The sequence below is a fragment of the Heterodontus francisci genome, chromosome 18 (genome assembly GCF_036365525.1).
Source record: "Heterodontus francisci isolate sHetFra1 chromosome 18, sHetFra1.hap1, whole genome shotgun sequence".
In the NCBI taxonomy this organism is placed as follows: Eukaryota; Metazoa; Chordata; class Chondrichthyes; order Heterodontiformes; family Heterodontidae; genus Heterodontus; species Heterodontus francisci.
This window is the reverse complement of record NC_090388.1, coordinates 5,590,411-5,878,768: the sequence shown is the minus strand read 5'-3', so window position 1 is coordinate 5,878,768 and position 288,358 is coordinate 5,590,411. Positions and strand designations below refer to the sequence as shown.

The window sequence follows — 288,358 nt, the reverse complement described above, 5'->3', positions numbered from 1 at the left end:
AGGCCATTGTGACACATGAACTTAGAAACAGCAAATTCCTTCAAGTGTAAATATTGGCATCCTGGAACCTATGGAGCCAATTCTGAATCTTGTATCTCATTAAAAACAAAGGGGATTGAGAGAACCATGTGACCATCTGTCCATCTCTGCAAAAACAGAGTTCTGTTACACTCAGAGAAGACAAGGAGAAACTGAGTGTGCAGCAGCAGAGAAAGCTGCATGCTTCTCTGTCTCTCTTTTTCTCTCCCCAGAAAACATTAAGTTTGAAAACCATCTGAGACTGTGGGCCCTCCAAGCCTACAAACTGCTACAGCCAGCAACCAGGGAAGAGAGCCAACTACAATTCTGCCTTCAAGAAAACCCTGAGCAAAGCAGGCCAACCACAAAGTGCACTTTGACCAGCGAGGACTTCAAGAATACAGCTTCAGCCAGAGGACGACCGATCACCCATTTCACAAACTGTGTTTTTAAATTCCATTTATTCTGGACTTTAATCCAGTCACCAAATCTATTTTTCCCTCTGTAATCTATTTGTGTGTGTGTGTGAATCTCATGTGAATATGTGTGTGAATGTGTAACGTATTTATTTTGGCATTTTTAAAATCGGGGTTAGAGTGTTGAGTATAATAAACTTACCTCTTTCTTGTTTAAACTCAAGAAAACCTGTCTGATTGGTTCTTTCAAGATCACAGTAAAGGAAAAAGGTAAAACACTCACCAAGGCGGGAAGCACAACTACTGTTTAAAAGAAATAAACCCTGCAGCGGTCAAATAAGAGGAAGGGTAAGAGGGGAGCCTGAGATCCCCTCCTCACCTGGCCAGAACACTGCTGTCCCAAAATCTCAGACTGTGTCAACCCTGAAGTTTGACTTTGTTGACCAACTCCACTTAATGGTTGGGACTGTGAAATTGATTGATTAGTCTCAATCAACGACCCTGACTCACTTTGGTCTACTGATGGATTCTGTGATACCGGCAAACGTTCAGTTTCTTTGTGACTTTCACTTTCTTTCTGACTTTCACTTGGGACTGTAGGAATTTGGACTATAGGAGGTTTCTCATTCCCTCCCTTTGTCAGATTTCCTCTTTCAAGCAAATGATCTACATGACATTTATGGAGTCTCCCTCCAACCTTCACTAGATATGTGAATACACCTCGTCTTTCTACAAATCCGAATACATACTTCACCTTATCACCGCAATGTTTTTTCACCATGATCTTCTGACCAGCACCTGAACACTCTAAGTTCCATGTCTTGAGTATTGTGACACATCTTCACTCTGTCTTGCTTTTCTCTTAGCTTGTTATTGATGTCTGGCATAAGCAAACTAAACCTTGTCCTAGGAGCGTCTTTAAACACTAACTCGTAATCTGAGCAACCTGCTGTAGACTGTGACATTATTTTGTAAGAAAACGTAAAATTATCCAGCCTGTGTCGAAGAGAAACATAGAAATTACTGCCTAGCTTGTCATCTAGCAAATACTTCTGCAAAGACCTCTTCACAATTTGTACACTTCTTTCTTCAGCACCATTTGATGCTGGGTGATATGGTGGTATTAGAGTATGTTTGAGTCTATTCTTACTCAGAATTATTTCAAATTCTTCTGATGTAAACTGTGGACCATATCTGACACCAACACTTCTGGCAACCCATAAATTGCAAAACAACTTCTCAAAACCTCAGTAGTTTTGGCACTAGTGGTATTTGGCATAAACTTGACATTTATCCATTTGCTATAACTATCGACCGAAACAAAAAGCTCTTTACCTTCCACTTCAAAGAAATCAGCATGTACTCATTCCCAAGGTTTTCTTGTGTTTGACTATGGAATAAAAGGAACTATTGTTGGATCATTTCTCATTCTGAGACACACTTCACAACTTTTCACCAACTCTTCAATAACTCTACCTACCTTTGGATACCAAAAATAGCTTCTTGCGACTGATTTCATATGGACTATTCCTGTGTGCTCTTGATGAAGTTCCTCTAACAATCTCTTTCTAAAGGAATTTCTTGGCGGAATAATTATTCTTAAACCCCATAGGAGACAGCCTTGATCTACATTTAATTTATTTCTACGTGTGAAATACTCCTGCAATTTCACATCATCACTCTCTTTAGTCCAGCCATTCATAACATGATTGAATACGTTACTGAGCACCACATCCATGCGAGTTTCTTCAGAAATTTCTCTGACAGACATTGACATGTCATTTGTGTATGTAAAGTAATTTATAGGTAACTCTTGGGCTAAAATTGAATAAGTCTTCAATTCTTCAATCTCAGACATATTCTTACTGATCCCTATTGTAAATAACTTGGCCCAGTTTAAACGTATGTTGTTAAGAAAATTTCTTCCCATCAGGGAGACTTTGTTCCCTCCTACTACTGCCAATGGTAAATAGTATGGTGCATCATTGTATTCCACCTTAACACTCACTTCACCTGATACTGAAATACTGTTATTGGAATAACTAGTTAGTTTCACACCAGTTTTTCATAAGGGAATGTGACTTATGGACTTCTTGTACTCTCCTTCCGAGATAAGACACTATTATGGCTGTATTGACTATGAAAATAAGTTGTGATTCTCCAACTTTCATTTTTACTGTGGGTGCTGGAATTATATCTTCAGCCCTTTTTCTCTCAACTTCCATATGCTGTTTTTCTTGCTCTCTGATTCAGTACAACTCTTGATCTTCCTGCTTGATAACATCAACTTCTGTTTCCATATCTATCATATACCATTAGAGGACTTTCAGGAGCCTGAAATAGCTTGAGGTCTACCATGACTGCAATCTGGTGCATTGCTGCAACCTGGAGCTTTACCGCGACCTAGAACATTACTGTTTCCTCTACTTCTGCATGCCGTATGGATATGACTGACTTTTCCACAGGCTTAGCACTTTGTCTGGAAGTGGGAGCATTTGGACGGTTGGTGGCTACCCTGGCTAACTCTGAGTCTGTGAACTTGGCTGCCTGCTTCCTGCTGAAATTGGGTGGACCTCCCCTGCCGGCTCTGGAAAAGAACATCCTTGCAATCTGCAATTATCTCTTCCTTCCATTTCCATGGCTGTGGCCTCATCGCAGGCCTCCTTCCATGTTAGCTGATTGCCTTCACACAAAAGCTTGGCCTGGATTTTACTGTCCTTTGGATCTCCAAAAAACGTGTCTCTAAGGTTGACTTCTAAGTTGGTCCCATAACCACACTGATGAGAAAGTTTGTTTAACTCAAGAATACAACTGCTTCCTTCCACGAAATGCAACTCAGAGCACAATTTTGTTCTTAGTCAAGCTATGAGTCCAGAATCTCATTTATTGCAGAATAGTCCAAAGTACTGGGGTCTTGTGGGCAACATTGGTTAAACACCATCTCGAACGCATCCAGCCCCATTATGATAAGGAAGACATTCACCTTATCCTCATCTAGGATTTTATTAGCTTGCAGCCAAATGCGTAACCTTCATTCATAATTACACCAGTCCTCTTTGTTAGGGTTGAATTCCCCCATTGTCCCAAAATATGTCTTCAGTGCCATATTTTTAAAATTACATACTTATTGAGTTGTAGCTGAGCATGAATTACAGACAAATAAAACAATCTTTCAAATTGCTCAAACTTCCTCAAAATCAACTTTTAGAGTTCCAAAAACTATGTCAGAATGTTCTTCAGACTGTAATCTCTCGAATAAAATGTACAAAAATCAATCCCATCCTCTTGTTTCTGTTGTGTATTCAGAGTAAAACCAACATGAGGTATTAACTGGGAGCAGCCATGTTGGAAACTTTCATTTACACCTCCCAACAGAGAGAGCAGCAGAGAGACAACATACAAAACTATTACAATATACCACAATGGGGATTGCAAATTGTGGCTTTCTAGGCCCCTTCCCGCACTACCCTCACTGTGAGTGCCCAGCCCCCACTCCCCGACTCTCCTTTACATCTTTAGGACTGGAGCAATGTGGCTTCCACATGAGGTCATACTGCAGTACGTAAGGAGTAAGAATATTTGGTCACTGGAGCTTGTGTTGGATGCGAGCAAATGATGAGGGTGTGAGCTGTAACCGTTGGATTGTGTTCGACTGAGATTGCTTGGGTAAAGTTAAGTCCAAGCCACATTTACTTCTGCCATTAATATCTGTCCCACGCAGAAGAGCTCGGCACCAAGGCTCTTTTCTGGCTCTTCTCACACCATTGAGATCAATGACAAGAAAGCAGCATAAGATGGGAGTAACCATAGCCTAAAAATCTCCAAAGCTTCACTCTAGCTCTGGAAGTGTGGTGGAGTGAGACTTCTACCCTTCTATCTGACCTCATCTTGACCTGGTCCGAAATCCCAGGGACATTCTGGGGATGTTGGTGCTGCAGACAGGGCTGGCATTTATTGCCCATCCCTTGTTATCCCTTGAGAATCTAATGGTGGGCCTTCTTCTGGAACCACTGCAGCCTGTGCAACGAAGGCCTGACCTGACTGTAGAGGGAAGCGGAGTGAGACATTAAAATGTATGATGGTAGACAGGCAATGGCTAGCATTCAAACAATTATAAAAGCAAAATACTGCAGATGCTGGAAATCTGGAATAAAAACAAAAAGTGCTGGAAATACTCAGCAGGTCTGGCAGCATCTGTGGAGAGAGAAGCAGAGTTAACGTTTCAGACCTGAAACATTAACTCTGCTTCTCTCTCCACAAATGCTGCCAGACCTGCTGAGTATGTCCAGCACTTTTTGTTTTTAGTTAAAGAATTATACATGGTTTAAAACAAATTTACATTCCTTTGAGGCACAAAAACCCAACAGGAAAGGTGATCCAACCATGGCTAATAAAAGAAATTAAAGATTGTACTAGATCAAAGGAAAAGGCTTATAAGGTTGCCGAAAAAGTAGTAAGCCTGAGAATTGGGAGCATTTTAGAATTCAGAAAAGGAGGACCAAGAAACTGATCAAGAAAGAGAAAATAGAATATGAACATAAACTAGCAAGAAACATAAAAATGGACTGTAAAAGCTTCTACAGATATGTAAAAAGGAGAAGATTAACAAAGACAAATGTGGGCCCATTACAGGCAGGGACAGGAGAATTTATAATGGGGAATAAGGAAATGGCAGAGAAACTAAACAAATACTTTGTGCCTGTCTTCAAGGAGGAAGATGCAAAAAACCTCCCAGGAATACTAAAGAACCAATGGACTAGCAAGAATGAGGAACTGAAAGAAGTTAGTCTTAGTAAAAAGGTAGTACTGGAGAAGTTCATGAGACTGAAATCCCCTGGACCTGATGATCTACATCACAGAGTATTGAAAGAGGTGGCTGTAGAGATAGTGGATGAATTGGTGGTCATCTTCCAAAATGCTATAGATTCTGGAACAATTCCTGCAAATTGGAAGGCAGCAAATGTAACCCCACTATTTAAGAAAGGAGGGAGAGAGAAAATGGTGAACTACAGACCTGTTAGCCTGCCATTGGTAGCAAGGAAAATGCTAGAACCTATTATGAAGGATGTGATAACTGGACAGTTAGAAAATAATGGTAGGATTGGGCAGTGGCAGCATGGATTTATGAACAGGAAATCATGTTTTGACAAACCTATCAGTGTTTTTTGGGGATGTAACTAGCAGAATAGATAAGGGGGAACTAGTGGATGTGGTGTATTTGGATTTTCAGAAGGCTTTCGATAAGGTCCCACACAGGAGGTTAGTAAGCAAAATTAGAGCATATGGAATTGCGGGGTAATATGCTGGCATGGATTGAGAATTGGTTAATGGATAGAAAACAGAGAGTAGGAATAAATGGGCCATTCCCAGGTTTGCACACTGTGACTTGTGGGGTACTGTGAGGATCAGTGCTGGGGCACAGCTGTTCACAATCTATATCAATGAATTGGATGTGGGCACCAAATGCAATATTACCAACTTTTCTGATGACACAATACTAGGTGGGAATGTAAGTTGTGAGGAGGATGCAAGGAGGCTTCAAGGGGATTTAGACAGGCTAAGTGAATGGGCAAGAACATGGCAGATGGAATATAATGTGAATAAATGTGAAGTGATCCACTTTGGCAGGAAAAACAGAAATGCAGAGTATTTCTTACATGGTGAGAGACTGGGAAGTGTTGATGTCCAAAGGGACCTGGGTGTCCTTGTTCATAAGTCACTGAAAGCTAACATGCAGGTGCAGCAAGCGATTAGGAAGGCAAATGGTATGTTGCCCTTCAATGCAAACGGATTTGAGTACAGGAGTAGAGATGTCTTTCTGCAATTTGTGTACAGTTTTGTCTCCTTACCGAAGGAAGAATATACTTGCCATAGAGGGAGTGCAATGAAGGTTCACCAGACCGATTCCTGGGATGGAGGGAGGGATTGTCCTATGAGGAGAGATTGAGGAGACTGGGTCTGTATTCTCTTGAGTTTAGAAGAATAAGAGGTGATTTCATTGAAGCAGAAAAAATTCTTACAGGGCTCGAGAGGGTAGATGCAGGAAGGATGTTTCCCCTGGCTGGGGGGTGTGTAGAACCAGAGGACACAGTCACAGGATAAGAAATAGGCCATTTAGGACTGAGATGAGCAGGAATTTCTTCACTCAGAGGGTGGTGAATTTTTGGAATTCTCTACCCCAGAGGGCTGTGGAGGCTCAGTCATTTTATGTTCAAGACAGAGAGCGATATATTTCCAGATAGTAAAGATAGCAAGGGATATGGGGATAGAGTGGAAAACAGCGCTGAGGTAGAAGTTCAGCCATGATCTAGTTGAATTGTGGAGCAGGCTCGAGGGGCAAAATGGCCTACTCCTGCTCCTATTTCCTATGTTCCTAAGACTCCAGTCGGTGGAGTTTTACAAGGTGTGTAAATCCAGTGTGGTATCAAAGTGGTTATAAAAGCAGGCAGCGGGAAGCCACATGGAACTCTTGCCAGCTTTTAAAAAACTAAGTTAGGTTCATTTTGTCATTTCGTACAAAGCAGACACCATCAGTTACATTCTTTTAATCATTTAGAATTCAACAGCTATGGGGGTGTGTGTGTGTTCATGTTTGCATATGTGTAAAGTCCCATTGCAGACAGCCCTCTCCTAAGCATAGAGTCATAGAGTTATACAGCACAGAAACAGGCCCTTTGGCCCATCATGTCTGTGGTGGCCATCAAGCACCTAACTATTCTAATCCCATTTTCCACTACTTGGCCCGTGGCCTTGTATGCTATGGCATTTCAAGTGCTCACCTAAATACTTCTTAAATGTTGTGAGGGTTCCTGCCTCAGGAATGCATTTCAAGTCAGGCAGTGTGAATGAGTCCCTCTCCCAGCCTGAAACGGTTTAGCTGTCATGGAAACGCAGCATCAAACGACCCCTTCATGGATTCCGATGGGTTTGAATCCAAGTTATTGAGAGAACAACACAAAGCCCAGGGCTAAGAGACTGAGAGAAAGTTAGCAGCTGATATATTGACGTCTATGCTCCCCATTGATTGATTTGTTCCAAGGTTTTCCTCACTTTTTCTGGCTGGTGTCTGTCGGAGATAGTGGAATCAATTTTCCTACATGGTAACAGCCCTAACTGCCAACCCACAGCCCACATCCTTACAGAGCAAATAAACATGGATCACCATATTAATCCACTCAGAGTAGAAATGACAGTCAGCATTGTTCTGAGATGAACACTTAGCACACACCGACCAAATTCCCCTTTTGCACTATTTTAACAGAGGCTTTAACTTTGTTAATTTGAACAGCTCGTTAAAATAGAAAGGGGAAAAATGTGGTCCAGGTGTATTTTACAAGAGCTGTGGCAAGTATCATTTACACCCTATATTTCCACAGGATTAATTAACAATGAGAAAGATTAGCTGAACCAATTGGTTTCCAATGAGGAGTTTCCTTGAGAAGTGTCTGCTGTGTTTCTATAATGCACCTGAGGATTAAATCCACTTCTGGTTATTATTTTGTTGTTTAAATACACAGCAGATGATTTACTTGGAATCACATAATCAAACAGGGTGAGTTTGCTTTGTATTTGTAGCCTCCAAAGAATAAGGAACACTTTCCCTTCCCAATTATGGATGTAAAAGATCCCATGCCACGATTCAAAGAACAGATGTGTTCGCCTGCTGTTCCGGACAACATTTCTCCCTCAAACAAAAGCACATTAGCTCCGATATTCATCTCGCTGCTGTTTCTGGAACCTTGCTGTGCACAAATTAGCTACTCTGTTCACCGCAAAAGGTGGTAGAAGTTTGGAACTTCCTTTTGCAACAGCAACTGATGCTGGATCCCTTGTTAATTTTAAATCTGAGATTGCTGGGTTTTAATTAAACAAAGGTATTAAGGGAGATGGGAGTTACGTAGTAGGTTTGCCATGAACTGACTGAAGGGCAGAACAGGCTCGAGGGACTAGACAACCTCCTCCAGTTCCTATGTTCCTATTTGGGATCAGAACAGTTTTGGTGTTTATGGATGCAGGGTGAAAATCTCTATTAGCAAGTATTAAAAATACACAGTTCCCCTCCTCTTTGACTTCGAGAAGAGTATGGTAGTGTAGTGTGCCAGCATTGGCATGATGGGCTGAATGGCCTCCTTCAATGCTGCAAATCTTTCTGTTTACTGGTTATGTTACTGAAATAGGAATTCAAAGGCCTGAACTAATCCCCAGAGATTAATCTGGAAACCCTGGCAGTTTGAGAATTTGAATTCAGTTAAACAGTCCTAAACATCCATCTGCTTCAGTTATGTCCTTTATAGAATCATAGAACGGTTACCGCAGAGAAGGAGATCATTTGACCCATTGCGTCTGTGCTGGCTCTCTGTAAGAGCTACTCCCTAGTCCCGCTCCTCCACCCTTTCCCCTTAAACCTGCAAATCTTTTCCCTTCACGTAATTATCCAATTCCCTTTTGAAAGCCCTGATTGAACCTGCCTCCACCGCACTCTCACAGACAGTGCATTCCAGATCCTAAACACTCACTGAACCTGCCTCCACCACACTCTCAGACAGTGCATTCCAGATCCTAAACACTCACTGAACCTGCCTCCACCACACTCTCAGACAGTGCATTCCAGATCCTAAAGACTCACTGAACCTGCCTCCACCACACTCTCAGACAGTGCATTCCAGATCCTAAACACTCACTGAACCTGCCTCCACCACACACTCAGACAGTGCATTCCAGATCCTAAACACTCACTGAACCTGCCTCCACCACACTCTCAGACAGTGCATTCCAGATCCTAAAGCCTCACTGAACCTGCCTCCACCACACTCTCAGACAGTGCATTCCAGATCCGAAACACTCACTGAACCTGCCTCCACCACACTCTCAGACAGTGCATTCCAGATCCTAAACACTCACTGAACCTGCCTCCACCACACTCTCAGGCAGTCCATTCCAGATCCTAAACACTCACTGAACCTGCCTCCACCACATTCTCAGACAGTGCATTCCAGATCCTAAACACACACTGAACCTGCCTCCACCACACTCTCAGACAGTGCATTCCAGATCCTAAACACACACTGAACCTGCCTCCACCACACTCTCAGACAGTGCATTCCAGATCCTAAACACTCACTGAACCTGCCTCCACCACACCCTCAGACAGTGCATTCCAGATCCTAAACACTCACTGAACCTGCCTCCACCACACTCTCAGACAGTGCATTCCAGATCCTAAACACACACTGAACCTACCTCCACCACACTCTCAGACAGTGCATTCCAGATCCTAAACACTCACCGAACCTGCCTCCACCACACTCTCAGACAGTGCATTCCAGATCCTAAACACTCACTGAACCTGCCTCCACCACACTCTCAGACAGTGCATTCCAGATCCTAAACATTCACTGAACCTGTCTCCACCACACTCTCAGACAGTGCATTCCAGATCCTAAACACTCACTGAACCTGCCTCCACCACACTCTCAGACAGTGCATTCCAGATCCTAAACACTCACTGAACCTGCCTCCACCACACTCTCAGACAGTGCATTCCAGATCCTAAACACTCACTGAACCTGCCTCCACCACACTCTCAGACAGTGCATTCCAGATCCTAAACACTCACTGAACCTGCCTCCACCACACTCTCAGACAGTGCATTCCAGATCCTAAACACTCACTGAACCTGCCTCCACCACACTCTCAGACAGTGCATTCCAGATCCTAAACACTCACTGAACCTGCCTCCACCACACTCTCAGACAGTGCATTCCAGATCCTAAACACTCACTGAACCTGCCTCCACCACTCTCTCAGACAGTGCATTCCAGATCCTAAACACTCACTGAACCTGCCTCCACCACACTCTCAGACAGTGCATTCCAGATCCTAAACACTCACTGAACCTGCCTCCACCACACTCTCAGACAGTGCATTCCAGATCCTAAACACTCACTGAACCTGCCTCCACCACACTCTCAGACAGTGCATTCCAGATCCTAAACACTCACTGAACCTGCCTCCACCACACTCTCAGACAGTGCATTCCAGATCCTAAACACTCACTGAACCTGCCTCCACCACACTCTCAGACAGTGCATTCCAGATCCTAAACACTCACTGAACCTGCCTCCACCACACTCTCAGACAGTGCATTCCAGATCCTAAACATTCACTGAACCTGTCTCTACCACACTCTCAGACAGTGCATTCCAGATCCTAAACACTCACTGAACCTGCCTCCACCACACTCTCAGACAGTGCATTCCAGATCCTAAACACTCACTGAACCTGCCTCCACCACACTCTCAGACAGTGCATTCCAGATCCTAAACACTCACTGAACCTGCCTCCACCACACTCTCAGACAGTGCATTCCAGATCCTAAACACTCACTGAACCTGCCTCCACCACACTCTCAGACAGTGCATTCCAGATCCTAAACACTCACTGAACCTGCCTCCACCGCACTCTCAGGCAGTGCATTCCAGATCCTAAACACTCACTGAACCTGCCTCCACCACACTCTCAGACAGTGCATTCCAGATCCTAAACACTCACTGAACCTGCCTCCACCGCACTCTCAGGCAGTGCATTCCAGATCCTAAACACTCACTGAACATTCCTCCACCACACTCTCAGACAGTGCATTCCAGATCCTAAACACTCACTGAACCTGCCTCCACCACACTCTCAGACAGTGCATTCCAGATCCTAAACACTCACTGAACCTGTCTCCACCACACTCTCAGACAGTGCATTCCAGATCCTAAACACTCACTGAACCTGCCTCCACCACACTCTCAGGCAGTGCATTCCAGATCCTAAACACTCACTGAACCTGCCTCCACCACACTCTCAGGCAGTGCATTCCAGATCCGATACACTCACTGAACCTGCCTCCACCACACTCTCAGGCAGTGCATTCCAGATCCGATACACTCACTGAACCTGCCTCCACCACACTCTCAGGCAGTGCATTCCAGATCCTAAACACTCACTGAACCTGCCTCCACCACACTCTCAGGCAGTGCATTCCAGATCCGATACACTCACTGAACCTGCCTCCACCACACTCTCAGACAGTGCATTCCAGATCCTAAACACTCACTGAACCTGCCTCCACCACACTCTCAGACAGTGCATTCCAGATCCTAAACACTCACTAAACCTGCCTCCACCACACTCTCAGACAGTGCATTCCAGATCCTAAACACTCACTGAACCTGCCTCCACCACACTCTCAGACAGTGTATTCCAGATCCTAAACACTCACTGAACCTGCCTCCACCACACTCTCAGACAGTGCATTCCAGATCCTAAACACTCACTGAACCTGCCTCCACCACACTCTCAGACAGTGCATTCCAGATCCTAAACACTCACTGAACCTGCCTCCACCACACTCTCAGACAGTGCATTCCAGATCCTAAACACTCACTGAACCTGCCTCCACCACACTCTCAGACAGTGTATTCCAGATCCTAAATACTCACTAAACCTGCCTCCACCACACTCTCAGACAGTGCATTCCAGATCCTAAACACTCACTCAACCTGCCTCCACCACACTCTCAGACAGTGCATTCCAGATCCTAAACACTCACTGAACCTTCCTCCACCACACTCGCAGACAGTGCATTCCAGATCCTAAACACTCACTCAACCTGCCTCCACCACACTCTCAGACAGTGCATTCCAGATCCTAAAGACTCACTGAACCTGCCTCCACCACACGCTCAGACAGTGCATTCCAGATCCTAAACACTAACTCAACCTGCCTCCACCACACTCTCAGACAGTGCACTCCAGATCCTAAACACTCACTGAACCTGCCTCCACCACACTCTCAGGCAGTGCATTCCAGATCCGATATACTCACTGAACCTGCCTCCACCACACTCTCAGACAGTGCATTCCAGATCCTAAACACACACTGAACCTACCTCCACCACACTCTCATACACTGCATTCCAGATCCTAAACACTCACTGAACCTGCCTCCACCACACTCTCAGATAGTGCATTCCAGATCCTAAACACTCACTGAACCTGTCTCCACCACACTCTCAGACAGTGCATTCCAGATCCTAAACACTCACTGAACCTGCCTCCACCACACTCTCAGACAGTGCATTCCAGATCCTAAACACTCACTGAACCTGCCTCCACCACACTCTCAGACAGTACATTCCAGATCCTAAACACTCACTGAACCTGCCTCCACCACACTCTCAGACAGTGCATTCCAGATCCTAAACACTCACTGAACCTGCCTCCACCACACTCTCAGACAGTGCATTCCAGATCCTAAACACTCACTGAACCTGCCTCCACCACACTCTCAGACAGTACATTCCAGATCCTAAACACTCACTGAACCTGCCTCCACCACACTCTCAGACAGTGCATTCCAGATCCTAAACACTCACTCAACCTGCCTCCACCACACTCTCAGACAGTGCATTCCAGATCCTAAACACTCACTCAACCTGCCTCCACCACACTCTCAGACAGTGCATTCCAGATCCTAAACACTCACTGAACCTGCCTCCACCACACTCTCAGACAGTGCATTCCAGATCCTAAACACTCACTGAACCTGCCTCCACCACACTCTCAGACAGTGCATTCCAGATCCTAAACACTCACTGAACCTGCCTCCACCACACTCTCAGACAGTGCATTCCAGATCCTAAACACTCACTGAACCTGCCTCCACCACACTCTCAGGCAGTGCATTCCAGATCCTAAACACTCACTGAACCTGCCTCCACCACACTCTCAGACAGTGCATTCCAGTTCCTAAACACTCACTGAACCTGCCTCCACCACACTCTCAGACAGTGCATTCCAGATCCTAAACACTCACTGAACCTGCCTCCACCACACTCTCAGACAGTGCATTCCAGAGCCTAAACACTCACTGAACCTGCCTCCACCACACTCTCAGACAGTGCATTCCAGATCCTAAACACTCACTGAACCTGCCTCCACCACACTCTCAGACAGTGCATTCCAGATCCTAAACACGCACTGAACCTGCCTCCACCACACTCTCAGACAGTGCATTCCAGATCCTAAACACTCACTGAACCTGCCTCCACCACACTCTCAGACTGTGCATTCCAGATCCTAAACACTCACTGAACCTGCCTCCACCACACTCTCAGACAGTGCATTCCAGATCCTAAACACTCACTGAACCTGCCTCCACCACACTCTCAGACAGTGCATTCCAGATCCTGAACACTCACTGAACCCGCCTCCACCACACTCTCAGACAGTGCATTCCAGATCCTAAACACTCACTGAACCTGCCTCCACCACACTCTCAGACAGTGCATTCCAGATCCTAAACACTCACTGAACCTGCCTCCACCACACTCTCAGACAGTGCATTCCAGATCCTAAACACTCACTGAACCTGCCTCCACCACACTCTCAGGCAGTGCATTCCAGATCCTAAACACTCACTGAACCTGCCTCCACCACACTCTCAGACAGTGCATTCCAGTTCCTAAACACTCACTGAACCTGCCTCCACCACACTCTCAGACAGTGCATTCCAGATCCTAAACACTCACTGAACCTGCCTCCACCACACTCTCAGACAGTGCATTCCAGAGCCTAAACACTCACTGAACCTGCCTCCACCACACTCTCAGACAGTGCATTCCAGATCCTAAACACTCACTGAACCTGCCTCCACCACACTCTCAGACAGTGCATTCCAGATCCTAAACACGCACTGAACCTGCCTCCACCACACTCTCAGACAGTGCATTCCAGATCCTAAACACTCACTGAACCTGCCTCCACCACACTCTCAGACTGTGCATTCCAGATCCTAAACACTCACTGAACCTGCCTCCACCACACTCTCAGACAGTGCATTCCAGATCCTAAACACTCACTGAACCTGCCTCCACCACACTCTCAGACAGTGCATTCCAGATCCTGAACACTCACTGAACCCGCCTCCACCACACTCTCAGACAGTGCATTCCAGATCCTAAACACTCACTGAACCTGCCTCCACCACACTCTCAGACAGTGCATTCCAGATCCTAAACACTCACTGAACCTGCCTCCACCACGCTCTCAGACAGTGCATTCCAGATCCTAAACACTCACTGAACCTGCCTCCACCACACTCTCAGACAGTGCATTCCAGATCCTAAACACTCACTGAACCTGCCTCCACCGCACTCTCAGGCAGTGCATTCCAGATCCTAAACACTCACTGAACCTGCCTCCACCACACTCTCAGACAGTGCATTCCAGATCCTAAACACTCACTGAACCTGCCTCCACCGCACTCTCAGGCAGTGCATTCCAGATCCTAAACACTCACTGAACATTCCTCCACCACACTCTCAGACAGTGCATTCCAGATCCTAAACACTCACTGAACCTGCCTCCACCACACTCTCAGACAGTGCATTCCAGATCCTAAACACTCACTGAACCTGTCTCCACCACACTCTCAGACAGTGCATTCCAGATCCTAAACACTCACTGAACCTGCCTCCACCACACTCTCAGGCAGTGCATTCCAGATCCTAAACACTCACTGAACCTGCCTCCACCACACTCTCAGGCAGTGCATTCCAGATCCGATACACTCACTGAACCTGCCTCCACCACACTCTCAGGCAGTGCATTCCAGATCCGATACACTCACTGAACCTGCCTCCACCACACTCTCAGGCAGTGCATTCCAGATCCTAAACACTCACTGAACCTGCCTCCACCACACTCTCAGGCAGTGCATTCCAGATCCGATACACTCACTGAACCTGCCTCCACCACACTCTCAGACAGTGCATTCCAGATCCTAAACACTCACTGAACCTGCCTCCACCACACTCTCAGACAGTGCATTCCAGATCCTAAACACTCACTAAACCTGCCTCCACCACACTCTCAGACAGTGCATTCCAGATCCTAAACACTCACTGAACCTGCCTCCACCACACTCTCAGACAGTGTATTCCAGATCCTAAACACTCACTGAACCTGCCTCCACCACACTCTCAGACAGTGCATTCCAGATCCTAAACACTCACTGAACCTGCCTCCACCACACTCTCAGACAGTGCATTCCAGATCCTAAACACTCACTGAACCTGCCTCCACCACACTCTCAGACAGTGCATTCCAGATCCTAAACACTCACTGAACCTGCCTCCACCACACTCTCAGACAGTGTATTCCAGATCCTAAATACTCACTAAACCTGCCTCCACCACACTCTCAGACAGTGCATTCCAGATCCTAAACACTCACTCAACCTGCCTCCACCACACTCTCAGACAGTGCATTCCAGATCCTAAACACTCACTGAACCTTCCTCCACCACACTCGCAGACAGTGCATTCCAGATCCTAAACACTCACTCAACCTGCCTCCACCACACTCTCAGACAGTGCATTCCAGATCCTAAAGACTCACTGAACCTGCCTCCACCACACGCTCAGACAGTGCATTCCAGATCCTAAACACTAACTCAACCTGCCTCCACCACACTCTCAGACAGTGCACTCCAGATCCTAAACACTCACTGAACCTGCCTCCACCACACTCTCAGGCAGTGCATTCCAGATCCGATATACTCACTGAACCTGCCTCCACCACACTCTCAGACAGTGCATTCCAGATCCTAAACACACACTGAACCTACCTCCACCACACTCTCATACACTGCATTCCAGATCCTAAACACTCACTGAACCTGCCTCCACCACACTCTCAGATAGTGCATTCCAGATCCTAAACACTCACTGAACCTGTCTCCACCACACTCTCAGACAGTGCATTCCAGATCCTAAACACTCACTGAACATTCCTCCACCACACTCTCAGACAGTGCATTCCAGATCCTAAACACTCACTGAACCTGCCTCCACCACACTCTCAGACAGTGCATTCCAGATCCTAAACACTCACTGAACCTGTCTCCACCACACTCTCAGACAGTGCATTCCAGATCCTAAACACTCACTGAACCTGCCTCCACCACACTCTCAGGCAGTGCATTCCAGATCCTAAACACTCACTGAACCTGCCTCCACCACACTCTCAGGCAGTGCATTCCAGATCCGATACACTCACTGAACCTGCCTCCACCACACTCTCAGGCAGTGCATTCCAGATCCGATACACTCACTGAACCTGCCTCCACCACACTCTCAGGCAGTGCATTCCAGATCCTAAACACTCACTGAACCTGCCTCCACCACACTCTCAGGCAGTGCATTCCAGATCCGATACACTCACTGAACCTGCCTCCACCACACTCTCAGACAGTGCATTCCAGATCCTAAACACTCACTGAACCTGCCTCCACCACACTCTCAGACAGTGCATTCCAGATCCTAAACACTCACTAAACCTGCCTCCACCACACTCTCAGACAGTGCATTCCAGATCCTAAACACTCACTGAACCTGCCTCCACCACACTCTCAGACAGTGTATTCCAGATCCTAAACACTCACTGAACCTGCCTCCACCACACTCTCAGACAGTGCATTCCAGATCCTAAACACTCACTGAACCTGCCTCCACCACACTCTCAGACAGTGCATTCCAGATCCTAAACACTCACTGAACCTGCCTCCACCACACTCTCAGACAGTGCATTCCAGATCCTAAACACTCACTGAACCTGCCTCCACCACACTCTCAGACAGTGTATTCCAGATCCTAAATACTCACTAAACCTGCCTCCACCACACTCTCAGACAGTGCATTCCAGATCCTAAACACTCACTCAACCTGCCTCCACCACACTCTCAGACAGTGCATTCCAGATCCTAAACACTCACTGAACCTTCCTCCACCACACTCGCAGACAGTGCATTCCAGATCCTAAACACTCACTCAACCTGCCTCCACCACACTCTCAGACAGTGCATTCCAGATCCTAAAGACTCACTGAACCTGCCTCCACCACACGCTCAGACAGTGCATTCCAGATCCTAAACACTAACTCAACCTGCCTCCACCACACTCTCAGACAGTGCACTCCAGATCCTAAACACTCACTGAACCTGCCTCCACCACACTCTCAGGCAGTGCATTCCAGATCCGATATACTCACTGAACCTGCCTCCACCACACTCTCAGACAGTGCATTCCAGATCCTAAACACACACTGAACCTACCTCCACCACACTCTCATACACTGCATTCCAGATCCTAAACACTCACTGAACCTGCCTCCACCACACTCTCAGATAGTGCATTCCAGATCCTAAACACTCACTGAACCTGTCTCCACCACACTCTCAGACAGTGCATTCCAGATCCTAAACACTCACTGAACCTGCCTCCACCACACTCTCAGACAGTGCATTCCAGATCCTAAACACTCACTGAACCTGCCTCCACCACACTCTCAGACAGTACATTCCAGATCCTAAACACTCACTGAACCTGCCTCCACCACACTCTCAGACAGTGCATTCCAGATCCTAAACACTCACTGAACCTGCCTCCACCACACTCTCAGACAGTGCATTCCAGATCCTAAACACTCACTGAACCTGCCTCCACCACACTCTCAGACAGTACATTCCAGATCCTAAACACTCACTGAACCTGCCTCCACCACACTCTCAGACAGTGCATTCCAGATCCTAAACACTCACTCAACCTGCCTCCACCACACTCTCAGACAGTGCATTCCAGATCCTAAACACTCACTCAACCTGCCTCCACCACACTCTCAGACAGTGCATTCCAGATCCTAAACACTCACTGAACCTGCCTCCACCACACTCTCAGACAGTGCATTCCAGATCCTAAACACTCACTGAACCTGCCTCCACCACACTCTCAGACAGTGCATTCCAGATCCTAAACACTCACTGAACCTGCCTCCACCACACTCTCAGACAGTGCATTCCAGATCCTAAACACTCACTGAACCTGCCTCCACCACACTCTCAGGCAGTGCATTCCAGATCCTAAACACTCACTGAACCTGCCTCCACCACACTCTCAGACAGTGCATTCCAGTTCCTAAACACTCACTGAACCTGCCTCCACCACACTCTCAGACAGTGCATTCCAGATCCTAAACACTCACTGAACCTGCCTCCACCACACTCTCAGACAGTGCATTCCAGATCCTAAACACTCACTGAACCTGCCTCCACCACACTCTCAGACAGTGCATTCCAGAGCCTAAACACTCACTGAACCTGCCTCCACCACACTCTCAGACAGTGCATTCCAGATCCTAAACACTCACTGAACCTGCCTCCACCACACTCTCAGACAGTGCATTCCAGATCCTAAACACGCACTGAACCTGCCTCCACCACACTCTCAGACAGTGCATTCCAGATCCTAAACACTCACTGAACCTGCCTCCACCACACTCTCAGACTGTGCATTCCAGATCCTAAACACTCACTGAACCTGCCTCCACCACACTCTCAGACAGTGCATTCCAGATCCTAAACACTCACTGAACCTGCCTCCACCACACTCTCAGACAGTGCATTCCAGATCCTGAACACTCACTGAACCCGCCTCCACCACACTCTCAGACAGTGCATTCCAGATCCTAAACACTCACTGAACCTGCCTCCACCACACTCTCAGACAGTGCATTCCAGATCCTAAACACTCACTGAACCTGCCTCCACCACACTCTCAGACAGTGCATTCCAGATCCTAAACACTCACTGAACCTGCCTCCACCACGCTCTCAGACAGTGCATTCCAGATCCTAAACACTCATTGAACCCGCCTCCACCACACTCTCAGACAGTGCATTCCAGACCCTAAACACTCACTGAACCTGCCTCCACCACACTCTCAGACAATGCATTCCAGATCCTAATTACTGACTACATAAAAACATTTGCATTTTCTTTCGCAAACACCTTAAATCACTATCCTCGGGTTCTTGAGATATTCACCAATGGGAACAGTTTCTCTCTATCTGCTCTGTCCAGACCTCTCTTGATTTTGAACACCTCGATCAAATCTCCTCTTCAACCTTCTCTTCTCTAAGGAAACCTGCCCAGCTTCTCCAGTCCATCCGTGTAACTGGAGTCCCCCATTCTTCTAAATCTTTGCTGCACCCTCTCCAATGCCTTCACATCTTTCCCAAAGTGTTTACGGAAGGAAACCTGCATTCCTTAGCCATTCTGGCTTCTATGTGACTCCAGTCCCACAGCAAAGTGATTGCATCTTGAATAAGTCTAGCAAGCTTGATTGCTGATTGTCCCCCTTCCAACTGTGAGAGATGATGGGATTGCAGCCTCAGAACATTTGTGAGGTCAGATGAGATCTTCTGCTGCACTTCCTTTGATGGCTGAACAAGCAAATTCTGGAAAGGCAATGCCCTCCACAAGTGCCACACGTGAAGTTGTTCCTTGCTGATGGTGCGGGATGATCTCTGCTGACACTTTGTTTGCAGCACTGGCTTCTGCTTTGGAGCTTCTGAAACCACATGTTGTTGTGGTGGCCAATTTCTGCTCACAGCTGGTGTCACCCTTTGCAAGAGCACCAGCTAGAGTTTCCCACATGTTGTGATTGATGTTGAGGGCTGTCATGTCTCTTTTGACGACATCCTTGAATCGGAACTTTGGGGCCCAATTGGTCTCTGGGCACAGGCTACCTCACCACATAGCATATCCTTGGGGATGGGGCCATCTTCCATCCTGTGCACTTGCCCAAGCCAGCGAAGCCTTCTTTGTTTGATTAGCGCTAGCATGTTTTGGCATGTTTGCCCTACAAAGGACTGCTTCATTGGTGACTTTGTCTTTCCATGTGATGCCGAGGTTGCGTCGTAGACACAGAAGCTGGAGGTTTTTGAGCCTTTTTTCTGGGTAGGTGGAAGTTCTCCAGGCACTGACACACAGCAAACTTAATATTAAACTTGTTTCAGTTGAATCAAACTGCTACCAGCGGTTCAGCAAGAAGGCCCAACATCACCACCTTCACAGGGCAGCTAGGCATAGGGCAATAAATGCTCACTTCTGTGTCAGACGGTTGTGGGTTTTAGCCCCACTCCAGTGACTTAAGCACATAATCTCGGCTAACACATAATCTATTCACCTCCGGATGTTTAACTACATTAAAAGTGATAAATGCATGTTTTTGTTCACACTTCAGTTCTGCACTATTGGTGGATCAGAACTGAGGGAGTGCTGCAATGTCAGGGCGTCAGTACTGAGGGAGTGATGCACTGTCGGAGAGTCAGTATTGAGGGAGTGCTGCACTGTCAGAGGGTCAGTACTGAGGGAGTGATGCACTGTCAGAGGGTCAGTACTGAGGGAGTGCTGAACTGTCAGAGAGTCAGTACTGAGGGAGCGCTGAACTGTCAGAGGGTCAGTACTGAGGGATCACTGCACTGTCGGGGGGTCAGTACTGAGGGAGTGCTGCACTGTCGGAGAGTCAGTACTGAGGGCGCGTTGCACTGTCAGGGGGTCAGTACTGGGGGTGTGATGCACTATTGGAGGGTCAGTACTGAGGGAGCGCTGCACCATCGGAGGGACAGTATTTAGGGAGAGCTACACTGTCAGAGATTCAGTACTGAGGGAGTACTGCACTGTCGGAGGGCCAGTACTGAGGGAGTGCTGCGCTGTCAGAGAGTCAGTACTGAGGGAGCGCTGCACTGTTGGAGGGTCGGTACTGAGGGAGCACTGCACTGTCGGAGGGGCAGTACAGTGGGAGTGCTGCACTGTTGGAGGGTCAGTATTGAGGGATGGCTGCACTCTCGGAGGGGCATTACTGAGGGAGTGCTGCACTGTCGGAGGGTCAGTACAGAGGGAGTGCTGCACTGTCGGAGGGTCAGTACTGAGGGAGCACTGCACTGTCAGAGAGTCAGTACTGAGGGAGTGCTGCACTGTCAAAGGGACAGTACTGAGGGAGCACTGCACTGTTGGAGGGTCGGTACTGAGGGAGCACTGCACTGTCGGAGGGGCAGTACTGAGGGAGTGCTGCACTGTTGGAGGGTCAGTACTGAGGGATGGCTGCACTGTCGGAGGGTCAGTACTGAGGGAGCACTTCACTTTCAGAGGGTCAATACTGAGGGAGCGCTGCACCATCAGAGGGGCAGTAGTTAGGGTGAACTACACTGTCCGAGGTACAATAGTAAGGGAGTGCTGCACTGTTGGAGTGACAGTATTTAGGAAGAGCTACACCGTCAGATGTGCAGTACTGAGGGAGTGCTGCATCGCCGGAGGTCCATCTTTCAGATGAGAAGTGAAACCGTGGCACCGTTTTCTTTCTCTGGTGGATGTAAAAGGTACCACGACCCTGTTTTGGAAAAGAGCTGGGGTGTTCTCCCCGATGTCCTGGCCAATTTCAATTGAAGTCAATTGTACAAAATTAAAATGACCCCCAATGTTATTTTGAATTTGTTCTCAGGATGTGTCTGACCCTAACAAGGCTGGCATGATTGCTTATTCCGAGTGTCCCAGAGAAGGCAGTGATAGACCTTCTTCTAGTTGCTATTTTATAACTGGAAGGCTTTGTTAGGCCTTGTCAGAGTGCATCAAAAGCAAACCATACAAGATGGGACTGGAGTCACATAGGTCAGACCAGATAGGGCGGGTAGGATACCTTTCCTGATGAATATCAATGAACCAACAACCATGGTCACTGTGTTCTGTACAGGAGACATATTACCACATTTATTGAATTCAGCTTCACAATTAGCCATGGTGGAATTTGAGCTCATGTCCTCTGCTTATCTATACCATTATACCAATAGAATAGCCCAGTTTCAACACCATCAGTGATCGCCAGAATGGTCCTGCATTGGGAACCAAGGTGAAGTGGAAATGGACAGTAAGTCCTGAGACTATTAGCCAGCTGCTGGAGAAGAGCAACCAAGAAGTCTCCAGTCCTGACGAGTCAATGGAAAGCGTTACCTTTTCTGGCCCACCTTGCCTTGTCATCATATCCTATCAGACCCTCCGCTCTGATGAGGTCTCAGGAGGGTTGGGGGTGTCTGGCAATGCTCACCGCCAACTTCTGTGAACAACCCTCGAAAATGGGCGCCCTCCCATCACACAGAGACACCATCTCCTGCTTTTGTTTCCATGGCTGCCCTGTTCCTGTGCTTGTTTTAGGTTTCAGACCCAGAGGTGCCTGTCTGGGGAAGGTTCTGAAATCCTAGCACAATGTAAAAGGCTGACAAGTTCCAGCGTAAGAGGTCCCCCTCGTTGTCCTTGATGTAATTGCTGGGAATTGAGTGCTACCAGGTTCTACAGGGAGATTGAAACATCAACTATCTCATATTTTTTGAACGGATGTTGCCTGACCAGTTAATCATAGAATCATAGAAATTACAATACAGAAGGGGACCATTCAGCCCATCATGTCTGTACCAGCTGAAAAAGAGCTATCCAGCCTATTTCCACATACGAGCACTTGGTCGATAGCCCTGTAGATTCCTTATCCAAAACATTTTAAAATGCAATGAGGGTTTATGCCTTTACCACTCTTTCAAGCAGTAAGTTCCAGAAACCTAGCACCCTTTGGGCAAAAAGAAAATCCCCTTAACTCACCTCGAATCCTTCTACCAATTACTTTAGATCATTTCCCCCTGGCTATTGACCTCTCTGCTAAGGGAAATAGGTCTTTCCTCTCCACTCTATCTTGGCCTCTCATTATTTTATACACTTCAATTAAATCTTCCCTCAGTCTCCTCTGTTCCAAACAAAACAAACCCAGCCTATCCAATCTTTTCTCATAGTTAAAATTCTCTATTCCCAGCAACATTCTCGTAAATCTCCACTGTACCCTCTCTGGTGAGATCGCATTCCCCCTGTAATGTGGTGACCAGAACTGTACGCAGTACTCTAGTTGTGGCCTAAATAGTGTTTTATACAGTTCCAGCTTAACCTCCTCGCTCTTATATTCCATGACTCAGCTAATAAAAGAAAAAATCCTATATGCCTTCCTAGCTACCTAACCAAACTGTCCTGCTACCTTCATGGATCTGTGGACATGCACTGCAAGGTCCCTCTGTTCCTTTACACCCTTCAAAATGGCGAGGACTGGGTGATTAATTTACAAGGATATAAAGCATTCAGAAAAGATAGAGAAGGAAAAAGGGAGATGGGATGGCAGCCCTGATTAGGGAAGGCGTTGCAACGCTGGAAAGGGAGCATGTCCCTGAAGGGGCAAGGACAGAATCCATTTGATTAGAGTTGGGGAGCAAAAAGGGTATAATCATACGTTACTCGGGGTATTCTATAGGCCTGCGAATAGTGAAAGAGAGATAGAGGAGCAAATCTGCTGGGAATTCACAGAGATGTGCAAGAACTATGGAGTGGTGATATTAGGGCACTTTAATTACCCAAATATCAATTGGAATAATTTTAGAGTAAGGAGTGGGGAGGAATTTCTGAAATGTGTTCAGGAGAACCTCCTTGACCAGTCTGTTCTCAGCCCAACTAGAAAAGAGGCATTGCTGGATCTGGTGCTGGGAAATGAGGTGGGCCAAGTGAACCAAGTGTCTGTGGGGGAGCACTTGGGTAAGAGTGATCATTGTATCATAAGGTTTATACTAGTAATGCAGAAAAGCAAGAAACAAAATAAGGTAGAATGTCTGGAAGAGGACTAATTTCAACGTGGTGAGAAGGGATCTAGCCAGGGTAGAATGGAATCAAAGACTGACAGGAAAAACTGTAAGAAACAATGGGTTATCTTTAAGGAAGAAATACATTCCAACAAGGGCGAAAGGTAGGGGAACCAGTAACAGGATGACAAGAGAGATAGAGATTACGATGAAACAAAAAAGAGACTGTATGATGCATATCAGGTGAACTCTTCAAGTGAGAATCAGGCCAAATATAATAAGCTGAGAGGGGAGGTGAAGAGGAAAATAAGACTGGCAAAGAGAGGACATGAGAATGGAATGGCAGTCAACATAAAAGGGAACCCAAAAATCTTCTACTGGCAGGTAAAAAGAAAGCGGGTAGTAAGAGATAAAGTGGGGCCTATTAGTGACAAAGAGGGCAATATATGCTTAGTGCATGGGGCAAGGCTAATATACTTAATGAGTACTTTGTATCAGTGTTCCCCAAGGAAATGGAATCTGGCAAAATATCAGTAGAAGCAGAGAGAGTGGAGTCAATGGATAGGGTAAAAATTGAGAAGGGGGAGGTACTAAAAGGTTGGCTATGCTCAGGGTAGATAGGTCACCTGGTCCGGATGGCTTGTATCCCAGATTGCTCAAGGAATTGGGGATGGAGATAACGGAAAGGCTTGCCATAGTCTTCCAATCTTTTCTGGATACGGCAGAGGTGCCAGAGGATTGGAGATTGGCAAATGTGGCACCCTTATTCAAGAAAGGGGACAGGACAGTCCTAGCACTACAGGCCAGTTAGTTTAACATCAGTGGTGTATAAGGTTTTGGAAACAATAAAGATCAACAGAGACTTGGAAGGTTTGAGTGAATTAAGCCAGCATGAATTTGTAAAAGGCAGATCATGTTTGACTAATCTAATTGAATTTTTTGATGAAGTAAAAGTGAAGGTTGATGAAGGGAATGTGGTGGGTGGTGTTTATATGGATTTTAAGAAAGTGTTTGATAGAAGACTAATTAACAAAATTGAGACTATTGGAATAGGAGGATCAGTGTCCACTTGGATTAAAAAATTGGCTCAGGTCAGAAAACAGCAAGTCACAGTAAATGGGTGTTTTTCAGACTGGAAGATGGTAGACAGTGGTGTTCCCCAAGGGTCAGTGCTGGGAACACAGCTTTCTTTACTATATATAAATAACTTGGATCTTGGAATACAGAGTAGAATTTCAAAATTTGCCGATGACACCAAACCTGGAGGAGCAGCAAACAGTGAGGATGATAGAAACCGCCTGCAACAGGACATAGATAGGCTAGCAGAATGGACAGAGAGGTGGCAGATGGAATTTAATACTGACAAATGTGAGGTGATGCATTTTGACAGAAGGAATAGGGAGAGGCAATATAGACTTAATGGCACAGTTCCAAAGGGCTGGAGTTTGTTCTCAGCCTGAAGTCGGGTTTTCTCGCAGAGGGGGGTAGGAGAATTGAAGTGGCAGCGGTTGCCACAGAGCCAGATGCCAGGATTGCTGGGCTCAATCTTCCCAATGGCAGTGAGGCTTTGTGGGCAGCACCTCCACCACTCTGCGACGGGACCCTACTTTAAATATTTAATAGCTCTCTGCGTTGTTTTAAATTTAATTCCCCGCGATCTTACCTTCAGTTACCAATCTTAAGCACGTCATGCAGCACTCATGCACCTTCACCTTCCTGTCCAGGATACGCTGGCACCACCGAGGTGGGGAAGGGGTCAACTCTGCATTACATTGAATTGTTAGCCTTTTAAAAATGGTGCCAGCACCTGTTCCTGCATCAGGTGACTCCGTGAGCGGCATCGCCAATGCTGCCCCGTTATGTGTTTGGGGAGGGCTGCCACCGTCAATTTGTTAAGTGGCCACCCACCGCATAATCGTGGTGGCATGGTGGCAAGGTGGCATGGTGGCAGGGGTCCTGTGCAGGGCGCCGCCATTTCTGCACCCACCACCGCTCCCAGCAGTGGGACAACAAAACCCAACTCAAAGAGTGTGCAGGAACAGAGCGATATGGGAGTGAATGTGCATCGATCTTTGAAGGTGGCAGGACATATTGAGAGAATGGTTAGTAAAGCAAATGGGATCCTGGGCTTAATAAATAGAGGCATTGAGTACAAAAGCAAGGAAGTTATGCTGAACCTTTATAAAGCTCTGGTTAGGCCCCAATTAGAGTATTGCATCCAGTTCTGGTCAGCACACTTCAGGAAGGATGTGAGGGTCCTTGAGAGAGTGCAGAGGGGATTTACCAGAATGGTTCCAGGGATGGGAATTTTAGTTACAAGGTTAGGTTGGAGAAGCTGGGTTTGTTCTCCTTCGAACAAAGGAGATTAAAGGGAAATTTGATAGAAGTGTACAAGATTATGACAGGCTTCGATACGTTAGACAAGGATAAACTGTTCCCATTAACTGATGATACAAAGACTAGGGGACACAGATTGAAGGTTTTGGGCAAGAGATGGAGGGGGAATGTGAAGAAGAAATTTTTTACACAGCGAGTGGTAATGACCTGGAACTCGTTGCCCACAAGGGTGGTGGAAGCGGAGACCATCAATGACTTCAAGAAGAAGTTGGATGGTCGCTTGAGGGCAATAGACTTGAGGGCTATGGGGATCGAGTGGGGGAATGGGACTGACTGGTTTGCTCCGCGGATAGCCAGTATGGACAGGATGGTCCAAATGGCTTCCTTCTATGCCGTAAATTATTCTTCAGAATCCTACCATTTATTGTGCATTCCCTTGAAGTCCCTTCCCAAATGCATTACCTCACACTTCTCTGGATTGAATTCCATTTGCCACTTCTCTGCCCACCTGACCAATCCATTGATAGCTTCCTGCAGTTTACAGTTTTCTTCCTCACTATCAACCACATGACTAATTTTTGAATCATCTGCGCCTTCTTAATCATGCCCCCTACACTTAAGTCTAAATCATTGATAAATACAAACGAAAAGCAAGGGATCTAGTACTGAGCCCAATGGAACCTCACTTGAAACAGCCTTCCAGTCACAAAAATACCCGTTGACCATAACCCTTTGCTCCCTGCCACAGAGCCAATTTTCAATCCAACTTGCCACTTCCCATTGGATCTCATTGGTTTTTACTTTTATGACCAGTCGGCCATGTGCAACCTTGTCAAAGGCTGACTAAAATCTATGTAGACTACATCAAACACACTACCGTCATCAACCCTCCTTGTTACCTCCTCAAAATATTCAGTCAACTTAGTCAGACACAAACGTGTTATAACAAATCCATGCTGACTGTCCTTGTCTGTACCTTACTAAGTGACGATTTATACTGTCTCTGAATATGATAATTGATTTGCTCACCACTGAGGTTAGGCCGACTGACCTATCCCTTTCTCCCTTTTTAAACAATGGGACAATGTTAGCAGTCCTCAGTCCTCTAGCACCATGTCTGTAGCCAGAGAGGATTGGAAATGATGCTCAGGGCCTCCATTATTTCCTCCCTTGCTTCTCTTAGCAATTAGATTAGTTTAGTGATACAGCGCTGAAACAGGCCCTTCGGCCCTCCGAGTCTGTGCTGACCATCAACCACCCATTTATACTAATCCTACACTAATTCCATATTCCTACCACATCCCCAGCTGTCCCTATATTTCCCTACCACCTACCTATACTAGGGGCAATTTATAATGGCCAATTTACCTATCAACCTGCAAGTCTTTGGCTTGTGGGAGGAAACCGGAGCACCCGGAGAAAACCCACGCAGACACAGGGAGAACTTGCAAACTCCACACAGGCAGTACCCGGAATTGAACCCGGGTCGCTGGAGCTGTGAGGCTGCGGTGCTAACCACTGTGCCACTGTGCCGTCCCACAATCTGGCATATATTTCATCCAGGCCTGGTGATTTATCTATTTTCAAACATGCTAAACCCCTTAATATTTGCTCTTTCATCATGTTTATCCCATCCAATATTTCACATTCCTCCTCTTTAACTACAATGTCTGCTTCATTTTTCCCTTTGTGAAGACAGTGTGAAGTATTCATTAAGAACCATGCCCACGTTTCCCACTTCCACACACAGGTTATTTTGTTGGTAATCGGCCCTAATCTTTCCTTAGTTATCCTCTTGATCTCTATATATGAACAAAACATCTTTGGGTTTGCCTCAATTTTATCTGCCAATATCTTTTCATGTCCTTGCTTTGCTTTCCTAATTTCCTTTTCAGTTTCACCTCTGTACATTCTGTACTCCTCTAGGCTTTCAGCAGATTTGAGCTCTCGGTATGTGACATAACTTCACTTTTTACACCTTGTCCTACCCTGTATACTGCTTGACATCCAGGAAACTCTAGTTTTGGGAGTCCACTCATCTCCAGAGTTTTGTGTTTTTACTAGAGAGAGAGATTACTGAGTCATCCTATTCTAGCTTCATATAAACTCTGATGTTTTTTTTAAAATTCATTCTCAGGATGTGGGCATCAGTAGCAAGGCTGGTATTTGTTGAAATGGGTAGTTTCCCCTTGAGAAGGTGGTGGTGGGCCTCCTTCTTGAACTGCTGCAGTCCGTGTGGAGAAGTTGCTCCCACAGTGCTCTTAGGGAGGGAGTTACAGAATTTCGTCCCGGTGACAATGAAGGAACAACGATATATGTCCAAGTCAGGATGCTGTGAGTGACTTGGGGGGGGGGGGGGGGGGGGGGTGGGGGGGGTGGTGGGGGGGTGAGAGGGGTGAGGTTGGAGCTGGGGTGTTTCTATGCACCTGCTGCCCTTGTTCTTCTAGGTGGTTGAAATTGTGGGTTTTGGAGATGATGTCGAAGGAACTTTGGTGAGTTGCTGAAGTGCATCCTGTAGAGGGGACACTCTGCAGTATTTGATATTTCATAATACAGTAGAAAAGGAGTTCATTCAGCCCATCAAGCCTATACCGTCTCTTTTGAAGAGCAAACCATGCTGACGTGTATCCCCTTTGTGTTAGTCGCACTCCTCCGTGCTTTCCCTTTACTCCTGCAATTGTTTTTCCTTCGAGTGTTTATCCAATTCCTTTGTGAAGGCTGCTACTGAACCTGTATCCACCAGGCAGTGCACTTCAAATCCTAACCACTTGTAATGCAAAACTACTTTTCTTCATGTTGCCTCTGGTTCTTCTGCCATTTCTCAATGTAAATCTTTCTCCACTAGAGAAAGGTCCAGATTGGGCCATAGAACAGAATCCCCCTAAAATACTGGTGCATTCCCAATTGCTTCATTTAAGTGAGGAAGCCGGAGAGTGATCAATAGGAATTTTTTGTATGGGTGGCACAGTAGACACACCTGATCATTGTGCATTTTGTTTCTGTGGATTCCAGCTTTATCTTATGATTGCTTCAAATGGTAAAGGGGAATTTCAGAGCCTTTGCAGTTGTAGAATTAACAATTTCAGCTGCCTCATTAACTTCTCCAAATTGCATAGCAAGTCACATGACATTACAGAGCATTTTGCAGTGTCATGTATCCCTTTTGCTTATTATACTTCTAACCACCAGAAATATAATGTCTTCAGTGGATTCCCTATCATGCTGATGCCTTACTAAAAAAAAGCCTCCAGTGTGATTCAAGTGACATTTTAGGTGGTGCTTTTCATAATAAAAACAGCTCCCTAAATCTCCACCTCTTCTTCCTCCCTTAAAACCCTCCTTAAAACCTACACCTTTCTCTGAGCTTTTCGTCACTATGCCTTTGTTGGCTCATTGCCAATTTTTATCTGATCCCATGAAGCACCTTGGGATGTTTTCCTGCCTTAAAGGACCTATGTAAATGCAAGTTGTTGTTGTGATTTATTTCTGTCAGAGATATGTGGAGCTAAGGTGAGCCCCATGCAGCTTCTAAACAGGTCTCCATGAGGTGCAAGGACATTTATATAGTGCCTTTAATGTAAGAAAATGTCCCAAAGCACTTCGAGTAGGAATATAAGAACAGGAGTAGGCCATTCAGCCCCTTGAGCCTGTTCTGCCATTCAATGAGATCATGGCAGATCTGTATCCTGACTCTATCCACCCCTCTGGGTTTCCTATCTTTTTATACCCTTGGCTAACAAAAATTTATTGTTATGGATAGGTGGTAAGTGGTGTGGGTGGCTTCCACTTTGCACCTCCCAACTGACCACAGATAGTGTTTTGTTAAAAATGGGGTGTTAGTCCTTGAGTGTTTTAGGATCAGATAAACAGACAAATGACTGGTTTTCTCACAGGCTAAATAAAAGAAAGATAACTTTTTTTTTAACAATTCCCGAAATGGTCGCAACCTCACCCAAGCACCCATTCACACACACATGCATACACAAGAATAGATAGAGAAAAGGGTAGGAAGCAATTAAAGTCCAAATTACTGTATAAGAATCTGTTGCTTAAAGAATCTTCAGAGTTTCTTTCAGGAGGAAATTTTATAACGGCGTTGCAGGCCTGAATGTTCCTTGTGTTGGAGTTGCTGCAGTATTGTAGTCTTCTGGGTTAAAACTCAGCCCAAAGTTTGTAGTGTGAATCTGGTTTACTTTCACAGATGAGAGTCTCAAAGTCACCTTGCAATTTCTCTGTGCAGTGGTTGTTCAAGTTGTTATTCAACAGGATTCTTCTGCTAAGCTGGACTGTATCTCTTAGCTTCCAGCTGGAACTGGCTTTCTGTGGTCTTTTATTGATCTCCTCTCTCTCTCAAGAGAGCGACCTTTTAAGGTAAAAATCCATCACGCTTGAGTCTCTGTCAAGTGAAACAGGACCCTCTCCTCTTGTGTGACCGCACAATGGTCCAGGATATGGAAACCATTACTTTCTGGTGGCGTCTGGATGAGGACCATTCTGTTACAATGGTGCTATTTTACACCTATACATTTTGGTTTGGGCTGTGGAGTCAGTCTGTCTACAGAACTTTTGTTAGTTCCATTCCTGCAGGTAGGAGTCATTCACATGAAATGGGCTTAGGAACATAGAAAATAGGAGCATGAGTCGGCCATTTGGCCCATCGAACCTGCTCTGCCATTCAAACAGATCATCTACTTCTATGTCATTTTTCCCAATATCCCTTGTTGTAATTAGTATCCAGAAATCTATTGATTTCTGTATTGAACATGCTCAATGATTGAGCTTCCACAGCCTTCTGGGGTAGAGAATTCACCTTTGAGTGAAGAAATTCCTCCTCATCTCAGTCTTAAATGGCCTGCCCCTTAGAGTCATAGAGAGATACAGCACTGAAACAGGCCCTTTGGGCCACCGAGTCTGTGCCGACCAACAACCACCCATTTATACTAAGCCTACATTAATCCCATATTCCCTACCACATCCCCACCATTCTCCTATCACCTACCTACACTAGGGGCAATTTACAATGGCCAATTTACCTATCAACCTGCAAGTCTTTGGCTGTGGAAGGAAACCGGAGCACCCGGCAGAAACCCACGCGGTCACAGGGAGAACTTGCAAACTCCACGCAGGCAGTACCCAGAACCGAACCCAGGTCGCTGGAGCTGTGTGACTGCGGTGCTAGCCACTGCGCCACTCTTATTCCATTACAATGTGTTTTCCCCAAAGCAAATTCAGATGCAGTTAATGAGTTTCATCTTTGCAGACAGGCTTGTTTATTGACAGTAAAGGAGGGGGGGGGGGGTCACCTGATCTCTACTCCATTTTGTCTGTGGTACAAATGTGCCCATTTTCTTGTGGTTGAGTTCAACAGTTGACTTTTATTCCATAATTCCTTCAGCTCATTGTTCATTTTCATCATGGCTCCTTCTGAGCATAACACTATCAATCTCAGATTTAAAATTATTCATTGAGCTAACATTTACACCATTTTGTGGGGGAAAGTTCTACCCTTCTACCACCCTTACATGAAGATTTCATTCTGTCATTCACACCTCCTCAAGACACATCTTTTGTTTCTTTTCTTGTCCCATTATCACTTCTGCAATCCTGCACCACCAACTCTTTTGTCATTTAATCTCTGCTATCTTCCACCCAATCACAGACCTTCCCTTTTGTTCTTTTTCCATCCTCCCCCATTTCACTTGCTTAAAACCTATTACATCTCTAACTTTTCCCAGTTCTGATGAAAGGTCATTGACCTGAAACGTTAACTCTGTTTCTCTCTCTCCACAGATGCTGCCTGACCTGCTGTGTATTTCCAGCATTTTCTGTTTTATTTCCTAGCTTGGTCTGACTCTCATTTTAAGGTAATGTCCCCTTGCCCTAGACTCCCCCCACCAGTGGAAAATGTTTCTATCTACCCTATCAATTCCTTTTAAAATCCTAAAAGCCTCAATCAATTCACCCCTTAACCTTCCATACTCTAGGGAACACAAGCCTAGTTTATGTAATGTACGAGCCCTTGCAACATTTAGCTGAATCTGCACTGCACTCCTTCCAAGGCTAATATTCAAAAGGTAATTGGATAAGCAACTGAAGAGAAAATATTTGCAGGTCTACGGATAAAGAGGGGCAGTGAAACTAGCTGAGTTGCTATTGCCAGCACAGACACAATGGGCAGAATGTTGTAACCAGTCTATGACTCTATACCTTAATGTGCAGTACCCAGAAATGTATCAAGTACTCCAGATGTGATCTAAACAGGCCTTTGTACAGATGTATTTGCAAAATTTGCTTCTCTTTCTATTCTAGCCCTCTAAAGTTCCATTGGTCTCTTTGATTGTTATTTGTACCTGAGTTATGCATTGCAAAATATCCCAAAATACTTCACAAATTGGACTGACGAAACAGACGCTGAGACGGAAAGGAAAGATTAGGAGAAGTGATCCAAGGGCTTTGAGAAGGTTCTTAAAAGTGGAGAGGCAGAGAGGTTTCGGGAGAGAGTCCAATGGAGTAAGATCCATGGTGTATGAAGGTTCTGCCATCAATGGCGAGCTGGAAGTGAAGGAGAATCCACCAAAGGCTGGAAGCAGAGGAGCAGAGTGTTTGAGAACAGGTCTCAGAATCACAGAATTGTTACACTGCAGAAGGAGGCCATTCGGCCCATCGTGTCCACACTGGCTCTCCGAAAGAGTAATTCCCTCAGTTCCATTCCCCTGCCTTCTCCCCATAACCCTGCACATTCTTCCTTTTCATATAACTGTCTAATTCTCTTTTGAATGCTTCAGTTGAACCTGCCTCCACCACATTCTCAATCAGCGCATTCCAGACCTTAACCACTTACTGCGTGAAAAAGTTTTTCCTCATGTAACTTTTGGTTCTCTTACCAAATAGTTTAAATCTGTGCCCTCTCATTGCAGTTTTGGACTGGAAGAACTGACACAGACAGGGTGGAGCGAGATCATGAAGGCATTTATAGCTGAGGACAAGGATTTTGGAGAAAAAACGTAGGTCAGTGAGTACAAGCCAGTATACGTGCGGCAGAGTTTTGGAGAAGTCGGAGTTTATTTATCCTGTTGTGAGAGTGTGTAGCAGGTTCAGAATGGCTCGATTATAAAATTTTCATCTGTGTTTTCCGATCCCTCCACAGCCTCACCTCCTCCCTATCTCTGTTGCCTCCTTTCAGCCCTGCAATCCTCAAGATCTCTGCACTCCTCCAATTCTGGCCTCTTGCGCATCCCTGATGTTAAACGCTGCACCACGGGCAGCCACACCCTCAGCTGCCAAGGCCCTAAGCTCTAGAGTTTCCTCTCTAAACCTTGTTGTCCCTCCACCTCTCTCTCCTCCTTTAAGATGCTCCTTAAAACCTACATCTTTGACGAAACCTCAGTGTTAAATTCTGTCTGATAATGTCTGAAACATCTTGGGACATTTTGCTACATTAAAGGAGCTATATAAATGCAAGTTGTTGTTGTTGGTGTGCAGCAAGGAGTGCGGTAGAGAAGTTGAGTATAGAAGTGACAAAGTGAAGTTCAAGAGTGGCCAAGGGGTTGAGGTTGGGGTGGAAGTGGCTACTGTTTGTGAAGTGGAAGTAAGCAGTATTGGTGATGGACAGGAAGTGAGCTCAAAGTCAAACATGGCAAGATTAGAAATATTCTGGTTCAGTTTGACAGATTGTCTGGAGAAGGAATTTAATTGTTATTAATTGTGTTTAATCGTATGCAGATGGTGGGCATTAACTGGGGATTCACTTCTACTCCCATAAATAGGGCCAGACTGACCCTGCTGGTTGGGTGAGGAGGTGTATGTTTGTAAGGTATAACTTGCTAAATAAATGCTGATTAAAAAGTGTGTAAAGATTAGCTTTAGTTCTATCCTTCATCCCCTTGCTTTCTGGAGTAGAACAGAGATGGAGTCTATATCAAAGGAGTGGAGTTTGTGGCAGAGCCAAGGTTGATAGATACTTGGAGGACCCTGGAGATAATGATATGGGAAGGGATGTCATTGCTGCTGCATTGACTGTGTTCTGATTGATTTGAGTGGAATCATTCAAGGGTGATCCCACAGAGCTAAACAATCAAGGATGTTAATGTGGTTGTCTACATCAACACAAGGTCAAGGAGGGCACATAAGAAATATTTTGGTGTGGTCAGCAGAATATCATTTGCAACTTTGCTGATAGCTTTTTAGATGCTGTAAGGGGAATTAATTGGTCAGGAGTTGAGTTGGAACATAGGACCAACAGTAGGTTGTTTATCACCTTGAGTCTGTTCTGCCATTCAGTGAGATTGTGGCTGATCTGTGACCTAACTCCTTGTACCTGCCTTTGTCTGATATCTCTTAATTAATAAATCTATTGATCTCAGGTTTAAAATCAACAATTGCCATTTGCAGAAGAGAGTTCCAGATTTCTGTCACTCATTGTGTGTAGAAGTTCTTCCTATTTTACACTCTTGAAAGGTCTGGCTCTAACCTTTAGACTATGCCCCCTAGTTCTTGACTTCTCCACCAGTGGAAATAGTTTCCATCCACCATATGCACTCTTTCTGATGCTTTTAAACTTCAATAAAATTACCCCTTAATTTTCTAAATTCCAGGGAATGCAACCCTAGTTTGTGTAATCTCTCCTTGTGATTTAACTCTTGGAGTCCAATTATCATTCTAGTAAATCTACACTGTACTCCTTCCAAGGCCAATATGTCTTTGTAATACTCTAGGTGTGGTCTAACCAGGACTTTGTATAGCTGAAATATGACTTCTACCCCCTTGTATTCTGATATTCTAGATATAATGGCCAGTATTCCATTAACCTTTTTTGTATATGTCCATGACATTTTAATGATCTATGTATATGGGCACTCAAATCTTTTTGGATCTTTTGAACCCTTGCTTGTTTGTTGGGGCAGCACAGTGGCGCAGTGGTTAGCACCGCAGCCTCACAGCTCCAGGGACCTGAGTTCAATTCTGGGTACTGCCTGTGCGGAGTTTGCAAGTTCTCCCTGTGACCGCGTGGGTTTTCACCGGGTGCTCTGGTTTCCTCCCAACTGCCAAAGACTTGTAGGTGATAGGTAAATTAGCCATTGTAAATTGCCCCTAGTGTAGGTAGGTGGTAGGAGAATTTGGGATTACTGTAGGGTTAGTATAAATGGGTGGTTCTTGGTCGGCACAGACTCAGTGGGCCGAAGGGCCTGTTTCAGTGCTGTATCTCTAAAATAAAAAATTTCCACTGCTTCTAGCTTTTTGCCATTTGGAAAGTTCCCGGTTCTATCCTTTTTAGGTTCAAAATGGATGACCTCACATTTGCCTGTATTGAAATCCATTTTCTATAGTTTTGCCATTTGCTTAAACTGTTAATATCTCTTTGTAATTTCATGCTTCCATCTACAATGCTGCCTATCTTTGTGTCATTGACATGTGGATATGTGACTCTCTATCTCATCATCTAAGTCATTAATAAGTAGACATTGAATTGTTGAGGCCCAAACATAGATCCTTGTGGGGTGCCACTAGTTACATCCTGCCAATTAGATTACCTGCCCCTTATCCCTACTCTTTGTCTCTTGCTGCTTAGCCAAGTCAATAATTTGCCCTCAATTTCATGAGCTCCAACTTTAGCTAACAGTCTCTTATGAAGGTCTTTGTCAAATGCTTTTGGGAAATCCATATAAATAACATCCTTAGACATTTCCCCCGCCCACTAATGTAGTCACCTCTTCAAAAAAAATTCAATCTGATTCATTAGGCATGACCTAGCCTTTATAAATCCATATCAGCTCCTTCTGATCAGCTGAAAATTTTCAAAGTGTTCAGTCACACGATCTTTAATTATAAACTCAACTAATTTCCTGACAACAGACGTTAAGCCTAAATGGTCTATAATTCCTGGGATCCCCCACCCCCCCCCCTTTCTTCAATTGTAGAGTGGCATGTGCAATTTTCCAATCTAAAGGAAGTGTTCATGAATCAAGAACTTTGAAAGATTTATAGTTCGGGCATCTGCAATGTTCTCACCTACTTCCTTTAAACTCTTGGGATAGAAACCTTGGCGTTGTCACTCTTTCATGCCATTATTTTCTTCATTACTGTTATTTTGCTTACATTAATAATGGTGAGCGCATTGAGAATCATCAACATAGGGTGGGACTGGAGTCACCTGTAGCCAGAGCCTGTAAGGCTGCTGGGTTCTATTCCCTGAAGAACATTAATGAGCCATTTGGGCTTAGATAACAATCCAGCAGCTTTGGTTATTTATCCTGGTGTGGTTCATGTTTGTTTAACTCAACTTGGAAGGGAAGGACAACCAAAATTCCTTTATTTCCAACTCCTTAAATCACTTTCTAGCTCCACCCTTCTCTGCACGATGGAGAACAATGGCAGCTTCTCCCGTCTCTCCACATTCTAGAAAGAGCCCAGGTTCCCCTAGTCCGTTCTCTTGTTGCTGGGCTTTGCTAACTGCTCATGCATTGTTTTTTGTACAGCTGTAAAGTTCCCCATTGGCTGTTTTTCTCCCTGTTCTCGTATGTGCCGTGTCTACTTTTTATTCTTTAAGTTATAATTCGCAGTTCTGTGAATGTCACAATTTGAGGCAATCAATGGTGAGAAATTTGCAGATGTAAAAATTAGTGCCATGAAACTGCAGGTCGAAGGGGAAATATGGCTAAGGAAGGTGTAACCTACAGCAAACTGGACACAAGAATTTTACATAGAGATAAACAAACTGGGTATATAAAAAGGATTAATAAGTTCCACTTTATTATATATTGATATAATTATGAAATAAAGTGTAAACGGTGTTCTCCTCAAAGTTACAAAGCAAAATAAAGTTCCAAATCACTCGGAACAGCATTATTTAACAATTATCACCAGAAACTTTAAAACCTTTATGAAGCTGGTCTTGTTAAAGGAGCTGGCACAAGCACAATGGCCCAAATGTCCTCCATCTGTGATGTATCATTCTATGAAATGATTCTCATCATAGAAAAAGAGGAACAGGAGGAGGCCATTCAGCCCCCACTGACCTGCTCCATTTCATTAGGTCATTGCTGATCTCTATCTTAATTTCATATAGAATGGCTACAGCACAGAAAGAGGCCATTCAGCCCATCATGTCTGTGCTGGTTCTCTGCAAGAGCAACTCAGCTAGTCCCACTCCCTCGCCTTTTCCCTGTAGCCCTGCAGATTGTTTTTTCTCTTTAGATAGTTATCCAATTCTCTTTTACAAGCCTCAATTGAATCTGTCCCCACCACACGTAGAGGCAGTGCATTCCAGATCCTAACCACACTGTGGGAAAAAAAATCCTCATGTGGGCCTTTGATTCTTTTGCCAATCACTTTAAATTGGTGTCCTCTGGTTCTCGACCCTTCCACCAATGGGAAAAGTTTCTCTATCTGCTCTGTCCATGAACACCTCGATCAAATCTCCTCCCAACATTCTCTTTAAGGTGAACAGCCCCATCTTCCTCAATGTATCCACATAAGTCCCTCATCTCTGGAACCATTCCCTTAAATCTTTTCTTCCTTTCATCATAAGGTCAGATGTGGGGATGTTCGTTGATGCTTGTATGATGTTCAGTGCCATTCGCAATTCCTCAGATACTGAAGCAGTCCATGTCCATATGCAGCAAGACCTGGACAATATCCAGGCTTGGGCTGAGAAGTGGCAAGTAACATTCATGCCACACAAGTGCCAGGCAATGTTGATCGCCAATAAGAGAGAATCTAACCATCTACCCTTGATGTTCAATGGCATTACCATTGCTGAATTCCCCCACTATCAACATTATGGGGGTTACCATTGACCAGAAACTGACCTGGACCAGCCACATAAAAACTGTGGCTACAAGAGCAGGTCAGAGGCTGGGAATTCTTCGGCAGGTAATCCACCTCCTGACTCCCCAAAGCCTGTCCACCATCTACAAGGCACAAGTCAGGAGTGTGATGGAATACTCTCCACTTGACTGGATGGTGCAGCTCCAACACTCAAGAAGCTCGACACCATCCAGGACAAAGCAGCCCACTTGATTGGCACCCCATCTACAAACATTCACTCCCTCCACCACCGGTACACAGTGGAAGCAGTGTGTACCATCTACAAGATGCACTGCAGCAACGCACTAAGGCTCCTTCGACAGCACCTTCCAAACCCGTGACTCTACCAACTAGAATTTAAGGGCAGTAGACATGTAGGAACACCACCCCCTGCAAGATCCCCTTCAAGCCACATACCATCCTGACTTGGAAATATATGTCATTCCTTCACTGTCACTGGGTCAAAATCCTGGAACTCACACCCTAACAACACAAGATGGGTTGCAGGGTTTTTTTTCAAGAAGACAGCTCACCACCACCTTCAAGGGCAATTAGGATTGGGCAACAAATGCTGGCCTAGCCAGCAAGCTCACATTCCATGAAACAAGTAAAAATAAACCCTAATGCTTTCACATCCTTCCTAAAGAGTGGTGCTGTGGAACCTGAGGTGAGCCATCCTTGGACTAGGGGTGTGAGTTTGCTTGGTCAGTATGTTTCTCACACTAACTGTTCCTTAGGAATGTGCCATGTCTGGGTGATTAGATAAGAAGAGTGTTGTTGAAGCCTGATGTCTCTTTCTGTTGTTGCGCTGTACCAGCTGCAAGGCCAATGGTGAGATAGATATGTAAATGAAGGATTGAAAATTACTGTATCTTATTTGTTTAGAGCAAAAATTAAATTGCAATATTATTGGTGCTTTAGAATGCAAATTAAGGATTGAAATATTGTTGTAAGATCATTGGTTGCAGAATAGTATAATTGCCACTGTTTGACTGTAATTCTTTAGAACATCGCACTGAGTCTCAATGTGAGCTCTACTGTGTTTGTTCTCCTTGTGCACAAGTTAATAAAGTAGTTTGCGAGTACTCATCCGAGGAAGTTTGATTTATTTTACTATAGTTTCCTCAACAGTGCCCAGACCTTAACACAATACTCCAGTTAAGACTGAACCAATATTTTATAAAGGTTCAGCATAACTTCCTTGCTTTTGTGCTGAAGCACCTATTTATAAAGCCTGGGATCCGGTATGCTTTATTAACTGCTTTCACAACCTTCAATAATTTGAGTACATATACCCCCAGGTTCCTCTGCTGCTGTACCTTCTTTAGAATTGTGCCCTTTATTTTATACTGCTTCTCCCTACTCTTGCTACCAAAATGTATCACTTCACTGCATTAAATTTCATCTGTCATGTGCCCACCCATTCCACCAGCCTGTCTATGTTGTCTTGAATTCTATCTCTATACTCCTCACAGATCACAATACTTTAAAGTTTTGTGTCATTTTCAAATTTCGAGATTGTGCCCTGCACGCCCAGGTCTAGCTCATTAATTGGGTCAAGAAAAGCAGGGGTCCCTGAGGAACCCCACTATATACCTTCCTCCAGTGTGAAAAACAACCGTTCACAACTACTCTCTGTATCCTGTCATTCAGCCAACTTCGTATCCATGCTGCTACTGTCCCTTTTATTCCATGTGTTTAACTTTGCTGACAAGCCTGTTATGTGGCACTTTATCAAATGCCTTTTGGAAACCCATGCACGCCACATCAACTGCATTACCCTCATCATAAACTCAATCACGTTAAACATGATTTGCCCTTAACAAATCCATGCTGGTTTTCCTTCATTAGTCCACATTTGACCAAGTGACTGTTAATTTTGTCCCGAATTTTTATTTCTAAAAGCTTTCCCACCACTGAGATTAAACATTTACAATTCTCCAGTCCTCTGGCACCACCCCATTATCTAAGCTGGTGGAGTTGCGGATAATGATGAGGATTGTCAGAAGATACAGCAGGATATAGATCGGTTGGAGACTAGGGTGGAGAAATGGCAGATGGAGTTTAATCTGGACAAATGTGAGGTAATGCATTTTGGAAGGTCTAATGCAGGTGGGACGTATACAGTAAATGGCAGAACCCTTAGGAGTATTGACAGGCAGAGAGATCTGGGCGTACAGGTCCACAGGTCACTGAAAGTGGCAACGCAGGTGGATAAGGTAGTCAAGAAGGCATACGGCATGCTTGCCTTCATCGGTCGGGGCATAGAGTATAAAAATTGGCAAGTCATGCTGCAGCTGTACAGAACCTTAGTTAGGCCACACTTAGAATATTGCGTGCAATTCTGGTCGCCACACTACCAGAAGGACGTGGAGGCTTTGGAGAGGGTACAGAAGAGGTTTACCAGGATGTTGCCTGGTCTGGAGGGCATTAGCTATGAGGAGAGGTTGGAAAAACTCGGATTGTTTTCACTGGAACGACGGAGGTGGAGGGGCGACATGATAGAGGTTTACAAAGTTATGAGCGGCATGGACAGAGTGGATAGTCAGAAGCTTTTTCCCAGGGTGGAAGAGTCAGTTACCAGGGGACATAGGTTTAAGGTGCAAGGGGCAAAGTTTAGAGGGGATGTGCGAGGCAAGTTTTTTACACAGAGGGTGGTGAATGCCTGGAACCTGCTGCCAGGGGAGGTGGTGGAAGCAGATACGATAGCGACGTTTAAGAGACATCTTGACAAATACATGAATAGGAAGGGAATAGAGGGATATAGGCCCCGGAAGTGCAGAAGGTTTTAGTTTAGGCAGGCATCAAGATCGGCGCAGGCTTGGAGGGCTGAATGGCCTGTTCCTGTGCTGTACTGTTCTTTGTTCTTTGTTCTAAGGAGGATTGGAAGATTATAGCCAGTGCCTGCATACCTTTGCTCCATATCCCCAACAAAAATCTATCCATCTTCGTCTTGAAAATTTCAATTGACCCCCAGCTTTTTAGGGGGGAGAGTTCCAGATTTCCACCACCCTTCATGTGAAAAGGTGTTTCTGGCCTAGCGACAATTGTAAGGTTTTTTCTAGATTTCCCCACCAGAGGAAAGCATTTCTCCATTTCTACCATATCAAATCCTTTTAACATTACAAAAAACTTAAGCAGATCACCCCTCAATTGCCAAAGTTCTTCTTTTTTTATTCGTTCATGGGATGTCGGCGACACTGGCCAGGCCAGCATTAATTGCCCATCCCTAATTGCCCTTGAGAAGGTGGTGGTGAACTTCCTTCTTGAACCACTGCAGTCCTTGACCTCCAACAACTACAATCATATTTCTTTGTGCTAGGTAGGACTCCAGCTGGTGGAGAGTTTTCCCTCTGATTCCCATTGACTCCAATTTTGCTAGGGCTTGATGCTATACTGGGTCAAATGCTGCCTTGATGTCAAGGGCAGTCACTCTCACCTCACCTCTGGAGTTCAGTTCTTTTGTCAATGATTGGACCAAGGCTGTAATTGGACCAAGAGCTGAGTGGCCCTGGCAGAACCAAACTGAGCGTCAGTGAGCAAGTTCCGCTTGATAGCGCTTTCAGTGACACCTTCCATCACTTTGCTGATGATTGGGAGTAGACTGATAGGGCGGTAATTGGCCAGGTTGGATTTGTCCTGCTTTTTGTGTACAGGACATACTTAGGCAATTTTCCACTTCGCCAGGTAGATACCAGTGTTGTGGCTGTACTGGAACAGCTTGGCTAGGGATGCGGCCCGTTCTGGAGCACAGGTCTTCAGTACTATTGCCGGAATATTGTCAGGGCCCATAGCTTTTGCAGTATCCAGTGCCTTCAGTCATTTCTTGGTATCACGTGGAGTGAATTGGATTTGCTGAAGACTGGCATCTGTGATACTGAGGACCTCAAGAGCGGGCCGAGATGGATCATCCACTTGACACTTCTGGCTGAAGATGGATGCAAATGATTCAGCCTTGTCTTTTGCACTGATGTGCTGGGCTCCTCCATTGTTGAGGATGGGGATATTTGTGAAGCCTTCTCCTCCCGTTTGTTGTTTAATTGTCCACCATCCTTGACAACTGGATGTGACAGGACTGCAGAGCTTAGATCTGATCCGTTGATTATGGGATCACTTCACCCTGTCTATCGCATGCTGCTTCCACAGTTTGGCATGCAAGTAGTCCTGGGTTGTAGCTTCACCAGGTTGACACCTCATTTTATAGGTATGCCTGGTGCTGCTCCTGGCATGCCGTCCTGCACTTTTCATTGAACCAGGGTTGGTCCCCTGGCTTGATGGTCATGGTCGAATGAGTGATATGCCAGGCCATAAAGTTGCAGATTGTGGTTGAAGACAATTCTGCTGCTAATGGCCTCATATGTGCCACAGAACAAGATGATGGATATCCTCAATATGAAGACGGGACTTTGTCTCCTCAAGGCAATACAAACCACCTTTTATGTAACCTAAAGCCCCTGGTATCATTCTAGTCAATTTGTGCTGCACTCACTCCAAGGCCAATCTGTCCTATGAGGTGTGATGCCCAGAACTGAATGCCTGACTATTTTAAAGGCCTCAATTCGATCACCACTTACTCTTCTAAACCCTCTGATGATTGCACGAAACAAGATGGGGAAAAGCCACTAGCTAAGAGATGCATCAGTCCTGCACTTTAACAGAAGGGAAAACCAGCAAGAGTTAATGACAAGACAGCTTATCACATTCCACTGTCCCAGAACACAAAGCTCTTTTTCAGAGTGATATCCTTTGAGTATTTTATCTCTAAAAGCTAGTATATTCTATAAATAAATTTCTTGAAGTTAGCAATTTCAGATCCCTTCTCTAAATCGATCCAGAAAAAAAAACTTTCATTCTTTGCAGGGTCACAAGATATTTAGGGATGAGGAAGACCTTAGAGAAAGATTGCATGGCCTCCAGATCACACCAGATGACTTTGCAGTTGCATCGTACTAGAGCGTATACATAGGAAAAGAGGAAGCCATTCAGCCCCTCAAGTCTGTTTTGCCATTCAATGAGATATTGACTAGTCTGTATCTTAACACCATCCACTTACCTTGGCTCCTTATTTCTCAACATTCTTGACTAGCAAAAGTCTATATCTCAGATTTAAAATTATTAATTGAGGTGGCATCTTATGTTTTTTGTGGGAAAGAATTCCGCACTCCTACTTTGTGAAGAAGTGTTTCTCAACTTCTGTAATGAATAGCCAGGCTATACGCCAACCTGACTTGGAACTATATCGCTGTTCCTTCACCGTCACTGAGTCCAAGATCCTGGAACTCCCTTCCTAACAGCACTATGGGTGTATCTACACCAGATGGACTGCAGTGGTTTAAAAAGGCTCACCACCACCTTCTCAAGGGCAATTAAGGATCGGCAACAAGTGCTTGCCTTGTTGGTGACACTCATCCCATGAAAGAATAAAAAAATAATTGCTTTACAGTCAATGAAGTACTTTTGAAGTGTACTTAATGTAGGAAATGCGGCAGTGGAATTGCGCACAGCAAGCTCCCACAGAGAGCAATGAGATAATGACCAGATAATCTGTTTTAAGTGTTGGTTGGGCTATAATATGTTGGCCAGGATACTGGGAATAATTCCCCATCTTGTCTTCAAATAGTGCCCAGAGATCTTTTACATCCACCTAGGAGGGCAGATAGAGCATCAGTTTATCATGTCACCTGAAAAACTGCACCTCTGGCAGTGCAGCACTCCTTCAGTACTGCACTGGATGTCAGCCAAGGTTGTGTACTCAAGTTCCTGGAGTGGGACTTGAACCCACAACCCGTCTGACTCATTATTGGGAGTGTTTACTAAACCACAGCTGACAATTAATGTTGGCCAGGACACCTGGAAAAATCCCTGGATCTTCTTCAATTATTTTCAGGTGATTTTTTTTTTACATCTACCTGAACCACAGATGGACATTTATTCTAACATCTTATATGAAGGACAGTGCCTCCAACAGTGCAGCACTCACTGCAGTGAACTCTCAGCCTAGATTAGGTGCTCAGGTCTCTGGAGGGGGGGTGAACTCACAACCTTGTGACTCAGACATAGGAGCCAAGTAAATTCCAGTTAAAATGCAAAACAATCAATTCAAATAGGCTTTGGTACCAGTTATATTTTGAGTGCAATGGGAGGCTTCTTCTTTTGGGCCTCCTTATCTCGAGAGACAATGGATACGCGCCTGGAGGTGGTCAGTGGTTTGTGAAGCAGCGCCTGGAGTGGCTATAAAGGCCAATTCTGGAGTGACAGGCTCTTCCACAGGTGCTGCAGAGAAATTTGTTTGTTGGGGCTGTTGCACAGTTGGCTCTCCCCTTGCGCCTCTGTCTTTTTTCCTGCCAACTACTAAGTCTCTTCGACTCGCCACAATTTAGCCCTGTCTTTATGGCTGCCCGCCAGCTCTGGCGAATGCTGGCAACTGACTCCCACTAATACCAGGATAATCGTTACTCTATCTTGATGGAGAAGGCGGAGAATGCTAGATAGAGGGGAAAGAAGGGAATTTACTGGCTGTTGATGAAAATCAAGTTTACAAATCTGGGCGGCACAGTGGCGCAGTGGTTAGCACCGCAGCCTCACAGCTCCAGGGACCTGGGTTCGATTCTGGGTACTGTCTGTGCGGAGTTTGCAAGTTCTCCCTGTGTCTGCGTGGGTTTTCTTCGGGTGCTCCAGTTTCCTCCCACATCCAAAGACTTGCAGGTGATAGGTAAATTGGCTGTTATAAATTGCCCCTAGTGTAGGTAGGTGATAGGGAATATGGGATTACTGTAGGGTTAGTATAAATGGGTGGTTGTTGGTCGGCACGACTCGGTGGGCCAAAGGGCCTGTTTCAGTGCTGTATCTCTAAAAAAAAAAAAATCTTTGATCCCTTTAGCAACTTGAAAATAAAATGGGTGGCCTAGAATCTTACAACACAGAGGGAGGCCATTCAGCCCACTGTGCTTATGCTAGATCTTTGAAAGAACCTTTAGTCCCACAGCCAGGTCAGAAAAAACATCCATTCCCCACTGTTCCTAGCTCCTATCCCTTAGCCAATTTTGTACCTAAATTACCACTTCTTTTAATCTCATGTGCTTCTATTTTCTGAACAAATCTGTTATGTGGTATTTTATCAAATGCCTTTTGAAAGTCCATATATACATCTATGGCACTAGCTTCATTAACCTTTGCTGTTACTTCATCAAAAAGCTGAATCAGGTTAGTCAGACAGCAAGTTTAACAAATTCATGCTGGTTATGCTTTATTGACCTACCCTTCCCTAAGTGAGAATTAATTTTGTCCTTGACAATGGTCTCTAGTAATTTTCCCACCACTGTTATTCGACTGATTGGCCTGTAGTTCCAAGGTTTATCCTTCTCCCTTTTTGTGAACAGGGGTGTAACATTTGCAATCCTCCAGTTCTCTGGCCCCACTCCAATATCCAAGGAGTATTGAAAGATTGTGGTCAGAGCTTCTGCTATCTCCACCCTAGCTTCCCTCAGCAACCTAGGATGCATTCCATTCAGACTGGGGGACTTGTTAACTTTGAGTGATGCCAACCTATTTAGTATCTCCTTTCTGTCTATTTTTATTCTAACCAATGTCTCTCCATCCCTCTCCTCTACAGCACCTTTAACATCATCCTCTTTTGTGAAGGTAGATGCAAAGTATTCCTTCACTACCTCTGCCTCCACAAGAAGATTTCCTGTTTTGTCCTTAATCAGCCTCAACCTTCCTTTAATTTTCTTTTTACTTTTTATGTTTATAGAAGATTTTTGGGTTCCTTTTATGTTACCTGCTAATATTTTCTCATACTCTCTCTTTGCCTTCCTTAAATCCCACCTCTAGACTTAACAATTTTAATGCATGCCTGGCCAGACTCCCACTTTCTATCCTCCGTAAACTTGTGGTCGTCTCTGCCTGTGTCCTAACTCGCACTAAATCCCTTTCACCCATTACCCTTGTGCTCACTGACCTACATTGGATCCCAATTAAGCAACTCCTGGATTTTGAAGTTCTCATCCTTGTTTTCAAATCCCTCCATGACCTCGCCTCTCCCTATCTCTGTAATCTCCTCCAGCCCCACAACACTCCAAGATACGTGTGCACCCTCAATTCTGGCCTCTTGAACATCCCTGGTTTTAATCACTCCACCATTGACAGCCGTGCCCACAGCTGACTGGGCCCTAAGCTCTGGAATTCCCTCCATAAACCTCTCTGCATTTCTACCTCTTTCTTCCCCTTTACAATGTTCCTTAAAACCTACCTCTTTGACCAAGCTTTTAGTCACCTGGCCTAATATCTCCTTATGTGGCTTGATGTCAAATCTTGTTTGATAACGAAGCACCTTGGGATATTTTATTATCTTTAAGGGCTATATAAATACAAGGTGTTGCTCCATTCCAGGTTGGAAATTTCTCCTGTACACATTTTAGGAGTTCTTCATCCTCCTTGCCCTTCACTCTGTTTCTTCCCCAGTATATATTAATGTAATTAACTCCCCCAGTATTACTGCTCTATTATTTTTACCTTTCTGTGGAATTTACTGACAGCTTTGCTCTTCTATTTCTTTCTCACTATTTGGGGTCTATCGTAAAGAGGCAGCAATGTAACAGCTCCTTTCCTGTTCCTTAACTCTAACCAAATAGACTCAGTCTTTGAACCCTCGAGTACATCACCCCTCTGTTGAACTGTGATATTTTCCTCAATCAACACTGACACACTCCATCCTTTCTTTTCCCCCTCTCCTATCCCTTCTGAATATATTATTTCCAGGAATGTTTAGATTCCATTCCTGCCTATGTTTAAACCAGGTCTCTGTTATAACCACTATAATATATGGGTGGCACAGTGGCGCAGTGGTTAGCACCGCAGCCTCACAGCTCCAGCAACCTGGGTTCAATTCCGGGTACTGCCTGTCTGGAGTTTGCAAGTTCTCCCTGTGACTGTGTGGGTTTCCGCCGGGTGCTCCGGTTTCCTCCCACCACCAAAGACTTGCAGGTTGATAGGTAAATTGGCCATTATAAATTGCCCCTAGTATAGGTAGGTGATAGGGAAATATAGGGACAAGTGGGGATGTGGTAGGAATATGGAATTAGTGTAGGATTAGTATAAATGGGTGGTTGATGGTCGGCACAGATTTGGTGGGCTGAAGGGCCTGTTTCAGTGATGTATCTCTAAATAAATAAAAAATAAAATAAATAACCCTATGTGGAAACTTGGGCTTCTATGTCAACCTTATTTGTAACACTCCTTACATTAACACACATGCATCCCAACCCCCTGTTAGTCAGCTTTGCTTTTTCCCTCCATCTAATTCCTGTTCTTGCTGCACTTTATTCTCTGACATTAAATCAGTAACTACTCTTCAGAAGTACTTATTTGGCTGTCAGGTACTTTAGGATGTCCTGAGGTTATGAAAGGCACTATATAAATGCAGCTCTTTCTTTTTTTTCTGTTTGCTTCTCTTAGTATTCTATGCACCTTGTCTTACTTTCCTGTTCTCTGCAGCTGTCCCCATGCTCCCCTATCTCTGTCAAATCAGTTTAAACCCTCCCTAACAGTACAAGTTAACTTCCTGGTGAGGACATTGGTCTCAGCCCTGTTGACATGCAACCCATCTAACTGGTACAGGTCCCTTCTGCCCCTGATCTAGAACCAGTCCCCATGCCCAGGAATCCAAAGCCCTCCCTCCTGCATTATCTTCCTGTTCCTGTAGTCACTAACATGTTGCACTCAGAGTAATCCAGTGAAGACTATCTTTCGGGTCTTGTTCTTTAATCGTTTTACCTTGCTCCAGAAACTCTGTCTGTGGGACCTCAACCCTTTTTCCTACCTATGTCATTGGTTCCAACAATTGCTATATTCCCTCCTCTTCCAGAACGTGCAGTGCGGTGTGAAATTGTAACTTTAAGTAGATATCACGGCGCAAAGGCAACTGCTGTAACCCGGTCCCCAGGAATGGTCTTACCGCTTTTAATTAGGGAATATTATTCCTGTTTGGCTTTTTGGTTTTTGACTTTTGGCGGATCTGAGAATTTTTTCTTATTAAAAAGACAAATGCATCTCCTAAACTTTAAAAGAATATATCGTTTGATTTGGAACAGCTGCCGAATTGATAGACTCGCTGTCCACGCCAGAATCGGACAAGAAAATGAGAAATGTGTGTTGCTGTTCTGGGGAAAGGAATTTTCTTTGACTCAGTAAGAGAATGACTTGTAAAAGTGACCCAGACTTTGCGGTACATGATCAAAATTCACCATTTCTACCAAGTGGAGGAAGTAACACTGCACCAAAAAAAAAATCCCTACCACTATTTAAAGTATTTATAAGGGCTGTCCTGGGTTTTTGTTTTTGTAATTCCCTATCAACATTCAGAGAACATCGAATCAATGGATGTGTAGTAGTGAGCAAAGGGATCAGATAACAGGCTGACGTAAGGCACGCTTCCATACAGCAACGTTACACTTGTTTAAAATGCTACAAGTTACTAAAGCTCAGTGTTTGGGAGGTTAGTTACAGGTAAGTCACACCTGAAGGTGGTCCTAAATAATCCTCACTCAGCCCTTCGTAAAACCAAGCACCACATTCTCTTGTGATAGTCCAGAGTTAATCAAATCTCTGCACAGGGAAACACTGAGCGAGTAGAATCGTTCAATTAATCATTTAATTTTATATTTTACAGATCGATCCCGTTGTTGCATATTAAGCATGGTAAGCGAATCTCAAAACTTCAACTAACTTTTACACCGTGTTCATGCTAGGTTTTAGAAGTCAAATTGTACAGTAATTTTTTGACAGTGTAATGCAACTTTTTTTTTTAAATGAAAGACAGCAAATGCTGGAAATACTCAGGTCTAGCAGTTGTGGAGAGAGAAACCGAGTCAATGTTTCAAGTCTGTTCTGATGAAAGGTTAACTCTGTTTCTCTCTCCACAGATGCTGCCAGATCTGCTGAGTATTTCCAGCACTTTCTGTTTTTATTTCGGATTTCCAGCAGCTGCAGTATTTTGGTTTTGCAACTTTTAAAAAAAACTTTTCTTTCCCAGAGCTGTTGCATGCAAGATAACTACACCCCGCTATTTAATGATGCCTTTGAGGTGATACACCGTCAGCAACATCAGCATCCCTCGTCCCAGTTTCGACAGGAGCCCAGCTTTCAGTATCTACCAAGCAAGTATCTCACTCCGTTCCTCTATTCGCAGCCTCAGTTACTCTGAATTTCTTGGTGGACGCGGGGTGCCGCTTTCCCTTTGAATAATACTATTCCCTTTTTGTTAAGGTCCTTCACTCTCGATGTACACCTTCCAGCACTATCAGGAGAGCGGGCCTGCTCCTTACTGCGCCCTGGATGTTCAGTCCCAACACTTGCAGGACGCTGTAAGTACAAAAACTGGGCATTAAGGGATGAGCATGTTAGTGACTGGATGAATGGATCAGTAATAATGGATTAAATAATGGTAGGGCTTAACTTTATTTAATTCGTTCAAGGGTTGCACATGTCACTGGCAAGGCCAGCATTTGTTGCCCATCCCTAATTGCCCTTGATAACTGAGTGGCTTGCTAGGCCATTTCAGAGGGCAGTTAAGAGTCAACCACTAAAATAAAAGCAAAATACTGCAGATACTGGAAATCTGAAATAAAAACAAGAAATGCTGGAAATACTCAGCAGGTCTGGCAGCATCTGTGGAGAGAGAAGCAGAGTTAACGATTTAGGTCAGTGACCCTTCTTCAGAGTCAACCACATTGCTGTGGGTCTGGAGTCACATGTAGGCCAGATCAGGTAAGGACGGCAGATTTCCTTCCCTGAAGGGCATTAGTGAACCAGATGGAGTTTTTTTTCTCCACAATGGGCGGCGCAGTGGTGCAGTGGTTAGCACCGCAACCTCACAGCTCCAGGGACCCGGGTTCAATTCTGGGTACTGCCTGTGCGGAGTTTGCAAGTTCTCCCTGTGTCTGCGTGGGTTTTCGCCGGGTGCTCCGGTTTCCTCCCACATCCAAAGACCTGCAGGTGATAGGTAAATTGGCTGTTGTAAATTGCCCCTAGTGTAGGGAGGTGATAGGGAATATGGGATTACTGTCGGGTTAGTATAAATGGGTGGTTGTTGGTCGGCACAGACTCAGTGGGCCGAAGGGCCTGTTTCAGTGCTGTATCTCTAAATAAATAAAAAATATACTTTATTCATAAAAATCTGTAAAAATTACATTACCAGTTTCAAACAGCACCAAGTCAAAAAATACAAACAGTGCAAAGGAGGTCCATTTGCTTCATTACAATCATGAGTTGCCTCACAACCCTTCCATTTCACATTTGTCACGCCAATTACATTTTTACATTTTACAGCAAATGAAAATTTTCCCGATACAGTTCGAGGGGTTTCCCATGGATCCAGCCCCTCAGTTCAGCTTGGTGGGGGAACCTTACACTGTGGTCTTTCCCCATTGAGCCTTTGCTGCGGCTGCCCCAAGCTTTAGTGCGTCCCAGATGGGTTTTTAACACAACCAATGATAGGTTCATGGCCCCATTACTGAGACGAGCTTTCAATTCCAGATTGATGGTTTAATGACTACTTGTTAAAGTAAAGATGAGGAATTTATTTTACTCAGTGAGTTGTTGTGATCTGGAATGCATTGCCTGAAAGGGCTGTGGAATCAGATTCAACAGTAAATTTTAAAAGGGGAATTGTATAAATACTTGAAAAGGAAAAAAAATGCAGTGTTATGTAAAAAGAGCAGAGGAGTGGGATTAATTGGATAGCTCTCTCAAAGAGTTCTCCCCGTGACCGTGTGGGTTTTCTCCGGCTGCTCCGGTTTCCTCCCACAGCCAAAGACTTGCAGGTTGATAGGTAAATTGGCCATTATAAATTGCCCCTAGTATAGGTAGGTGGTAGGGGAATTGAGGGAAGGTGGAGATGTGAGAGGGTAATGGGATTAATGTAGGATTGGTATAAATGGGAGGCTGATGGTCGGCACAGACTCGGTGGGCCGAAGGGCCTGTTTCAGTGCTGTATCTCTAAATAAATAAAAATAAATAAGAAAGATTGAACAGTCTGAGGCTCCTTTCTCTAGAAAAGAGAAGACTTGGGGGTAATCTGATAGAGGTCTTTAAAATTATGAAAGTGTCCGATAGGGTAGACTTAGAGAAGATGTTTCCGCTTGTGAAGAAGTCCAAAACCAGGGGCCATAAATATAAGATAGTCACTAATAATTCCAGTAGGGAATTCTGGAAAAACATTTTTACTGAGAGAGTTGTTAGAATGTGGAACTTGCTAACATAATGGGTAGTTGAGGCAAATAGCATAGATGGACTTAGGGGAAAACTGGATTAGCACATGAAGGAGAACATTGTCTTGCTAGGATTAGATGAAAACGGGTAGGAGGAGGTTCATGTGAAGTAGAAACACCAGTTAAACCGAATGGCCTATTTCTGTGCTGGAGAATCTATGTAATTCTTCGATAAGTCCACATCCTTTTCTGCTTATTCTAATGGTTCATGGGCATGTTCAAGATCCCCTGGCAGGTGAAGAAAAAATGAATTGGCCAAAGTATCTCCTCCAACCAATACACTGAAAGCAAACAAACTGGCCATACATCGTATAGCTGTGGGATTGTACCGTGCACAAGATGGCTGTTAGGTTTGTGCAGATAACAAAGTAGTTCAATGTTTGTGAAATGTTTTGGATCATTTCTGAGAGTTGCACTTAGGCGATGCAGAATTGTGGGTCCTTAACCCAAAAAAGTATTGCTGGAATACAGTAATTACAAATTAAAATGACAGTCAGTCCAACAAAGAAGCTAGAAATTATTGTTACAATCATAGCAAAAGATGGAACATTGCTATGTTCCCTGCTTTAGTACAGATTTTAAACAAAACCTAACAAAAAATACTGGAAACACTTGGCAGGTCAGTCAGTATCTGTGGAGAGAAGAGTGGAGTTAAGGTTTCAAGGATAGTCTGCATCAAACATTATCTTTTTTCCACATTTATTTTAAATGCTTTTATAAAAGGAACACCCTTTTCTAACACTGTGCACAATAATTTCTAGGCTAATTACTTCACTGTTGGAGGTGCCATTTTTCCATGAAACATTAAACCGAACCCCTATTGCCTTCTCATAGGGGCAAGAGTAGGCCATTTGGCCTCTTGAGTCTGTTCTCAAAGAAGAGCAGGGGAGGTCTCCCTAGTGCCCTGGACCAACATTTATCGCTCAACCAACATCACTTTAAAAATAACCAGATGATCTTGTCATTTGTCTCATTGTTGTTTGTTTGTAACAAATTTGTGGCTGCCTTTCCCCGACTTTAGGACAGTGACTGAGTGTTTGAGGCAGTGCAAGGGCAAATGTAGGCTCTTTATCATTTGTAATATTGTAGGTCAAATTCCAATGTATTTAGGAAGATGTTAAACATTTGAGATTTAGCTGACAAAGTACTTCTCCTTTCAATATTCATTGTCCAAGTAAAGTTACAACCACATGAGGTACAGCAGAGAGGGGATTTTATCTAACCCTGTGATTCTAATGAGACCTCTACTTTTATATTTCCAGATGGAATTTAACTTTGACAGCAACAAATTAATGTATGGGAATGGGTCCCAGAATCCAAGCTATTTTCCAGAGAATCACTTTCCAGATTTCTTTATCCCAAGACAAGGAAAAGGTTTGTCTTCTCGATAACATTCATCTTAACACCCACCCCTGCACCGCACACCACCACCCTCAGTTATTTGGACAGATTTTCCTGTGGGTCCTGTTCTTCTATCAAGCTGTGGTACTGGAATAAAAATTCCTCTCAATTATTTTAACACCAGCGTTAAGTGCAAACAGCAGTTTGCCACCTCCATCTAGATGTGAGCAGAGGCGTTAACCAACTGGTTGACTCTGATGTTGATTAGTGCACAGAGCAATTTGGTACCAGTAAGTGTTTCTCTTCTTTCTCCCCCTCCCCAAAACCCCAATAGCACCTGCTGGGAATGGCCCCAACAGCGGAGACTCCCATCTTATCGAACATGCTAATGCTATTCTCCATTGCAGGCAAGAAGAGGCTGCGCCTTTATGAATTTCTGAGTGAATCTCTCCACGATTCCGAGATGTCCGACTGCATCCAGTGGGTGGACAGGAACAGTGGCGTCTTCCAGTTCATCTCCAAGAACAAGGAGAAAGTGGCGGAGATGTGGGGCAGGAGAAAGGGCAATCGGAAAACCATGACCTACCAGAAAATGGCCCGGGCTCTGAGAAACTACAGCCGGACGGGAGAGATTGTGAAGGTTCGCAGAAAGTTAACGTACCAGTTCGATGCCCAGGTTCTGCAGAGACTGGGAACAAGCTCAAGCTCTCATTATCCCCACATCAACCATGAACGCTATGGATGTGATCAATGGCATTTTGGTTATAACTACAATGATCTTTTACAGGAGAATTCCATATGAACAGTCCTGGTTTAAACTAACCCAGGCTCTTTATCATAAAGCATTGTGGATAAACAGAGAGAAGGGTTAGCCCGATACTTGAAATAACCCAACATTCCAAATCCTGTAAATATCATTTACCTTTTAAGCCAGTGTGTTACATTTCAGCCCAGATGAGCATCGTGTACTAAGCATACTAGAATAAAAGTTCTCTCTTTTTTATAGTCTGTGCTATATCTGATTCACATTAAACAGGCTTATACAGCGGGCATCTGTGCAGTTATCACACACCAAGACAGTGCCATATTGTCAGCCAGATAGAGAGGCAAGTAACTGGAGTAGCATTTGTGGAGCCAAACTAACAAAGAGATAAATAGAGAGATAGCGAGAGGCCAGGGGGAGCAGACAATGAACTGGAGGCTGAGAGATAGGGCATGACATACAGGGATTCTGACAGAGAAGCCCCAATAAATACTGCAGATGCTGAAAATCTGAAATAAAAACTGAAAATACTAGAAACACTCAACAGGTTTGGCAGCATCTGTGTGGAGAGAACAGAGTTAATGTTTCAGGTCAATGACCTATCATCAGAACTGATGCGATAAAGGGAAATACAAACGCAGAAAAATCGAGATAAAGAGACAGAAAGAGAGAAATGCAGAAAGGATTAGAGGGCATTGTTTAGTAGTGTGGACTCTCACCTGCTGCTTTAGACATACAAAATATCATATTTCTGGGTACTGCCTGCGTGGAGTTTGCAAGTTCTCCCTGTGTCTGCATGGGTTTCCTCCGGGTGCTCCGGTTTCCTCCCACATGCCAAAGACTTGCAGGTTGATAGGTAAATTGGCCATTATAAATTGCCCCTAGTATAGGTAGGTGATAGGGAAATATAGGGACAAGTGGGGATGTGGTAGGAATATGGAATTAGTGTAGGATTAGTATAAATGGGTGGTTGATGGTCGGCGCAGACTCGGTGGGCCGAAGGGCCTGTTTCAGTGCTGTATCTCTAAATAAAATAAAATAATAAAAAATAAAAATAAATATAATTATAGAATGATACAACACAAAAGGAGGCCAATTGGCCCATCCTGCCTGTGCTGGCTCTTTGAAAGAGTTATCCAATTAGTCCTACTCTCCTACTCTTATCTCATAGCCCTGAAAATTTTTCTCCTTTCAATATCCAGTTCCCTTTTGAAAGTTACTATTGAATCTGCTTCCACCACCCTTTCAGGCAACACATTCCAGATCACAACAACTCACTGCGTGAAAAATGTTTCCTCGTGTCACCTCTGGTTCTTTTGCCAATTATCTTAAATCTATGCCCTCTGGTTGCTGACATGTCTACCACTGAAAATTTATTTGTAGAAATATAATTGTCGTATACATGTTACTGGGTGTGTACAAGCATTCTTCAGTGAGTTGCTTATTTTAGGGATTCTGAAAGAGAAGCCGCAATATATACACGAGTTTTAAATGTGTAATGTGACACGGGAAAGGCAACACGGGTGTAATTTTTAAAAATTCATTCTTAGGAAGTTGGCATTGCTGGCTATGCCAGCATTTATTGCCCATCCCTAACTGCCCTGGAGAAGGTGGTGGTGAGCCACCTTCTTGAACTGCTGCAGTCCTTGGGGTGTAGGTATACCCACGGTGCTATTAGGAAGGGAGTTCCAGGATTTTGACCCAGTGACAGTGAAGGAAGTGATATAGTTCCAAGTCAGGATGGTGTGTGACCTGGACGGGAACTTGCAGGTGGTGGTGTTCCCATGCATCTGCTGCTCTTGTCCTTCTAGGTGGTAGAGGTCTCTGGTTTGGAAGGTGCTGTCTAAGGAGCCTTGGTGCATTGCTGCAGTGCGTCTTGTAGATGGTACACACTGCTGCCACTGTGCATCGGTGGTGGAGGGAGTGAATGTTTGTGGATGGGGTGCCAATCAAGCGGGCTGCTTTGTTCTGGATGGTGTCGAGCGTCTTGAGTGTTGTTGGAGCTGCACCCATCCAGGCCAGTGGAGAGTATTCCATCACACTCCTGACTTGTGCCTTGTAGATGGTGGACAGGCTTTGGGGAGTCAGGAGGTGAATTACTCGCCTCAGGATTCCGAGCCTCTGACCTGCTCTTGTAGTCACAGTATTTATATGGCTACTCCAGTTCAGTTTCTGGTCAATGGTAACCCCTAGGATGTTGATATATTCACCCACTTCAATAATTTCTAAAATTCTGTGAACTGTACACCCACAAATGTTAATACATTTATTTAAAGGTAGTTCTATGTGCCAGTCACCCTATCAGTGAGTGTGCATGGCTGGAAAACGGTTAAACAGAGAGGCGAAAATCAGCATTCTTTTAACCTTATTTCAGCTTTGCTGTCAACTATTAACTGGTTATAAAACTGGTGAATGTTCATAGAATTATACAGCACAGAAGGAGGCCATTCAGCCCATCTTGCCTGTGCCAGCTCATTGAAAGAGCTATCCAATTAATCTCATGCCCTCTGCTCTTCGCCCACGGCCCTGCAACTTTTTTGCTTTCAAGTATTTCTCGAATTCCCTTTTGAAAGTTACTATTGAATCTGCTTCCACTGCCCTTTCAGGCAGCGCATTCCAGAGAGTTGTGGGAAATTAATGAAATTTTGATGGCAATAATCAACATTTTATTATATAGAATAAAAAAAAACCATCATATGGAATGAGCTATCAAATCTTAAAGTTACAACACATTTTTTAAAAAATCCTGTCTGTTATCATGATGAAACCTGCCTCCAACCAGAACCTGTAGGATTGGATAAGCTAACATGTCCTGATCTTGTGTCAGTGGTTGTTTTTACAGGCTGCTTGCAGATAGCTCATATCTCTGATCAGAAACACACACAGCACTGAACACAATCCACTGGAAAACTAACGTTCAGAATATACTGATTAGGAAGAGATATTTAAAAAGTGACTTCCCCATGAAAGACAAGAACTTCAGGCTCCTCCTTTACCCCAAAGTGTAGACCCAGGCGTTTGCCAGGAGGAGCAAAGGGAAGTGGGAAAGAGGTAAAGTTTCACCCTGAGTTTAAGAGGGGAAATGAGAGTGATGGAGACAGCTTCCAGCTGTCAAATTGACACCTGGGAATTCGACTGAATCAATTAACAGCCTCTTCAAGGATCAGATCTTCCCAAGTAGCAAACCTTCAGGCTGAAAAATTCATCCCTACAACACAAGACTCGTTTTCGAATGCTGGAACATCTGGTCACCTCATTCACATCTGCCCGACCCCCACATCGGCTTGTCCTCACACATCTGCCTGCCACCCACATCTCCCTTACCCCCCCTGACATCTCCCTGACCCCACCCCCATATCTCCCTGACCCCCATATCTCCCTGACCCCCACATCTCCCTGACCCCCATATCTCCCTGACCCCCACATCTCCCTGACCCCCACACCTCCTTGTCCCGCACAGTTTCAGTTTCAGATAGGACAAATTCAGGGCAGGGAATGGGAGGCAGAAAATTAGCCAGTGACTCTGAAAGGCAGAAGAAGCAAAGGTTAAAAAGTGTGCAGCACTGGAATCTGGCAGTATTAAAGGATATTTATTTAAATGCAAGGAGTATAGCAAATAAAGCCAATAAGCTGAGGCCACAGATAGACACATGCCAGCATGATATCATTGCTATAATGGAAACTTGGCTTAAAGTGGGGCAAGAATGGCAGCTCAACATCCCTGGATATAGAGTTTTCATGCAGGATAGAGAGGGGAATAAAAAAGGAAGGGATGCAGCATTATTGGTTAAGGAATCAATAACAGCTTTGAGGAGGGATGATATGCTAAATTAATCATCAAATGAGGCCATATTGGTGGAGATCAGAAATAAAAAAGGGGCAGCAACAACATTAGGATTGTACTATAGACCCCCAAATAGTGAGAGGGAGATAGAACAAATATGTAGGCAAAATTCTGAGTGCAAAAACTATAGGGCAATAATAGTTGGAGATTTCAATTACCCTAATATCAACTGGGATACAAACAGTGTGAAGGACACAGAGGGCACAAAATTCTTGAACTGCATTCAAGAGAACTTTTTTAGCCAGCACATAACAAGCCCAATAAGAGGAGGTGTGGGGGGGTGTGTGGGGGGGGGGGGGGGGGGGGGTGCAATTCTAGATTTAGTCTTCGATAATGAAGCTGGGCAAGTGGATGAAGTAGCAGTGGGTGACCATTTTGGAGACAGTGACCATAATACAGTTAATTTTAGCTTAATCATGGATAAAGATAAAACAGAAGTAAAACTTCTAAATTGGGGGAAGGCAAATTTTACGAAACTGAGAGATCATCTGGCGAAAGTGGACTGCATACAGTTACTTAAAGGATTGGTGGTGCAGGCAGAAACCCTCAACTCATTTAAAAGGTACCTGGACCTGCACCTGAAGTGCTGTAACCTGCAAGACTACGGACCAGGTGCTGGAAGGTAGGATTAGATTGGGCAGCTATTTTTTCCAGCCAGTGCAGACATGAAAGGCTGAATGGCCTCTTTCTGTGCCATAACTTTTCTATGGTTCTACATCTCTCTGGCCACCACATCCTTCTGACCCCCCCACATCTCCCTGACCACCCCCACATCTGCCTGACCCCCCATATCTCCCTGACCCCCCACATCTCCCAGTTTCCCCACATCCTCCTAACCCCCACATCTCCCTGACCCCCCACATCTCCCAGTTTCCCCACATCCTCCTAAACCCCCACATCTCCATGACCCCCCCCCCACATCTCCTGGTATCCCCACATCCTCCTGACCCCCCCCCTACATCTCCCTGTTTCCTCACATCTCCCTGACCCCCACATCTCCCTGACCCCCCACATCTCCCAGTTTCGCCACATCCTTCTGCCCCCCCACATCTCCCTGACCCCTCACATTTCTGTCTCCTCACATCTCCCTGTTACCCCACATCTCTCTGACCCCCACATTACCCTGACCCCCACATTTCCCTGACCCCCCCCACATCTCTGTCTCCCCACATCTACCTGACCCCCACATCTCCCTGACCACCCCCCCCACATCTCTCTGTCTCCCCACTTCTCCCTGTTTCCCCACATATCCCTGGCCCCCCACATCCTCCTGACCCCCCACATCTCTGTTTCCCCACATCCCCCTGACCCCCTCTTCTCCCTGTCTCCTCACATCTCCCTGACCCCCACGTCTCCCTGTCTCCTCACATCTCCATGACCTGCACGTCTCCCTGTCTCCTTACATTTCCCTGACCCCCCCCCCCACATCTCTCTGTGTCCCCACTTCTCCCTGTTTCCCCACATATCCCTGAGCCCCCACATCCTCCTGACCCCCCACATCTCCGTTTCCCCACATCCCCCGACCCCCTCTTCTCCCTGTCTCCTCACATCTCCCTGACCCCCGCATCTCCGTTTCCCCACATCTCCCTGACCCCACATCTCCTTGTCTCCTCACATCTCCCTGACCCCCACATCTCCTTGTCTCCTCACATCTCCCTGACCCCCACATCTCCTTGTCTCCCCACATCTCCCTGACCCCACATCTCCTTGTCTCCTCACATCTCCCTGACCCCCACATCTCCTTGTCTCCTCACATCTCCCTGACCCCCACATCTCCTTGTCTCCCCACATCTCCCTGACCCCACATCTCCTTGTCTCCTCACATCTCCCTGACCCCCCCCCCCCCCCCGCACATTTCCCTGTTTCCCCACAATATCTGACCCCACAGTTGTATCTGCCTCCACCCATCCCCATTCTTTCTGCCCCTCCGGCTCTCCCCGGCTCAGTTCTCGATGCTGCTTTTCTGCAGATCGGTTCAGAAGTGAAGCAGATCCCAGAGCAAACTTATTATTTTTTTCACCGATACTTTTGGTTTAGGAGTGTCCCGACACTCAGCAACATCTGTAAACTGGATGGGTTTGGTGTTTCCGGCTCTGGACGTGTCTTCAATAACAGTGGGATTTGCAGAATGGGGAGAGTTGTGAGGATCTCTGAAACGGGTGGGCCTGGGTCACTGGGTATTCACATGGATTTGCCCAGAGTTAAGTAGGAACTGGTCCCAGCAGCTGAACCCTACCCCGCTCTCTGAATGGACACTGCGAGGTTTGTCTCTGGTGGTGAAATGTATAGGAGGGGCTTGCACCGCTGGGCTGTCCTCGATACTGACGCAGACACTGAGATATAAACAGGATTCAGAGCATTGAAGGGGTCTCATATGAAGGGGCACGTTTGCGTTGTTCACAGTAAGTATTGGAGCTTTTTCAGAGTTAGTGCAGAGCTATGTTCAGAGGTGGGAGAGTGAAGTCACTCGTTCTGTTCCTAACATTGCTGTTAACTGTTAATATTCTCAGGTTTCGGTTCTGCAGGGTTTAAATCATCTCGATTCAGACGTTTGTTTCTTTCCTTTAATGTCGGTTTGTCGGGCGAATTTTCTCTTCGATGTAACTGTAAAAGTTCACCATATGTAATTAAAGAGTTTATCATAAATGCCCCAGTGTTTCAGACTCCAGTGCACACTAGTCATCCCCCAATCCTCTATCCTAAATGAAATGGCAAATAGCTTCTTACCCAAGTCTGTGTATTTTTGTGTGTGTGCATATGCATATTTATGTGTATATATACATTTTAAAAAATTCATTCATGGGATGTGGGTGTCCCAGGTCAGCATTTATTGCCTATCCCTGATTGAGAAGCAGACGTCTTTAAAGCGGAGACATGGACGGCCGGTGGGTCTGATACCAGTGGCGAGCTCGCTGTACAATGTGTCTTTGGGGATCCTGCCATCTTCCATGCGGCTCACATGGCCAAGCCATCTCAAGCGCCGCTGACTCAGTAGTGAGCCGCATGGAAGATGGCAGGATCCCCAAAGACACATTGTACAGCGAGCTCGCCACTGGTATCAGACCCACCGGCCGTCCATGTCTCCACTATAAAGACGTCTGCAAACGCGACGTGAAATCCTGTGACATTGATCACAAGTCGTGGGAGTCAGTTGCCAGCGTTCGCCAGAGCTGGCGGGCAGCCATAAAGACAGGGCTAAAATGTGGCGAGTCGAAGAGACTTAGTAGTTGGCAGGAAAAAAGACAGAGGCGCAAGGGGAGAGCCAACTGTGCAACAGCCCCGACAAACAAATTTCTCTGCAGCACCTGTGGAAGAGTCTGTCACTCTAGAATTGGCCTTTATAGCCACTCCAGGAACTGCTTCACAAACCACTGACCACCTCCAGGCGCTTACCCATTGTCTCTCGAGATAAGGAGGCCCAAAAGAAAAAAAAAAGATTGAGAAGGTGGTGTTGAGCTGCTTTCTTGAACCGCTGCAGTCCATGTGGGGTAGGTACACCCACAGTGCTGTTAGGGAGGGAGTTCCAGGATTTTGACCCAGCGACAGTGAAGGAATGGCGATATAGTTCCAAGTCAGTATGGTGTGTGACTTGGAGGGTTATGTGTGGGCATGTATGGTGTATTTGTCTATATGTATGCATTTGTGTATGTGTGTGTACATGCACCTGTCTATGTTTAAGTGTGTATGTGTGTGTGAGTACGTGTGTGCGTATGTATGCATATTTGTATATTTGCGCACCTCTGAGTGTCCTTATATATGTTTTTATAAGAATATACATATCCTACTTCAGAGACTTGAGCTCAAAATCCAGATTGACATTCTCAGTGCAGAGCTGAGGGAGTGCTGCACTCTCAGAGGAGCCATTTGTAGGATAAGACATTGAACTGAGGCCTCATCTGCGCTCTCAGGTGAACGTTAATGATCCCACAGACACTATTTCGAGGAGGAGCAGGGAAGTTCTCCCCATGTCCTGGGCCAATATTTATTCCTCAACCAACATCACTAAAACAGATGACCTGGTCATTTATCTTTTGCTTTTTGTGGGATCTTGCTGTACACAAATTGGCTGCTGCATTCCGTACATTACAACAGTGACTACACTTCAAAACTACTTCATTGGTTGTAAAACACTTCGGGGCATCCTGTGGTTTGAAAGGCGCTTTAGTTTTTGTATGTGCACAGATCTGTGTGCATCTTTTATATAAAGTAGGTTTTCTGCTGATATTTGGGAGTGATTGTGAAGCTGTGCTTTGGTTGCTTTTAATGCAAACGTTATGTTTGTGTCTTAAAGGCAGACCCACCTCTGAATGCTGATTGCATGAAGTCTCTGCCTTTAAATTATGGTAAGATCTGTTTATCCTTTTCCCCATAAAATGTCTGACCTGATCCCCAGCAGGTGACCCACGGGATAGTCTTATTTTTATTTAATTCTCCCTAGAACCGGGTTGTGGAGGATCTGGAAGTGATAATGGAGTTTCTGGATGAGCAGCAGCATGCGTTCGTGTTTGAGCAAGAGACTGGCTCAGTGTCAGGTGAGTGTGAAAATCGCAGCGAAGATGTTAGCCTGCATATCTTTCTCTTTCACACTCAACGCACACACATTCAGACACAGACTCCATCACAAACACAGACACTCTGACACACACTGAGACACACACAGACACTCCCTCACACACACACATTGACATTCATCCCCTCTCAAGCACATATACAGAGCACATGCACATCTGAATGGGAAAACAAGCAGTTCAATAACATTATGCTGCTCTAAGTAAATGTTGCCAGTGGAAAATCTCTCCATTTAATAGCTGATCTGTGATCTTTGACATGAGGAAAGGCATGTGTTAGTGTCACTTTCCATTTAAAAGGCAACAAAGTGACCATTACACAATAATACAGGGCTCTCTGTCTGAGTCACACTCACTGCGTAACTTATAAGATGCACTGTTATAGAGTCATTACGGCACAGAAGAAGGCCATTCAGCCCATAAGTTCCATGATAAATTCCTTCATCCCTGGAACCATTCTGGCAAATCCCCTCTGCACCCTCTCAAGGATATTCACATCCTTCCTGAAGTGTGGAGACCAGAACTGGATGCAATACTCTAGTTGTGGCCTAACCAGAGCTTTATAAATTTTCAGCATAATTTCCCTGCTTTTGTACTCAATGCCTTTATTTATGAAGCCCAAGATCCCATATGCTTTACTAACCTCTCTCTCAACATGTCCTGCCACCTTCAGTGATCTATGCACATGAACCCCCCTCTATCCCTTTACACTCTTTAGAACTGTGCCATTTAGTCTATATTGCCTCTCCCTATTCCTTCTGCCAAAATGCATCAGCTCAAACTTCTCTCTATTAAATTCCATCTGTCACTTGTCTGCCCATTCTGGTAGCCTGTCTATGTCCTGTTGCAGTCGAATGGTATCATCCTCACTGTTTGCCAGATCTCCAAGTTCGGTATCAGTGGAAAATTTAAAAATTTTACTCTATATTCCAATATACAAGTCATTTATATATATATCAAAAAAAGCAGTGGTCCTAGCGCTGACCCTTGGGGAACACCGTACTATCCTCCAGTCTGAAAAACAGCCATTTACCATGACTCGCTGTTTTCTGTCCTTAAGCCAATTTTTTATCCAATTGGACACTGACCCTCCTATTCCAGGAGCCTCAATTTTGTTAACCAGCCTTTTATATGGTCCGTTGTCCAACACTTTCTTAAAATCCATATCGACAATCTCTACTGCATTTCCTTCATCAACCTTCTGTGTTACTTTATCATAAATTTCAATTAGATTAGTCAAACACAATCTGCCTCCTTAATTACCTTAAACCTCTCAAGGTGCCTGTTAATTCTTTCCCCTGATTATTGTTTCTAAAACCTTACCCACCACTGATGTTAAACTGACCAGCCTATAGTAGCTAGGACTATTCTTACACCCTTGCTTGAATAGGGGTGTCACATTTGTCACTCTCCGATTCTCTGACACCTCCCCCATATCCAGGGAAGATTGAATCACTGGAGTTGGTCTAGATATTGGTACATGTTTTGCGTCTGGTTTTCGGGCATGAAATGATGCGACATGGACCATTTTAGGTGTGAATCAGCCTGGGCCCAATCTGTGCTGGTGTTGGTCCAACTGCTAAATCCATGGGGCTCAATTTTTTGGTCATCCCTGGCTGTGGCCTAGCCAGATGTTAGGCCCCTCGAATATGGTAATAGTGGTAGAAAGGAACAACTGGGTAGAAATTAATTTGGGTCTATTTTCCAGTCCAGATTTGGGACTGCGAGTGTGGTACTTGCCCAAACCAAGAGGCCCGAGAATCTTCACATCCTCATTAGCAGGCTGGGACTGAGCTGCCTCTCTGTCTCTCTCCCAGCTCATCTGCTGCTGAAACCCTCATTTATGTCTTTGTTACCTCTACACTCTCCTATTCCAGTGCTCTCCTGGCTGACCTCCCATCTTCCACCCTCTGTAAACTTGAGCTCATCCAAAACTCTGCTGCCCGTTTCTTAACTTGTACCAAGTCCTTTCACCCACCACCCACTGTGCTCGCTGACCTACATTGGCTTCTGCTCCAGTAACACTTCAATTCTATAATTCTTATCCGTGTTTTCAAATCCCTCCATGGCTTTGCCCCTCCTTATCTTTCTAATCTCCTCCAGACCCACAACCCTCTGAGATCTCTGCACTCATTTAATTCCAATCTCTTGTGCATCACTCCACCATTGGTGGCCGTGTCTTCTGCTGCCAAGGCCCTAAGCGGTGATGTGTAAGGGCAAGTTGTTGCTGGTGGTGCAGATGTTGCTTTTGATTCCACCGGCAGCTTGCCTAATGAGAAGAAAGATCTTAGAGCCACCGTCAAGGAATACCAGGGAGGGAGGATGGAGTGTAGAGGTGGGTATCAGGGAGAGGGTGGGAATCAGGGAGAGGGTGGGAATCAGGGAGAGGCAGAAATCAGGGAGAGAGTGGGAATCGGGGAGAGGGTGGGAGTCGGGGAGAGGGTGAGATTCGGGGAGAGGGTGGGAGTCGGGGAGAGGGTGAGATTCGGGGAGAGGGTGAGATTCGGAGAGAGGGTGGGAATCAGGGAGAGGGTGAGATTCGGGGAGAGGGTGGGAATCAGGGAGAGGGTGGGATTCAGGAGAGAGTGGGAATCGGGGAGAGGGTGGGAGTCGGGGAGAGGGTGGGAGTCGGGGAGAGGGTGGGAGTCGGGGAGAGGGTGAGATTTGGGGAGAGGGTGGGAATCAGGGAGAGGGTGAGATTCGGGGAGAGGGTGAGATTCGGGGAGAGGGTGGGAATCAGGGAGAGGGTGGGATTCAGGAGAGAGTGGGAATCGGGGAGAGGGTGGGAGTCGGGGAGAGGGTGGAAATCAAGATGCTGTGGAAGCTCTCCAGCTCCTCCAGGCTCCATAGGGAAAGAACATATGAACAAGAGGCAGGAGTAGGCCATTCAGCCCCTCAAGCCTGCTTCGCCATTCCATGAGGTCATGGCTGATCTCTTTGTGGACTCAACTCCACTTTCTTGCCTACTCCCAATACCCTTTGTCAAGAATCTGTCTACCTCTGCCTTAAAAATATTCAATGGCCCTGCCTCAACTGCTTTCTAGGGAAGAGAGCTCCACAGAGTCACGACCCTCTAAGAGAAAAGAAATTCTCCTCAACTCTGTCCTAAATGGGAGACCCCTTATTTTTAAAATCTGCCCCCTAGTTTTATTCTCTCCCACAAGAGGAAACATCCTTTCCACATCCACCCTGTCAGGTCCCCTCAGGATCTTATAGGATTCAATCAGATCACCTCTCATCCTCCTAAACTCTGATGAATACAGACCCAACCTGTCCAACCTTTCCTCATAAGATAAATGTCATGCAGGCCCCCACCTGCCAAGAAAGAGGCATATTAATTTTATCATATGAACATTGATTTTAAACTTGCTGGGATGAAGAGAAGGCCTGTTAAGCTAACTGGCCTCTAGTTTCCTGCTTTCTGTCTTCCTCCTTTCTTAAATGGCGGAGTTACATTCACTATTTTCCAATCTAATGGGACCTTTCCACAATCTAGGGAATTTTGGAAAATTAAAACTAATGCATCTACTATCTCAGCAGCCACTTCTTTTAAGACCCAAGGATGAAGTCCATCAGGACCTGGGGACTTGTCAGCTTTTAGTTCTAATAATTTTCTCAGTACCCTTTCCCTGGCGATTGTAATTGTTTTCAGTTCCTCCGTCCCTTTCAACTCTTGAATCACAATTATTTCTGGGATATTATTTGTATCCTCTACAGTGAAGACTGATGCAAAAAATCTGTTCAATTCCTCTGCCATTTCCTTATTTTCCATTATTAACTCCCAGACTCACTCTCTCGAGGACCAACACTTTACTTACTCCTTTCCTTTTTAAATACTGGTTGCAACTCTTACTATCCATTTTTATATTTCTAGCTAGCTTTCTCTCATCCTCTAATTTTTCTCTCCTTCTTAGTCTTTTAGTCATTCTTTGCTGTTTTTTATATTCTGTCCAATCTTCTGACCTGCCACTAATCTTCGCTGAATTGTACGCTTTTTCTTTCAATTTGATACTATCTTTAACGTCCTTAGTTTTTTTTTGTAATTAATGTTTTAATCTACTTGTGGGCGAGACCAAAACAAGGGGCCATAAATGTAAGATAGTCACTAATCACTTCAATAGGAAATTTAGGAGAAACTTCTTTATCCAGAGAGTGGTGAGAATGTGGAACTCACTACCATGAGGAGTAGTTGAGGAGAATAGAGTAGATGCAATTAAGGGGAAGCTAGATAAACACAGGAGGGAGAAAGGAATAGAAGGATGTGCTGATAGGGAGAGATGAAGAGAGATGGGAGGAGGCTCGTGTGGAGCATAAATACTGGCATGGATCAGTTGGGCCGAATGGCCTTTTTCTGTGCTGCAGATTCTATGTAATTCTGTGTAAACCTACCTGTAGTGTTACTGCTGATCAATCCTTGAATGGGGCAGACCCACTCATTGGTAACTAATTTTGTAAGGGGTTCCTTCAACAGACACCAGGCCCCTCATCAACTTATTGAAGGGGCCTAACATTTAGGTGACTTACTGGAACAGGAAGGCCATGAACGTAAGATAATCGTGAAAGGAATTAATTTACACAGGGGCTGAGTAGAATGTGGAAATCTTTGTCATAAACCTGTGCTGTTAGGAAAAGAGAGGTTTCGAGTTAATCACTTTCTTGCCAATCTCTGCATGTTCAAAGCATTTCATTTTATTTTTTAGCTACTCTTCTCTGTATCTTTTAGGGGCCTGTGCTTTCGGACTGCCCTTGGAAAGCTGGCATCCCAGCTCCAGTACAAACAGGAGTGCTGGCTATAAAGAAATATATCTCCCATCGCAGTATTATGCCTTTAATCAGGTAAGAGACTTGGTAAAACAGGCTGAGTCCCAGGATCAGGGATCCAAGATATGGGGAAGGATTGGATAAATCTTCAGCTTGGAAAAGACTTGTCTGAGAGAAAGAGTGAGACAGGGAGAGAGAGAGTGAGAGAGAGAGAGAGAGAAAAACTAAAGGAGAGAGAAAGCTTCCAGTCTAGAGCATCTTTCATGACTTCAGGACATCACAAAGCATTTTACAGCCATTGAAGTACTTTTGAAGTGTAGTCGTTGTTGTAAAGTAGGAAACACAGCAGCCAATTTGCACACAGCAAGATCCCACAAACATAACAATGACTGGATAATCTGTTTCAGTGATGTCGATTGAGGGATAAATATTGACCAGGACACTGGGGAGAACTCCCCTGCTCTTCTTCAAAATAGTACCATGGGATCTTTCACATCCACCTGAGAGGGAAGAAGGGCCTCAGTTTAGTACCTCATCTGAAAGACATCACCTCCAACAGTATAGCACTCCCTCAGTACTGCACTGAAGTGTCAGGCTAGATCATGTGCTTGGTTCTCTGCAGCAGAGGTTTGAAGTCACAGCTATCTCATTCAGATGCAAGAGCACTATCCACTGAGCCAAGATCAATATTACATCTGTGCTTTCACTTCAAAAAATGAAGTACTTTATTGGCTGTGAAGCACTTTGGGACATCCTTCCCATAACCGAGCTACAGTTTGAATGTCCCTTGGATGAAATCCTTGATGTGGTGATACTCTGTTAATTCACTGCTAGGTAAATGCATTAGTTAAATGATTATTCCTACTATTGTTATTGCAGTGTGAACACTCTGTCAGTGCTGACTGCGTGTACAGCCCCTGTTACTCTCCGCTGCCTGATTTCACTCCCACATTGCCTCCAGACTTCATGATCAAAGGCTTCAACAGTGACAAGAGTAAGGATTTCCCTTTTGAAAACACAACACAGGCATCGCCACCCTGCTGGCGGTGTTGGTGCAACCCTGAACTCACTCCTCTCTCTCTCTCTCTACTTTTATTTTGCAGGGAAGCAGAAGGTGAGGCTTTTCCAGTTTCTCTTTGAGATGTTGGAAGACCCAGGGATGAGGCACTGCATCTGGTGGATTCAACCTTCCCAAGGGCTGTTCCAGTTCTCTTCCCAAAATAAGGAAAAACTGGCCGAGATCTGGGGCCGAAGGAAAGGCAACAGGAAGCCTATGACCTACCAGAAGATGGCTCGAGCTTTGAGGAACTATTCCCGGACTGGCGAGATCACCAAGGTGAAACGGAAGCTCACTTACCAGTTCAACCAGCAGGTCGTTAACAGGCTGCTGGGAAGCAGCAGGAGGTCCTTCAATTACTCCATGCCCAGTTGAGCTCCTTTGTGAGGGCTCGCTCCCCTCAGGGAGTCACTGCACCCAGTAGCCTCCCGAGTTACACTGCCACTTTTCCAATGTTGAAAGGCACTACATAAATGCAAGTTCTGCTCCAGCCTTACAACCCTCCGCGATCTCTGCACTCCTCAAACTCTAGCCTCTTGAGCATCCTCCAATTTTAATCACTCCACCACTGGCAGCCGTGCCTTCAGCTGACTGGGCCCTAAGCTCTGGAATTCCCTCTCTGGATCTCTACTTCATTTTCCTCCTTTAAGAGGTTCCTTAAAAAATACATTTTTTGGTCATCTGCCCTATAATCTCCTTCTGTGGCTCGGTGTCAAATTTTGTTTGATCACACTTCTGTGAAGTGTCTTGGGACGTTTTACGATGTTAAAAATGTGAGGTTATCCACTTTGGTAGGAGGAATAGATGTGCAGAGTATTCCTTAAATGGGAAGAGATTAGAAAGTGTAGATGTACAAAGGGACCTGGGTGTCCTCGTCAATAAGTCACTGAAAGCTAACGTGCAGGTGCAGCAAGCAATTAGGAAGGCTATTGGTATGTTAGCCTTTATCGGAAGAGGATTTGTGTACAGGAGTAGAGAAGGCTTGCTTCAATTGTATAGAACCTTGGTTAGACCACACCTGGAGTACTGTGTGCGGTTTTGGGCCCCTTACCTTAGGAAGGATATTATTGCTATAGAGGGAGTGCAACAAAGATTCACCAGACTTGTTCCCAGGATGGCGGGACTGTAAAATGTCCCAAGGTGCTTCACAGGACATAAACACTTTGTTTTCCGTTAGGGTTACTTTAGATTGTTCTCGCAGAAGAGTTGGTGCAGACATGAAGGGCTTAGTGGCCTCCTTCTGTGCCGGGAACATCTGTTGATTTGCAGCACCTCTTTGCATTGTTAGGAAAGTGACAGTGTAATGGAGCCTTAGAGGCTTTAGGTGCAGGTCACAGGTATGACTGTTTACACTCGAATGATAAACACGCACATCATATTGCATCACCTGTACAGCAAACAATGAGTAGCAACATGAGCCAGTTGTAAATCTGCTGTTCGGGATACATTCCCCAAACCCATGGTCCCAATGGGGAGCTTCACTTGAAGAGACAAGGGTCAGAGAAATGCCCATTGTTTCCCCAGCCTGTGCTGCTGTTGAGTATTGCTCAGTGGGCAGGGTGGCTGCCTCTGAGTTAGAACATTGTGGGTTCAAGCCACCCTCCAGGGCCCTCATCTTAGGAGGGGGAGGAGGGCAAGGGGTGAGCAGGAGGCTGCCAGGCAAGAGTGAAGCTCAACCCGATGCACTGACGTGAGACCTGAGCCATTTTTACTCCCAGACCTCGATTAAATAAGTTAGACCTGATTCTCACATGAACCCACCAATCGTGTAACATTGGGGTTGGTGCGGGAGAGAGAGAAGGAGGATCAAAGGAAATGATCACTGGCAAAACACGTGAATGGTGGGGGAGAGAGGGAGGGTCCAAAGCAATTGCAGGAAGCCTGGGGCAGGGGAATCTCAAGGATTGCATGTAGCTCACGGGGAAACTGTTAAGATAACGTACCTTAATTCTCAGCCTCTTCCAAGCCCACTCTCCCATGCAATATTGTGATTCCTTCACAAGGCCAATACCAGATATGACCTCACCCCACAGGGGGGTCTGCACTATCAGAGGGACAATACAGAGGGGGAGGGGCAGTACCGAGGGAGCTCTGCACTATTAGAGGGGCAGTACTGTGGGGGGAGGGGCAGTACTGAGGGAGCTCTGCACTATCAGGGGGGCAGTACTGTGGGGGAGGGGCAGTATTGAGGGAGCTCTGCACTATCAGGGGGGCAGTACTGTGGGGGGAGGGGCAGTACTGAGGGAGCTCTGCACTATCAGGGGGGCAGTACTGTGGGGGAGGGGCAGTATTGAGGGAGCTCTGCACTATCAGGGGGGCAGTACTGTGAGGGGGGGGGGGGGGCGCAGTACAGAGAGGGAGACAGTACAAAAGGGCCTAATGCCTGTTTCAGCCACGTGTACAGGAGTCTGTACCAAAATGACAGGCAGTGCATGACGAGGGTAAACTGCCTGCTATATTGGTTGCTCAGGCAACCATTTTACATCATCGCATTTGGTTTCTAGCAGTCAAAGCATTCTTCAACCCATGCTTTTTGAAAATTCCTGTCTCTTGGGTAAAATTTTAGGAATTAGCACAGAACTTTGCAGGGACTTGAGATTAACACACCCTAACCAATTTTAACTGGACTGATCTCAGCGCCTGAATCCCCACTGTGTAAAGCTCCGAGCCGAGATTGATGTGTTGCAGAATTTGTCCCCCTGCATTTTATTTTACTTTGAGCACTGTAGTAAGGAAATGAGATATCAAAGTGACTTGTCCCTGTTTGTCCACTACACCTGAGCAAGTACAAGTCCAGCTAAATATGAATGCGCAAACTTCAACTTTGCAAAGGAAAATTTCACAGTAAAAGGTTATTAGTAAAAAAACTGCAAATGTCAGAAATGGGTCTGAAAAGAGAAAAGGCAGATGAATGTTCTGGTTGTAAAAAAATAAGAAACAGGAGCTGGAGTGGGCCTTTGGCCCTCAAGCCTGCTCCGCCATTCAACAATATCATGGCTGATTTTTCTACCTCAACTCCACCGTCCCGCACTATCCCCATTTCCTTTAATTCCCTTGGGACCCAAAGAAGTTATCGACCTCTGCCTTGAATATACTCAACGATGAAACATCCGTTACTCTCTGGGGTAGAGAATTCCAAAGATTCGCAACCCTCTGAGTGAAGAAATTTCTCCTAATCTGAGCCCAAAATGGCTGATTCCTTAGTCTAAGTCTGTGATCCCGTGTTCTAGATTCTCCAACCAGGGGAAACATTTTCTCAGCATCTACCCTGTCAAACCCCTTAAGAATTTTATCTGTTTCATTGAGATCACCTCTCATTCTTCTAAACTCCAGGAATAAAGGCCCAGTCTACTCAATCTAAAATCAGTGGACCCGTGATGCATTTGCAACACCTTGCACCCAAAATATGAACAAGGGGTAATGAAATGAGTTGGTGCTCCCGGAGAGGAGCTTCACCCACTGGGAGAGTTTAGCCTCAATCCAGCAGAATGACTCCCCCGATTATACTGCCCCTTAGTAAGACTGCAGTGAAATGGTATTGAAGTCTGGAAGCATTGCTGCTGCTGGGTAAGGCTCTGCACCTGTAGTGCAAGCTTGTAAAATTATTGCTTTGATAGTTTTGCACCATTTTTTTTTTACAGGCCTCTCTCTATCTGATGCTTCTGGTTCACCAAATGCAATGAGACACAATGTCAAATATACTCTGCAATTAGGTTTGGAATGGCATGAGTTGTATTTATTGTCCAAAAGGATTAAATCAGACTGTGGCATTATGGGTGCATTTAGAATGTATCTAGCCATCTAGGATTGATCCTTTTTTCAATTCATTCTCGGGCATGTGGGCGTCGCTGGCAAGGCCAGAATTTATTGGCGCTAATTGTCCTTGGAAGGTGGTGGTGAGCTGCCTTCTTGAACCGCTGGAGTCTTTGGGGTGTAGGTACACCCACAGTGCTGTTAGGGAGTATTTTGACCCAGCGACAGTGAAGGAACAGTGATATAGTTCCAAGTATATTTAGGTCAGTGGATAAAGTGTCAATCAAGCGGGCTGCTTTGTTTTGGAGTGTACACTGCTTGGTTGATATTTCGATACCCAGGTGTGTACATGAGGATGGGGGTTATTGCTTTGCACGAGAAAACCCCTCTTCCTGGGTAGCAGCATCTGTGCTATCTTATCTTGTAGGTCAGCTTTGGGTAAGTTTGAACAGTGCCCAGGAGTTACAGGACAGATCTTTACGCCTGGCATTGCATTGAATCTGCTATCCAGGGGAGGAGTTGGAAATGGGCAATTGCATGAAGAATGGAGCCTGTCAGTGAGCCAGAGCTGATCCACTGATTGGCTTGTCTAGCAACTTGTAGGGGCCCCAAAACCGAACCTTTGCGGTGGTTCCGCCACACCAAGCAAGCAGCCTCCCAGGTGCCTTGCACTGTCAAACGAGTCAGGTTAGCTTTTGTCCAGATTTACACTGCAGCCCCTCACACTATCATTAGAACTGTGGTGTAAATTCACTTGTAACTGAATCCAGATTTTCTGCCTCTGCCGACCTGTTCAATGTCAATCTGGAAAAGAGGTTCGTGTCTAGGATTCTGGTGAAATATTGAGCTAAACTCCAGCTTTGCAGATCTAAACTATTCACTGTGGACTTTTGGATTGATTGAGCACTGTACAATGTACTGCTGGTTTCGTTGTATATATTTGTACTGTTTAAAAGCCACGGGCAAAAAAATAAACTTTGTTCCAAATCCAAGTGTGAAATTTGAGTGGATACGGACAAAACTTGCAAAGATTAACAAGAACTACTAATCCAGCCAAGAACAGCACCAGAGGTTTGAGAACAGAATCCAGGCTGACAGTCCCAGTGTAGTTCTTGAGGGAGTGCTGCACTGCTGGAGGTGTCATAATTCAGGTGAGATGTTAACCTGAGGGACTGTCTTCCTTCTCAGCTTGATGTAAAATATCCCATGACACTAATTCAAAGATGAGCAGGGGACCGGTTCTCCTTGATGTCCTGAACAATTTAACCAACACCTCTTAAAAAAGCAGATTATCTGATCATTTATCTCATTGTGGGAGCTTGCTGTGTGCAAATTGGTTGCCATTACATCACAACAGTGGCAACACTTCAGAATAAGTGCTTCATTGGTGGTAAAGCACTTTGGAATGTCCTGAGATCCAGACAGTTGCTATAGAAATGCAAGTCTTTCTCCGAAATTGTCCAATTTGCCAGCGCCTCAGGATTTAACCCTTTACATTGTACCTTTGAGTTGCTGTTGTTTCTGCTTTGCATTAGTTTATAACTCACAGTATGTTTGCAGTGGGGTCCTATATTGAATCTCAGTATAATCCAGAGAATGTGAGGTCAAATCCCAACACAGCAGTTTGAGGATTTGAATTCAGTTGAATTTTTTTTTTAAATTCTATCAGTAAAAGTGACCATGAAGTTGTTTTTGCCAACAGAAAAACCCCATCTGGTTCACTAATGTACTTTAGAGAAGAAAATCTGCTGTCCTTACCCAGTCTGGGATATATGTGACTCCAGAACCACACCAATGTGGTTGACTCTTAACTGCAGTCTGAAGTGGTTGAGTAAGTCCCTCGGTTGTATGTCAATTGAGGTTTATAAGAAGGAGAACAGGAACAGGTTTAAAAGACAGAACTATTGGAGGAGCTAAAACAGACAGAAAGTGAGGAGGGAATCATGTTACACAGCGAAATATCTAACATCACTGATTGGTTTTAGCTGCGGTGCTTTTTGCAATGGAAATGTGATATTGAAAAACTGTCAGCTTGGGAGAGGCAAGGGGCTAACAAATGTAATCAACCAGGCCAACTCACATCTATTCCAGCTTGTTGCTCAACATTTACTTTTTCATTACTAGTGTTAGCACATCCATCTGCATAAATTTGTGTCCGTGTGTTTTTGTATAGATATGCATGTGAGTGACTATCTTTGTGTTTCTGTGCTTGTATATGAGTGCATCTACCTGCATGTTAAATGTATGTGCACCTGTGTATATGGTCTTTGTACGTGTGTCTGTTTATGTGTGCCTGTGTATGTGTGTCTGTATGTGTGTCTGTGTATGTGTGTCTTTGTATATGTGTCTGTGTCTCTGTATGTGTGTCGGTGTGTGTGTGTCTTTGTATGTGTGTCTCTGTATGTGTGTCTGTGTCTTTGTATGTGTGTGTGTGTCTTTGTATGTGTGTCTGTGTCTTTGTATGTGTGTCTGTGTATGTGTCTCTGTATGTGTGTCTGTGTCTTTGTATGTGTGTCTGTGTGTGTGTGTCTTTGTATGTGTGTCTGTGTATGTGTCTCTGTATGTGTGTCTGTGTCTTTGTATGTGTGTGTCTCTGTATGTGTGTCGGTGTGTGTGTGTCTTTGTATGTGTGTCTCTGTATGTGTGTCTGTGTGTATGTGTCTTTGTATGTGTGTATGTGTCTTTGTATGTGTGTCTGTATGTGTGTCTGTGTATGTGTGTCTTTGTATGTGTGTCTGTGTCTTTGTATGTGTGTCGGTGTGTGTGTGTCTTTGTATGTGTGTCTGTGTGTGTGTCTGTGTGTGTATGTGTCTTTGTAAGTATGACTGTGCATGTGTGCCTGTGTATATAGTTACAATCAGATGTGGAGGGGTTGAAGGGCTCCCCTCTTTTCCTTCTCCTTGCTTGAGCACAACAGGTTTATTTATTTTTTAAAGTGCACTTGCCAATTCAGTGAGTGTTTATTTATGTGCTTTGATCATAAAAAGATCCAATCGGACACGTTTTCTTGAGTTTAACAAAGAAAGAGGTTAGCTTTATTGTACTTAAACTGATCTAAGTAAAATAATAAACTGTGCTCCAACTTTCACATGTACACACTCAAGATTCACACACATGCACATAAAAATAGGTTACAGAGTGGGGAAGGATAGTTTGGTTGAATTAGAGTCCAGATAAATAAAAAGGGGTATACAGTCTGTGGAGGTTGGTGACTCAGCTGGCTTCAGGCTGAATTCATTTGTTCTGAGGCTTATGCTTGCTGATGTGGACGGCCAGTTAAGTAGTTCTCCTGGAGACAGCAATGCAGATGATTTATTTCATGGAATCTATGTCTGCAGCAGTGATAGGCCTAGGTGGTTATGGCCAGCAGGCAGGGTTTGAAGCTTGCAATGTGGATTGGAGAGAGGGAGGAGGGACCTCACATAGGTGTTCTCTTGTCAGTCTCTAGCTGCTTGTCTGGTTGCTGCAGAGAAAACACCAGCTTAAACACACAGATGGCGGGGGGGGGGGTGGGGGGGGCCTGTCACATGACCATCACCCAGTGATTTGACATGATGGCTAACGTGTGTATTCCCTCTTGTCCATGTCTAGGAATTCCCTTCTCTCAACCAGGGTCCCATTGTTCAAGTGATTAGTTTTGAGTGTTTTGTCTCCACCAGAATAATGCCCAGGTGATGGCCTTAATGTCTTGCTAATGGGAACAGGAGAGGTAGTTCCCAGGTTATTATTCTTGCTGGGACTGGGCAGACAATTTGTCTCCACCTCGATGCATTGGAATGTGGAGTATAGTGGTACAAATTGGGGTGGCCATCTTAGCTGCTAGTAGAGTCACCTTTTATCCGTTTCTTTTTCATTTAAAGTTAATTGAGGTTTCCCGCCAGTGGATTAAAAAATCATCATTTGACATAGCAGATTTGCGTGACAATATTTATCTATTTAGAGATACAGCACTGAAACAGGCCCTTCAGCCCACCGAGTCCGTGTCGACCAACAACCACCCATTTATACTAATCCTACACTAATCCCATATTCCTACGACATCCCCACCTGTCCCTATATTCCCCTACCACCTACCTATACTAGGGGCAATTTATAATGGCCAATTTACTTATCAACCTGCAAGTCTTTGGCTGTGGGAGGAAATCGGAGCACCCGGAGGAAACCCATGCGGTCACAGGGAGAACTTGCAAACTCCACGCAGGCAGTTCCCAGAATTGAACCTGGGTCGCTGGAGCTGTGAGGCTGCGGTGCTAACCACTGCGCCACTGCGCACTGCGCCACAGGGTGTTTATATGTTTCTTGTGCTATTTTAAATGTTAATGACTTTGAATGAACACATGATCGAAGGAAACTGTAAGCTGCCTTTGGAAATATAATTTATAAAGTTTTTTAATGTTGTTAATGCTGTGTTAATGTTCATGAAATCACTCAGGGACAATTGGAGAATGTCTTCAACAAGTTGAAAAATCGGATTGAACAAAAAAGATCGTGGTTATGTTGAAACCTAGAAATTTGAACAGTATTGCATTAAAATTTTATGAAGTATGCTTTCATGTGCCTGGTTTTATTCATGGAGGGTAAGCTTCGCTGGAAAGGCCAGCACTTGTTGCCCATCCCTAATTGCCCTTGAGAAGATGGTGGTGAGCTGCCTTCTTGAACCACTGCAGTCCATGTAGGGTAGGTACACCCACAGTGCTGTTAGGAAGGGAGTTCCAGGATTTTGTCCCAGTGACAGTGAAGGAACGGCGATGTAGTTCCAAGTCAGGATGGTGCGTGACTTGGAGGGGAACTTGCAGGTGGTGGTGTCCCCATGCATCTGATGCCCTTGTCCTTCTAGTTGGTAGAGTTCACGGGTTTGTCAGATGCTGTCTAAGCAGGGTTGGTGAGTTGCTGCAGTGCATCTTGTAGATGGTACACACTGCTGCCACTGTGCACCAGTGGTGAAGCGAGTAAATGTTGAAGGTTAGATGGGGTTTACAGTTTGTTTGTATCATGTGCAAATCCAAAGTTATTAAAGTTTAAGGTGGCACGAGGACTTTATAAACACCTTGTATGTGTGTTTGTGTGTACATATGTATGAAAGGTTGGTTATCAAGGCATGAAAACTCATCAGATTTCTTAAACTCATCATTTTCTTTTAGGAAACACCTTTCAAATGCAATTCACCCTTCATTAGTCAAATGTTAATTATGAAAATAGTGCAGTTTGAATGAGTTAGGCTGGGGTCAGAAACCTGCCACTCCAGAGCCGTATGTGGCTCTTTAACATTTCATTTGCAGCTCCCAAAGTTTTCCAGTTTGATCCCATTGACATGTAAAAAGCCTAAAAAAGAATTAAGTTAGGAAAAGTATGGAGCCATGTTTTTATTGTGGGGATAAAAGGCGAGTCATTATGCTCCACGGTACAGTTTCAAATAATTATTTTAACAGAAACATCATCGTCATAGAGTCATAGAGAGATACAGCGCTGAAACAGGCCCTTCGGCCCAACGAGTCCGCGCCGACCATCAACCACCCATTTATACTAATCCTACATTAATTCCATTTTCCGTCTCACATCCCCACCTTCCCTCAATTCTCCTTCTACCTACCTACACTAGGGACAATTTTTTTTTTTACAATGGCCAACTTACCTATCAACCCGCAAGTCTTTGGCTACATGCTCTAAATAAACCTGTTTGAGTGGTGATAGCCACACCATGGTTATAGACAATGCCTTTGATTCAAGGAACAGCGGTTACAGTTGCAACTATTATTGTTTATAATGTAGCTGAGATGATAAATTATTCTGATTGTGCTATTAGAAGCTATTTTTTATCACAAGAATCAGTAGCCAAAATATTTGTCTTAAATCTATGCAGCTTAAGTTAAAGTTTGTTTTTAAAATGAGCTTGCTGACAAAAGTATAGTAAAAAAAAAAGTCAAAAAACATGATAATTCAGAGCTCGATCTATTTTAATGTAGATTTTTTTTCTAAGATACATAAATTCAATACATGTATTTTTTATTTTATATGCTAATTATGCATTCTATCATTTACAAATGCTGAAATTTCATCTGCCAGCTCCCAATAGTTATTATTTTAGACAATTTGTTTTAAAGAAAGTCTCTTCAGGTAAAAAAAAAGCTTAGTGACCCCTGGGTTAGGGTCATGAGTCTGTCTTTTTGCTGTTCAGAGACTGTGGTGTATTTTGATTTTGGATGTCCTGCATCCCCAGACTTCTCTTTCTAATTCTTGAGAAGCAATGAAATAAATTGATTAAAGAATCAACCCTGAGGCAAAGTTCAAAGTCAAAAACATGTCTTTATTACAGGTTTGTGGCATTCGAAAATGTACCATCTGGAGAAATGGAATTCATAAGCAGGGAGTATGCAAATAAAACATGTGCTAATTTCTTTTTGATCAGTGAGTGGCGCTGGTTAGCTATTTTTCAGCTCATTGCTCCCACATAGAGAAACAATTTGCACCTTTTTTGCTCCTTGAACATAGAAAAAAAATCTCAAATCTTAGAGATCAGAGTAAGAAGCTTTTTGCAGCTTAAGACTTACAGTCTTGACTTGTTTTCCCTTGAGCGAATCAGATTGAGGTGCTGATCTAATTGAGGTGTTTAAAATGATCAAAGGGATTCAGTAGGGTAGATGCAGGGGAAAAAATGATTTCCTCTGTTGGGGGATCCAAAACAAAATGTAAAATCTTAAAATTAAAGTTAGGCTGCTCAGGAGTGAAATCAGGAAGCACTTCTTCACACAAGGGGAATCTGGAACTCTCTCCCTGCCAAAAGGCTGTGGACGTTGGGGGTCAAATTGGAGCTTTCAGGACAGAAATTGGTAGATTTTTGTTGGATGGGGGGCGGGGGGGGGGGGGGGGGTGGTCACGGGATATGGAGCAAAGACAGGTAAATGGCACTGCGATGCAAGTCAGCCCTGAATTAATTGAAGGGCAGAACAGAATGAATGCCCTCCTCCTGTTCTTATATTGCAAAGACTTTTCTTATTACAACAAAATCTTACATCTATATCATGCCTTTGATGTAGTAAAACATCCTAAGGTGCTGCACTTTCAAGGTGAGTATTCACCCTCTACACACAGTGACCGAGGAGAAATCACTCGCAAGTTCACTATGGGTTTGGAGACCTGATTTATTCTCAATGTTCAACCTCCTTTCCTTCCCAATCCCGAAGCCAGTTTTTACCTCCGGTGATGTTCTGTTGTTACAAGGCTGCCTGTGGTAATATGTAGAAATTTCCACTGGGAGCAGGCCATTCGGCCCATCCTGTCCATGATGTAATTTACCCTTCACGTGAGCAAGTTATTCTAATCACATTTACCTGACCTGTTCCCATATACCAACCCCTTTTCCACCTAAACCTGAATGTTGACAAAGAAAGAATTGCATTTATATAGCATTTTTCATAACCTCCGAATATCCTAAAGCACTTTACAGCTAATGGAATACTTTTGAAACATAGTTGCGGTTTTAATGTAGGAACACAATCACCAATTTATGCTCAGCAAGCTCCCACAAACAGCAATATGATAATAACCATATAATAGTCATTTATTTATTTATGGCACAGAAGGAGGCCATTCAGCCCATCCAGTCCATGCCGGCTCTCCACAGAGCAATCCAGTCAGCCCCACTCCCCCACTTGATCCCCGTAATCCTGCAAGTTTATTTCCTTCAAGTGACCATCCAATTTCCTGTGGAAATCATTGATGGTCTCCACTTCCACCACCCTCGTGGGCAGCGAGTTCCCGGTCATTACCACTCGCTGCCTAAAAAGTTCCTCCTCACATTCCCCCGGCATCTCTTGCCCCAAATCTCCAATCTGTGTCCCCTGGTCCTTGTACCATCAATTAATGGGAACAGTTTTTCCTTGCCTAACTTATCCAAGACTGTCACAATCTTCCACATTTCCTCAAATCTCCCCTCAATCTCCTTTGCCCCGTGGAAAATAACCCCAGCTTTTCCAACCTAACCTTGTAACTAAAATCCCTCATCCCTGGAACCATTCTGGTAAATCTCCTCTGCACCCTCTCACATCCTTCCTGAAGTGTGGTGACCAGAACTGGACGCAATACTGCAGTTTGGGCCTAACCAGAGCTTTATAAAGGTTCAGCATAACTTCCTTGCTTTTGTACTCAATGCCTCTATTTATGAAGCCCAGGATCCCACATGCTTTGCTAACCACGTTCTCAATATGTCCTGCCACCTTCAAAGATCGATGCACATGCACCCCCAGGTCCTTCTGTTCCTGCACACTCTTTGGAACTGCGCCATTAAGAATATATTGCCTCACCCTATTTCTTCTGCCAAAATGCATCACCTCACAGTTGTCAATATTAAATTCCATCTACCACCTCTCTGCCCATTCTGCTAGCCTATTTCCTGTTGCAGGTGGTTCATATCATCCTCACTGTTTGCCACACCCCCAAGTTTGGTATCATCGGCAAATTTAAAAATTCTACTCTGTATTTCAAGATCCAAGTCATTTTATATATATCAAAAAAGCAGTGGTCCCAGCACTGACCCTTGGGGTACTCCACTGTATACCATCCTCCATTTTGAAAAGCAATAATTTACCACGACTCACTGTTTTCTGTCCTTAAGCCAATTTTTTTATCCAGTTTGGGCACTGACCCTCCTATTGCATGAGCCTTAATTTTGTAAACCATTTTTTTTCAGTAACATCCAGCTTAGAGAACAGACAGGGCCTCAGTTTAATTCCTCATCAGAAAGTCAGCACTTCTAACAATGCAACATTCCCTCAATAGTGTCAGCCTGGATTTTATGCTGAAGCCTTTGGGATGGGACTTGAACCCACAACCTTCTGATTCAGAGGCAAAAGTACAACTGACAGAGCCACAGCTGTCAAAGTCTCCAGCTCAGGCAGTAACTCAATGGCCGGAATTTTTACGCCACCCCAGCAAGTCGGATGGAGGTCATCCTGGCCCGCTCCCGCTTCCTCCCCACTTTACGTGGGCCGCAGGTGGTGGGCGGGGGCGAGAAATGGGCCACCCGCCCCAGGCCAATCAAGGTCCTTAAGTGGCAACTTAATGGCCACTTAAGGGCCTTCGCCCACCTCCACGGGCATTTTGCCCATGGCAAGTGGGCATCCATTAGATGTGAAAGGCCACCCAGTGATACCCCAACTTACCTTCAGTCCCGGCTCCATGTCCTCGGCTGGGCTGGGCTGCCGCTGATTGGCCAGCAGCTCAATGAGGCAGGAGTTTCTCCCTCAAGCGGGTGGAAGTCCCACCTCAGAACAGTTAAAGCCCGGGGACCCGTAAAGTGTTGGACGGATCCCTGGGCCGGGTGAAAGCATGTTCGCCTCTGACGTCTACATCGGTGGTCAGCTCCCATCCACTCAACGTAAAATCCATCCCAATAAGCCTCAACAATCTAAGAAAAGGTTGGAAACCCAGATTTCCGAAGATTTTGTTCACATTATAATTGAAGCATTTGTGCTTCACATTCAGAACCTCGCCCACGCCCCCATTAGCTAAAAGGGGTTCATTTTCCAGTTATCGGTGCAACTGGGAGTCAGACCAGGTACCTGATTCCATGTTTGCGTTCTAACCTTAGTCCCAAACTGATTTTCCAGTTACAATGTAAAGTAGTCCCAGTCTGGAGTCAGGTCCTGAAATGGCAGTGACGTGAAGCAGAATGAGCCAACTTGGAATCTGGCACCACTTCACTCTGCAATCAAGTCAATCTATAAGCCTGATATAGCTTTCCACTAAACTGCTAGTGTAATTACACACTCACTGTCCTGCTGAGTTTAAAGGCTGAGCTACTTTTATAGTGATACATCTTTAACCCCAGGAGCATCCAAATTAAGACAGCAATGCCATCAAGATGCACAAAATCAAATTCACACAAAATCGATCAGCACGGATTTACTTTAAACTAGGGGTTGCTTCTAATAATAATGGCAGCACTGAAGAATGCTCAGAAAAGAAATTTTCTATCACAGTAAAAAGGCAGATTCCAAGCTTGCTGAACCTAGCCACTATTCAGAGTGACAAACATCTATATCAAGTCACCTTCTGTAGTAAAGGCCCAGCATCAGTTTTGGATGAATAAGTTTTCACAGCTCTTATCTAAAGAAAACAGAAAGACTTGCATTTCTATAGCACCTTTCACAACCTCAGGATGTCCCAAAGTGCTTTACAGCCAATTAAGTACTTTTGAAGTGTAGCCACCTTTGTAATGTAGGAAACGCGGCAGTCAATTTTCACACAGCAAGATCTCACAATCAGCAATGTGTTAATGACCAGATAATCTGTTTTTGTGATGTGGGTTGAGGGATAAATATTGACCAGGACAGTAGGGGAGAACTCCCTACTCTTCTCTGAATAGTAACATTGGATATTTTACATCCACCCAAGGATGACAGATGGGGCCTCGGTTTAACATCTCATCAGAAGGACAGCACCTCTGAGACACAGGATAAACTACCACTTAGAAAGGCACAGTTTAATCAGGGATAGTCAACATGGATTTGTTCAGGGAAGGTCATGTCTTACTAACTTAATTGAGTTTTTTGAGGAAGTAACAAGAAGGATTGATGAGGGTAGTGCAGTGGATGTGGTCTACATGGATTTTAGTAAGGCATTTGACAAGGTCCCACATGGCAGACTGGTCAGAAAAACGAAAGCCCATGGGATACAGGGGAATGTGGCAGGTTGGATCCAGAATTGGCTCAGGGACAGGAAACAAAGGGTGGTAGTTGACTGATGTTTTTGTGAATGGAAAGCTGTTTCCAGTAGTGTTCCACAGGGCTCAGTGTTGGGTCCCTTGCTGTTTGTGGTATATATTAATGATTTGGACTTAAATGTGGGAGGCATGATAAGGAAATTTGCTGATGACACAAAAATTGGCTGTAGTTGATAGTGAAGAGGATAGCTGTAGACTCCAGAATGATATCAATGGTTTGGTTGAGTGGGCGGAAAAGTGGCAAATGGAATTCAATCCAGATCAGGGTGAGGTATTGCATTTGGGGAGGACAAATAAAGCGAGGGAATCCACAATAAACGGGAGGATATTGAGAGGGGTAGAAGAAGTGAGAGACCTTGGAGTGCATGTCCACAGGTCCCTAAAAGTGGCAGGACAAGTAGATAGAGTGGTGAAGAAGGCATATGGAATGCTTTCCTTTATTGGCTGAGGTATAGAATACAAAAGTAGGGATGTAATGCTGGAACTGTATAGAACACTGGTTAGGCCACAGCTGGAGTATTGCATACAGTTCTGGTCACCATATTACAGAAAGGACATAATTGCTGTGGAGAGAGTACAGAGGAGATTTACAGGAATGTTGCCAGGGCTTGAAAGTTGCAGCTATGAGAAAAGATTGGATAGGCTAGGGTTGTTTTCCTTAGAACAGAGGAGGCTGAAGGGTGACTTAATAGAGGTGTACAAAATTATGAGGGGCCTAGATAGAGTCGACAGGAAGGACCTGTTTCCCCAACCGGAGAGGTCAATTACCAGGAGGCACAGATTTAAGGTGATTGGTAGAAGGATTAGAGGAGACATGAGGAAAAACTTTTTCACCCAGGAATGGTGATGGGTGTCTGGAATTCACTGCTAGGAATGATGGTGGAGGCAGAAACCCTCGATTCTTTTAAAAGGTACCTGGACATGCACCTGAAGTGCTGTAACCTGCAAGGCTATGGACCAGGTGCTGGAAGGTGGGATTTGATTGGGTGGCTCGTTTTTTTTTCGGCCGGCACGGACACGACAGGTTGAATGGTCTCTTTCTGTGCCGTAAATTTTCTATGGTTCTACCTCTGACAGTGCAGCACTCCCTCAGTACTGCTCTGGAATGTCGGTCCCTGGAGTGAGACTTAAACCCAGAACATTCTGACTCAGGAGGCATGGGAGAGACACCCACAAAGCCATGGTTGACACGTCCAAGCCCTCAAAAGCTTCTTTGCAGCAATAAACACAATTACACGTTAAGCATCATTGTGCGATGCTCCTTAAAACCTACCTCTTTGGCCAAGCCTTTGGCCACTTGTCCTAATATCTACATTTGTGGCTCGGTGTCCGAATTTATTTGATAATTGCTCCTTAAGGTACCTGCGGATGTTTTACTGCATTAAAAGTGCTCTCTGAATGCAAGTTGTTGTCAGAACCTGAGCTTCACACCAACACTGAAGTTGTATAGGATGGATCTGGAGTCAATTCCCAGTTCTGGGGTGAAGTGGGTCGACACTGTCCTTTCTGGCAAGTCTCACTCTGCTTCACTCTGCTGTCGGATCAGCCCCTGACTCTGGGTTTACACTACCCACCCGGATGTCAGATCAGGAGATTGAAGCCATACTCTCACGTGATTCTCTGGAATTTCAGATTTTAGGGGCTGGACAGCATAGCCGCCAACGGCAAAACAATGGAAATCGGGGATGTGCAAGAGGCCAGAATTGGAGGAGTGCAGAGATCTCGGAGGGTTGTAGGGCTGGAGGAGATTGCAGAGAAAGGAAGGGGTGGGAGCACAGAGGGTTTTGAAAACAAGGATGAGAATTGAAGCCTCCAGGATTATCGTGGGGTCGCCAGGAATTAATGATTAATCTCCAGGACACAGCTCCGAGCACATGCAGGAGAAACATCACAGGAGTATTAAAAACTTGTGTTTCTTTCATTTTCTTGGAACATTTAGAGTCATCGAGTCAATTAAGGCACAGAAGGAGGCCATTTGGCCCATCAAGTCCATACCAACTCTCCACAGCGAAATCCAGTCCCACTCCTCCAGTCGATCCCTGTAACCCTGCAAGTTTATTTCCTTCACATGCCTATCTAATTCCCTTTTAAAATCATTGATTGCCTCCATTTCCACCACCCTCGTGCGCAGAGAGTTCCAGGTCATTACCACTCACTGTGTAAAAAAGTTCTTCCTCACATTCCCCCGGCATCTCTTCCTTAAAACCTTTAATCTGTGTCCCCTAGTCCTTGTACCATCTATTAATGGGAATAGTTTTTCCTTGTCTAACTTATCTAAGCCTCTCACAATCTTGTACACTTCTATTAAATCTCCCCTCATTGTCCTTTGCTCCAAGGAGAACAACCCCAGCTTTTCCAACCTAACCTTGTAACTAAAATCCCCCATCCCTGGAACCATTCTGGTAAATTTCCTCTGCCCCATCTCAAGGACCCTCACATCCTTCCTGAAGAACTGGACACAATACACTAGTTGTGGCCTAACCAGAGCTTTATAAAGGTTTCAGCGTAACTTCCCTGCTTTTGTACTCAATGCCTCTATTTGTGAAGCCCAAGATCTCATACGCTTTACTAACCATTCTCTCAATATGCCCTGCCACCTTTAAAAATCGATGCACATGCACCCCCAGGTCCCTCTGTTCCTGCACACTCTTTAGAACCGTGACATTAAGTCTATATTGCCTCTTCCTATTCCTTCTGCTAAAATGCATCATCTCACACTTGTCTGTATTAAATTCCATCTGCCACCTGTCTGCCCATTCTGCTAGGGAAGTTTGGAAGATTATGTCAAGCCCTTGCGCTATCTCACAGTCACAAACATATGGATGGGGTGAAAATTGAGAGGCCGGAGGTACTGGAAAGGCTGTCTATACCTAGAGTGGATAAATTGCCTAGTTCAGATGGTTTGCATCCCAGGTTGCTAAAGGAAGTGGGGGTGGAGATAGTGTTAGGTTTGGATAGAGCAGACAAAGGAAAACTGTTCCCATAACGGTACAGAATCTAGGGGAACTAGGTTGAAGGTTTTAGGGAAGAGATGCAGGGGGGAATGTGAGGAAGACCTTTTTTACACAGCGAGTGGTAATGACCTCCTTCTGTGCTGTAAATGACTTTATGCTCTGTCTTTCAGATGCTGTGCAGTTGCTGCTGTTTTAACATAGAAACATAGAAAATAGGAGCAGGAGTAGGCCATTCGGCCCTTCGAGCCTGCTCCGCCATTCATTATGATCATGGCCGATCATCCAATTCAGTAGCCTGTTCCCACTTTCGCCCCATATCCTTTGATCCCTTTAGACCCAAGAGCTATATCTAACTCCTTCTTGAAAACATACAATATTTTGGCCTCAACTGCTTTCTGTGGTAGCCAATTCCACAGGCTCACCACTCTCTGGGTGAAGAAATTTCTCCTCATCTCAGTCCTGAAAGGTTTACCCCGTATCCTTAGACTATGACCCCTGGTTCTGGCCTCTCCCACCATCAGGAACATCCTTCCTGCATCTACCCTGTCAAGTCCAGTTAGAATTTTATAGGTTTCTATGAGATCCCCCCTCACTCTTCTGAACTCCAGCGAATATAATCCCAACCGATTTAATCTCTCCTCATACGTCAGACCTGCCATCCCAGGAATCAGTCTGGTAAACCTCCGGTGCACTCCCTCTATAGCAAGAACATCCTTCCTCAGATAAGGAGACCAAAACTGCACACAATATTCCAGGTGTGGCCTCACCAAGGCCTTGTATAATTGCAGCAAGACATCCCTGCTTCTGTACTCGAATCCTCTCGCTATGAAGGCCAACATACCATTTGCCTTTTTTACCGCCTGTTGGACCTGCATGCTTTACAAAACCTCTGCCAAACACATGCTGAGAGAGGAAGGGACAGTTTGATCCTTTAACTCTAACTCCTAAAAATAATGCAAGATCCAGAGTGGTTACGCTCACTGGCTAAAAACAAGCGCCCTATAAATTCCCTGGGTCACTGGGGACAGTATTGTCCAGGATGGGATATAAATTCAGCTTCAGGCAGTTGTGTCTATATTTGGACACCAGCTGCATGGTTTTCCTATAAAGGCAACAATTAATCACAACAAAGCACAGTATAACACAACTGACTAGATAGAGTGTGTGTGTGAATGTATGTGTACAAGTGAGTGTGTGTGTATGCATGTGAGTGTATATTAGTGTGACTCTGTTCATTTGTGTGTATATGTGTGTGTGAGTGTGTCTGTGCATATGTGTGGGAGTATGTGTTGGGGTTTGTATGTATGTCTAGGGGACATGTATGTGAGTGGGGGATATATATGTGTGGGGGGTATTTGTGTTGGTTAAGTGTGTGATTCGGGTTATTTGTGTGTGGTGGTATGTATATGTGGGGCTGGCATGTGAATGGTGGTATGTGTGTGAGGGGAGTGGGTATGTGTGTGTGGGTGGGTATATTTGTGCATGTGTTTGGGGGGTATTTGTATGGGGTATTTGTATGAGTGGGGGATGTGTGCATGAGGGGATATGTATGTGGGGGCATGTGTGTGGGGACGTATTTATGTGTGTGTGTGACAGTGAGTGTGAGTGACAGAGTGTGTGATAGTGAGTGTGAGTGACAATGAGTGTGAGTGACAGAGTGTGTGAGTGACAGAGTGTGTGACAGTGAGTGTGAGTGACAGTGAGTGAGTGACAGAGTGTGTGAGTGACAGAGTGTGGGACAGTGAGTGTGAGTGACAGTGAGTGTGAGTGACAATGTGTGAGTGGCAGTGAGTGTGAGTGACAGTGAGTGTGAGTGACAATGAGTGTGAGTGACAGAATGTGTGACAGTGAGTGTGAGTGACAATGAGTGTGAGTGACAATGAGTGTGAGTGACAGTGAGTGTGAGTGGCAGTGAGCGTGTGACAGAGTGAGTGGCAGTGAGTGTGAGTAACAATGAGTGTGAGTGGCAGTGAGTGTGAGTGACAGAGTGTGTGACAGTGAGTGTGAATGGCAATGAGTGTGAGTGACAATGAGTGTGAGTGACAGAGTGTGTGGCAGTGAGTGTGACATTGAGTGTGAGTGACAGTGACAGTGAATGTGAGTGAGAATGAGTGTGAGTGACAGTGAGTGTGAGTGACAATGAGTGTGAGTGGCAGTGAGTGTGAGTGACAGAGGGTGTGACAGTGAGTGTGAGTGACAGTGAGTGTGAGTGACAATGAATGTGAGTGACAGAGTGTGTAACAGTGAGTGTGAGTGACAATGAGTGTGTGACAGTGAGTGTGTGAAAGTGAGTGTGACATTGAGTGTGAGTGACAGTGACAGTGAATGTGAGTGACAATGAGTGTGAGTGACAGTGAGTGTGAGTGACAATGAGTGTGAGTGGCAGTGAGTGTGAGAGACAGAGTGTGTGACAGTGAGTGTGAGTGACAGTGAGCGTGAGTGGCAGTGAGTGTGAGTGACAGAGTGTGTGACAGTGAGTGTGAGTGACAATGAGTGTGAGTGGCAGTGAGTGTGAGTGACAGAGTGTGTGATAGTGAGTGTGAATGACAATGAGTGTGAGTGACAGTGAGTGTGAGTGACAATGAGTGTGAGTGACAGAGTGTGTGAGTGACAGAGTGTGGGACAGTGAGCGTGAGTGACAGTGAGTGTGAGTGACAATGAGTGTGAGTGACAGAGTGTGGGACAGTGAGCGTGAGTGACAGTGAGTGTGAGTGACAATGAGTGTGAGTGGCAGTGAGTGTGAGTGACAGAGTGTGTGAGTGACAGAGCATGTGACAGTGAGTGTGAGTGACAGTGAGTGTGAGTGACAATGAGTGTGAGTGACAGAATGTGTGACAGTGAGTGTGAGTGACAATGATTGTGAGTGACAGAATGTATGACAGTGAGTGTGAGTGACAATGAGTGTGAGTGGCAGTGAGTGTGAGTGACAAAGTGTGTGACAGTGAGTGTAAGTGACAATGAGTGTGTGACAGTGAGTGTGTGAAAGTGAGTGTGACATTGAGTGTGAGTGACAGTGACAGTGAATGTGAGTGACAATGAGTGTGAGTGACAGTGAGTGTGAGTGACAGAGTGTGTGGCAGCGTGTGTGAGTGACAGTGAGTGTGAGTGACAATGAGTGTGAGTGACAGTGAGTGTGAGTGACAGAGTGTGTGGCAGCGTGTATGAGTGACAGTGAGTGTGAGTGACAGAGTGTGTGGCAGTGAGTGTGAGTGACAGAGTGTGTGACAATGAGTGTAAGCGACAATGAGTGTGTGACAGTGTGTGACAGTGAGTGTGACAATGAGTGTGAGTGAGTGTGAGTGACAGAGTGTGTGACAGTGGGTGTGTGACAGTGAGTGTGAGTGACAGTGACAGTGAGTGTGAGTGACAATGAGTGTGAGTGACAGTGAGTGTGAGTGACAGTGACAGTGAATGTGAGTGACAATGAGTGTGAGTGACAGTGAGTGTGAGTGACAATGAGTGTGAGTGGCAGTGAGTGTGAGAGACAGAGTGTGTGACAGTGAGTGTGAGTGACAGTGAGCGTGAGTGGCAGTGAGTGTGAGTGACAGAGTGTGTGACAGTGAGTGTGAGTGACAATGAGTGTGAGTGGCAGTGAGTGTGAGTGACAGAGTGTGTGATAGTGAGTGTGAATGACAATGAGTGTGAGTGACAGTGAGTGTGAGTGACAATGAGTGTGAGTGACAGAGTGTGTGAGTGACAGAGTGTGGGACAGTGAGCGTGAGTGACAATGAGTGTGAGTGACAATGAGTGTGAGTGACAGAGTGTGGGACAGTGAGCGTGAGTGACAGTGAGTGTGAGTGACAATGAGTGTGAGTGGCAGTGAGTGTGAGTGACAGAGTGTGTGAGTGACAGAGCATGTGACAGTGAGTGTGAGTGACAGTGAGTGTGAGTGACAATGAGTGTGAGTGACAGAATGTGTGACAGTGAGTGTGAGTGACAATGATTGTGAGTGACAGAATGTATGACAGTGAGTGTGAGTGACAATGAGTGTGAGTGGCAGTGAGTGTGAGTGACAAAGTGTGTGACAGTGAGTGTAAGTGACAATGAGTGTGTGACAGTGAGTGTGTGAAAGTGAGTGTGACATTGAGTGTGAGTGACAGTGACAGTGAATGTGAGTGACAATGAGTGTGAGTGACAGTGAGTGTGAGTGACAGAGTGTGTGGCAGCGTGTGTGAGTGACAGTGAGTGTGAGTGACAATGAGTGTGAGTGACAGTGAGTGTGAGTGACAGAGTGTGTGGCAGCGTGTATGAGTGACAGTGAGTGTGAGTGACAGAGTGTGTGGCAGTGAGTGTGAGTGACAGAGTGTGTGACAATGAGTGTAAGCGACAATGAGTGTGTGACAGTGTGTGACAGTGAGTGTGACAATGAGTGTGAGTGAGTGTGAGTGACAGAGTGTGTGACAGTGGGTGTGTGACAGTGAGTGTGAGTGACAGTGACAGTGAGTGTGAGTGACAATGAGTGTGAGTGACAGTGAGTGTGAGTGACAGAGTGTGTGACAGTGAGTGTGTGACAGTGAGTGTGAGTGACAGAGTGTGTGACAGTGAGTGTGAGTGACAGAGTGTGACAGTGAGTGTGAGTGACAATGAGTGTGAGTGATAGTGAGTGAGTGACAGTGTGTGACAGCGAGTGTGAGTAACAATGAGTGTGTGACAGTGTGAGTGACAGAGTGTGAGTGACAGTGAGTGAGTGACGTGACAGTGAGTGTGAGTAACAATGAGTGTGTGACAGTGAGTATGAGTGACGTGACAGTGAGTGTGAGTACCAATGAGTGTGTGACAGTGAGTGAGTACCAATGAGAGTGACAGTGAGTGTGAGTGACAATGAGTGTGAGTGACAGTGAGTGTGAGTGAGAGTGTGTGACAGTGAGTGTGTGACAGTGAGTGTGAGTGACAGAGTGTGTGACAGTGAGTATGAGTGACGTGACAGTGAGTGTGAGTACCAGTGAGAGTGACAGTGAGTGTAATATTGAACTGACTCCAGTTGCTGGTTAACATCACATCTCCGGGTTGTTTTCTTGCAGGTTGGATCTCCAGTTAGTTAGAGAGCGGATCAATTCCCCCTGATATCACACGGCGATTACTGTCTGCCGGAGAAATGAACCCACAGCTGATAGATATCGAGAGCGGCCTCGTTTGTTACTTAATGAAAAACCATCCGGCCCCCTCGCAGTATTTCACAAAGGAGATTTGACAACTCTGAACACATTGTAAATTACGCTGGTAACTGCTCGAGAGAAAGTTGTGTTAATATTTGCACCGACTTATTTCCAAAGTTGTTTCAGCAAAACAAATGGAAAACTTTAACATTTCCTTTTGGAAAACGGAAACGCAAAAAAAAAAATCCTTTTTATTTTGAAAGTACAATTTTGCCAGAAATACTGAGGACTGTTAAACATTAGTGAAAATTCAGCAGTTGTACAAATTGGTAGGAATGGGAAAGACAGAAAACGGAGGAAAAATCTTGAATAAAAACACACTTGAAACTGATTTAAGAAAAACATTTTACAAAAGTTAATCACAGTTCTTGTTCTCGTTACAGAGAGTTGTTGGAATAGAATCCATCTGCAGTTTACAGTAAATATTATTCTCTGTCACTGTAACAAATGTGATCCCACATGAAACTCTGTCCAAGCCTGACAAATTCTGAATTGCCTAAAATGTTGCCAATAGAGCGAGAGGGCGGTGCTAGTGGGCAAGAGGTGTTCACACGGGATTCCCAGCTCCATATAAAAAGATGGATATTGTTTATGATCCCAGCCTCTGCATCATTCTGCAGCCGGACATGTTTTGAAAAGCGGGAGCAGGAACCGAGGGGAATTTCCGCCAGTCATGCCAGAACCAGCTAAAAAAGCAGGTAAATTGAGGGAATGTTGTCACTCGTGATAAAAGGGCTGAAAACTTTCTGTGGAAAGGCATCAGCTCGGGGACTGAAGTATTGATTCTTTTAAAGTTTCTTCCTCTAATTGAAGCAAGTAATAACATAATGTGCAAACAAACGTCAACACTTTGTCATTGCCAAGGTTTGTTAAATGCTGCAGGTTAGCAGCATCTGGGATAGGAGTAGATTAATCTTTTAGGGTCTTCATCAGATTTTTCTACCCAAAGGAAAGATTTGACCTGGGCAAGGCTACAGGAACAGATTCTGAAGCATTTTCTATAGCTTTGTAGCTGTCCAGGATGATCAGTGTTTAATGTTAACCTGTCTGTTATAGTCACACATACTCACTCACCTGTTGTGTACTTGCAGCTTTGGGAATGTATTTAAAGCCTCTGCTGTCACAAACCATCCACTCGAACTGGCCCCTTGGGTCAGTCTCTGGTCTCCTGCACAGTTTCCTTGTGTTTGTTTTCTTTGTTGCATCATCTCGGCAAAATCACCAGATCTCAGCAAAAAAAAACCCGGAGAGGGGTCTCTGAAAAAATGTAAAGATCTCAGCTAAAAGCTGAAAGGCAGTTTCTGCTAAAAAAAGACTGAGACAGCGCTAGAGAGATGGTTTTGCTGAAATCTGAATGGTGAATATGTTTGACATTCCCTTTGTGGTTTTCCAGTAAATGCAGAGACTGAAGTTGGGATAGAGCAGGAGGAGGGGGAACAGATCACTTAGAAAGGCAGGGAAGTGCCAGAGGAATTTGTCCAATTGCAGCACCCTGGCTAATCGCTTTACTGCTTTCTTTATTCTCCTGCTACTTCCCCCTATACCCCACTCCTCTCTACGAAAGGGCAACAGGATTTCAAACCTGGTGCCATGAAACCATCTGGAGGAATCAATATTGATTGCAGCTCAGTGGGAGTCACCTCACCCAAAAGGTATTGAGGCAGGTTCCACTCAAGAGGCTCGAGCACAAAACCAAGGGCAGTACTGAGGGAGTGCTGCACTGTCGGAGGGTCAGTAGTTAGGGAGTGCTGCACTGTCGGAGGGTCAGTACTGAGGGAGTGCTGCACTGTCGGAGGGTCAGTACTGAGGGAGTGCTGCACTGTCGGAGGGTCAATACTGAGGGAGTGCTGCACTGTCAGAGGGTCAGTACTGAGGGAGTGCTGCACTGTCGGAGGGTTCGTATTGAGGGAGTGCTGCGCTGTCGGAGGGTTCGTATTGAGGGAGCACTGCACTGTCGGAGGGGCAGTACTGAGGGAGTGCGGCACTGTCGGAGGGTCAATACTGAGGGAGTGCTGCACTGTCAGAGGGTCAATACTGAGCGAGTGCTGCACTGTCAGAGGGTTCGTATTGAGCGAGTGCTGCACTGTCAGAGGGTCAGTATTGAGGGAGTGCTGCACTGTCAGAGGGTCAGTACTGAGGGAGTGCTGCACTGTCGGAGGGTTCGTATTGAGGGAGTGCTGCGCTGTCGGAGTGTTCGTATTGAGGGAGTGCTGCACTGTCGGAGGGTTCGTATTGAGGGTGCTGCGCTGTCAGAGGGGCAGTACTGAGGGAGTGCGGCACTGTCGGAGGGTTCGTATTGAGGGAGTGCTGCGCTGTCGGAGGGTCAGTACTGAGGGAGCGCTGCACTGTTGGAGAGTCAGTACTGAGGGAGTGCTGCGCTGTCGGAGGGCCAGTACTGAGGGAGTGATGTGCTGTCGGAGGGTCAGTACTGAGGGAGCGCTGCACTGTTGGAGAGTCAGTACTGAGGGAGTGCTGCGCTGTCGGAGGGCCAGTACTGAGGGAGTGCTGCGCTGTCGGAGGGGCAGTACTGAGGAAGTGATGCACTGTCAGAGGGTCACCACTGAGGGAGTGCTGCACTGTTGGAGGGGCAGTACTGAGGGAGTGCTGCACTGTCAGAGGGTTTGCACTGAGGGAGTGCAGCACTGTCAGAGGGTTCGTATTGAGGGAGTGCTGCGCTGTCGGAAGGTCAGTACTGAGGGAGCGCTGCACTGTTGGAGAGTCAGTACTGAGGGAGCGCTGCACTGTTGGAGAGTCAGTACTGAGGGAGTGCTGCACTGTCGGAGGGTCAGTACTGAGTGAGTGCTGCACTGTCAGAGGGTCAATACTGAGGGAGTGCTGTGCTGTCAGAGGGTTCGTAGTGAGTGAGTACTGCACTGTCGGAGGGGCAGTACTGAGGGAGCACTGCACTGTCGGAGAGGCAGTACTGAGGGAGTGCTGCACTGTCGGAGGGTCAATACTGAGGGAGTGCTGCACTGTCGGAGGGTCAGTACTGAGGGAGCGCTGCGCTGTCGGAGGGGCAGTACTGAGGGAGCACTGCACTGTCGGAGGGGCAGCACTGAGGGAGCACTGCACTGTCGGAGGGTCAGTACTGAGGAAGTGCTGCACTGTCGGAGGGTCAGTACTGAGGGAGTGCTGCGCTGTCGGAGGGGCAGTCTTGAGGGAGTGCTGCACTGTTGGAGGGGCAGTACTGAGGGAGTGCTGCACTGTCAGAGGGTTTGCACTGAGGGAGTGCAGCACTGTCAGAGGGTTCGTATTGAGGGAGTGCTGCACTGTCGGAGGGGCAGTACTGAGGGAGTGCTGCACTATCAGAGGATTTGTACTGAGGGAGTGCTGCACTGTCAGAGGGTTCGTATTGAGGGAGTGCTGCACTGTCGGAGGGGCAGTACTGAGGGAGCACTGCACTGTCGGAGGGGCAGTACTGAGGGAGTGCTGCACTGTCGGAGGGTTAGTACTGAGGGAGTGCTGCACTGTCGGAGGGTCAGTACTGAGGGAGTGCTGCACTGTCAGAGGCTCAGTACTGAGGGAGTGCTGCACTGTCAGAGGGTCAGTACTGAGGGAGCACTGCACTGTCGGAGGGCCAGTATTGAGGGAGGGCTGCACTGTCAGAGGGTTTGTATTGAGGGAGTGCTGCGCTGTCGGAGAGTCAGTACTGAGGGAGTGCTGCACTGTCAGAGGGTTCGTATTGAGGGAGTGCTGTACTGGCGGAGGGGCAGTACTGAGGGAGTGCTGCGCTGTCGGAGGGTCAGTACTGAGGGAGTGCTGTGCTGTCAGAGGGTTCGTATTGAGGGAGTGCTGCGCTGTCGGAGAGTCACTACTGAGGGAGTGCTGCACTGTCGGAGGGGCTGTACTGAGGGAGCACTGCACTGTCGGAGGGTTCGTATTGAGGGAGTGCTGCGCTGTCGGAGAGTCACTACTGAGGGAGTGCTGCACTGTCGGAGGGGCTGTACTGAGGGAGCACTGCACTGTCGGAGGGTCAGTATTGAGGGAGTGCTGCACTGTCGGAGGGGCAGTACTGAGGGAGCACTGCACTGTCGGAGGGTCAGTACTGAGGGAGTGCTGCACTGTCGGAGGGGCAGTACTGAGGGAGCGCTGCACTGTCGGAGGGGCAGTACTGAGGGAGCACTGCACTGTCGGAGGGTCAGTATTGAGGGAGTGCTGCGCTGTCAGCGGGTTAGTATTGAGGGTGCGCTGCACTGTCGGAGGGGCTGTTCTGAGTGAGTGCTGCACTGTCAGAGGGTTCGTATTGAGGGAGTTCTGCGCTGACGGAAGGTCAGTACTGAGGGAGTGCTGCACTGTCGGAGGGTCAGTACTGAGGGAGTGCTGCACTGTCGGAGGGTCAGTACTGAGGGAGTGCTGTGCTGTCGGAGGGGCAGTACTGAGGGAGTGCTGCGCTGTCGGAGGGGCAGTGCTGAGGGAGTGCTGCGCTGTTGGAGGGTCAGTTTTGAGGGAGTGCTGCACTCAGAGGGTTAGTATTGAGGGAGTGCTGCACTGTCGGAGGGTCAGTACCGAGGGGGCGCTGCACTGTCGGAGGGTCAGTATTGAGGGAGCGCTGCGCTGTCGGAGGGGCAGTACTGAGGGAGTGCTGCACTATCAGAGGGTTAGTATTGAGGGAGTGCTGCGCTGTCAGAGGGGCAGTACTGAGGAAGCGCTGTACTGTCGGAGGGTCAGTACCAAGGGAGCGCTGCACTGTCGGAGGGTCAGTACCGAGGGGGCGCTGCACTGTCGGAGGGTCAGTATTGAGGGAGTGCTGCGCTGTCGGAGGGTCAGTACCGAGGGGGCGCTGCACTGTCGGAGGGTCAGTATTGAGGGAGTGCTGCGCTGTCGGAGGGTCAGTACCCAGGGAGCGCTGCACTGTCGGAAGGTCAGTACCGAGGGGGCGCTGCACTGTCGGAGGGTCAGTATTGAGGGAGTGCTGCGCTGTCGGAGGGTCAGTACCGAGGGGGCGCTGCACTGTCGGAGGGTCAGTATTGAGGGAGTGCTGCGCTGTCGGAGGGTCAGTACCCAGGGAGCGCTGCACTGTCGGAAGGTCAGTACCGAGGGAGCGCTGCACTGTCGGAGGATCAGTACCGAGGGAGCCCTGCACTATCGGAGGGTCAGTACCGAGGGAGTGCTGCACTGTCAGAGGGTCAGTACCGAGGGTGCGCAGCACTGTCGGGGGGTCAGTACCGAGGGAGCGCTGCACTGTCGGAGGGTCAGTACCGAGGGAGCGCTGCACTGTCGGAGGGTCAGTACTGTGGGAACGCTGCACTGTCTGAGGGTCAGTACCGAGGGAGTGCTGCACTGTCTGAGGGTCAGTACCGTGGGGGCGCTCCACTGTCGGAGGGTCAGTACCGAGGGAGTGCTGCACTGTCGGAGGGTCAGTACCGTGGGAACGCTGCACTGTCGGAGGGTCAGTACCGAGGGAGTGCTGCACTGTCAAAGGGTCAGTACTGTGGGAATGCTGCACTGTCGGAGGGTCAGTACCGAGGGAGTGCTGCACTGTCAAAGGGTCAGTACTGTGGGAATGCTGCACTGTCGAAGGGTCAGTACTGAGGGTGTGCTGCACTATCGAATGGTCAGTACTGAGGGTGTGCCGCACTGTCGGAGGAGTTGTCTCTTGGATAAGAGATTAAACTGAGGGTGTAAAAAATTTCCCATGGCGCTGTATCAAAAAGATCAGGGAAGTTCTCCCCAGTATCCTGGGTCAATATCTATCCTGCAATCAACATCACAAAAAACTGATTATCTGGTTACTGTCACATTGCTGATTGTGGGATCTTGCTGTGTGCAATTTGGCTGCTGCATTTCTCACATTACAACAATGACTGCATTTCAAATAGCTGTAAAGCGATTTGGGATGTCCTGTGGTCTGAAAATGCTATAGAAATGCAAGTCTTTCTTGCTCCCTCTCTTCTCTCCTCGATTTTTGAATCATTTTAAAGGCGGGAGGTTACAGCTGGATCAATCCTCTCTGCCTGGCAGAGACGTTGATATTTTTTGTAGTTATAAATATGAGAACGCTGTAGATTTGGGAGCATTTTTTTGTGAATCCAATTTTAGCAGTGCGATTCAGATCGGATTACATGCCCTCTGTTGCTTGTCAGCACCCTGCTTTGAGTAACGATAGAACAGTGTGCATCGACCAGCTGCTGCCTGTCAGTGTGTCCCTGGCCGTTGACAGCTTTTCAGGGCAAGTGAAAGATGAGGACAGACTATCCCACACAGTCCTTTCATCCCTAACTGTATCAAGGACAGAGCCTAAGGTAAGCTGGGAGTGAATCTCCCAAAGAGAAGGCTTCCTGTCACCACCTCTGTCGGGTGTGAGCTGTATTTCCATGAATGATACCCTTACCTTGTCAATCAGGACGTTATGGGGTCAACTCCCACTTCAGAGACTTAAGTACAAAATTCAGGCTGACATTCTCAGTGCAGTACTGAGGGAGTGCTACAATGTCAGAGGTACCGTCTTTCTGATGGGATGTTAAACTGAGACCCCATTTCCCCTCTCAGGTGGATGTATAAAATTCCATGGTACCATTTTGAAGAAGAATAGGAGAGTTCTCCCTCGTGTGTATTATCACATTGCTGTTTGTGGGAGCTTGCTGTGCACTAATTGGCTGCTGCATTTCCTACATTACAACAGTAACAGCACTTCAACAAGTATTTAATTGGCAGTAAAGCGCTTTGGGATGTCCTGAGGTTGTGAAAGGGGATATAGAAATGTAAGTTCCTTCTTCTTTCTATTTATTTCTCTCTGGCAACATGAACACTTTGAAAAATAAATTTATGGTCCACAGAATCCGGATGAGAGGGCAAACCAGTTTATTCTTTTAAACTGCATGAAACACATTTAACGAGCCCAAAAGCTGGAGCTGTGAGCCTGAGAGTTTGGAGAGCAGTCAATTGTGGGGAGGGTTACGGTGTCACATGCAGAGAAAATGTGGATTGCAGGTATTACCTGTTGGGGTATTATAATTAATGCCCTCCTCATGCACACCTCCCCCACTCCCCTTGCCACAAACCTCTCACCTCCCCAGTTTGAGAGTCTCTGCATTAGTGACATCAGTGGATCCCTCAAGCATCAATTACAGATTAGCTTCTTGATGTATTGCCACACAACAGTGGTGGTCCAATTTAGCAGATGCACACCCCAATCTTAACTCTGGGCGGGCGGGTGCTGAGGTGGTGTTGGAAACTTACCTGCTGCTCCAGGAATGAGGCCAAAATAGGGTTGTCAACCCTTCAGGAATGCCCTGGAGTCTCCTGGGCATTGCTGAAAGCAAAGTCCATGTAAAACTCAAGAGGTGAGGTGAGAGTGACATCAAGGCAGCATTTGACCGAGTATGGCATCAAGGAGCCCTAGTAAAACTGAGGTCAATGGGAATCATGGGGAAAACCACGGCACAGTGGCGCAGTGGTTAGCACCGCAGCCTCACAGCTCCAGCGACCCGGGTTCAAGTCTGGGTACTGCCTGTGTGGAGTTTGTAAGTTCTCCCTGTGTCTGCGCGGGTTTCCTCCGGGTGCTCCGGTTTCCTCCCACATGCCAAAGACTTGCAGGTTGATAGGTAAATTGGCCATTATAAATTGCCCCCAGTATAGGTAGGTGGTAGAGAAATATAGGGACAGGTGGGGATGTGGTAGGAATATGGAATTAGTGTAGGATTAGTATAAATGGGTGGTTGATGGTCAGCACAGACTTGGTGGGCCGAAGGGCCTGTTTCAGTGCTGTATCTCTTAAAAAAAAACTCTTCGCTGGTTAGAGTCATACCTAATGCAAAGGAAGATGGTTGTGGTTGTTGGAGGTCAATCGTCTGAGCTCCAGGACATCACTGCAGGAGTTCCTCAGGGTAGTGTCCTAGGCCCAACCATCTTCAGCTGCTTCATCAATGACCTTCCTTCAATCATAAGGTGAGAAGTGAGGATGTTCGCTGATGATTGCACAATGTTCAGCACCATTCGTGACTCCTCAAATACTGAAGCAGTCCATGTAGAAATGCAGCAAGACCTGGACAATATCCAGGCTTGGGCTGATAAGTGGCAAGTAACATTTGCGCCACACAAGTGCCAGGCAATGACCATCTCCAACAAGAGAGAATCTAACCATCTCCCCTTGACATTCAACGGCATTACCATCGCTGAATCCCCCACTATCAACATCCTAGGGGCTACCATTGACCAGAAACTGAACTGGAGTAGCCATATAAATACCGTGGCTACAACAGCAGGTCAGAGGCTGGGAATTCTGAGGCGAGTAACTCACCTCCTGACTCCCCAAAGCCTGTCCACCATCTACAAGGCACAAGTCAGGAGTGTGATGGAATACTCTCCACTTGCCTGGATGGGTGCAGCTCCAACAACACTCAAGAAGCTCGACACCATCCAGGACAAAGCAGCCCGCTTGATTGGCACCCCATCTACAAACATTCACTCCCTCCACCACCAACGCACAGTGGCAGCAGTGTATACCATCTACAAGATGCACTGCAGCAATGCACCAAGGCTCCTTAGACAGCACCTTCCAAACCCGCGACCTCCACCAACTAGAAGGACAAGTGCAGCAAATACATGGGAACACCACCACCTGCAAGTTCCCCTCCAAGTCACACACCATCCTGACTTGGAACTATATCGCCGTTCCTTCACTGTCGCTGGGTCAAAATCCTGGAACTCCCTTCCTAACAGCACTGTGGGTATACCTACCCAACATGGACTGTGGCAGTTCAAGAAGGCAGCTGACCCTCAAGGGCAATTAGGGATGGGCAATAAATGCTGGCCTGGCCAGCGACGCCCACATCCCATGAATGAATTTTTAAAAAAGGTCACGGGGCCATTATTATTTTCATTTTTTGTGAACACTTTTGTTAATTTATTGGAAATGGGGGAAGAAAGGTTTGGATTCATGGTTACCAATTGGATAACAAAGAGTCTGCTCCCTTCCCAATTGCCTGTGGGAAGGCAGGGCACCCAGTTGACCAATGGCAGCAGTGTGGAGGCGGGCGGAAGGTGGGACATTGGTGATGAAACCTTCAGAAACAGGTTCAAATTTGATATCTCTAGAGCTGGGGCTGTTTTTACTTCTGCGGTCTCGTATAATTCCCTCTGGCCAACTCCTCGCCTGGTTTTGAGCGGGCAGCGACAGAAAACTGCGCCAACTGCAGGCCCCTCCCATGACGAAAGGAAAGCCTCCATGGCTGTCTCACAGGGCTGGGTGGGGGGAGTGATCTCAAATACAGGAAAGAGGTTGGTCAGGGGCAGTGGGTGGGGTACTTTCTACATTTTCCTGGGTAGAGCATTCCTGTTCTTCCTGGTCCAATGAGGAAAGTGCTTAAATTAGAAAACGAGTCCCTTACCCATTCTGGCCCTGGTCAACATCCCTCTGTTTTCACGGCACCAGCAGTGACTCTGGGCTGGTCACAGTTAAAATTGCAGTCGGTGTCCCAATGACATCATCAGGACCTGATGCACATACCCTGCCATCTTAGGATGGTTGTCCCTTCTTGCCTGCTCAGTACAGCAGATTCAATTTCAGGACGTTGAGTTGCTGGGCGCTTCCCGCAGGGCGATTTTTAACTGCTGGACGGGTCGTGTAATAAGAATGAGGCTTCTTGGCTCAGCAATAAAATGGATCATTACACACGCTCTCTCAGTAGGGAATGTTAGCCCCAGGGTCAGAGATGAGCTGCAATACTGCAGCACTGATTTCCCTCCTTTGTGAATGTTACTCCCCATGGGATTATGAAATTACCCCTAAATCTTCATCCACATTGCAAAGATGGTTTATATTTTCTTCTTTAGTTAAATAATTAACAAACCCCCCCTTTTCAATCCTCATGTGATCTTGATTTTTGAAATTATCTGATTTGTTTGTCATATCTATTGCAATTACTTCATTTTAAAATAGCGATACAGGTTAATTTGACTATAAAAATGCAAACAAAGCATTGTGGTTCCTTTTTTAGAGGGATAGAATTGGAAAAGCAGGGACGTTTATATTAAACTTGTATAGAACCTTGGTTCGGCCATGTTTGCAGAACTGTGCATAGTTCTGGTATTCATGTGATTAAAAAGTGTATCGAGGCATTGGAGAAGGTGCCAAAAAGATTCGTAAGGCTGATACCAGAACTGAGAAGTTATAACTATCAGGAAAGACTGAACAGGATGGAACTCATTTCTCCAGGAAAGTGAGGGTGACCTGAGAGAGGTCATTCAGAATTATGAATGAGTGGCCATAAATATTAGATAGTCGCTATAATTCCAATAGAGAATTAGGGAAAACTTCTTGACCCAGAGAGTGGTTAGAATATGGAACTTGCTGCCAGATGGAGTAGTTGAGGTAAATAACATCGATGCCTTTAAGGAGAAGCTAGATAAATACATGAGGGGGAAAGGAATAGAAGGATATGTTGATAAGGTGGGCGGAGGCTCATGTGGAGCATAAACTGGCATCGACCAGTTGGGCCAAATGGCCTGTTTTTGTGATTCCAGGTTTTATGTAATAGGTAATAATAGGGGAGGTGGTGGCGTAGTGGTAATATCACTAGACTAGTAACCCAGAGCCCAGGCTAATGCCCTGGGGACATGGGTTCGAATCCCACCACGGCAGATGGAATTTGAATTCAATTAATAAATCTGGAATTAAAAAGCTAGTCTAATGGTGACCATCAAACCATTGTCAACTGTTGTAAAAACCCATCTGGTTCACTAATGTCCTTTAGGGAAGGAAATCTGCTGTCCTTACCTGGTCTGGCCTACATGTGACTCCAGATCCACAGCAATGTGGTTGACTCTTAAATGGCCTAGCAAGCCACTCAGTTGTATCAAACCGCTACAAAGTCTAAGAAAAGGAATGAAACCGGACAGACCACCTTGCATCGACCAAGGTACCGGAAATGACAACGGCAAACCCAGCCCTGTCGACCCTGCAACGTCCTCCTTGCTAACATTGCCAAAATTGGGAGAGCTGTCCCACAGACTAGTCAAGCAACAGCCTGACATAGTCATACTCACTGAATCATATCTTGCAGACATTATCCCATCACCATTCCTGGGCATGTCCTGTCCTACCAGAGGTGGCGGCACAGTAGTATACAATCGGGAAAGAGTTGCCCTGGGAGTCCTCAACATTGAGTCTGGACCCCATGAAGTCTCATGGCTTCTGGTCAAACATGGGCAAGGAAACCTCCTGCTGATTACCATCTACCGCCCTCCCTCAGCTGATGAATCAGTATTCCTCCATGTTGATCATCACTTGGAGGAAGCATTGAGGGTAGCAAGGGCACAAAATGTACTCTGGATGGGAGACTTCAATGTCCATCACCAAGAGTGGGGCTTAGTAGCATCACTACTGGCCAAGCTCTAAAGGACATAGCTGCTAGACTGGGTCTGCGGTCGGTGATAAGGGAACCAACAAGAGGAAAAACCTACTTGACCTCATCCTCACCAATCTACCTATCACAGATGCATCTGTCCATGACAGTATTGGTAGGAGTGACCACTGCACAGTCCTTGTGGAGACAAAGTCCCGTCTTCACACTAGAGGTACCTACCAGCTGTGTGGCTGTACCACTGTGCTAAATGGGATAGATTTCGAACAGATCTAGCAACTCAAAATTGGGCATCCATGAGGCATTGTGGGCCATCAGCAGCAGCAGAATTGTACTCAACCACAATCTGTAACCTCATGGCCCGGCATATCCCCCACTCTACCATTACCATCAAGCTGGGGGACCAATCCTGGTTCAATGAGGAGTACAGGAGGGCATGCCAGGAGCAGCACCAGGCATCCCTCAAAATGAGATGTCAACCTGGTGAAGCTACAACCCAGGTCTACTTGCATGCAAAACTGCTTAAGCAGCACGCGATAGACAGAGCTAAGCGATCCCACAACCAACAGATCAGATCTAAGCTCTGCAGTCCTGCCACATCCAGTCATGAATGGTGGTGAACAATTAAACAACTAACTGGAGGAGGTGGCTCCAGAAACATCCCCATCCTCAATGACTGGGGAGCCCAGCACATCAGTGCGAAAGACAAGGCTGAAGCATTTGTATCCATCTTCAGCCAGAAGTGTCAAGTGGCTGATCCATCTATGCCTCCTGCTGAGGTCCTCAGCATCACAGATGCCAGTCTTTAACCAATTCGATTCGCTCCGTGTGATATCAAGAAACAACTGAAGGAACTGGATGCTGCAAAGGCTATGGGCCCTGACTACGTTCTGGCAATAGTACTGAAGATTTGTGCTCCAGAACGGGCCGCACCCCTAGCCAAGCTGTTCCAGTACAATTACAACACTGGCATCTACCCATCAATGTAGAAAATTGCCCAGGTATGTCCTGTACACAAAAAGCAGGACAAATCCAAGCCGGCCAATTACCGCCCTATCGGTCTACTCCTGATCATCAGCAAAGTGATGGAAGGTGTCATCGACAGTGCTATCGAGCAGCCCTTGCTCAGCAATAACCTGCTCAGTGAAGCTCGGTTTGGGTTCCGCCAGGGCCACTCAGCTGCTGACCTCATTACAGCTTTGGTCCAAACATGGACAAAAGAGCTGAACTCCAGAGGTGAGGTGAGAGTGACTGCCCTTGACATCAAGGCAGCATTTGACTGAGTGTGGTGTCAAGGAGTCCTGGCAAAACTGGAGTGGGAATCAGGGGGAAAATCCTCCGTTGGTTGGAGTTATACCTAGCACAAAGGAAGGTTGTGGTTGTTGGAGGTCAAATATCTCAGTCCCAGGACATTACTGCAGGAGTTCCTCAGGGTAGTGCCCTAGGCCCAACCATCTTCAGCTGCTCCATCATAAGGTCAGAAGTGGGGATGTTCGCTGATGATTGCACAATGTTCAGCACCATTCGTGACTCCTCAGATACTGAAAAAGCCCGTGTCCATATGCAGCAAGACCTGGACAATATTCAGGTTTGGGCTGATAAGTGGAAAGTAACATTCGTGCCACACCAGTGCCAGGCAATGACCATCTCTAATAAGAGAGAATCTAACCATCTCCCCTTGAGATTCAATTACATTACCATCACTGAATCCCCCACTATCAACATCCTGGGGGTTACCATTGACCAGAAACTGAAATGGACCAGCCACATAAATGCTGTGGCTACAAAGGCAGGTCAAGGGCTGGGAATTCTGTGGTGAGTAACTCACCTCCTGACTCCCCAATGCCCATCCACTAAAGGTTTGCATCCCGACCCGAACCCGACGGGACCCGATGACGTGTCGGGTTTGGTTTGGGTCGGGCCGCACTTTCAGGTCCAGCATTCAGACTCGGGTCGGGTCAGGCCAGATCTATCACCACCGCAGGTAAGTGACTCCCATGTTAATTACTTTTTGGACTTTAAAGGTGGTTTTGTTACAGTTATTTTAAGCTTGTGCAGGTAAGGAACAAAGTGAAAAATGGAAGGTAAGTTAATTGATGGTCGTGTCAGGTCAGGCACAGCAAAAAATGGAAAAAGTCGGGCCAGGTCGGGCTTGGGGTCGGATGGGGTTCTGATGGGCTCAGATCGAGTCTCATTTGCAGACCCAAGCAGGCCTTTACTGTCCACCATCTACAAGGAACAAGTCAGGAGTGTGATGGAATACTCTCCACTTGCCTGGATGGGTGCAGCTCCAACAACACTCAAGCAGCTTGACACCATCCAGGACAAAGCAGCCCGCTCGATTGACACCCCATCAACAAACATTCACTCCCTCCACCACCGACGCACAGTGGCAGCAGTGTGTATCATCTACAAGATGCACTGCAGCAACTCACCGAGGCTCCTTCAACAGCACTTTCCAAACCCGTGACCTTTACCACCTCGAAGGACAAGGGCAGCAGATGCATGGGAACACCACCACCTGCAATTTCCCCTCCAAGCCACACACCATCCTGACTTGGAACTATATTGCCGTTCCTTCATGTCGCTGGGTCAAAATCCTGGAACTCCCTTCCCAACAGCACTTTGGGAGTACGGACCCTCCATGGACTGCAGTGGTTCAAGAAGGCAGCTCACCACCACCTTCTCAAGGGCAATTAATGATGGGCAATAAATGCTGGCCTGGCCAGTGACGCCCACATCCCCCGAACAAGTAACAAAAAATTCTGAACCCGCGGCGTGTGAAAAGTTGAGCATTCAAAAGTGCGTTGTGTAAGTTTAAACTGCTGTATCAACATTTGTAAAATACTAAATTAATTTCCCGAGTCCATCCAATGCCATCTTGCAGTCTTGGTCAGGATTACACTAGCAGAGCCTGCAAATTCATACCACTCTAAAACTTATTGTAATTTCGTCAATTCAGATGATAATATTTGGCAGTTCTCAGTGTGTGCCATGTCAACTTGTTGGATATGGTGGCTTCGCTCCAAAAAATCCTACAACACTATCCCGAAGAAGAACTGGGGAGTTCTCCCCAGTGTCCTGGTCTATATTTATCCCTGAACCTATATCATCAAAACAAAATCTGGTCATTTATCACATTACTGTTTGTGGGAGCTTGCTGTATGCAAATCGGTGGCTACATTTCCTGCATTACAACAATGACTACACTTCAGAAAGTACTTCATTGATTGTAAAGTGCTTTGGAAAATCTTGAGGTAATGAAGGATGAGCTGTAAATAAAATGTCTTGCTTTTTTTCGTTGCCGATTTTCAATGATAAATGTTAGATAGAAGGACCAATAGAGAGAGGAGAAAAGACAGCGTGAAATATTTCTTTCTCTTTCCCTGCCCTTTTAACAGTAACATTTCCAACGTGGGAGACAGTGCTGAGCCTAACTTTACTTGTCCTGGTTTTAATGTTTAGTCTGTCTCCCAAGCTCATCGAGCAATTTCTCCTGTATCCATTGATATCTTGGCTGGTCTCCAGCTTTTGACAGAGTCCCTTCAGAATTGCAGGCATCCTGCTGGCAGACAGCAGCTGAGAGTGCTGCTCTCAGTTCCAGCTATTAACAGATATTAGTCAAAGGTGACCTTACTTCTAAGTTCTCAGGCGGGATTCACAGGGACTGTCAGTTATGCGCGATTGGATCTGCCATATCAAGCCATGTGGAGTTTCATGTTCTTGTTCTGAAAATGTTGGCTTGAGTAGTAGTGTTAAAAAGTAGTGTTAGAATTAGGGTCTTTGTTCTGACTGATATCAGATCTGGTTTGTTAAGTTCAAAGTTAAGCACCATTTTGAGATACAGTATATGAGTAATATGAGACATGTGTGATATGTTTGGGAGGAACAGGTGACTTTTGATCTATGATTTCCAAAGCTCTCCATCACTGGGGGTTTTCCTTGTGTCATGTCTGTCTCTGTTGTCGACTCATTGATATAGATTGATCACTGTGATTAGTCAACTCTATTTTCATTATATCATGTGACCACCAGGATGGTAGAAAGTGAATTAGATTTTTTTGTCTAGTAATTCCTATGTTCTGATAAACATTCTTTTTCCAAGCGTGCACTCATATTCCGAATCCAACAGAAACATTGTCCAATGTAGGAACCAATTAAAAAAGACTGTTGTCTTTCAACTGGGAAAGATGTCGCAGGAGATATGCATGTTAGTTTTTTGAAAAGGATCAGGGGTAGTGTACATTAATCTTGTATGTGGATGGGGGGAGTTCAGGAGAACTCCACTGAAATTACCAGCGCTTGTATTTACACAGCACTTTATCAAGTCTACCAGAAACTTCCCTATCATTCAAGCAATGGCTTACTTTGAAGAGCAGTCTTTTTATTCCAAAAATATACTTTATTCATAAAATGTGTAAATGTACATTACACAATGGTGCAGTGGTTAGCATCACAGCTCCAGCAACCTGGGTTCAATTCTGGGTACTGCCTGTGTGGAGTTTGCAAGTTCTCCCTGTGACCGCGTGGGTTTCCTCCGGATGCTCTTGTTTCTTCCCACAGCCAAAGACTTGCAGGTTGATAGGTAAATTGGCCATTGTAAATTGCCCCTAGTGTAGGTAGATGGTAGGGAATATGGGACTAATGTAGGATTAGTATAAATGGGTGGTTGTTGATCAGCACAGACTTGATGGGCTGAAGGGCCTGTTTCAGTGCTGTATCTCTAAATAAAATAAATAAATAGCAGTTCAGATTTGACATTACATAAAGCACATACAGTTCAATTTCTTTCAATACAGTATAAAGCACTCTGAGGTAGCTCATTACAATTACTTGTTATATTTACAATATACATTTACATTTCAAGTCAAACATACTCTTGGTTGAAGAGCAGTTGTTTTATATATGGGCAAACTCACAAGCAAATGTTCCATAAACAGAAATCTGATTGATTGCTTCCTTTTTTTGGTAATGGGTGATGTATTGGCCAAGATACATGGCGAACGCTTAGGCCTTCTTCAGATTGAGCAACTGTTAATATTATAAAGTTATTTATGATAATTAAATTGTCAGCTGGAAGGGGTTTCTGGACAGCTAATATGATCAATCTGCTGATCAATTCATTTACATTCATTCCTAGTTTTATTTGAACTGATCTTCAGGTTTCTATGAGTCAACAGTCAAACAGTCATTCCCAAATCAAGAAACTAGATAACCTGCGCCTTGCCTGTGATCAACAGCTTGCATTTTGATAAAGCCATTAATGTAATAAATGGTCCCAAGCCAGCAGTCCTTAAAGGACTGCTGCAGACTGACACCAGAAAGGTAAGTTTTAACTTTTTTTCCTTGTCTTGCTGTGGTGTCATAGAATCAGAGAATGATGTAGCATAGAATGAGGCCATTCAGCCCATCATGCCTGTGCTTACTCTTTGAAAGAGCTACCAACTAGTCCCACTCCTACTCTTTTCCCCTAACCCTGCAAATTTTCTCCCCTTCAAGTATTTATCCGATTCACCTTTGAAAGTTACTAATTGTACCTGCTTCCACTGTCCTTTCAGGCAGCACGTTCTAGATTATACTAAGACACCAATGGTTCTTTAGCCAGTCACCTTAAATTTGTATCCTTTGGTTAGCAGCCGCCTGCCGCTGGAAACTACTGGCTCCACATTAATTCCGTGGGCCACTGTGGGGAGACGCTTCCCCTCCCTCCCTCCCCATCCCCCACCCAGACTGACTCTCCTCACCACCTTGGCAGGCGTCTGCGCCATCTGATTTGGATGCCTCCGGAGACTGACAAGCTAGCTCTGGGGTAACATAACAGACTCCCACAGCTCAGCAATAATAAACTAATGAGACCGGTGGACTGGTCTGGATACTAGCCGCTTTGGGCATATGGTGCAGGTGCTGCACTGGGATTGTGCTATGCTTAAGGCACAGTCCAATTCCTATACCACCTTATTCACGCTTTTTGTCTGAAAATGTCTGTTGTTATCATCTTCCTTCAGAATGTTGCTGTTTAGAGACAATAGGGATGATGATTCTGCACCTGAAAGAAAAATCTTGCATTTATATAGCACCTTTCACAACGTCAGGACTTGCCAAAGTGCTTTACTGCCAATGATGTACTTTTTGAATTGTAGACACTGTTGTAATGTAGAAAACACAGCAGCCAATTTGCACACAGCAAGCTCCCACAAACAGCAATGAGGTAAATGACCAAATAATCTGCTTTGGTTGAGGGATAAATATTGTGTGGGATACTGGGGAGAACTCCCATGCTCTTCTTCAAAATAGTGCCTTGGGGTCTTTTACATCCACCTAAGAGAGAAGACGGGGCCTCGGTTTAATGTCTCATCTGAAAACTGCACCTTCGGCAGTGCAGCATTCCCTCAGTACTTGACCCCAAACACCATAAATTATTATTCCTTCTTTCATTGTGAGATGAGGGCCATTCCTCATGTCCTCAGGTCACTAAAAGCCAACACGTAATGTGAAACTTGAGCCACATGTAGATCAGACAAGGTAGGGACAGCAGGTTTCCTTCCCTAGAAGGACTTCAGTGAACCAGTTGGTCTTTTACAACAACCTGACAAATTTCATGGTCAACTTTGCTGGTGCTAACCCACAAGTATCCAGATTTGTTCAATTAAATTTCACAATAAGAGATAGAGGGAATAATGAATTCACAGCTGCTGGGTTTCTAGTCCAGTAACATAACCACTAGACTACCTTTGACTGAATTTTCCTAATGGTCTTTGTTCCTCACGACATTCTGCAGCGCTGCTGAAATGAAGGGTTGTATTTGACATTGTTGAATTGTTCAAGGCTTGGAGAGGTTTTCTAAAAGCAGATCCAGAATGACCAGGAGGCTTGAAACTGTAAATTGTGAGAGAGGCTTGCAGAATGAAACCCGATTTCTCAGGAGAAAGCTGGAAAGCTAATATTGTGTTTTAATGCAGATTCACAAAGCAAGATGCTCCATTCGAAATGTGAGCACAGAACGAGTGAAATATGAGTGCAATATCTGAGAAACAGACCAGCAGGAGATCTGTCACAGGAGTGTGGTTGCAAATGTAGGACAGATGTCCAAGAAAAATGTAGGGTGAAAGGTGTTGAGTATCCATTTGGTTATGAAACAGATTGAAGGTTTTGAGGGTAAATATAAATAGGGATGAACAGTGCTCTGTGGAACTCAGTGCTTCCTATGCTATTGGGTCAGGAAATGTCAGAAGTGGAATGCAGTTAGGTCAGGCTGCAATCATGTAAGCTGCAATGTTAGACCACATGGGCTGGTGTTAGAGGTCACGGAAAGATTCCACATAGCTTTACCCGCCCAAAAGCTCAGGCATTAATGCCTCTCCTCCCCCATCCAGGAAAGTCAATAAGTAGGCTAATAGTGAACACTCACACAAGTTGGTCCTGATGTGTGGAAGGAGTAGGCTGCACATCCCGGAAGCATGGCCTGCTCACATCTCAACTCCTCCCCATTAGCGTGTAGGGAGAAGGGAGTGCAAGTTGTCACATTAAGTTTTGATGCTTTGCTTTGGTAGAATCACATGGAAATTACAGCATCATAGCAGGCCATTCGGCCCAACCAGTCCATTCTGGTATTTACCCTCCACATGAACAGTATCCTAATCCCATGTTGCCAAATTCCTTTATGCCTCTTTCCTTCAGCCGCCGTTCCTTAACTGAACATTGATTTGGTCTCTGCTTCAGTCCTTCACTCTGATTGTGCAATCTAGCGACTGTTCACATTGTTACACTAATCCTATTCCTTTCAATTCAATGGTGGGGGCCAAGGTGGGTCATGGTCAAGTTACACTGGTTGGCTCCACTCGTGGAGGGATGTCAATTTTAACTAAAAGCTGTCCCTACAGTCAAACATCTGGTTTTTTAAAAAATGCACACAGACACCTAACAGTTAGGAAGAGCTGCTATTTCTATAGTGCCTTTCATAACTCAGGGCATCGCAAGGAATAGTTTTGAATTGTAGTCACTGACGTAATGTACGAAATATGGCAGCCAATTTTAAGCAGAGCAAGCTCCCACAAATAGCAATTAAATCATGACCAGATAATGTTTAAGTGATTTTAAGAGATAATTATCGGTCAGTTAGGCTACAGAAATAGAAATAATGGTGAGTCTAACAGCGCTCACCGTTATTAAAATGAGAATAGGACAGCTAGTTCCAGCACAGGGGCCATTAAACATGGAAATCAGCAAATTGCCCTGCTTCTGCAGACGCTTTGCTGCTCCAGTATCTCACCAAGAGACTTGGCATTGAAACACATGGAACAACATGAAGTCGTGGTACTTGCATGATAGATCCCACTAAACTCGCCAGAAAAGGTTAGGGCTTGATCATTCCAGTGTAAGTAAATTTTTAAACAGCGTGGTAAGTCTTTATTACTGCTAAACAACCTCTCTGGCCCTGAAAATTAACTTTTACCAATGTGGAATCTCATTCCTTCAAATCATCATTATTTTTGTAGATTTAGAAAAATGAAAGAAGTTACTACTTAACTTTTTTTCTGTCTCTTTTATCCTTTCACTTAATCTCATCTTTCTTTCCCTCTCTTTATTTTACTTTCCGTCCAAAGGGTTAAAAAAAATCTGCAGGGATAATCAGCAAATTCACGAGAACAGGAACATTTATGTTGACTAATTTTGCCAGCTAGATTTAATGTGGCATTATTTAATTTCTAGAAATTAATTGCCTATTCAAGAGTATAATCCTGCCTGTGCTATTGTGCCGGATACTGCATATGCATGACTATTGTAGTGTTACTGTGGAGTGGTTTCCCTTCTCACTGATATTAACAAGTTGTAGTGCAAATCCACAGTAATATGAAGTGGAAACAGTAAATGCTGGAAATACTCAGCAGGTCTGGCAGCATCTGTGGAGAGAGAAGCAGAGTTAACATTTCAGGTCGATGAAAGTTCTGAAGAAGGGTCATTGACCTCTCTCAACAGCTGTTGCCTGTCCTATTGAGTGATTCCAGTATTTTCTGCTTTTATTTCAGATTTCCAGTATCTGCAATATTTTGCTTTTGTAAAATAAAGTGGCACAGCTTGGATGAAAGCGTCTACCTGTGGAGTTTGGACGCTCCCTGACTCTGCCACAATTTCTTGACATAGAAAATAGGAATTACTAGATATAAAAAGACCAACATCTATCCTGGCAGTCACACAGCACAATGATAACGGAGTTGTTGATTAATCACAGTGATCAATCTCTATCAATGAGTCTATAACAGACGCAGACATGAGGTGAAGAAAACCCCAAGTGGTGGAGAGCTTTAGGAACCAGAGGTCCAAAGTCACCAGATCCTCCCAAACACAGTCTACTCACCATATGCAATGTCCCAAATTACTCATATATTGCATCTTAAAAAGTTATTTCCTGAAAGAAGTCAGCGCAAAGCAAAACTCTTTCTACCAGTGCATCTGCAGTGGAAGATGGTAAGCTAGAAAAATTGACTATTACTCAACACATACGAACAATGACAGACAGAATAAGACTGAATGCCCTGTTCCCGTGCTATAACGAATTTGTTACACTTTGTAATATATGTACTCCCCACCCCACTCAAAATCAAGTGATCTCTCAGAATAATCAAAACATGAGATGGCAACCTAACCAATTTCAGGCAGATCTGGGAAATTTTCTTCCGACCCTCCTTAGGCGTTCAAGACTAGTCTAGGAAACCAATCATTCTCCAGTGTGTAACTGCGTCTTTAATGCATCGGTGCAGACTTGATGGGCCGAAGGGCCTCTTCTGCGCTATTATTCTGTGATTCTGTAATTTGAAATTGTGAATAGGATTTTGTTGGCTATGATGCAGTTCATCGCTATTGTACGGTAATGGTTTCTGTTTCGCAGCATCGGCATTTACCAAGAAACCGAAAGCCCTTGAGGTGACATCTGGGAGTGCCGCAGAGTTTGTGGCTGAAACCGCCAAGGCAGATGCCAAAGTGAAATGGCAAAGGAACGACAAAGACATTCAAGCAAGTGACAAATATGCGATTAAATCGGAGGGGGTACAACACACGCTCACAGTGAACAATGCAACAAAGGAGGATGAAGTGGTGTATGCAGTCATTAGTGGCTTATCCAAAGTGAAATTTGAACTGAAAATCAAACAGGAAGGTAGGAATGGAATGGACGGTTATTAGTATTTTTGAGGATATTTCAATCACCTTCTTCCCTTTATCTGTGTATTGTGGTCTGATTGGCTGAAGCTCTGTCGATCTTGTTTAACATTCTGGTTGATGTCTAAAGTGTGTGACGTTATATGACATTAAACTATATAGGGAGCTGGAAGTTACACAAAGGGTAATACATTTCTCCTCATCTCCCCTGCAGATCTTTTTCCAATGATTTTAAATCTTGACCCCTAGTTATTGACCCACTCACTATAGAGGGAATAATTTTTCTCTATCAAAACCTCTCATCATCTTGAAAACCTCTATTAGGTCACCTCTTAATCTTCTCCATTCCAAGGAGAAAAGTCCTAACTTTTCCAACCTCTCCTCATTCTCACCATTCTTCTAATCCCCCAAGGACACAGCTTTTCCCCCAAGACCCATGTTTGCATGAGGCACAGCTTTTGCGAAAATGTAAATTACCTCCTAATCGTACAGCTAGCGCAAAGCAACTACTTCCTTTTTGAGTTTGACAGTCAGTCCCCTTTGGAAGTGTCTGAATTTCATGCACAAGCACTGGCCTTGGGGAATAATTGGATTCCTTGTTTCCAGCACGCATCACCTTTCCCAAACCCAGAAGCTATTTGCCCTGTTTCTGTAAAAAGATGAATCTGGTGGTGGGGGAAAAAAAATCAAGCATAGCCTCTCCTCAAAATCATTTCTTTTATTCGGATTGTATCCATAGGGGAAAACTGAACCCTGCCTGCTTACCCTTTTCAAAGTTCAGCTGAAAATATGGATAAAACCCAACTCTTATTAATGATGATCCCTGGTTTAAATTTCCCATCTATCTGGAAATTCAATCTGTAATTATTCAATGTCAGATTTAAACTCCTGGCTGATTTACTTTTTGCTATTATTGGAACCAGTATGTGTGATGTTGACAGCCCAGATCGAGTAGGTACCAGACATGATGTCATCATATACTTTGTGTGCACTCTTTCCCATTACTCATGTCACCAGCCATTATATCATGTTAAAGAAAGCTCTCCACTAAGTACTTTAAGTATCTAGATTGTGTTCATCATTAACAGGTCAACAATAGCCCACAGGCCAGTGGGAGCAAGTTGCAAACCTCAAGACTTGGGGAGAAATTATTTTTCCTTACACGGTTAAAAGATGCAAGGATCAGGCTGGAAGGCAGTAAGACATGCAACTCCTTTAAAGAGGAACTGGAGGAGCATTTTCTAAGAATGTGGCTTGAAGATTAAGTGATAATTATAGACTTGGATGATTAAATATCCTTTGGGAGAATGTAGTTCAACTCCCACTGTGATCATGAAAGCATCTCTTCAGGGTCAAGCGAAGATGATGCCCCAGAATTTCACATGATTGCCTTTTATTTGTTTGGTAGTTTTACTCATATCTACTCGCCCTCTTTTGGGTGACGGTAGGTGATTTGCACATTTCACGCACAGACTCCAGTGGGGAATTGGGTGCATACCACCGGTCATTTTGCATCCATTGAAATTGTGACCTGCACACTCACTTGTTCCCAACACGTGCTCCCGGCATATGAGGCTCCGCTTCATATCATTTTAGCTTAAACTGGAAAGACCTAGGTTGATCGGTCACCTTCTTCTTGTTCCATAGCTTTTTTTATGTTACAATTTACTTTAAGGAAGAAAATAGGCTGGAATTTACTGTGGAAAGAATGGTGAGTCGAACAGCGCTCACCGTTACTAAAGTGGCAATCGGACAGCTACTTCCAGCAACTGCACAGGGGCCGTTAAACATGGAAATCAGCAAATTGCCCTGCTTCTTCAGAAGCTTAGCTGCTCACAGAGACTTGGCATTGAAATACATGGAACAACATGAAGTCGTGGTACTTGCATGACAGACCCCACTAAACTCGCCAGAAAACATCAAGGTTAGGGCTTGTTCATTCCAGTAAATTTTTAAAAGGTGGGGTAAGTCTTCATTACTGCTAAACAACCTCTCTGGCTCTGAAAATTAACTTTTACCGGTACAGAATCTTATTCCTTCAAATCATAATTATTTTTGTAGATTGAGAAAAATGAAAAAAATTATTTTTTACTGCCTCTTTTACTTAATGCCATCTTTCTTTCCCTCTCTTTATTTCACTTTTTGTACTTGCTTTGACACTGAGTTCACTATTCTGACTGACATTCTTTTTTATTCGTTTTGTGGGAGCTGCTGGCCAGGCCAGCATTTATTGCCCATCCCTAATTGCTCTTGAGTGGCTTGCTAGGCCATTTCAGAGGGCAGTTAAGAGTCAACCACAGTGCAGTGGGTCTGGAGTCACATGTAGGCCAGACCAGGTAAGGATGGCAGATTTCTTTCCCTAAAGGACATTAGTGAACCAGATGGGTTTTTACAACAATCGACAATGGTTTCATGGTCATCAATAGACTAACTTTTTTAAATTCCATATTTATTCATTGAATTCAAATTTTACCATCTGCTGTGGTGGGATTCGAACCCATGTCCCCAGAGCATTAGTCTGGGCTGCTGGATTACTAGTCCACTATGCCACTGCCTCCCATATTTCCTGGTTCAGGCTCTGCACTGCTATTAACAAAACTTCAATCAAATTGGTTAATGAGATATACAGTTGCTTTTCACTGTTCACTCAGGTCCCAGATTCCCTGCAGAAGGTGAAACACTGAAATGGCTCTCTAAGGCAATAGAAAGTCTCTGAGCAAGTGTAATGAATGGCTGGCACCATTCGTTCTCTGCTGAGAGCAAAATCGTGGCTCTGTATATTTTTGTCTTCATCAATCTGAATCTGGTTTATTTTAATACCAGCTGTTAACACTGAATTTTACAGCACAGAAACCAGCCCTTCAGCCCAACAGACCTATGCAGGTGTTTAAACTCCACACACGCCATGCATGTATAATGAAAAATTCAATCATTTTCTTTGTCATTCGTTGACAGTATGCTGAGAATTAAAGCTGGTTTTGTACAGGGTCTCCTCGGAATTTAACATAAACATTGCCTCTGTAGCGAGCAGCATGTTCTAAAGACTCGCTGTGTTAGGCTGAAGCACAGAGTGAGATTCCTAACTTATTGCCCGTGCATTAAACTGGCCTGATCACAGCTTGATTCTAGAAATTGTCCAATTTTAATTTCTGTTGATTTGAATAGAAAAAAAATCAGACCAATTCTATAACGGATGGCCCGCTCGCAGTTTACTGTCATTTCTTGGGTCAAGTCGTGCTGGAAGGAGTGGGTGTGATTTTGATGTATTTAAGGGGAAGTTAGCTAAGTGCATGAGGCAACAAGATATAGAAGGATATTCAGATTGGGTTTAGATGGACAGAGGTGGGAGGCGGATTGTGTCAAGTATGAACCGGCATAGACCAGATGGGCCGAATGGCCCTGCTTTCTGTGTTGCAGACTTGATGTAACTCAATATTCTGCCCATGTTGCAAAGGTACGTATTTGCCTTTATGGCTGAAGTGAAAATTACACAATGTCCTATTAGTGATGAGTGTGTAAATACAATTTCCTCTGAAATTCTTGTCTGCCTTTCTTTTTTAAAAAAAGAGATGAGAATCCAGTAACTTCCATTGAAATCGTGCCTTTTCAAGGCTGAGATTTTCATGCAGTAAAGGTACCGAGGATATGGATCAAAGGCATGTAAAGAAAGACTTGCATTTCTCTTGCATCTTTCAGGACCCCAGGACATCCCAAAGTGCTACACAGCCAATAAAGCACTTTTAACATGTAGTCACTGTTGTAATGCAGGAAACGTGTCAGCCAGTTTACACACAGCAAGATCCCACTAACAGCAATAAGTTACCAGATAATCTGTTTTTTAGTGATGTTGGTTGAGGTATAAATATTGGCCCAGGACACTGGGGAGAACTCCTCTGCTCTTCTTTGAATAGTGGCTGTGGGATATTTTATGTCCGCCTGAGTGGGTGGATGGGGTCTTGGTTTAATGCCTCATCTGAAAGATAGCACCTCTGTTATTCCAGCACTCCCTCAGGACAGTGCTGGAAATGCCAGCCTAGATTATGTGTTCAATTCTCTTGAACCCAGAACCTTCTGACTCAGAGCCAAGAGGGCTACCACTGCACCATGGCTGACACCAAAATGGAGTTAAACTACAGATCAGCCTCTAATGGAATGACAGAAAAGGGAGGAGACTCAAAGTGAAGACCAAAGGTTGAGTGGGAGAAGTGGATCACATGTGAGGTTCACAAGTAGCAGAGAAGAGTAGAGTTTCATTCCATAACTGGTCGAAACCAAACTTTGGCAGTTTTTTGGAAATCATGTTTCCAACATAGATTTTCCTCCAGGGACCATAAGAACAGGAAGAGGCCATTCAGCCCCTTGAGCCTGGTTCCCCCATTCAATGAGATCATGGTTGATCTGTGACCTAACTCTGTATACCCATCTTTGCTGCATATCCCTTCATACTTTGGGATAACAAAAAGTTATCAATCTCAGATTTTAAATTATCAATCTAACGTCAATTGCTGTTTGCAAAAGAGATTTCCAAACTTCTACCAGCCTTTGCATGAAGAAATGATTCCTAACTTCACTCCCAAAAGGTCTGGTTCTAATTTTTAAATTATGATCCCTAGTCTCAGACTCCCCAACCAGCAGAAATAATTTCTTTCTATCTACTCTATCAGTTTCCCTTAATATCATGAAAAATTTGATCAGTTAGCCCCTTAATCTTCTTAATTCCAGGGCAGACAATCTTCGTTGTCTGTAATCTCTTGTCGTAATTTAACCCTTGGAGCCCAGGTATCATCCTGGTAAATCTACACTGCACTCCTTGCATAGTCAATATATCCTTCCTAAGGCAGGGTGCCCAGAACTGCTCACAGTAACTCCAGATATTCCAGTCCTCTGGATATGAAGACCAGCACTCCATTATCCTTTTTGATTATTTTCTGGACTTGTTCATGTCATTTTAATGATCAATGTACCTGGATCTAAACATCCTTTTCCCCTGATTTTCCTGGACTGCACTGGGAGTGCGATTATGTAAAGTCAGCCCTGCCTTGTCACCCAGACTGTGTATGTATGAATGCATGAGGGACAGCAACATGGGGACTGTTTAAAAATATCAGTGTGACACCAGTAAAGAGGAATGTACTGCCGACACCAATGGGGGTGTGATTTATAATTGACTGTCCTTGTACATGTGTTTTAAGTGCTCACATAATCTGCAGTCGTTAAAACTAGAACAGCACTGATCGCAATTTCCACACTGCAACATCAGTGCTCCCAGGGACCCTCCAACCAAGGCCAGAGCTCATTCCCATAGTGTTGCATTTCAAATATTGCTGAGCAGAGTCTGCTTTGCCCAGTTCGCCATTGATATATTTTTGATCTAACACCATACTTCAACAGTGTCAATGGATATTGACGGCTGTTTGTACTCTAACCAACAATGCACACAGGAGGTATTTTTATGACTGTTAATGGACTGCAAGCACTAGGGCAGCAGTTGTCAGGTTGCTGTAAGATTCCAAATGGTTCATTAAAATATCCTTCAAGGAAGTGAACCTACTATTCTTAACCTAGACTGGAACGACACATGACTCTAGTCTGACACTATGAAAATGACTCTTAACTGCCCTTTGAAGTGGCCTCGCAAGCCATTCAGTTAGGAAAATAGGAACAGGAGTAGGCTATTCACCCCTTCAGCTTGTTATTAATTGAGCTAGCATCTATTGCTTTTTGTGGGAGAGAGTTCCACACTTAGAGTCATAGAATTTTACAGCACACAAACAGGCCCCTCGGCCCAACGCACCTGCGCTGACCATCAAGCACCCGTCCTAACTAATCCCATTTCCCCGCACTTGGCCCGTAGCCTTGTATGTTACGGCGTTTCAAGTGCTCATCTAAATATTTCTTGAATGTCGTGAGTGTTCCTGTCTCTACCACCCCTTCACTCTGCCACCCTTTGATGAAGAAGTGTTTCCTAACTTCTCTCCTGAATGGCCCAGCTCTGATTTTATTTTATGCCAACCAGCATAAAAATGTTCTCTCTATCTGACCTATCAATTCCTTTCAAAATCCTAAAAATCACAATTAAATCACCCCTTAACCTTCCATACTCTAGGGACTACATACCTAGGTTATGCAATTGCTCATCATAGTATAACCCTTGGCGCTGTGGTAACATTGGTGAATCTGCACTGCAAACCTGTTTAAGGTGCGGGGCCCTGAACTGGACACAGTTATATCAAAGCACTCAATTCAAGAAGAAAGCCCACCACTAAATTCTTAGGACAGCTAGAGATGGGCAATAAATACTGGCCTTGTCAGTGACATGCACAAGAATGAATAAGAACAAAATTACTCTAGGGTCGGATAATTTATTCCTATGCAGCCCTATACCAGTGAACTTTGGCCTTTCCAGGAAAACCAATGGATGTGTTGTTTTAATTTTTCTTCTTGCAGAGGGAAAAGGGACAGCAGCAAATCAAGCAAACCCACCAGCAACAGCACCAGCAGCAGCACCAGCAGGTTAGTGAAACATTGAACCCAATTAAACCTCCTCACTGAGAGTTCTACTTACCTTAGGGACCATGGTTTAGGCTGATAACATCATGGATTTTAAGAGGGTGTTGGGCAGGAATTTGGTGAGGAAATCACCTGGGTGATCTCAGTGGAGAGCTATATGTTCTGAGTTTGAACTAGTTGGGCCGAAATGATCTTTTATGCTCTTTCTGTGTCTCTGGAGATTGTAGGTTGTATTCATTTTAGAAATGCGTATTTAATACAATCCGCACATGCTGCTCTGAATATATACGGGTTTTATCAGATGATAGAATAATTACGTTTGGCGCCTAATTTGTTTTCAGAACAAAAGGAGGATGTCTCAGCAAACGGTGCAGGTTAGTGCAATACTGTTCCAATGGTATACGTACTGAACCAATTAACCTACTGTAGAGCACAGTTGGACTAGTGTAGGATATCTTGCTGTGTGCCACTCCTTTGAGAACCTTTTAACTAACTGGAGTCACTTTCCTCGATGGATAATGTAGTATTTTTCTGTCTCTCCTTCGCTTGCCCATCTAATGTGTCTTTGCACCTCACAGTATTCATCAGATGTTGAAACTGTGGAAATCAGCCCTTTTGTGCAAACCAAGTGAAAGGACACTAACTGCACTGATTGCACAGTTCACCTTTTGTTGTGTCTAACTATGCATCTGATTTATTTTTCTCACCAGGTTAATCTAAGGTTTGCAGTTTGACATGCCCTGGTTTTGACTTCATGTTGCAAGTCAAAGACCAGCTGGGGCCTGATTTTAAACTCTGTTTAAGTGAACGGGTTTTGAGTCAGTTAAGATCAAGCCCCAGGAATCAAAAAGCATGTGTGAAATGATGGAGGAGGAGATAATATCTGCAGAGCAGAAATGGTAGGACAGATTTCCCCACATCGGGTTTAGTTAAAATGATCATTTTCCGGCTCAAGATTCAAGGACCAGCCTAGTTCCTTCATACTAAGGTCACATTTCTATTACAATTCGAGACTCATTGGGGGCAGATTTCTGTTTGTAGCTGCTGGGCAGGGATCAGTCGCAGGCTTTAGAACCACTCCTGAAGGGATGGAAATCAGACAGGTTCTTTAGCGGGCAAATGATCTGCCCAGACAGATGACCAGCTAATGGCTACAATCGAACCCCTTGTGAAGAAGTTTCAATCCCCATCCGTGCTCCAGTCATACCATAATTGCAGATTAAACCCAGAATCAGGGCCTGACCCGTGGCCCAAGGAAAAATGAGTGAGACTCCTTGGAAAGTTCCTGGTGGAATCAATCCTGAGCCAGGTTTGTCCTCCATTCCAGATTTACACGACACAGATTTAACATTGCTGCGAGGCAGAAATCACTTCATAATGACTCCAAACTGGTAACATGAATGAACTTGGAGTATCTCAGGCTCCGGGTAACTCTTTGACATAACTCCTCCATCATGGAAACATCCAATTTTGAATTAAGGCACATTTGACACCTAAATGTAGCTATGTAAATTGCAGGAGCTGTGAAATGCTCCTTCCAGAAATGTGCATCAATTGACCAGCAGCTGAATTCCCCTGGGATTGGCAACAAATGACCTTCAGCTACTGCTTTGCTAAAATGGCCTTTTGCTGTCGGCTATTGATGAGCATTGAAGACTTTCCTGTGTCCAGGCCAAGAACATTAGTTTGTGATTGGTCTGTATGTTAATGTTGTTGGATGTTGGTATTGAATCTGCTGGGAAAATCACTGTGAGTTTAACGGTGCTCGGTGTTATTAATACATAAATCGCCCAGTAGCTTGTGGTGAGGGAGAGATTTCCTGTGAATTGTGCTGCTCCACCTTAACCTCATGAAAACAGGAGCTCACCCTCAACCTCCCCATCAGTTTCATTACCCATTAAACACACCACAGAAAGTTAGGGCTGCCACTTAACAGCGTAAGGACCCTGTTAATGAGGAGATTTCTGTTCCTGCAATGCCCCAGGCAACCTGTCCAGGCCAGAAAGGGAACAACTGAAACTGTGGAGTCTCATTCCTTGCTTGTTTTTACAGATTTTTAACATTTTAAATGTTTTATCTTTTTTTCCCTACATTTCCTTTGTGTCTCTTTTTTTCTCTCTTAATCCAATTTTTCTCTCCCTCTCTTTATTTCACTTTCTGTATCTGATTTGATTCTATTCCATCCCATCTCCTTCCGTGTTGTTCTTGTTTCTTTCTCAATCTTTCAATTTCATTGGTTAAGGAGATAGATTGTTGGTGCCATTATTCATTGAGGTCCCAGATGCCCTGTTACACTGGCCGTGATGTTAGCAGCTCACACTTCCAGCAACTAACAACACAAAACCTTTTCGAGCTGAAGGGTGAGGGAGAAAGTCTGACTAATGATCTATGCCACACGATGCCCCACTCCAGCAAGAGTTGGGCGATTGTGTTTTCTGAAACAAGCCAGGCCTATTGAAGTGCCCAATATTGCACTGTGGAGCACTTTCCTTTCTGCTAAGGAGTGTGGGTAAGCATCACTGCTATTTAAGCCTGTCCACCAAGGGTAAATGTTGCTGCTTCGCTGCAGGATTTATTAATCTGGTTGAGTGGGTTTCCAATCTGTTCCAGAACCTGCCCAATTGAAATCAGAAAGGATGACAATCAGGCGGGGTCAATAATGATCCATTCCACCAGATTAGCACCGTGTGGTGGAGACCGAGATTTATCCTCCCATACCTGAGTCTGTCAGTGAAATCTCTGCATGGATATGCCACCATTGAGGAGCAAGGATATTAGTGTACTGGGCTGGACCAGGATCAAAGAGTTGGGCTTTTACCCATCTTGGGAAAGTATATGGCAGTGTAGAGAAACCATGAGTTGGGTGGGGAACTTATGGATGTCGGTACCCTAGCGAGGATACATTCGCTCTGTTTCAGCTTGCATGTAAAGGAGTTATTTGTGAGTGTGTACAGTCACACGGCAGTGAACTCTCAGAAATTAGAATGGGCAATTTCAGAGCCGGATTAAGCTTTCTTGGGCTCTGGACACCATTAACATTCGGGAATTAATCGCAGCCACTCCCCCACCACCGAACAATTCTCCCCGATCCATTAAAACACGAAATGTAGTAAAATGCGTGAAGAAATTGGTCTATAAACTGCATTAATGATAAAGCAGATCTTATCACAATATGCCGCACTTGAATTAAACTGATCCAATGGTTTTGTGCGGTTTTTCTGTTTTTTTTAATTCTTTCATGGGATGTGGGTGTCACTGACAAGACCAGCATTTGTTGCGCATCCCTAATTGACCTTCACAACTGAGTGGCTTGCTAGACCATTTCAGAGGGCAGTTAAGAGTCAGTCACATTGTTGTGGGTCTGGAGTCACATGTAGGCCAGACCAGGTAAGGATGGCAGATTTCCTTCCCTAAAGGACATTAGTGAACTAGATGGGTTTTTATGACAATTGATGATAGTTTCATGGCATTCTGACTGAGACTAGTTATCAATTCCAGATTTCTTTTTTGATTAATTAAATTAACTTATTAGTTAATTGAATTTAAATTCCACCAGCTGCCATTAGGACTCATATCCCCATGGCATTAATCTGTGCCTCTAAATTACCAGATCAGTGACATTAGCAGTACGCCACCACCTCCCCCTTAATGTACATTTTGCAGGGGGGTGTCTATATTTAGCTAAGACATAGTCATAGAGAGATACAACACTGAAACAGGCCCTTCAGCCCAATGAGTCCGTGCTGACCATCAACCACCCACTTATTCTAATCCTACATTAATCCAATTTCCCTCCCACATCCCCAACTTCCCTCAATTCTCATACCACCTACCTACACTAGGGGCAATTTACAATGGCCAATTTACCTTTCAACCCACAAGTCTTTGGCATGTGGGAGGAAACCAGAGCACCCGGAGGAAACCCACACGGTCACAAGGAGAACTTGCAAACTCCGCACAGGCAGTACCCAGAACCGAACCCGGGTCGCTGGAGCTGTGAGGCTGCAGTGCTAACCACTGTGCCACCCTGGCCTAAAACCACAGGAACAGGCCCCAGTGTTAATTCACCCCAAGGCAATGCATAGTTTTGGAATTGAATGATAGTTTAATCTTGTCTCCAGGAAAACTGCCCTTGAGTGTCTTCCTTTTTGCATTTCAACTGTTACAAACACTGCCTGTTGCTGCATGTTTATCTGTACGTATGTATATGTGTATGCATGTATCTATCTGTATGTGTGTCCCTGTGTATGTTGTGTCACGTTAACTTTCCAAAGGCTTCTCAATGTCTTCAGAACATGGTCCTGTAGCTGAAAAAGATGAAGATCAATCAGCAAAAGCAACATCATCACCAACAGGAGGTTAGACGACTGCTTGTTTTGTGTCTGTATGTGTGAGTTACATTCCTGATTGACGTTATAAATTAACCAATAACCACTGTGTGATTAACTTTCAGCAGAGATGACGGTTAGCTCCCTACTTTCACTGTAGTATTGAATTTGTTTGTCATATCATTAGCAGTTTATTTCTAGAGGATTGAAGTATTTATTTGCTGGGTTGAACCCTAACCCTCGATACCCTTTACAAGATAATAACAGGTTTACCCATTTGATCAGAAGGTGTGATAAATTTATACCCTGTTCAGAAACACAATGGGGGTTTATTACCCGATTGGTATCTGCATCTCTGATCCTTGACTTAACACTTGGCTAAAAGTGACTGATAGGGACCAATAAGTAGAAATAATTTGTATAAAAGCTAAAATACGTTAAACCGGTGTATCATTGGCCTTCTCCTGGTGGAATCTCATAAACTTGCACAAGGGAAGGGTGAGAGAATTATGTTGTATGTTGTCAGTCAGGTGATTAGGGAACTCCATAAGTTCTCCGAGGACCACCTGCTAGACGACAAGGAGGAAAAAGCTCGATGATCTGCAGCTGGATCGCACACTGAGGAGAGTGGACATGTTGCTGAAGGTGTCTTCTTCTGAGGGAAATCGAATCAGAGGAAGCAGCAGAGTTGCCATGAAAGTATCTCAGTAATTGGTGAAAGCTGCCAGTCTGGGGCATGATTAGACCCTGAGCCAGTACAGATTGGAAGGACACTGAAGAATTGGAGAACTTGAGTTCTGTCATGGAAAGTAAACCAACCTCCATGTAGAAGAGTTGGGAATCTGTTGGTTATTATCTTCACCGCATCGAATGTTCTGGTGATAAATTTATCTCTGGCGTACAGCTGCACTTTCCCAATGATTGACAGAACAGATGGATATTGCTGTCAGTTACAGTACAATAGTCTCGCAATGAATAGTCTAAGAACACGTTATACTTAGTAACGGAGGGGTGGGGGTGGAATTAAGATTCCTCACTCACAGACCACAAGGCATGATGCTAGAACACAGACATAAATATAAATTAGATTGGACCCCTCACAATATAGTCAGCTAGAAATGGGAAAATCAAAATCTCTTTCAATATGGAGGCGTGTTTAAACTATCACATAGAATATCCAGTACCGAAACAAGCCATTCGGCCCAAACAGTCCATGCTGGTGCGTAGAATCCACATGAATTGGGCATGGTTATAGTTGTGGGAGCTGTAAAATAGACCTTTGGGGGAATATTGGATCACAATTTATGGTTGGCTACACTCGTCAGATAGAAGTTGGCTCTTTTACAGAGGTGCAGATTGGGAGTGTTACCGTTGAATTTTCCTGCCAGCATCTGATATTGGGACCATTTATGGGTCACCAGCCTGCAACTCTCGACAGTGCACTCACCGGTGCAAGTTTATGGGAGGCGACCCACTAATGGGCCACCTCCGCATTCTCCATCCGATTAACAGCGACAGGCAGAACAGAGAAGTCGGAGGACCAATGGGAGGACCCGAAGGAATGTCCAGCCACCAGTCCCACCAGGAGAAGTGAGCGCTGCTGAAGAAAAAGAAGAACTGGGAACACCTCAAAATGGAGGCACTCATGACAGGCTCCAAAGTCAGTTTAAAAAAACAAGGGCCAGAACTTTGAAGGGCCTCAAAGTGGAGGGGAAACTCCTTCATAAGAATGCCGGTGACCGCAATTGGACCTCTTTTGTGCCTTTCGGGTCCCTGATAGCATTTTGTCCAGCCTCCGATGGCCCTTTGACCTCCCACTGAGAGGCCACCTCCAAAGCTTTGCTGGGCTCCCAACACAGCTGGGGGTGGTGGTGGTGGTGGTGGTGGTGGTGGGGGAGTTGCCATGGGATGCCAGGAAAGTTCCATTAATGTCAGAAAATGGCCCCTGATTGAGGCCTTAATTGTGTTGAATGCCTGCCTGCCTCCGTCAAGTTGTTCACCGATTCCAGTAGCAGGCCGCCCCCCCCCCCTAGGAAACTCGTCTGGAGGTGGGATCACATCGGGAAGCCATCCTGACAGGGTTTTCCGCTATTTTCCCAGCTCCCTTCTTCTCCAAACCCACCTCCACAGGAGCGGAAAAACTCCCCACTTGGTGTCTGAAGGTTGTCGGGATAACAGAAACATGAAGTGAGGAGCAAATGCCCCATTAGTAGGTATTTGGATCCACCATCTTATTATCTTACTATTGAAATAAGAAAAGGAGGGAGGCAGTACAAATTTTCGATTGTGACTTGGCTTGATTTTGATTGGTAGATTCATGGTGTGAGCTAAGTGTTGAACCAATAGCACCTCATGTAATCTCTACATTAGAAAAAAAAAAGTAATTGAATGTGTTCTGTGTCCATCACTGTCATTTTCTGTTTCCGTGCTCCACGTGTGTTGCCTGTTTTGTGTCTATGTTTGTACATTGTTCAGAAGTTTTTTTCAATTGTTGCTGTATCTTGCGCACTGTACGTTTACAGAGAAAGAGCCAGAAGTTCCAGCAACCACTCCCCACCCAGGTAATGCTTATGGAATGTCCGATAGTGAGTTATTAGATGATAATAAGTAAATTACTTAAAGGGCTTGTCCATTTAAAAGATACTCTCTTTAATCTTAAATCAGTGACCATATTAAACTGATGTGTTTTCCCCCATGATAATTTTTTTCTTTTAGCAGAAGAAGTTCCTGCTATCCAACTGCCTAATGACAGCCAGGGTAAGTATTGTTGTCAGGGTTCAAATCCTTGTTCTGTAACAGGGTGATGTTTTGGAATAGATTAGATAAGCAAAAAGCAGCAGATTTTAAAGAGAAAACTGCCATATAACTTAGACCTGAAAAACAAACTTTATTTTCTCTCGTTTTTCTTTTAAGCTCCAAAGTAATGGGCCCTCCATTGGCAGTGCTCAGTAAATGCTATAGCCAATCAGCAAGTACAGAACTAACCTGTGCTATAATGTAGGGTTAACAGTGCCTGTTGGCTGGGCCCTGCAACCATTTTCCAACCCCATCACTGCCTACTTGTTGCAAGCGAACTGTTACAGCACCCCAGGTTGGAAATAAAAAGGTGATTTCTAGGAACTGGTGTGGGTAACAGGATACGATGTGACAGGAAGGGACATGACAGGATAGGGAGGGACTGTCAGGATAAACAATAAATCTACAAAGGCAGAAAAAGTAAATTTCACAGAAGAAGTTGTCTAATAAATGTAATTCAGATGAAGAATGATCGTCTAATTATTTGTAATGTGCAGGTAATGAGTTTTCACTCTTATATTATACACATGCACTCTTGTATATACACAATATACTCAAACTCCCATATATAACACACTCCCATATATACTCACACTCACACACTCGCTCACACTCTCACAGACACTTACACTCACACACTTCCACACTAATCACTCACACTCTCACACTCACTTGCACACTTACACTCACACTCACTCTTGCACAAACTCTGTCTCTCTTCTACACTCTAACACACTCTCCTCTCTTCCTACACTCCCTCTAACACTCTCACACTCTCCCTCACACTCTCTCGCACACGCATTGTACAAACGCACACTTACATGTGCAGATTGTACACCAAAACAAGCCAGCCTCCCATTTTGCATTCACACTATTGTGTCCAATCAGGCAATTCCCCATTTACTTTGCCCACCCCTGTGTCAGCTTGAAACTCTTCCCAGGCACAATGTGAGCTTCTTCACATACACCAAGCTGCTCTTCCAGGGTGTTCAGAGATTGTAGGCAGCAGTGTGGCATGATAATACAGTTAAACTAGCTCTAACTGGGTTTAAAACCCAATCACGGCCTCCAAGGGAGGGTGACTGTTCCATCAGTCTCACACCACTTCTCTTTGCAGTCAAATCAGGGCCTCAGGCAGGATGTGACTGCAACTTTAGAACCAATATGAGCCAGAAGTAGAAAGAGCTTTGTGTCGACACTGAAGTTGCAATTTAAACACCTAAAAGTTAGCAGAAATCCTGCGGTCAGATTGGTACCAAACAGTTCAAAGCTATTTTATACTCACACCTGGAGTACTGTGTACAGTATTGGTCTCCTTATTTAAGGAAGGATGTAAATGCATTGGAAGCAGTTTAGAGAAGGTTTTCTAGACTAATACCTGGAATGGGTGGATTGTCTTATGAGGAAAGATTGGACAGGCTAGGCTTGTATCCACTGGAATTTAGAAGAGTAAGAAGCGACCTGATTGAAACATATAAGATCCTGAGGGGTCTTGACAGGGTGGATGTGGAAAGGATGTTTCCCCTTGTGGGAGAATCTAGAACGAGGGGGTCACTGTTTAAAATTAAAGGGTCGCACATTTAAGAGAGAGACAAGGAGAACTTTTTTCTCTCAGAGGGTCGTGAGTCTTTGGAATTCTCTCCTCAAAAGATGGTGGAAGCAGAGTCTTTGAATATTTTTAAGGCTGAGGTCGATAGATTCTTGATAAGGAAGGGGGTGAAAGGTTATTGGGGATAGACGGGAATGTGGAGTTGAAGTTACAATCAGATCAACCATGTTCTTATTGAATGGCGGAGCAGGCTCGAGGGGCCGAGTGGCCTACTCCTGCTCCTAATTCATATGTTCCTATGTTTGTATGGTGTTGCTGATCCAGACAGGATTCTACCACAATCTAAAAGTGTCACACAAGCCCTAAGAGAGAGTGGACAAACTCATCAGACTGGCTCTGATTAGCAGTGAGGTTTACATCCCAGAAACTTGTCAACAACAACATTTTAAATACAGGAGCGAGGCATCAGAGCCTGGAAACATGATACCCCTGTGAAGTTCTTTATTCTACTGCACATGGAGATTCATTGCCAGTGTAGGTCTGATACATTTCATTTATATCACATTTTTCATGACCTCAGGACATTCCAAAGCCCTTCACAGCCAATGAAGTACTTTAGAAGTGTAATCACTGTTGTAATCTAAGACACGCGTCGAGCAATTTGTGCACAGCAAGCTCCCATAACAGCAATGAAAAAAAGATCCAGATAATCTTTTGTTAGTGGTGTTGGTTGAGGGATAAATGTTGGCCAGGGAGAACTCCCCTGCTCTTCTTCCGATAGTGCCATGGGATCTTTTACATTGACCTGAGAGGGCAGACAGGGCCTTAGTTTAATGTCTCATCTGAAAGACGGCACCTCTGACAGTGCAGCACTCCTCTGGAGTGGGGACTTGAACACATGATCCTCTGACCTGGCGACAGTGCTACCAACCACGCCACAGTTTGCGTCATATATTGTATGTGGATTTAGAAACTGGCAAATGCTTTGCAAATTGCTCCCCTTTACGAAGAACAAAGAACAAAGAACAAAGAAAATTACAGCACAGGAACAGGCCCTTCGGCCCTCCAAGACTGCGCCGATCTAGATCCTCTATCTAAACATGTCGCCTATTTTCTAAGGTTCTGTATCTCTTTTCTTACTGCCCATTCATGTATCTGTCTAGATACATCTTAAAAGACGCCATCGTGCCCGCATCTACCACCTCCGCTGGCAACGCGTTCCAGGCACCCACCACCCTCTGCGTAAAGAACTTTCCACGCATATCCCCCCTAAACTTTTCCCCTTTCACTTTGAACTCGTGTCCTCTAGTAATTGAATCCCCCACTCTGGGAAAAAGCCTCTTGCTACCCACCCTGTCTATACCTCTCATGATTTTGTACACCTCAATCAGGTCCCCCCTCAACCTCCGTCTTTCTAATGAAAATAATCCTAATCTACTCAACCTCTCTTCATAGCTAGCACCCTCCATACCAGGCAACATCCTGGTGAACCTCCTCTGCACCCTCTCCAAAGCATCCACATCCTTTTGGTAATGTGGCAACCAGAACTGCACGCAGTATTCCAAATGTGGCCGAACCAAAGTCCTATACAACTGTAACATGACCTGCCAACTCTTGTACTCAATACCCCGTCCAATGAAGGAAAGCATGCCGTATGCCTTCTTGACCACTCTATTGACCTGCGTTGCCACCTTCAGGGAACAGTGGACCTGAACACCCAAATCTCTCTGTACATCAATTTTCCCCAGGACTTTTCCATTTACTGTATAGTTCACTCTTGAATTGGATCTTCCAAAATGCATCACCTCGCATTTGCCCTGATTGAACTCCATCTGCCATTTCTCTGCCCAACTCTCCAATCTATCTATATTCTGCTGTATTCTCTGACAGTCCCCTTCACTATCTGCTACTCCACCAATCTTAGTGTCGTCTGCAAACTTGCTAATCAGTCCACCTATACTTTCCTCCAAATCATTAATGTATATCACAAACAACAGTGGTCCCAGCACGGATCCCTGTGGAACACCACTGGTCACACGTCTCCATTTTGAGAAACTCCCCTCTACTGCTACTCTCTGTCTCCTGTTGCCCAGCCAGTTCTTTATCCATCTAGCTAGTACACCTTGGACCCCATGCGCCTTCACTTTCTCCATCAGCCTGCCATGGGGAACCTTATCAAACGCCTTACTGAAGTCCATGTATATGACATCGACAGCCCTTCCCTCATCAATCAACTTTGTCACTTCCTCAAAGAATTCTGTTAAGTTGGTAAGACATGACCTTCCCTGCACAGAACCATGTTGCCTATCACTGATAAGCCCATTTTCTTCCAAATGGGAATAGATCCTATCCCTCAGTATCTTCTCCAGCAGCTTCCCTACCACTGACGTCAGGCTCACCGGTCTATAATTACCTGGATTATCCCTGCTACCCTTCTTAAACAAGGGGACAACATTAGCAATTCTCCAGTCCTCCGGGACCTCACCCGTGTTTAAGGATGCTGCAAAGATATCTGTTAAGGCCCCAGCTATTTCCTCTCTCGCTTCCCTCAGTAACCTGGGATAGATCCCATCCGGACCTGGGGACTTGTCCACTTTAATGCCCTTTAGAATACCCAACACTTCCTCCCTCCTTATGCCGACTTGACCTAGAGTAATCAAACATCTGTTCCTAACCTCAACATCTGTCATGTCCCTCTCCTCGGTGAATACCGATGCAAAGTACTCGTTTAGAAATTCCAATCCAGTTGCAGTCTGCTAATACATTGGATCTACTCCTACACTATTCCCATCATAATCACCTGTTGTCCCAGATATACATCAGGGGAAGAACTTCACAGCTTCAGAGGTTTTGGCTTGTTTCTTGGGATTTCCTTGTTATTATTTCTTTGAATGCTCGCTGCTATGTTTTCAGCTTGTGTTGTTCAGATCCAGTCTGATGCTGCACCTGCTGGAACTGTGTAGTGTGTGTTTTTTTTAATTCTTTCATGGTATGTGGGTGCCGCTGGCTAGGCCAGCATTTATTGCCCATCCCTAATTGCCCTTGAGAAGGTGGTGGTGAGCTGCCTCTTGAACTGCTGCAGTCCATGTGGGGTAGGTACACCCACAGTGCTGTTCGGAAGGGAGTTCCAGGATTTTGACCCAGTGACAGTGAAGGAACGGCGATATACTTCCAAGTCAGAATGGTGTGTGACTTGGAGGGGAACTTGAGAATGCTGGTGTTCCCATGCACCTGCTGCCCTTTTCCTTCTAGTTGGTAGAGGTTGCAGGTTTGGAAGGCGCTGTCTAAGGAGCCTTGGTGCGTTGCTCAGTGCATCGGTGGTGGAGGGAGTGCATGTTTGTGGATGGGATGCCAATCAAGCGGGCTGCTTTGTCCCGGATGGTATCAAGCTTTTTGAGTGTTGTTGGAGCTGCACCCATCCAGGCAAGTGGAGAGTATTCAATCACACTCCTGACTTGTGCCTTGTAGATGGTGGACAGGTTTTGGGGAGTCAGGAAGTGAGTTACTCGACGCAGGATTCCTAGCCTAGTGTGATAACTTTATATTTATTCGTTCTTTATATTGCATGTTCAGCTCATTTATTATTGGGCAGGATGGGCAGAATGGGTCTGCTGGTGTGAATGAAGGGTTAAGGTTAGTATCACAGGTACTCAGCACTGCCGGTGGTTGTACTTCCTTATTGGTGATGTTCCGGCACTTCTATATCAGAAATAAAAGGAATAGCACCGGTAGAGATTGACAGGGTTGTGGGATGTGGGCGTCGCTGGCCAGGCCAGCATTTATTGCCCATCCCTAATTGCCCTTGAGAAGGTGGTGGTGAGCTGCCTTCTTGAACCGCTGCAGTCCATGTGGTGCGGGTAAACCCACAGTGCTGTTAGGAAGGGAGTTCCAGGATTTTGACCCAGTGACAGTAAAGGAACGGTGATATAGTTCCAAGTCAGGATGCTGTGTGGCTTGGAGGGGAACTTGAGAATGCTGGTGTTCCCATGCACCTGCTGCCCTTTTTCTTCTAGGGGACAGAGGTCGCAGGTTTGGGAGGTGCAGTGCCAGCCAGAGGCCTCGAACAGATCCAGGTTAAGTAGGTGCTATCGTCTGGTAAAATGTCAGAGCCCAAACCGATCCTTTTTCCGCAAGGCAAATGCTGACCCTGGAGGTTGAGGGGACAGAGAATATCCAGTGCAGTGATGGAGCGCAGAATGGCTCGGAGAAAAATGGCCAGTCGCCAATCCTGAATGCTGTATTAGACCATGCCTTGGAGCCCAGTCCCAATCGAGAGACAGCTCTGGTGATGTGCACAAAAAGAGAAGGGTCTGACATTTCAGAGGAAGATTAAACGGGCTTCATTCAGAGCCAGTTCTGTATGAAGATGAGTTCAAGGCTGAAGTATTTCTTCATGCAGATGGTGATGACTAACTGGAATGCTTTCTGGATAGGTTGAGTGAGGCAAAAGCCCTGGAGTCATTCAAGAGGCAGTTACACACTTTGATGGGGCAATGTAATTTTCAATGGCAGAATGAGCTAGATGGGCGAATGGCCTCCCTCATCCATACCTCTCTCTGTGAGATGGGAAAGTGGGAATAGAGCTGCTGTTCCATTGCTTCATTTAGGAAACTTTTGATGTATGAAGAAATGATGATTGTTCCACTGATGCAGATTTCAATTCATTACCAGCAGTCCAAGATCACTGGGGATTGGGATCATTTCGAAGTTGTTTTGTCATGGATGTAACTGCTTTGGGGAGAAAGGACTGATAACATTTCTATCCCACTGAGAATCTAGTCCATTGTATTTTTGATGCTGTCACTCGTTTCCTGTTATAAAAGAAATGAAGGAGGAAAGTTTTGCATTTATAAAACATCTTTCACGACCACCAGGTGCCTCAAAGTGCTTTACAGCGAATAAAGTATTTTTGAAGTGTAGTCACTGTTGTAATGTAGGAAATGCAGCAGCAATTTGTGCACAGCAAGCTCCCACAAACAGCAATGTGATAATGACCAGATAATCTGTTTTCAGTGATATTTATTGAGGGATAAATATTGACCAGCACACTGGGGAGAACTCCCCTGCTCTTCTTAGAAATAGCACTTTGGGATCTTTTATGTCCACCTGAGAGGGCAGACAGGGCCTCAGTTTGCCATCTCACCTGAAGGATGGCACCTCCCTCAGTACTGGTCTGGAGTATCAACCTTGATTTTTGTGCCCAATCTCTGGAGTGAGACTTGAAATCACGACTGGCAGACTCAGAGGCAAGAGTGCTATCAACTGAGCCACAGCCTCTCTACCGTACTGTATATATGCGTCATTCTTTTATTAATTAATTCTCAGTATGTGGGCACCACTGGCAAGGCTGGCATTTATTGCTCATCCCTAGTTGCCCTGGATTGTTTGTAGTGGGTTAACACAACTGAGTGGCTTGCTGGGCCACGTCAGTGGGCAGATGAGTCAACAGCACGTTGAGTCTTGTTGCTAATATGTTAACCACCAGAAGGAACCTTCCCATAGTTGAGGACAGGATTGTTGCTGGTTTCTTGGTGTCCCCCCATAGACCCTGTCACAATGTGTCTTGGCTCCCGTGAGAAGAACAACTCTACAATGAGTGAGGTATCATTGGGACATTGCTATCTTTGATCCATACAAACCCAGTTCTTTCAGAGGGACAGAGCAATAAAAATAGGAAAGAAATTAGGGATGGAAATAAAAATGTTTTATGCATTGCTCAGTAGGTTTCCTTTTGGTTCTAAGGTAAGTAATTGGTCATAAATTTAAACAAAACTTTCCTTTCTAACTTGGGGTTGCCAACTCTCCAGGATTAGTCTGGAATTAAAAATGAGTCTACAGGACACTGCTTCAACTAACACTCTGGAGGGGAAAAAAAATCATAGCCCCCATTAAAAAAATTATTGCATGTCATTTATATTTTCTTTGAGCGCTTTCACTTATTAGTTGTTCAACGTATCAGAGACAAAGAAAAATTGGCTGTTTGCCTGAGAGTTAAGAATCATCCAATCAAGTAAGAGAGTCTGTTCGCTTTACACTTGATAAGGGGGGTGACGGGGGGGGGGCTTCGCGAGGATGGACATGTCGGGCAGCCAATGGCACGAGTGCAAGGGAGTGGGGCAGTTGTGGGGAGGGGGGGGGGTGAAAGATCATGTGATGAAATCTCCAAGACAACATCCAACCCAGAGTTGGCAACCCTACCTCTCACCCATATTAATGCTGAAGCTTCCTGTCTATTCCTGTGAACCTTGGTTTGACCAGTATCTGTTTCCAAAATAGACGAAAAGCCTCCTGATTCTGCAATGGCCAGGAAAGATTCGGGTACGTCAGCTATGAACCACCTGACACGACACTTCACTATATTGCCAATGTACATGTCGATGCATTCAAGATTTCTCAATAATTCAATTTGCTTTCAATGTGGTAATGTTACCGTTGAAATAGGCTGGAGGAACTGGAGATGGTAGACAACTCTCGGTTGCAGTGATGCTGACAGAATCGGTCAGTGAGTCTCAATCCTGAGGCACTGACAACTGTTTCCCTTCCATGGAGCAAAAATCCCTTCTCCCCAACTCCACTCCGAGACTTGCCCTATTCCAGCTTGAATATTCCCTGCAAAAACCTGGTGCTGTTGTTTCATCAGTCTTAAAGGGATAGGCTAGTATTGTCAACAAAGGCCTTTACATTTTGAATTTTGGAATTTAAAGATCACTTAATATTTTACACCTATAGTCGGTTAGTAGTACAGAACTTGAGTATTGCTGAAAATAGAGACATTTTGTCGAAGCTTTCCGTCTTGCACTCATCAGGACAATTCGCAAGAATACCAATATAAGGGAAACAACAAATTTATATTGTATGAGAAGAGAGTGCTGATTGGTTGGCAAGTGGACTCTGAGTTTAAGTCCCCCAGCTGCCATGGTGGGATGTGAACTCGTCTCTAGATCACTAGTCCAGTAGCATAAACACTATTCTAACACATCCTCCAATCCACCATTTATGTGACGAGAGGTCAAGTCTCCTTCTATCACTGCGCCACCATTCGCCTTCACACCCACCCTCTGTCCCCCTGCCCCTTCACCACCTCCTTGTTGCCACTGTGATGCCAATTGTACCAACTCTATCTATGACAGATGGCAGGGGCACCCAGACTCAGGCGTGAGGTACCACTGCCCTTTCCAGCTGTGCTGCTGCAGCATTGACACATTTGTGGTTGTACGACGCACTTAAACAAACATGTAGACTTTGGAAACACAAACCACAGCTTCTGGCTAGCTAGATTATATTTTAAGACTCTCCAACATTCATCATGGGAACAGGAGGAAGCCAATCAGCCTGTTCCACCATTCAATTAGATCATGACTGCTCTGTATCTTAACTCCATCTGCCCTTGCTTCCTTAACCCTTCAACATCCGATTGTTTGTTTGACTTGTGACAATGAACACGCTGAATCATCACCTCTGTCTCAATGACCTGACAGTCTGCAGCATCACGCAAACCCAGCTGCCATTTCTCTTGTCGAAGCGTTTAGCAATGTGCCATTAAATGATGCACAAACAAATTGTTCATCCGCCAACACAAAATCCCTTGTTTTGTTTTTGGTGAAAGGATACATCGATATCTATGTTGACAGTTGATGTATGATTGTTGTCGTGTGAACATCGAACCATTATATTCCATTCAGGGTGTCGTCACATAGCATGATTTAATCCTTTATCAAACTGATTCCCTTGAACAGCACTTCCCGTAAGTATCACAACCATAACCAACATTACCATGAATGCAACAAATTGAAATCATGTCCTATCCCGAAGCTAACCTGTGTTTTAACACCATGGTTTGAGGAGCTCGGAAAGAAGGAAACAAAAAAGCAGAAAGGAGTGTTTCAGCATTATCCCTGTGCACAGAGCAGCTTTTAATCTGTGTTTTTGTTTGCTTTATGGCTGAGCAGTGTGGTCATGTGGAGAAGCAGCTACAGAGGAGCTCGCTAAACTGGACGATTCAGCACGATCGACTCTGTTCATCGAGAAACCTCAGACTGGGTCTGTCACCGTTGGTAAGTTTACAATTTTAGGTATTAATCCAGCAGTGGGTAACCATGCATGAGGGGGCCTGTACCCTGAAGGATTTGACAAGGGGACTCCATCCGAAAGGCTAAGTTGCTTTGCTTTTTCCCAATGCTGTGTATTTCTGTCATTTTCTGCACTTTCTTTTCTGTCCATTAAGCCCCAGTATCATTCTGGTTCAGCTGTGCTGTACCCCTTCCAATGTCAAGGTATCTTGACCACAAACATGGCTCATGAGATCATCCTATTTTTGTTCATCTATCATCAGATTTCTGTATTTTTCTACTCAATGATTCCTTCTATCTCTTGTATATTAGAATTTTTACTCGAATCAGTTATAATGTCAGTTGTCCTGGTAAGCTGCTAGATTTTTATACATTCAGATCCCATACTGACTTACACACAAAGGTATGATCAATGACAGACACGTAAAGACCCTCTGGTGCATTCAGCGTGTCCCACACAACTGTGATGCCTTGTGCATCACAATATATACATTCACCACCCCACCCACAAGCCATGCAATCTTCTTATAATTTCTCATTGTGGTCCCTAGACCCGAGTGGTTCATAATAACAGGAGGAGGCTGGTTCATCCCCTCAATTCTTCACTTCCATTCAATTAGATCGTGGTTGATCTGTACCTCAACACCATTTACCCATCTTTGCTCCATATCCCTTAAGATCCTTACCTATTAAAGCTCTGTTAGCCTCTGTCTTGAAAACTCCAGTTGACCCCCAACATGCACAGCCTTTCAGAGGAAAGGATTCCAGATTTCCACTACCCTCAGGGGTGAAAAAATGCTTCTTTAGTTCAATCTTAAATGGTCTTTTGCTCTATTTTTATGATTGTCATCTTGTTCTGTGTTTCCCCTTACATAGCAACATAGGAAATAGGAGCAGGAGTAGGCCATTCAGCCCCTCGAGCCTGCTCCGCCATTCAACTAAATCATGGCTGATCTTCTACCTCAATGCCATTTTCCTGCACTATCCCCGTATCCCTTGATATCTTTAATATTTAGAAATCTATCAATCTGTGTCTTGAATATACTTGATGACTGAACTTCTACAGCTCTCTGGGGTAGAGAATTCCAAAGATTCACCACCCTCTGAGTGAAGAAATACCTCCTCATCTCAGTCCTAAATGGCCTACCCCTTATTCTGAGACTGTGTCCCCTGGTTCTAGACCCCCCCAGCCAGAGACACATCCTTCCTCCATCTATCCTGTCGAGCCCTGTAAGAATTTTGTATGTTTCAACCTCTCATTCTTCTAAACTCCAGAGAATACAGGCCCGGTCTCCTCAATCTCTCCTCGTAGGCCAATCCGCCATCCCAGGAATCTTCATTGCACCTTTCCTGAATTGCCAATGATATACCCTCCCAGAATTGTCCAATGTGTTATCCTCTTTGATACTTTGCCCAAGTGTCCATTACTCAGATGAGTCTAGTTAGCGAGGTTCTGCATAAATATATAGAGCAGTGGAGGGCATCACAGCAACACCTGCCCCTACCTTCACCCAATGTCCATTCATCTATGAGAGGGAACCCTGGCCAATCCTCCCCTTCTTAACCCAAAGGCACTGAAGTGAACCATAGCTGCCCCTTACTACCACCCGAGACGAGGTGAGCTAACTCAGCTTAGGCTGGGAATGGAGTCTGGGACCTTTCTGGTTTTTGTTGCTCAGCTACTGACTGCATCGCCCAGTTCAGTCATTGAAGAGCTCATCACTGACGATGTTACCTTGAACTACCATGTAGAAAACCTCCTGCTCCAAATTTGCCCTCTGTAACTCCAGGCTGCTAATGCCCTCTTTAAAGGTGAGGACATCACTTTCGTGGCAAAGATTGAAGCCAAGGACCTACTGCGAAAGCCAAATTGCAAGTGGTTCAAGGGGAAATGGCTGGACCTCGCAAGCAAGGCAGGAAAACACCTGCAGCTGAAGGAATCCTTTGACAGAAACACCAGGGTAAGAAACACACATTTTTCTGAAATGTTTTCCTGCTTTTTTTTAGTTACCCTCTCATCAATCTCTTGCTTGCTGACTTTAGCTGATCTAGCAAACAGTCCACACCACGGACTCTAAAACTTCCAGAGGTAAGCTTGCAGTTTCAGCGTCAGCCGTGGCTCAGTGGTTAGCACTCTCTGTGGCAGAAGGCCACGTCGATTCAAGTCCCATTCCAGAGACTTGAGCACAAAATCTAGAGTGACACTCCCAGTGCACAATAGGGGAATGCTACACTGACGCTGAGAGGTAAAACTGAGGCTCCATTTGCCCTTTCAGGTGACTTTAAGGATCCTAAAACACTGTTCTGAAGAAGAACTGGAGAGTTCTCACTCGTGTTCTGGCCAATATTTATCCTTCAACTAACATGACTAAAACAGATTATCACATTGCTGTTTGAGGGTGCTTGCTGTGCACAAATTAACTACACTTCATAAAGTACTTTAGTGGCTGTAAAACTATTTGGGATACCATGAAAGGTGCTATATAAATGCAAGTCCCCGTTAGTGGAAAGGAAGATGGCATCAATGAGTTTTGGGCCACAATTAAACTACAAACTGTGGTTTGGGAGTGAAAGTTTCAGATGCAATCCAGACTAGGGGCCAGATCCTGGAGGTAGTCTTGCTCTGCGTTCTCCCAGAGTGAGGTTGAGCACTCAGTCAGGGCTGGTTTTATGTATTAAGTCTCTCATCGAGAAGCCTGGGAGCTGATTACGGTAATTCAGGCAGTCACAGCTCGCAGGTCTTGTTTTTGTATTCATTCTCGGGACAGGTATGTCACAGGCAAGACCAGCATTTATTGCCCATCCCTAGTTGCCCTGAGCTGATTGGCTCGCGAGGCCACTTCGGAGGGCAGTTAATAGTTAACCATGTTGGTGTGGGACTGGAGTCCTGGTTTTGATCTTCCAGAATTCCCTAGATTCTGGAATGGCCCCCATGGATTTCAAGGTAGCAAATGTAAGCTTGCTATTCAAGAAATGAGGGAGAGAGAAAACAGGAAACTATTGACCAGTTAGCTTGACATCAGTATTAGACTAAATGCTAGAATCTGTTAATAGGGACATGATAACAGGACACTTAGAGAATCATGATATGATTGGGCTGAGTCAACACGGTTTTATGTTTGCCAAATCTGTTAAAATATTTTTACATTATAACCAGTAGGGTAGTTAAGGGGGAACCAGTGGATGTGGTGTATTTGGATTTTCAAAAAGCATTCCATAAGGTACGACACATAAGAATATTACACAAAATTAGGCCTTATGGGATTGTGGGGTAATATATTAGCATGGATTGAGGAATGGTTAATGGACAGAAAACAGAGATTAGGAATAAACGGGATATTTTCAGGTTGGCAGGATATAACAAGTGGGGTACCACAATGATTAGTGCTTGGGCCTCAGCTATTTACAATCTACAACAATCTGACGTAGAGGAGGGGACTGACTGTAATGTATCTAAATTCGCCACCAAAATAAAGTCAGTTGGGAATGTAAGCTGTGAGGAAGGCTCAAAGTGGCTGCAACAGGATTTAAACAGGCTAAGTGATTGGGCAAGAAGGTGGCAGATGGAATATAATGTTGAGAAATGTGAAGGCATCCACTTGGGTAGGAAAATTAGAAAAGCAGAATATTTTATAAAAGGTGAGAGACTGGGAAAAGTTGGTATTCAGAGGGATCTGGGTGTTCTTGTATAACAATCATCGAAAGCAAGCAATTAGGAAAGCAAATAGTACCTTAGCCTCCAAGACAAAGGGATTGCAATAGATGAGTTACAAAGTCTTATTATTATGTTTAGTTTAGTTTAGAGATACAGCACTGAAACAGGCCCTTCGGCCCACCGAGTCTGTGCCGACCATCAACCACCCATTTATACTAATCCTACACTAATCCCATATTCCTACCACATCCCCACCTGTCCCTATATTTCCCTACCATCTACCTATACTAGGAACAATTTATAATGGCCAATTTACCTACCAACCTGCAAGTCTTTTGGCTTGTGGGAGGAAACCGGAGCACCCGGAGAAAACCCACGCAGACACAGGGAGAACTTGCAAACTCCACACAGGCAGTACCCAGAATTGAACCCGGGTCGCTGGCGCTGTGAGGCTGCGATGCTAACCACTGCGCCACTGTGCCGCCCACAGTGTATGTAGGGCCTTGGTGAGATCACAGCATACAGTTTGGTCTCCTTCCTCAAGAAAGGATATACTTGCCTTAAAAGGAGTGCAACAAATGTTCACTAGAATAATTCCTGGGATGAGAGGATTGTCCTATGAGGGAGATATTTAGTAGACTATATTCCCTAGAGTTCAGAAGAATGAGAGGTGATCTTATTGAAGCATATGAAATTCTCAAGGGCCTTGACAGAGTGGATGAGGCAGGATGTTTCCCCTGGCTTGGGAATCTAGAACACAGGGGCACAGCCTCAGAATAAGCGTTGACCATTTAGGACTGATATGAGGAGAAATCTCTTCAATCAGATTGTTGTGAATGTTTGGAATTCTCTACCCCCGAGAGCTATGGATGCTCAGTTGTTGAGTATATTCAAGACCAAGATCCACAGTATTTTGGATACCAGGGGAGTCGAGGGATACGGGGATGGTGCAAGATCCACCATGATCTTACTGAATGGCAGAGCAAGCTCAAGGGGCCAAATGGCCTACTCCTGCTCCTATTTCATATTATTGTATAGGTTTAGAGCAGGTAATGATGACTGGCTTCCTTCCCTAGTACCAGAGAACCAGAGAATTCAAACTCACAAATGCCTTGGGAGGGATTTGAACTCTCATTCTCTGGATGGGCAGTCCAAGTCTCTGGATTACCGGTCCAGTTCCATTTGAACTACCCTGCACCAAGGCTCCAGTTGTAGTGTGAGTGCAGCCTTGATCTCCTCTGGAGCTGCAACACCCAGGTCCCTGCCCCACAACAGGACAGCATCAAGGGAAGGGAACTCCCAAGTGCCCATCCCAAATCACAGAGATGGGGGTGGGGTCACCATCACAATCTGGAGAGGGTGCTTCAGAGGATCCTGCCCCCATTCTGCCAACAGATGGAGTAACTGAGCCAAGCCAGGAAGGCAGAGTGAAATAATTTACCCCTTGTCCCTAAGGATAATCCATCCTCCTATGGGATTGATACCTTTTGTCTCAGGGTTTTCAATGGGATTCATCCTTGCTGGTTGCTGACACAAGTTGAGCCTGATGAGGCCATTAGTGGCGGAATTCCCAGGATATCTTGGGAACTCTCCCAAGATGTAAGAAGTGCATGAACAGATGACTCTTTCCCTTTCTCCGTCCAGTGGAATTTGGGCCGGAATTTAAACAGGGTAGATCCAGATTCTGCTCTCCCACAATAAGTAATCAGACTTCAACTTTCCACAACAATCTCCCAGTCCCATCACTGGTAATATCAGCCCCTCGGTTTCTATTGTAACCCAGTGGATGCCAGAGAACCAAAGATATTCTCTCACCTCCGTGACTGCCAAAGTGAAATCATAAATTATCTTCCAGCCCATTCCAAGCAGATACCTCTTGTGGGGACACCATGGATTCTAATTGTGTTTCATATTTGTAGAACACAGTTTTCAAGAGGTTGAACCTTTAGCTATTTATGGCGCTTCTCTATTCTCTGAATAATCTTTGCCAGGCTCATGCTGTTGTGTATTATTCTCAGCTGTTGAGGTGACAGACCATAAAAGGACATTTGGAATTATTTGACCAAGGGATGAATTGCACACATACTGAGCTATTTTTGACTTATCTGTGGCCCTGGTGTTATCCACCATGTAACAAATCAATTCTATACATATTGTAGAGCATTTTCCAGTTTTCATCCTATAAGTGTCAATTTTTGAAAATAATGTCTGCTGTTTTGCCACACTTGCTCACGATTTAAGTCTCTCAACAGAGGAACAAGAGGAGGCCATTCAGCCTTTTGAGCCTGTTCCAGCATTCAATTAGATCATGACTGATCTGTATTCTAACTCCATCCAGCTGTCTGATCCCATAACTCTTACCCAAAAAAACTATCAATCTCAATTTCGAAATTTTCAATTGACTCTCAACCTCAACAGCTTTTTGGGGGAGAGAGTTCCAGATTTCCACTACCCTTTGTATGAAGAAGTGCTTCCAGACATCAGCCCTGAATGCCTAGTTATAATTTTAATATTATGCCCCCTTGTTCTGGACTTTCCCCATCAGAGAAAATAGTTCCTGTCTGTCTACCCGATTCAATTCTATTAATCATTTTAAACACCTCCAATTAGATCACCTCTTAATCTTTACTCAAGAGAATACAAGGCTAGTCTGTGCAACCTGTCTTCATAATTTAGGGCGGCACGGCGGCGCAGTGGTTAGCACCGCAGCCTCACAGCTCTAGTGACCCGGGTTCAGTTCTGGGTACTGCCTGTGTGGAATTTGCAAGTTCTCCCTGTGTCTGCATGAGGTGCTCTGGTTTCTTCCCATCTCCAAAGATTTGCAGGTTGATAGGTAAATTGCCCCTAGTGTAGGTAGGTGGTAGGAGAATTGTGGGGATGTGGTAGAGAATATGGGGTTAATGTAGGATTAGTATAAATGGGTGGTTGTTGGTTGGCACAGACTCAGTGGGCCGAAGGGCCTGTTTCAGTGCTATATCAATAAATAAATTTAACCCTATTAGCCAGAGTATTATTCTGGTGAAGTTTTTCAAATTCAAATTTTTCGATTCAGCAACTTGCAACCTTCTGACCATATATTAACTTCCCAAGTGTTCAGAGAAACATCACTGACTTGATCTTGTGAACATATACCCATTGAAGTTTGCAGCACACAAGGAGGACAATTGGTCCATGTCTTGGCTCTTTGCTAAAGCAATCCACTACCTCACCTTCCAGCTTCCTCTGCTTCACCTATTTGTCCAATTTTCCCTTCAAACTTGCAGTGGTCTCTGCCTCAACTGCTTTCTGTGGTGAAGCATTCCATGGTCCAACAGCACTCTGTGTAATCTCTCCTTGCCTCTCTTAACAATTTTAAATAGATTGACCCTCTTGTTGCTGAGATTTAGTATCAATGGATTCAGATCGTTGATGAATTGTGCAGACGTAAAACACCAAAAGATGTGTATTTCTGCATAAAAATGGAACTGTGATGGGTTGTCAACTCTGGTTGGATATATTCCTAGAACATTCATTATGTGATCTCCCATGAGAATAGTTCGTGGGATGTGGGACTTCAGTTACAAGGATAGATTGGAGAAACTGGGTTTGTTCTCCTTAAAGAAGAGAAAGTTGAGAGGTGTTTGATAGAGGCATTAAAAATCATGAGGAGCCTGGACAGAGTAGGTAGAGAGAAACTGTTCCTGTTGGTAGAAGGGTTGAGAACCTGGGGGAACCGATTTAAGGTAATTGACAAAAGAATCGAAGGCGACATGAGCAAAAACATTTTTAGACAGGAAGTGGTTCGGATCCGGAATGCACTGCCTGAGAGAGTGATGGAGGCAGATTCAATCCTGGATTTCAACAAAGAATTGGATAATTATCCAAAGAGAAAAGATTTGCAGGGCTACGGGGAAACGGCAGCAGAATGGGACTAGCTATGTAGCTCTCGCAGGGAGCTGACTCAGACACGATGGGCCAAATGGCCTCCTTCTGTGCTCTAACCATTCTATGATTCTATGATTGTATGATTCATTCTGAACTCCCTGTCCAATTCTTTTTTAAAAGCCTCAATTGAACCTGCCTCTCAGGCAGTGCATTCCAGATCCTAATCACTCGCTGTCTAAAACTTTTTTTCCTCTTGTCGCCTTTGATTCCTTTGCCAATCACCTTAAATCCATGTCCTCAGGATCTCGATCCTTCCACCCATGGGAACAGTTTCTCCCTGTCCCGTCAAAATGCCTTTCCATGCATCCCTCCCCTGAACCCAAACATCTTCAATATTTGTATAACTACGAATTAAAGAGTTAAAAAAAAATTGAAAAACACATAATTTTCAATGTTCTTATGATTTTAATATTTAATCCTTAATCTCTGGAGACTCCAGCGCAATCCTGGAGATTTGGCAACACTAAACTGTGAGTTCCTGCTTTTCTTTGAAGCAATGCACCGGCCTTGTAGATTCACCTTTTCCCGTCTTTTCTCATAAGTTACTCTCACTGTAGGAAAATTGCTCCTTTTTTGTGCAGATTCACACCTTTGAGATGCACATTATTAAAGCAAAGGAGAATTATGCTGGAAACTATCGCTGTGAAGTGACATGGAAGGACAAATTTGACAGTTGTATTTTTGACCTGGAAGTCACAGGTGAGAGTTTTTTTTTACTCTAGGGTTTTCTGTTCAATTAAAGTTTCAATCATTGTATATTTAAATTGTCTTGAGCACCAATAATTTCAGGAATGCAAAGGTATGTTTGAGCCACAGGCATGGAGCTTTCATGTGATATCTGTGCAAAAGATCACGAATTTTCAAGAGTAAGTGAGTTGTGGGCCATGACTATTTTACACGGGAGTATCCCTGTTCCTTTATGCTGATTCAAAAGCCAGTTCATCCAAAGCAGTTTCTTCCCATAGAACTGTCCATGTCCCCAGGTCTGAATGGTGAATTTCTGCCAATTGTGCCCATTTGGGGATGTTCCTCACGCTGCACTCAGAACCTATGGGGCTTCAATTGACTGCTGATCACAGGCCTTATGCAGCAAACGCAGATCAAAGCAGTTAATGGAAATCAACTAAAAAGTGTGTACTCTGTAGTGGAGTACCATGCACCAGTATGGACCAGAAGAAGCCACATTTGACTTGTTAATGTCCAGCTAAACACTGCAATGTGTTGTATCACTGGAACCCTCAAGTCAACCCCAACAGCTTGGCTGCTCTTGCTGTCACACGTTGCTCCCCAATCATTATTCACCATGATGCAATCCTCAGGGAAATCCAGTGAATCGAGGAAAATGAATGTCTTCTCATCCACCAAGACCTCAACAGTGAACCACGACACCACTTGTAGTCGTGCCAACCCTCTTAGACCCACGCACTTAATCTTCAACAATGTGACTTCAACCCCAATGAAGCTTGGAAAGCTGAATGGAGTTCACAAGAGGTCACATGAAAAACCCTTATCAAGGATCCGCCACAGAAGATCCCTGCCTTCACTCTTGCACCAAGCTTATGAGCAACCCTAACCGCATCCATAGGAATGTAAGAAATAGGAGCAGGAGGAGGCCATTCGGCCCTTCGAGCCTGCTGCTTCATTCAACAACATTCCGGCTGATCTTCTCCCTCAACTCCACCTTCCCACACTATCCGCTTATCCCTTAATTCCCTTAGAACCCTAAAAAGCTATCGACCTTTATCTGCACAAACCATGGCAGATGCGGGTCCTTGATAAACAAATGAAGAATCAAAAACTCTCCAGCATGCGACTGTGATCACCCAGAACAGACCGTGGAATGTCGAACTCTGTGCTCGATACACAATATGAAAGAGGCATCACCGTGATACTCTCGGTTACTCCTGACACAATTATCTGACTTAACCAGCTGAGTGTAAAATTATAGCTGTTGCTCTACATTTCCATCAGCCATAAAAGAGAGAGAGAATTAAAAAGTAAGAACAAGAGAATTAAATCAGTCAGTTGAGGAACAGCTCATTCCCAGGTCAACCTGTCCCTCTTTGCAATGTTGGAGAATGTTCTGTTCCACTCACCAATCGATTATAATCGATTACGCCACTTGATTGCGTTCATTGAACAGACTTTTTCTGCTCCGGCTTCTGCTCATGACTGCACGGAAACCTGAGTGTAACTTCACCTCGTCCAAACCGCAATCCTAAGAGAAACTCCAGACCACATTAAATATGTGGGCTATTGATATTGTACTCTATGTAAATGGCAATATTTAACTATAAGGCATAATTAAATATATCTTTAATTTACTCTTGCTTCAGTTTAAAGTGGCATTTATTGTATCATCCTTGACTCAGTGCGTATGACTCTCGCCTCTGCATCAGAAGGTTGTGGGTTCAATCCCATTCCAGAGACTTGAACGTAGAAATCTAGGCAGACATGCCCCATGCAGTACTGAGGGAGCACTGCACTGTCGAAGGGTCAGTACTGAGGGAGTGCTGCACTGTCAAAGGGTCAGTACTGAGGGAGTGCTGCACTGTCGGAGGGTCAGTACTGAGGGAGCACTGCACTGTCGAAGGGTCAGTACTGAGGGAGTGCTGCACTGTCAAAGGGTCAGTACTGAGGGAGTGCTGCACTGTCGGAGGGTCAGTACTGAGGGAGCACTGCACTGTCGGAGGGTCAGTACTGAGGGAGCACTGCACGGTTGGAGGGTCAGTACTGAGGGAGTGCTGCACTGTCGGAGGGTCAGTACTGATGGAGTGCTGCACTGTCGGAGAGTCAGTACTGAGGGCAGCCAGTACTTCCACACAAAACAGGCATATAAATCAGGGTCCTATGCTGGTTGTTGGATTCCCTCATCCTTTCTGTCCACCAATGAGAGGAGTGCAGGCTCCCCATGATCCTCCCATTGGTACCAGATTTTAAGTGGCCTGACCAGCAGCTCTTTAAAGGACTACTGGTGGCCACTCAAACTCAGCCCCAAAAGATTATTTAGCAGCAATTTTCTTTGGGCAAAGAGGAATATTAATGGGAACTTTGAGATGCCCTTCTACCAGATTGTTTCTCCGGCACCCCTTCTTCCTCGCCCTCTACCTCACTCCACTTTGTTTAGCTGCTCAAATTTCCATACAGGTTAATTGTCATTAAAGGAGTGTAAAGGAGAATTGGAAGATAGAAAGGACTTGCATTTATATAGCACCTTTCACGATCTCAGGATGTCCCAAAAGCTTCACCGTCATTAAGCAGTTTTGAAATGCAGCCACTCCTATAGTGTACGAAATGCAGCAGCCAATTTGCGCACAGCAAGATCCCACAAACAGCAATGTGATAATGGCTGGACTTTTTTTTTGGTAATCTTTGTTGAGGGATAAATATTGGCCAAGACACAGGGGAGAACTGCCCTGCTCTTCTGCAAAATAGTGCCGTGAGATCTTTTAGGAAGAGGGCAGAGGGGGCCTCAGTTTACTGTCTTACTGAGCATTGTCACGACAATGCTCCCTCAGTACTGCATTGGGCGTGTCAGCCTGGATTTGTGTTTCAGCCCCTAGAGTGAGACTTAAACCCATGAGCTTCTAACTCTGAGATGGAGAGTGCTACCCACTGAGTCACTGCTCACACCTCATTAATTTACAAAATTTCTTGTGTGACATTTTAGCATCTCATTTGGATTCTCTTTGCAGAGGCCCCGGAGGTTCAGCAGATTGATATTCGTGCTGCCTTTAAACGCAGGTAACTACAATAAAACATCTGTTTGCACCCAGGCTTTCCCTGCACCCTAATCCTTATTCATTGAATGCCCAAATCGTACAGCACAGAAGGAGGTCATCAGCCGGTTTTCAAATTTTCCGCACCCCTCCCTGCTCTTTCCCCAAAGCTCTGCAAATTTTTCCTTGTCTACATAGAATTACATCGAATTTCCAATGCAGAAACTGGTCTATGCCTGTGTTTATGCTTCACATGAACCTTCCCTCACCTTACTTCATCTCACCCTATCAACATATCCTTCTATTCCTTTCTCCCTCAGATATTGATCTAACTTCCCCTTCAATGCATCTATTTGCCTCAACCGCTCCATGTGGTAGTGAGTTCCACTTTGTATATATTTTTCGAGGATTTATCCAATTCTCTTTTGAAACTTGCTATTGAATCTTCTTTCACCGCCCTTCCAAGCAGCACATTCCAGATCACAACTCGTTGTGTAAAAGAAATTCTCCTCATGTCGCCTGTGTTTTTTTTGTCAATCACTTTAAGTCTGTGTTTTCTGGTTACCAACCCTCCTGCCAGTGGAGACAGTTTCTCCTAATAGATAAAAACCCTCAAGGACAACAGCTTGCAAGCTACTTTTCATCCAGGTTTATCCTTTGTATGAATCAGGGCTCCAGCAGAAAGGCCATTCAGCCCATTGTGTCTATGCCCGTCTACAAAGAGCTACACAGCGTTATCAAATTGCATCTTGTATTTCTTGGTGAATCAGATGTAAGGAAACATTTTTTAAGAGGTTTAATGCTTGGAGGCAGTAAACTTTAAAGCAACTTTAATGTGCAGTTTTTGAGTTTGGTATATCTTGGCCAGTGATTGACTGGCATGTGAGTTTCGGTGTGGTAAGTGTAGTTGTTGCACATCTGCTGATGACAAGGTGTCTTAGTGTTGAGGTTTCTTCATCTCCTATCAGAAAAAAAGAGGGAGCAAAGTCAACAGTTCCTGTACCAGGTCTGGTAAAAACACATAGGAGCAGGAGGAGGCCATTCAGCCCCTTAGGCCTGTTCCACCATTCTTTTAGATCGTGGCTGATCTGTACCTCAACTCTATTTACCCATCATCATTCCATGTGATTTCCTGGAGGGAGACACTGAGAGCTGGTTTCTCCTAACTGGGGAATCTGAACACGGGGGCACAGTCTCAGATGAGGAGAAATTTCTTCACTCAGAGGCCTGTGAATCTTTGGAATTCTCTACCCCAGTGGGTTGTGGGTGCTGCATCGTTGAGCATATTCAAGGCTGCGATAGAGAGATTTTTGATCTCTCAGGGAATCAAGGGATATGGGGAGTGGGCGGAAAAGTGGAATTGAGACAGAAGATCAACCCTGATCGTATTGAATGGTGGAGCAAGCTCGAGGGGCAGAATAGTCTACTCCTGCTCCCAGTTCTTATGTTCTTATTCCTTGATACCCAATAATGTATCAATCTCCATCTTGAAAATTTCAATTGACTACAGCTTTTTCAGGGAAAGAGTTCCAGATTTCTGCTGTCTTTTGTGTGGAAAAAGTGCTTCCTGATTTCACTCCTAACTGGCCCTGGCTCTAGAGAATCAGTCACTAACACTCAGTTTGGGAACCTGTTAGGGAAGGGAGAGAACACATTGAAGGCATCATGGTGCTGGAAGTTGTGCAGTAACCCTAGAGATGACAGCTGAACACGTCGCTCTGTAGTTAATTGGTTCAAATCCACCTATAGCAGCAGTGATGGCCTCTGCAAAAGGGATACAGACTTATTGCTTTATCCAGAAGTATGGAGATTATTGCTACGAGAAGCAGGTGCAATTTGTCCAGAAATGAAGTCTCCCAGCTGTTACACAAATGGATGCCACTTTGGAGGGTGTGGCATTTTGGAAAGTAGTATCTGGTGAAGTGTAAGTCACTTAAAACGTAGACTCAAGACCTTAAGAAGTGTCTGAAGCAGCACTGCAGCTTGGAAAAGATGTATTGGTACCTCAACGTACAAAGAGAAGCAACGGTAATCTTGTTGGAGAATCTTAAGATTTGTTAAGGTCAAAATTCGACAAAATGGGATTGGAAATGATTCGGAAAGCCTTAATCCTTAGATGTACCCAAAGGAATTCCAACTGAATAAACCAAGAGATATATCAAGGATCTATCATGTGGCATGAATGAATTTGAATTAGAAGATATATCTTGGGTTCCCATGCAGTATCCAAATATTTCGAGGGTCACTGCCCATCTCCAACTAAATTGCTCCCATACTTCAGAAAGGGAATAACATGATGAACCAGGAAATAGAAAACAAATTGCCAACCAATCTTGGTGTGAAGCTCAACAAGAAGATTCATGAAGAACCAAGTGAAAGTTAAATGAGGAATCCTTTTCAATCAATAAGACCATGGAACTAGCTATGAGGAAATGCCTGTCTCTTCCACTAAAGCAGTAGAGGCAACCAGATATAGGACTGCAACTGAAGGGGTAGAAGTGATATGAGTAACTATCTACAGGAAGCATCCGGAGAGATGGTTGTTGGGTGGAGGGATTTTGGCTGTCGGGTAGATTTTGGTTTTCATAGAAATCATATAAATTTCCTGACACAGAAGAAGGCCATTCAGCCCATTGTGTCTATGCCCGTCTACAAAGAGCTACACAGCCTAATTCCACCTTCCTGCACGAGTTCCATAGCCCTTTAGGTCATAGCTCTTCAAGTAGATCTCCAAGTACTTTTTAAATGTGGTGAAAGTTTCTGCCTCTACCATCCTTTCGGGCAGTGAGCTCCAGTACCCTACCACCCTCTCGGTGAAAAAAACGTTAACCTCATTCCCCCTTTAATCAATCTACCAATTCCTTTAAATCTATGCTCCCTGTTTTTTGACCCCTCTGCTACACAGCCCCTTAATTTTATATACCTCAGTTAAGTCACCCCTCAGCCTCCTCTGTTGCAAGGAAAACAACCGCAGCCTATCTTTCCTCATAGTTAAAATTTTCCAGTCATGGCAACATCGTTGTAAATCTCCTCTGTACTTTCTGCAGTGCAATCACAACTTTCCTGTAATGTGGTGACCAAAACTGTATGCAGTTCTCAAGCTGTGATCTAACTAGTTCTATACAGTTCTAGCGTAACCTCCCTTATATTCGGAGCCTCAGCTCGTAAAGGAAAGCATGCCATATGCCTTTTAACCACCTGATAGACCTGTCCTGTGACCTTTAAGGATCTGTGGACATACACTCCAAGGTCCCTCTGTTCTTCCACATGAGTCAGTATCCTTCCATTTATTATGTATTCCTGTGTCTTCTTGTACCACCCAAAATGCGTTACCTCACACTTCTCTGGATTGAATTCCATTTTCCACTTTTCTGCCCAACTGACCAGACCATCTATATCTTGCTGGAATCTGAAGCTTTCCTTCTCACTTTCAACCACATTGCCAATTTTTGTAGCATCTGCAAACTTCTTTATCATGCCCCCTACATTTGAGCCTTTTTTGAAAAAAAGTAGGGACCGAGCACTGAGCCCTCAGAACCCCATTGGTATCAGCCTTCAAATCGCAAAAACACCCGTCAACCGTTACCCTTTGCTTCCTGCCACTAAGCCACTTTTGGATCCAGTTTGCCACTTTCCCTTGAATTGCAAGGGTTTTTACTTTTTTGACCAGCCTGGCATGTGGAACCTTGTCAGAAGCTTTGCTAAAATCCATGTAGATCACATCCACCACACTGCCCTCAACAATCTACTTGTCACCTCCTCAAAAAATTCAGTCACATTAGTCAGACGTGACCTTCCCTTAACAAATCCATGCTGACTTTCCTTAACCAATCCATGCCTTTCTAAATGAAGGCTTATACTCTCCCTCAGAATCAATTCCAATGATTTACCCACAACTGATATTAAGCCAACTGGCCAATTACTCGGATTATCCCTTCCTCACTTTTTAAACAACAGTACAATGTTGGTAGTCTTCCAATCCTCAGGTTCAACAATTTCCTCCCTTGCTTCTTTTAACAACCTGGGGTATCTTTCATCCAGGCCTGGCGATTTATCTACTTTCAAAAATGGAAAACCTTTTAATACTTCCACTCTTGCAATGTGTATCCCATCCAGTATTTCACACAGTATTTGTGTGGATTTTGGCTGGTGGGTGGGTGGGTCTTGGTTGGTTGATGAGTGGCTGCATCTTGGTTAGCCTTGCTTGCCCAGGTGCCTGAAGGCATCTAAGGGCCTTTGAATAACTTTATTTCTTTACTAGCCTACATGACCTGCAAGTTCATCTCTAAGATGTTCATCATTTTTGTCTTCTTTCAATCATAGGGCTGCACCAGTCAGGTAAGGAGGTCCTTCATCATTCTGTTATGGTATCCTTGGAGAAGGAGAGAAACTCCTTATCCCTCATCTTTGCGTGGATCGCATGAAAGAGACCTACATATATCTTATATGTAATCTTCAGTTTACTTAACAATTCCACCAGCATCTTGTGTCTTGCCTTTCCCTGGATTGGTGGTAAAAGGGTCTGTGTGTTCAAAATGGTCTCCCCACCACTGTGTAACTGAATGAATTCTTAGCTGCACCGTGTGGCGATTAACCTGAAATTGTTGGTTGCTGCAGTAAGCAGGTCAAATCCTTTCGACTCTTGAATCTTGAAGTGACAAGGTTCCACTGCCTGCCTTGTCACTAACCAATCTTTGTTTATTGAATGCTATATTGAGCACGGGTGCATTGAAACTGTGTATTGGTGAGTTAGACTTCAAACAATGTTGTTCTTTGTACGTTTCTGATCGTAAATCTTTATTGGTCAGTAAGTGGGTTGGTTGACTAATCTTACTAATTTTTAAAAAGTTTAGTTACCATAAAGTCTGGATTCTAAGTAACTCTCCTGCACTCATTCGGCAAGATGCTGCTCTTGTACATCACTTGCTCCTGATTTATGGAAAGCCCTGAAATAAGAGGTGTAACTTATATACCAGATTTTATGGTAAATGTTGGGGTAAATATTGCACAAGCAACATTGTCTCATCACTCTTATGGTCACTTACCATGCTCCACCTGTTAACACATGGGACACAGTGTGATGCTGTGGCCAGTTTGCTGACTGCTGTTCTTGATTGCTTTAAGATATGTTTTTTCTCGAGATCCTTCCATTGTTGAGGGTGTTGTGTCTTTGAATCGATCAATGATCATTCATGATCGTCAATCAGAATGTCATGAATTTCTTTGGGTGATCTGCATATGGACATCATAATGATCATAATAGTTCATGGGTTCACACATTTACCTACCTGATCATCAGACATCTTCTCAATTCATGGACCCTTGATAACCACGATTGAAATGTGGAGTCCATCACATCTCCAGAAAGAATTAGCCCCTCAAAACATTTTCACAAACAGTCCACGAATATCACTGAACGTTCATGAACTATTAGGTGCTGTAGGATTATGGTGCTCCATATTTCTGTAAAGGTGCATGCTAGTGTTAATTCTGCAAATCTGAACGGGCATAACATCTGGAATGCGGATAATGTGGTAAAAATACTTTCATTCATGTGTTGGAAAGTCATTTATTGAAAGCGACTGGATTCCGACGACCTTTAGACTCGGATGGATTTGGGAGCAGCGCATTAATAGATTAGAAAATCAACAGGGCTAAGTTAAAATTTCATTTAAATTTGAACCATAAATTGGCCATGTGCCATTTTTATTTTGTGACTTTTACATTGTGTGAAATTTAAGAAGTCTGGTAAGCAAGCTAATTTGGGGAATCTGCTGGTTCATTTTCTCTTTCGAATTCAACTTGGGTATGAACTGAAATGTGACGGAGCAGATGGAAGTCAATGAACATTTTATTCTTTTTATGATTTATCCTTGACCGGATTCCTAAAAGCCTCAATCTTTTTCTTTCCCTGTTAAAAGTGGTGGCGAGGGTCAGGATGACGCAGGCGAACTTGACTTCAGTGGATTACTAAAACACCGGTAAGATATTCAAGTGTCAGTGAAATATAAAATGTTAGTTGGTAATGCTAATCTTTTGCAATTGTTGCTTCTGTATCTTGATGAATGGTGGGACGCAGTAGAAGGATTTGTGGGCTGAATTTTCAGTCTGGCAGGGTGCCATTGCATTGTTTTTGTATTTTCATGTTCTTCCTTTGGACAACAGTGTGAAGTAGCAGAAGGGATTGCAAGCTGATTGACAGTCTCATTCATGATGTGAACACTGGTTCTGTGGTCATAACCAACTTATAGCAGTTGGTAGGGAGGTTAGACCTAGTCAGCAGGAGGGTTGTATGGGTTCCCACAAACCACACAATGATGGCGGTGCCACCCACACCCATGACTTAAATAAGGGCAACTGTGCGGGCATTAAAGCTGAGCTAGCTGAAGTGAACTGGGTTACTCGGTTAGAAGATAGCTCAATAGAGAAGCAGTGGCAGACATTCACGAGGATATTTCAGAATACTCAGGATAAGTATATTCCTACTATAAAGAAAAATTCTAAGGGGAGGACACACCATCCGTGGTTAACTAAAGAAGTTAAAGAAAGTATTAAACTTAAGGAAAAGGCATATAATTGCACAAAGATGAGTGGCAGGTCAGATGATTGGTCAGATTATAAAGAACGGCAGAGAATGACTAAAAGGTTAATCATAGAGTCATGGAGTTATACAGCACAGAAACAAGCCATTCGGCCCATCGTGTCTGTGCTGGCCATCAAGCACATAACCATTCTAATCCTATTTTCCAGCACTTGGCCCGTAGCCTTCTATGCTATGGCATTTCAAGTGCTCATCTAAATAATCAGGAGGAAGAGATTAGAGTATGAGAGGAAGCTAGCTAGAAATGTAAAAATGGATAGCAAGAGTTTCCACAAGTATTTAAAAAGGAAAAGACTAAGTAAAGTGAGTGTTGGTCCTCTAGAGAGTGAGAATGAGGAGTTAATAATAGATAATAAGGAAATGGCAGATGAAATGAACAAATAATTTAGCATCTGTCTTCACTATAGAGGATACAAAAAAATTCCAGTAATATCTGTAAATTGTGGAAGGAAGAAAGGAACTTGGTGAAATTACAATGACCAGGGAAGCAGTACTGAGCAAACTGATGGAGCTGCGGGCTGACAAGTCCCCTGGTCCTGATGGACTTCATCCTAGGCTCTTAAAAGAGGTGGCTAATGAGGTAGTAGATGCATTGGTGTTAATTTTTCAAAATTCGCTAGATTTTAGAAAGGTTCCATCAGACTGGAAAATAGCAAATATAACCCCTCTATTCAAGAATTGGTGCGGGGAGTGAGGGGGCAGGAGACAGAAAACAGGTAACTATAAGCCAGTTAACTTAATGTCTGTTGTGGGAAAGGTGTTAGAATCGATCATTAAGGAGGCTATAGCTGGGCACTTGGAAAATCTCAAGGTAATCGGAAATAGTCAGCATGGTTTTGTGAAAGGGAAATCATGTTTAACCAATTTGTTGGAGTTCTTTGGAAGAATGACATTTGCTGTGGATAAAGGCGAGCCTGTTGACAACCTGTACTTGGATTTCCAGAAGGCATTTGACAAGGTGCCACATAAAGGTTATTGCGCAAAGTAGGAGCTCATGGTGTGTGGGGGGGGGGGTAACATATTAGCATGGATAGAAGATTGGCTGGCTGCAGAAAACAGAGAGTAGGCATAAATGGGTCCTTTTCTGATTGGCAGGATGTGACTAGTGGAGTCCCGCAGGGGTCTGTGCTGGGGCCTCAACTTTTTACAATTTATATCAATGACTTAGATGAGGGGAGTGATGGCATGGTAGCTAAATTTGCAGATGACATACAGTTAGGTAGTAAAGTATGTTGTGAAGAGGACATAAGGAGCTCGCATACCGATATAGATAGGTTGAGTGGGCAAAAATCTGGCAGACGGTGTATAAGGCGGGAAAATGTGAAGTTGTTCACTTTGACAGGAAGAATAAAAAAGCAGAGTATTACTTAAATGGAGAACGACTGCAGAGCTCCGAGATGCTGAGGGATCTAGGTGTTCTAGTGCATGAGTCACAAAAAGTTAGTATACAGGTACAGCAAGTAATAAAGAAGGCTAATGGAATGCTATCCTTTATTACGAGAGCAATTGAAAATAAAAGTAAGGATGTTATACTTCAGTTATAAAGGGCATTTGTGAGACCACACCTTAAATACTGTGTGCAGTTTTGGTCTCCTTATTGGAGGCAGTTCAGAGGAGGTTTACTGGATTGATCCCTGGAATGAGCGGAATGTCTTATGAGGAAAGGTTGCACAGACTGGGCTTGTTTTCACTGGGGTTTAGAAGAGTGAGGGAAGACTTGAGTGAAGTTTATAAGGTCCTGAACGGTCTTGACAAGTTGAATGTGGAGAGGATGTTTCCTCTTGTGGCTGAGTCCAGAACTAGGGGGCACCGTTTTAAAATTAGGGGTCACCCTTTCAGGACAGAGATGAGGAGAAATTTTTTCTCTCAGAGAATTATGCGACTTTGGAACTCTCTCTGCCTCAGAAGGTAGTGGAGGCGGGGTCATTGAATAATTATAAGTCGGAGGTCGATAGATTATTATTAGTCATGGGAATCAAAGGTTGTCGGGGGTAGAGGGGAGTGTGGAATTCGAAACACAAACAACTCAGCCATGATCTTATTGAATGGTGGTGCAGGCTAGCGGGGCCGAATGGCCTACTTCTGCTCCCAATTCGACTACCCGTATGTACTGCTGGACACAAGTATTCTGCTGGACGTCAACCCGGAATTCCAAGTCTGGTCACCACTCATGGGACTGACTGGAGCTGGGACCTGCTGACTGAGGTGGGAATGGCCACCATAGAGTTAAAGATTGGCCCAATTGTGAACCCTTAAACCCTGATGATAAAATTGTGGTAGCTGAAATCTAATCGCGTTATCAAGTTGCAAAAGACACAGGCAGAATCCCATTGGGTCCATGCCTTTGGGGCAATGAGAAGGAGTGGAGTAGCAGTTTGTACAAATGTAGATGGTGAACCCATCATCAGAATTGAACCAACAAAGAAAAAACTGATCCAAATTAACTGAAAAATCACCTTTCCATGAATGTTTTGTTAATCCGCCTCCACCTTTTCCCTACCGTTTAGTAATGCTGGGAGTTGGTTTTAACACTCATCATATTCTATCAGCATTAATGTGGTATTAATGACAGAAAGCAGGACACATCAAGTCACTACATCACCTGGCCTTGGTTGAATATTCCTGCCAGTTTGAGACAGGAAAGTCTGGTGAAAATCTACAACTTCTCTAAATGTAGGATCCCAGCTCACTGAGCCTATCTGGGTAACTAAGTTGCTTCAACCTGGGAATTAGTCTGGTGGCCCTCTTCTATACCTTTCCAACACCTCAATATCACCCAGTATGAGGAGACCGAAAGTGGACACAGTATTCTAACAGAAGCCTAGCCAAAGCCTTGTAAAAGGACAAACTGGTATGCTTTCTTACAATGAATTATCCTATAAATACACCTTAGCACCCAACTTGATCTAGAAAGAAAGATTTGCATTTATAAAGTGCCTTTCACAACCTTGGGATATCCCAAAGTGCTTTACAGCCAATGAAGTACTGGATTTGCTTTGTGGCATGGGAATATTCCAAACAGACCTTCGAGCCTGGCCATAATCTTTGAGATCTGAGCACAAGAATTATGCTAATCTCCAACAACAACAGCTTAAATTTATATAGCAGCTTTAATATAGTAAAACATCCCAAGGTGCTTCACAGGAGCATTGTCAAACAAGTGTGACACTAAGCCACATAAGGAGATATTATGACAGGTAGCCAAAATCTTAGTTAAGGAGGTAGGTTTCAAGGAACATCTTAGAGAAGTAGAGAAATAAATAGAGAGATGGAGTGGTTTAGGGAGGAAGTTCCAGAGTTTTGGGCTGAGGTAGCTGAAGGCACTGTGGCTAATGGTGGCGAAATGATAATCAGGGATCCCCAAGAGGAGAGAATTGGAGGAGCTGGGAGGGCTGTAGGGCTGGAAGAGTTTACTGAGATAGGGAGGAGTGAGGCCATGTAGGGATTTAGAAACAAGGAATTGAAACCAGTGTCTTAATGGTATTTTTATTGTTAGAGAAACGAAGGAAGAAAGCACGGAACCGGACGTTGATGTTTGGGAGCTTCTGAAAAATGCTCAGCCACATGAGTATGAAAAAATAGCTTTTGAATATGGCATCACTGATCTCAGGGGCTTGCTGAAACGCTTGAAGAAGATTAAAAAAAAAGAGAAAAAAAGTGCTGGCAAGTATCTTTAAAGATCAGCTAAAAGATCATAGGTCACTGCTGCATTTCTGCGTTGCCTGTATGTCACTGTGAATGAATCATAATGAAACACAGGAGGCCATTCAGCCCATCATGCCTGTACCAGGTCTTTGAAAGGGCTATCCAATTAGTCCCACTCCCACCCCCTGCTGTTTCCCCAAAGCCCTGCATTTTTTTTCTTTTGATGTATTTATCCTATTTGCTTTTGAAAGTTTATTATTAAATCTGCTTCTACCACCCTTACAGGCAGTGCATTCCAGATTACAACAACTAGCTGCGTAAAACAATTTCTCATCAGCTTCCCTCTAGTTCCTTTTGCCAATCACCTTAAATCCTGTGTCCTCTGGTTACCGACCCTCTGACAGTGGAAACTGTTTTTCCTTGTTCGCACTATCAAAGCCCCTCATAATTTTGAAATCTCTGTTAAATCTTCCCTCAACCACCTCTGCTCCCAGCTTCTCCAGTCTCTCCACCTGATATATCTCTTCTGCACCCTCACCAAAAATGATAGGAACCTGACTGTAGGTTTATGTCATCCATTGTAACACTCTTCCTCACAGTTTTGCAATGTGTAGCAAAGGCATTGAGTTCAATTCCTGCAAAGACCTGGTAATAGAATCATTGAGATTGATTTTAACCCTACCTGCTCAAAGGAAACATGGTAAGTAGGCAGATAAAAATGAGTAGTTACTTGCCCTCTTGGAACCCGGCCATTTGCAATGTTAATCTATGGGGTTTTGCAGGCAGATGAGGAGCCCAAATAAACTACAGCAACAACAATCCTCTTTGCTATAATGGGAGGCTCAAAACTGTGGCTAGTACTCCATCCATAGCCAAATGCCTTTTACTCTTGCACACTATTCCACTATTTATAAAACCCAAAAATGCTGATGGTTTCCTTGTGGCTTTATCTACCATATCATATCAAATTTTATTCTATTGTCTTCTCTCATTAAAAAAATCTAGATGACCTTTAAATATTCCCTCTGCTTTACATTTCTCTCATACATACTTTTCTTTCAATTGTGCATTAAGCTTTTGCGAAGATTCTGGAACCTGGGTACCAAGTGGAGAAAGGTGACAAGATAAGGTTTGTTGTGGATTTGGCAGATCCAACTGTTGACCTGAAATGGTATCGCAACGGACAAGAAATACGGCCAGGTCCAAAGTAAGTCTTGAAGTTTCAACTTCATAGGTTAACATTCAACCCATCTCCCTTTCAGTTACAATAAAAAGAAAGTCTTGTATTTATCTAGCATCTTTCAGGACCTCAGGATGTCCCAGTGTTTTACAGCCATTTGCGTACTTAGGTAAGTGTAGCCAATGTTGTAGGAAATGTAGCAGCCAATTTGTGCACAGCAAGCTCGCACAAACAGCAATAAGATAATGACCAGATGATCTGTTTTTTATTGATGTCCGTTGAGGGTTAAATATTGGCCAGGACAATGGAGAGCACTCCCCACTCTTAGTCTTTGAAATAGTGCCCTAGGATCAGCAAAGTGGGAGTGTGGGGGAGGGTGGGGGTTGTGTGGTCAATTTAGCATTTTATTTGAAAGACAGCACCTCCGACAGTGTGGCATTCCTTTAGTTCTGCGGGATAGGATGCAGGTAGCAGGATTTTTGGGTGAATGGCAGTTTATTTAGGGTGGACTTTACAATGCCACTAAGGGATGCGTTGAAAGAATTTTACCTGGAAGTTTATTTCTACAGCACCTCCCTCCCCTACAGCCTCAACCATTAAGAGCAGCATTTACATGAGAACACCATCACCTCCAAGTTCCCATTCATGTTACACATGGCTTGGATAAATATCACCATCTCTAGGCCAATATCCTGGAATTCCCTATCTAACACCATCACCACACAGACTGTAGCGGTTGAAAGAGTGGTCCAGCTAGTCACTCTCTTGTATCAAACCTCTACTGCAGCAGTTCAGGAAGGCGATCCACTATTACCTTTGTTTGGTCAATGAGTGCTGGCCTTGTCAGTGTTACCCACATTCAAGAGTAAATGTAAAGAAAAGTGACCAAGGCATGAATGAGGCGATGGTTTCAGTAATGATGGGGGAAGGGTAACAGTAGAGGTGGATGATGTTGCTGAGGTGGTAAAGGACAATCTTGCTGATAGGATATGAGGTTTGAGGGTTAAACAAGGCAGCCAAGGATGTGCCCTTTTGGCTTCAGCATGAGCGGGAAGCTCAGGAGACAGATGGAATTGAAAAGTCTGGTGCGGAGTGTTTCAAATAAGCTCATCAAACTGGCCTGTTGAGCTTGTATTCAGTGAAATTCTCTTTTGCAATTTTGAACAGATATATCTTTGAACACAAGGGGACATTGCGTATGCTGACGATAAAAAATTGCACCATGGCGGATGATGCAGCATACGAGGTAAAAGCCGGGCATGAGAAGTGTACGACAGAATTGTTTGTTAAAGGTAAATAAATTACAAAACCTCCTCTGTAGCATTCCTGTCTATTCTTTGTAAGTTATTTTTGCTGCCTTCCTGTTCTTTAGAATATCATAGAATTTACAGCACAGAAATAGGCCATTCAGCCCAACTGGTCTGTGTTGGTGTTTATGCTCCACTCAAACCTCCTCACACCCCTCTTCATCTAACCCTATCAACATATTCCTTTCTTCCTCCCTTAAATGCATCTATACTATTCACCACAACCAATCCCCGAGGTAGTGAGTTTCACATTCTCACCACTCTGGGTAAAGAAGTTTCTCCTGAATTCCCTTTTGGACTTATCTGTGACTATCTTAAACTTATGGTCCCTAGTTTTGGACTCCCCAACATGTCTAACCTATCGAACGCCTTCATAATCTTAAAGACCTCTATCAGGTCACCCCTCAAGTCTTCGCTCAAGAAAAGAGCCTCAACCTGTTTGTTCATTCCTAATGGGTAAAACCATTCAGCTCTGGAATCATTCTTATAAATCTTCAGTGCTTCAGTATTCTTATTGTAATATGAAGACCAGAACTGTTCATAATATTCCAAGTATGGTCTAACAAAGGTTCTATACAAGTGTAACATACACTTTCTGTTTTTAAATTCTATTGCTCTAGAAATGAACCCCAAAGCATTGTTAGCTTTTTTATGGCTTTGCTAACCTGTGTTGCTACCTTTGTACCCCCAGATCCCTTTGCCCTTCTACCCCATTTAGACCATTATTTTCCAAGGAGTATGTGTCTTCCTTATTCTTCCTACCAGAACACTTCATCTCACACCTATATTGAAATTAATTTGTCATTTACAGGCCTATTAAGCAAGTTTAGTAATGTCTTCCTGTATTTTGTCGCAATCCCCCTCCCTCTATATTAACTTACACCCTCCCAATTTATGCAAATTTTGAAATTGCACTTTCAATTCCCAAGTCAAAATCTTTCATGTGAACTATAATGGTCCCAGCACCAATCTCTGTGCAAATTGGTGATGGTGTGGTGATATGGTCAGAAGCTCACTGCAGAGTCAAATGCCACACTTCCCAACTTTTGCCAGCCTGGGTAACTCTCTTTAACCCCACTGTCTGTTTTCTGTTTTGTAGCCAGCTTGCTGTCCATTCTGCTCCTTACTTGTCCACACGCTCTAACCTTAGTCATGACTCAACATCCAGGATCACACAATACTTCGTTTTTTTGGATGAGTATCTGTATTGGCTGGGAACCAGGTCCTAACTGATATCTGTCTGAAGTCCCTTCTCTATGGAAGACTTCAGGATGAAAGTTGAACTCAAAAGATGTGTCTCTGCAATGGCAGGGTTCAGGAGGAATGGCCATATTGACAATTGAAAAACCCAATGGCTTTGATCCTCCTGCATTGTTCTGTTTCCTTGCAGAGCCTCCTGTTTTAATCACTCGTGAGCTGGAAGATCGGAATGAGCTGGTTGGCGAAAGGGTGGAATTGGAATGCGAAGTGTCGGAAGAAAACGCACAAGTGAAATGGTATGGGAACCCCCAATCGCAGGACCTTACTAATTCAAAAAGAAAAAGGAGTTCCACAAATACCTGTAAAAGAATTACACGAGAATGCTTATACTGAATACTGACCATATTGTACAGACTGAACATTTATTCATTGTAGAGATTGTACAGGCAGAATTGCTGCATTGTAGATTCATAGAGAGATACAGCACTGAAACAGGCCCTTTGGCCCACCGAGTCTGTGCTGACCATCAACCACCCATTTATACAAATCCTACATTAATCCCATATTCCCTACCACATCCCCACAATGCTCCTACCACCTATCTACACTAGGGGCAATATACCTATCAACCTACAAGTCTTTGGCTGTGGGAGGAAACTGAAGCACCCGGCAGAAACCCACACGGTCACAGGGAGAACTTGCAAACTCCGCACAGGCAGTACCCAGAACTGAACCTGGGTCGCTGGAGCCATGAGGCTGTGGTACTAACCACTGCGCCACTGTGCCGCCCCATACAGAATACATCATTGTGCAGAATGAATCATGTGGGTGATGCAAAAACATAAATGAATTAGATAAATACTCATTATTATAGAATCATGGAAATGATTGCAGCTCAGAAGGAGACCAATAAGCCTGTTGTGTCCATGCCGTCTCTCTGAAAGAGCAACTCAGCTCCCACTTCCCTTCCTTTTCCCTGTAACCATGCAAAATTTTTCTCTTCGGGTGTTTATCCAATCTCTTTTGAAAGCCCTGATTGAATCTACCTCCACCACACTCTCAGGCAGTGCATTCCATATCCTAACCACTCACTGTTTGCCATGAGGAAAAACTTTTTTTACGCATTCATCTTAAATTGGTGTCCTCTGGTTCTCGACCCGTCCGCCAACGGGAACAGTTTTTCTCTATCTACCCTTTACAGGCCGGTCATGATTTTGAACATCTCTATCAAATCTCTTCTTAATCTTCTCTGAGAATAGCCCCAGTTTCTCCAATCTATGAATGTAACTGAATTTCCTCATCCCCGGAACCATTCTTGTAAATCTTTCCTGCACACTCTCCAATGCCTTCACATCCTTCCTAAAGTGTGGTGCCAGAATTGAACACAGTACTCCAGTTGCAGCCGATCAGTGTTTTATACAAGTTCATCATCATTTCCTTGCTTTTGTACTCTAAGCTCCCATTTATAAAGCCCAGGATCCCATTTGATTTATTAACCGCTTTCTCAACCTGCCCCGCCACCTTCAATCATTTGTGCACATATAACCCCAGGTTCCTCTGCTCCTGCACCCCCTTTAGAATTGTATTCTTTATTTTATATTGCCTCTCCTCGTTCTTTCTACCTAAATGAATCACTTCGCATTTCTCCGCATTGAACTTCATCTGCCACTTGTCTGCCCATTCCACCAACTTGTCTATGTCCTCATGAAGTTCTATACTGTCCTCCTCACACTTCACAATGTTTCCAAGTTTTGTGTCATCTGCAAATTTTGTAATTTTGACCTGCACACACAAGTCTAGGTCATTAATATATATGAAAAAAAATCATTGGTTCTAACCAATGCCTGAGGAACCCCATTATATACCTTCCTCCAGTCCAAAACAGTTCACCACTGCTCTGTTTCCTGTCACTCAGCCAACTTCATAGCCATGCTGCTACTGCCCCTTTTATTTTAACTTTGCTAGCAAGTCTGTTGTATAGTACATTATCAAATGCCTCTTGGAAGTCCATGTACATCATATCAACCACAATACCCTCATCAACCTTCTTTTACCTCATCAAAAAACTCAATCAAGTTAGACAAACTCGATTTGCTTTTAACAAATCCATGCTGGCTTTCCTTAATTAATCAACATTTATCTAAGTGACTATTAATTTTGTCCCGGATTATCGTTTCTAAATGTTTTCCCACCACCAAGGTTAAACTGACTGTCTGTAGGTGCTGGGCATGTCCTTCCACCCTTATTGAACAAAGGTGTAGCATTTTCAATTCTCCAGTCCTCTGGCACCACCCCTCTACCTAAGGAGTATTGGAAGATTATGGCCAGTGCCTCTGCAATTTCCACCCTTACTTCCCACAGTGTCCACGGATGCATTTCATCTGGTCCTGGTGACTTAACAACTTTAATTACAGCCAGCTTATCTAATACCTCCTCTTTATCAATTATTAGCCCATCCAGTGTCTCTTCCTCTATGCCTTGGGCAGCATCTCCTTCCTTGGTAAAGACAGGTGCAAAATACTCACTTAATACATCAGCAATGCCCCCTGAAGGGAAAAAAATTGCAGGGCTAAGGGCAGCGAGCAAAGGAGTGAGACTGATTGGATAGTTCTACCGAAGAGTCATCACAGGCACAAAAGGCCAAATGGTCTACTTCTGTGTTGTATTATTTCTATGGTTCAATGATTCTGTCATAACACCAAGTATTGGAAGTATGATTGAGTGGTTTATTTACTTTAATTCACTGAAACGTCTTGCAAAATATTTTTCATAAGTCATGCAAATTTCTCTTTAATAAGTAGGTACCTCCCAGATTTTATTTATAAACATGGTGCCACTTTATGTGAATATAGCAAAGACACTTGTTTGATCCATTCGTGGTGGATTACACAACCACACCAGCATGTGTTTATATAGCACATTTAATGTTGTAAAACATTCCAAGGCACTTCAGAGGATTGTAACCAAACAAAATTTGACACCGAGCCACATAAGGAGATATTAGGACAGATGGCCAAAAGCTTGGTCGAACAGATAGGCCTTAAGGAGCATCATCAAGGAAGAGAGAGAGGTAGAGGGGTGGAGAGGTTTAGGGAGGGAATTGCAAGGTGTCGGGCCCAGGCAGAGTGATGAAAATCAAGGATGCTCAAAAGGCCAGAATTGAATGAGTGCAGAGATCGCAGAGGGTTGTAGGGCTGGCGGAGGTTACAGAGACAGGGAGTGGCAAGGTCGTGGAGGGGTCACTTGATGATGAAACTGCTTTTGATATTGGACTGCTTCAACTTCACAACATACGCCTTTGAGATATGGATTATGACAGGAAAGAGAGAAGCTGAGGCAGGCAAGTCAATGAGAGAGAGATCAGGAAAGAAAAACAAGGATAGCAGGCATTCTCCTGTCCCACTGGACTAGTGGACATATCGAATCAACATATAATCATGTTAGCTTGCAGATAATTCTTCTGTTTGGACTCCTTAATTGAAGAAACCAGACTTTAGCAGCAGTTTTCAACTTAACCATTTGGGCAGGAAATGAACTAAACAAATCATGTGCCGATTATAGAACCTGCCCATTTTTACGTTAATTTAAATGGCAAGCTGTTGGTTCTGTAATCTTTGCTGCAGATTTTGCAACCAATAGAGAAGTGACAGCACTTGCCATTGACGTCAAAGAAAGCTGCCCACAAAGATCTTCTGACCACTGCGGTGTGGATATCCCCTTGCCCAACTTTAATTTGAACCTGGCACCAAGTCAAGGGGATCTCCAGGCATCCTGCAACATTGATGCTATCAAGCAGGATAAACAGCCAATCACATTGAAGAATTCTCATAGACATCAAACCAGGAAATAAAGTGCATTGATTTATCCTTCACTTTTTATAGAGTTTACAGACAATGATTGGGACACATATATTTTGGGCGGCACAGCGGCGCAGTGGTTAGCACCGCAGCCTCACAGCTCCAGCGACCCAGGTTCGATTCTGGGTACTGCCTGTGTGGAGTTTGCAAGTTCTCCCTGTGACCACGTGGGTTTTCGCCGGGTGCTCCGGTTTCCTGCCAAAGACTTGCAGGTTGATAGGTAAATTGGCCATTATAAATTACTCCTAGTGTAGGAAGGTGTTAGGGGAATTGAGGGAAGGTGGGGATGTGGTAGGAATATGGGATTAATGTAGAATTAGTATAAATGGGTGGTTGATGGTCGGCATAGGCTGAAGGGCCTGTTTCAGTGCTGTATCTCTAAATGAATAAATATTAGAAGCTGAAATATCAGAAAGAAGCAAAATTTAAAAATAAGTTCTAAGTCTTGAATATAATTTTATCAGAATGGAAAAATTTGATATTATACAATTATATATTAGATTTTCAAGGCCAGATCTGCAATTTAGCACTTGGTTTAAAAACCCTGTTATACCTCATTAACGTTTTGACGTGTTTTTAACAATGATATTACAGTATGAAAGGGGAAATTCTCATCAATTCAGTGATTTCTAAAGATTGCACTGTGACTTCAACAGCACACCCTGTGAAGGAGCAAGGAATCACTCACAGCAACATCTGGATTTCCACTTTTAACTGCTCATGTGTGGACACCAGAAGTTGCTGTCCATTTCAGAGGAGTAATGACAGCAGGCTCTGACAGAAGGAGGCCATTCAGCCCTTCGTACCTGTGCTGGGGTGGGTTGGTGACTCGCTGTGTTAGTTTATTGCTCTAACGATGAAGGTGAAAATTACCCCCTTGGATGTGCAATAGGGAGATAGTAGGATAGTTTGGATTAATTCTGGATTGCTCCAGAAAAGGGCCAGGAAAGACATGATAGGCAGAAAGGTCTGCTTCTTCGCAGTAAACCTCCATGGTTTAGTTAGAAAAGCTAGTTAAACTTGTGCAAGATGTTGGTCAGGCCACTAATGCAGACAGTTCTGGTCACTCATTATAGGGAGGATATCAGAACCATGGAAAGGTGACAGTGAAGATTGACTAGAACGATACTAGGAATGAGAGATTAGAGATGTGAAGAAAGGTTTGAAAAACTGGGGCCTTTTCACTGGAACAGAGACCAGGGTGGGACCTGATAGAGGTTTTCAAATTGGGAAAGTTTAAGGTTGTAAGAAGTGAAATATTATTTCCAGGAGTTGGCAAATTTGGCAAATGGGCAAAAGATGATGTCTAAGAATTATCAGTTGAATAATGAAGGGGAAATTGGAAAAAATGGTTTCACACAAGTTTCTTAGAGTATGGAATGCATTATAGAATGTTTTCTAGACTAATACCTGGAATGGGCGGGCTGTCTTATGAGGAAAGATTGGACAGGCTAGGCTTGTATCCACTGGAATTTAGAAGAGTAAGAAGCGACCTGATTGAAACATATAAGATCCTGAGGGGTCTTGACAGGGTGGATGTGGAAAGGATGTTTCCACTTGTGGGAGAACCTAGAACTAAGGGTCACTGTTTAAAAATAAGGGGACCCCCCATTTAAGACAGAAATGAGGAGAAATTCTTTCTCTCAGAGGGTCGTGAGTCTTTGGAATTCTCTTCCTCAAAAGGCGGTGAATATTTTTAAGGCAGAGGTAGATAGATTCTTGATGAGCAAAGGGGTGGAAAGTTATCGAGATAGGTGGAAATGTGGAGTAATCAGTTGAGCTATGAATGGCGGAGCAGCCTCAAAGGGCCGAGTGGCCTACTCTTGCTCCTAATTAGTATGTTCATAAGTTCGTATGTGAAGAGCTGGAGCCCAAGTACTGATCCCTGTGGTACCCCACTAGTCACAGCCTGCCAACGCGAGAATAACCCATTTATTCCTATTCTATGTTTTCTGCCTGTTAACCAATCCTTAATCCATGCCAGTATATTACCTCCTATCCCATGTACTTTAATTTTGCTAACCAATCTCCTGTGGGGGACTTTATCAAAAGCTTTCTGAAAATCCAAGTATATCACGTCCACCAACTCCCCTTTATCAATTCTGTTCGTAACATCCTCAAAAAACCCCAACAGGTTCTTCAAACATGATTTCCCATTATAAATCCATGTTGAATATGCCCAATCAGATCATTATTATCCAAATGTCCATTTATCACGTCCTTTAGAATAAATTCTAGCATTTTCCCTACTACTGATGTAAGGCTAACAGGTCTGTAGTTCCCTGTTTTCTCTCTCTCTCCCTTCTTAAATATCTATCTTCCAATCAGCAGGAACCGTTCCAGAATCTATAGAATTTTGGAAGATGATCACCAATGCATCCACTATCTCCATAGCTACCACTTTCAACACTCTGGGATGTAGAATATCAAGTCCTGGGGACTGATCAATCTTCAGCCCCATTAATTTCTCCAATACAATCTTTTTACCAATACTAATTTCCTTCGATTCCTCATTCTTTCTAGTCCTTTGAATCTCTAATTCTGGAGATTTCTTGTATCTTTCTCAGTGAAGACAGACTCAAAGTAATCATTTAGCTTCTCTGCCATTTTTCTATTTTCCATTATAAATTTTCCTGACTCTGCCTGTAATGGACCCACATTTGTCTTAACCAAACGTTTCCTTTTTATGTACCTATAGAAGCTTTTACAGTCTGTTTTTATGTTTTTTGCTAGTTTATATTCATATTTTATTCTCCCTTTCTTTATCAATTTCTTGGTCCACCTTTGCTGTATTCTGAAATCTTCCCAATCCTCAGGTTTATGACTATTTCTGGCAACTTTATAGGCTTTTTCTTTTAATCTTATACAATCCTTAACTTCCTTTGTTAGCCACAGTTGTCTGCCTTTTCTTTTGGGGTTTTTGTGCCTTGAAAGAATGTATAGTTGCTGTAAACTATGTAATAATTCTTTAAAGACTATCCATTGCCTATGTGCTGTCATACCTTTTAATGTATTCACCTCAGCCAATTTGCCCCTCATACCTGCATAATTTCCTTTGTTCAAATTTAACATCCTGGCTTCACATTGAACTACTTCACTTTCAAACATAATGCAAAATTCTGTCATATTATGGTCACTCATTCCTAAAGGTACTTTTACAAAATTGTTAATTTAATCCTGTCTCACTACGTAATACACGATCTAAAATAGCCTGTTGTCTGGTCAGTTCCTCAACACACTGCTCTAACACACTCCAGAAACTCATCTTCCACACCATTAGGTTTACCCAGTCTATATGCAAATTGAAGTCATCCATGATTACTGTATTATCCATGCTATGTGCTTCTCTAACGTGCACAACATCGTGGGCCGAAGGGCCTGTTCTGTGCTGTATTTTCTATGTATGTAATCTGCTGATTAATACCATGTCTCACACTACCACTACTATTTGGTGGCCTATAAACAACTCCTACCAATGTTTCTTAGCTGTTTCTTAGCTCTACCCAAACAGATTCCACATTTTGTTCTTCCGATCTGAGATCCTCCTTTACTAATGTACTGATCCCATCCCTTAGTATCAGTGCAACACCACCTCCTTTTCCTTTTTACCTGCCCTTCTAAATGTCAAATATCCTTGAATATTCAGTTCCCAGTCTTGATCACCCTGTAGCCATGTTTCAGTTATGGCAATTAGATCATACCCATGTACTGCTATTTGTGCCTTTAAATCATCTACCTTGTTGCAAATGTCGTGTGTATTCAGGTAGAGTGCCCTTAACCTTGTCTTCTTGACATTCTGCATTCTAAGCCTAGTTGATGCTTGCCTTTGTTTCACCTGTCTTCTAATGTCACTTGCTTCTTTTCTACCTCCTGTTACCAGCTTTACTTCCTTCCAGTTTGAGCTACCCCTCAGGTTCCCATTCCCCTGTCAAGCTAGTTTAAACCCTCCCCAACAGCGCCGGCAAATCTCCCTGCGAGGATGTTAGTTCCAGTCCCGTAAAGGTGTAGCCCGTCCATCTTGTACAGGTCCCACCTGCCCCAATGCCTTAGAAATCTGATGCCCTCCCTCCTACACCCATTCTCCAGCCACGTGTTCAGTCGATCAATCCTCCTATTCCTATGCTCACTAGCACGTGGCACTGGGAGTAATCCTGAGATTACTGCTCTTGAGGTCCTACTTTTTCATTTCCTTCCTAACTCCCTAAAATCTGCTTTCAGGACCTCATCCCTCTTCCTACCGATGTCATTGGTACTAATGTGGACCGCGATCTCTGACTGTTTGGAAAGGAGCACTATAACAGATTGCTGGGAAGGGTGGTAACTGGTAAGGGTGGCGCAGTGGTTAGCACCGCAGCCTCACAGCTCCAGGGACCCGGGTTCGATTCTGGGTACTGCCTGTGCGGAGTTTGCAAGTTCTCCCTGTGTCTGCGTGGGTTTCCTCCGGGTGCTCCGGTTTCCTCCCACATGCCAAAGACTTGCAGGTTGATAGGTTAATTGGCCATTATAAATTGCCCCTAGTATAGGTAGGTGGTAGGGAAATATATAGAACAGGTGGGGATGTGATAGGAATATGGGATTAGTATAGGATTAGTATAAATGGGTGGTTGATGGTCGGCACAGACTCGGTGGGCCGAAGGGCCTGTTTCAGTGCTGTATCTCTAAACTAAACTAAAACTAAACATTAACTCCAATTGAAGAGCCAGCACAAGCACAATGGGCTGAATAGCCTTCTCACATGCTGTAATATTTTGTTCATGAAGAGTTTTAGAGCAAATGAGGAGAAACTGTTTGCACTGCTGGGAGGTTCAGTAACTAGAAAACACGGATTTAAGATGATTGGCAAAAGAACCAAAGGGGAGATATGGAAAAAAATTGCACAGTGATCTGGAATGCACTGCCTAAAAGGGTGGTGGAAGTAAATTCAATCGTAACTTTCAAAGAGAATTGCAGAAATACTTGACAAGATAGAATTGGCAGGAGTTGGGGAAAGAGCAGGGGAGTGAGATTAATTGGAGAAGTTTACCAAAAACTGTACCATGAGCACCGTGCAGCAATTGGCCACCTTCTGTATCGCATCATTCTATTATTGAATAAGCATTATCTAATCAGCTCACTTTGTGGTGTGTTAGTTGTCTTAAAATAAAACGTGATTTCTAGTTTGCCTTTCTCCTAATCAGAGATGTCCACCTCTGCCTCAGGTATAAAAATGGGATTGAACTTGGTGCCTCACCCAAGCACCGTTTTAGGACAGAAGGAAAGAAACATTGGCTGATCATCCCAGAAGCCTCCAAGGCTGACTCAGGAACGTTCTCAGTGAAGACAACTGGAGGGCAATCTTCGGCTGTGATGAAAGTTGATAGTACGTATCACATTTTCCAAACAAGGGTTTTTGGTAGGAGATAACCATAGCTGTCATATTTTAAAAAAAAAACAAGCCATGTAAACTAAAAAACGTTGTGTCATTCTAAGGGCAGGCCATGTAGTTTGAATTCAATTATAAAAGTAAAATAAAAGTATCAGTAAAAGTGACCATGAAGCTGTCGGACTGTCATTAAAAACCCAACTGGTTCACTAACGTCCCTTTAGCGAAGGAAATCTGCCATCCTTACCCGGTCTTGGTCTAGATGTGACTCCGGTCCCACACCAACGTGGTTAACTCTTAGCTGCCTCCTGATGTGGCCTAGCAAAAGCTACTCCATTGTATGTTCGCCACTGTCTTCTTGAGGGCAACTTGGGGGGGGATGGATGATAAATGCCAGCCTTCCCAGTGATGCCTACTTTTCAAGAATGAATAATTAAAAAAAATAGGAATACAGAGGTTCCTAGTTCAGATCCTGTTCCAGGAAGTTATTGAATTCTATCAATCTGCTCATTTGTGGGATTGCACCAGCATAAACAACCAACGATAGCCGTGAGTTTCCTTGGAGTTGCTCCCAAACCACCACCAGCAGTGTGGGGAAAAACCTGTTTAAGTGCAGTTTCTGCCACACTTCCAGTGAAGTTACACTGGAGCAACTCCAAGGGAATTTCTGACCCATGAAAGCTTGTTGGAAAAGCCCAACTGGTTCACTCATCTTCAGAAAAGGAAACCTATCATCCTTACCCAGTCTGGGCCTACACATGACTCCAGTCCCACACCAACCTGACTGATTCTTGAGCCCAGAATTTAACTGGGAGCAGTCAAATGATTATCAGTCCCAGGAAAATTGGTTCCATTTGACTTGAGGATAATTGACCATGATGGTTCTTCTTTTCAAGGAAGGTAAATGGTTAGTTGAGGAAATGAGCAGTGTTTCGTGCTCTACAAGATACATGAGATGACTTGGCATTGTCTCCTTTCCAGTGAAACCTCTGAAGATATTGCAGAATCTAACTGACCAAGTAGTCCGAGCTGGTCAACAGGCAGTGCTTGAGTGTGAAATATCGGAAGCGAATGTGGGTGGAAAGTGGTACAAGAATGGTCAAGTGATCTATCCAAGTGAACACATAAAGATAACTCACAGAAAAAGGTGAGGTTCACATCACTTGCGAGCAATTAACTAATCTTCACCCTCAGTTCAGAGAAGCCAACAACACAGCAGGAGGCCATTCAGCCCATTGTGCCTATGTTAGCTCTTTGAAAGAGCTATCCAATTAGTCACACTCTCCTGATCTTACCTCATAGCCCTGCAAACATGTTTCCTTTTCGAGTATTTATCCAATTCCATTGTGAAAGTTACTATTGAATATGTTCCCACTGTTCTACGATGGCAGAGCGTTCCAGTTTAGTAATTGTGTTAACCCAAGATGCCCCCCCGTCCCCCCAAACAACCACTCCAGCCTCACCAGGGAAGGACCGATCCCCCTGGTGAGGCATGTCCCTACTTACCCTCCCTCCTGGATCCACGGCTTCGGCTGGGCTGCAGTCCCAGCAGTGGCCACCGCTCCCGGTGGCACTGCTGGGACTAAGAGCTGCCGGCCCGCTGATTGGCCGGCAGCTCACTGAGGCGGGACCTCCTCCCTCAAGTGGGTGGAAGTCCCGCCTCGGGACAATTAAAGCCCGGGGATCCGTAAAATGCGGGACGGATCCCCATGCTAGGCGGAAGCGGGTTCGCCACCGACTTTGACGACGGTGGCGAATTCCCGTCTGCCTAAGGTAAAATCTAGCCCATAAAGTCGAATTGGGAACTTACCTCTCCCGAGTTGAAAAGGTAGGTTTACATCTGATGGGCTCAATATTAGTCAGGGAATAAACACTGTATTTCCTTGAAATTTAACACTTATAATTTCAGCATTTTAGCATCTATCATCAAAGATAACAGCTTCCTAAATACCAGTCTTGTTCCATGACACAGTTGTTGTTTAGGATTCAAGTTTCATGGCAACATGATTACTGTTCCTTCCTTGAGTCTAGGTTTGTGTGATGCCGTGGCCATTGGAGTTAGACTGTGTAGAAACTGTGGAGGGTATAGACCGTTATCATCTTCTTTGCCTGTCGAATCAATGCTGGTGTATTCTTTTAATTCACCTGACACCTTTTCTAAAACTTTTTCATTCGAATTTAGTGGATCTTCATTTTTAGCACAAAGAATAGCTTTCATATAGTAAGTTGAATCAAATAATTGCCCCTGTCATTTTGCCACACTTCACCAATTTCAATCATCTCATCAACCTCTGCCCTCCTCCCTCCTCCTTTTAACTCTCTGGGAAAAGAAGTTTCTCCTCAATTCCCTATTGGAATGATTAGTGACTGTCTTCTGTTTATGGTCCCTAGTTCTGGTTTCCCTATAATTGGAAACATTTCTACTTCTACCCTATCAAACCTGTTCATAATTTAAAAGACCTCTATCAGGCCACCCCTCAGCCTTCGAGAGAAAAGATCGCCAGCCTCTTCAGTCTTTCCTGATTGTTATTACCTTTTAAAATTCTGGTATCATCCTAGTAAATCCTTTTCTTTCTTCTCTTCTCCAGTGCCTCTATATCCTTTTCGGAATACGGAGACCAAAACTGTGCATAGCGCTTCAAGTGTGCTCTAACCAAGTTCTGTAGAAGTTTAACATAACTTCTGTGATAAGATTGGAACAGCTGCTGTTTTGTAGTTTCTTAATTGGTTACTTTGTGCAAGATTTTGGCAAAAAGCTAAGGAGTTGTGTTTTGTAATTGAAGAGTACACAAGCTGGTGGTGGAAAAGGTGGCTTTGGATGATGATGGAGAGTACACTTTCATCCCAGATGGCTACACGATAAAATTGGGAGCTAAACTTCGTATGATTGGTAAGTGAAACCATGGAGACCACACATATCTGTAGAAACAGGAAGTTGGCAACACAGAAGGAGACCATTGGACTCATTGGGCTGAATTTTCCCAACACACCTGAGACAGGGTTAGAGACTGGAGGTGCCAGGAATATAGGGGGGAATTACGTCGGGACAGCTCCCCGACATGTTCCCGCCTCTGGGGGATCTGCCCAGGGTTGAGCAGGGAAGAGAGTTGGCAGCCCACTCAATCAAGACAGGCAACCAATTATGCCATGTAAGGGCCCAATTAGGGGCCATTTTTCAATCAAGATGGGCTCTTCCTGTCATGCGAGTGACCCTTCCACTGTGTGTGGAGCCCTCCATCTCTCACCTCCTGGCAGCAGGCTGGGGGTGGAGCCATCGACACCTGCTTTAAATCCCCCCCCCCCACCCCTCCACAATAATGGCCTGTCAACCATGACCACATTTACTTTTAATAACTTCAGAAGTCTTCAGAGGGTGCCTCCAGTTTGAGGCGCCCTCCCGGTTCCCCACCTATATCAGCAGTGCTGACCTCTCCCTGTGGGGTTGCCAGTGCCCACAGCCTTGGGAACTTCACCCGCCGTCCTGAATTGGCCATCTCTGGGACGATCACGCAGGTGGATGGTCCTGGTGTGGGGGTCCCGCGCCGGCTGGAAAATTAGCCCATCCTGTGTGCGTCAGATCTTTTCTAAATCAATCCAAAGATCAGCTCTACTGTCCCCCTCTCTCATCAGAGCCCTGTATTTCCTCTGCTTCAAATATTTTTCTACACTTGATCATATGTCACAGTTTTGCCCATTCACTTAGTCTGTCTGGGTCCTTTGTCATTTGCTCCTCCCATCTACACAATTTACTGGGTCTCCCAATTTAGTGTCACCTGCATACTTGGATATACAGCTCTCTGTGCCTTCATCCAAGTCATTAATATATACAGCAAAAAAAAGCTCTAGTACAGAAGCCTGGGAAACACGATTTGTCACATCCTGCCAGTCAGAGTATGTTTTCTGTATTTGTTCATATGTGAGCATTGCTGGCATTATTACCCATCCCTTGAGAAGATGGTGGTCAGCTGCCTTCTTGAACAGCTGCAGTTCTTCTGGTGTAGGTACATCCACTGCGTACATTTGGATTAACCTGTCTTGCTAATTTAGTGATTTTGTTTCTCCGTGCTCTCGGATCTTTGTTGTAAGGCGTACATGGCCCCCTTATTATTCCTACCAAAATTTAGGACTGATATTGGGCAGATCTCTTTCACACAGGGAGTGAGCAACACATGGGAGGGAATCCCAGATACAGTAGTGGCACCAAAAACCCTGGGATCATTTAAGACCCAATTGGATACTGCAACATGTCATGTGTCTCTGAATGGATGAGCAAAGATGCGCTGAATGACCTACCCCGTCAGTAATCAGGATCTAAATTCAACATCTTTATTCTCCCTTTTATGGGTCAAAAACAGATGCAGCAATGCCCATTTAACAGGCTGAGGCCAGTACCAAATCTGCATTGGAGTTCAAGCCAATGGTAAATTGGTCCGGGGCCTTTTTTTTTTAGGTGGCCCTGGTGGCTGCCTGATAGGAACACAGGATTCCGCTCTTGGGCTTATTTCAGATCTGGGTTCCTTTTGCCCCAGTCGGGGCTCACATTGACAAACTTCAGCTGGCATTTTGGGGTCTTGAGCAGCCTGACCCAGGAATGAGGTCCTTAAAGGGACCCAGTTAGAGACCTCACAAAAAAAAAGACCCAAAGAAAACTTGGAATGTTTTGAATATTTTGTGAAGTTGGAAGCCCCCAAAACAATTTTGCACTCTGACCATCCCTCCCCTCAGCCCCATTCCCCTGCCCACATTCAGACCTGCCTCTGGGGCTTGGTATGGTATGAAATTGGTGAGGCTCAGACAGGCTAGGTGCATTGGAATGCAGAATTGGCGGTCACAGCTGGCCTGATTTATTCTAAAAGAAGCCCCGAGGAAGAATTTACTTTTGTCCCTTTCCTCTCCTTTTCACTAACCTCTGCCCCCCATTCTCAGATTCACATTCCGGTCAATTAACAGGGATTCTACAGTTACAGAAAAACCTCTTCTGTGGCGAGCAAGGTGAGTTAGGAGTTGCCAACCCTCCAGCTTTGTCTTGGAGTCTCCAGGTAGTAAAGATCAATCTCCGGGACCCTGCTGCAAGCAAACGCCGGGGGGAAAAATCACATGAGGCTTTTCAAACACTTTGTATATTGGCCATAAAAATATTGGAGATTGGGGCAGGGATGGGGAAGATGAGTTGTTTAACTGACGGTCAAGAATCATCCAATTGGGTAATCAGAGTCTCTTCCCTTTCCAATTGGAATGGGAGGATGGGCCATTACGAGAATAGGCGTGTTCTACTACTAATGGTGGGAGTGTGGTGGGGGGGGTGGTGGTGTGCAGTGGGTCATGTGATGAAACCTTCTAGATTACGTCCAATTAGAGTTGGTGACCCTCAATGATGAAGCAAGTAAATGACAAAGCAGTGTAGGGGTTATCCTAAACTACATTTGCAAGGCAGCATATCCTGGGACAAAGGTTTCTGTGTATAATTTTTGTCTTTCTAACATTGGCTCCACTAGACGCTCCCAGACTCCACCTGGACCATCTTTCCAAGACGCCCGAAATAGTGATTGTGGCTGGAAACAAAATGCGACTGGACATTCCTGTCACAGGAGAACCAATGCCAAGAATTGTTTGGATGAAAGGTGAAAAGGTAAGTCATCTCATTACCTGCTGAGGTAATCCTGATGTCCAGCAATTTAAAAGTGCTCTTTCCAGTTGTAGGTGTGTGAGATTAGATCCAACATGTCTGAAAAATCAACCCTCAGGATGCAGCTGTGGGATTTCTTTTCTCTTAATTAAATGTTCAACATTTTATGTAAAAAAACAATATTTATTCATTCTCGGGATGTAACCATAGCTGGCAAGGCCAGCATTTATTGTCCATCCCTAATTGCTCTTGAGAAGGTGGTGGTGATCCACCTTGAACTGCTGCAGTCCATGTGATGTATGTCAGAGGTCGGCAACGTGTCCGTACACGGACACCAGTGTCTGTGGTAAAACTTTTGAGGTCCATGACTGCTAATTTCAGGGATGAGAAATTTCCCATTAGCTCCAGTCCAGCTTTAAAAAAATTCACAGTCACCAGGTTCACAGCTGACAGGTGTTTAGAGCAGGAACAACACTTCTGATTCGGACAAGTTCACCGTTTTCTAGCCAGTTCCCATTTTTTTTAAAAAGCCGGCCGAAAGCCACAAGCTTGTTCAAATCAGAAGCACTTTTCCCGCTCTAAACACCTGTTTGTTGTGAATCTGACAGCTGCGAACTTTTAAAAAATTGACCAATCACAAAGCAACTGTCAGAGAGAGAGAGTGAGAGCAGGATGGTGACAGGGAGAGAGAGAAGGAGGGACAGAGAGAGAGAGAGGGATATGGAGAGAGAGAGAGAGATGGGGGCACAGGAAGAGAGAAAGAGGGATAGGGAGAGGGGGTACAGGGAGAGGGGGTACAGGGAGAGAGAGAGGGGAGGACAGGGAGGGAGAGAGAGGGTGACAGGGACAGAGAGGGGGCACAGGGAGAGAGAGAGTGAGAGAGAGACAGATAGGGAGAGAGGGAGAGGGGGGGATGGAGGTCTGGGGGGGAATAGGGAGAGGTGGTGGGGGACAGGGAGAGAGAGAGCGGGTTAGGGATAGAGACAGCGGGACAGGGACAGGGAGAGACAGAGGAGGGACAGGGAGGGAGAGAGGGAGAGATGGTGGGGACAGGGAGAGTGATAGAGGGGGAGACAGGGAGAGATAGAGAGTGGGGACAGGGAGAGGTAGAGGGGGCAGAGAGGGAGAGTGGGGGCAGAAAGGGAGAGAGATGGGGGGACGACACAGAGAGTGGGAACCACAGAGAGGGAGGGGGAGTGAGAGACAGTGAGAGAGAGATAGACAGACAGACAGACAGAGGAGGGAGAGAGAGTGATCAAGATCACTCCTGATAGATGGGCATCTATCGGGAATACTACGCATCGCTACAAGAAGTGTGCGAACAAACAATGACTACCCGTGCAAGCAAAAAATTGACCGGAATCTCACTAAATCAGTGTCCAACATAGTGATGAGAAAGTAAGTCAATTAATTAATTTTCTAATTTAAAGCTTCTTGACAAAATGCACGTTGGTTGTTTTGATTAATAGTAAGATAAATTTTTAATGCCTTTATCATTCCGAAATTGTCTCACTGGTCCTGTTCAGGGAAAAATTGTAATGTGGCCCCCCACGTAAAAAGGTTGGACACCCCTGCTTCAAGCCTTTAACCTAGCAGCTAGGTTATTTCAAAATACAAGTTTAAAAGCTTAAGTTATGTAAACTCATTTTAAAATGGCAAAAGTCACTTAGGGAATGTCTCAATTTCTGCACTCTAGCATGTATTACTTTCACGTGGGACACAAGCTCAGTGACATGTTGAAAGTTACTGGACTTTTACTTCTATATAAATGTCACAATGCTGCTGCTATCCATTTGGAATCACATTGTCCCAGAACTTGTATTGAGGGGAAAAGAGGCAAGAAAATCCAAGGAATTTCCAAAAGTCAGTACTGTAAGTTCCTCATGAATACAACAGTATGGCGTAATGGGGCTGAGTGATTTTGGCAAAAATCAGGATGTTGCTGACCCATATACAATAGTTAGTAAATACAATGTAATGGATAGCTTTAATAAACCTTAATCTATGATGAACTCGCTACGATTCATTAACAAAATCTATGCTGTATTTACAGGTTTAAAAACTGTTGGGCAAGACATAGTAAAAATTTTATTTGTTTCAATGACCATGTTAGAAACAGTCATTAACTGATTTTTTTTTGCTGCGAATTGGCTTAAAGGACAAGTTTTAAAAGTATGTCAAAGATCAGTAACTGCAATGTGCATCATTTACTATCCAGTTTGAGGACAGATAACCTGAGTAGCCAATGTCATTTGAAAGTTGTCTGTATCATATAATTACATTATGTTAAAAGTGCACCTTTGCTAATAGGTAAGAGATTTGGCTTGGGCATAAATTGGTTAATCTTACATATGGTGACTAAACATTTTGTAAATGAATAATACATGCAGTAACAACCCAACTTTTTGCATAAAAGCTTTTTGTTAATTATTTATCTTGTCAGAGCTGAATCGGAATTGACAGTGACAGACTGAGATATTGACATGTGAATTTAAGAGAATCCCTTTATTGGAGGAACTGAAGGGTGCTCTTTATTTGTAATTGGGTTTATCTAATTTTGTCACTAGCTTTGATGAGCAAATGACATTTTGTCTATGAGAGATTCTGTTGTTTCTGTATTTTAGAATCTAGGGCCTTGTTTCACAGCCTGCCAAGATGAATAAACTACTCTTGACTCCCTACAGTTAATCTTTCTGTCCCACTCAGCTCTTCTGTTTTACATGACTCTATCTGCTTCACCCAATAAAATTCTCCTGATTTGGAGATCACTGCCCTATTGTTGACTGCCCTGTCTTCAGACACATATTAGAAGCAGGTGAAGTTGCACAGAGACCATCATGAGTTAAATTGTCTTGTGGCAACAGCAGTGTGAGAAATGGTCCACTTTCCTATTGCTGATTTTTCTACTGCCTCACCTCAATGACCACAATAACAATCCTCTCCTTGAGTTTCTTGGTTTATTGGATGAACTTGCACTCCTGACACAGTGTGAATCCACAGAGGTCATCTGATAAGGTCCATCTACCACCCATGACATGATATAGCTCACTCTATTCTGTCAACAAAAGTAATTTGCATTGCATTGCTTACTATTTTGCTTGCTAGCTAGCTAATGCAGTTGTGCTGCTTTCCATTGATGTTTGTCTGCTTAGCTATTTTACTTATGGGGAGAAACATGTTTTGATGGCATTAGATTGGCTATAGACTTTTTATACAGCTTAATTGCCCCCATGTCCGCGGCTAAGAAAATAATTTTGTCAAATATCCGTGGTGCAACATGTCGGTGCCTATCCCTGGTGTAGGTATACCCACAGTGTTGTTTGGGAGGGAGTTCCAGAATTTTGACCCAGTAACAGTGATGTATTTCCAAGTCAGGATGGTGTGTGACTTGGAGCGGAACTTGTAGGTGGTGGTGTTCTCGTGCATCTGCTGCCCTTATCCTTCTAGATGCTGGAGGTCACAGGATTGGAAGGTGCTGTCGAAGGATGCTTCGCAAGTTGCTGCAGTGCATCTTGTAGAATAGATGCAAACAATGACAGACAGGAAAAGATCCTCCGATTCAATCCAGCCTATCCCACACACTACAGGCACTCCTCACCTCACCCCACCCAAAAACCATGTGATCTTCTGGAAGAGGTGAAATACCAAGGCCAATTTGAACAGGGTGAAATGTGGGAAATTCCTTTCCAACCCCCTTGGGCGATGGAAACTAGTCAAGGAGATCACACTTACCCTGAATTTCCTGCAGCACCTACATCTTACATAAGGCAATCTCTGCCCTAGGCAGTGACCTGTCCAGCTCTAGCTTGAAGGATTCAGTGTTACCTGTAGAGTTGACAGCCTGTTCCAGACATTCACTATTCTCTGGCTAAATAGCTACCTCTTGACATCTAACCTAAATGCGGAGTTGCACAATTTAAAATTGTGCCCTCCAAACACAATCTATTCCCTTCATCATGTTATAAATGTTTGAAAGGTTTAAAACCTCCAACTGGATTAGTTCCAGATTGCCAATCAGCGGAGTGGCATGCTCATTTCAATTTTAGAGGAAGGAGGGGTTGGGATGAGGGTAAATTCTCCGAGTGCAATGTGCAGATTCCCAGCTCGTTACAGGGACCAATATCCCTCATCACAGAATTTCACATCCATCAGACAAATGGATGAGGATGCTTAGGAACATTTTATTACATTAAAAGAGCCAAGAAAATAGATGTTATTGTTAAATGGACATGCCGATGTGAATGGGGTCAAGAGAGTCTTTTGGCCAGGTGAGCTTGGAGGGGGCATGAGGGGGGATGGCAGAGAAACTGGAAAAAGATGCCAGTGTTGAGAGTGCCTCGCGTTTGCTCTTACCCAATATGGAGTGTGGCTCACCTAGCTATAAGATTATCTTGACCCAATTCACGCTCGGCTTGTCCATTTAACAACAACATCTATTTTCTTGGTGCTTTTAATGTAGTAAAATGTTCCTAAGCGTCTTCATCCATTTGTCTGATGGATGTGAAATTCTGTGATGAGGGATATTGGTCCCTGTAACGAGCTGGGAATCTGCACATTGCACTCGGAGAATTTACCCTCATCCCAACCCCTCCTTCCTCTAAAATTGAAATGTGCATGCCACTTCGCTGATTGGCAATCTGGAACCCATCCAGCTGCACGTGTCTAATTTCCTCAGTAGACTCTCTTGGTAGGCAGAGGTTTGTGCCAGTAGTCATTTAAGCTTTTTTCACTTGGGTTGAATGCTAAAACCAAAATTTAATAGTCTTACCTGAAAGAAGCATGTGAAGCTAATTTTTTTTTTAAAAAAAGCTTTTAAATTCTCAGCTAAACGTAACCTTGCTTTTAGTTCATGAGGCAGGAACAATCTATTGATTGACCCATAGGTCCTTTCCACAGCTCGGCCTAATTGGTGTACACAGCACCAATTTTACAGGTGCTACTTGGACTACTAATGCCAAATATGGTGGGCAGGACGCGCGTACCATTTACAGCTGAAGATGCGCCACACTGCATATTGGGTAAGGGCAAACGCAAGGCATCCTCAACGCTGGCATATTTTTCCACTTTCTCTGTCATCACCCCTCATGCCCCCTCCAAGCTCACCTAGCTATAAGACCCTCTTAACCCCATTCACACTCAGCTGCTGACCACCCTATTTCCCCCTTCCTGAACCTAAATGGTTCTCTCTCCTTGGGTATGGACCACCTGTCTTTCAAAAACCGCTGTTAACGTCGCTCCCCAACCTCAAGCAAAACCCCACCCTCTTTCTGTTCTTGTAAACCATCACCCCAGAACCAACCTCCCTTTCCTCCCCCAATTTAAAATTTGCAGATGATACGAAACGTGGAAGCATTGTGCACTGTGAGGAGGATGGTGTAGAACTGAAAAAGGACTGGTGGCAGATGACATTCAATGCAGAGAAATGTGAAGTGATTCATTTTGGTAGGAAAAACATGGAGAAATAATATAAATTCTAAAGTAGGTGCAGGAGCAGAGGGACCTGGGTATATATGTTCATAAGTCATTGAAGGTGGCAGGACAGGTTGAGAGAGCAGTTAATAAAGCATACAGTATCCTGGGCTTTATTAATAGGGGCATAGAGTACAAGAGCAAGGCAGTTATGTTGAACTTGAACAAGACACTAGTCTCAGCTGGAGTATTGCGTCCAGTTCTGGGCGCCGCACTTTAGGAAAGAGGTGAGGGCATTGGAGAGAGTACAGAAAAGATTCATGAGCATGGTTCCAGGGATGAGGAATTTCAGTTATGAAGATAGATTGGATAAGTTAGGACTGTTTTCCTTGGAGAAGAGAAGGCTGAGAAGTGATTTGATAGAGGTATTCAAAATCATGAGGGGTCTGAACAGAGTAGATAAAGAAAAACTGTTCCCACTAGTGAAAGGATTGAGAACGAGAGGGCACAGATTTAAAGTAATGGGTAAGAGAAGCAAAAGCTACATGAGGAAAAACTTTTTCACACAGTGAGTGATTCAGGTCTGGAATATGCTGCCTGAGAATGTGGTGGAGGCAGGTTCAATTGAAGCATTCAAAAGGGAATTAGACTGTTGTGCAGGGTTATGGGGAGAAGACAGGGGAGTGGTACTAGGTGAATTGTTCATTCAGAGTGCCAGTGCAGACATGATGGGCCGAGTGGCCTCCTTCTGCGCTGTAACAGTTCTGTGATTCTGTGAATTCCTTGAATGTGTTGTCGCCTCCCAAATCCATGTTTAAATCCATGTTCAAATCTCTCCAATCAGGTATCTGCCTCTGCTGCAGTACTGAGACTACTCGAATCAAAATCACAAATGACCCCTTCTGTCACTGTGGCCATTGCCAATTTCCTCTTCTCCGAAACCTCCCTGCAACCTGTGACACTATTGCTAACTCTGAACACCCATCTCCGAATAGCCTGGAAGCTGTAAATTCTGACTATATAAAACAGGTTGTTGCACATGGTGAGGGTGTTGTACATGGTGAGGGTGTTGTACATGGTGAGGGTATTGTACATGGTGAGGGTGTTGTACATGGTGAGGGTATTGTACATGATGAGGGTGTTGTACATGGTGAGGGTATTGTACATGGTGAGGGTGTTGTACATGGTGAGGGTGTTGTACATGATGAGGGTGTGATACATGGTGAGGGTGTTGTACATGGTGAGGGTATTGTATATGGTGAGGGTGTTGTACATGGTGAGGGTGTTGTACATGGTGAGGGTGTTGTACATGATGAGGGTGTGATACATGGTGAGGGTGTTGTACATGGTGAGGGTGTTGTACATGATGAGGGTGTTGTACATGGTGAGGGTGTTGTACATGATGAGGGTGTGATACATGGTGAGGGTGTTGTACATGGTGAGGGTATTGTACATGATGAGGGTGTTGTACATGGTAAGGGTATTGTACATGGTGAGGGTGTTGTACATGGTGAGGGTGTTGTACATGGTGAGGGTATTGTACATGGTGAGGGCGTTGTACATGGTGAGGGTATTGTACATGGTGAGGGTGTTGTACATGGTGAGGGTATTGTGCATGGTGAGGGTATTGTGCATGGTGAGGGTGTTGTACATGGTGAGGGTATTGTGCATGGTGAGGGTGTTGTACATGGTGAGGGTATTGTACATGGTGAGGGTATTGTACATGATGAGGGTATTGTACATGGTGAGGGTGTTGTACATGGTGAGGGTGTTGTACATGGTGAGGGTATTGTACATGGTGAGGGTGTTGTACATGGTGAGGGTATTGTACATGGTGAGGGTGTTGTACATGGTGAGGGTGTTGTACATGGTGAGGGTATTGTACATGATGAGGGTGTTGTACATGGTGAGGGTATTGTACATGGTGAGGGTGTTGTACATTGTGAGGGTGTTGTACATGATGAGGGTGTGATACATGGTGAGGGTGTTGTACATGGTGAGGGTGTTGTACATGGTGAGGGTATTGTACATGATGAGGGTGTGATACATGGTGAGGGTGTTGTACATGGTGAGGGTGTTGTACATGGTGAGGGTATTGTACATGATGAGGGTGTTGTACATGGTAAGGGTATTGTACATGGTGAGGGTGTTGTACATGGTGAGGGTATTGTACATGGTGAGGGTGTTGTACATGGTGAGGGTGTTGTACATGGTGAGGGTATTGTACATGATGAGGGTGTTGTTCATGGTGAGGGTGTTGTACATGGTGAGGGTGTTGTGCATGATGAGGGTTTTGTGCATGGTGAGGGTGTTGTACATGGTGAGGGTGTTGTACATGGTGAGGGTATTGTGCATGGTGAGGGTGTTGTACACGGTGAGGGTATTGTACACGGTGAGGGTATTGTGCACGGTGAGGGTATTGTGCACGGTGAGGGTGTTGTACACGGTGAGGGTGTTGTACACGGTGAGGGTATTGTGCATGGTGAGGGTATTGTGCATGGTGAGGGTATTGTGCATGATGAAGGTTTTGTGCATGGTGAGGGTATTGTACATGGTGAGGGTGTTGTACATGGTGAGGGTGTTGTACATGGTGAGGGTGTTGTGCACGGTGAGGGTGTTGTACATGGTGAGGGTGTATTGGTGCTCAGTGTGGTGTTCTCTGCAGGCAATCATGGAGACCGGAAGCCGGGTGAGGGCTGAATCATTCCCTGATCACACCTCATTGGTCATTGATGCAGCTGAGAGAGATGACTCCGGATCATACAAGATTATGGTGCAAAATGAAGCCGGGGAGGACCGTGCTCAGCTGAAAATAAAGGTAGTTGGTAAGTGACCGTTACAAAGATACCATGTCGCTGTGTTTTTAATTGCTGTTTCGAAGGATCGTGAGGGATTTCGATAGAATAAATAAAGAGAAACTGTTTCCAATGGCTGAAGGGTCGATAGCCAGTGAGCACAGATTTAAGGTGATTGGCAAAAGAACCAGAGGCAACATAAGGAAAAAACTGGTTTTACCCAATAAGTAACGAGGCTTTGGAATGCACTGCCTGATAGGGCAATGGATTCGGATTCTCTAGGAGCATTCAAAAGGGAAAAGGATAAATATTTGAAGGAGAAAATATTGCAGGATTATGGTGAAAGAGCAGGAGAGTGAGACGAATTGGATAGCTTTTTGAATGAGCCAGCATAGGCTTGATGAGCCAAATGGCCTCCTTCTGTGCTGTACTAGTCTGTGATTCTGTGATCATTGCTGTGCATTCAGCAACCGCACTTTTGCATTTTGGTAGGAAGAATGAGGAGTGGCAACATAAAGAAAATGGTACAATTTGAAAGGGCTACAAGAGCCGTGGGTTGTATGTACAGAAATCCTCGAAGATAGCAGGACAAGTTGAGGAGCCTGTTAGAAAAGCGTACGGGATCCTTGGCTTTTTTTAACAGGAATAGAGTACCAAAGCAAGGAAGTTATGATAAACTTTTATTAAATACTGGTTCAGCCTCAACTGGAGTATTGTGTCCAATTCTGGGCACCACACTTCAGGAAGGATGTCACTGCCTTGGAGAGGGGGTGGAGGAAGTTTACTGGAATGGTTCCAATGATAAGGGACCACAGTTATGTGGAAAGACTGTAGAAGCTGAGATTGTCACCCTCAGAGCAGTGAAGGTTGAGGGTCGATTTGATAGAGATGTTCAAAACTATGTGGAGTTTTGATAGAGTAAATAAGGAGAAAGGATTTTCACTGGCAGGAGAGTTGGTAACCAGAAGATGCTAATTTAAGGTAATTGACAAAAGAATCATGCAGAAAATGAGGAGGATTTATTTTGTGCATCACGTTATTATAATGTGGGAGCGTATGACCCAAAAGGTCAACTTGGGACAACACCTTAGCTGCGGCTGGATCAACCTCAAGCGAGAGAATCAAAATATTTTATCATCTTTATTGCTACAATATCTGGCCCCTTTAATTCATTCACAGGATGTTGATGTTCCTGGCCAGGCCAGCATTTGTTACACATCCCTAATTGTCCTTGACGTAACTGAGTGTCTTGCTGGACCATTTCAGAGGGCAGTTAGGAGTCAACCACATTGCTGTGCGTCTGGAGTCACATGTAGGCCAGACCAGGTGAGGACAGCAGATTTCCTTGTCCAAAAGAGACATTAGTGAACCAGATGGGATTTGACAACAACCCAGTAGTTTCATGGTCATTACTGATATCAGTTTTTTTTTAAATCCCAGATGTATTTTATTAACTGACTTTAAATTCGCCAGCTGCTGTGATGGGATTTGAACTTATATCTGCAAACCTTTAGCTGGAGCCTCCGGATTACTAGTCCAGTAACATAACCATTATGCTACTATACCCACTGTGGTAGTGGCAGGACCAGCGCCTTCTCCAGGGGTAACCCGGGAAGGACTATCAATGCCAGTCTAGCCAGTGACACGAACATCCTGAGAATTTTTTTTTAAAAGCTGATCCTTCTAGTATCTAATTGCTCTTTGACTTTAGACTGCCAACACCCACAAAATGATGTCATGGTGTAATTGAGGTGCAGTCAGAAAAAAAGTCTTCACACAACAACCCCCTCCCCCATCTCCTAGTTCCGTTTAAGGGACACTTTAAGACAGATGGAATCGATACCTCTAGCTCCTTGAGGACAGTTTGTCGGCTGCTTTGGATGAAAACCCAGAAGATTTGGATTCCCAGCTTTTCCTGGGGGAATAACATTCCACTTGCATGATTTCTAGGCACTTAACAACTAGATTCGTGCGAAGAATACAGCAAGGACACACCAGAATAATGCTGAGATTGTGAAGTTAGAGTTCATGAGGAAAGCCTGGAAAACCTGGGGCTTTTTCATTGGGGCAGAGGCTTTCAAAAAGATAAAAGGTTTTGAGAGGGCAAATGGTGTGTGATTGGGCAGTTAATGAATCAAACAAGGGGGTCGACACTCAGGGTGAGCTCAAGGAGGAAGTTGGATGAGAGGTTTTAACACAGTGAGTTATTGGATTTGGATTGCTTTATCACAAGGGCTATTGAGACTGGATTTGGATAATTGAAAAAAAGGAGCATTAAAGGATATGGGGAAAAATCAGGGGAAGGACATTAAAGCAGGCAGCTCCAATTGAAGAGCTAGCATCGGCAAAGAAACGATGGGCCAAACGGCCTCCTTCTGTGCTGTACATTTCATAATTTTATGATTCCGGATGAGTGCGATTTACCAGTTGATGCAGCTACTGGATATTTTATGTGCATTATAGAATAACTTGCTAAGGCTTCAAGTGGACTCTCTTACTAAGTACTCAGAGAGGAAAGATAATTGTGCCTAGTGTGTGAGAACTGTCAATTTCCTGAGGATAAATAAAGTTCATTCTGTGCAGACAACAGAACCATCCCCACAGAATGTTTGATAGCTCTAACATGGGATCTTTATACCTTTTGCAATAGATATTCCAGATGCACCTGCACCACCGCTAGTTACTGAAGTGGGAGGTGACTGGTGCTCAATGACATGGAAGCCTCCCGACTACGATGGAAGCTCTCCAATTTTAGGTAATCTGGGAGCCTGAGACAGAACTGGAAACTGGAAACTGGAAACAAAATGGAAATAGACAGCAAGTTGCTCAGTACCAGGAATGAAAGTAGAAACTTGCATTTCTATAGCGTCTTTCACGGCTTCAAGACATCCCAAAGCGCTTACAGCCAATGACATACTTTTTAAACTGCAGTCGCTGTTGTAATGTAGAAAACGTGGCAGCCAACCTGTACACAGCAAGATCCCACAAACAGCAATGAGATAATGACCAGATAATCTGTTTTGGGTCTGAAAATTGACTGCCGTTTTTCCTGCATTACAACACTTTTAACAGTATTTCATTGGCTGTAAAGCACTTTGGGACATCCTGAGTGAAAGGTGCTATATAAATGCAAGTTCTTCCTTTCATCTCAATGAAGATGTTCTTGTTTCTCTCTAAATCTTAGAAGATTTTAATTATTAACACGAATCATTCCGATGCCACAAAGATGGCAGAAAATACATGGCTGTATGCAGTGAGAATTTTTTTTTAAATCGTCATAAAAGACCAGAAATATGGCTTTGGATCCTGCTGTGCCCAATTTACTGTCCATTCATTTCTGGCATAAATTCAGGAAATTTGCATGAACTGCACTTTTGCATGGTAGTGGGGCTGTGTTAATGGGGCAGGGCTATGTGAATGAGGTTGGGTTATGTTAATCAGTTGAGTGGTGAGTTGCTGCTATTTTATCATGTTGTGCTCTGGTGCCATTCTCCGTTATATTTAGGTTACATCATTGAGAGAAAGAAGAAGCAAAGCTCCCGCTGGATGAGACTCAACTTTGACCTCTGCAAAGAAATGACCTTTGAACCTAAGAACATGATTGAAGGGATTCCCTACGAAGTCCGGGTCTTTGCCGTCAATGCTATTGGAATGTCTCAACCCAGCGAGCCATCAAAGGCATTCGTCCCTCTTGGTAAGATTGGTTTCTGGGTTTATTTTTATTGCTTTCAGATTGTAGGTGATGTTGGCTAGGGCAGAATTTATATTATCCATCTCTAGTTGCCCCTGAGAAGATGGTGTTGGATCTGTTCCAGCAACTGCTGCAGTCCCTGTGGTGATGGTGCTCCCACAATGGTGGTAGGGAGGGAAATTCAGATATTTACTCCGGAACAATGAAAGAGTGGCAATAAAGATCTAGGTCAGGACGGTGTGAGACTCGGAGAGAAACTTGGAGATGGTGGAGTTCCCACGGACCTGCTGCCCTTGCCCTTCTAGGTGGTAGAGGCTGCGGATTTTGGGGCGTGCTATTGAAAGAGCCTTATTGAGTTGGTGAAGTTCAGCTTGTAGATGATGTACTCTGCTGCCATGGTGCACTGGTGGTGAAAGGGCTGGATAATGAGTCCAGTGGCAGAGGAACTGAACTGCTCTATGTTGGGTGGTGTTGAATCCTTGAGCGTTGCTGAGGCTCCAATCCATTATGGTGAGTGGTGAACATCCTATCAGATTATTGAGTTGAGCCTTGTAGATGGTGGAGAGGCTTTGAGGGGTTCAAAAATGAACCACTGATCATGGGTATCCATTTTCTACCCTGGTTGCATTGACATATCTGGTCCAGTTCAGCTAGTCAATAATAACCCAAAAGGTATTGGTGGGGGGGAGGGGGCACGTCAAGGTGGGAGGGCTGGGATTTCTCCTGTTCGAGATGGTCTTTATGAGGCATGAATGTTACCTGTTACTTGCCAGCTCAAGCCTGGGTGTTGTCCAGATCCTGCTGTAGTCTGACAGGGGCTGCTTTCTTATTGGAGGAGTTATGACTGGAGCTGAACATTATGAAATCAGACTCACTCCTGACTTAAAAACAAGAAATACTGGAAATACTCAGCAGGCCTGGCAGCATCTGTGGAGAGAGAAGCAGAGTTAACGTTTCAGGTCAGTGACCTTTCATCACTCCTGACTTTATGTTGGAGGAGTGGTTGTTGATGAAGCAGCTGAAAATTTCTGAGCTAAAGATGCTTTCCTGAGGTACGCCTGTAATGAAGTACTAAGGCTGCAAAGATTAAACTTCAGTAACCTCAACCATCTTCCACTGTGTCAGGTATAATTCTGGCCATGAGAGTATTTTCACTTTGCCTCAGTTTTGCTCATACAGTCGAATGCTGCCTTTATATAAAGGGCATTTACTCTCACCTCTCCTTGGGCTTTCAGTTAATGTGTCCATGTCTGGGTCAAGGCTCTGAGGTGGTGTGTAGCCAAGTGGCTCTGGCACAACCCACACTAGGCATCAGTAAGCAGATTACTGGTGAATCAGTGATTCTTGATGACTCCTTCCATCACTTTACAGATTGGGAGGCAGCTGCTAGGATGGCAATGGGTTGAGTTAGATTAATCCTGTTCTTTATGAATAGGCATCACCTGGATAATTTTCCATGTTGTCAGGTAGATGTCACAGTTACATGTCAAGTGCCAACTTGGAAAAGGTACACTTAAGTTTCTGATTCACCAGTGTTCAGCACCGTTAGTTTTCTGATGTGACGCATGAATTTTGAGGCAAGAATTAGCACTCATTTTGTATTGACACCACTTGTAAACGCAAGTCTCCCGATCTCTCCCCTCACTCTCTGTGACAAATTACTTTGATAACACCTCGTCGCCATGAATTATCCTGTGTTTCCTTTTTTTTCTTCAGCCCCAACCAGTGAACCCACGCTCCTCTCTTGTGACGGCGTGACAGACACCAGTGTCTCACTCAAGTGGCGGCCTCCTGAACGTATTGGGGCAGCGGGGCTAGATGGCTACCGAATCGAGTACTGCCTCGAAGGAAGTAAGTCTGTCTTTTCCACAGATACCCGAAAGAGAACAAGATACTTTAACAATAAATAATGCACATAGGAATTGCTGGACAAGAAGCCCAAGGTTCGTCTAGTTCTCCTTCTATCAGCCTGGTAGTCACATGATATGACAATAATGGAGTTGTTAACTAATCACAGCGATCAATCTCTATCTATGAGTCTCCAACAGACCCAGACAAAACCCCCAGTGGTGGAGAGCTTGGGAACCATAGGTCCAAAGTCACCTGTTCCTCCCAAACACGCACCACTCTCCACACGTCATATCTCTAATTACTCATTCACTCTGTCCCAAAATGTTATTTTATCTGTCAGTTGAGCCTTAATGGAGTTTTTGAAGTATTTTATAGAGATTATTGAAAGCTTTGTTAGCCTGAATTTTGTAGCCTGCTTTGAACTCACCAGATAGATTGAACACTCAAGGATGAACACCAATAACAGCTTATAGATAAATAGTACCTTTAAGGTAGTGAACCACTCCCCTGGTGCTTCACAAGAACATTATCAAACAAAATTTGACACCGAGCCACAGAAGGAGATAATAGGACAGGTGGCCAAAACTTAATCAAATCATTAAAGGAGGAAAGAAAGCTGGAGAGGTTTAGGGAGGGAAGTCGAGAGCTTGTGGCTTTGACAGCTGAAGGCGCAGCCACCAAAAGGTAGAGCAATTAAAATTAGGCATGCTCAAGGCCAGAACTGGAGGAGTGCAGAGATCTCCGAGGGTTGTGGGACTGGAGGAGATTACAGAGATAGGGAGGGGTGAGGCCATGAAGAGACTTAAAAGAAGGATGAGAATTTTCAAATGGAGGTAATGTGATAATGAACAGATAACCTGTTTTTTTATGATGTTGAGGGATAAATATTGGACAGGACACTGGCGTGAACCCCCTCCTCTACAAAATAGTGCTGTGGGATCTTTTACATCCGCTTGAGGGGGCAGACAGCGTCTCAGTTTAATGTTTTATCTAAAAGACAGCACAGTACAGTACTACACTGGAGTGTCACCCTGGATGATGTGCTCACGTCTCTGGAGTGAGTCTTGAAAACATGATCTTCTGACCCTGAGATAGCTATGGCTGATATTCTGTCCATTTGCCTCAAGAACAATTGTCTTGATTGAGTCTAACTAGGCGGCCAAGATTACTTGAATGTTGGCCAAGTAGTAAGTGACTAGTAATTGACAAGGAAGACCAGTTAGTGTCAGTGCAGTCCAGGGGGTGTACCACATTCTGAGAGTTCCCATACTTTGGGAGAGACCTCAAGTACATGCAGGAGGGTGTTAAAGATCACATGTCATTGTTGGAAGAAGATGAAGGGAGTTTTCTTGCATGACATTATTCCTTCAACCAACTGAACTAAAAATAGCTCAACTGGTCATTCATCTCATCACTCTTTGTGGGATCTTGCTATGTGCAAAATGGCTGCCTTGTTGACCTACATAACAACAGTTAAGAGTGACCAGAAATGAAGAGCTTTGTTTCTGCGAGCCTTGTGTAAATGCCTGTCTTCCTATTTGCGATCATGTCTCACAGGAACAGGAGGCCATTCAGCCCCTCAAGCCAGTTCCATCATTTAGTTAGTTGGATGATCTGTATCTTAACTCCATTGACCCACCTTGTTTCCATATTCCTTAATACCCTTACCCAACAAAATCTATTGATCGCAGTTTTGAAATATTCAATTGACCCCCCCACCCCACCCCACCACCAACACCCCCCCCCACCCCCCCCCCCCCCCCCGCCCCCCACCCAGCCTCAACAACATTTTTGGGGGGAGAGTTCCAGATTTCCACTCCTCTTTGTCAGAAGAATTGCTTCCTGGCATCACCCCTGAACAGCCTGGCTCTAATTTTAAGGCTATGCCCCCTTTGTGGACTCCCCCACCAGAGGAAATAGTTTCTCTCTATCTACCCTATCAACAGCTTTAATTATCTTAAACACCTCGATTTGATCACCTCTTGATCTTCTATACTCAAGGGAATACAAGCCTAGTCTACACGGCCTGTCCTCATAATTTAACCCTTTTAGCCCTGGTATCATTCTGGTGAATCTGCATTGCACCCTCTCCAGGACTAATATTTCCTTCTCGAGGTGTGGGGCCTATTTTATATGATCACAGTTTTTATTCTGCACAACAGAGTGATTTTTCCTTTTTTCTTTTGATCCAGCAAACGAGTGGATTGTGTCGAACACTGAGTTGACCGATAAAACCAAATACACCATTAACGGCCTCCCTACTGGGGAGAAAATCTACGTGAGGGTAAAGGCTGTGAACGTGGCTGGTGAAAGCCCTCCAATTTGTATGACAACAGCCATTCTCGTCAAAGAAGTCGTGGGTGAGCAGCCGTCACTGAGAATTCATCATCGACCATTAGCTATTCTGGAGTCAATGCTAAGGGAAACTCACCGGATGTGGGAAGATTCCGTTTTTAAAAAAAATTAGGCTTTCTGAGCAGCAGGTCTGGGAGAACCTGGCCAGTTTCTTTTGGTGTCACCATTGGCTACTGGAGATTTGTACATTGGGAACCACTCAGTATAAAGAGAAGGGGCTAGTCATGCTCCATGTCTGAGTCTGCATTAGGCTGTGGAGATGCCATTGGATGTTGGTCTGTCTGTCTGTATACATTTCTGTAATTGCCCATATGTGTGTATACCTGTGGTTTATGTGTGTATGCCTGTATTTTTGTGTATATGTGTGTACGCCTGTGTTTGAGTGAGTGTGCACGCATGTGTATGCTGGCATTTGTGTTTGTGTGCACAGGTATGCCTGTGTGTGTCCATGCGTGTGCCTGCAAATGTGTATTTTATGCCTGTTTGTATGTGTGTGCGTATGCCTGTGTTTGTGTGTGTGTGTGTGTATATGCTTCATGTTATGTGTGCCTATGTGTGTTCGTATATCTGATCCGCACACACATAGATGTTGTTATAATTTGCTAATTACTCTGTTCACCATTGTTCATCTCTTTCAGAACCCCCCAAAATCCGTCTCCCTCGGCAGCTGAAAGAAACATACATTCGCAAAGTTGGCGAGTCCCTGAATCTCCTGATTCCTTTCCAGGTAGGGGGTGCATTCCGAGGCCGAGGATTTGAATCTGTACAGATTTAAAGCTGCCAGTGTGAGCTGGATTGTTCACTTCAATCATCTGGAACACCTTGAGGTAGATCCTGGCCATGTGCAATAGTGATAGCAAATCACTTCACACCTCTCCTCAATCTTATTTGCATTGACTTTGACAGAAATAAGAATGCAGAGAGCAGAAAATCTTCACAACCACCCGTTTTACACAGTCTCCCAATATCAAGATCTAGCCCCATTTTCTCCTACATGATTTCATTCAAAATAAGGTGGACCAACTCACAAAAAAAGTGACTGAGGGTAATCCCTGCCTTCCCCACTCGGGCACCAATCTGCTGGTACATCCACTCGTACGATCTGTGCACTTTTCATCCCATGCTGTCAGCTGTGGCTCAGTGGTCGCACTTTCACCTCTGAGTTAGAAGGTCGTGGGTTTAAGGCCCACTCCTGAGACTTAAACATATAATGCAGTACTGAGGGAGTGCTGCACTGTCGGAGGGTCAGTACTGAGGGAGAGCTGTACTGTCGGAGGGTCAGTACTGAGGGAGAGCTGTACTGTCGGAGGGTCAGTACTGAGGGAGAGCTGTACTGTCGGAGGGTCAGTACTGATGGAGTGCTGCACTGTCAGAGGGTCAGTACTGAGGGAGTGCTGTACTGTCGGAGGGTCAGTACTGAGGGAGTGCTGCACTGTCGGAGGGTCAGTACTGAGGGAGAGCTGTACTGTCAGAGGGTCAGTACTGAGGGAGTGCTGTACTGTCGGAGGGTCAGTACTGAGGGAGTGCTGCACTGTCAGATGGTCAGTGCTGAAAGAGTGCTGCACTGTCGGAGGGAGAGTACTGAGGGAGCGCTGCACTGTCAGAGGTGCTGTCTTTTGGACGAGATGTTAAACCAAGGCCCCGTCTGCCCTCTCAGGTGGACGTAAAAGATCCCATGGCCCTATTTTGGAAAAGGGTAATTCTCCCTGGTGTCCTTTGCTAATATTTATACCCCAATCAGTGCCACAAAGACAGATTAACTGGTTGCTTATCTCATTACAGTTACTGTGAGACTGCACTGTGTGGAAATGGGCTGCTGCACAGGCCCAGCTTGAAAAGCACTTTGGGTTGTCCTGAGGATATGGGACTGAGCCAAGCCTCGACAGCTTTTTTTGTGGGGAAGTCAGGTCCAGATTTCCAATTCTCCTCGGTGTCCTAGCCAATCTTTTAACCAACATCACTGAAATAGATTATCTGGTCATTATCACGCTGCTGTTTTTTGGGAGCTTTCTGTGTGTAAATTGGCTGCTGCATTTCCTACATCACAACAGTGGCTACACTTCAAAATAAAATACTTCATTGGATTTGAAGTGCTTTTGAGACATCCTGAGGATGTGAAAGATGCCAAATAAATGTACATTCTTTCTTCTTTCCATTGTTCTGTGTTCCTGCAAATTACCAATCATGTAGTTAAGGCAAAAATCACCCCCATAACCTGTAAATGCACAAAGATATCCAACCCTTGGCCGTCCTTCCAAACAGACCTTGTTCGTCATTCATTCTGGGCCTGTGGGAAGAAACTAACCACAAAAATAAGCTTCTGGAATGTTTCTGCCCAACCCTTGGCTGTCACCAAGCAAACGCTCCCGGGTAGCAGATTGACTGAATGTTTATCTCATTCAAGTCCTTACATAACACACAACATTAAAGTTGCACTATAAATCCAGAGTCTGGGCCCAACCCAACTCCTGAGAAAGCAGACTGAGATGCACCATCCCCCACCCCTCGTGCTGCCGACTCTCTAGCATATTGCCTGGAGTCTCCAGGAATTGAAGATTAATCATTGCTCCGAGAAAAAAAACGAGGAGAAAAGTCAAGAAACATTAAACAAACTGTCTTTTTTGTCTTTTTATTTGACAGTCAAGATTCATCCAATCAGATAATGGAAAGTCTGTTCATTTCCACCAGTGTGGGGAAGGCGGGCCTCCTTGTTGGGCAACCAATAGCAGGAGTGTGGGGGCGGGGCAGTCATAGCCAGGAGGTCAGGTGTTGAAACCTCCCAGAATCTGTCCAATCAGAGTCCCTGCATTACAACATTACTTCATTGGTTGTAAAGTGCTTTAAGACCTTGTGAGAACATTCTTTGCACTTAATCCACAAAAATTGTCAAATACTTTCTATCAAACACAATGGCTACTTACAATGTGAATATTGGAACTTTCTGAAATGGTTGTCTTATTGAAAATGAGTTACTCTTGGCTAGGAGACGTGTTCATGTGAAAATGAAAAACAATATAAATGGCAGGAAATACACTGACTGAAAGCAAGGCCCCATCTGCACTCTCAGGTGGGTGTAAAAGATCTCAGGGCAGGGATAGTTCTCCTCTGTGTCCTGGCCAATGTTCGCTCTAAGCTGCATGGGTGTGCGATTGATCAGCAATCTGGAACTTATCTCACAGGGAACAAACAGGCCATGCACGACCAATGTTCTCCTTAAGATGCGCAAACGTGCAACTGCACAGCAATCTTAAAGGGACCACGCAGCACAATAAATAGGCTTCATACAGCAAAGAGAAATTAGAGGGAATATTTATCCCTCAATCAACATCACTGAAAATAGATTATCTGGCATTGCTGTTTGGTAGAGCTTGCTGTGCACAGGTTGGCTGCCATGTTCCCTGCGTTACAACACTTCAAAAGCACTTCATTGGCTGTGAAGTATTTTGGGATGCCCTGAGGTTGTGAAAGGCACTATATAAATGCAAGATCACTCTTTTTGTGGAAGGACTTTCTAGTAATCACAATGTGAAGGAGCTGCTTCCGTCCACCACCACAAAATGAGTGTTGAATCAGAGTTAAGCCAGGCACTGATTTTATACAATTAATCTTCATTACCAGGGTAAACCAAGGCCAAAGGTGAGCTGGATAAAGGACGGCGCTCCCTTGGATTTAAATACAGTCAACGTCCGCAACACGGAATCGGATACGGTACTGTTCATCCGCAAAGCTGAGCGGCAGAACTCTGGCAACTATGAACTAACAGTTCAAGTGGAGAAGATTCAGGACAAAGCCACAATAGTCATTCAAATAGTTGGTATGTGAGCCAGCATTACGCATGTCACAGTCACACAAACCTGCGAACTCGCTGGTTGATAGAAAAAACAGGAGCTTGTGCGTGCGTGATTCAGCGTGGGGTCAAACTGTCTCAATGCTGTGTTCTTTTTTCTTGAAACCCAGGTCCTGTTTTATGTGAGCCTCTGCCGGCTCAATATTCGCTGCATTTCGGATGAGCCAGCCTTTGGTTCAGTGGTAGCCATTGCTGCCTTTGGGTCTGCATGTCCCACATTCAATTCCTTTCTCCAGACAGTCCCAGCAATTGCAGACAGGAGGTCTGAATGGAAATTCTGACTTGACAGCTAGTAGGGTACTTAGGTCTGGTGGGTGAAAAAAACCCCCACCCCACTCCCCTCATTGTATGAGTTGTGGGAGCTCATAAAACTGTCCCACCGTGTAAAACTAACCTCCCATTTCCTCTACCCCCAGTTGGCTAGAATACAGATGAAGGCTTGCTCACCTCATGGCCTGTCAGACTGTTAATCAGCTGTGAATCCTTCCAAAACAACGTCTCTAAGTGATGTTATTGCTGCAGCCATATTGGTAACACCTATTTGTTGCTCAGAGGATGTAAAGAATCATTTTCCTCTTTTGAGTTTGATTACATAAACAATAGAAGGATAAATTATGCCCAGTGAATGTTTTCCCAATTATCTTTTCTTCCTCAGAGCTAATAGCAGGAGGGTGAGGATCTGGGATCCCTGGTATTGGTAAGAGGTAGGCATGGATGGGAAATAGGCTGAATCTTGTATCCTTGATAGCCTTGGTTTTGGGTTGGGGGGGATGCGGGGGGAGTGCAGGGGTAGGTTGAAATCTGCATACCTAGTATGTAGGCTTGTGATGAAGATCCCATAAATCATTCATCCCCAGTATGATGAAAGGACATTCAACATTTGACCATCAGCATTGGGGGTAAGTGGACTAGCTTAGCCTAAATCATGGCTGCCTGAGAGGAGGCTCTGATAGACTAGTGGTTATCCAGAGCCTCGGATTAGAACCTGAGATACAAGTTCAAATGGTAGCTGGTAAATTTAAATTTAATTAAATAAATCTGGAATGATAAGCCAGTCTCAGTAATGGTGACCATGAAACTGCTGGATTGTTGTAAAAACCCATCTGCTTCACTGATGTCCTTTAGGGAAGGAAATCTGCTGTCCTTAACCGGTCTGACCTACATGTGACTCCTGACCCACAGCAATGTGGTTGACTCTTAAATTCCCTCTGAAATGGCCTAGCAAGCCACTCAGCTGTATTCAAGAAGGTCTATTCCATCACTTTCTCACGGGTAAATAGGGATGTGCAATAAATGGCAGCCTTGCCAATGATACCCCAATTCTGGTGAATGAGTTTCAACAAATGTAGGTGAGAGCTCAGCCTAATATGGCTATTGGCTATTTCTTAAATCCCTGGGGGAGATAGGCTGCGGCTTGGAGACCTGGTGCAAGATGCTGGAAGAAATCCCAAGAGCCTTTGAGGTGTAATGGGGGTGAGGAATGGAAAAGAATGATTATTTAATGAATGATATATTCATGTTAACTATAGCAGCAGTGACAATGGATAAGGATATGAGCTGCACCACAGCTGAAGGGAGGCAGAGATACAGGGAATTATGGCAGAGAGAGGCAGCAAATGAGGAATGTGTGAATGCCAAAGAGAGAAAAAACAATTTTTAGTGACTGTGTTCCTACAGAGAAACCTGGTCCACCATTGATTGTGAAAATTGTTGATGTGTGGGACACTAATGTAGCGTTGGAGTGGAAACCACCAAAGGATGATGGGAATGCCACTATCACAGGATATACGATTCAGAAAGCTGATAAAAAGACCATGGTGAGTGCAAATTGGGAGCTGGGTCTCTCTCTCGCTCTCTCTCTTTGTCTCTCTCTTTCTCCTCTTTCTCTCTCTCTTTCTTTCTTTCTCTTTCACTCTCTCTCTTACTCTCTCTCTTTCTTTCTCTCTCTCTTTCTGGCGTTAAATAGTGCGTGCCTCCAAACTTTTTGTTTCAGAAATGGAGAAGGAAGTGAACTCAATTCCTTGGTTGTTTTAAGCTGCTCTGCTGTTTAAAAAGAAGGCCCAACACCACCACCTCAGGGTGACAAGGGATGGGCAATAAATGCTGGTCTTGTCAGCGATGCCCACATCACGAGGTTGAATTAAAAGCAAATCCCTGAGTGCTCACTAAACCTGACCCTATTATTAACAATAAGCCAGAGATGTCCAAACTACCAGCTATACGAATTGCTTCATGAGGCAAGTAGCTCCAACCCAGGAAACGTCGGGTAACTCAGTCACTAGCTGCAATCAGATTTCTCACTGATTTGTCTGGTTTGAATTTCTTGGGCCTAGCGGTTTGGTAAAGAGCTATTCTTAATGCTGTTGCCTCATTGGCAGATAAATCCCGAAATCAGTACCCCAAGATCTGTTGGTATCAGAGCTTGAGATTGTTGCAGATTAATCGTGGCTTGTAAGGCTCCAAGGAATGTACCCAAGTGGCTCATGAAGACAAAAGACTTTGCTACTCGAGGAATATGGGGATAAGGCGAGAAAGTGGAGTTGAGGTATAAGATAAGCCATAGAATCATAGAGCGATTACAGCACAGAAGGAGGCCACTCGGCGCATCATGTCCATGCTGGCTCCCTACGACAGCAACTCAGCTATTCCCGCTCCCCCGCATTTTCCCCATAGCCTTGCAAGTTGTTTCTCTTCTGGTAATAACCTAATTCCCTTTAGAAAGCCTTGTTTGAATCTACCTCCTCCACACTCTCAGGCAGTGCATTCCGGATCCTAAACACTCACTGTGTGAAAAAAAAGTTTTTCCTCATGTCGCCTTTGGTTCTTTTGCCATTCACCTTAACTCAGTGTCCTCTGGTTCTCGACCCTTCTGCCAATGGGAACAGCTTCTCCATATCTACTCTGTCTAGACGCCTCCTGAATTTGAAGACTTCTATCAAATCTCCTCTCAACCTTCTCTTCTTTAAAGAGAACAACCCAAGCTTCTCCAATCTATCCACATAAATGAAGTCCCTCAGCCCTGGAACTATTTTTGTGAATCTTCTCTAATGCTTTCACATCCTTCCTAAAGTGCTGTGCCCAGAATTGGACACAATACTCTAGTTGAGGCCAATGTTTTATAGAGGCTCACATAACTTGCTTGCTTTTGTACTCTGTGCCCCTATTTATAAAGGCCAGGATCATGTTTGGCTTATTAACTGCTTTCTCAACCTGCCCTACCACCTTCCACATATATCCCCAGGTCTCTCTGTTCCTGCACCCCCTTTAGAATTGTATCTTTTTATTTTGTCTTGCCTTTCCTCATTCTCCTACCAAAATGTGTGATTTCACACTTCTCTTATTGAATGGCAGAGCAGGGAGGCATATGGACTACTCCTGCTCCTATTGCTTACGTTCTTGTGTTCTTCAGTATATGGGGCATAGAGTCATAGAGTTATACAGCACAGAAACAGGCCCTTCGGCCCACCGTGTCTGTGCCGTCCATCAAGCACCTAACTATTCTAATCCCATTTTCCAGCACTTGGCCCATAGCCTTGTATGCTATGGTGTTTCAAGTGCTCATCTAAATACTTCTTAAATGTTGTGAGGGCTCCTGCCTCTACCACCTCTTCAGATTCCAGATTCCAATCACCCTCTGGGTGAAAACATTTTTCCTCAAATCCCCTCTAAACCTCCTGCCCCTTACCTTAAATCTATGCCCCCTGGTTATTGACCTCTCTGCTAAGGGAAAAAGTTTCTTCCTATCTACCCGCCTCATAATTTTGTATACCTCAATCATGTCCCCCCTCAGCCTTCTCTGCTCTAAGGAAAACAACCCCAGCCTATCCAGTCTCTCTTCATAGCTGAAATGCTCCAGCCCAGGCAACTTCCTGGTTTCAATGTTTGCAAGTGACATGAAACTCGGAAATGTGGTAAACAATGAGGAGGATAATAGCAAACTTCAGGAGGACACAGTCAGACTGGTGAGATGGGCAGACCCATGACAGATGAAATTTAATGCTGAAAATTGTCATGAGATGCATTTTAGAAGGAAAAATGAGGAGAGGCAAAAAAAACTGGTACAGTTTTAACGGGGTGCAGGAAAAGAGAGACCCGGGGGTATATGTACACTAATCGTTGATGGTGGCAGGGCAGGTTGAGAAAATGGTTAAAAAAGCATATGTGATCCTGATCTTTATAAATAGAAGCAAAGCGTCTAAAAGCAAGGAAGTCCTGCTGAACCTTTATCCATCACAGGTTAGGCCTCAGCTGGAGTATTTTGTCCAATTCTGGGCACCACTCTTAGCAAAGATGTTAAGGCCATGGAGAGGGTGCAGAGGAGATTTACTAGAACAGTACCAGGGATGAGTGACGTCCTTTATGTGGAGAGATTAGAGAAACTGAGGTTGTTCTCTTTAGAACAGAGAAGAACAATAGGAGATTTAATAGAGGTGCTCAAAATTATGAGGGGTTTTGACAGAGTAGATGGAGAGAAACTGTTTCCACTGGCAAGAGGGTTGATAACCAGAGGACACAGGTTTAAGATAATGGCAAAATCCCAGTGGAGAATGTTGTATGATCACTTCAAGAATGATGTCCCTTTAAGAACTTAATATGCTAATGAGCTAAGTGCCAGGATGTAGTCATGTGACTAGATGCCGTAGTCGCTCTGCAGCTGTAACCCTCTGGACAAAAGTTCTGTACATATTTTGCTTTGTATTGTATATAATAATTAGCTGTTAATAAACCTGTTTGAGATCTTCAAGAAACTGAAATCTACATAACTCATTGTGTTACTTAAGATAACACAAAGAACACTTGACATGGTGGCAATGTGGTGAAAAGACAAGCCATAATCTTGAAGACTGTGGGCAAAAACAGCAAACCAGTGAAGAAACTTTAAAAAGTACCAAAAAGAGTGAAAGAAATACTGGCCCAAACAGTGGAAAGCAGAAACACTTACCTCCAGCTGCGGGCAGCAGAGCACTGAATGACAGGCTGCAAATATATTCCTGTGATTGGGTGAGTCATTGTGCCCAAGGGATCCTGATTTTAAAAAAAGCTTTGAAGTGCTTAAAGAAATTTATTTTTTTAAAGGCTCCGTAGAAAAGTGAGAGAAAAAAAGGGAAAACTCAATTCCACTCTCAGGCTGATTGTGGTCACTGCCATTATGGGAGGCGTCCAGAAAAGAAAGTGCGGGAAGCCCCGAACACTGCCTCCATTCCCGCAACCAGAGCTGAAAAAAATGTTAAACCAGTCAACCATGAAGAAGATAAACAAACTCCAGCAGCCAGCTCTAAAGAAATCATTACACCACTCAAGTGTGAAGAACATAAACAATCTCTAGAAAAAAAAGCAAAGGAGAAAGCCCTTAAACTGCCTATTGAACTTCTGTGTAAATATGCAGGCTGAAGTGCTGAAAGCAAAATAAACAGAGAACACTGTTAAGCACCAGTGGTTAGCACTGCAGCCTCACAGCTCCAGCGACCCGGGTTCAATTCTGGGTACTGCCTGTGTGGAGTTTGCAAGTTCTCCCTGTGTCTGCGTGGGTTTCCTCCGGGTGCTCCAGTTTCCTCCCACATGGCAAAGACTTGCAGGTTGATAGGTTAATTGGCCATTATATATTGCCCCTAGTATAGGTAGGTGGTAGGGAAATATAGGGACAGGTGGGGATGTGGTAGGAATATGGGATTAGTGTAGGATTAGTATAAATGGGTGGTTGATGGTCGGCACAGACTCGATGGGCCGAAGGGCCTGTTTCAGTGCTGTACCTCTAAACTAAAAACTGAACCTGTTACTCTCCATCAAAGCAGCTAGTCTAAATAAAAGAGAATTTCTTAAAGGGGAAATAGCGCAGAGTTAATAGCACAAGTCTTAAAGCAGCTTTTAAGCCAAGAATAGGCAAGTGCTGCAGTCACACAGAGCTGAACAAAGTTAAATACAGAGCAGAAAACAAAAGAACAGCAGAAAGATGGATATCAAATTTCTCAGCACGAACTGTAAGGCCATTGATATCCCATCCAAGTTCAAACTTTTTAAACAAAGAATGTAGTTATGCTTCAGAGTCCAAGTAATTGTAGAGCCAGAGAAGCAAGCTGTGAAAATACTGATAGCAGCTGGAAATGAGGGGTTATACAGAATCAATACCTCTGGCTTATCTGAAGAGGATCAGAAAGATCCCGCAAAGATTTGGAATGTGCTAGAAGATCAGCTTCGGGTAAGAGTGAATTTTAGAATTCATCGCCTGGAATTGATGTCCTACAGGCAACAGCCAGAGAAATCAATATATCAATTCATCAATAGATGCCGTAGTAAGGGCAACGAATGTGATTTTTCAGACACTGAGCTGTCGAAGCGAATAATGGAAATGGTGATTGACTCAACACCTATTGAAGCGTTTCAAAAAGACCTCTTCGGGAGAAAGAAAGGTCACAACATTGGTGTGTTGCTAGAAGATGGCAGGAAATACGAACCCATTGTAGCTGCACAATGGCATCTGCAAACACTAGGTGCAACACACAGTATCAGCACGATAACCAGGTCACAAAAAGCAAGTAAGCTGTGTGGCAAATGTGGTCTGTCTCACTCAGCGCGATGTTGTCCTGCATTTCAAGACCTGTGCAAGACTTGTGGTGCAAAAGGACACTGTGCCCGCCTATGCAAGAAATCTGGCTCCAAGGATGCAGCCAGAAGTCACAATAGGACACAAACAAACAGAAGGCAGACGCAGCAACGGGGCAATAGCAGTAAGGAGAGCACTAGAGACCTGCGTAAATGCAAGCCGATGCACCAAGTCCACAGCAAAATAGACCTGAGACAACGTTCAGACAGGAGTGATTCTCAGCCAGAAGACAATCAGGTGTTTCATGTTGTGGACCTGACACATTGTGTTGATGAAGTCAAACAACTGGAAGCTTTTGCTACTACCAATAGCATGTGCCCAATGAAAGCTGGCAAACACACAGGGCTAAAATTGGCACAGGAGCTAGTGCAAATATCCTACCAGTCCGAATCCTGAAGGATATGTACCAGAGTCATTGGAAGTTAATGCTACAGCCGACAATCGACAACTGCAAAGTTAACTACATACCATACTGTCACCCATCCCTTGTAGTGGCACACTAACTATACAAGGACCTCAACATTGTAACTATCCATGAGGTCACCAAGGTACCCACTACAGCAAAAGAGACCAAGAGTACCCACATTGAGTCAGTCTACAACCTACAACAAATGTACCTGGACAGGTTCGGCGCCATAGGAGATTTCAAAGGCGAAGCCGTACTGGACCTCAGAGAAGATGCAATTCCATAAATCGACCCTCTCAGAAAGTACAGCATGCACACACAAGAAAAGCTTAATCTTGAGTTAGATGACATGGAACACAATGGCATCCTCCATCGTGTGTATCATCACACAGACTTGTGTAGCTCAATTATGTGCGTACTAAAGAAGGATGGAGTAGTCAGGGTATGTCTAGATCCAAGGCGTCTAAACCTCTCCCTAAAGAAATGCCCCAACAAGATTCCAACTCTAGAGGAATTGAATCCCAAGTTCACTGGAGCCAAATACTTCTCCAAGTTGGATGGTAAACATGGATATTGGTCGGTACACCTAGCTAAGGAATCTCAGGAGGTCACCACCTTCCGAACACCATTGGAAGATATTGCTTCCAGAGACTATCCTTCGGCTTATCTGTCAGTCAAGATCTGTTTCAGCAGCATATGGACAGAAATATTGAAAACGTGCCTGGATGTCTATGCATTGCCGATGATATTGTGGTAATGGGCAAAACCAAGGAAGAGCAAGATCGAAATCTTCATTCACTGATGGCAGTAGCTCATCATGAAGGACTCATTTTTAACAACAAGAAGTGCCAGGTCAATGTAAGTCAGATCAATTTCTTTGGCTCTATCTATTCAGGTTGTGGAATCCGTCCTAACCCAGGCAAAGTCGAAGATGTAAGGCATATGCCTACCCCACAAGACAAGGAAGACCTCCAAAGATGTCTTGGATTTTTTAACTTCTTGGCACCGTACATTCCAAGTTTTTCTGACAAAGCATCATCACTGAGAGAGCTCTTAAAGAAAGACATACCACATGTATGGCAAGAGGATCATCAGCATATGTTTGTGTCTCTCAAGCAAGTATTGTCACCAGAAACCTGTACCCTGCGGTACTATGATCCAAGGAAGAAGCTGACTCCTCACAAAAAGGGCTAGGATTGTGCATCCTGCAGGATGACAAACCAATTACATTCAGATCCAAGTGTTTATCCTCAGCACAATCCAATTACTCAAACATAGAGTGTGAAACACTTGCTCTGGTGTCTGGGATCACAAGGTTCCACACCTACCTGTTCGGTAAACAGTTCACTGTGGAAACTGACCACAAACCACAGAGATGATCTGGTGCAAACCATTGACAAGCGCACCACCTCGACCACAGCTGCTCTTAGTGAAAGTACAGAGGTATGACTTCAACATCTGCTATAAACCAGGTACAAAAATAGTCACCTCAGATACGCTGAGCAGATTGCCAAACCCGAGCAAGAATGAAGAAGTTCTCCTGGATCTACAAGTAGACAGCAAGGACATCGAGGTGGAAGATGTGCTCAATATTGATTTGTTGCATTTTGGTCAGTACAAACGTGACCAACTTCAATCAGAAACCGCCAATGACCCACAACTGAAGGCTCTGTGGAGAGTCATCATAGAAGGTTGGCCTGATATGATTAAAGAGGTGCCAGAAACCCTCCGATGCTTTTGGCCTTATGGAGATGCACTCGGTATCTTGAGAGGCGTCACCTTCAAAGGAAACAGATGATTGTGCCCAAAGCCGTCCAACAGGACATCTTGTCACCACTTCACCAAGGCCATATGGGCATAGAGTGAATGGGACGACTGGCACAAGACACTGTTTATTGGCCAGGGATCATCAAAAGGTTGGTAAGGATGTGCGAGGCATGCCAAAGCCACCAGCCACAGTGTAAAGAACATCTACACCCTCACGAGATTCCGTCAGTCCCTTGGTCCAAAATCGCCACTGATCTATTTACTGTCAATAGGGCCGACTTTATCTTAGTCACTGATTATTTCTCCAAATTTCCAATTGTCAGACAGGTAAAAGACATTTCAATTGCGGTCGTCGCCGATACATTGAGTGCTGTATTCAGTCTATTCAGTGCACCTGAAGAAATTATTTCGGACAATGGGCCACAGTATACGGGCAGACCTTTCAGGGATATGTGCACCAAGTGGGGCGTAAACCATGTGATGTCCTCACCACGTTACCCTAGATCTAATGGTCTTACCAAGCGAATGGTTTGCGCAGTTAAATCGCTTAACCAGAAGTGTAGAGCAATGAAACAAGATTTTCATGTTGCCATGCTCCACCTTAGAGCTATACCTATGGATATGGGCTTACCGTCACTAGCAGAGATCATGTTTGGCAGACAAGTGAGAATGACTCTGCCAAGCCATCATCTGTCTAAATTCTCCAAGATGCAGGAGACACTGCTCGAAAAACAAGGGAGAATAAAGATAATGCTTGACCGACATGCAGGGGCAGAACTACCTTAGCTACACGTAGGACAAAAGGTCAGGGTCATACACCCCACAATGAGAACACGGTTACCTGCAGAGGTATCCAAAGTATGCAGTGAGTCTAGGTCCTACGAGATTACAACATCAAACAGAACAGTGTTGAGAAGGAATCGAAGCCAATTAAGAGAAGTGTGCAATACTCCAATTGTGCACAGCGGACTCGAAAGAACACACTCTGCCGATGACGGTTTGATGGAACAACAGGACAACAACCAACACATTGACAACACGTCTGCAAATCAAAAACAGCCAAGGGTGAAATCCACATCCCCAGAAGGTTATACCATGACCAGATCTGGAAGAGTTGTCAAACCACCGAAACGATATATGGACTTTTAAGCTTCTGCACATGTAAATTTCATCTATAACCCTGTGTAAATAATTTTGATGTTATCCAGTTTTATATGTTTTTACTTATAGCATATGAGACTTACCTTTGGAAAGAAAGGGGATGTTGCATGATCGCTTCAACAGTGATGTCCCTTTAAGAACTCAGTATGCTAATGAGCTAAGTGCCAGGATGTAGTCATGTGACTAGAAGCCATAGTCACTCTGCAACAGCAACTCCCTAGACAAAGGTTCTGTACATAGTTTGCTCTGTATTGTATATAATAGTCATCTGTTAATAAATCTGTTTGAGATCTTCAAAGAATTGGAATCCACATAACTCATTGTGTTACTTAAGACAACACAAAGAACACGTGACAGGGAAATAAGAAAAAAAATTACACAGCAAGTTATGATAATATGGAATGTGCTGCCTGAAAGGGGGGGTTGAAACAGATTCAATTATAACTTTCACAAGAGAATTGGATAAATACTTGAAAAGGAGAAAAAAGGGCTATGGGGAAAGAGCAGGGCAGTGGGACTAATTGGATAGCTCTTTCAAAGAGCCAGCACAGGGCTGATGGGTCGAATGACCTCCTTCTGATTCTAGACTAATATCAGTGATATGATCCTCACATTCGCAGTTCCTTTGTTGTGAATGCTTAATATCTCTGATGTGTTACAGGAGAAGAACAAACAAGCCAGAAACATATTTGATGCTGTGATTATTCTTTCCTTCTTTAGGATTGGTACACTGTAATCGAACATTACCACAGAACTAACTGCGTCGTATCCGAACTTATCGTTGGAAACGAGTATTACTTCAGAGTATTTTCCGAGAATATGTGTGGACTGAGTGATGAGGCCACAATAACTAAGAAAAGTGCCATGATTCAGAAGGAGGGTCTGTTTAAATGCACTGGTGCAATGATTTCTTTTGTAATCGTTCTGTAATCGGCTGCTCTGGGTGGGAAGATTTGACCCCTCCTACATCTCTGGCCTGTGCTCCCATCTAGGGAGACTCCCCTTTGGGAGAAGCAGCTCACAAAGGCTACCTATAGTGCAGAAGAGATGACGATTGCCTTTTGTTAATCCATCACTTGTTTAGCAATGAATCATTTATAATTCTCCATCTTGATCATGCACGTCTCTACACCCATAGCAACATAGGAACAGGAGGAAGCCATTCAGCCCCTTGGTCCTGTTCTCCCACTCAATGAGATCAGGACCGTTCTGCATCTCAGCTCCATTCTTCCTACCTATGCTCCAAAACACTTGGTATCCTTATCCACAAAAATCTATCAATCTCAGTTGTGGAAGCTCCAATTGTCCCCCAGCATCCATAACCTTTTGAGGGAAAGAGTTTCAGATTTCCAGGGCCCTTTTTATGTGGAAAAAGTGCTTCCTGATTTCAGCTGCCTGGGTCCTTAGCTCCGGAATTCCCTCCCAAAACCATTCCATGTCTCTGCCTCTCCCTCCTCCTTTAAGACACTCCTTACAACCGACCCCTTTGACCAAGCTTTTGGTCATCTGCCCTAATATCTCCTTATTTGGCTCAGTGTCAAATTTTGTTTGATAATCGCTCCTGTGAAGCACCTTTGGGACCTTTTACTACATTAAAGATGCCATGTAAATACAAGTTGTTTCTGTTATAATGTCACTGAACTTTAACCCTGGTACAATATAGCTCTAATGGGTGCGACGTTCTAATTGCTGTCATCTGTTGTAGGCTTGGCGTTAAAGGCCCCCCAGTACAATGACTTTGATTTTCAGGAGATTCCGAAGTTTACCCATCCTTTGATCAACACTACTGCAGTGGCTGGATACAACGCTACCTTGAACTGCAGTGTGAGAGGCAACCCCAAGGTACTGCCGCATTTTGACAGGGAAATATCCACATTTCACACTGAAAAAAAATGTCTTTTAATGTTATATTGCTCTAATTTCTATTGCCTAATGTAGCTGATCCTTGCTCAATATTAAGTGTGTCCTCAGTCTTTACTCTCAACAATTATGACTGGTTTGCAAAAGTTTCCTGCACTTGAGTAATTTCAATAATTGATTTATTGCTAATCTATGATGCTTCAGCAGGTTCACTGGCTTTACCAGGCTTGCTGAGAGATGAGTACCATCTCCCCAGTGTCCTGGGGCCAATATTTATTCACTCAACCAACATCACTAAAAAATACGGATAGGCCCAGATTTGGCACTGAGAATGTTGGTAAGGCTATCAACACTCACCACTACTACGGAGTAAATTGGACAGCAACTTCCGGACTACACTTATGCAGAGCTAAATGTGGAAATCTGAAAGCTGTGGTCCGAGGTACGCTGCTCCTCCACAGGCTCCACTTTAACAGAACCTCACCAAAAGACTCGTCATTGACTGATGTGCAACCATGTGGAGTTACAGTACCGACCCACTAGTTACCCTCTAAACACACCAGAAAAAGTTAGGGCTGGTGCATTCAGGAGTAAGTCGATTTTTAATGGTGTGCTAGGTCATAATTGCTGCCAAACAACCTCTCTAGTCCTGTAAATTTAATTGTACAAGTATGGAGTCTCATTCCTTCAGAAGTTAATTAGTGTTTGAGATTTGTTCTAAAAGGATTACATAATTTTTTACTTTTACTTTCTGTTACTTTTATCTCCATCTCTCTTAATCCCATCTTTCATTTCTTCTCTTTATTTTGCTTTCTATACCTGGTTTGAATCTAATTTGTACTTTCTGGTTTAGACTCCGTGGGCTGAATTTTACCACAGGCTGCGGGACCGCGATGTCACAAAAACACAAGAAATAGGAGAAGTAGACCATACGGCCCATCGAGCCTGCTCCGCCATTCAATATGATCATGGCTGATCTTGGGCTTCAATTCCACTTTCCTGCCCACTCGCCATATCCCTTGATTCCCTGCGAGACCAAAAATCTATCTATCCCAGCCTTAAATGTATTCAATGACGGAGCATCCACAACCCTCTGGGGTAGAGAATTCCAAAGATTCACAACCCTTTGAGTGAAGTAATTTCTCCTCATCTCAGTCCTGAATGATTGGCCCCTTAAACTGAGACTGTGCCCTCCTGTTCTAGATTCCCTGACCAGTGGGAACAATCTCTCAGCTTCTACCCTATCAAGCCCTTTCAGAATCTTGTATGTCTCAATCTGTTCACTTCTCATTCTTCTAAACTCCACAGAATATAGGCTCAATTTACTCAGCCTCTCAACATAGGACAACCCCCTCATCCGAGGGATCAATTTAGTAAATCTTCACTGCACTGCCTCCAGTGCAAGGATATCCTTTCTTAAATGTGGAGACCAAAACTGCACCAGTATTCCAGGTGCAGTCGGGGCAAAAGGTGGGTCCAAACCCATACTTGCCAACTGCGGGACAGGCTCAGCGATTTTACCACATGCGGCCTTCTAATTGGCCACCTGTGGGCCTGCCATCCAATTAAGGATGGTGGGCGGGCTCTCCACATGCTGTTGGACCAATCAGAGGGTTGCTGATGAGGCAGCTCAGAGATCTCTAGTGCCTTCAGGTGAGCCAGGTAAAGATAAAAAAATTCAGGGGGCCGAGGATTGGAGGGAAAATCCCTCCGGGCAGATAGTTGGGGTTGTGGGGGCTGCCTTCTCTGCCCACAGCCTGCTCTTTGAGACGTGGCGTCTCTGGCTCCGATGGCCCTCGGGGTTGCTGCGGGGAGGCTGCCTCCATTAAGCTTGAGGCCTGGGGCCTGCCATCGTCAAAATGTCAGCAGCCCCATAAAATGGCCCTTTTTATCAGGCCTTTGAGTATTCAAATCAACTGCCTGCCTCCTTGGAGTGGGCAGCTGATCCACTTCACAGCCTGCCGCTAGGAAACGTCCCTGGCCGCGGGACTGTGTGGGGGAGCCATCCTGACACAACTCCTCACTATTTTTCCTGGCCGTCCACCTCCATTCCTGCTATCCGGGGCCCGGTAGAATTCTGCCCTGCATGCCTCAGTGACGATTCTTCAATCTTCTTGGTTGTAGAGCCTTGCTGTTGCTTGCCCTGCTCGCACAGGTCCCAGATATCCTGTACAGGAAGTCACACTGGATCAGTCATCAGATGTCAACAAGAGTCCACTCAAAAGCCCTCAAAAAAATCTCTGGGCAGCTGTCCACAAGGTGAACACCATGCATCATTGCTTTGCCGCTGACTGCAAAATGCGGGCCGATATTGGATTATTATCATATTGCTGTTTGTGGGATCTTGTTGTGCACAAAGTGACTGCCATGTTTCCCAGATTACAACAGTCTCTACACTTCAAAAAATACATAATTGGTTGCAAAGCTCTTTGGGACATTCTGAGGTCATGAAAGGTGCTATATAAATGCAAGTCTTCCTTTTCTTTCTTTCTGACCTATCAATAAGTGGCTATTTGTCTGATTGGCTGTTGCATTGATTATGTAACAACACTGAAACCCTTGTAAAATACACATGGATGTCCCTGCTTATTCCTGAGCAACTGCTTTACACCTCATTTTATCTTTTTCCCCATTTAGCCTAAAATATGTTGGATGAAGAACAGAATGATAATCGAGAATGACCCTCGATATCGAATGTTCTCCAACCAGGGCGTGTGTACTCTGGAGATTCGCAAACCCAATCCGTATGATGGTGGGCTGTATTCCTGTAAAGCAGTCAATGTTCTCGGTGAGGATGAGGTGGAATGTAAAATGGAAGTCAAAGGTAAGGTCATTCAGTCATGAGCTTGGATATTGACTGTTGCACTCGCTTTCTGAAAAAAAATATTAGATTATTTGAACTATGTTTTTATCTTTTTTTTCCTTTACAGTGTGAAATAGGGTTAAATTAGCTAATGGGATACATTAAATGGGTGACTGTGCAATCCACTGCTTCCAGTGAGGAGCACTGCCTTCAGGGAGCTCACTTCAGCATGAATGAATTATGCCCCTCCATACTGCATTATTCCATCCACTTTTTAACACAGATGTTCCTGGATTTCCTTTGACCTGGTTAGCAGCTCCATGAAGATAAGCCAGCAGAGTAATCGCTTGCAAGCACATCAATCATGCTTTGTTTTCATCATCACTTCTTGTTTTGGCGCACGGGCTAAATTAATTGTGACCTGAACATTGTAGTAATTCTTTCCGGTAGTATATGTGAGCTTCAGTCATTAGAAGGATTTTACAGAATCTTACTACTGCTAGCGATTTAATTACTAACTGGATAGAGAATCATTTCACAAGTCAAAGGGGCTGCAAGTCACAATTTTTTTTTTAAAAGGTGAGGCTTTAATGCCCTCCTGATGGAATGATCTGTGCCAAGTATTACAGGGTAGTGGGAATTTGGAAACTTCTCCCCCAAAATGATGTTGAGGCACGAGGCGGGGATCAATTGAAAATTTCAATAGTGAGATGTGTAGATTTTTGATGGGCAAAGGGTATTAAGGGTTACAGAAGTGAGGCGGGTCAGTGGAGTTGAAATACAGATTAGCCATGATCTAATAAAATAGCTGAACAGGCTCGAGGGGCTGAATGGCCTCCTCCTGTTCCTGTGTAACAGGCTTGAGGGGCTGAATGGCCTCCTCCTGTTCCTATGTGACTTTCTATGTTTCCATTTTACACCCAGATAAAATTAGACACTGTCGGGAAAAACTGCCCCCTTTGTTTTATTGCCCTAATCTGTCCCTAATAGAGGCAGTGCAAATTAAAATGGCAGAGTCAGCGTTAATGTGCCCACTTAACACCCATCCTGATTTATACCCCTTAGCACCAGGAACACACATTTGCAAAAACATCCTTTAATTTCACACCTTTGTTAGCCATTGCTTTTAATTAAAGAATTGCGATATCTAAAATTGATGGGCACCGTGACCAGAGACTCAAAGGAGAAGCTAATTCTTTTAAAGTAAAGTCTAATTTACAGTGTGCACCTTCTTTAATGGCAGCGTACTCATTTAAACAGATCATTTTCATGACTGTATGTTCGTGATTTTGCAAAACTTATTCAAAATCGCACACAGGAGTTCGCACAGAAACAGATGATCAGGAAAGTGCAAGAGAAAGGCATTTCACATTTACATGGTAGGATAATTCAGATAGAAGAATAGGATTTGCACTAACAAATTTTCAATAGCTCGATGAGGAGTTAAGTATCTTTTCAAAATGCAAATTAGTTTTATTTTTGTTCTTCATATGGGAATATTTATCAAACCTATGTGTTAGGGTTAAATAATTATGCAGCAAGATTCAAACAACTGGAGACTCCACTCAGAATTTAGATTGACAATAGTGAATCTGCTCAGTCTGTCACTGTGCTACAGGCACCAGGAATCCAGCTACATGTTGCTGGAAATTAAGATTTGCACTTTCTCAAACTATTCGCATTCAAACTGCCCATACAAACTGCTCTTAACCCATACTCTCTTCAACATATACAGTCCTCCTCCTTTTATATTACTCACTATTCTTCCCCCACCCCTGTTTCCTGTTTTCCCCACCCCCTTGCTCTCTGTTTTCCCCCCCCCAACCCCACTCACTATTGCTCACTGTTCCTCCCCTTGCTCACTAATAATCATTGCTTTTATCCCCGTTCTGCTCTCAACCTAGACTTTAGATTTCTGTGCCAAACACATGATTTGAAAATTAGAGGGTCTAACAGAAAACCAGGTTTTCTTTAAATAAATTACTTGGTTTAGAGATTTGTATAAATTTGAATACCTTTAAAAGGAAGATTGGCTCAGGCGACTCCAAAGTGGAAAGTCAAGTATTTGATTTCCTTGACAGCCCGTGACCTAAAACAGAGTTCCAGCAGTGCTGGCCTTGTGTTATCCATGATCTAGTCCTGTAATCCCAGCCCATTAGATATAAAGCCTTTCCCCCTCCTCTACATTGTATACTTTGTCCCCGTCCACCAATATTACTCTGGATAAGGTAAGGACACAAAATGGAATATTACTGAAAGTTTTTGAAATGCATCATTTATTTACAATGGAAATGGTCACAATTTGGTGGACTTTGTGTTGGAGCACTGTGTTATGATTTGCTTTCCTCATTGTGTGTCTTTTTTTGTTGGAAATGGTAAGCTGAAGACTTGTAAACTGTTATGAATGTGTTGGCCTCTTGGTTGGTTACCGCATGGATCATTCCCCAAGTTGGATCTTTACACTGTACTGCATGCATTGGAACGCATGCGGGACAGCATTTGATTCAAAGTGAATATGTCACTGAGTTGGTTGAACCTGTTAGCACGCACTGAGATAAATAAAGTCAAGTGATGCTGCATTGGACTCTCCCCATGGTTTCCAGTCTGAAACTCAACATGCTTGCCAGATGTATTGTTTGCTAATAAGTTCTAATGAACATGTGTGTGTCTGTGCTAAACTCTCTGGAACTGTAGCAGGGCGAAAGTTCATTGTTAGCATCTGGTTTTGTGCAAGCTCTCTTGTATACACGCAGTCCATAATGAGTTCGAGCATCAGTGTGAACTAAACAAAAGTAGTAATTTGGACACTGGTGCCAATAATAGTCCTGTTGGTCATGTGGTCAGAATCAATGGTGCTGTTACCTGGACTGCTTTAAATGTCTACAGTTTTAAACGATCCCAATCTCCACCAGCAACCGATTCAGTCGGACGTAATGTCCATAATTAGAAAATTATTTTCAACCTGCAACATACAAAATATTTATGGAAATCTTGTGAAGGACTGAAGTTATGAGTCCCAAAATTGCAAGATTTTTAAGATGATAAAGGGAAGAGGTTGTGTTAGAGTTGACAGTTTAGGTTAGGGATGACTAGAGAGCCTCACAGCTCCAGGGACCCGGGTTCAATTCTGGGTACTGCCTGTATGGAGTTTGCAAGTTCTCCCTGTGTCTGCGTGGGTTTCCTCCGGGTGCTCCGGTTTCCTCCCACAGCCAAAAGACTTGCAGGTTGATAGGTAAATTGGCCATTATAAATTGCTCCTAGTATAGGTAGGTGGTAGGGGAATATAGGGACAGGTGAGGATGTGGTAGGAATATGGGATTAGTGTAGGATTAGTATAAATGGCCATGTGAGCCGCATGGAAGATGGCAGGATCCCCAAAGACACATTGTACAGCGAGCTCGTCACTGGGATCAGACCCACCGGCCGTCCATGTCTCCGCTTTAAAGACGTCTGCAAACGCGACATGAAATCCTGTGACATTGATCACAAGTCGTGGGAGTCAGTTGCCAGCGTTCGCCAGAGCTGGCGGGCAGCCATAAAGACAGGGCTAAAATGTGGCGAGTCGAAGAGACTTAGTAGTTGGCAGGAAAAAAGACAGAGGCGCAAGGGGAGAGCCAACTGTGCAACAGCCCCGACAAACAAATTTCTCTGCAGCACCTGTGGAAGAGTCTATCACTCTAGAATTGGCCTTTATAGCCACTCCAGGCGCTGCTTCACAAACCACTGACCACCTCCAGGTGCTTACCCATTGTCTCTCGAGATAAGGAGGCCCAAAAGAAAAGAAAGAAAGTATAAATGGGTGGTTAATGGTCGGCACAGACTCGGTGGGCCGAAGGGCCTGTTTCAGTGCTGTATCTCTAAATCTAAATCTAAATCTAAAAAATCTGAATATGTTAAGACCAGATCTAGGTTAATCGCAGGAGGTTGTGCTTTTCCCAGAGAATGGTGGGACCCTGGAATAGACTGGCAGCTCGTGTGGTGAATGCTGATTTGTTGAATTCCCTCAAGTGAGATCTGGACCTGTTGCTGGCTGGGGAGGAGATCAGCGTTTACAAAAGATAGGCAGCCTCAACAGTGATCAGGACTAAAGGCATCTCCTGGATTAGTTTTGTATGCTTAAGAAGGGTCAAAGAGGAATTTCCCAGATTTTTATTTTCACCCCAAATTAGCCTGGGTTGTTATCGGGTTTCTCCCCTATTCCATGTAGCTCACATAGTTTTGACTGGGTTGAGGTGTGTATATGCACAAAGTTTCACAACTGTGTGGGACAGACTGGATGAACCGGAGTGTTTTTCCCTGTCTGTCATTGTGGATGTGTTCCTAAGACTGCTCTCCTGGTGCCAGGTCTCAATTAATGGGGGCCCAGATTCTGACAGCGGAGTCAACTTTCTCAGTTCACGATGCTCCTCATTTTCCCGTCAGTCTGTCACCCACACTGGGGCTGGATTTTGTGTAGGGGGTGGGGCTCCCGATCTGGCCGAAAAGGCAGCGGGCATCCCGCCTCTGCATTTTCCTGCTCCCTCGGATCCATCCTCCGCCTTTTTTTTCTGTCAAAATTTCAGGAGCCGGGAACCCCATCCCTTTACAGATGGGATCCCGCCTCCAGGAGCTGCTGGCCAATCAGAGAGCAGGGAGTTCAGCCATATCAGCAGCACCCCTGGGAATGGTGGCCACTGTCAGTACTGCATGATCCTTGGTCCCAGGCCCAGCGGTGGAACCCCGGACCAGAGGTAGGTGAAGCTGGGTCACCGAGGCCAGTCCAGAAGGTCCCGGTGAGGGAGTGCTGAACTTGAGCATGGTCTTGCAGTCCAGAGGGAGTGGGGTCCCGTGAGACTGAAGGTCCCAGTAGGGGTCCTTCATGGGCCACAGGTTGTCCATGAAGGAGGGAACATCTTCAAGCCTGCAGGGAGGCTGCCTCACGTTATAAGGCATCCTCTCTGCGTGACGGAAGCCCCACCTGCTGCTGGTAAGATCCCAGCGGTGGTGCGAAGAGGCCATTGATAGGCCACAAGGGCCTCAGTTGGCCGCTGGGTGGGAAGGCCGTTATTGGCCTATCCCGCCCCCAGGAAAATTGCTTGGCAATGGGCCTCTGCACCCACCCCCCCGCCGCCCCACCGTCACCTGTCACGAATCTCCGCGCCCCACCACCTACGGCCCCGCGTCAGGAGGGCCCATAAAATTCAGACCTGGGAGTGAGAATCGTGTTGTAACACGATCGGTCGCACTCTGTTACTTACATTGGGACTATGGATAGGCTTATAGCATGATTGACTCATTAGCATCACCAACTAAATCAACTTCCTTGTATAAGGAGCTTTGGCCACTATGAAGACAACGCTCCCTCAGGGGTAAGCAATCACGGTACACCTACATCTGTTATGCCAGATCCCTCACACCATTGGGCTCAATGCAACTCTATGCCTGACTCCTTCCAATGCCAACATCCAGAAACAATCACGAGTCTTTAGAATTGTATAATGTTCAAGAGCCAAGGCAAGTGGATGAAGTTAAGATACAGATCAGCCATGATCTGATTCAATGGCGGAACCGGCTCGAAGGGCTGAATGATCTCCTCCAGTTAGAAGTACAGATGGTAAGTTCATATAGTTACAACTCAAAGTGACAAATCAAACTTTTAAAATTCCAATAGGTTTTATTTATCCTTGGTATAGAGAAGAGGGTTAACCCAATGGGCATAGTGTACCCGCAATCTTCTGATCTGAGCTACCTGTGGGTGAAACTGCCCACAGGGAGCGTCCATGCAGAAAATCAATCCTTAAAGATAATTCCAGCCCTTCTATATGGTGTGTACCCACTGACTGCAACTTTCCAGAGGTTTATACTTTACTGATCACCATTAACTGACAAATAAAGCTTGTCTATGCTTCTGTTGATTACAGTTGCATGCTTTAACCAGCATCTTTGCTTAAGCCCTTAATTTAATGCATGGGTGCATCTTTCTCCCAGGCAGTTGCCCTTTCTTCTTTCTGCTTCTGCTTTGATTTCACGTTGGCCAGTTGTCCCATATTATCAACACTGCTCTGGTTAACAATGGAATCTTGCCTCGTGTGTTCTGACTTTTCAATGCTGCGGAAATCTCACCGTCTGTCTCTTTTTTTCTCCGTAGTTGCGCAGTAAGGATTTGTGATTTATATATATATTCATCCAGGTAAGCTTTCATATGAACTAAAGCATATGAAGCTTATGAATTACCTCATTGCCATACTGAAGCCGATTTTCCTCTTGTTTAGACTAAGCAGGGTGCAGTATGTAAAAGTATGATGGAGATTTACCAAAGTGACAACAGTCGTTTCAAAAGCACATGTTTACTCACTCCTGAAATCTAAATTGCAGAGGTTACTGTCACCGCTGTTCTTGTGCGAAAACCTAACATAGCAATTTCAAATTCAGCTCAGCGTGTTTCAGGCCAAAGCTCGTCTTCAACATTCACAGAGGGGAATTTGGCAGCAATGTGTTAAGGCTAGGCTTTTACCACTAAAAACCAGTGGACAGGTGCTAAAAATAATTTAAAAGGCGAATGAAATGTTGACCTTCATCTCAAGAGAGCTGGAGTACAAAGGGGTGGAAGTTGTGCTTCAGTAAAGCTCTGGTTAGACTCCATCTGGAGCAATTGCGTTAAGTTCAGGGTACCGCATCTCAGAAAGGATATATTGGCCTCGGAGGGGTGAAGCACAGATTCACCAGAATGATACCAGGTCTAAAAGGCTTACATTATGAATACAGGCTGCATAGACTAGACTTGTATTCCCTTGAATATAAACCATTAAGGCATGATCTAATTGAGGTTTTAATGATGGTTTAATAGAGTAAATAGAGAAAAACAATTTTCTCTATTGGGGGAGTCCAGAACAAAGGGAACATAATCGTAGAGCTAGGCTGTTTAAGGGTTGAAGCATTTCTTCACATAGAGGGTGGTGGAAATACGATTTCTCTCCCCCAAAATAGCTGTCAATTGAGAATGTTAAAACTGAAGATATATTTTTGTTGGGTAATCTGGGGTTACGATACTAATCAGCCGTCGGATGAGAACAGTGGTGACTGAAATTTCCACTGTAGAATTTTAAAGCTGATATTACAACAGTATAAAGTCTACAAATGGTGCTCCGATTTCTACCTTGACTAAGACAGCAATCAATTTTGCAAAAGAAAAGTTTATTTCATGATGTGTCCCCCTAAAAGGGACACTCTCCATGTTTATTGTTGTCATTGTTTCATAGAATCATACAGCACAGAAGAGCAGGAGGCCATTCAGCCCATCCTGCCTGTGCTGACTCTTTGAAAGAAGTATCCTCCCATTTCCAATTACCTGTTTGGGAAGCAGGATGAACTGGGAGTACCTGCTGTTATCTTCTTACATCCAGATGCTATTAGAGTGGCGCAGTGGTTAGCACTGCAGCCTCACAGCTCCAGCGACCTGGGTTCAATTCCGGGTACTGCCTGTGCAGAGTTTGCAAGTTCTCCCTGTGACCGTGTGGGTTTTCACCGGGTGCTCCGGTTTCCTCCCACAGCCAAAGACTTGCAGGTTGATATTTAAATTGCCCCTAGTGTAGGTAGGTGGTAGGAGAATGGTGGGGATGTGGTAGAGAATATGGGGTTAATGTAGGATTAGTATAAATGGGTGGTTGTTGGTCAGCACAGACTCAGTGGGCTGAAGGGCCTGTTTCAGTGCTGTATCTCTAAATAAATAAATTACAAAGAAACAATTAAAAGAAAAAAGATTTGGTGAAATATTGAAGATTGTGTCTTTTAACATCAACGTAGGGTGACCTTATTCACATGGCCAATATGGTTAACATGAGCTGCTTTGCCAGACCATGCATGCGTTGTGCTGGATGCCAACTTTCTGTATGGTAGCTTGGCACACGAATTTTAAAGGAAGTAGCAGCCTGTGTTGGGTGACCCCAGTAATCACATGGGGTTCATGCTGGCCACACCCTGTGTGGAGAGACACGTCCCCATTTGTACCCCAGTCTGCTGCCAAGTGGGCACTTTGCATTGGCACAAGTAGTAACTGCACCTGTGCACTTGAGAGGAGAATTGGTTCAACTGTTATATTATTGAGTATGGCCAGTCCTTCATTGTCACCGATAATGAGGTATCTGCTGATGTAGTGAAGTAACATGGTAATATCATCATCTGCATCACTCTTTTAACATTTAATTGGAACTAATACCAATCACTAGCACTTTTAGCTTAACCATTCACAAAAAACATCATGGAAACTGTGCTGCCACGGACGGGAGTTGGATTCAAATGTTTTGCTGTTTTCGGTAAGATGGTGAACTCTTTGATTTTTTTTGTTCAAAGCTCATTGTTCAATGAGACGGGAAAGGAAAAGGAAGATTATTCTGTACACTGATTTAGGCTTTCTTTTCTCTACATCTAAATGTTATTACAAGTCTTACATAGGGAGCACACTTCCTCTCCATAAACCTGCTGCCACAATGTTTTTCTTGGAATCATAGAATGATAGCCCATCTTATCTTTGGAAGAGCAGTACAATTAGCCCACATCTCGACAAATTTCCCCCTTCAAATATTTATCCAGTTCCCTTTTGAAAGTTATTATTGAATCTGCTTCCACTGCCCTACCAGGCAGCGCGTTCCAGATCACAACAACTCACAGCAAAAAAAAAATTCCTTCTCATCCCATCTCTGCTTTTTTTACCTATTATTTTAACCTTGTGTCTTTTGATTACCGACCCTCCTGCCAGTGAAAATGCTTTCTCCTTATTTACTCTATCAAAACCCTGCATTATTTTGAACACACTTCTATCAAATAGCCCCTTAACCTTTTTGTGGCCAACATGAGCCATTGTAAATTGCCATGTCAACGTCATGATGCAGTTGCAGACTCTGGCCACAATGTGGCTCTGTGGAGTTAGTTTCTAAAGTATTTTTGTCAACTCAGTGAAGAGTTATCATCACTGCAAATCTAAGAGTTTTCACCACATCGGGGGAGCACAGTCCAGGAGCTCAAAACTCTGTTCCCTTGATTCGATGCACAATTGGATTCCATTCTCTATGCTCCAGTAATGCATCTGGTTCCCATGGTAACACTCTCACCCTTCTCATCTTGCAAGATCCTACTCTGTCCCATCAATTTTCTGAGTCTACCTTTGATTTTATTTTGGAAATTTGCTCATTTTCACCCTATCCCTAAGAAGGGTGATGACTCTTGACTAAAGTGCAAGAATTATTGCCCCCATCACAGAGTTTTGTGTGCCATGAGCAGATATTACATCAAGTCTACAGCACAGGAACAGGCCCAACTGGTCCATACCGGTACTAATATTCAGATGAGCCTTCTCCCACTTCTCTTCATCTAACCGTTTAAATTTTCCTATTCCTTTCCCCCTCATGTGTTTATCCAGCTTCCCTTTAAATGTATCTATACTATTTACCTCAACCACTCCCTCTGGTAGTGAGCTCCACATTCTCACCACTCTCTGGGAAAAGAAGTTTCTCCTGAATTCCCTATTGGATTTATTAGTGACTGTCTTATATTTCTGGCCCCTCATTTTGGTCTCCCTCATAAGTGGAAACATTTTCTCTACATCTACCGTATTGAACACTTTCATAATCAGGGTCCGATGCATAGCATTCCAGAAGTATTAATTCATAAAGTCTATCACTCTTACCATTCAAACCATCCCATCTATTGATCTTGTATTACTACATTCTAAATTTGTGGAAACTGCTTAATTTGCAAATGACCCATCATCTAGAAAGTTCAATACTGATTCTTGATTATCAGTATAGGTTTCAGCAAGGTTATTTTATCACATTTCTGGAGCACTGCACCATATTAATAACTTCAATATCTCCAGAGCCTTTGACAGGATCTGGCATCATGCATTTCTAAGCAAATTTCTCCTCATCTCCCCTCTGGTTCCTTTGCCAATTAGTTATGGTCTATTACTTAAGCTGAGGCCATGGCTGTCCTCTCTGTGCTGTCGTACCGACACTGTAGCTGTAGGAGGTGATGTTAGCTCAGTTGTTAGTACTCTGGACTCTAAGCCAGCACGCTGTGGGTTTAAGTCCCACTCCAGAGGCATAAGCCAGTTGGAGACTCCCAAGGTAGTACACCAAGATACTACTGTACTAACAGCAGTGCTGTGTTTTGGATGAGTTGGTAAACTGAAAACAAAAATACCAGAGCTCTATTCGAAGAAAAGCAGGGGAGTTCTCTCATGTCATTATCACATTGCTGTTTGCGGGATCTTGCTGTGCACAATTTGGCTGCTGCGTTCTCTTCATTGCAGCAGTAACTGCACTTCAAAAGTACTTTAATAGCTGTAAAGCACTGAGCTCATGAAAGGTGCTACAGAAATGCAAGTTTTTTTTTTGACTTCCCTGAGTCTTTTCTCCTGCCACCCCGTCCCCCAGCCCCACACCCCACCCCGCCCCCTCCAAAAACAAGTTCAGGGGTTTCCATGTCTTTCTTTTCTATCACCTGTGTTCCTTCTTCCCGTTGAGTCTCCAATTCTGTCCAGTACAGCCAACAACTTCAATCAGATCCCATGATCCCAGTGCTCACAGCTTCCAGTCCTGCAACTATGCAGTGGATGAACAGGTAAATATTGATCCACCCGCCTTTAAATGCGCCAATGAAAACGGTTTCAATTCCTTAATGACAGTTACCTTCGAATTATGTCGTGTGAACGTTGGCACATGAATGTCCAACATGTTCACAGGAAATTCTTTTGTCTGGTATTTTAACCATACCATTAATTTTCTCAAAATAAACCTCTTAAGATAATGGGAAAAGAATGTATTAAATATTCAACACTGATGTTTGCAGAATGCAATTTTGAGCCCACTCTTTCATCATGTTGCTTGATGGACTAATCAATGGGCTGGATTTTAAGGAGCCCTCAACATGGGATCCGTGGCGGAGAGGGGTCTGAAGGTGGCCCCGGATGAGGCCATCCATGGACCTCGACGCCGGCAGGGTCTGGCCTGATTCTCCTGGTGGTGGCAAGGCACATTGGTGGCTTCCCCACCGCTGGGCAACGGGACCACAATTTGAATATTTAAATCAATTAAATTAATTAATTTAAGTATTCTTACACCTCCTCTTGATGATCCGCCACAATCTTCGGTCCAGCAGCTCAGTTTTCTCTGTTGTGTCAAACACTTGTTCCCACAACACCTCTTAAATCTCCAAACAAAATGCCCCAATCCACTCAAGGTTAAAAGAATGCTCCCATATCTGGGAAATCTCTTTTTAACATCTCTGTCCTGTACAACATACAAGAATAAAGATCATCTGATATAGAGAATCCCTCTTTACCTGCATCCCCCACCCCCAACCTTCCAATAGTTTTCCTTTCCATTATCTCAGGCCTGATTAAACTCTATGTAAGAGAATGGGTTTTGAGTGAGTTAAAATCTCACCCTTTACCAAATCTTATTTTATTCATTCGTGGGATGTAAGCAGCGCTGGCAAAGTCAGCATTTATTGCCCATCCTTAATTGCCCACGAGATAAAACCTTCTAGAACCACTGTAGTCCACGTGGTATGGGTACACCCACAGTGCTAACTTCTTCTGTAGCGGTTTGATACAACTGAGTGGTTTACTGGGCCATTTTGGAGGGCGGTTGAGAGTCAGCCACATTGCTATGGATCTGGTATCACATGTAGACCAGACTGGGTAAGGATGGCAGATTGCCTTCCCTGAAGGGCATTAATGAAACAGATGGGTTTTTACAACAATCCAATAGTTTCAAGTCCACCATTACTGAGACTAGCTTTTTAATTGCAGCTTTATTAACTAACTGAATTTAAATTCCCCCAACTGCTCCGGTGGGATTTGAACTCATGCCCCTGGGGTATTAGTCTGGGTCTTTGGATTGTCCAGTACATTAGCACTCTGCTACTGTCGCCCTGCTATCACTGTTGCCCCTATGTCCCTATGAGGTTTGTTTTGTTCCTTCTGAGCTGTGCTGCATTCTGTCCTCATTCTGGTGAAATAAAGACTCCTGCTCCATCTTATTCTTTCCAATGCTCAACGCTTAGGAATTCCCTAGTTCTTTAAGTTTTCCCTTCTTCCTACTTGTTTTATTTATGCCTTTTGCAACTTAAAATGGCATCTTTCTTCCTGATTTCCTCACCTTCACAGTCTTCAGTCTGGTGATGTCCGACAACATGAAACTTGACTCTTCAGCTTGTTTCTCAATCATATGAAACCATATTGTTCAAAGATGTAAGGCTAGAAATATCTGTTGGCGATATGAAAAGAGAAACACTTAACCCGTTGGTGTGGCAATTCAAAATAAATTGATTAGTGTCTCCTATAGAATATCCACTCCCTTCATCACCAGCACACTGGTTCCAAAGTTTACCATCTATAGGATGCACTGCATCAATCATCCAGGTTTACGATGACACCACCTCTGTCTTCTGCGACCTCCATCACAGAAAAGGACAAGACTAGCAATGGCATGGGAACACCATCGTCTCTAAGTTCCAAACACACACCCCACCCCCACCTCAATGTCAGGCACCATTCCGACTTGGAAATATATCAGCCGTTCATTCATCATTGCTGGGTCAAAATCCTGGGAACTTCCTCCCAGAAAATCTTCATCACACGGACTGCAATGGTTCAGGAAGACAGCTCACCACCACCTCCACAATGGCAATTAAGGATGGGCAATAAATATTGGCCTTGCCAGCGATACCCACATCTCCAGAACAAATATTAAAAACAGGTTGACACTCCCATCAAAACAATAGACAAAGGAACCCCAAACAATATCTGCAGCAGCAATTTCTAGCCTAGGATTCTTAAATATATTATCCATTATCACGAGTCTAGCCACATAAAAATGTTGACCGATTCAACTAAAACTACAGTATTGGATCACCTCAAACATAGCTATGTATTGATATATTAAAAGTGAGTGCACTTCCTCTAAGTCAGAAGGTTGTGGGCTGAAATCCGTACTCCAGAAACTTGAGTGCCTAATTCAGGCTGGCACTCCCAGTGCAGTACTAAGGGAGTGCTGCATTGCTGGAGGTGCCATCTTTCAGATGAGACATTAAACTGAGGCCTCATCTTCCATCTCAGGTCGAAATAAAAAATCCCATGCCAGCATTTGAAGAAAAGTAGGGGAGTTCTGGCCAATATTTATCCCTTAACCAACATCCTTATCCCTTAAAACAGATTATCTGATCATTTATCTTATTGCTGTTTGTGGGCTCTTTTTGTCCATAAATTGGCTGCTGCGTTTCCTACATTACAACAGTGACTACATTTCAAAGGTACTTCATTGGCTGTTAAGCACTTTGGCTCATCCTGAGGTTGTGAAAGGTGCTATAGAAATACAAACTCTTTCCTTCCTGTCCGCTTTTCCATCTCAAATTCCTAGCTCAATTGATAATTGTTCTCCTGCATCATAGCCATCATATTAAAAATCTGACCATCAATTGTACAATGATTCAAGGTTAAGTAGTAAATCTGGGGAAACATAACAATTCTCTCAAATTTACTTATCAGTGAATTTTAATTAAATTTGTTTATGATGAAGTTTAGAATCACTGCTGTTTGGTGAAACAGTGATAAAGACAGTTTAATGGGGAAAAAGACTGTGCGGGATTGTAAAATATTAAAATGTCACGAAGGTATTTGATTACAAAATAATTGTAAGTAGGCTCATTGAAAGATTTTTCTTAAGAATTAGAAAAAAAATGTTAAAAAGATATGCTGATAGGGTGGGATAAAGAAGGGTTGGGAGGAGGCTCATGTGGAGCATAAACACTGGCATAGACCAGAAGGGCCGAATGGCCTGTTTCTGCTTTGTAAATTCAATGTAATTCTTTGGTAAAATGGTTTTGACTTCTGATTATCTTTACTTCGACATCTAATTTTGTGGACAATTTCTGAATAAGCTATTTGCCACATCCAGCCCTGCCCTTTTGGATAAATTAATCCTTGTTTTCATACCATTTAGGTGGCTTCTCTTTGCATGACCTCTTGATGCAGGGAGCGCCTCTGAATGTCATAGACTCATACAGCAACTCGAAGAATATTTTACACCAGAAATAAAGATGCTCATCACAATATGCACTGTGAACTGCGTTTATTTCTCTTCTCAGATCAGAATGTAATTGTAGATTATTGTTAGAGTTTGACAAGTGCTTCCGATGTACGGGTGGCATTAATTAACAATGTTTTGGGCTTGCAATGAACTTGAATGATCTATAAAGGTGTTTGATGCTCTGGGCAGGGTTCTACCATATTAATGATTACACACTTAACCATAACCGGATGATTTCTTTTTGGGCTTAAGTTTGATTGTATTTTGTAATTTCTATTCGCAAATTAATGCAGCCATTAATACATTATAAAAAAACAAGTTGGGTGTTGCATGCTGAGTTATGATGGGAAATATTAAATGATTGTAACTGAGATGTCATTGCAATGACCTTACAGCCTATTAATACTCTGTTCAGTTCAACAATAGTCCAAAATTACATGTTGTTCTTTACCTTATAATGTTACATTGCATATATGTTACTGGAAATCACTGACTTTTTAAAATTAAAATGTTAAGATTGGCACTGATGAATGTATTAGTTTGAGGATATGTGTATCCTGACCCACAGTTTGATATTTCTACGTTACTTTGTTGAAAAGATTTTTTGCTCTGCACTGATCCCATTGGAGGCCTCTGCTTCTGTTAAGTGAACTGTCATCTGTTGCTCACATTTGCTTTGTTCAGCCTGCATCCACAAACTATGTTCTTACAATGTTCCATTGCATTTCTTTAAAGGAATCAGATTGCAAGTGATTAGATGGTTTACAAACTGCTGTAAAGTGCGACAATATCTTTATTGCATGACAATGTGCTTTGAAAATGATAAATAAACAGCTTCATATTATAAGCGCTGAACTTTTCTGCATTGGTTATTGGTGTATCTTGCAACAATAACAACTTGCAATTATATAGCGCCTTTCGTGTAATAAAGCATCTCAAGGTGTTTCCGAAGAGCATTATTAAGCATAATTTGACACCAAGCCACATAAGGAGATATTAGGTCAGATGGCCAAAAGCTTGGTCAAAGAGGTAGGTTGTAAGGAGCGTCTTAAAGGAGGAAAGTGAGGTAAGAGAGGTGGAGAGGTTTAGGGAGGGAATTCCAGAGCTTAGGACCTTTGCAGCTGGCGACATGGCCACCAATGGTGAAGCAATTAAAATCCGGGATGAGCTAAAGGCCAGAATGAAATGAGCGCAGATATCTCGGAGGGTTGTAGGGCTGGGGAGGTTACAAAGAAAGGGGTGAGGCCATGGAAGAATTTGAAAATGAGAATGAAAATTATTAAACTGAAGTGTTGCTTAACCAGGAGCCAATTTGGGTCAGCAAGCACAGGGTTGATGGATGAACAAGACTTGGTACATGCAGCAGATTTGGAGGCTGGAAGAAGGGAGACCAGCCAGGAAAGCATCAGAATGATCATGTCTAGAGATAACATAGACATGGTTGAGGGTTTTAGCAGCAGATACAGGTATCAGGGAAGGAATGACAGGCTGGGTCTCTTTTCTCTTGAAAGAAGGTGGCTGAGGGGTGACCTAATAGAGGTCTTTAAAATTATGAAAGGTTTTGATAGAGTGGATACAGAGAGAATATTTCCACTTGTGGGGAAGAGCAGTACTAGCAGCATCAATATAATATAGTCAGAATTCAGAAGAAACCTCTTTACGCAAAGGGTGGAGAGAATGTGAAACTCGCTACCACAGGAAGTGGTTGAAGCAAATAGTGTCGATGCATTTAAGGGGGAGTTAGATAAGCATATGAGGGAGAAGTGAATAGAGGGTTATGTAAGGTTCCTGACCTTAGCCGAGCTCTTGGACAAGACAAAATGCGTAACGGACAATGGTTTCGGAGCAACAAGTCAACTGACTTTACGAAGTAAATGCTTAAACAAAATACTTAGCAATAAGCAATAGTAAACAAGTCGCTTTCGGTCCTTGCTCCTCGAAGCTAACTGGACACAGGTGATGTTGTCTTTGGGCCTTCTCTGATGTCTTCTTCTACTCTGGCTTCTTCTTCTGCGTGAATTCTTCTTCTGGGGCTTTTCTTCATCTGGGTGTTGTTCCGGTGCCTCTGCCTGTGTGAACTATGGTCCTGAGGACTCTGCTTTTATATCTTTTTTATCAGAGCTGTCTACATGCCAAATGGCACATTCGCTGCAGCTCTGCCCCTTCCTAACCTGATCCAATTCCATACCCTTTTCCCAAACCTATCTTAATTAGATTGGCTTCTACTGTCCCTCCCCAGATTCTCTGGCACCATTTCAACATCCTTTTGCAACAGTACAGAACAATTTTAACCTTCATAAAGCATCTTTTTTTAACAAAGCATCTTTAAACACTATTAATACAACAATCCTGTCAATAAAAACCTTTCCATAAATGACTTTAAGCATACTTTCCTGCCTTTCCAATCAAAACATGAATTTAAATACATTTACACCTTCTCACAGTTACAATGATAGATTTAGATGAGGAAAGATGGAAGGAGGCTTGAGCGGAGCATAAAAACCATCATGGACTGGTTAGGCAGAATGGCCTGTTTCGGTGCCGGAGTCAGGTGATGTTATGGAGGTGGAAATGCGTGGTCTTAGTGAATTTTTATTCATGTAATGGTATTTGTGTTAAAAGCCATATGGGATAATCGCTTTGAGTCAGGCATTCCCAGTGTGACGGGAGCACTGATCGAGAATCCAGTCCCTCATTTTAACCATGGACCAGAAATCAGTGGCTGCAGATCCCATGAGTCACCCAATAAACCCTCCCTGCAAGCACAGCTCTGAAAAAATAAGAAATAGGAGCATGAGGAGGCCATCATCGCCCCTCGAGCGTGCTCCGCCATTCAGCAAGATCATGCTGAATTTCTACATCAGCTGTACTTCCTTGCCCTATTCCCGTATCCCCTAATTCCCTTAGAGCCCAAAAATATATTGATCTCAGCCTTAAGTATACTGAAGACTGAGCATCCACAACCCTCTGGGGTAGAGAATTCCAAAGATTCACAACCCTCTGAGTGAAGAAATTTCTCATCATCTCAGTTCTCAAAGGCTGACCCCTTACCCTGAGACTATGTGCCCTAGTTCTAGACACTCCAGCCTGGGAAAACAACCTCTCAACGTCGACCCTGTCAAGCCTGCGGGAGCACCTAATCAGAACGTCAGACTCCATGTGCCTGCATTGGATCCACACTGCACATGGCAGACCATTTCATAACAATACTGAGTGCATTTCAGAAGTACATCAATAGGGGCCGGATTTCTCTTGCATGCTGCCGGGCCCCACCATCAGGCTCAAATGGGGGTCAGAAGCCCGCACTGTGTGATTATCCCTGTATTAGCCAATTAATAGCCAGGGAACAGGCTCACCGTCCAATTAAGGACAGCAGGTGGACTCTCAAAGTTGGAAGGCCAATAGGAGGCCCTCCAGCTCGGAAGAATTGCATAATGTTCAGAACCATTCGCAACTCCTCCGATACTAAAGCAGTCCATGTAGAAATGCAGTAAGACCTGGACAATACCCAGGCTTGGGCTGATAAGTGGCAAGTAACATTTGCGCCACACAAGTGCCAGGCAATGACCATCTCCAACAAGAGAGTATCTAAGCATCTCCTCTTGATGTTCAATGGCATTACCATCGCTGAATCCCCCACTATCAACATCCTGGGGGCTCACCATTGACCAGAAACTGAACTGGAGTAGCCATATAAATACTGTGGCTACAAGAGCAAGTCAGAGGCTAGGAATCCTGCAGCCTGTCCACAAGGCACAAGTCAGGAGTGTGATGGAATACTCTCCACTTGCCTGGATTGGTGCAGCTCCAACAACACTCAAGAAACTCAACACCATCCAGAACAAAACAGCCTGCTTGATTGGCACCCCATCGACAAACATTCACTCCCTCCACCACTGACGCACAGTGGCAGCAATGTGTACCATCTACAAGATGCACTGCAGCAACACACCAAGGCTCCTTAGACAGCACCTTCCAAACCCGTGACCTCTACCACCTAGAAGGACAAGGGCAGCAGATGCATGGGAACACCATCACCTGCAAATTCCCCTCCAAGTCACACACCATCCTGACTTGGAACTATATCGCCGTTCCTTCACTGTCGCTGGGTCAAACTCCTGGAACTCTCTTCCTAACAGCACCGTGGGTGTACCTACACCCTAACGACCGCAGTGGTTCAAGAAGGCAGCTCACCACCACCTTCTCAAGGGCAGTTAGGGATGGGCAATAAATGCTAGCCTAGCCAGCGATGCCCACATCCCATGAACGAATAGTAAAAAAAAAGGAGCTGCAGGATGCCATTACAGGTAAGTGAGGGAGCGGGCGCCCCAAGATGGAGCCCAGGCAGGGAAGGAGGGCCTCTAAACCTGCCTGGTGCGTTGCCCTCACCCCACCCCCGGTCTGCCACTGGAAGACAGCCTCCAACAACAGGCCTTAATAAGCCTTTGAGCGCCTCAACTGGCCACTTGCTGGCCTCCGTGCCTGTCTCCATTGGGGGAAACAAATTCAGCCCTGGATGTGGAGCACTTTGGGATGTTTTGAAAACTTGATTTCCATGCCTCAGTGGGTAGCACTCTGGCCTCTGAGTTAGAAGGTTATGGCTTCAAGTCCCAGTCCAGAATTTAGACTGACACTCCCAGTGCAGTACTGAGGGAGTGCTACACTGTTAAAGATGCTGTGTTTTCAGGACTGTATAAAAGGAATTGACAGAGACACCAGGACAATATGAAGGAATTTAGAGATGCAAGATGTCAATCTCTCTCTACCTCTATCACCCAAGGCTTTCTATTCTGACGTCAGTGGTTCCAAGGCTGGTGTTTAGGTTAACAGAACCTGGTGTGTATCTACTGGGACTGCACTACAGCTGATAGTCTCTAAGCATATATATGAACTTGTGATGTATTGAACGTAAATGTACTCAGTGTGTTGCTTAACAACAAGACCAGACTGTCACATGTGTAAAGACGGAAATGTTCAGCAGTTTTTTTAACTTCAGGTCTTAGTTTAAAATGAATTCTATACTTGCTCCTGATCCTCTAACTGTAGGCCAGAGACACTTGCCCTCGCCTTTCACCATAATTTTAGTTTGATCTACTGTTTAATGCCACATTGCAGCAGTGCGATGGAATTCTGTGTAGCTGGAGTAACTATGTTTACATTTATGCAAGTTTCTTAAAGGACTCCAGGAATTGTGGAAAATATTTGTTATTTAGTTCAGTTACGTGGATATATTGGAGAAGCTGGGGTTGTTCGCCTTAGAGAAGAGAAGGTTGAGAGGAGATTTTATCGAGATATTCAAAATCATGAGGGGTCTAGACAAAGTAGAGAGGGAGGAACTATTCCCATTGGTGGAAGGATTGTGAACCAGAGGGCACAGATTTAAGGTAATTGGTAAAAGAAGCAATGAAAACATGAGGAAAAACTTTTTCACACAGCGAGTGGTTAGGACCAGGAATGTGTGTGGTGGAGGCAGGTTCAATCGAGGCATTCAAGAGGGAATTGGATTGCTATCTGAAAAGGAAGAATGTGCAAGGCTGCAGGGAGAAGGCGAGGAAGTAACACTAGGTAAATTGCTCTTTCCGAGAGCCAGCACAGACACGACAGGCTGAATGGCCTCCTTCTGTGCTATAACCATTCTATGATTCTATGATTTAGAAAATGGCTTAAAGTTCAATGAAAATTAAGCATCATATTGCTGTTTTTTGCTTCTGTGTAAACTTATACCTAAAATAAATCATGCTTGTGGTTTAGTCTGAAATATATATATCTATTCTTCACAGAAAGGAAGGGAAAATCAGATGCAATTGTTCTGTAATCAGTCAGAGTAATGTTTTTCCTTTAGGAGCATAGGAACGAGGAGCTGGAGTAGGGCTATTTGGCCCTTCGTGCCTGCTCCCCCATTCAATAAGATTATGGCCAATCTTCTACGCCAACTCCACCTTCCCGCACTATCCCCATATCCATTAATTCCCTTAGTACCTAAAAACTAAGGGAATCAAGGGACATGGGGTTATTTTTTTAAAATTCATTCACGGGATGTGGGCATCGCTGGCTAGGCCAGCAATTATTGCCCATCCCTAATTGCCCTTGGGAAGGTGGTGGTGAGCTGCCTTCTTGAACCGCTGCAGTCCATGTGGGGTAGGTACACCCACAGTGCTGTTAGGAAGGGAGTTCCAGGAATTTGACCCAGTTACAGTGAAGGAACGGCGATATAGTTCCAAGTCAGGATGGTGTGTGGCTTGGAGGGGAACTTGCAGGTGGTGGTGTTCCCATGCATTTGCTGCCCTTGTCCTTCTAGTTGGTAAAGTTTGCGGGTTTGGAAGGTGCTGTTTAAGGAGCCTTGGTGCGTTGCTACAGTGCATTTTGTAGATGGTACACACTGCTGCCACTGTGCGTCGGTGGTGAAGGGAGTGAATGTTTGTAGATGGGGTGCCAATCAAGCGGGCTGCTTTGTCCTGGATGGTGTCGAGCTTCTTGAGTGTTGTTGAAGCTGCACCCATCCAGGTAAGTGAAGAGTATTCCATCACACTCCTGACTTGTGCCTTGTAGATGGTGGACAGGCTTTGGGGAGTCAGGAGGTGAGTTACTCGCCTCAGGATTCCTAGCCTCTGACCTGCTCTTATGGCCATGGTATTTATATGGCTACTCCAGTTCAATTTCTGGTCAATGGTAGCCCTTAGGATGTTGATAGTGGAGGATTCAGCGATGGTAATGCCATTGACTGTCAAGGGGTGATGGTTAGATTCCCTCTTGTTGGAGATGGTCATTGCCTGGCACTGGTGTGGCACGAATGTTACTTGCCACTTATCAGCCCAAGCCTGGATATTGTTCAAGTATTGCTGCATTTCTACACAGACTGCTTCAGTATCGGAGGAGTCAGGGAATGGTGCTGAACATTGTGCAATCATCAGCAAACATCGCCACTTCTGACTTTATGATTGAAGGAAGGTCATTGATGAAGCAGCTGAAGATGGTTGGGCCTAGGACACTACCCTGAGGAACTCCTGCAGTAATGTCCTGGAGCTCAGATGATTGACCTCCAACAACCACAACCATCTTCCTTTGCGCTAGGTATGTCTCCAGCCAACAGAGGGTTCTCCCCCTGATTCCCATTGACCTCAGTTTTGCTAGGGCTCCTTGATGCCATACTCAGTCAAATGCTGCCTTGATGTCAAGGGCAGTGAATCTCACCTCACCATATTGGAGAAATGAGAAGTGTACATTGGACAACTCATATTGTTTTCATGGTGCAAAGATGCATTATTAGCTCTGAGCCATGCTAGCCTATCAGTTCATGCATAAGATTAAGTTTTTTTTCATTCATTCACAGGATCTGGGCATCGCTGGCAAGGCCAGCATTTATTGGCCATCTGTAATTGCCCTTGAGAAGGTAAGCCACCTTCTGAGTGGCTTTCTGCACCATTCCAGACAGCAGTTAAGAATCAACCACATTGCTGTGGGTCTGGTCTCACATCGAAGCCAGACCGGGTAAGGATGGCAGATTTCTTTCCCTCAAGGACCTTAGTAAACCAGATAGGGTTTTTACAAAACTCCAGTAGTTTCATGGTTGCCATGACTTACACTAGCTTTTTAATTTCAGATTTATTTAATTTAAATGAATTGAAAATCTCCACCTGCCATGATGGGATTTAGACTCATGTGCCCAAATGTTTAGTCCAGGCTTCTACATTACTAGTCTAGTACCATAACCACTGTGCTAACATATCCCAGACATTTGTAGGGGCTCTGGGTCTGCCTATTGAAGCCATCTTTTCTGGTGAAAACAAATAAATGAATGCTGGAAGAAAGATTTAACTGTCATACATCTCTACCATTAAGATAGTTGCAGGTGACCTAGGAGGCTCAACACAAGGGAGCCCCTCAAACAGCTGGATATAACGAAGTTGTTCTTCATGTGAGATCTTTACAATCCACCTGAACCCTCAGGACAGGACTTGTGATTAACATCTAAACTACAGCAACTCTGACAATGCAACAGTAGAAGACTGGGCTTTTGTTTGAGTCTGTGACATAGAAACATAGAAAATAGGAGCAGGAGTAGGCCATTCGGCTCTTCGAGCCTGCTCCGACATTCATTATGATCATGGCTGATCATCCAACTCAGGAACCTGTTCCCGCTTTCCCCCCATATCCTTTGATCCCTTTAAACCCAAGAGCTATATCTAATTCCTTCTTGAAAACATACAATGTTCTGGCCTCAACTGCTTTCTGTGGTAGTGAATTCTACAGGCTCACCACTCTCTGGGTGAAGAAATTTCTCCTCACCTCGATCCTGAAAGGTTTATCCCGTATCCTTAGACTATGACCCCTGGTTCTGGACTCCCCCACCATCAGGAACATCCTTCCTGCATCTACCCTGTCAAGTCCTGTTAGAATTTTATAGGTTTCTATGAGATCCACCCCACTCTTCTGAACTCCAGCAAATATAATCCTAACTGACTCAATTGCTCCTCATACGTCAGTCCCGCCATCCCAGGAATCAGTCTGGTAAACCTTCGCTGCACGCCCTATATAGCAAGAACATCCTTCCTCAGATAAGGAGACCAAAACTGCACACAATATTCCAGGTGTGGCCTCACCAAGGCCCTGTATAATTGCAGCAAGACATCCCTGCTCCTGTACTCGAATCCTCTCGCTATGGAGGCCAACATACCATTAGCCTTTTTTACCACCTGTTGGATCTGTATGCTTACCTTCAGCGACAGGTGTACAAGAACACCCAGGTCTCGCTGCATATTCCCCTCTCTCAGATTATAGCCATTCAGATAATAATCTGCCTTCCTGTTTTTGCTACCAAAGTGGATAACCTCACATTTATCCACATTATACTGCATCTGCCATGCATTTGCCCACTCACTCAACTTGTCCAAATCATCCTGAAGCCTCTCTGCATCTTCCTCACAACTCACCCTACCACCCAGTTTTGTGTCACTTGCAAATTTGGAGACATTACATTTAGTTCCCTCACCTAAATTATTAATATATATTGTGAATAGCTGGGGTCCTAGCACTGATCCCTGCGGTACCCCACTAGTCACTGCCTGCCATTCGGAAAAAGACCCATTTATCCCTACTCTTTGTTTCCTGTCTGCCATCCAATTTTCTATCCATCGCAATACACTACCCCCAATCCCATGCACTTTAATTTTACATGCTAATTTCTTATGTGGGACTTTGTCGAAAGCCTTCTGAAAGTCCAAATAAACCACATCCACCGGCTCCCCCTCATCAACTCTACGTGTTACGTCCCCGAAGAATTCTAGTAGATTTGTCGAGCATGATTTCCCTTTTGTAAAGCCATGCTGACTCTGTCCGATTCTATCACTGTTCTCGAAGTGCTCTGCTATAAAATCTTTCATAATGGACTCTAGAAGTTTCCCCAATCCCGACGTCAGGCTGATTAGTCTGTAATTCCCTGCTTTCTCTCTACTTCCCTTTTTAAATAGTGGGGTTACATTAGCTGCCCTCCAATCTGTAGGAACTGTTCCAGAGTCTATAGAATCGTGGAAGATGACCACCAATACATCCACTATTTCTAGGGCCACTTCCTTAAGTACTTTGGGATGCAGACGATCAGGCCCTGGGGATTTATCGGCCTTCAATCCCATCAATTTCCCCAACACCATTTCTCTACAAATACTGATTTCCTTCAGTTCCTCTCTCTCACTAAACCCTGTGTGTCCCAACATTTCTGGTATGATATTTGTGTCCTCCTTTGTGAAGACAGAACAAAAGTAAGTATTTAGTTGGTCAGCCATTTCTTTGTTCCCCATAATAAATTCCCCTGTTTCTGGCTGTAAGGGACCTACATTTGTCTTCACTAATCTTTTTCTCTTTGCATACCTATAGAAACTTTTACAGTCAGTTTTTATGTTCCGCGCAAGCTTGCTCTCATACTCTATTTTCCCTTTCTTAATCAATCCCTTGGTCCTCCTTTACTGAATTCTAAACTGCTCCCAATCCTCAGGTCTGTTGTTGTTTCTGGCGAATTTCTCTGCCTCTTACTTGGATCTAATGCTATCTCTAATTTCCCTTGTAAGCCATGGTTTGGCTATCTTTCCCATTTTACTTTTGCGCCAGACAGGGATAAACAATTGTTGCAGTTCATCCATGCGCTCTTTGAATGTTTGCCATTGCCTATCCACCGACCTCCATTTAAATAACGTTTCCCAATCCATCATAGCAAACTCGCGCCTCATACCTTCGTAGTTTCCTTTACTAAGATTCAGGACCCTAGTCTCAGAATCAACTATGTCACTCTCCATCTTGATGAAGAATTCGATCATATTATGGTCGCTAATCCCCAAGGGGTCTCGCACCACTAGATTGTCAATTATTTCTCTCTCATTACACAATACCCAGTCTAGGATGGCCTGTTCTCTAGTTGGTTCCTCAACGTTTTGGTCCAGAAAAACATCCAGTATACACTCCAAGAATTCCTCCTCTACGGTATTGTGACGAATTTGATTTGCCCAATCTATATGCAGATTAATGTCACCCATAATTACAGATGTTCCTTTATCGCATACATCTCTAATTACCTGTTTAATGTCATTCCCAACATCACCACTACAGTTTGGGGGTCTATATACAACCCCCACTAACGCTTTTTGCCCCTTAGTATTTCTCAGCTCTACCCATACAGATTCCACATCGTCAGAGCTAATATCTTTCCTCACTATTGCATTAATTTCCTCTTTAACCAGCAATGCAACTCCACCGTATTTTGCTTTTTTTTTTGTCCTTCCTAAATACTGAATACCCCTGGATGCTCATTTCCCATCCCTGGTCACCCTGCAGCCATGTCTCCGTAATCCTGACTATATCATACCCGTTTATATCTATTTGTGTGATTAATTCATCCACTTTATTTTAGTGGAGCTTTCAGCCAACAACTTTATGATTCAGAGGCAATATTGTTACTAACTGATCCCTGCCAACACTTAGAGTCAAGTTGACACAAATTAGTGCGTGATCCATAATCTGAGAGTCTAGAAATACAACATTCAGTGGGGAATTTGTATTGAAATCTGCAGATTTCCATTCTACCACAATAATTTGCATTTATATAGTGCTTTTAACGTAGTAAAGCATCCCAAGGCCCTTCACAGGAGTACTATCAAAGAAAATTTGACACCAAGCCACATACTGAGATATTAGGACAGGTGACCAAAAGTTGGTCAAAGAGGTAGATTTTAAGGAGCATCTCAAAGGAGGAGATTGAGTTAGAGAGGTTTGGGGGTGGGGGGAATTGCAGAGCTTAGACGCTAGGCAACTGAAGGCATGGTCGCCAATTATGGAGCAATTAAAATAAGGGATTAAAGTTTAGATATATTGAAATGAATGGCATCTTGGTCTCATTGAAAAATTTGGCTCTTACAGCAAAACATGGTGAGCTGTTGAACAGGACGTGACTTCAGGGTCAATTCAGAGGGTGCGTTTAGAGCCAGCTGGGGTATGGGACAGTGGGGCGGGGGGGAATTCCTTTCGGGAGCTCAGCATGAAGTCATAGAGTCATAGCGTCATACAGCACAGAAGCAGGCCCTTCGGCCCATCGTGTCAGTGCCGGCCCTCAAGCACCTGCCAAGCACCTACCTACAAGTCAGGACTAGTTTGACTCGCAGGCCTCAATTAAATTAATTCAGGACAGTCTTTCCTGCCTGAAGCGGGTGGGAGTGATGTCAGAGCCAGCAGGCAGGAATTGGAGCAACAGCAAGAGGCCCAAAGCTTGACATCTGATGCCAGTGCAGGGAAGAAAGTGCAAGACCTGGGGCTAGGAGAGCCCCTGGAGTCCTTGCTAGGTCCAAGGACAGCATTCCTGCTCCTCCTCGTCCACAAGGAGTACACAGATTAAATTTATCTCCTCTGACAACTTCGCAATGCCCGTCATGCATTAGGTTTCAGCATTCCCGTTTCCAGAAATTTAAATTCTGGCCTATTCCTGATGACCTGATTAGGCCACAACTTATCAATGTAGAGTAGGCCCACTTTCTGCCTGAATTAAGGTTAGTAAAGATGGTGTGGATGGATGGTGGTGGAAATACATTGGGATAAATGTGTCACCCTTCCCCCCCATTCCTCTCAACACACACACCCTCTTAAACCCCCTCCCCCACCTGCCCCTCCTGTCATTGGGTGACAGCAGTTAAAATCTACCCATTGCTCACAAGACAGAAACATTGCATCTTAGGTCAATGGGCATGCAGCCCTTCAGTTTGACGTCTATATGTGGGCTTGGTTTAAATCATAATTGAGCTACTGGAGGCCATCAAATGTGATGCTGTGTCTCTGTCGATAACCATCTACAAAACAGTTAAAACATTGATAAGTTGTGGCCCAATCAGGTCATTGGTGATGGGACAGAATTTTAACTTCTGGAATCAGGAGTGCTGAAACCTAATGCATGACGGGCATTGCGGAAAAAGGTGAGAGGGGATTGAATCAATGAGACACATACGGAGCATTCTGCCATTGGGTTGGCAATGGTCCAACCACAAGGCAAGATAATCAAGGACACATACAAGCCCATTCATTGCACCCTACATTTAGAATGATTTATGGATAGGAGTAACCTGACCAAGGGATGACATGTTTCACTTCAAGGCCACTGATGTTTGTGCAATATATCATGTAAATTTACAACTTATGTACCAAGAGACAGATTTTATGTCAGAGGTCAAATTTCAGATCTGGCGATATAAATGAAAGAAAGATCTTGCATTTATATAGTGCCTATCACAGTTTCAGGAGTTGCAAATATAGTACAGACAATATTGTTATGTAGCAAACTTGCAAACAGCAGTGTCCCACAAACAGCAATGAGGTAAGTAACCCTTTAACCTTCTGATTTCTGACTGTGGGAAGAGCCAGGCCTTTTAGGATAGAAATCAGGAAGCACTTCATCACACAAAGAGTAGCTCATAACCAAGGGAAGAGCCAGCTGTATTTAAAAAGGAGCAGCAGTGAGAAAGAATCAGCAGTCAATGTGGAGCACCGAGGGAGGAACCATCGATCACAAACACCAGAGAATTCTCAGAATTCATCGAACTCTGACAAAGTGACGTCACAGCAAGTACAGAAGAGGAGCTCAGAGGGTGAGTATATTGGGTGGGTAGACAGTAAGTAATTTATTTCTTTAATGAAAGCAGACTTCAATTGAAGAGACTGGAGGTAAGGTAGCAGAGATCTGAGAGAGTTTGGCGGCTGAGAAGCAGAGTATTGAGTGAGTTATAAGTACCGAGTTCACCTCAATCAGGGAGCTCGGAGGTAAGGCGAGGTGATTGGCGATTAGCTAGTGAGTGTTTACTTTGGCCGGATCAGTTTATTCCTGGGAAGGTTTAATATTCTAATAAGCAGAGGCATGGCAAGGTATCTCAATCTTGTGGAATGCAGGTCCTGTGCCATTTTGGAACTCCCTGATGTTTCCTGTGTCCTGGACAACCACATGTGCAGTAAGTGTTGTTAACTGGAGCAGCTTGAACTCCGAGTTTCAGAGTTTGAACAGCAGCTGGCATCATTGGTGTGAGGTCTATGGATAGCACGTTTCAGGAGGTGGTCACCCCACAGCTTCAGGGTGTGCAGGCAGAGAGGGAATGGGTGACCACCAGACAGACACGGAGGATTAGGCAGGTAGTGCAGGAGTCCCCTGAGTGAATCTCACTCTCCAACCAGAATACTGATGAGGGAGATAGGTGTTAAGAACATAAGAAATAGGAACAGGAGTACACGACACAGCCCATCGAGCATTCTGTGGAATACAGACACAGCCATGTCCACAGCACCATGGGTGGCTCAGCTGTATAGGGGGGTGCGCAGGAGGATATCAGGAAAGCAATAGTGATAGGGGATTCAATAGTAAGTGGTTTAGAAAGGTATTCCCGGTAGCCATTGACATGATTCCAGGATGTTATGTTGCCTTCCTGGTGCCGGAGAAGAGAAGATGTTTTAGGAAATGTAGCTGGGCAGGTGAAATGGGGTATCAGTGGGATAGCATTTTGGTGGTAGTGATCATAATTCAGTTAGATTTAACATCATTATGGAAAAGGACAAAGACAGACCAAGGGTAAAAGTTTTAATAAAGCAAAATACTGCAGATGCTGGAAATCTGAAATAAAAACCAGAAATGCTAGAAATACTCAGCAGGTCTGTCAGCATCTGTGGAGAGAGAAGCAGAGTTAACGTTTCAGGCCAGTGACCCTTCATCAGAACCGTTCCAAAGAAGGATCACTGACTGAAACGTTAACTCTGCTTCTCTCTCCACAGATGCTGCCAGACTTGCCGAGTATTCTAGCATTTCTTGTTTTTATTATAGTAAAGGTTTTAAATTGGGGAAAGGCCAATTTTACTAAGCTGAGATGTGATTTGGCAAAAGTGGACTGGAAAGAGCTACTTGAAGATAAATCATTGTCAGAGTAGTGGGAGGCATTCAAGGAGGAGATAGAGAGCATTCAGAATAAATATGTTCCCATGAAGAAAGAGTGGTATTCCCAAATCTAAATCCCCCTGGATGTCAAAGAGCATACAAGGTAGGATAAAGCAAAAAAGGGAAGTTTGTGACAGATACCGAAAGCCAAAGCCTGGAGGAGCATTGAAAGAGTGAAATTAAAAAGGAAATTAGAAAGCAAAGAGAGGGCATGAAAAAATATTGGCAAGTAAGATCAAGGAAAACTTAAAGATGTTTTATAAATACATAAAATGCTAGAGGATAACTGAGGAACGGTAGAGCCAATAGGGACCAAAAAGGGAACCTGTGTATGGAGGAGGAAAGTGTGGGCATGGTTCATAATGAATATTTTACGTCCGTCTTCATAAAAAAGGAGGAAGATGTAGGTATTGCAGTTAAGGAGGAGGGGTGTGAAATATTAGATGGGAGAAACTTAGTGTAAGAGGAAATATTAAAGGGTTTAGCAACTTTGAAAGTAGGTAAGTCCCCGGGCTTGGATGAAATGTACCCCAGGCTGTTAAAGGAAGCAAAGGAGGAAATAACAGGCTCTGACCATTATTTTCCAATCCTCTCTGACTGCAGACGTGGTGCTAGAGGACTAGAGGACTTCTGACGTTGACCCGTTTAAAAAGGGAGGAAATGATAGACTGAGTAATTACAGGCCAGTCAGCCTAACCTCGGTTGAGGGCAACTCATTGAGAAGAATTCTGAGTCACTTAGAAAGGCACAGATTAATCAAGGACAGTCAGCGTGGATTTGTCCAGGAAAGGTCATATTTGACTAGTGTGATTGATTTTTTTTTTAACAGGTAGTAAGTGAGTTGATGAGAGTAGCATTTTTGATGTAGTCTCATGGATTTTAGCAAGCCTTGTGACAAGGTCCCACGTGACAGACTGGTCAGAAAAATAAATGCCCATGGAATCTGAGGGGAAAGTGGCAAGTTGGAGGGCTACAGACCAAGAGCTGGAAAGTGAGATTTGGCTGGATAGCTCTTTTTTTGGCTAGCACAGGCACAATCGGCCAAATGGCCTCCTCCTGTCCCATAAATTTTATATGCTTCTATGTGGGAATCTGGAACTATCTGCCCCAAAAAGCTGTGGATGCTGGGGTTCGATTGGAAATTTTCAGGACTGAGATTGATAGATTTTTGTTGGGTAGAACTGTCAAGGTATATGGAGCAAAGGCAGGTAAATGGAGTTGAGGGGCAGACCTGCCATGATCTAATTGAATAGTGGAACAGGCTTGAGAGGCTGAATGGCCTCTTCCTGTTCCTATGTTAGCCAGTGTCAGGCCTTGGTTTAATATCCCGTTCAAAAGACTTTCTTTGGCCTCCTGGTCTCGAGAGACAATGGATACGCGCCTGGAGGTGGTCAGTGGTTTGTGGAGCAGCACCTGGAGTGGCTATAAAGGCCAATTCTAGAGTGTCAGGCTCTTCCACAGGTGCTGCAGAGAAATTTGTTTGTCGGGGCTGTTACACAGTTGGCTCTCCCCTTGCGCCTCTGTCTTTTTTCCTGCCAACTGCTAAGTCTCTTCGATTCGCCACACTTTAGCCCCGCCTTTATGGCTGTCCGCCAGCTCTGGCGAACGCTGGCAACTGACTCCCACGACTTGTGATCAATGTCACAGGACTTCATGTCGCGTTTGCAGACGTCTTTAAAGCGGAGACATGGACGGCCGGTGGGTCTGATACCAGTGGCGAGCTCGCTGTACAATGTGTTCTTGGGGATCCTGCCATCTTCCATGTGGATCACATGGCCAAGCCATCTCAAGCGCCCCTGGCTCAGTAGGGTGTATATGCTGGGGATGTTGGCCGCCTCTATGACTTCTGTGTTGGAGATACGGTCCTGCCACCTGATGCCAAGTATTCTCCGGAGGCAGCGAAGATGGAATGAATTGAGACGTCACTCTTGGCTGACATACGTTGTCCAGGCCTCGCTGCCATAGAGCAAGGTACTGAGGACACAGGCCTGATACACTCGGACTTTTGTGTTCCGTGTCAGTGCGCCATTTTCCCACACTCTCTTGGCCAGTCTGGACATAGCAGTGGAAGCCTTTCCCATGTGCTTGTTGATTTCTGCATCTAGAGACAGGTTACTGGTGATAGTTGAGCCTAGGTAGGTGAACTCTTGAACCATTTCCAGAGCGTGGTCGCCAACATTGATGGATGGAGCATTTCTGACGTCCTGCCCCATGATGTTCGTTTTCTTGAGGCTGATGATTAGGCAAAATTCATTGCAGGCAGCCGCAAACCTGTCGATGAGACTCTGCAGGCACTCTTCAGTGTGAGATGTTAAAGCAGCATCGTCAGCAAAGAGGAGTTCCCTGATGAGGATTTTCCGTACTTTGGACTTCGCTCTTAGATGGGCAAGGTTGAACAACCTGCCCCCTGATCTTGTGTGGAGGAAAATTCCTTCTTCAGAGGACTTGAACGCATGTGAAAGCAGCAGGGAGAAGAAAATCCCAAAAAGTGTAGGTGCGAGAACACAGCCCTGTTTCACGCCACTCAGGATAGGAAAGGGGTCTGATGAGGAGCCACCATGTTGAATTGTGCCTTTCATATTGTCATGGAATGAGGTGATGATACTTAGTAGCTTTGGTGGACATCCGATTTTTTCTAGTAGTCTGAAGAGACCACGTCTGCTGACGAGGTCAAAGGCTTTAGTGAGATCAATGAAAGCAACGTAGAGGGGCATCTGTTGTTCACGGCATTTCTCCTGTAGCTGACGAAGGGAGAACAGCATGTTAATGGTGGATCTCTCTGCACGAAAGCCACACTGTGCCTCAGGGTAGACGCGCTCGGCCAGCTTCTGGAGCCTGTTCAGAGTGACTCGAGCAAAGACTTTCCCCACTATGCTGAGCAGGGAGATTCCACGGTAGTTGTTGCAGTCACCGCGGTCACCTTTGTTTTTATAGAGGGTGATGATATTGGCATCGCGCATGTCCTGGGGTACTGCTCCCTCGTCCCAGCACAGGCATAGCAGTTCATGTAGTGACTAACGTTGCAGTATTCCCTCAGTACTAACGTGTCAGAATCCTGGAGAAGGGGCTAAAACCCACAAGCATTTGACTCAGAGCAGAGGCTGCAACCAATTGTAACCCTTTCCCCTCCCCCTGCCAAGCTGGCTTCCCTGGCCCATCCCCTTTCAACCCCTTATCTCACCCCAGGCTCCCCCCACAACCTCTCCAGGCACCACCCTCTATAGGCCCCACCTCCTTCTCCAGGCCCCTCTCTCCCTTGGCCCCACCCTCCAGGCCCCCCCTCTTCAGGCCCCACCTCCTTCCCCAGGCCCCACCCTCCAGGACCCCCTCCCCAGGCCCCACTCCTCTCCAGGCCCCCCCTTCAGGCCCCACCCCTCTCCCGGCCACGCCCCCTCTTTAGGCCCCATCCCATTCTCCCGGCCCCGCCGCCCAGGCCACGCCCCTCTCCAGGCCCCACCCTCTATCGGCCCCACCTCCTTCTCCAGGCCCCTCCCTCCCCAGGCCCCACCCTCCAGGACCCCCTCTCCAGGCCCCTCCCTCCCCAGGCCCCACCCTCCAGGACCCCCTCTCCAGGCCCCTCCCTCCCCAGGCCCCGCCCTCCAGGACCCCCTCTCCAGGCCCCACCCTCTATCGGCCCCACCTCCTTCTCCAGGCCCCGCCCTCCAGGACCCCCTCTCCAGGCCCCTCCCTCCCCAGGCCCCGCCCTCCAGGACCCCCTCTCCAGGCCCCACCCTCTATCGGCCCCACCTCCTTCTCCAGGCCCCGCCCTCCAGGACCCCCTCTCCAGGCCCCTCCCTCTCCAGGCCCCACCCTCTATCGGCCCCACCTCCTTCTCCAGGCCCCTCCCTCCCCAGGCCCCCCCTCCCCAGGCCCCGCCCTCCAGGACCCCCTCCCCAGGCCCCACCCTCCAGGACCCCCTCTCCAGGCCCCACCCTCCAGGACCCCCTCTCCAGGCCCCACCCTCCAGGACCCCCTCTCCAGGCCCCGCCCTCCAGGACCCCCTCTCCAGGCCCCTCCCTCCCCAGGCCCCACCCTCCAGGCCCCTCCCTCCCCAGGCCCCTCCCTCCCCAGGCCCCGCCCTCCAGGCCTTGCCGCAGTTTCCGGCCCGCGGCCTGGGTGTTCGCCTTGCGCTGTGGCGGCTCTCCGTTGCCGGGGATGGGGCGGCTGTTGCAGCCGCTGAGTGAGGCCCAGTTGAAGCGGCTGGAGGAGCACCAGTACCGGGCGGCGGGCCGCTCGCTGCTGGAGCCGCCGCTGCAGCGATACTGGGTCTGGCTCCTGGGCTGTGTCCCCACATGGCTGGCGCCCAACACCATCACCCTGCTCGGCCTCGCCAGCAACGTCCTGAGCAGCCTCCTGCTGGCCTACTACTCCCCCCGGGGCACCGAGCAGGTGAGGGGGAGAGGGGAGGGGGCTCATCCCGGTCTGAGTGTCTGATCCCGGTCTGATCCCGGTCTGAGGGTCTGATCCCGGTCTGTGTGTCTGATCCCGGTCTGAGTGTCTGATCCCGGTCTGAGTGTCTGATCCCGGTTTGATCCCGGTCTGTGTGTCTGATCCCGGTCTGAGTGTCTGATCCCGGTTTGATCCCGGTCTGTGTGTCTGATCCCGGTCTGAGTGTCTGATCCCGGTTTGATCCCGGTCTGTGTGTCTGATCCCGGTCTGAGTGTCTGATCCCGGTTTGATCCCGGTCTGAGTGTCTGATCCCGGTCGGTGTGTCTGATCCCGGTCTGATCCCGATATGAGGGTCTGATCCCGGTCTGATCCCGATCTGAGGGTCTGATCCCGATCTGAGGGTCTGATCCCGGTTTGATCCCGGTCTGAGGGTCTGATCCCGGTCTGATCCCGATCTGAGGGTCTGATCCTGGTTTGATCCCAGTCTGAGGGTCTGATCCCGGTTTGATCCCGGTCTGAGGGTCTGATCCCGATCTGAGGGTCTGATCCCGGTTTGATCCCGGTCTGTGTGTCTGATCCCGGTCTGAGTGTCTGATCCCGGTCTGAGTGTCTGATCCCGGTCTGAGTGTCTGATCCCGGTCGGTCGGTCTGATCCCGATCTGAGGGTTTGATCCCGGTCTGTGTGTCTGATCCCGGTCTGTGTGTCTGATCCCGGTCTGTGTGTCTGATCCCGGTCTGAGGGTCTGATCCCGGTCTGAGGGTCTGATCCCGGTCTGTGTGTCTGATCCCGGTCTGATCCCGATCTGAGGGTCTGATCCCGGTCTGATCCCGATCTGAGGGTCTGATCCCGGTTTGATCCCGGTCTGAGTGTCTGATCCCGGTCTGTGTGTCTGATCCCGGTCTGAGTGTCTGATCCCGATATGAGGGTCTGATCCCGGTCTGTGTGTCTGATCCCGGTCTGTGTGTCTGATCCCGATCTGAGGGTCTGATCCCGGTCTGAGTGTCTGATCCCGGTCTGTGTGTCTGATCCCGGTCTGAGTGTCTGATCCCGATATGAGGGTCTGATCCCGGTTTGATCCCGGTCTGAGTGTCTGATCCCGGTCTGAGTGTCTGATCCCGGTCTGAGTGTCTGATCCCGGTCTGTGTGTCTGATCCTGGTCTGTGTGTCTGATCCCGGTCTGAGGGTCTGATCCCGGTCTGAGTGTCTGATCCCGGTCTGAGTGTCTGATCCCGGTCTGAGTGTCTGATCCCGGTCTGTGTGTCTGATCCCGGTTTGATCCCGGTCTGAGTGTCTGATCCCGGTCTGAGTGTCTGATCCCGGTCTGTGTGTCTGATCCCGGACTGATCCCGGTCTGAGTGTCTGATCCCGGTCTGAGTGTCTGATACTGGTCTAATCCCGGTTTGTGTGTCTGATCCCGGTCTGTGGGTCTGATCCAGGACTGATCCCAGTCTGATCCCGGTCCGTGGGTCTGATCCCGGTCCGAGCGTCTGATCCCGGTCCGTGCGTCTGATCCCGGTCCGAGCGTCTGATCCCGGTCTGTGTTCCCCCGATGAAGTGTAATAACCAGTGCTCGAGCTGCTGATTTTGGAGACGGTGTGGTTTATTTTAATCTAATCGAACATTATTCATTGAATGTCCCAATTGAGCTGTTGTCAAATCCAAAGCCTCTGTATTCAGGTGTTTTTAGCGTCTAGTTTCCTGTGGCATTTGTCACGGTCCATCTGGGTCCTGTCTCACTCCATCACTGAGCTTTCCCTACGAGAAGCAATGGGAGTGGGTCAGCTAGAGGGTAATTGCTGGACCCGGGAGAAGTTGGTGTGTTGATTATGTTTCTGTGAAGTGCCTTGGGATTTTATTTTTTTCGGTGTTAAAGACTGTGTATAAATGTAAGTTACTGTTTTTTTCCAGATTGGCAGCAGTTTTCCCTTGGGGAGAGGCTACGTTATCTCATGATCAAAAATACCAGCCAGTGAATAGCTGGCTTTCTTTTTCATGTTTATTTTAAATATCTTTGTGTTGTGAGTTTGTTGGTGTTTATACAAAGAACAATATGTGGTTCAAACTAAAGGCCTCTTTACGTGGGCATAAAGAACCCGATCCAAACCCAACCGATCCACAGCGGACCTGAGCCTGACCCGGCCCGAGTCCGACCCCACTCGACCCGACCATCCCTTTACTTACCTTCCAACGGGAAAACTCCAGGAAGCTGCAGCGCATGTGTGATGATGTCATAGTGACGTCACTCGCTCACTACGCAGACAGTTTCGTCCCGGACTCCCAGCTCAGCTAAGTTTTTTATTTTTAATACTTACCGGCAGAGCACTTAGCGTCTGTGTCTGGCCCGACCCGAGCATGACCCCGACTCAGCCCGACCCGACCCGACCCGAGCCCAAAAGCTGGACCCGGAAGAGCGGCCGGACCCGACCCGAACCCGACCCATGTCGGGTCCTGTTGGGTTCGGGTCGGGTAGCAGGCCTTTCGTTCAAACTCTCAGAACTTCATGAAGACAGGAGCTAACAAACATCCCACAGCACAGACCCTGAATGACTGTTGTGTACGGTGTGTTACATATAATTTACAGCACAGAAACAGGCAAGGCGGTAGGGGAGGGCGAGGCGGGCGGTAGGGGAGGGCGAGGCGGGCCTTGGGTGGGCTGGAGAGGTTCGTATGTGAGGGGCAACATAGCATTTTGGTCTTGGGATGTGGAGTGTGTACCCCATCTGGAGTAAAGTTTGATTGAAGCAAGCTTTTGAATGCAGAAATTGTGTCTGTGTCTCTGGCAGATTTAATATGCTTTTCCATGGATGTGTATAGCAGTGCGAGCAATGCCTGTGTTCGCTCTCCTCTGATTACTCATCAGTCTGACTGTGGGGCAGTAGAGATTTTCCAAATCTCTAATCCCACCCTTCTGAGCGAAGTGGGAGAAGATTTGGAAACTAGATTTGAACACGTGCTTTATGGTAATAATTGGCCAGTCATAGATAAGACCTGAATGTTATCTGCCCTTTGAGTTTGCCCACTGTAAATGGTTAAAAACCATCAGTCAGTTTGTAAAGGAGGCCTATTAGCTGCAATCAGCTGCTTTTTGGAAAACAGTCCATTAGCGGGTTGGGAGTAATTTGCAGTGTCCGTAGCTGAGTTGGGGCTAAGCTGGCTTTGTTCGTGTTCACACAATCTGCCCAGCTGCAAAATGAACTTCCCTTTTGCCCTTTAACCTTTTGATGAAACCAGCTGTGTGTGAACTGGATAGTGGAGCTTCTAATTCAAACCCGTATCCTTGTAGAATTCATTCCGCAGCCACACTTCCTGTAAAGGCAATGCTTACTTCTTGTAGCAATTTCCTGTCACATCTTTCCTGTCCTGCCTGCTACACCTAACGTTGAACCTTTCTAATTAAACTTCCCCCTCTTTGAGTCTTCCCAGTTCCGTCTCCAAAGTAGCTCATATTCTGGCCTCTTTTTCACTGCTGATTTTAATTGCTCTATGTGGCAGGCGTGCCTTCAACTGTCAAGGCCCTAACCTCTGGAATTCTCTCACTAAACCTCTCCACCTCTCTCTCCTCCTTTAAGACATTCCTTAAAACGTTCTTCTTTGACCAAGCTTTTAGTTGCTTCCCCGAATATCTCCTTAAGTGGTTCAGTCTCATATTTTTGTCTGATTTACGCTTCTGTGAAGCATCTTGGGACATTATACTATCCCAAAGACGTTGCATCAGTACTAGTTGTTGTGGTGCTGTTCTTCATTCACTTGAGAGCTAAGAAAATCAGACCTCACCCTTCACCCACACCAAGTGCTAATACCTCCCCCGCCCCCACTCTCGCTGACTGTCCTGAACCTCAGTTAGCGCTTCCTCCGCTGTCCTCTATCCCCTGCTGCTCTCCACAAATCATCTCAACCCCTTATGAGTCATCAGGCAGGGAACATTCAAACAGGTCAAACCAACAGGTAAGGAATATAAACACAGATCAACCTGACTGGACTTGGTGAAAGAGGGGAGAGTCAGGGCTCCCAAACCGTTATAGTGTAATAGCGGAATCCTGTTATAGGCCAGGGTAAAATCACTTAAAGACCCTCAGTACAAGATCAATTCATTACTCAACCCAAAAATAAATCTACCTTCAGAAATCCAGAGCTAGAAACTTTCCTGTTTATATTGGCTCCAGGTCCTACAACACCTCAAATGTAAAATTCTCATCCTTGTGCCCTCCATGGCCTCGCCCCTCCCTATCTCTGTAATCTCCTCCAGCCCTACAACCCTCTGAGATCTCTGCGTTCCTCCAGTTCTGGCCTCTTGAGTATCCGCCAACTTCCTTTGTCCCTCCCTACGCCTCTCTGCCTCTCCACCTCTCTCTCCTCCTTTAAGACACTCCTTAAAACCAAGCTTTTGCTCTTCTGTCTTGATGTCTTATTAGGTGGTTTGTTAAATTTTGTTTGATAGCACACAAATCACCTTGGAGCATTTTACTACATTAAAGGCGCTATATAAATGCAATTGTTGATTACTTTGGATCTTAATATTGTGGTGAAACTTAAATAGGAATTGCAAGCCATGGGTAGAAAGTAATTTGGAGGTGGAACGTGATAGGGACAGTATTCTGAGCCCGAAGCTGAGAAAGATTGTGCCACAGAAACAGTGGTTTTAAATGTTTAAACTAGTATGTCTCATCAGTAGAACCTTATTTATCAATCAAACTGCTGCAAAAAGTAACAGCTATTTGCTTTTGTTTCTGTGAATTTTCAATACTAACGGATCATTCGCACCATTACTTGTGGGTAATATGAGGAATGACGTTTAGCTGCTAACCTGGCCTGTCCCTTTAAGTCTGCTCTTAAATAAGCAAATCGAGGTAAATCATAGCAATTTGTAATCAGTTTAGGTCAGTCAGAGGATAATTGCAACATTAAACCAAAGCCCTGTCTGCCCTGATAGGTGGTTCCATCAACTGGTGCAGGCTGATTGGCAGCTGCTATTTACTGATCAGTGAAACTAAAAATGATTGGCCAACTACTTTTCCATTGGGAGGCTTGGGTTAAAATGATCCCCCCCGCATCACATTTTCTCCGGTGTCCTGACCAATATTTATCCCTCAACCAACATCTAAAAGCAGGTTATCTACTCATTATTGTGTTGCTGTTTTGGGATCTTGCTGTGTGCAAACCTACTGCTGCACTTCCTATGTCACGACAATGACTACACTCCAAAAATGCTTCATGCCACATGGAGCACTTTGGTTGTGAAAGATGTATATAAATGCAAGTCTTGCTTTCTTTTAATAGAATGGGGGAGGAGCCTCAAGGGACCGAGTTTGTAAATGTTCCTCTGTCAATGAGCCTAACCTGCATGGATTTCATTGCAACCTGCAGACCAACGTGGCAGCTAAAAATAAAAATATGCCCCAGAATCTTGTTTCGGATCACTGAGCCAAGTATTAGAATTTCAGTTTGTTACAGTACTTAAGATTTTTTTTAGAGATACAGCACTGAAATAGGCCCTTCGGCCCACCGAGTCTGTGCCGACCAACAACCACCCATTTATCCTAATCCTACACTAATCCCATATTCCTACCACATCCTCACCTGTCCCTATATTCCCCTACCACCTACCTATACTAGGGGCAATTTATAATGGCCAATTTACCTATCAACCTGCAAGTCTTTTGGCTGTGGGAGGAAACCGGAGCACCTGGAGGAAACCCACGCAGACAGAGGGAGAACTTGCAAACTCCACACAGGCAGTACCCGGAATTGAACCCGGGTCGTTGGAGCTGTGAGGCTGCGGTGCTAACCACTGTGCCGCCCAAAGGGTTAATAGTATAACCAGTCAAACTCCAGTGCAGTTTGGACTAAATGTAGACTTTTAGGTGAGGCAGGCTTAGAGGGCGTGCGGATAGTTCCAAGGCATACAGACATAATTCAGTCCATTTTAAAGTTGTATGTTCAGTTGTCAAACTAAAGAAAAAGGCTTCACAGACTCATAAAATGATACAGTACAGAAGGCAGCCATTTGGTTTGACCCTACTCTTTCCCCATAGCCCTGAAATTTTCTCCCTTTCAAGTATTTATCCAGTTCCCCTTTTGAAAGTTACTATTGAATCTTCTTCCACCGCTCTTTCAGGCAGCGCATTCCAGATCACAACAACTCGCTGCATTAAAAAATATATCATCCCTCCCTCTGGTTCTTTTGCCAATTGTCTTAAATTTGTGTCCTCTGGTTCCTGACCCTCCTGCCGCTGGAAACACCCACTTCCTATTTACTCAGTCAAAACCCCTCAGAATTTTGAACATGTCTAATAAATCCATCCATAACCTTCTCTGCTCTTTGAAGACCAATCCAAGCTTCTCTAGTCCTGCCACATTGATTTAAACTCTCACCATCTGTCAGTAGCATGTCTCTGTCTCTAGGCTCCAAACTACAGTGCTTGCTAAGTGAGGTATTTACAAACTGGTGCTCTTTTTAGATTTATTAGGTTCTATGGTAGTAAATACAGGAATGCGGAAACAGGAGAAGGGTTTGTTCTGTTATAAACATTAATTACTGTACACTGTAGCCATCTCACATTTTAATGATTGGTTGTATTGAATTTCCACACCCCAATGCATTCCTACGTGATGATAATCCTGCCACATCCATTTGCTGTTTCTCAGTATTATTGTCCCTTTGTAAGTAATTCCACGTAGATGCTTTATCCTATTTTCATTTTTAATACAAGAACAGGAGTCCAATGACATTGGATGTTTCACAGGGTATACAGAGTGGGTGGATGCTGATAAATGTGCAGAGTGGGGGTGGGGGGAGGTGACAGATATGCAGAGAGGGGCGATTGATATGGCCAGGGAGGACAATGGATATGCAGAGAAGTGGGACGGGGTGATGGATATGAGGGGGGGTTACGATGGATATGCAGAGAAGGGGGGGGATGATGGATATGCAGAGAAGGGGGGGGATGATGGATATGCAGAGAAGGGGCAGACGATGGATATGCAGAGAAGGGGAGGACGATGGATATGCAGAGAAGGGGAGGACGATGGATATGCAGAGAAGGGGAGGACAATGGATATGCAGAGAAGGGGGGGGATGATGGATATGCAGAGAAGGGGCAGACGATGGATATGCTGAGGGGACGATGGATATGCCAAGGGGACGATGGATATGCAGAGAAGTGGGGGAGGGGTGGTGATGGATATGCAGAGAAGTGGGGGGGGGGTGATGGATATGCAGAGAAGTGGGGGGAGGGGGCGATGGATATGCAGAGAAGGGGGGGTGATGGATATGCAGAGAAGTGGGGGGGTGATGGATATGCAGAGAAGTGTGGGGGGCGATGGATATGCAGAGAAGTGTGGGGGGCGATGGATATGCAGAGAAGTGGGGGGGCGATGGATATGCAGAGAAGTGGGGGGGGCGATGGATATGCAGAGAAGTGGGGGGGGCGATGGATATGCAGAGAAGTGGGGGGGGCGATGGATATGCTGAGGGGACGATAGATATGCAGAGAAGTAGGGGGCGATGGATATTCAGAGAAGTGGGGGGGGCGTGGATATACAGAGAAGTGGGGGGGCGATGGATATTCAGAGAAGTGGGGGGGGGTGATGGATATGCAGAGAAGGAGGGGCTGCAAATGGTATATGACAGGGGCGATTGATGCACAGGTGGGGTAATGGATAAGTGGGGAGGGGGATGGATATTGCCAGCATATCCTCCCTCAGTGGCGGTGCCCAGAGCTGAATGCAATGCTCCAAATACAGTCTGACAAGAGCTTTATACAACTGAAGCATAATTTCCACCCCTTTTTATCCAACCGTCTTAGTTAAAGCCTTTTAAATTTTTTTGTAATGTCCACAAGATTTTAGTGAGTTCTGTATTTGGATCTCTGAATCTCTCTGCTCCTCCACAGTTCTAAGCTTCTCGCCACTTAGAAAATACTCTGATCGATCTTTCTTAGGTCTAAAGTGGATGAACTGACAGTTCCCCATATTGAACTCCATTTGCCACAGTTTTGCCGACTCACTTTATCAATGTCCAGTTGCAATTTTCTGCTCCCATCTCCATTATTTACTGGGTCACCATAACTTAGTGTCACCACCAAACTTAGAACAGATTCCTCGGGGATATCACTGGTCAAATCTTGTCAATTGGAGTAGCTATCTCTACTCCTATCCCCTATCTCCTAACCGGTAACATTTGTCAATCGGTTGCTCCAATTGCCGTTCATTTTCGTATGTTGGGAGGGGCGATGAGACTGGTTTCTCTTTCATGGTACAGTTGTGAATCAAGCAAAATGCTATCTGAGGCTCTACCATTGGTGGCCGTGGCTTCAGCTGCCTGGGCCCTAAGCTCTGAACTTCCCCACCTAACCCTCTCCGCCTCTCTACCTCTCCTCATTTAAGATGCTCCTTAAAACCTGCCCCTTTGACCAAGCTTTTGGTCACCTGTCCTAATATCTCCTTAAGTGGTTCAGTGTCATATTTTGTTTGTTAACGCTCCTGTGAAGCACCTTGGGAGATTTTATTCCGTTAAAGGTAATTTATTATAAAAGTACAAGTTATTGTTCCTGCTGTGGTTTGCCAGTGCCTCTTGCAAAGTCTTCCATCATAACTGGTCCTTCCTCGGCCCTTTCACTTGTTCTCGGTTGTTACATCTGAACTGAATAAAAATAGAATTGAGATTAAATACAATACTGCAAATGTTAGTTATGAGCAGAATGTGGAAGAGTATCTCAGGTGAGCCATGTCTTCTATAGCTTGGGAAAGTAGTGATGTCGGGTCAATATGATGGGAGTTGGAGGGGTGAAAGAGGCACATTTCTTGGGGTTAGAGTGAAAATTTCCAAGTGGTATACAAGTAAGAGACACTGAAAACAAGGGGAGGTTTGGATGTGCATATCTAGAAGAAATAGGCACCAGAATCTTCATTAGACTTCAGAGAACAGAGGCTCAGACGGCTGATGACGATAAGTCTTGATGTTGGTCAAAGTGATCGAGCTGAATGGGGTGAAGGAGGGTTGGAGAGAGGAGTGGGAAGTTGGAATTGGAGAAGGAAGGGGGAGGGTTTTTTTTAACCAAGATCATTGAGTTGGGCAAAGGGATTAGTGTTCTCTTGGAGAATTAGCCACTGCTCTGTCAAGGCAGGAGAGTGAAGAAGTATTGACAGAAGTCAGGAGGCACCAGTGGAGTGACGTAAGCTGATTTTTATTTCGATCAAGTTCTGAACATTTAAATTATTAGTGGGCTTTGCTGAGATTACAGCACAGATAAAGGTCTTGTGGAAAGGCTCAGACAGACAGCAGAGTGCAGGAAGAGCTGAGGTGAGATGATCACTATATAAGACCGATGGGGAAGAATGAGGAGTGAAGTCCTCCAATCCAGTATTGCCGACTCCCATCCCTGTGGAGACTGGTGAGGGGGAAATGGAGGTTCACGGATGTAGCTCAGGTCTTAGCGGTTTGAGAGGAGCTGGTGGCACAATGCAGCCTCTCCAGACAGGTGAGCTGGTGGCACAATGCAGCCTCTCCAGACAGGTGAGCTACTGCAGGTGATGATAAGGACAGAAGCAGAATGGGCTGGGAAATCTGAAATGCAAACAGAAAATGCTGGAAATACTCTGTCTGGAGAGAAAAACAGAGTTAACGTTTCAGGCCAGTGGCCTTTCATCTGAACTGGAAAAAGATGTAATAGGATTTAAGAAAATACAGAGGCATGGAAAGGGGAGGAAAGAACAAAAAGGTAGGTCTGTGATAGGGTGGAAGGCAAAAGGGAGTTGTAATGGGACAGGTAAAGAAGCAAAAGATGGGTCTAGAGGAGGTATAAATGGCAAGAACAGAATCATTATCAACAGCTACTAGGAGCAGGAGGAGGCCATTCAGCCCTTCGAGCCTGTTCCACCAATCAATGAGGTCATGCCTGATCTGTGACCTAACTCCATATATCGCATTTGTCCCATATCCCTTAATACCTTTGGTTAACAAAAATCTGTTATTCCTAGACGTAAAATTAACAATTGCTCTAGCATCTTCTGCTATTTGCAGAAAAGAATTCCAAATGTCGACCACCCTTTGTGTGTAGAAGAATTTCCTAACTTCACTCCTAAAAGGCTTGGCTCTGATTTTAAGGTTATCTCCCCCAGTTCTCGATTCCTCAGCCAGCAGAAACATTTTCTCTGTGTTGTCTGAGAGCATAGGAGTGGTGGTTATATTGGAAAGTTTTTGAATTCAGTGTTGAGTCTGGGACAACACTAGCAGAACAGGCTGTCATTTATGGGTTCATTTACTTGAGCTTTCTGTGATGTTGCTGAAACCCTCAGTCATACCTTTGTTAACTTCCTGACTTGACTATTCCGCTCTTTCCTGGGCCGGCCTCCCATCTTTAACACTCTGTAAATGTGAACTCATCCAAAACTGGGCTGTCTGTGTCCTAACTCACCCCGTGCGTACTGAACAGCATTGGCTCCCAATCCAATGCTAAAATTTTCGTACTAGTTTTCAGATTCCTCCGTGGCCTCGCCCCTCCCTGTCTCTGTAATCTCCTGCAGCTTTACAACCCTTCGAGATCTTTGCACTCCTCCAATTCTGGCGTCTTGTGCTTTTTACTGCTGTACCATTGGCAGTCATGTTTCAGCTGCGTGTTTCCTAAACTCTGGAATTCCCTCCCTAAACCTCTCTGCCTTTCTTCACATGCTGCTAAATGATAACAAGTCCACGTGATTAGGATTGTGAAAAACTGGACCAGTACAATCTTTCCTATCTGACTTCACGTGTGCAGGAGTTGCGTAGCTAGAAGGAACTGGGTGTGTTTTGTTGAGTGTGCATTCTCAGATAACTTCTTGTTGGAGCTCAGGTTTGTGATAAGGGGAACAAAGTTCAGATTCCAGACTTTAGCAGGTCCTGTGAGATGGCGGGGGAACTAGAGAGTGAAAAGGAATTGTAAACTTCCCCTTGCTGCTGCCCCCATAGAAAGACCTGCATTTATATAGCGTCATTCAGGAGCTCAGGACATCAAAAGCACATTACAACTAGTGGAGTACTTTTGAAGTGTAGACACTCTTGTTATGTAGGAAGTACAGCAGCTAATTTGTGCACAGCAAGATCCCACCAACAGCAATGAAATAAACGATCAGTAATCTTTAATGATGTTGATTGAGGGATAAATATTGGTCCAGGATATTGGGGAGAACTCTCCTGATTGTCTTCAAACAGTCGCCATGGGATCTTTTACACCCACCAGAGAGGGTAGGCGGGGCCTCAGTTTAATGTCTCATCTGAAAGATGGTACCTCAGTACTGGCACCGGGAGTCTGGATTTTGTGCTCAAGTTTCTGGATTAGTACTTGAATCCATGATCTTCTGACTCTGAGGCGAGAGTGCTACCCATTGAGCCACAGCTAACGATAAAAGGGTGAATTAGGAACAGGAAGAGGCCATTCAGCCCCTCAAGCCTGTTTCTTCATTCAACAGATCAATTGATCTGACTAGTGCTCAGCACTGTATGAGACAATTTCTTGATGCGTTAGTTTGTGCTGGGCCATTTAATCTATGACCTGGTATCTTCTCTTTTTACAGGCACCAGCGTACGTGCATGTACTGTGTGGTCTGGGATTATTTATTTACCAATCCTTGGATGCGATTGACGGAAAACAAGCCAGAAGAACCAACAGCAGCTCTCCGCTTGGGGAGCTTTTTGACCATGGCTGCGATTCCTTTTCCACAGGTACGTGAGGTAGAGGAGCAGAGGATCTGCCTACAGATGCACAGATCACTAAACGTAGTGACGCAGGTTAATAAGGCTGTAAAACACAAAGTGCTGGGGGTTTTTTTCCAGAGGAATAGAACTGAAAAGCAGGGAAGTTCTGTTAAACTTGTGTCGAACTTTGGTTGGACCACATTTGGGAATACCGTGCACAGCTCTGGTCTCTATATTATAGAAAGGATATGGAGGCACTGGAGAAAGTGAAAAAATGATTTACTCGAATGACTGAAACTGAGAGGTTATAACTATCAGGACAAATTGAACTGGCTGGGGCTCTTCTGTCTAGAAAAGAGAAGACTGAAGGTGACCTGATAGAGGCCTTTAAAATTATGAAAGGGTTTGAGGTGATGCATTTTGGGAGGACTAACAAGGCAAGGGAATATACAATGGATCGTAGGACCCTAGGAAATACAGAGGGTCAGAGGGACCTTGGTGTACTTGTCCAGAGATCACTGAAGGCAGCAGCACAGGTAGATAAGGTGGTTAGGAAGGCATATGGGATACTTGCCTTTATTAGCCGAGGCATAGAATATAAGAGCAGGAAGGTTATGATGGAGCTGTATAAATCGATAGTTAAGCCACAGCTGGAGTACTGTGTACAGTTCTGGGCACCACACTATAGGAAGGAGGTAATTGCACTGGAGAAGGTGCAGAGGAGATTCACCAGTATGTTGCCTGGGCTGGAGCATTTCAGCTATGAAGAGAGACTGAAAAGGCTAGGGTCGTTTTCCTTAGAGCACAGAAGGCTGAAGGGGGACATGATTGAGGTATACATAACTATGAGGGGCATTGATAGGATAGATAAGAAGAAACTTTTTCCCTTAGCGGAGGTGTCAGTAACCAGGGGGCATAGATTTAAGGTAAGGGGCAGGAGGTTTATTATTTTTTATTTAGAGATACAGCACTGTAACAGGCCCTTCGGCCCACCGAGTCTGTGCTGACCAAGAACCACCCATTTATACTAACCCTACAGTAATCCCATATTCCCTACTACCTACCTACACTAGGGGCAATTTACAATGGCCAATTTACCTATCACCTGCAAGCCTTTGGCGGTGGGAGGAAACCGGAGCACCCGGCGAAAACCCACGCGGTCACAGGGAGAACTTGCAAACTCCGCACAGGTAGTACCCAGAATTGAACCCGGGTCCCTGGAGCTGTGAGGCTGCGGTGCTAACCACTGTGCTGCCGTTTAGAGGGGATTTAAGGAAAAATTATTTCACCCAGAGGGTTGTTGGAATCTGGAACGCACTGCCTGAAGGGGTGATAGAGGCAGGAACCCTCACAACATTTAAGAAGTATTTAGATGAGCACTTGAAATGCCATAGCATACAAGGCTACGGTCCAAGTGCTGGAAAATGGAATTGGAATTAGAATAGGTAGGTGCTTGATGGCCGGCACAGACATGATGGGCTGAAGGGCCTGTTTCTGTGCTCTATGACTCAATGATAAGGTAGACATAGAGAAGATATTTCCACTTTGGGAAAGTCCAAAACTCGGGGCCATAAAAAGAAGATAGTCACTAATAAATCCAATAGGGAATTCAGGAGAAACTTCTTTACCCAGAGAGTGGTGAGAATGTGGAACTCATAGATGCATTTAAGGGGAAGCTAGATAAATATTTGAGGGAGGAAGGAATATAGGGAGATGCTGATAGGGTGAGGTGAAGCAGGGTGGGAGGGGACTCATGTGAAGCATAAACACCGACATGGACTGGTTGGGCTGAATGGTCTGTTGTCTTGCTGTGAATACTTTGTAGTCTCATTCCAACTACAGCAGTAACTGCTTTTGTTGAAGTGTTGACCAGAATAACACGAAGCTGATTCAAAGAAAGCAGGAGATCAAAATTGGGTCAGAGTTTGTTTCTGCTCACCTTAAAAGCCATCGTTCCCTGTGAACATTAATAGACACTCTTGTAACTGAAATTAGAGAGCTGTCGGTCAGCGCTCTCATTGTGATTGAACTCTGTTGCTCCTTTTTTTCTTGTAGTTATCGTTGGTTTGAGTACCTGCCTGGCCATTCACCTGGGAACGGATTCCGACCTGATGTTTTTCTGCTGCTTTATTGGCCTCTTTATGTTTTATTGTGCTCACTGGCAAACCTACGTTTCAGGGTCTCTACGATTTGGCAAGTAAGCCCACATGTTTTATTCATCTGTCCTACCCCCGGCTTATTCTATATGCAGGATCTGCCCATCGGGATAGTTCTCTCTTGTGTGTGGAAGTTAGGGGCAGCTGTGTCCAAGAATGCAGATACACGGACAAAGAAAATGCAGAAGTAACTGACACAAGAGTACAGAGCAGGACATTGCCTACAGATGCATTTCTCAGAGAAAACACTTGGAGTACTGCGCACAGTCCTGGTCTCCTGAATTAAAAAAGGATACAGAGGCACTGAAAAAGTGCAAGGAAAAGATTTATGACTGATACCAGAATTGAGTGATTATACCAGTGGGAAAGATTGACCAGGCTGGGGCTCTTTTCTCTAGAAAAGAGAAGACTGAAGGGTGACCTGATAAGAGGTCTTTAAAATTATGAAAGTGTTTGATAGAGTAGACTGATCCAAAGTGCTTGCACTTGTGGGGGCATCTAAGACGAGGGGGCCATAAATATCTGATAGTCCCTAATAAATCCAATTGGGAATTCAGGAGAAACTTCTTTACCCAGAGAGTGGTGAGAATGTGGAACTCAGTACCACAGGGAGTGGTTGAGATGTACAGCAGAGATGTATTTGAGGGAAAGCTAGATAGGTGCATGAGGGAGAAAAGAATAGAAGGATATGCTGATAAGGTGAGATGAAGACGGATGGGAGGAGGCACCTGTGGAGCATAAACACTAGCATTGAGCAGTGGGGCCAAATGGCCTGTTTTGTGCAGTGCATTTGATGTCATTTCTAAATTGCAAGCAGGCGCTGCTCAAAGGATGACAGCTTCGAGTGAAAAACTATTATTTAATCACGGCACAGGAACAGGCCATTCGGCCCGTCGTATGTGCACTGGTGTTTTTTTCTGCACAAGGCACCAATCTAATCCCATTCTCCCACTCACTCCCCACTCTTTAATATCCCACCCATTAATATCCCACCCAGTCTAATCCCACTCTCCCCCTCACTCCCCACACCCTTTAATATCCCACCCAGTCTAATCCCATTCTCCCACTCACTCCCCACTCTTTAATATCCCACCCATTAATATCCCACCCAGTCTAATCCCACTCTCCCCCTCACTCCCCACACTCTTTAATATCCCACCCAGTCTAATTCCACTCTCCCCCTCACTCCCCACACCCTTTAATATCCCACCCAGTCTAATCCCACTCTCCCCCTCACTCCCCACACCCTTTAATATCCCACCCAGTCTAATCCCATTCTCCCACTCACTCCCCACTCTTTAATATCCCACCCATTAATATCCCACCCAGTCTAATCCCACTCTCCCCCTCACTCCCCACACTCTTTAATATCCCACCCAGTCTAATTCCACTCTCCCCCTCACTCCCCACTCTTTAATATCCCACCCATTAATATCCCACCCAGTCTAATCCCACTCTCCCCCTCACTCCCCACACCCTTTAATATCCCACCCAGTCTAATCCCACTCTCCCCCTCACTCCCCACACCCTTTAATATCCCACCCAGTCTAATCCCACTCTCCCCCTCACTCCCCACACCCTTTAATATCCCACCCAGTCTAATCCCACTCTCCCCCTCACTCCCCACACCCTTTAATATCCCACCCAGTCTAATCCCACTCTCCCCCTCACTCCCCACACCCTTTAATATCACACCCAGTCTAATTCCACTCTCCCCCTCACTCCCCACACCCTTTAATATCACACCCAGTCTAATCCCACTCTCCCCCTCACTCCCCACACCCTTTAATATCACACCCAGTCTAATTCCACTCTCCCCCTCACTCCCCACACCCTTTAATATCACACCCAGTCTAATCCCACTCTCCCCCTCACTCCCCACACTCTTTAATATCCCACCCAGTCTATTCCCATTCTTCCACTCACTCCCCACACTCTTTAATATCCCACCCAGTCTAATCCCACTCTCCTGCTCATTTTTCATTATTGTACAGTTTTGATGTGTTTAATTGTGGAAATGCAAAATTGGATATATACTTGAAAAGGAAAAGTTTGCAGGCCTACAGGGAAAGAGCAGGGGGAGTGGGACTGATTGGACAACCCTTTCAAAGAACTGGCACAGGCACGATGGGCCCAATGGCCGCCTCCTGTGCTGTAATATGCTATGATTCTCAGATCTTGACCCATTTAAAATAAATGGTGTTAAAACCTGCTTAATAATAACACAAATGTGGAATTTAGTGCAAGCGTGTTAGGCATTTGCAATCAATCTGTGAGACTGGAACTTCTTCCCTACTTTGTGTGTGCCATCTTGTACCTGGGTGTATAACCAACCTACCGCGTAAACTGTAACAATATAGAGAGTGCATGTTACTAAAGTGACTTATTGTGTTTCTGCGCACATGCAGGATTCTTGTACGTAATAGCTGAGAGGTCAACGCTTACAAGTACAGGTTAATTGATGGGGAGACTCTTTCCATCCCACCCACCCGCACAGTCACCCACACTATGAAATAGGCGATTGGCACACAATGCAAGAGGTGTGGACTGCCTGCCTGAGATTTCCTAATTCATATGTGTCAGGCAGCTGAGGCTTCCCAGTTGCTGATAGGAACCTGGGAACAGGAGGAGGCCATTCAGCCCCTCGACCCTGTTCCGCCATTCAGTGAGATCATGGCTGATCTGTATCTCAACTCCATTTCCCCATATCCCTTAATACCATTGGTTAACAAAAATCTATCAATCTCAGATTTAAAATTGCTACTCTAGAATTAGTTGCTAAGTGTTTGGTTCAGTCAGTGACTGATTGACTATACATAAACTCACAGTAGTTTTAACCACTGATCTCTCTATATCCGATTAGAGTTGATGTAACTGAAGTTCAAATCTGCATAATGCTCATCTTTTTCTTGTCTGCCATTGGAGGACCTACTCTTTGGGATTACCAGGTGAGCTTTACTTTAACATAGCAATGTTTGACTACGTTTGTTGATGAGCTACAGTGGGAGATTGAGCTGTACCTACAAAGAAAGAAATGTATTTATTGATGTTGGGTATTTTATGTCCTTGGCCTAGCGAATTCTTTCTGAAGTGCAGTCACTGCTGGAATGCAGGGATATGAAGCAACCAATTTGCACACAGCAAGATCCCACATTCATCAGTTTTACGTTGCATTAGTCCAAGGCCAAGCATCAAGCCCAGGTTTCTAATCTCCGTCACAGTATGCGCTTTGTATCCCCTTCACCTTCTGAAAGCTGTATGTTCACATAGGCTGAGAGAATGAGGATAGGTCCGTTGCTGTGGACGTCTGTGAATCTCATGTCAGTCTGCTCCAGATGCTTTGGAGATAGAGCTGAGGTGGGGGGGTCTTGGAGCAAATCCCCATAACCTGTTCCCCCAACCCTCCATCACTCCCCTCTTCATACCTTGTTTCTGATTGGCTGTGCACGATGATTAGGATTGTAATATCATTGTGGACCTGTCAGTATCACTAGAGAGTGGAGTGTAAATCTGAGCTGTACCAGACTGGGGTTGGATTACTATAAAAGTGGGACCCTCAGTTACTGTTTATGTCCTCCCACTGCGCAATCCCCCTGTTCCATTCTCCCGCTTTTGAATTACCATTATTGCTACTCCTGTCCTGCACCCTGACCTGGGGAATGTCACGAACGGCTTCACCTGGCAGGCTCCAGGGCCAGCAGCGACAGGGCAGGGCTGCTTCTGGCACTTCAGCTTCCCTCCCACATAAATCCAGTCACACCCATCTGCAGCCTAACTGCAAAAGGATAGCAGTCACCCTGGCTGAAACAGAGTCAAAGACGTGCTTGCTATAATGCAGAGGACCGAGGCAACTGGCTAAAACTCCCCTTCCTGTTTTGGTCTCCTTATCTGAGAAAGGATGTTCTTGCTATAGAGGGAGTGCAGCGAAGGTTTACCAGACTGATTCCTGGGATGGCGGGACTGATGTATGAGGAGAGATTTGAGTCGGTTAAGATTATGTTCGCTGGAGTTCAGAAGAGTGAGGGGGGATCTCATAGAATTCTATAAAATTCTAACAGGACTTGACAGGGTAGATGCAGGAAGGATGTTCCCAATGGTGGGGGAGTCCAGGATTTGGGTAAACCTTTCAGGACTGAGATGAGGAGAAATTTCTTCACCCAGAGAGTGGTGAACCTGTGGAATTCACTACCACAGAAAGCAGCTGACACCAAAACATTGTATGTTTTCAAGAAGGAGTTAGATATAGCTCTTCGGGTGAAAGGGATCAAAGGATATGGGGGGAAAGTGGAAACAGGTTACTGAGTTGGATGATCAGCCATGATCATAATGAATGGCGGAGCAGGCTCGAATGGCCTACTCCTGCTCCTATTTTCTATGTTTAACCTGCAGAGAGTTATTTTTCTTACATAGGATGTAGGCATCGCTGGCAAGGCCAGCTTTTGTTGCCCATTCCTAATTGCCCTTGAGAAGGTGGTGGTAATTTATTGTCAACGCAACTTTAGTTGCTGTGTGATGTGGGAAGAGTAGTTTATTTTTTGCTCTTTATGAAGGGATCATCTAATCATACCTGTACAGTTAGCTTGAAATAAGTGCAATTGTTGGGGGTAATTATTTTGCTATAAATTTACCATTATTTTGGGTTGGGTCAGTCTGTGGGTTAGTAATATTCAACATTAAAGATGTGTGTTTAAAATATGTAGTGTTAATGACATTTGGTATCTTGGCTTTGTAAACTCCCTGACCTTTATACTGAATGTCCTGTCTCTTCCTTGTTGGCAAGTCAGTGGTAGAGCATGGCTACCCAACCCGAACCCGACAGGACCCGACGACATGTGTCAGGTTGCTCTTCCGGGTCTGGCATTCGGTCTCGGGTCAGGTTGGTCCGGGTCGGACAAGCTCTATCACCACCTCCGGTAAGTGGCTCCAATGTTGATGTACTTTTTGGACTTGAAAGATGATTTTGTTACAGTTTTTTTAAGCTTGTGCAGATAAGCAGCAAAGTGGAAAATGGAAGGTAGGTTAACTGATGGTCGGGTCAGATGGGGCTCGGGTTGGATGTGCTTCTGTCGGGCTTGGGTTGGGTTTCATTTGCAGACCCGAGCTGGTCTTTAGTCAGTGGGGGATAATCACAGGGATCCTCTCATTTACCCATTGCCTAGGTGACCACAAGGTGCATTATTCATCGTCAAATGTACTTGTTCTGGAAATGAGGCACCTTGGCGAACATTCTTCTTTCCGCCAACACCATTAACTGGTCATTTGCCGCATTGCTAAAGTGGGATCTTGCTGTACCCTAATATTGCTGCCACATTCTATTAAAACCTATCTCTTTGACCAAGCTTTTGGTCGTCTGGACTAATATCTCTTTATGTGGTTTGATGTCAGCTTTTGCTTAGTAGCACTCCTGTGAAGCCCCTTGGGACGTTTTACTATGTTGAAGGTGCTATATAAATGCAAGTTGTTGTTATATGTCATTGACCTCTCCAGAGTAATTCATTGTATGTGAATTGGTTGGGGGGGGCCGTGATTTAAGAGGTGTCAAAATGCACTGTATAAATGCAAGTTTGTTCACTCCTCCCGAATCACATTTCTCATTCCTTTTCCTCTTCCTCTATTAAAGGGTTAATTACCTTGCACATTTTGCATTCTACTATGTGTTACATATCTCAATTACTCGATTATGAGCGATCTGTAAGGATCATTTCTGTTACATTTCAAAGGAGTACAGAGTATCTTGAATTAGGAAAGAAGTATTTTGAAGGAATAGGAAAGATCCACAGCTCTGTGAACTGGCTACAGGGAAGATCTCATTACGGTTAATCATTGTTACTGTCTAACCAGCTATTCCCAGTTCCTGCACTGGTCTTGTTGGTTTTATTCTTGTTTTTTTCACCTCCTCTGCTCAATTAGAGCTGATGGTGGCCATGTTTGGGTGTTCATATATAGAATGTACAGTACAGAAACAGGCCATTCAGCCCAACTGGTCAGCACCAGTGATGATTGCGCTACACAAGCCTCTTCCCTTCGTCTCCCCTTTATAAAGGATGATATAGTAAGCTCATTCTTCTTGGACATCTCACCTGAGTCTCAGTTGTAATTTGTCTTACTTTCTGTGTCCTCTCGAGCAGTGATTGGAATTCATTTAAATTTGGAAAGTACTACCCTGCAAGGCAGGAAAAGATTTATTATCTATTTAAAAATAAGATTCCGGTCCTTTGATCTCAGGCAGTGGCTCTATTGCATCAGGAGACCCTCCCGTGTTACAAGCTATTAGTTGCTTGTAACTGGGGCAGAACTACCTCATTGCGATGAAATTTCATTTATATGTGCATTCCAATGTGGTATTGATGCAAACTTTGTGTTGCTTACTTTTTTTTTGTTGTGTTTTGCTGCCTCTGGATATTCCCCTTAAAACTTTACACGGGATGGCTAAAGAAAGGTAATAAGTTTTTCTAAGTTTGTATTGTAATGATACCGACTGATGGCGTTTTTGAGTTCTGCAGGAACAGTGCTTCAGTCATAAATAGATAGTGGCTATGTTGTGTGGGGCACTCACACACATTTAATAGTGTCACAGTTGATGTCACATACATCTCTTGTTTATTATTTCTTCCAATAAAGATTCCAGTAGTAGGACTCAGATTGAAGATCCTGCCCGTGTTTGGAATTATAGCAGGAGCAATCTATTCCTGTACCAATTACTTCCGGGTCATCTTCACTGGCGGGACAGGCAAAAATGGTTCCACAATAGCGGTACGCAGATCTAATGAATAATAACAGATTTTCTACAAATTATTACCAATCTGTAGCTGCTGGTGTTGATTGTTGCATTCTTCGTTTTTTTTTCTAGGGTACCAGTGTTCTTTCACCTGCCTTACACATTGGGCTGGTCTTAACACTGGCTACAATGATCTACAAAAAATCCACTACACGCTTGTTTGAAGATCATCCGTGCCTCTATGTTTTAACATTCGGATGTGTAGCTTCAAAAATCACAAACAAATTAGTGGTACGTTAATTTCAAGCAAATCAAAATGACGAGCGTTACCTCTATTTATTGGGTGTCTTCTTGAGAAGGAGGAGGTACCAGAAAGGTTGGCTATGCTTAGGGTAGGTAAGTCACTTGGTCCGGACGGCTTACATCCCAGGTTGCTAAAGGAAGTGGGGATGGAGATAGCGGAAAGGCTTGCCATAATCTTCCAATCTTCCCTGGATATGGGGAACGTGCCAGAGGATTGGAGAGTGGCAAATGTGACACCCTTATTCAAGAAAGGCTGTAAGGGCAGTCCTAGCAACTACAGGCCAATTAGTTTAACATCAGTGGTGGGTAAAGTTTTAGAAACAATAATCAGGGGAAAAAATCATCAGGCACTTCAAGAGGTTCGAGTTAATTAAGGAGAGCCAGTGCGGATTTGTAAAAGGCAGATCATGCTTGACTAATTGAATTTATTGATGAAGTAACAGAGAAGGTTGATGAAGGGAATGTGGTGGATGTTATCTAAGAAAGCGTTTGACAAAGTACCCCATGAAAGACTGCTTAACAAAATTGAGGCTCAGTGTCCAACTGAATTTTAAAAATTGGCTTAAGGGCAACAAACAGCAAGTCACAGTAAATGGTTGTTTTTCAGACTGGAAGATGGTAGACAGTGGTGTTCCCCAAGGGTCAGTGCTGGGAACACAGCTTTCTTTACTATATATAAATGACTTGGATCTTGAAATACAGAGTAGAATTTCAAAATTTGCCGATGACACCAAACTTGGAGGTGTGGCAAACAGTGAGGATGATATGAACTGCCTGCAACAGGACATAGATAGGCTAGCAGAATGGGCAGAGGGGTGGCAGATGGAATTTAATACTGACAAGTGTGAGGTAATGCATTTTGACAGAAGGAATAGGGAGAGGCAATATAGACCTAATGGCACAGTTCTAAAGAGTGTGCAGGAACAAAGGGACCTGGGAGTGCATGTGCATCGATCTTTGGCAGGACATATTGAGAGAGTAGTTAGTAAAGCATATGGGATCTTGGGCTTCATAAATAGAGGCATTGAGTACACAAACAGGGAAGTTATGCTGAACATTTATAAAACTCTGGTTAGGTCCCAACTGGAGTATTGCCACACTTCAGGAAGGATGTGAGGATCCTTGAGAGGGTGCAGAGGAGATTTACCAGAATGGTTCCAGGGATGGGGGTTTTCGTTAAAAGGTTAATTTGGAGAAGCTGGGATTGTTCTCCCTGGAGCAAAGGAGATTGAGGGGAGATTTGACAGAGGTACAAGATTATGACAGGTTTAGATAAGGTAGACAAGGAAAAACTGTTCCCATTAGCTGGTGCAAGGACAAGGGGACACAGTTTTGGGCAAGAGATGCAGAGGGAGTGTGAGGAAGAACGTTTTCATGTAGCAGGTGGTAATGACCTGGAACCCGCTCTCTATGAGGGTGGTGGAAGTGGAGACAATCAATGATTTCAAAAGGAAATAAACTTGCAGGGCTACAGGGATCAAGTAGGGGAGTGGGACTGACTGGATAGCTTCGCAGAGAGCTGACATGGACTCGATGGGCCAAATGACCTCCCTCTGTGCCATAAATGACTCTGTGACTGAATAGCTATTGGAACTCCAACTCCCATGACTCAAATCCTCATCACCTGATGACAGCCTGTTCTCTCACAGGCTGTCCCAACCATTACTTCATGAAACACTGGCTCTCTCTCTCAGGTGTGCAGAGCAGAATTTGCTCCGTTCTGATTGTGTTTTCATACAGATTTAACGTCATTGGCAAAAGAACCAGAGGGGAGATGAGAATTATTTTTTAATGCTGTGATTTGTGATCTGGAACGCGCTGCCTGAAAGTGCAGTGGAAGCAGATTCAACAGTAACTTTTCAAAAGGGAATTGGTTGAATACTTGAAGGGGAAAAATGTGCAGGGCTATGGGGATGGAGGGGTGGGGAGTGGGTCTAATTGGAGAGCTCTTTCAAAGAGTTAACAAAATGGGCTGAATGGCCTCCTCCAGTCCTGTATGTTTCTACACTCGCACTGTTTGATTATGGTATTCTCATCTTTATCAGAACACTTGGAGCAGCTGGCAACCCTCATTTAATGAGTGCTGCCTCCCAAGGGATTGTTTGGATCATGTATCTACTGCAGTGCACCCACTTTGTTTTTTCATTGTGTATTTATGCGTAACACTGGTTCTAATTTACACTTGTGCCAGCTGCTGCAAACTCTAATAAGACAATGTCTGGCAAGTTTATGTTGGTATAAGTTTTTAACTGCAATGGAACAAACTCCCCAGAGAACGGAATTGGTTTTGAGGATCGTTTGATCAATATCTGTTAGGAACATGGGAACAGAAGGAGACTATTCAGCCCCTCAAGCCTGATCCACCATTCAGTGAAATCATGGCTGATCTGTGACCTTTGCCCCATATCCTAGGTTAACAATAACCTATCAATCTCAGTTTTAAAATTAACAAATGATCTAGCATCAACTGCCATTTGCAGAAGAGAGTTCCAAACTTCTCACCACCTTTTGCATGTAGAAGTGTTTCCTAACTTTACTCCCAAAAGCTCTGGCTCTAATTTTTAGGTTATGTCCCCTAGTCCTAGACTCCTGAGCCAGTGGAAATAGTTTCTTAAATAGTTGAGAAGAGGGTTGAAGGATTAGAGAGATAGTATTGCTGCTTGGTTATTTTTTACAGGCGATATGTAAAGGAAATTCGGTACCTGAAGCAGGAGATTAAAAGGAGTATGCAGGCTAGAATAATCAAACATGGGTTCAGATGGAGTCGGACTGCTGAGTTTATCTCATTCTCGATAAATACTTGAATAGGAAAAAAAATTGCAGGGAGGAGTGGGACTAATTGGATAGCTCTTTCAAAGAGCCAGCACAGGCACGATGGGCCAAATGGCCTCCTATGCTGTATGATTTTCTAATATAATGGAATGCTTACCAAATTTAGACCTGACATAGGTCTGCATACTGGACACCACTATTTCAGCAATAATTATTAAAGAAAGACCTTTTCCTATTGATTTTGTAGGTGGCACATATGACAAAAAGCAAGTTGAAACTACAGGACACAGCATTCATTGGGCCCGGACTGCTGTTCCTGAACCAATACTTTAATAGTTTCATTAATGAGTACTTTGTACTATGGGCAGCTATGGTAAGTACCTTACTTTGATTTCTTTGAAAAAGGTATGAAGTTAGACAATTCAAAGCATTGTTACTTCTTGTGTGTTCCAAAACCAGGTACCTCAAACCTTAATGTGAAATGCTAAGCCCATTCTATCTTCTGTTATCCATTGTCATATTGGAGGTAATTTGTAGTCGAAATGTGGTGTGACTATTGAAATTCAGGCCATTTGTCCACTTTTTGCACCCAGCACAAATGGTATAAGCAGAGTGATACCACTCTTGGTCACCTCCAGATACGGTGTTTTTCTATCTTTCTCTAATTTGCTTCTATACCTCTTCCTCCGTCTCTCTTCACTGGTGGACATTGTATAACAAATTCAATAACAGTTCCCTTCTTATTACTTAGCACTAATCAAGCATTCAGCTTTTGGACCATCTTAGGAACAGGAAGAGGCTATTCAGCCCCTCCAACCTGTTCCGCCATTCAGTTAAATCGTGGACAGTCTGTATCCTAACTCCATTACCCACCTTGGTTCCATAACCTTTAATACCCCTGCCAACAAAAATCTACCAATCTCAGTTCTGGAATTTTCAGTTGAGCCCCCAGCCTCTAAAGCTTTTTAGGGAAGAGAGTACCAGATTACCACTACCCTTTGTGGAAAGAAGTGCTTCCTGACATCACCCCTAAATGGCCTGGCTTAATTTTTAGGATCTATTCCCCTGTTCTGGCTCCCGTCAACAGAGGAAATAGTTTCTTTCTATCTGCTGTTACAAGAGGTTTTATTTTTGTACTAAAATCCTAGAATTCTGTGTGGTTTAAAAACTGAGAAAAGGATTTTTTGCTCAGTAGACGTTGACCTGCAAAAAGCTGAAATTTTTGGATGTTGACTCTACAAAAGAACTGGAGAGCAGACAATTTCAAGAAAACAGTCAGGGGTTTTGACCTCCTCAGAGCAACACTTTGAATAACAGAGGAGACGCTCTGTCTGGTCATGTGATCTGCTCAGGAAGGCTTTTTGCTTTCACTTTGGACTTATTAAAATCAGTGAGTTGGACAAAGAACAGGCATTTGAAATTCGGTTTCCGACCTGCTTGGAGATCAAAGTGGAAGATCCAGAAAAAGACCTCTCTCTGTAAAGGAGACTTGCATCTCTTGAAAAGAAACCCTGTATTTGAAAGGTGGCAGATTCCTATAAGCTTCCTGCCTCTGAAGAATTCCTGCATCCAGTGTGATTCCTGTTGCCTCCTGTGTTTTGGCAAATCCTGGAACCTGAAGGAAGCTTCTACTGCTATACTGCTGCTGTGAGTCCTAAGCAGACCTGTTGCTACACCCTTGCTGAAAGACCTATGTGACACCTGCTGTAGCCGAATTGCCTTGAACCCCTACTCATCACAGGCTGTTCACCAACCTCACCTGGAGAGACTTCGAGTGGCATCCGACTATCCGACTCTGGAACACCTCACTCAACCAAAGATTTCCTACCAGAGCATGACAAACTGATTTATTCTATTATTCCTAAGAAACATCTGTAAACCAAAATCCTTTTCCCCGGTTAACCGATTTTTTTGAATGTATGTGTGCATGAGGGCTAGGGCAATAAGGAGTTTTTCATATATATAGATTTATCTCATTAGTAGTTAAGATTTATTACTACTTTTCTAATAAATAGTTAATGTTGTTAAGAAAGCTGGTTTGTGTGCTTTATTCTGGGGGACAAATAGTGTTTAATTTGGCTATTTTTGGTAGGTGGGAACATTTATTGATATGCTGTGACCTGTGGAGCAGTGGGACTGAATTAACAGTGCATTACTCCCGCCTCAGTCGTAACACTACCCGATCATCTTAAACACTTCAGTTAGATCATCCCTTAATCTTCCATTCACAAGTCTAGTCTCTGCAAGCTGTCTTCATAATTTTAGAAATAAAAACAAAGTGCTGGAAATACTCAGCAGCTCTGGCAGCATTTGTGGAGACAGAAACAGAGTTAATCTTTCATCAGAATTCTATTTCAAGCACTTTGGTTTTATTCATAATTTTAGAGGTGAGCTCTCCCCTCGAACCAAATCATTTGATTTTTTTTTTAAACCAGCAAATTCCAACCCTGATGCATCCAAGCAATGGAAGTTAATAAGTATCTGAGGTTCTCTAATAAGTGCCCTCTAAACCAACCTTTGTCCACCCTTCCTAGTCACTCCTCCATTGAATGCTATGCTTTATTTTTCTATATTGAAGGTGTTATCTCAGTGTAAAGGGCTGGTGTTGTACTGGAACATTACCAAGACCATCATCTTCTTGCTCTGTAATATCACCTCCACCCTCCCGCCTCAGCTTATCTGCTGCTGAAATCCTCATCCATGCCTTTGTTGCCTCTCGACTCAGCTATTCCAACACACAGCTGACCAGCCTCTCACTTTGTACCCTTCATAGCTTGAGCTTATCTAAAAATCTACTGCCCTTATCCTAAATCGCACCGATCAATCACTGATCAACATTTGCTCCTGGTCAAGCAATGCCTCAAGTTTTTACATTTTCCTCCTTGTTTTCAGTTTCCCTCCATTACCTCATCCCTCTCTATCTCTGTAACCCCCAGCCTCCCGAGATATCCGTGCTCCTCCAATTCTGACCTTTTGAGCATCCCCCGATTTCCATCGCTCCACTGGCCGTGTCTTCAGCTGCCTGGGCCCTAAGCTCTGGCATTCCCTCCCTAAACCTTTCCACCTCTTCCTCCTCCTTTATGACACTTCTTAAAACCTACCTCATTGATCAAACTTTTGGGCACCTCTCCTAATATCTCCATTGTGACTCAGTATCAAATTATGTTTGATAACAACCTTAGGACATTTTACTGTGTTTAAAGGTGAGGTATAAGGTTCATGAGATGAAAAAATCTGAACCCTGTTTTGATTCTTTTCAGGTCTTCTCCATGTGCGATTTGCTGATTTACTGCACCTCTGTCTGCATTCAGATCGCATCACACCTTCACATTGAGGTCTTCAGAATTCCACATCAAGCTCCTGAGCAGGTTCAGAACCATCATGACTGACAATTTGCCCAAAAGGAGGAGGAAGAGATGGAAAGGGACCACACAAGTGAAAACAAACCCTTATCTAGTAGCAGAAATCCTGATCAATTGCTAAACCAACAAGATCTTATTAATCTAGAAGGGCCTTAAATTATCACAAATTATTTCAATATGATTTCATGAAGAATGAGAAGAATCTGTTTTAATTCCTCACCCACCCTGTATTGTCAAATTTACATGCACAAAATTCTAGCTCCAAACTTGCACATTTTTACAAAGCTCAATATTGTTTCCATCTATGTTTATATGCGAGGCCCTGCAATTAGACTCTTAATGTCTTAAACCTCCATGTAAAAATATTGCTGAGTGTGTCGTGATACACCAGGCCAAGTGCTGGGACGGTCTCATTGAGAGAGACCCTACCATGCAATGTGGCATTGAGGCAGTCACAAGCAGAGCTGTGCTAAATTAATTAAAACTCAATATCCAGATGATCTTGGGGAGGGTGATGGGAGGAGAGAGGAGATCAGTCAGAATCTGATTCGTTCCTTTGTTGCTATCCCGTTATCACTTCTGTGCAAGTGAAGAGAATCAAAGTAAACTGTGGGAGACCAACCTTCGATTTATCTGCCAACAACATACGGTCAAGCAAGGTAGTTTCCTTCTGGATAACAGCACATTGTAACACCAGCAGGATAATGTCATCTGTGCTTATAAAAGGGGAACATTATATTAATGCATATACAGTTGAATGCTAATATTGTTTTGTGTATGGCCAATTTCCTCCTCCTAATGGGCAAATTTCTGTGTTTGAATCAGTGTAAGCTACTGCTGTGTAGCTCTCAATCTATTTTAATTTTGCTATTTGTTCTGTAAGACAGCATTAGAGAGATGGTCAAAATGTGATGGTGAGTAAAGGTTGCGTATGAGTAATGAAGCAGTTTCTCAATGTAGAAACATTTTACTTTTTTCTACACAAAATTTTGTAATATAATTTTAACCTCAAGTCTTGTTCTGTGCAATATATTTAACCTGACAATGCAAATACCACACACTGCTTTCTGAATAGAGCACCAACTCCAACAACCTGATATTTCTGTCACTACACGTTCAAATTAATATGAGGATGTGTGGGAGGTGGGTACCTATAGAATAGAGTAAGGTTTGGAGACCAATTTAATAGCCAGAGTTTTCAAGAACTTAGATATGAGTAAATTCCACTGTAGTTGTAACAGTTGGTGGTGTTCGATGTGTTGAGACAAAGAGAAGGTTTACATTATATAATCACTATTCTTCATTGTCGCTGGGTCAAAATCCTGGAACTCCCTCCCTAACAGCACCCACACCATATGCACTACAGCAGTTCAAGAAGGCAGCTCACTGCCACCTTCTCAAGGGCAATTAGGGAAGGGCAGTACTGACCTCAATAAACATGCCAGGTAGCTTGAATGTGTAATTTTTTTTAAAAGAAAAAACTAGTAAAACAAGCAACGTAAACCACCTGCTCACTACTCGAATAAGCAGCCAAATTTGGCCAATGTTAATTTTAGCTGTAATTGTTTAGATTGCTGGTATATCCTGTTGTCTATTCCTAACTATTAACAGGCTAAGTAGTGGAGTTATGAGTGCACATAATGCAAAAGCAAAATCAACCTACTGACTGCAATGTTACTAAAACTTTCTAACTGTAAAAGTGGCACTCCTCAGGTTTATATATATATTTTATATATTATATATACAACAACCTTTTTGCTTTTTGGGTGGGAAAATTATTTAATTTAGCTCTTGGCAAACACTGTCTCTTTGTATTGTCTTTCTACCTTTTATCAATTAAACAAAAAAATTAAATGTACGTAAATGTTTTTGTCTCATTAACTTTGCATTGTACAGAAATATAATGGAGCCGTTTATGAAGGACTTGGTTTTCAACAACAGCTTACATTTATATAGCACCTTTAACGCCATATTTGTATCTAGAATGTATCATATACAGACATAGGAACAGGAGGAGGCCATTCAGTCCCTCATGCTCATTCCACCATTCAGTGCGATCATGGTTGATCTATATCTTAACTTCATTTCCTTACCCAACAGACATTTCTCAATCCCAGCTTTGAAAATTTCAATTGCTGCTCAGTCTCAACAGCTTTTCAGGGGCAGTCCCAGATGTTCACCAGCCTTTGTTTGAAGAAATGCTTCCTGACATCATCCCAGAATGCCCTGGCTCTAATTTTAAGGTCAGGGAGTAGCTCCTTTAGTGATCCTTTAATCATCATAAACGCCTCAATCAGATCACCCCTTAGTCTTTTATACTCGAGGGAGTTATAAGCTTAGTTTATGTAACCTGTCCTCATAAGTTAACTCTTTTAAGCCCTGGGATCAGTAGAGTAAGGTGCTCTATTTGGAGTGCCGACAGGACTTTTACTTTCTGGCTGGGTCTAATGGACTGATCCCATTATAAACATGTGAGGACGTGACATACAGACTCACAAAGTCTATCACTGCAGCTTGTCCAAAGAATAGCAGACCCAATTTTAACTCCCTTCACCTGGCAGAAATTGGAGTGGGGGAGGGAAAGGGGACAGTTGAAATAAGGGCAGCAATTTAACATTAAATGACTAAGCCATTACTTTGGGTAAGATTTTCAGGCTAGCTGCTGCCTAGTTATAATTCATCCAGTTTTATACCAAAGTTAGATTTGCATAACGCTTTTGATTGTACATTCTGTATACACTACTTTCATAATGTCTTCCATTTAAGATGCTCAGACTGCCGCTGAATGGTATTGCTTCCTTTTTGGGTAGGTGTAATAATTTCTTGTTTTACTAGGCAGGTATAAATAACATGCAGCTGTTCCTTTACTCTCTCTCTCAACTCTGCGATACTTTGGCCTAAGTCCTGACCTGATTCAGAAATTCTAGCTTGTGCAAACGCTCCCTGTAATAGTTAGTATTTTTAATGTTCAACAGTAACTTTGCAATCTTTTATCTAATAAAAAATTGCTATTGCTGCATACTGTCTGCGTAATTTGTGGCAATTTTTAGACAAAGCATTTTTGTAGCCACTTTTCGGTACATTATAACAGTAAGCTGGTTAACTCGACTAATCCAAACTTTTCAATATTAATACTAATCTTTATAATACCCTGCATAAGTTCCTTAGGGGTTTGTTAAAAGCTGCAGCTAATATACAGCAATTGAGTGTAACTTGAATACATTAACTGTATTATGTTGCATAGGTATACATTGCAGCTCCCAACTCCCTCAGAACAACATGAGCTGAAGAGACTTGCAAACATTCGCCATCTTTTGTTGCTGTGTCACGTGAAGGGGAGGATTGTTATAACATTTATGAAGTGGATGACATAGAAGTTTACACATACTTTATTTTTTTAAAAACCGTGAAGATGTTCCTGATCTTTACAAGAACATGACAATCAATGACCCATTGGGTAAATTCGATTTTTGTATTAAATCGTTGCTGGTGAAAATTTTTTAAACAAGTACATTTAAACTGTGCTTCATCATATGTATGTTGTGTGTGCACATTTTCTTTTCTATTTGGCAAGCTACAGGATACATTTTATTCACTGTCTATCAATCATAACCTTGTTCTGTAAAGTAACCATCTTTCAAATTTCTTGTTGGGATCCAGTTAAAAGGATTGCATTGTTGTGTTTTGGGTCTTTCAGGTTCTGCAAGTTAAAGTACTTTAATTATGAACTGTTTCATTATTTATGCAAACTTGATATAATCAAAGAATTAATGCAAGATTGTCATTGTTATCCGGACAACTTTTAGATATTTCCAGTAAACATTTAATAAAATGTATAATTTCCCCTCCTGTGTATCGCAATTTATTTTTTCCTCCCATTTCTAACTATTGTCCATTGCCATCTGTCCACTGGATTCTAACAAAGACACAAAAGTTCATCTGTTCATACAATCATATGCCACAGTGGGAGACCAGTTGGCCCCTCATGACTGTTCTAGCTCACTGAAAGAGCGATCCAATTAGTCTCACTCCCCCTGCTCTTTCCCCACAACTCTGCAAGTTTTATCCTTTTCCAGTATTTATCCAGTTTCCCCTTTGAAAGTTACTATTGAATCTGCTTCCAACACCCTCTCTCAGGCAGCACAGTCCCAATCATCACAACTTTGTATTTAAAATACGCTACAGATCTTGGATTAATCGCTGTGCATTTTAATGTAAAACACTGAAAAGCATTTGTTTTTGGTCTGGCCTCATTCAAACTTAACACAGAAAGCCAATTGTTTGTGGGGGTAGGACGTCGGGGTGCAGAAAAACAAGCTAATGAAAGAAGGGATTCAGAGGGGGAAAAAAATTGCAAAGACTAAAAGAACTGCAGACTCTCAACTGACCAACACTCCAGACTGTGAATGTTCAACCAACATGGTAATTGCCCTTTGACAAATCTTGCTGCGCTTGCAAAGCAAAGGTCAGTATTTACAATATAAAACTGTTCATAGTTCATGCATAATCCACTGGTGTTTATTATTTACAGAAGTTTCCAGTATAAAATTGTACACCGCTGGAAACTACAGAGCACTCACAGCTTGGCTGAAGGCACCAAGGAATAGGAGGATATGTTGATGGATTGAGATGAAGAAGGTGGCGTATAAAGACTGGCATAGATTAGTTGGGCCTGTTTCTGTGCTGGAAAATTCTATGTCATCTAATTCTCAGTGATTCATGCAGTGTTCACAAAGATGCTGAAAGCTAATGGAGTGCATGACTAAATTCTGGATTTTACCCATGATGTGTACTTTTGCTCCAAGATCTGTGGAAAGGTGGATGAGACACTCATATTGAAACAGGAGGCAACTGAGTTTGTAGACAAGCTATCCATCCTATTCTATGTTCTCATCAACAATGCGTTAGCTGGGATTGTATAAAATGGGTTTTATTGGCAGCAGTTTGAGCACAGTTCAGGCTGGGGAGGTGTTACTGAGGGAGGGGTAAGGCCATGGAACAATTTAGACAGATGGATGAGAATTGTGCAGTAGTTAAGGCAGCAAGAACAACATTTATATAGCACCTTTAACATTGATAACACGCCAGGGTTTTTAACTAACAAAGTTTGACAGTGAGCCACATTTGGAGATATTTGGGCCAAAAATTTGATCAGAGTTAAGTTTTGAGGAGCGACAAAGAAGGAGAAATGGAGAGGCGCAGAGCAGGATTGAAAAGTTGTGCCAAATCGTGACTGCAGCTTAAATGTTCCTGCAGAATTTATAGAAGGAGCAACAAACACGGGCACTAATGAGGTTTGATGGAGGCACTACATTGAATTAGTTATGGACTTCATGGGCCTACTTATGTTTCTCTCCTTTTGGTATCATTTAAAGGAATTGATAGCCTACAAATGATCTGAACTATCAGCACTGGTTTGATCAAAATCTATATCTTAGTCTGGAACAAAGGGCTCTGCACAGTCACACTTAGGCTTTGAACCATCTTGAGAATGAAAACGTTGGATAGAAACACGGCTGGGCCAGAGCGCACAGAAATTCCAGGCCTTCCTTCACTGCTTCGTCACCTTATTTCAATAGATAGAAGCACAGAATATTACAGTACAGAAGGAGGCCATTCAGCCCGTGTCTATGGTGACTCCTTGACAGCGCTAGCCAATTAAAACAATCTTAAACCAGCTACAAATGTCATGCTCTTTATTGTAGATATTACAACTGGAATTAAATAAAATTATATCCTGGTTTTTAACCAAACCCACCCAGCGGGATTAAGGATGGGTTTGGATCGGCACTCGTTTTATACTCTGTTCAATTGAAGTCAAGAAAAAATAAAAAATGGGAATTGGGAGCCACTCTCATCCAGGTAAAATATGAAGTATTGAAAAGAAACGCAGATTGCGTACCAGTATTTATCAATCGGTGTTTCAAGCAACCTATTGTGATCATGCCTGTAATTAGACATTTTGATGATGGAACTAAATTCCATCCATTGAACATTGTTAGTGATGACAGAAAACCACTGGTTGGGCGATGTTTATAATAGGGACACGAGTAGGACATTCAGTCCCTTGATCATGCTCCTCCATTCAATTAGATCATGGCTATTCTGTAGCTTAATTCCAACCACCTGCCTTTGCTTCAGATCTTTTCTGATCCAACAAAAATCCGTCAATCTCACTTTCGGAAGCATCAATTTTGGAGGAAGAGTGTTTCAGATTTCTGCTACTCTTTTCAAGTGGAAGATTACTGAGCACCTAAGGTTGCCTGGACCAGAAAAGGTAAAGTTAGACATCAGAATCAGTGAGATAACCCGGTTCCAGCTGGCAAAATCCTTTCCTCACTCAATGGAACAAGACCCTAGGATCAATTGTAATTGATGCAAAGCCAAAATCATGGTAGATGACAATGGATTTAAATACATACTGTAGTATTTACAGCACAGAAACAGGCTATTCCACCCAACTGATCAATGCCTGTGTTCCACATGAGCTTCTTACCACCCTCTTCATCTCACCTTATCAGCATATCCTTCTATTCCTTTCTCCCTCGTGTGCTTATCTAGCTTCCCCATAAATGTATCTATGCTATTGACTCAACCACACCCTGTGGCAGCGAGTTCCACATTCTCACCACACACTGGGTAAAAGAGTTCTTCCTGAATGCTTTCGGACATATTCATGACTCTGGTCTCACCTGTGGGGAAACATCATCTTTACATCTACCCTTTCAAACACTGATAATACGGAAGACCTCTATCAGGTTACCCCTCAGTCTTCTCCTTTCTAGAGAAAAGAGCCCCAGCCTGTTCAATTTTTTCTGATAGTTATAACCTCTCAGTTCCACTATCATTTTAGTACATTTTTATTGTACCTTCTCCAGTGCATTTAAATCCATTTTATAATATGGAGAACAGAACAGTTCACAGTAACTCCCAAGTGTGGTCTAGCCAGGTTTCAATATGAACAATGGTGGACAGAAAAAGACCCACTGTTCTATCAAGCCTATCCCACACTGTAGTGATGCCTTATACATCACAATATTATACAATCCCCACCAACTTGGAGCCACGAAATCTCCTTGAGAAGGCAAAAAAAAATACAGATGAAATCCAAAGTCAATTGGGGGGGGAATGGAAAATTCCCCCTTGACCTAAAGCGATTGAACCTAGTGCAGGAGATCACATTGACCATGGGTTGTATAAGAATCTACCAACCTTTTGTATAAGGTGACTCCATCCCCAACTTTGATAGGGTGAGTAGAGCGAAACTATTTCCTCTGGTGAGGGAATCCAGAACAAGGGGGCACAATCTGAAAATGAGATTTAGGCTATTTAAGAATGAAATCGTAAGAGATCTGGAACTCTTCCCTCCAAAAGACTGTGAAACTACAACTGAAATGTTCAAGACTGAGATTGATAGATTTTTTTGGGAATTGGTAACATGGGATATGGAGTATGTGTGTGTGTGCGCGCGTGTGTGTGGGGGGGTCGGTAATGGAGTTGAGGTACAGATCTGGAAAGATCAAATTGAGTGGCAGAATGAGCTTGATGGACTGAATGGCCTCCTTCTATTCCTACGTTTCCAATGACAAGGATAACAACTTGAATTTTAACAGCCCTTTAATACAAAAGAATGTCTTGAGGCACTTAACAGAGGTGTGATGAGAACAGGAGAAAACTAGAAGGGGTGACCAAATGGTAGGTTTTATGAAAGGTATTAAAGCAGCAGAGGAGGCTAACTGATGGCGAGATTTAGGAAGGGAAATCCAGAGAGTGGAACCCGGGCAGCAGCAGGACGGCTGCTAATCGTAGGGCAAAGGTGGGGAGGGATGCACCACAGGTTGTACTCAGAAACTTAAGCACATAATCTAGGCTGGCACTCCAGTGCAGTGCTGAAGGTGTGCTGCATTGTCAGAGGTACCACCTCTCAGATTAAACCAAGGACCTATCTACCCTCTCAAGAGGACAGAAAAGATCTCATGCTACTGTTTTGAAGGCCACAGGAGTTCTCTTCAGTTTTCTGGGCAATACTTATCCTCTAACAAACATCATGAAAAGAAATTATCCGGTCATTATCACATTGGATCTTGCTGTGCACAAATTGACTGCAGAATTTCCTACATTACAACAGTGACTACATTTCAAAAGTATTTCATTGGCTGTAAAGTGTTTTGAAACATCCTGAGGTTGTGAAAGATGTTATAGAAATGCAAACTTTTTTTAAATTTGTAAGTGTTCCATTTCATTAAACATAATGGTTTTTGATTAACAGAGGGCAAGGAATCCAATAAGAATAGCGGAATTGAATTAAAAAATCATTAGGATCAGTTTAAAATGTTAAAATTAGAAATTTATAATCAGTACGGTCTACTGTGAGCATGCCTTGTGTTCAGATACTGGTGGATTAAATGATTTACTAAGGTTAAAGCCAAGATCATTTATCATGCCTGAGTATAAGAAGGTTCATTATGGTTAACTAGACTCTTTTGAACTAGAAAAACAAAAAATGTTTGATTACATTCATCTCCTGACCTCAATACACTTTTGTCCAAACATGGACAAAAGAGCTGAACTCAAGAGGTGAGGTGAGAGTGACTGCCCTTGACATCAACGCAGCATTTGACAAAGTATGGCACCAAGGAGCCCGAGCAAAACTGGAGTCAATGGGAATCAGGGGGGAAACTCTCCGCTGGTTAGAGTCACACCTAGTACAAAGGAAGATGGTTATGATTGTTGGAGGTCAATCATCTGAGCTCGAGGACATCACTGTAGGAGTTCCTCAGGGTAGTGTCCTAGGTCCAACCATCTTCAGCTGCTTCATCAATGACCTTCCTTCAATCATAAGGTCAGAAGTGGGCATGTTCGGTGATGATTGTACAATGTTCAGCACCATTTGCGACTCCTCAGATATAGAAGCAGTCCGTGTAGAAATGCAGAAAGACCTGGACAATATTCAGGCTTGGGCTGATTTCTTCTTCTTTGGCCTCCTTGTCTCGAGAGACAATGGGTAATCGCCTACAGGTGGTCAGTGGTTTGTGGAGCAACACCTGCAGTGGCTATAAAGGCCAATTCTAGAGTGACAGACTCCTCCACAGGCGCTGCAGATAAAATTGATTGTCGGGGATGTTACACAGTTGGCTCTCTCCTTGCGCTTCTGTCTTTTTTCCTGCCAACTGCTAAATCTCTTCGACTTGCCACACTTTAGCCCCAACTTTATGGCTGTCTGCCAGCTCTGGCGATCACTGGCAACTGACTCCCACGACTTGTGGTCAATGTCACAGGATTTCATGTCGCGTTTGCAGACGTCTTTAAAGCGGAGACATGGACGGCCGGTGGGTCTGATACCAGTGACAAGCTCGCTGTACAATGCGTCCTTGGGAATCCTGCCATCTTCCATGCGGCTCACATGGCCAAGCCATCTCAAGCGCCACTGGCTCAGTAGGGTGTATATGCTGGGGATGTTGGCCACCTTGAGGACTTCTGCATTGGAGATACGGTCCTGCCACCTGATGCCAAGGATTCTCTGGAGGCAGCGAAGATGGAATGAGTTGAGATGTCGCTCTTGGCTGATGTACGTCGTCCAGGTCTCGCTGCCTTATAGCAAGGTACTGAGGACAGGCTCAAAACACTCGGACTTTTGTGTTCCGTGTCAGTGTGCCATTTTCCCACACCCTCTTGGCCAATCTGGACATAGCAGCGGATGCCTTTCCCATGCGCTTGTTGATTTCTGCATCGAGAAACAGGTTACTGGTGATAGTTGAGCTTAGGTAGGTGAACCCTTGAACCACTTCCAGAGCGTGGTCGCCGATATTGATGGATGGAGCATTTCTGACCTCCTGTCCCATGATGTTCGTTTTCTTGAGGCTGATGGTTAGGCCAAATTCATTGCAGGCAGCCGCAAACCTGTCGATGAGACTCTGCAGGCACTCTTCAGTGTGAGATGTTAATGCAGCATCGTCATCAAAGAGGAAATCCCTGATGAGGACCATCCGTACTTTGGTCTTCGCTCTAAGACAAGCAAGGTTGAACAACCTGCCATCTGATCTTGTGTGGAGGAAAATTCCTTCTTCTGAAGACTTGAACACATGTGAGAGCAGCAGTGAGAAGAAGATCCCAAACAGTGTAGGTGCGAGAACACAGTCCCGTTTCATGCCACTCAGGATAGGAAAGGGGTCTGATGAGGCGCCGCTATGCTGAATTGTGCCTTTCATATTAAACATAGAAAATAGGAGCAGCAGTAGGCCATTGGCCCTTTGAGCCTGCTCTGCCATTCATGATGATCATGGCTGATCATCCAACTCAGTAACCTGTTCCCGCTTTCCCCCATATCCTTTGATCCCTTTAGACCCAAGAGCTGTATCTAACTCCTTTTTGAAAAGAGACAATGTTTTGGCCTCAACTGCTTTCTGTAGTAGCGAATTCCACAGGCTCACCACTCTCTGGGTGAAGATATTTCTCCTCATCTCAGTCCTGAAAGATTTACCCCGTATCCTTAGACTATGACCCCTGGTTCTGGCCTCTCCCACCATCAGGAACATCCTTCCTGCATCTACCCTGTCAAGTCCTGTTAGAATTTTATAGGTTTCTATGAGATCCCCCCTCACTCTTCTGAACTCCAGCGAATATAATCCTAACTGACTCAATCTCTCCTCATATGTCAGTCCCGCCATCCCAGGAATCAGTCTGGTAAACCTTCGCTGCACTCCCTCTATAGCAAGAACATCCTTCTTCAGGTAAAGAGACCAAAACTGCACGCAATATTCCAGGTGTGGCCTCACCAAGGCCCTGTATAATTGCAGCAAGACATCCCTGTTCCTGTACTTGAATCGTCTCGCTATGAAGGCCAACATACCATTTGCCTTTTTTACCACCTGTTGTACCTGCATGCTTACCTTCAGCGACTGGGGTACGAGAACATCCAGGTCTCGCTTCATATTCCCCCCCCCTCTCAGTTTATAGCCATTCAGATAATAATCTGCCTTCCTGTTTTTGCTACCAAAGTGGATAACCTCACATTTATCCACATTATATTGCATCTGCCATGCATTAGCCCACTCACTCAACTTGTCCAAATCACCCTGAAGCCTCTCTGCATCCTCCTCACAACTCACCCTCCCGCCCAGTTTTGTGTCATCTGCAAATTTGGAGATATTACATTTAGTTCCCTCATCTAAATCGTTAATGTATATTGTGAATAGCTGGGGTCCTAGCACCGATCCCTGCGGTACCCCACTAGTCACTGCCTGCCATTCTGAAAAAGACCCATTTATCCCTACACTTTGTTTCCTGTCTGCCAACCAATTTTCTAACCATCGCAATACACTACCCCCAATCTCATGCACTTTAATTTTACATGCTATTCTTTTATCTGGGACTTTGTCGAAAGCCTTCTGAAAGTTCAAATAAACCACATCCACCGGCTCCCCCTCATCAGCTCTACTAGTTACATCCTCGAAGAATTCTAGTAGATTTGTCAAGCATGATTTCCCTTTCGTAAATTCATGCTGACTCTGTCCAATTCTACCACTGTTCTCTAAGTGCTCTGCTATAAAATCTTTGATAATGGACTCGAGAATTTTCCCCACTACCGACGTCAGGCTGACTGGGCTATAATTCCCTGCTTTCTCTCTACCTCCCTTTTTAAATAGTGGGGTTGCATTTGCATTTGCCCATCTCCAATCTGTAGGAACTGTTCCAGAGTCTATAGAATCTTGGAAGATGACCACCAATGCATCCACTATTTCTAGGACCACTTCCTTAAGTACTCTGGGATGCAGATCATCAGGCCCTGGGGATCTATCAGCCTTCAATCCCATCAATTTCCCCAACACCATTTCTCTACTAATCCTGATTTCTTTCAGTTCCACTCTCTCACTAAGCCCCGTGTTCCCCAACATTTCTGGTATGGTATTTGTGACCTCCTTTGTGAAGACAGAACCAAAGTATGCATTTAGTTGGTCAGCCATTTCTTTGTTCCCCATAATAAATTCCCCTGTTTCTGACTGTAAGGGACCTACATTTGTCTTCACCAATCTTTTTCTCTTTACATACCTATAGAAACTTTTACAGTCAGTTTTTATGTTCCCCGCAAGCTTGCTCTCGCGCTCTATTTTCCCATTCTTAATCAATCCCTTGGTCCTCCTTTACTGAATTCTAAACTGCTCCCAATCCTCAGGTCTGTTGCTTTCTCTGGAAAATTTCTCTGCCTCTTCCTTGGATCTAATGCTATCTCTAATTTCCCTTGTAAGCCATGGTTTGGCTACCTTTCTCGTTTTACTTTTGTGCCAGACAGGGATAAACAATTGTTGCAGTTCATCCATGCGCTCTAAATGTTTGCCATTGCCTATCCACCGTCATCCCTTTAAGTAACGTTTCCCAATCCATCATGGCCAACTCGCGCCTCATACCTTCGTAGTTTCCTTTACTAAGATTCAGGCCCTTGTCTCAGAATCAACTACGTCACTCTCCATCTTGATGAAGAATTCTATCATATTATGGTTGCTCCTCCCCAAGGGGTCTCGCACCACTAGATTGTCAATTATTCCGCTCTCGTTACACAACACCCAGTCTTGGATGTCATGGAATGAGGTAATGATACTTAGTAGCTTTGGTGGACATCCGATCTTTGCTAGTAGTCTGAAGAGACCACGACTGCTGACGAGGTCAAAGGCTTTGGTGAGATCTATGAAAGCAACATAGAGGGACATCTGTTGTTTGCGGCATTTCTCCTGTAGCTGGCGAAGGGAGAACAGCATGTCAATGGTGGATCTCTCTGCTCGAAGGCCACACTGTGCCTCAGGGTAGACACGCTCTGCCAGCTTCTGGAGTCTGTTTAAAATGACTCGAGCAAAGACTTTCCCCACTATGCTGAGCAGGGAGATTCCACGGTAGTTGTTGCAGTCACCCTTGTTCTTACAGAGGGTGATGATATTGGCATTGGGCATGTCCTGTGGTACTGCTCCCTCATCCCAGCACAGGCAAAGCAGTTCATGGAGTGCTGACAGTATAGCAGGCTTGGCACTCTTGATTATTTCAGGGGTAATGCCGTCCTTTCCAGGGGCTTTTCCACTGGCTAGGGAATCAATGACATCACTGAGTTCCGATTTTGTTGGCTGTTCATCCAGCTCATCCATGACTGGCAGAGACTGGGCTGCATTGAGGGCGGTATCAGTGACAACATTGTCCCTGGAGTACAGTTCTAGGTAGTGCTTCACCCAGGGGTCCATTTGCTTGCATTGGTCAGTGATTTTGTCGCCTGATTTAGACTTGTGGTGGGGGGTGGGGAGTGGGGGAGGGGGGTGGCGGCGGTGGTGATCTTCTTGATGGTTGGCCCAAAAGCTCTCTTAATGCCATCATACATTCTTCTGATGTTTCCGGTGTCGGAGGCCAGCTGAATATGGCTGCATAGTGTTGCCAGTCGTGGCAAGTAACATTCATGCCACACAAGTGCCAGGCAATGACTATCTCAAACAAAAGAGAATCCAATCATCTCCCCATAACATTCAATGACATTACAATTGCTGAATCCCCCACTATCAACATCCTTGGGGTTACCATTGACCAGAAACTGGAGTAGCCATATAAATACCCTGGCTACAAGAGCAGGTCAGAGCTCGGAATCCTGCGGAGACTAACTCACCTCCTGTCTCCCAAAAGCCTGTCCGTCATTTACAAGATACAAGTCTGGCTTGATTGACACCCCATTCACAAACATTCACTCCCTCCATGACCGATGCACAGCGGCAGCAGTGTGTACCATCTACAAGATGCACTGCAGCAACTCACCATGGTTCTTTAGAAAAAACCCGTAACTTCTACCACCTAGAAGGACAAGGGTAGCAGATGCATGGGAACACCGCCACCTGCAAGTTCCCCTCCAAGCCACACACCATCCTAACTTGGAACTATATCGCCGTTCCTTCACTGTCGCTGGGTCAAAATCCTGGAACTCCCTTCCTAACAGCACTGTAGGTATACCTACACCCCAAGGACTGCAGAGGTTCAAGAAGGCAGCTCACCACCACTTTCTCAAGGGCAATTAGGGATGGACAATAAATGCTGGCCTGGCCAGAGATGCCCACATCCCATGAATGAATAAAAAAAATGATCTTAAATGGATACATGAAACAAAAATGATCTAGTGTTTGTGATTGTGACATTGATCAGTAAAATATATGGAAGAATTAAGTCATTTAAACTTTAAGGATCAAGTCGCCCCCAAACTAACAGACTAGATTTATATGTCATAGGATATTTGAACAGACTAATGTTGGGATAACATCAGCGTTAGTTCTGTTAAAAATTTATCAGAGTGCTCTCTATTCTGAAGATGGCTCCTAAATGCTTTAAATCACTGGATCATTGAATAGCACAGCAAAGAAGATGGTCATTCTGTAACCTCATGGCCCAGCATACCCCCACTCTACCATTATCATCAAGCCAGGACACTTACCTTGGTTCAATGAAGAGGGCAGGAGAGCATGCCAGGAGCAGCACCAGGCATACCTCAAAATGTGGTGTCTACCTGGTGAAGCTACAACACAGGACTATCTATGTGCCAAACTGCATAAGCAGCATGCTATAGACAGAGCTAAGCAATCCCATAACCAAAGGATCAGATCTAAGCTCTGCAGTCCTGCCACATCCAACAGTGAATGTTGGTGGACAATTAAACAACTAACTGGAGGAGGTGGCTCCACAAATTTCCCATCCTCAATGATGGGGGAGCCCAGCACATCAGTGCGAAAGATAAGGCTGAAGCATTTGCAACAATCTTCTGGCAGAAGTGCTGGATTGATGATCCATCTCGGCCTCCTCCTGAAGCCCCCAGCATCACAGATGCCAGGCTTCAGCCAATTCGATTCACTTCACGTGATATCAAGAAATGTCTGAAGGCACTGGATACTGCAAAGGCTATGGGCCCTGACAATATTCCGGCAATAGTACTGAAGACCTGTGCTCCAGAACTTGCCGCGCCCCTAGCCAATCTGTTCCAGTACAGCTACAACACTGGCATCTACCCTGCAATGTGGAAAATTGCCCAGGTATGTCCTGTACACAAAAAGCAGGGCAAATCCAACCCGGCCAATTACCGCCCCATCAGCCTGCTCTCAATTATCAGCAAAGTGATGGAAGGTGTCATCAATAGTGCCATCAAGCGGCACTTGCTTAGCAATAACCTGCTCAGTGACGCTCAGTTTGGGTTGTGGCAGGGCCACTCAGCTCCTGACCTCATTACAGCCTTGGTTCAAACATGGACAAAAGAGCTGAACTCAAGAGGTGAGGTGAGAGTGACTGCCCTTGACATCAAGGCAGCATTTGACAGAGTATGGCATCAAGGAGCCCTAGCAAAACTGAAGTCAATGGGAATCGGGGGAAAACTCTTCGCTGGTTGGAGTCATATATAGCTCAAAGGAAGATGGTTGTGGTTGTTGCAGGTCAATCATCTGAGCTCCAGGACATCACTGCAGGAGTTCTTCAGGGTAGTGTCCGAGGACCAACCATCTTCAGCTACTTCATCAATGACTTTTCTTCAATCATAAGGTCAGAAGTGGGGATGTTCGCTGATGATTGCACAATGTTCAGCACAATTCGCAACCCCTCAGATACTGAAGCAGTCCATGTAGAAACGCAACAAGACTTAGACAACCTCCAGGCTTGGGCTGATAAGTGGCAAGTAACATTCGCACCACACAAGTGCCAGGCAATGACCATCTCCAACAGGAGTGAATCTAACCATCTTCCCTTGACATTCAATGGCATTACCATCGCTGAATTCCCCCACTATCAACATCCTAGGGTCTACCATTGACCAGAAACTGAACTGGAGTAGCCATATAAATACCGTGGCTACAAGAGCAGGTCAGAGGCTGGGAATCCTGTGGCGAGTAACTCACCTCCTGACTCCACAAAGCCTGTCCACCATTTAGAAGGCCCAAGTCAGGAATGTGATGGAATACTCTCCACTTGCCTGGATGGGTGCAGTTCCAACAACACTCAAGAAGCTCGACATCATCCAGGACAAAGCAGCCCACTCGATTGGCACACCATCCACAAACATTCACTCCTTCCACCATCAATGCACAGTGGCAGCAGTGTGTACCATCTACAAGATGCACTGCAGCAACACACCAAGGCTCCTTAGACAGCAACTTCCAAACCCGCAGCCTCTACCACCTAGAAGGACAAGGGCAGCAAATGCACGGGAACACCACCACCTGCAAGTTCCCCTCCAAGTCACACACCACCCTGACTTGGAACTATATTGCCGTTCCTTCACTGTCACTGGGTCAAAATCCTGGAACTCCCTGCCTAACAGCACTGTGGGTATACCTACCCCACATGGACTGCAGCGGTTCAAGAAGGCAGCTCACCACCATCTTCTCAAGGGCAGTTAGGGATGGGCAATAAATGCTGGCCTGGCCAGTGACATCCACATCCCATGAATGTAAATTTTAAAAAGCCCATCAAGTCTGTGTCAACTCTTTTGAAAAGCAAACCAGTTGGGTCCCACTCCTCAACCTTTTCCCCATATCCATGCAAATTTTTATCCAATTCCCTTTTGAAGGCTATTATTGAATTTGTTTCCACCACCCTATCAGGCAGTGCATTCCAAATCCTAAGCACTCGTTATGTAAAAAAAGTTATCCCCATGTCACCTCTGATTCTTTTGTCAATCAACTTAAATCTGTGCTCTCCGGTTATCGATCCTTCATCCGTCGGAGACAGGCTCTCCTCATTTACTCCACCTAGACCCCTCATGATTTTAAAGATGTCTATCAAATCTCCTCTTAGATTTCTGTGCTCTAAGGAGAACAACCACAGCTTCTGCAGTCTGTAACTGTAATCCCTCATCCCTGGAACCATTTAAGTTTTTGGCCAGAATGACCACTCTCCCTTGTTCATCTCCTCTTTCTCTGCCTCGCAGCTTGCTCCCAGTACAAGTGTGACTCAGTTGGTAGCATTGCCACTCGTATAGGAACTGGAGTAACTTAGGCTGGCATTTCAGAGCAGTGCCGAAGGACAGGTGCATTGTCAGTGTTGCCAGGCTTTCAGATGAGAACCAAGGCCCCTATTTCCTGGTTGGATGGGCGTAAAACTTCGTGGTTTGTATTTCCTGACCCATATTTCTCACTGAACCAACACTGGCAAATATAGATTAACTCGTCATTCTCTCATTTGTAGTTTGCACACATTAGCTGTCATGCGTGCCTCCACAACAGTGGCTAGATTTGAAAAGTAGTTCATTTTATAGGGTTGATGTAGGGACTATGTTTCCACTTGTAGGAAAGTCCAAAACTGTGAGTCATAAGTATAAGGTCGTCACTCATAAACCAACAGGAAATTCAGGAAAGTCTTCTTTACCCAGAGTGGTTAGCCATGATATTGAATGGCAGAGCAAGCTTGACTGTAATGTGCTTTGGAATGTTAATTGGTCATGTAAGGTGCTAAGCAAATATTTCTTTCTTAATGGACAGATAGGGCTGTGTAAATGATGCCTGTGCTGCAACAGTTTACGATTCCCCAATGACAGCATAAATTAGCTACATCTTACAGGTTACTGTGATTAAATCTATTTTATAAAGACTTTTGCCTCAAAATTAAACTTCCATTAGACAGGACATTCTCCTGGTTTAAATATCTAAGTGATTGATCAATGCTTCCACAAGAACTGGAAAATATCAAGTACAAAATAGCCTACAGTTGGATGAATTGACTATGAATAAACGAACAACAGTTCTGAAGAGGGGTCACTGACCTGAAATGTTAACTCTGCTTCTCTCTCCACAGATGCTGCCAGACCTGCTGAGTATTTCCAGCATTTCTTGTTTTTATTTTACAATAAACAATGTTTGGCTGTCCAATTCAATTCCTCTTTCATGCAGTGGCATAAAATGCTCAGCTTATGTTAAAAAAAAAACTTGCTACACTCCATCTAACATGAACAGCTCCATCACCTTTAAACATTGCACGTGCAGGCTGCATATGCCAGCTACACTGGTTTTCTTGGCACATTGCAGCAGACATATCTACCCCTCCTGGAAACAGGTTAGAGAGTGGTAACGTGAGCTCAACTGTATAATTATTAATAGCAACAACTTTTTAAAAGTAGCTCAAGGCAAGGTAACATGAAAGTAAAAAAAACTATTGCCCCCTTTAACCCATCATTTAAACTTTCTACCCCAAACCCAAGTGTAATTACTGATTATTATACTTAAAATTACATTCCACTTGAGGACAGATTTGCTGATGGACAGCTTTAAGTTTCTGTTGAGAGCATTTTATTCTCCTAAAGGTAAGAGCTTTTCCCTTCAGTTTTATTGCACAGCCTATATTGAAAATAAGCAACCCTTATAGCAGCTAATAGAACAATGATTTTTCAGGAAACTATCCCCATGTGCTAATTACACCTTTACTCAACAGGAGTGAACTAACAGCCTTAGGCAAGACGACCACACCTGTGCGACATGCACAAAAACAAGAGATACTCTTATGTGAACCAGTTTACTGGAACCACGAACAGTGGGGGAGCAGATGTAGAGCATACAAGTCAGATTTCAAAATACAAAAATAATCTCGTCATAGTTCAATAACATAATTCTCTAATTATGAAGGTTAGAACTAAGTGCAAGCCATTAATTCAGGTGCAAGTTTTTTGTAATCAGGAAACCAATTATGACCTTTTTTTGCATCGCGAAGTGCCTGTGAGCATTGGCAGTTGCATTCCTAACTGCTTTGGTGATCACTAGATGGATCACTTAATTTGTCGCCTTTAAAATGTCTGTCTCCGGGAAGGAAGTGGGCTGAACGAACCTCTGCTCATAGCACGAAACACTCTGAA

General features: G+C 44.5%; 4 protein-coding genes across 18 annotated transcripts in view; all 4 read left to right on the top strand.

Annotated features, from left to right (window-relative positions):
• LOC137379776 (transcription factor Spi-C-like) overlaps window positions 1-53,732 on the top strand; it is a 149,395-nt gene extending 95,663 nt beyond the window's left edge. For 2 of the 8 annotated variants that reach the window (XM_068051137.1, XM_068051138.1), the window contains exons 2-7: window positions 33,235-33,325; window positions 48,792-48,820; window positions 49,155-49,278; window positions 49,388-49,485; window positions 52,653-52,764; window positions 53,139-53,732. In XM_068051137.1, coding sequence (XP_067907238.1) covers window positions 48,818-48,820; window positions 49,155-49,278; window positions 49,388-49,485; window positions 52,653-52,764; window positions 53,139-53,533 — 732 coding nt within the window. In that variant the 5' untranslated portion in view covers window positions 33,235-33,325; window positions 48,792-48,817 and the 3' untranslated portion in view covers window positions 53,534-53,732. Of the gene's footprint in view, window positions 1-28,591; window positions 28,652-33,234; window positions 33,326-48,454; window positions 48,629-48,791; window positions 48,821-49,154; window positions 49,283-49,387; window positions 49,486-52,652; window positions 52,765-53,138 lie in introns of those variants that run through there. The other 6 variants (XM_068051135.1, XM_068051140.1, XM_068051139.1 and 3 more) reach the window with 5 other exon arrangements.
• A 5,900-nt stretch (window positions 53,733-59,632) lies between these two features.
• On the top strand, window positions 59,633-69,858 carry LOC137379775 (transcription factor Spi-C-like). 2 transcript variants are annotated; one of them, XM_068051131.1, is made up of 6 exons: window positions 59,643-59,740; window positions 61,630-61,681; window positions 61,777-61,870; window positions 66,630-66,742; window positions 67,547-67,661; window positions 67,771-69,858. In XM_068051131.1, the coding sequence occupies exons 2-6, from the start codon at window positions 61,679-61,681 to the stop codon at window positions 68,097-68,099; spliced, it is 654 nt and encodes a 217-aa protein (XP_067907232.1). In that variant the 5' UTR covers window positions 59,643-59,740; window positions 61,630-61,678; the 3' UTR covers window positions 68,100-69,858. The 2 variants fall into 2 exon arrangements, with proteins under 2 accessions (XP_067907233.1, XP_067907232.1); XM_068051132.1 differs by lacking the exon at window positions 61,630-61,681 and having other exon boundaries at window positions 59,633-59,740.
• A 21,079-nt stretch (window positions 69,859-90,937) lies between these two features.
• Window positions 90,938-224,533, top strand: mybpc1 (myosin binding protein C1). 7 transcript variants are annotated; one of them, XM_068050157.1, is made up of 32 exons: window positions 90,938-91,005; window positions 111,497-111,763; window positions 118,213-118,278; window positions 118,617-118,649; window positions 122,568-122,633; window positions 125,319-125,360; window positions 133,225-133,266; window positions 134,898-135,002; window positions 136,830-136,978; window positions 143,178-143,295; window positions 146,292-146,340; window positions 152,237-152,296; window positions 156,413-156,579; window positions 157,636-157,768; window positions 158,909-159,033; window positions 160,439-160,544; window positions 169,304-169,464; window positions 170,449-170,614; window positions 172,251-172,357; window positions 174,963-175,096; window positions 183,168-183,327; window positions 185,948-186,052; window positions 186,803-186,991; window positions 188,705-188,839; window positions 191,032-191,199; window positions 191,833-191,921; window positions 194,813-195,008; window positions 196,719-196,858; window positions 205,697-205,856; window positions 206,682-206,818; window positions 209,474-209,660; window positions 223,619-224,533. In XM_068050157.1, the coding sequence occupies exons 1-32, from the start codon at window positions 90,981-90,983 to the stop codon at window positions 223,711-223,713; spliced, it is 3,882 nt and encodes a 1,293-aa protein (XP_067906258.1). In that variant the 5' UTR covers window positions 90,938-90,980; the 3' UTR covers window positions 223,714-224,533. The 7 variants fall into 7 exon arrangements, with proteins under 7 accessions (XP_067906258.1, XP_067906260.1, XP_067906262.1 ...); XM_068050159.1 differs by lacking the exon at window positions 223,619-224,533 and adding an exon at window positions 214,951-215,133; XM_068050161.1 differs by lacking the exon at window positions 122,568-122,633 and having other exon boundaries at window positions 125,322-125,360.
• A 17,691-nt stretch (window positions 224,534-242,224) lies between these two features.
• chpt1 (choline phosphotransferase 1) lies at window positions 242,225-273,364 on the top strand. Its single transcript, XM_068050156.1, is given in 10 exon segments — window positions 242,225-242,537; window positions 254,089-254,236; window positions 256,265-256,406; window positions 259,229-259,313; window positions 262,987-263,118; window positions 263,216-263,374; window positions 266,406-266,531; window positions 269,419-269,526; window positions 272,765-272,780; window positions 272,783-273,364. Coding segments are annotated over 10 exon segments (1,176 nt in total). The 5' UTR covers window positions 242,225-242,303; the 3' UTR covers window positions 272,809-273,364.
• Window positions 273,365-288,358: the final 14,994 nt, after the last annotated feature.

Coding starts and splice junctions, on each gene's coding strand:
- LOC137379775 (XM_068051131.1), top strand. Junction 66,743..67,546: donor AGTATTATGCCTTTAATCAG/GTAAGAGACTTG, acceptor TTGTTATTGCAG/TGTGAACACTCTGTCAGTGC. Junction 67,662..67,770: donor AGGCTTCAACAGTGACAAGA/GTAAGGATTTCC, acceptor TTTATTTTGCAG/GGAAGCAGAAGGTGAGGCTT.
- mybpc1 (XM_068050157.1), top strand. CDS start 90,981: ATGCCAGAACCAGCTAAAAAAGCAG. Junction 157,769..158,908: donor GAAATACGGCCAGGTCCAAA/GTAAGTCTTGAA, acceptor AATTTTGAACAG/ATATATCTTTGAACACAAGG. Junction 188,840..191,031: donor CGAGTACTGCCTCGAAGGAA/GTAAGTCTGTCT, acceptor CTTTTGATCCAG/CAAACGAGTGGATTGTGTCG.